Raw genomic sequence first — 259,266 nt, forward strand, 5'->3', positions numbered from 1 at the left:
ACACACAAATTAGTAACATGCAGGGTTAAATAGAAGAACAAAAGAAAGTTTGAACTCACCCTGCTTGCGACAGAGCAGCGCCACGAGGTTTAGGATGCTTATATTTATCAATTTTGGTTGTTTTATCATTAAATGCACAGCTATTTTCAGGATCCGCTGGCCTCCGTCAAACACAAACCTATGTTGTACTGCATAAACTATGAAGAATTTGATGTAACAGGCTCTTCTTACCTATTTGTTTGAGCTCTTTGTGTGTCGAACGGGTTGCCAGCGGCTCCGGTCAACAGCCGGCTGTGTAGTCTCCCCCGGTCCAACGAAATCACGTCGGGGTCCAACCAAATGTTATCGGTGTCGGTTATTCTCGTGTCCCGGGTGAGAAGCTTAAAAGGAGACTAAATGGAGTCTCTGAAATTGTTTCAAATTGGTACTTTAATTAAAAATAATGGCACGGTTATGTTCACAAACAGGATGTTGTCCGACAGAAAAAACAGCTGTGTCTCTGGCTCTGGCAGTGAAGAAGAGAGCCCGTCCCCTCAGGTCGTGCTGTTTTATATATATATTCTGCTGGCTCCTCCCTGCAGGCCGACTCGCCACATTTCAATATCCGTTGCTACGCATATCAGAGTATAAAAACATTGTACATTCAATATATATCTAAACACGCATTTTCTCTTTCTTAACTCTTTCATGACTTTTCATTTAAACACATTCTAAACGCTGTAATCAATACTCCTAAAAATACAGGAAATACTTCACAGCAGTTTGGTTTCCGGTTGGTCTGAATGTTGTCACATGCTAACCACATCTGTAAACAATAACGTAATCAAATAAACTGTACCTTATCCAACAATAATAATATCTCGACGTCTATAGTTGTAGTGTTGAAATTAGTAGGTTTCGCTGTGCAACATCATATCATATCGCTGCTAAATTCACCTCTATAGTAAATGGTATATTAGCCTCCTGCTAACCGGAGATGAAGGATTTTCAGAATAAAAGCTTAACAAGTTCTTTCAGTATAAAACAGCAATTAAACTGACTGTGTTTAAGGTGCACTATGCTCTCAAAACATTGATTTTAATTTCTAACACAAGCCAAATCATCCTGACCCAAGAGTCATTCCACCCCAGCAACTTCCAAATAAGACGCTAAGATTTCAGGAGAAGTGGTTCAGGGACTTTCCGAGGCTTCATTATTCTCCTAGGGAGAATGGCGTATTCTGCTATTATTGCATGGAAGCCTCCAAAAGACAGAGTAGCACACTTGCAAAAAATATGGATCAAGCCTTTGTGTCCACTGGTTTTCGAAACTGGAGAAAAGCAATTGAGAAATGTTCAACCCACCAACTGAGTCAAGCACACAAAGTTGCAATCACAACACACACATACCAACAAGAAAGTGTTGTAACTCAGCTGTCCACAGCCAAGGAACAGCAGCAAAGAGAGGCGAGAACATGTCTGCTCAAAGTAGTTCAGTCAATTCATTTGCTTGCTCGTCAGGGTCTAGCTCTGCGTGGCCATGACAGTGATGAAGGCAACCTATGGCAGCTTCTACGACTCAGATCAGGGGATGATGATGTGCTGAAGAGATGGCTGAGTAAGCCCTCAAACAATTACACAAGTGCTGTAATTCAAAATGAGGTTTTGAATATCATAGCCAACTCCGTTGTTAGGAGGATTACAAATACAGTACAGGGGTTGCCCGCACTTCAGTACTCCATTATTATTGATGGAACTCAGGATGTTTCGGGAGTTGAACAAGAGGCCATGTGTATCCGTTATGTGGATCATGACCTTATCCCTCATGAAGACTTTGTAGGTCTATATGAGGTGTCTTCAACGACAGGGAAGAATTTGGCTAAGGTGGCAACTGATGTTCTCCTGCGGTTGAACTTGCCCTTGTCCTGTCTTCGAGGGCAGACCTACGATGGAGCTGCAAACATGTCCGGCGAAAGCAAAGGAGTTCAAGCACTTCTCAGAGAGAAGCAACCTCTTGCTTTGTATGTCCATTGTGGTCCTCACTGTGTCAACCTTGTGACTCAGACAGCCTGTAGCTCATCCTCTGTTGTGTCTGATGCACTGCATTTGGTCCACAAACTTGGCACTCTCTACCACCAGTCTGGAAAATATAAGACTATATTTAAAGAGATTACCCAATATGAAGCAGGGAGTTTCATAACTCTAAAGCCCCTCTGCCCTACACGATGGCTTGTGAGGCTAGTGGCCATTCAGGCAGTTGTAGGACAGTATGAAAAGGTATTGCTCAGTCTGGAGGAAATGGCTGCATATGGCTCCTCTGACACCTGCACAACCGCAAGAGGACTCCTGGAACGCTTTCAGAAGGGGCACACTTTGCTCTGCCTTCTTCTTGACTCTGAAGCCCTTAAAGAACTAGAGTGCCTAAACCGCTCCCTTCAGAGCAAAACTGGAAGCGTCACAGGGATGCTGGCTGCAGTTGATTGCGTGAAAAAAACACTACACACTACAGCTTAAAAAAAAAGCTTGGAGCTGGGCGTGTCTGTAGCTTGGGGATTTTATTCAAGCAACGCGACCAACAACCAATCACATGAATCTCCCGCCCCCGACATACAAAGCAAAAACCCCCGGGGATTTTATGGGAGCAATATATATATAAACTCCCCAAACAGGCGAAAACCTACCAGTTTCACCCACTGTCTCTGCCACCTCCCTCCATGCCTGGTTCCTCCGGTTTGTATCCCGGTAGGTGAAGAGGGTCTGGTCATACAAAACCGGGTGATTCTCTACGGCGATAGTTAGTTTCTCCTCCAACTTTTTTTGAAATATAGAAATGAACAGCGGGATATCTCTCCCAGCTTAGACGCGGTTTGATTGGCTACGGCTTGAGCTGTCAGATTTTCCGAAACGGGATTTGATTGGCTGGCTAGACGGACCGCTATGCTGCCCACAATTCAGTTCGGCGAAAAAGCGAGGCAACGTGACGTCACCCCATTCAAAGTGAATGGGCAGATTGAAGCTGTCGACGCTGTAGTGTGAACGGGCCGTTTGAATGAAGAGGTCTGATGAAAGCTTCCATCAGATTTATGCAAGGGCCTGTGCCATGATCAGTGAAATGGGCATTGAGACCATCCATATGCCTCACATCCGGAGACCTCCTCTGCGCTACACAGGAAATGCAGCAGCTTTCACACCAGCATCAACTGAAGAGCACTATAGAATCGAATTCTTAAAAGTGCTAGATGCTGTTGATGTACAGTTGACCAAGCGCTTTGACCAGAGCAGCTTTGATACTCTTAACAAGTTGGAAAGGGTGCTAGTCTCTGGAAAGGTTGAAGAGGTTGTCAGTCTTTACCCAGAACTGAATCGCAATTCACTGGAGGTGCAGCTGGCAATGTTTAAGCTTCAATATCCATCCAGCACCATCACTGACGCAGTAAACACTCTCAAAGCTATGCTGCCAGAAGTGCGTGCTCTCTTTATCCACGTAGAGTCTTTGGTTAGACTTCTTCTTGTAGTGCCATGCTCCTCAGCCGAAGCAGAACGAAGTTTTAGTGCCTTAAGAAGGCTTAAGACATGGCTCCGCTCCTCCATGAGTCAACGTCGTTTGAACAATGTGGGTGTCTGCCACATCCACCAAGACAAACTTGATCAAGTTGACATAGAAGAGATTTGCCAGCTCTTTATTTCTGCAAATGATACAAGAAGGCATGTTTTTGGGGCCTTCATTTAGTCAGAGCAGTCTTTCCCAAAGTTAGGGTCAAAATGGGTCGCGTACCTGTTTTTATGAGAGTTTTGTAATGTTCTTTTTACAATAAAATACATTTCATATACATTTAAAATTCATGTTTTGTTGTGTTCTTTATCAGTAGGTTTTAAATGTTGATGTTATGGCAATTTGTAATGTTTTTTTGTAAGTTTGGGTCCTGGGGAGACACCAAATGTCTCTTTTGGGTCTCGGGCTGAAAGAATTTGGGAACCTCTGGTCTAATCTGATTGATCATTTGATAACATTAAATAAATGCATTCAACAGAAATTGCAACTGTATGCAAGAGATGCTTGAGTTTAAATAAATAACGAGTGTTTTTTTTATTAAAGACAGCTCAGAATTAATAATCAAATATGTTTCCTTTCTTTATTACTGGATGAAATTACAAAATGTATCCATCATTTCCCTCATGCTAGTAAGGCCACATAAAAGTATCAAACCACCTGTTAAAATGCACCAGAATACAGGAAATCCATTTTTTTTTCGTGGGGGAGGAGCACCCCCCGTTATAAATGTCCCCCCCACATTCAGAATGCTTCCTACGCCTATGCATGAATCTATGGTCAGGTGTTTTTTTTCGTTTTCTTTGGTAAATTCACTGAAGCATTTTACTTTGATGAATGAAAAGCACCAAATGGCTTTTTACCTGCAATACAATGTATTTCTTGACTGCACCATTTGGTGTTTGTCCTTCTTTCTCTGCACTTTGATGGGTGAGAAGTTAACATGATTTCAAATGTGACACAGATATAGTTGGGGCCATTTTTAAGAGGTGTCTTTGAAAGATTTTGCAAATCTTTAATATAATTTTAATGAGGGTTCAAAAATCAAGAAATAATACATATTTTGAATTACAACGATGATTTTAACTTTCCCTACGGTAAATAGCTTAATATAATACATGGTGATAATGTCAGGGTCATTCTGAACACAACTTAATTGAAAGGCTAACCTCTGATTAAAATAAAAACATTTCTTCATGTATTTATTTAAAAACAGTATTTTCAACTTCATTTAACTGTGGAATGAGCAAGCCCCCTGTCCACCAGTATCTGTAAATAGGACATAATAGAGCCCAATGTAGGATAGAGGCTCTAGACTCCTTTCTTCACACCACTGCTGGAATCCCAACCACTTCATCCTGTAACAGGCTGTGGTGGATCCTGCTCTTGCTGCCTGGATAGTCTGAACAACCTTGTCAGACAGTCCACCCCATATCAGCCTGTCCCTCTCAGGAGCCAAGCCTGGAGAGGTTGACCCAGAGTGGGTAATGCCACTGTTGCACCTGCTTCCTGAGACAACGCCCCCCAGAACTGAGGAACCGTCCAGGGCTGGCCCACCATCATCTGTGTCATTTCTAGTGCTTGAATTGGAATAAAAAAGGTGCCAGTAGGCTACTCTAAATCAGCAATTGTTTCAAGTCAATTTTATTTATACAGCTCAAAAACAAGAATTTGGCTCAAAGGTCTTTACAATCTGTACAACATACGACTCCCTCTATCCTTATCCTCATATCTTTGATTCAGTAATTAAAAAGAAACCCTAAAAAACTTTAACAGACAAGGAAAAGTTGTTTTTTTAAACAGAATATTTACTGTAACGTTCAGAAATTGCATGTTTTTCCACGACTAATCAGGGAGGTGTCCGGGGCTCTCATGACGTAGCCTACAGTATACATGTGCCTGCATCAGGTCATATAGTATATCCTATAATACTAGTGGGTTTGTCTCTTTACTGTATATTTTATAAAGGCTCACTGTACTTAAAAAAAGTATGAAAGGCAGCGGATATGGCTAAAGCCTGATTCCTACTGGCGGTTGGTTAAATTACTCCTCGTCCCTGAGTACACTCATGCATCTTTCAGCAGGAAAGAAGAGAGGGAATCAATGGAGCTGGCAGGGAGGACACAGGTAGCTAACGTTATGTCTTTACTGCTTTCCTTCTCTGCCTGCTCTGGTCTATCGCAGTCTACAGAGCCACCTACTGGGTGGGAGTTGCAACTAAGCATAAACACAACACATATGCGTACCAGGGTTTCCGCTAGGATTTTTTCTCGCCGGTCAAATGTCCGAACAGAATTTATTTTACCGGACAAATTTGAAACTTACCGGTCATGTTTCAATAATAAGAATTGTGTAGCAGAGTTTCTGTTAGCAGGTAATTACCGGACTGTGAGCGGATATGCTGATGTTTAAAACACAGTTAATGGGGCTCATTTTTATATTGCTTCAGTTTATAATCATAACAGATCGAAAAATGTAGATTCATTTTCAATAAATGACTCCACAAACAACAAACAACATAATTATTACATTCAAATAAACTACTTGCAATAGATGAAGTACGTTATTCAAAAGTTTACATTAACTTTGAATAACAATACGGGAGAAACGGATCCTCTCTTTTCCTCTCTCTCTCCCTCTCTCTCCTGACAGCCCGTCAGTTTCTCATGCAGCGCTAAACAGTGGGCGGGGCTTCAGGTGATTATGCAGCAGCTGATCTGATCTCTCTCGCGTGTCCGGTTACACTTCACTCGCCGTTTATGTCCATATCGATCAGATCCAGCTCTCCTGAGTCCTGATCGGCCTTTATAGAGAGCACAGATCAAACTATTAAGAGTGAATATCGGCCGATAATGATCGACGGCCAATCGATCGGAGCATCGGACATTTTGACCGGCAGGTTTTGAATTTACCGGTTTTTATTCAATTTTACCAGGTAAAAACCGGTAATTACCGGCTAACGGAAACCCTGATGCGTACCTAGATGCGTCATGAGGTGCCGGTACACTGATACCTTGAGTACCGGCCCAATTCAAGCACTGGTCATTTCTGCATACCACGGCGACGACCTGGGGCTACCAGGATGACTGACAACCGTTCTCGTCTCACCCTCTCCAGGAGGGGGAGAATGAGACGCAGCAATGAAGATCCAGATCTGCTTCACCACCTCCGGGTGAAGCATCCATTCGTCTGGCAGGGGCCCGTCTCCTGACATTAGGTCGGCCCCCCTGTTCTCCAGCCCCGGGATGTGGAGGGCCTTCAGAGATAACACATTCTCTGAGGCCCACAACCACAGGTTCTCTGCTGTGCTCAACAAGGCGGCAGGGTGGACTCCGCCCTGCCTGTTGATGTAAACCACTGTGGTCAGGGACATTACACGGCAAACTGCAGCGGCCACACCATGGATCAGATTATTCTTCTGCCCGATGCTGCGGTCCAAATAATCGCTCCGATCCTGCGATGGAGAGGCGGGGGAGTCCTGCGGAGGAGTAATCAGCGAGACGCCCAACACACCAAGAGAATTATACATGCAAATGTAAATATTTAGTTCAAGTGAACTATCTGTGCGGCTCTAATCCTCCATTTCCTTCATGTCATTGTAATATAGATAAATATGAAAGTGTTAATTGTGAAAATGTTGAGAAGTTACTTTCAACGTATCAGGTTATGTTTTTCATTTGACTGGGGTTATGCTAAGATATGCAGTCTAATTATTTTTAATTAAAAAAAAAAACTTTTGTTTTTTAATGGTTTTCATTTAAGGTTCACGAATATGTGAACCCAAGACGGGTTCACATATTCGTTCAGACATAATTACAAGTGCATGCAATTGTGTTGTTTCTTTAACACCTTCGTAATGAAACGTTAGGTTAGTTTAGTTTATTTTCATCATGGTGAGGCGTTTTGTTATACTTTTCAAAAGAAAAAAGAAACTAATTAAATTATATGTTGCTGTTTTTACACAAAATCAGGATCAGTATTTTACACACGGTTTAATCAAATGCTTGAACGTAGTCGTGAAAAATAAGTGAGGGTTGGAGTAATCACTGACTTAATTAAAGTGCTTCCATTTCAAATCTGAATTGGTCAGTTGGTCATGAAGGCAAAAAGCACCCAATAATTACTATTTTTGCCCCGCAAGTGCTAGCATAACAGCACTGCTAATCGTACCATCTTCTCGCTAGCCAAATAATGTAGTTCAACTATTTGTTGGGAATAATGCATATGCAAGAGCTGTTTGTGTTAAATTATTGAGTGCTTTTTAAGATTGTTCAACTACTTCACTTATAGATGGTTACCAAATATTACAATGTATTGGTTAACAAACAAATTAAGTTGAATTACTGTCAGAGACACAGGTTTGAGCAACATGGTCTCTTTTTAAGGAGTTATCTTAGCTGTAAGTACTTTTTTCAAGACTAACCATACTGTTTCAAGAATGACAGGTGATCCCTTGACATCTATTACATAACAATAACGTATCTGTGTTTTTCTGGTTTATTTCCAAACATTTGGAACTGTCTAGCATCTAGATATTTTTTTGTTAATGCAAGAATTCGCATTTTTTTTTCCGGACAGTGGCTGATTATTGCACTTGTTTGAATCTGTTTCCATTCAAACCAATGTATTTCATCAGATTTTGCGATGAATATTTGTTGTCGTGCAATTGCAAAACAAGGTGACAATCAAAACTTAATAAGATGATAATAAGACAGTGCTTTGTTCACATCTGCCCCCAATTGGTAGAAAACATTAACACAGCGTTAAAACAATGATATGTATACAATGTATTAGCATTAGTTATTTCTGTAGATCTCTAAGTTGCTTTTCAATTGAAGATACAGGAATGCAGACAGTCTTTGATATCATCTGTCACAAATACTGGTAACACATACCCGCCCTTCCCAAAAATAACAGTAAATATTACTGCCCAGACCAGTGAATCATAGCAGGCAGAATCTGGACCCCGAGTGGTACATGGATGATGAACAGCCCTTTGAAGGTGGCTCTTATTCTGCACACAGTGTATTCAAGCTTCGTCAGGCTCAAAATGAAGAAAAATAATATTTTTGAAAAAATATGAAAAGAGGCAACGCCAGGGCAGTAAGACATCAAGCTGTGTACTAACCTTCAACTCCTTTTCTACAAATGTTAACACATTTAGCTGGTGCTTGAATATGTAACTCTAGGGATGCTATATTATTGTAAAAAACATAATAAGAATAATCAAAAGATAACTATGATGAATTATTATGAATTTTGAGATCACAAGATTATACCACATGATTGCTCAATGACTTTCTTACCATCATGCAATATATAATAAAATGTTGTTTACAATTTACAATCATTTTATGACAAAACAAGAATACAGTTTAAAAGGGGAGTGATTTGTAAAATATCCATAAAGAAAAATCTGTTTACAGTTCTGTTTCATATGGGTGTTGAGAGATGTATCCATAGATCTCTTAATGTTGCTCTCAAAGTGCACCAGATTGATGCTTTTAACTTCAATATTTAAACAAAAATCTTCCCGGAGGACCCCCTTAGAGGAGGTGAGGACCCCCCGAGAGGATGTTAGGTCCATGGTGTTTACATGCTTATTTATACAATATGTGTGCTTATGCTAACATCATAAGACAAAAGTTGGTTCCGTGGTGTGTGTAGTGAGAACGCGCTAGAGTGAGGAGGGCCCCCAAGCCAAAGCTCGCTTAGGGCCCCCAAAAGTCTAGGGCCGGCCCTGACTGTATCTATAAATAAGGATCCATTATAAACTGCCCCTGTATACTGATTTGTATGTTTGTGTTGCATTTCTCCGCAGTTAAGATTTGCAGTGCGTGATTAATTATTTTAAGTCCCTCAAAGCTGAATCCCTTTTTTTTACTCCGTGAGTCTTATCATGCCAGAGGGAGACGGGCCGTTTAATGCTAAGTGCCAATTACTAGCACTCCAAGGTTAGCAGGCCAAGCTACCCCACACTCCGTCTGCACTTTGTGTTCTGCAGGGGACGAGCCCCGAGCCCTCTGACCACACATTAACTCTGTCACTCTTCCCCTCACCTCCTCCTCCATTCCTTACCCCCTTATTCTCCCCTTACCCCCCGCTCGCATGCTCAACTTTCCTCAGCTCGTAGCTACCTTCTTCTACTGGGTGATCTCTCTTTCTCTCTGCCTAAGTGATAAGGATGGAGAGTGTTCATTTAAACGCACTGGAGCATTGCTGCAATAGAATAGATCCGGAACTGTTCCTGCACATGTTTTGCCGTTTTGTCTGCCTGGGTCTTTGTTGGTCTTTATGCATGCTGCCGGTGTGTGTGCATTCAAGAGGATCTGACATACTGCAGGAATAGCAACTTTCTCTTCCCCTCTGTGAGTGTGATACAGTGATAAGGCCGTATGCTCCCCCTCAGCGATCAAATCAAATAGGCCCTCATCTCCCAGTGAAGCTCATTCAGAAACGACAGGGCTGATTGACAGGTGCCGTGGGCGCTGCATCCACAGACACACAAAACCACAACTCGCGTTTATCTGTCACAGCGAAGTGAAAAACAGCACGGCAGTGAGTTAGATCTGGAATTGTTTTGCATTATGCATCCAACCATGTGTACTCATGAGTGCTCGACAGAGAAAGGGGACCAGCTCTACTTAGAAGGCGTGACATTCGTGATTTGCAGCAGTGGGATCCAGGTCTCCTCCTGACGAGCGTGGCCTTTGTTTCCTGTTTCTCACCAGGCAGGATATGACCTTCTTTGAGGGAAATTAGGCGCTTCGCCCTCCTGGTAATAAAACAATATTGTCACATAGTAGGCATGAATAGACACTGGCTTGCACACAGTATTAGCAGGAAAAAAGACAGTGTGAAATAGTGTGTGGGTGTGAAGTGAAACTGAGATTGATAAATGCTCCGAGCTCTGCTGAAAAGAACAGTAAGATAACACCTCAGGACCTGCATAACCATCAGTACCGTGTGCAGTGATGGGTGTAGGTCCTTTACCCTTAACAGAAGACGTAACAACAACAAAAAACTCAATCAAGACAAATGATGTGTACCTGTGTGTACGAAAACAAGCACATACAAGGGAGGTGGAACACCCCTATAGAATTGATTTGTCAAATTCTGATAATACAAAAAGTTAATTCAGGTTTAACTTCCAGAAACAAGTTTATATGGCCCTTTTTTGATTACCTAACTAAAGTAAAAAAAAAAAATCTTCTTTTAGCTCTGTTTTTGGTCTCCACCTCCTCAGGGAAATATCGGGCTTCGCTAAATGCTCCCTTGTATTTACCAGCTTGACGCTAAATATGTTTCTTCTTTAATTATGCAGCGGGAGTGTCATTGATTTTACAGCTATGGCTATGACTTCATTGATGAGAGCAGTGAGAGAACCAAAACAAAAAGCTAAAAGGTGCTAAAACGCTCCATAGAGCAGGAGGGAGCAGCAGAGCTGGGTAATAATTCTACCTAGCTTCATCACCCTCTTAACAATACTCACATTTGATCTAGAGTTAATTATAGAAAATGTGTCATTGCAGCTCTGAATTAGCCTCATTATGTATGCGCTCAGTTGTGTCAGTTTTAGGACTATAACAATCAACTTACATCGAAACCCAAACTATCAAAATAGATTCAATCTATTTGCTATAATAGAAATGAGCTAGTCTAACGGCCCCTACACACGGCGGCGTGCGTTGTCGCTTGCCGGCGGGGGGGCTGAAACTCGACCAACAACCAATCACATGAATCTCCCGCCCCAGACACACAAGCACGCGGTTTGATTGGCTAGAGCTTGTACTGGCATATGATTTGATTGGCTGACGCCTCCGTCTAGGCGTCAAAAGTAGAACATTGCTCTACTTTTGCAGCGAGCACCGCGAGAGAAGCTACGCTTTGCTCCCACAATGCAGTTCGGCGAATCGTGACGTCACCCCATCTAAAGTGAATGGGCAGAAGCGTTGAAGCGACAACGCACGCCGCCGTGTCAGGGTTTCCGTTAGCCGGTAATTACCGGTTTTTAGCTGGTAAAATTTATAAAAAACCGGTAAATTCAAAACCTGACGGTCAAAATGTCTGGTAATAATTAGGGAGGCTCCGATCGATCGGCCGCCGGTCATTATCGGCCGATATTCACTCTTAATAGTTTGATCGGTGCTCTCTATAAAGGCCGATCAGGAGAGCTGGATCTGATCGATATGGACATAAACGCGAGTGAAGTGTAACCGGAGCGAGAGAGAGATCAGATCAGCTGCTGAGTCTGACCGAGACACGCAGCTCTGCAGGATCACCTGAAGCCCCGCCCTCTGTTTAGCGAGCTGCAGGCGCTGCATGAGAAACTGACCTGCTGTCAGGAGAGAGAGAGGGAGGGAGAGGATCCGTTTCTCCCGTGTTATTATTCAAAGTTGATGTAAACTTCTGAATAATGTACGTTATCTACTACAAGTAGTTTGTTTGAATGTAATAATTATGTTGTTTGTTGTTTGTGGAATCATTTATTGAAAAATGAATCTGAATTTTTCGATCTGTTACGATTATAAACTGAAGCAATATAAAAATGAGCCCGTGAACTGAGTTTTAAACTGAAGCATATCTGCTCATAGTCCGGTAATTACCTGCTAACGGAAACTCTGCTACACAACTATTATTATTATTGAAATATGACCGGTAAGTTTCAAATTAGTCCGGTAAAATAAATTCTGCCCGGACATTTGACCGACGAGAAAAAATCCTAGCGGAAACCCTGCGCCGTGTGTAGGGGCCGTAACTCTAGTCTTGCTAAAATCAAGTTAATATGGAATTTAAGACGTTCATAGTGGCGCTTGCCATGGTAACAGCAACATTCTTGAGTTAATCTTGTGCTTTTCTGTGAGCCCTGTTCTTGGAATAGAAGGAGAGGATTTCCCCTGAATGTTGTTTAAATACATCTAGTTAACTAATCCTTCTTTCTGGAGAATCAACCTAACCCCAACCTCCTGATTTGTCTAACTTATCAGTTTGTATTTTCTCTTTCAATGCACTAATACGGACACATTTGTGACTTAATGCCCAAACAGCCACACACTCACAGGCAAACAATGGCAGTGTTTGTTGTGATTCAACTTGTAATGCTATGTTATATGTCTCTAATAACACGGCTGTGTGCACTACCATACAGTTACCGCAGCAGGCGGTCAAGCAGAGGGTGGAATTTGGTACACCATGGGATTTATTACGGCAGCTGAGCCCAGTTTGTCAAGGCAAAAAAATGACCCAACATCAAGTATTCATTATCGATCCTTGAAAATAGCATTTAAGACAGAACACATTCACGAAGGCAAGCTCCAAGGTGAAATGATCTCTTGCGTTTCACAGCCCCCTCTTGTCTAACCCTTTGTTCTATTTTCATTTCCAAAGCACAGCGCTGAATCCTGCCTTAAGATCTTTGCAGGATAAGAGAACATATCTAGTCTCACTCCAAGTTAGTGATTTTCAAATACGGCAAACATGCAAGGAGCATTGAGATGCGCATAACATTTGACTCAGTATGCCACTGGTCTGCCTTTTTAACTCCCGCACACAGTGTGGCAGAATGACTGAGACCCGGCCTACCTGGGGGAGGCATTGATCTCTCTGTGTGTGTGTGTGTGTGTGTGTGTGTGTGTGTGTGTGTGTGTGTGTGTGTGTGTGTGTGTGTGTGTGTGTGTGTGTGTGTGTGTGTGTGTGTGTGTGTGTGTGTGTGTGTGTGTGTGTGTGTGTGTGTGTGTGTGTGTGTGTGTGTGTGTGTGTGTGTGTGTGTGTGTGTGTGTGTGTGTGTTGGAAGGATTTAGCGGCTGCTTAGCCTGAAGAAATAAGACATAAATGTAAATTGCTGAAAGGACTCCCAAAGGGTCCTGTGCTGTTTGCAAAGTATCTAATTTAAGTAGAATGCATGCATTTAATGCACAAATTGCCTCATTCTATGCAAATGAGCCTCTTTGGAAAAGAACTCCAATTCACTAAGATAAGCCCTAATAGCCACACAGTTAAGGGGAATTTATTAGTGTCTTTAGAGAGTTGGTGTAACTGAGTGCATTTATTGGGGCTGTCACGCTTCAAATCAAGGTGTGTGTTTGAACAGCACTGACAGACTAGGATGGGAAAACACAAATGAAATGTATCTTCACCATAACCTTTGAGGAAAGACAGGACATGCAAAAAAAGGCTTTGATACAGGGCAGATAGCGGTTGCAAGTGATTCAACAATCAGGTGCTATAAATCTAATCTTTTGTAAATGACCTGTGAGTCTGTCTTGGACTTACAGGTGCTGGCTTCAAAAAAGAGTACTAGTTATTTTCTTGGACACATCATGTGTAATGTAACTTTTGAAACCGAAAATGCAGGGCAGTTACACATACTGTAGCTGAACGTACAAGGCTCAACCACCAAGAGTGGCACTAACATTAACTGACAGGAAGTCTGTTCGTTTCTGTCCGGTTAATCGGGAAACACTCAGGGAGGAATGGTTGTTGGGCATCAGTGTCAAATGACTGTCATCCCTGATTGTTTGTACTACCTAGTCAGAAACCATCAATTCATTTGAGCATAGACTCAAGAAAGGCTTGTGTCATCAGGACATTACATAGCGTTGAGACTTTGAAGAGACAGAACGCCTCTAAAGCGAGGGTTTAATTCAACCTTTGAAAACATTGTGGTGAAGTTAAAGGGGGATACAGAGAATATGAGATAATAGAGAGTATCATCCCAGTGTTTGGCTTCTTCTATAACACTCTCATTGCGTAGTTTTTGGACGCAAAGGAAGAAAGTGATGCTAAACAATGGCAGCTGTTTTCGGACACAAAGCTCTCAAATCTAGTACATGCTTAGCATCTCCCAAGAGCAGTTAACTGGTTAGAGACTAGCTGGATAACATAGTGAAGCTTTAAGCCGGTAAAGAGACAAAACGTTTTTTAAATAGTTGGTAGAGAAAACGGCAAAGAAATATAGAGTTAAAAGACAATACATTGACTAACAAATACCAGGTAGTGGAACAAATACTAAATAAAGAGCACATACCTCCACTAAGGCCAAGGGTCATAGCAATGCTAATGAAAGTGCAAAACAGTTAGTAAATCCACCATGTTATTCGGATGTGCTCTAATCATTGTATAGGTTCCCAGACTACACCCTTCCACCAAGTTTTATGAAAATATTTTCCATTACCCAGATGAGTTTAGTTTCAGCTGTAAAGCTGTAACAGATGTACAGTAGTACTGGAAGAAAGCAGCAGCGTCTAAAGGTCATTTGCTCAGACAAAAAAGCATGAACCACAAAGGTTAAACATACATGTATATACATATACTGTAACAAGGTGTTTTTGTTCCTCCTACAGATCCTCCTAGAGCTTGAACTTTAAAGGGAAAGACACAAGGTTCAAACCATCAATACTCAACTAAGCATGGTAAGAAAATATGTTTGCCACTGCTACACTATAGAGACCAACACCACATGATAGGATGTCAAAATCACCACTGAAGGTGTTATACTTCCAGATCATACCCAGATGGGTTATTGTATCAGAAATGTTCTTTTTCAAGGTCTGCAACATGTGACTTGTTGACCATTACAAGTTGTACTTTACTAGATTGTGGAGGGAAGCAAGACATGCGTGTACCAGCTATGCGACATTATGAATCTTAATGTATCATCATTTTTTTTAAATACGTCAATACTATTGGTCAGCCTTTAAGCTGCCATCAATTTGCTCTTTACTCACCTCATGGTTGGGTGCAGAGTCTCTCAGTAAAAACAGCTAGTTAGTTTTCTTCTATGGTTACCTCCCCTCCTAGCTTGCGCCTCTTCGTACTGTTGCGGGTCAAGCGATTGGCCATAATCAAAGTCCAAGTTTAAGCAAAGCGGTAAACAAAAATGTTAATGGTTCAAGATCAAAGGGAAGCTCTAACTCCTAGTCTGGCGGCACCACTCTCTCCATAGGACCACATAGCAACATCAGCACAGAGCTAGTTTACTGCTGTTCATGTGAATGTGGGTATTATCATTATCTACCCAATGAAGTATTAAACTTCCGTTTGGTGTGGTGTACATTATCTTTGCTGTCTATTGGCTCCATTGTGTCTGATCATGTAAAGACACATAATCAGCTTTAAAATCATATCTATGTGTAAGGAAAGTTATGTTCTGAACCCCAAAGGAACCTGACACACTGTTCCACTAACCAATTCCACTCCAGAAGAGTCTATAGAGACAGACATGATATACTTTTGACTTTGACAATCCCATTACTGGATCATTGTCAGTGAGCATGACAAAGCAAAGCAAATATACACAGCAGGCCCTGAGGATACGGTTGGTGAGCGAGAGAAGTGGTGGGGGCTGGATGGGGCGGGTGGAGAACAAGAGTCATACAGGGGGAATGGAGTGAAGCGGAGACTTCCACTGTCACCATCTGTAGTCTTGTGGAGAGCATAAATCCTGCTATCTGTGTCATGCATACTGTACCGCTGCTGCTGCCACCGCATCAGAAATCATCAGCTATAACACACACACAGATCATCGGCACACATACACTCTCACACAGACGGACACGACACACTTAATGTCTTCCACCCCTCTTAGCCCCATCTGTCTACTTCTGTTCCACTGCTCTCCCATCTCATGCACCACATAAACACTGTTGTCACTGTGACAGACACAAAGGAAAGCAGGACACACACACCAAGTGAGCATATTGAGGAGCACACACACACAAACATATAGAGACCTACTTGTATAGCTTTTACAGCATGTGGGCAGAAGGTCTTTCTCATGTTTGAGTCATGCATCCCTTTATTGTTTGAAATGTCTTCATCATTGGCACTTTAAGGTCTTTTATAATCTTTTCCCTTCCGTTTGGTCATCCTCCTTCAGTGCCCACCATTCCTCCACATCCAACTACCTTGCTCAATGCCCACAGGGTGCACTTGGTTCCTGTTTAACCTTCTTCTCATTGAAGTGGCAAGCATGGCATAATACCTCCTCGTTTTTTCTCACTTGACATGCCTACCTCTTACTTTCTTCTCTCCATGTTGTCTGATGTATTGCTCTTCTTCATTCACAACTTGTCTTACCTTTGCAATTCCCTTACATGTCTCCCTTTATATATACATTGCCTTTGTATTGTAATCACCATTCAATATGCCCTTTCCCTTGCCCCCACTTCCACCATGTTTTCCTTTTATTTTCAACATTAACTTCCTTTAAATCCTACCTTCTTTACCTATCATCTGTTTGTCTTGTTTACATTCCCTCAATCCCATCCATCTCTTCTCCCTTTGCAACATTTTTACTTTCAGCACTACCGATAGCTCCTCACAAAGCAGACAAACAAAGAGCTGCAGTGCCACCCATTGGCCGGCTTTGGCACTAACATTCATGATGTTGGGGGAGGAAACAGTCATTGTTGCACTCATAACACAGGACATATAACTTCCACATGCTTATACATATATGAATAAGGCTGGAATGTAGGAGCCGGCGCCCACAAACAGGCTTTAACTCGGAATACTACACAGAGGAGATTCTGCTGGGAGATCTATGAGAGAGGTTAAGCTGGTGGGCCTCGGTGTAATGGCAACCATATATTACTCCGTAGTTTCATTCCGTTGCATGTCGGGCCTCATAGATGTGGTGCAACTGTGTGGCGCTTGAGCCAGAAAGGGGATCTCAAGTCTCATTCCGCTCATGGCAGCCAAAGGGCGGAAACAATAGCATCTGCTCTCCTCTGAGACAGGGAATTTAATCACAAGCTGAGCCAAGGTAAGATTTGCATGTAAAGTAGCAGGTTTTCCCTGTGTGTGTGTGTGTGTGTGTGTGTGTGTGTGTGTGTGTGTGTGTGTGTGTGTGTGTGTGTGTGTGTGTGTGTGTGTGTGTGTGTGTGTGTGTGTGTGTGTGTGTGTGTTGGAGAGTGTCTATAAAAAGGAATAGACATGTTTATGTTGGCATTTAAACTAATAGCAAATGTCAACAAGGGAGCTGGATGATACTTACCATGTCTAAGTGTGGGAGAAGTGTTTGTGTGTGTGCTTACAGTCATTATTTGAACCATAAAGTTCAGCAAGCACCACATGAGTGTACACACACACACGAATTCACACAGGGGCATAGATCAACCGCAGGGTTTACCCGTGATCTGTGACTTGGCTCATACTGGTTCGGGTACCATCCTACTGGGATGCCAGTTTGTGTGCACGCAGTATGTGCTGCCGTGATGTTGTTTGTGTGAGATTTTGATCGAAGAAAAAAGGTGGAAGAAGACGAGAGACGGGGAGAAATCAAAGCAGAGCGGTGGCAAAGAGGAAGCAGGGAAACGAAACTCAGACAAGAGAGCGTTCTCTCTGTTTTCTCTTTGTCTACATCCCTCCCTCACTCGCCCACACATAGTAGTGAGTACAATGATCACAGAAAGGTGATCTCAAAGCTTAGCCAGTCAGAAGACGGTGAGCCGTCATGGAGCCACGAGAAAAAAAACACGGATACAAAGAGAGCTTTGGGTAACCATTCTGCAGTTTTTAATGTTTAGAGAAATGATGACTTTTTAATAACCGAGTAAAAATAAATACATAAACCGGAATACAATGTTAGGCTCCAATTGACATTACGTTTCCTTAACCCTTAAATCATTATATGAATGTTTTGGACACTTTTATGTACTGCTACATTGCACCCATATTACACTGTAATTACACACATTAATAACCTCCTATTACACAAATGTTTTAAACCCACATCACACCATTATTTCACTTGTATTTAACCCTAACTGTACCCATGTTGCACTATTACAACCATATTACACCCATGTAACACCAATATACACATTTTACACTAATACACACACAGTACACATTAATGCAACCCTATTTGACCCATGATACACCCGTATTACAACCATGTTAAACCCATGTTACACTGTTATTTCACCTATATAACACTGTGATTAGACTTATATTACACCATAATTACACTGTTATTAGACTCATTTTACAGAGCCTGTGAAATGACTGTATCCCCCAGGATACTGACAACATATAAGGGCTAAAGCAGCTAATGGTTTAATGATTTCAGTTTTAGGATATCTGAACGTCCTGCCAGTACTTCAACACACCAATCTGGATGAATCACATCAATCAATGCTTTAACTGTATTCCTATCATATTCCTAGGTGGAAATAAAACTACAACCTACTAGTATTCTGTTACTGTTCAATATAAAAGTGTAAGTTGAGTAGACGGAGGTTAGTAGACAGCATGTAAATGCATTGCTAAATGATCTCTAAAACATGCAAAATGGCTGATTTAAATCTTTTAAAGTATGGCTAATCCCCACACAGCCTTTCTCAGGGGACTTTAACAAGTACTTAAGAGAGAGTTGCTACAGTAAATACATGTACACCCTCCCACACACAGACTCACGTATGCATACATATAGATGATGAATTCGCATTTTATTTTTCTAGGGTAAACAAGACAAAAATATGCACCCGATAAAGTTCTCAATGCTTAAATATTAAAATCCACTTCTCTTCGTCAGTGACCTGTATGCAGAGTCACTTTTTCACAGCACTGCCAATTGATTCTTGTCCCAGTCGATAGTGTTTAATCCAACAGCATTTATTTCCCTTTGCTCCACAGAAAATAAATTGATCTGTCTTAAAACAAACATAAACAGATTAAACTGTTCTCATATTCTCGTATTTCCTGGGGATTCGAGCTAAAAATCTCTTCTGATATCTCACAGTCCTTTTTCTTGCAGAGTAAAAAAACTTTTTAGCAGAATATTGTAAATAATGAAAAATCTGTAAATTGAGAAAGTAAAACAAGGGACTTTATCCCACTAGCAGTAGGGATGAGGCCAGTGTAGCTCTCCATGAAAAACAAAGCCCTATACTGTACTTGAATGGAGCCAGGCAGGCAGCTATAGGTTTACATTAGTAGTGTGGAAGTGGCTACCTTCATTTGATTAGTCTGCCAATATTGGGGGCAGTATTTCTTCATAATCTTTATAAATGGATACCTGATTAGGGAATTTGAAGGCAACAGGATAAGATTTTGTGAGCAATGTGGTTTACCCCTTGTAGTCCAAAAACTATTGACCATCACGGTTTCAGCCTTGGTTGCAAGAAGTTATAAACAGTCCATGTTGCCAACATCTGACACATTTTTTAACTTTGTATTCACAGTTTTATAAAGAATGTTTTATCTGCATAAAAAGGTAGATGTTTGGTTTTAGAAGACGCGTATCTTCTCCCATCTCCCTTCTTGGGTGTGAAGTTGATATTAGGACTTGACCAGTGCTTGAATGAGGAAGTCTTGAATGGACCCGTTATTCATATATTCACTGGCTACACGGGAACATATTAAATATTGTTCGTTGCCCACAGAAGGCTTCATCATCATCATCATCATCATCATACCAATAACCACTGGTTTTGAACCTTTGATCTACGTGACAAAAGATTAAATATTAGCCACGTGATAACTTGTGGCAACTGTTCAACTGCCTGAGACCAAATGTAATGTATTCAGCCTTGTTTTCTTCAATAGCCCCATAGTACGTTAGCTACTGTAGCTAAGAGTGGCAAAACATGTTTGTCTCTATGGCAACAAACAGCGTTGTGTTCCGCTCATAATTCTTAAATGCTTGAGAAATCTCTGTGGTCATCCAAAAATAGAAGCATAATGAGATACATAAAAATTTTTAATTTCATAAATATGAGAACATCCAGCCGACAGTGTGCAACCATTCATCATGATTCATAGTGCGTGGGGTCAGTACATTTAGAAAATGTGAAGGGTAAAAGATATTGTGTTGTGTTGCTGTATTTATTGGCTGTTATTAGAAGAGTGAAATATCCTGTTTAAAACCAGGAAGTTAGTTTCAATGAAAACTTTATACCTCTGGAGTTGCAGGGTACATGAACTCCACGGGTAGAGGCACCAGCGATTCAGCAGCAGAGAAGAAAAAGTGTCTGAAAATCCATTCAGCCACCTTAAAATACGACTTCCACACACAGCTGTGCACAGTGAGACCGACACACTCTGAGGGCAGGGGAACTGGGTGTCGGCCTGTCACAGAGCTCTGACCACAGTGGGGCTCGCACACACTCACATATACGCACACCTTGACCACCCATCACTGCCCTCTGATTACCACCACCTTCCACAGCCACCCTCGCTCCCTCTCTCCGTCCCTCCTACACATTCCAATGACTTTCCCTTTTTTCTCTGCTCCCCCACCTTCATCCACCCCCCGATACCTACACCCCTCGCTCCCGCCCAGCTTCCACCTTTTGTCACCGCTGCTTGCTCTCTCATTTCTTTTCACACCACATTCTTCTCCCCTAACTTTTCCTCTCGCACACATTAACATATAAAATGCCTCGGCTGCTTTCTTGGCTTAAGTGCTTGGTGACTTAATCAGTCAGATGCATAGTCACTTACCTACTCATTCACTCACTTGATTAGTCTGCCGCCTGCTCACTCACTCATTTACCGGATTACTTTCTCAGTCTTATTCATTTACTGGCTCACAAACTCTCTTTTGCTCACCTCCCTATTCAGTTTGTTTATTTGAGTTCCGTTTGCATGCAATCCATGCAACTGACAGTTAGCTAAATTAGTTCCCCAAACGATGTTTGTCCAATCAATACTGCAGAACATAACTAGTCCCGGCTGGTTTGTGCTAAAGGAAGGTGGCGCTGTTATTATTTAAAGAGGACATAATGCACATTTGTTCAGGTCTTGATGTTTATCATACTGCCTGTGCTGCAGCTCCTATGTTCACCCTCTGTCTGAAACCAGAGCCCATCCCTAGAGAAAAACAAATGATGAGGAAAGGTGTGTGTGTGTGTGTGTGTGTGTGTGTGTGTGTGTGTGTGTGTGCGTGTGTGTGTGTGTGTGTGCGTGCGTGCGTGCGTGCGTGCGTGCGTGCGTGCGTGCGTGCGTGTGTGTGTGTGTGTGAGGAGCTCCACGGATTGGTCCATTTGGACCTGGGTATGGTCACGTCAATATACTCAGGAAGAATAAAAAAGGAAAAGGCAAATGTCCAACGAGGCGTTCTGGGGCAGCACAGACAGGTCTTTTCTGTGTTAGAGTGTTACTCTCTACAGGGTGTACTTTGAGGGTTTTTGACTCTGCAGACCGTTTACATGCAGAAAAAGCTACATAACACACGACGGGTAATAACCGGAAAAGCATGACCTTTAATTCTAACCACACACGATGAAATAAACAGATGAATAGATTCCCACAGAGTTTGCTTGTTTTAAACTGTGATGAAACCCACACAGAACGCTTCAATGACTATGACTCCAAAGACTAATTTACTGCAACACCAAACTAAAACAGTGTTTCACTAGCCTCTCCACTTGAAAGTTTCCAGCTTTTTTCACCTCCCGCACATTTTTTATATTGGAATTGGTGGGTGTTAAACAATTATTCTTAATAACAAGCACCAGGAGACATACACATAAGGGACTCAGCTTTTAACCGGGAGGTTCGTGTCTCAGACCAACAGTTTTTTTGTAATTATGAGATAAGAAAAAAAATCCTACAGATCAGATTTTTTGTGCAAATTACTGAACAAAAAAAAATAAAACCCTTAATTATAAATGTCTCTACAACTGTGGTGTCACTTTATTCTAATTTAATTTATCTTTCTCACTGATCCAAGTGTGGCACGTAATAGCCCGATGCTAAATGCTGTGGTGGGAAGTTGATGTTGATTAAAATACATAAATGTACTCTGTACTCGTCAACAAGAGGCCATATTACACTTTTTGGGGTTTCCCTGTTCCTGTATTGTCGATTTATGTGCATATTCATGGTCTGCAAAAGTTTCTCTCCCACACATTCACACCCTGCCTGAAAGGCCTTGATTGGACTCCTTTGTTTACTTACGTGAAATAGTGACATCACTATGTAACACTTGCACTTCTATTGGCTAGCGCTCCAACACATTGTTAGTGATAGGCTTAGGGGCAGGACTTCTCTATGCGGTTGACCAATCACAACAAAGTCTGCCAGCTAACCAATCAGAGAAGACTGGGCTCTGGTTTCAGACAGAGGGTGAAAAGAGGTGCACAGGCAGTGTGAGAAAAATAAAGTACTTTTTGAACATTAAAGCATGTCACAGTAGAGGCACAAAATACAAATATGAACATGACATTTTGCATAATATGTCCTCTTTAAGGAGCCTAACCTCTCATAAGAACAGACTCTCCTAAAGTGTGTGTGTTATCCCCATGTTTATGTTTCACTCTATTACAGGCATATGAACCAGCCTTAGTGTGTGGACTGGGCAAAATTGGTATATGCTTTTGGCTTGAGACCTGTTTGCACTTTGTAAATTATATTGTATTCAAAGGATACTTACATACCCTTATACCACCTACATTTAAATAGTGCTCAAATGCAGGTTTTCCCCATTTGTGTTGTCCGATTAGAATTATGGACATGGAACTAAATGTCTTTGATGACACCTCCTTCACTTTGTGGTTAGTTTTGATTAACCTGTTAAAGCAGAACAACTTACACTTTATTTGATTTAGCCTCAACAAGCATTTACAGCTATTTCATATATTCTTAAAGATCCATTCATCCATCCATCTTCTCCCGCTTATCCGTGGTCGGGTCGCGGAGGTAGCAGTTCCAGCAGAGAGCCCCAAACGTTCCTCATGGCGACATCAACCAGCTCTGACTGGGGCTCCCAGGCTCCCCTCGGTCTCCATATTCTTAAAGATCTTTAATATGTATTAATAAGTGTATACAGCTTGAATAATTAAGAGATCCTTTAGTTGATTGGGAGCCAGTAAATTAATTACAAATTCTGTTTTCATTTTCTGTTTTACTTGACCTTTTTAGAAATGCTGCTGAATACATTTAGAATTTTGAATCAACATCAAACAAGACGTTTTTAACAAAAACAAGCAAACAGAGCACTGCTGCTCTAGCCTAGAGTTGAAACACATACTCGTATCTCTCCATCAACCTACGCAATAACGGCTCCAGTAATATTTAATAAGTTGAAAAAACAGCATAAAGCGGATGTGTCACTATGAATTACAGAACTGAAGTTGAGGTTTAGAATGACCTTAATTTCTTTTAACTGGTGGTTAAATATTGAAGACAAGGGGCTCTGTGGTTTATAACTGTGTGATTTCAGTTCAGGGATCATAAATTATGCAACATCTTCTGAGCAGTAAACTTTTTTTCTTGCTATCAATACATGCATGTCTCCAGTGCAGTTAATGAAGATGTTCATTGTATCCAACTCCTGAAAAGGTAAAATACACTATTACACCTCATTGCGTTTGAGCAGTCAGGCAGGGGATGTTATGGTATCTGCCTTTCCAGTCTTTATGACAAATAAATTGTGAGTTTTATCTGCTTAACAGGGCCAAGGACTTTTCTGTTGTCTTCATGTAGCTTATTGTATGGCAATTCCATACTGTTAATCTACATCCAACGAAAGTGTTTGTTTTTTACCTTATAAAGCTCAGATTGTTGGGATGTCTGACAACATTACGGAAAGGACCATACACATAAATAAAATGTATTTTCTCTACTTTTTCTTTGATCCGGTAGATTTTTTTGCCTAACCAAGTCTCGCACAGAAAAGTCAAACTCTTGCAAGAGGGTTCGGCCTCATCCACGCGTCTTAATCAGCTCAATATAAGGCCACGTCATTAACAATATTTTGGATAACACTACGCTTCAACAAAACAAACTCTTTCTGGCACTCCTGACTGTTCACTGTCCACATTTCTCCCAGGATTTCAGATTGAATAATTTTTCGATCGATACTTAGCTGGATGAACAACATAACAAACACACCGGATTAAGCAAAAGGTTAATCAACTCATTTCATTTATCTGTGTGTTTTTTTCTATAATTTTGTCAGACACTTATACCCAAGCCTCTCAGTGGCAACAACACACACGTTTAGTGGCATACATTGATGTTGCACAATTAAATATTACATTGTAGCTCTTTATGCAGCTGACAGCTACAGTGGTCTCGTTAAAAATTCCCGCTCCTTAGCATATAAAGTACAATGTGTTGGAGCGCTAGCCAATAGAAGCGCTAGTGTTATAGTGATCTCAATATTACGGAAAAGGAAAAGGAGTCCAATGGAGGTGTTTCATGCAGGGGGGAGTGTGTGGGAGAGAAACTCCGTCTTGAGGTAACTTTAGGATTTTAGCCTTTGCAGACCATTAACATTCACAAAACCCTGCACACTACGGGAAAGAGAGGGCCTCTTTAATACAATCACAGTTATCACAGTTCTACCTAATTCTCAGTTGGAGCGGTGGAAGTTGAAAATCAGCTTGTCGATAACTTTTTTCTAGCTGACAGGGCAGACCTTGTTGATGAAGCTGTGCCATTTACAAAACTTGGATGTTGGCGATGTCAACTAAAGACACACAAAAAGGATGTCAGAGCCTGCCTCACACTCTAAGAGGTGAGAGAAAGCGGCACATATAAGGCATATGGGTGGGGGTGTATGAAAGGAATACAAAGAGTGACAGGGTGCGGGGGGCGGCGTAAAAGAGACAGCGAGACAAGAAAAGTGATGACAGCTGGTATTCAGACTGCTGTGTCAACGCTGACAAGTCTGTGTGTGTTACTGTGAGAGTGAATTTGTGGTCATAATGTGCCGTTAGTAACGATGTTCAACTCTACGGTATTCTGAAGAAGACGCCATGTCTATCTGTGACCCCTCATCACAGTTGTAGACGTTTTGGACCTGTGTGTGGACATGGGCTGTCAGAAGCTGTTATATAAGGGACTAACTTGCTCAGGTAGGTGCATATGAAGGATTTTAGAGGTGAAAATACCCCGTTTTCACCAGAAATATAGCAACTATATCGGTAAAGCTTTTTGTCACGGTTATGTACTGTATTGTTACGATTTGAATTTTATCAGCCGATTGAATGGTTGTTATCAGTTGTAATCAGGATCATAGCCTTTATGTTTTAGGGCCCTGCTCTCCCTCCAAATTGATTACTGGGGAACTTGGCGACGACCTCTAGTGGCCATAGTAATTATGAGAAGAACAAATTAGGATCACGTTAAATTAAGTAATTTAAAGAGTGGTGGGGGAGGATTGTTCAAACACTAACAACAAGGGGGCCACTGTTTGAGTCTTGTTTAACCAGGAAACGTAGTTATGTACATAATTTAATTTACGTAATTTATGTTAGGTACTTGATTTACATAAGGTACGTAACATACTTAACTAATGTGATGTATCTTAGATAGCTTATTCAGAAAAATACTTCGACCAAACTTACAACTAGGGGTCCAAGAGCTTTGACTTATTTTAACGTACTTTCGTAAACGTATGTAAAATACTTGGATTATGTGACATACCTACCTACCGCGATGCATATTATTTAGGTAAAAAAGGGCTAACACTAAACTCACCTCTTGGGGACCTCTGTTCGAGTTTCGTAAGAAACCACCAATTTGATTTATTTAAATTTGAGTAACGTATTTAAGCTATTTGATTTACGTGGCAAATGTAACTTACGCAATTACTTACATTAGGAGTTGTATCTTATTTAAGTTACCTGAAACAAATGTCAATTGTAACCAAAAGGGCTGTCCCAAAATCAGATTACACTAATTGACATTGACCACATGTTTAGAACTCTGCCAATTTCACGTCTGAAGACAGTTTTATCAACTTAAGTATTATAATGGTAGTGAAGAACTGATGATGTCGATCTCATTTTCATTTAAATGGATGCATGATTTCCTGTAGGATTGGCTAAAGAGGTACAGTGGGGAAAAAAAGTATTTAGTCAGCCACCAATTGTGCAAGTTCTCCCACTTAAAAAGATGAGAGAGGCCTGTAATTTTCATCCTAGGTACACTTCAACTATGAGAGACAGAATGGGGGGAAAGAATCCAGGAAATCACATTGTAGGATTTGTAATGAATTAATTGGTACATTCCTCGGTAAAATAAGTATTTGGTCACCTACAAACAAACAAGATTTCTGGCTCTCACAGACCTGTAACTTCTTCTTTAAGAGCCTCCTCTGTCCTCCACTCGTTAACTGTATTATTGGCACTTGTTTGAACTCGTTATCAGTATAAAAGACACCTGTCCACAACCTCAAACAGTCACACTCCAATCTCCACTATGGCCAAGACCAAAGAGCTGTCAAAGGACACCAGAAACAAAATTGTAGACCTGAAATCCCAGAACCACACGGGGGGACCTAGTCAATGACCTTCAGAGAGCTGGGACCAAAGTAACAAAGGCTACCATCAGTAACACACTACGCCGCCAGGGACTCAAATCCTGCAGTGCCAGACGTGTCCCCCTGCTTAAGCCAGTACATGTCCAGGCCCGTCTGAAGTTTGCTAGAGAGCATTTAGATGATCCAGAAGAGGATTGTGAGAATGTCATATGGTCAGATGAAACCAAAATAGAACTTTTTGGTAAAAACTCAACTCGACATGTTTGGAGGAGAAAGAATGCTGAGTTGCATCCAAAGAACACCATACCTACTGTGAAACATGGGGGTGGAAACATCATGCTTTGGGGCTGTTTTTCTGCAAAGGGACCAGGACGACTGATCCGTGTAAAGGAAACAATGAATGGGGCCATGTATCGTGAGATTTTGAGTGACAACCTCCTCAGCAAGGGCATTGAAGATGAAACGTGGCTGGGTCTTTCAGCATGACAATGATCCCAAACATACTGCCCGGGCAACGAAGGAGTGGCTTCGTAAGAAGCATTTCAAGGTCCTGGAGTGGCCTAGCCAGTCTCAACCCCATATAAAATCTTTGGAGGGAGTTGAAAGTCCGTGTTGCCCAGCGACAGCCCCAAAACATCACTGCTCTAGAGGAGATCTGCATGGAGGAATGGGCCAAAATACCAGCAACAGTGTGTGAAAACCTTGTGAAGACTTACAGAAAACGTTTGACCTCTGTCATTGCCAACAAAGGCTATATAACAAAGTATTGAGATGAACTTTTGTTATTGACCACATATTTATTTTCCACCATAATTTGCAAATAAATTCTTTAAAAATCAGACAATGTGATTTTCTGGATTTTATTTTTCTAATTCTGTCTCTCATAGTTGAAGTATACCTAGGATGAAAATTACAGGCCTCTCTCATCTTTTTAAGTGGAAGAACTTGCACAATTGGTGGCTGACTAAATACTGTTTTGCCCTCACTGTCGTCTCCCAACCATATGTCAGTGTCCTTAGCACTTATTCCCAAATTGCTTCTGATTTGCACATGGGTTTATGAGAGGCCAATGTAGACAGTTAGAAAATAGCTACATAGTTGCATATGAACCATTTCTAATAGGTTTACTGGAGAGAAATATGTAATTTAGTATTTCATTCTTTCTACTTAATTATTGGCACAGCAGGTCAGCTGAACTCACAAAATATGACTTTTTTCTTAAAAACATACAATTTAACATTTTCGAAACGAGTTTCCAATAATAAATTAATCATGAATGAATATTTATTTGAGATATAATTCTGCTTTTCTTTTAAGGATTTTCTTCTGGAATTCAGTAGTTGCTAAAGTATGTTAATCACTTGTGTATTTAATGACCTTACAATCCCTTCTTAAATCCCCAAATCATTATGATTTATTGTAGGATAAAACACAAGCACCAAATGTTATTAGAAGTGTGAATATAAAACAATTTACTAAATGATATAACACTGCAAAAATACTTGTATAATTGTGTTATAATAAGAATATGCATTAACTGTTTCTATCAGCCTATGATAAGGCAATGAAATCCAGGCTCAACTGGTCCTCTCAGCAAATCTGGTCACATAAGGTGTTGTTAAGTGTGGATTGTGGGAAAACCTAAAGGGCTCTGAAGAGGGATCTCAGCTTGTGTAGTGGCTCACAGAAAGTCAAGAGCACAGACACATAGCTGCTGTTTTTGCACAACGTACTTGTGAAGTCATAAAGTATTAAGTCAGACAGGTAGAAACAAAAACATTCAACAGTGTAGAATGTGTTGTTGCTCTCCAATTTGTCTTGTAGTTTATCTTTAAGGTAACTTTTTGCACATTTCCTAATTTAGGAATAGGATCACAATTGTTTTACGGTTTTCTCTCATTTCTAGTTGAAATGCCTCTAGGATTGCAATGTTTATGGAACGGAACAAATTTAAGATTCAAAAGGTTAGGTGGTTGAATAGGCGGGAAACAGGTCACTGTAAGACGTCGGCTTGTAACTGACTATTGCCAGTGTTGGGGTTACACAGCATGAGTTACAGTATTTTGTTACTTTAAGTTGTAATTTAGAAGTCATATAAAGAGTTACTAAAGGATTTCAGTCAGCATTTTACGTAACGCAAAATTAAGTGTTTTTGTTTAAATGCTTTAATTCATCCTCTGCCGAACATCCACCAGCAAAGAATTCCGTCAGCCTGCCCATCATCCTTTCCAAGACTATTGACCTCTTCATATTACAACTCTCTCTTTTCCTCCGTACCCAAATCTCTAAAAACGGGGGTACAACGGAGCTGATCCAGATTTGCATCCGATATGACGTAATATCGGAAATGTGGGCTTGCTCAGAAACATCTCTATCAGAAACAATGCGCGACGTGTTTTGGACGTTATATGGTCTTTGTTTACATTAGCAAGCATCGCTAATACTCAGAGCTAACCTGTACTCGAGAGAGTATCTGTAAAAAAGCAGGATATAAAAAGGTACTCACATTGTGGTAAACCCGCGCGAGAAAAAGCATTTGAGTGCCAAACTGTTTCAGAAATACTCATGTGGTTTGGAACATAATATGGCATTTAACAGGTTAACCACGGCAGCATTTAGATGAGTTGGCAGAGCAGACACTCTTCTCTTCTCAGCGCTCACTGCTTGCATGTGGACGCTCCGAAGGGGGCGTGGTCAGCCGCAGCTTGGGTTACATTCGAAACTACTAACCTAGAATCAGCACTTTAGTAACAGGGCTGAAATAGAGGGGGCATGCTAGAATGGGTGATCTGTTTGGTATTTTTGAGCAAAACACTAAAGAGACTTTAAGCATCTTTGAGTTTCTAGAAAAGCGCTATACAAGTCTCATGTATTATTATTATTATTATATGGCCCTATAATATATTGTTCAAATATAGCATAATAGGTGAGCTGGCACGACAGAAATCTGTAAAGATATTAAAGGTGGGGTAGGTAATTTTGGAGAAACCAGCTTGAGTGCGCTAGAATTTGAAAATACACAGCCGGAAAAATGAACGCGCACATTACCAATGAGGGCACGAGATAAGTTTGTGCACAGATGGTAGGCTGACAGGCCGGTAGGCCATCCAGTTTTTTTTTAATGGATTTTTTGTCAAAGCACTTAAGAAATTCATTGCTATCGGGATGTTAAGAGCATTCCATGGAATATAACAAAAAGTTTATCTCGAGCCGGTTTCTCAAACTTACCTACCCCACCTTTAACCTACAAATAAAAGTAAATAGTGGAAATGGATTTATCCCTGTGGGGAAATTCAGGACTTTAAAACAGCAACAGGGTGAGAGTGAAAAACAGGACAGTACAGATTCAAATAAAATGATACTGGCTATAGCTCATAGCACAGAAAATAAAGGCATTGACAGTGACAAAAAGTTAAAAAAAAAAGTGGCCCCATAACTTAACCTTGTAGCAAACCATATACAACAGAGCCATAATGGGGGTCCAAAAAGTTTTCCCTGCAACATAAAACTGTTCCAAAATTGACAACCCAATGGATTTGAGTGTAAACAAGGATGTCATGGTCAATGGTTTTAATGCAGCTTTTAGTCAAAGGAGCACTAATGCAGTGCACTCACCGGCACTAAGGCTATTGGTGAACCTTAGAAGCATAGGCGCAGGTAACAAAAACCAGACAGACTGTAAGCTGTAACACAGTATGACTAGGGATCTAAAAAGAAAGCTATGTTCAGGTCTGAGATGTCCTGTCACAGGCTGCACTTTGGAAATGCCTTGTTATAGATAATTAATTATCTTACATTAGGGAATCAAGTAAATGACAAGAAAATCTGTTTACAAGAGGGTTCAGGACAAAACAGGTCAGTAGAAAGAGATGAATTGTGATGAGCTGATTCCTTTAAAGACGTATCTAAAAGACACTCTTCTCTCAAGTTAATTAGGACACAAAGAACATTCTGGAAGAATGTAAAAATGCTTCACATATTCTCGACTGTGGTCATTGGATTTTGGGTTTAGCACTTTGACATTCACAGTGGATTAGCAAAGCAGTGACATACTAGATTGTCACGGACAAAACTACATCACAATTGCCTCTTCTGTGGACAAACTAAAGAAGGGAATAGCAGATTTTTAAAGAGATGAGGTGAGTTGAGGTAATAATAAAACTTCCAAGTTATCAGGGTAAAACCTCTTTTCCTTTTCTTTGGTGTTTGTTTTATCCTTATCCTGTAGCTCAATCACAGTTTCTCAAATTGACATAAGTAATAACTGTCCGCCTATTGAGCCTTTTTGCAATTTTACTGCGATTAGTTAAAGGGTAACAAAAACCTTGGTACATTAACCAACTCTAATGCAGTGATACATTTCCCAAAAATCTCTATTAATTTTCAGCTGAAATGTGCAAAGTTTAAACTGAAGAGAGAAGGAAAAAGCAGGTTAAAAAAGGGACAACATTAAGGTAAAATGTCCCTTTCAAAGCGACTCAAAAAAATATTTGTGGACTTTTCATCCTCAGATATTTTTTTAATTGGTGATAGTTCTGTTTTCATCTTTATCAAAGCATGTAGTTTGATTCAAGGGCCATGCCTGTTAATAGCCTTGCTAATATTTGTTCTAGTTTTTGGAATGCTGTGCTTACAAAGTCAAAATGTGGTTCCAATAATAAAGTAGTGGGTTTAAAAAAATGTACTTCATCATTAATGTGCAAGCTACTGTATGTGACCAACGATCAAGAAATTGCAGTTAAACAGGTGATTTTCTGGTTAGCTCAGGTAAAAAAAAGTTAAAGCAAAGTGAAGTTAATACATTTGAAAAAGTTCAAAATCTTTATCGGTCTCCAAAAACTGCTCTTCAGCCAAAAAGAACATATGCTATCAAACTAGCTACTTAAAGGCGTGTGATAGACACAAGATTAGAGAGGAGCAAGGAGTTGAAATGCCACGTTGGGTAAGAACGTGCACAGATTGAGATTCACCCCCATCCTTTTAATCATTGAGTCATGCTATGCTGCGTGGAACACTGCCAATGTGTGTACATGTGAGTGCGAGTGTGCATTTAATGAAAAGAGAGAGGTACCTTTAATGGAAACCCACATCCATCTCATAGCCGCTCCAAATTTAAATGAGACATTTTCCCTTCTTGCCTTTTAGCGATGTGGCATATTAATAAGCTGAGAAAAGATGCTGAAAGGTTAGACCATTTTTTTTCATACCTGGAGGGGAAATTGCACATGTGTTCTCTCCGGGTATATGTGTGTGTGAGTGTGTGTGGAGGTGAAGCGAGAGGGCATCAGAGATTATACCAAGTCCTGTGGATCAAGGAGAGAAAGGTTAATCAAACACTAGTTAGAAGTCCATTCCAGTGGTGACAGTTTCAGCTTCTCCTCAGAATATTTGTACGTGCTCAAAGACAGCTTGGCTCCCAATCCGGCCTCTTGCTCCCTCCCTCCCCCTCGTCTTCCTCACATCTACCTCCTCTCCTTTCATTACATTCCTCTTCTTCCTCTCTTTGTCTCTGTCCCCCTGCATCTCTCCTTCCTTATCAGAGGCTGACAGGATGGTTTCGCTGCACAGCTCTCTCCACAAAAAAGGCCACGAGCGACTCATTCCCCTTTCAGAGAGCGCTTGTCATTCCTTAATCTCTTTTAATTCTCTTATTCCCTCATTTGCAGGTGGAATAGGTTGCCTTGAGAGGGGACAGTATTCTCTGATGTTGTCAGTTTTAAAACGGATCTTGTTCTCACCTTGGCTCAGTGTGAGGGTGCCTTACTTGGCATGATTAAAGGTTCTATGTGAAGTGTGCTGCTCTTTAGTGAGTTTTACAATGGGGATGAGATGGACTCTGTAGGTGTGAGGCGGACAGTACATGTGTATGTGTGGGCATAACAGTGTGATTAAGATGTGTGTGTCCTTGTGTTACATCAAAGGCCACAAGGTCAATCAAGAGCAGCAAACCGCTCAACAATCAGTGCTAGTCAGGGCCAAAAGCCATCATTTCCCTCTTGAATAAATGTTATCTGCCACTTTCTAAGTGGGAAACATTATTGCACCTCTTTCATTGGATCTTCCTCCATTTCATTCATCAATTTTGTACTCACCTTCAAAGTGTTGGCAGGCCTCCTCCTCTTCATGTGTGATACCAGACCAGGTGAAAAGAACAACTGGTAAAGCAGACAGATCCTTTTTCAGAGACTTTGTGGAACTGCCAGGTAGGAGATCAAATCTCAGGTGCTGTTGTTATGGATCCATCTGGCAATCTTTTTTATCAGTAAGAGCCCAGATTTTGTACCATCACCATATCAAATCTGATTAAGACACTGCTTTGTATAAAAGGAACTGTACATCATTTGAAAAAGCCATATATAAGCATTAAGAATACTTCCCATAGATTTCTGTAGGTCTTTCAGTTGGCAAGTGCGCCATTGAGTCCTGGCATTAAGATGCCTGATAATACAGCCTATTCTCACCAAATGGCATTGTTAAAAACATGTATTATGCATAATTTTGCTTATTGCCTGTCACTTAACGCTGCAGCGATAATAGATGCTCAGAACAAATGCTCCTGAAGTAAAAATATAGTATAGATAGTCAGAAGGTCTATGTAGCGAAGAGATTGGCGTAGATGGATCTGTTAAAAAAAACACTAGACTTTCCCCAGACCACGTTCATGTGAAAACAAATGTTAATGGTTATCTTATTTAACACTAACTAAAGTTCCTTGAATGGAGGCATGAGACTGTCTCCAAGGGCGAGTCAATCGGAAATTGACATGTTTAAAGTTTGGTAAAAATAACAGTTATGGTATCTTTAGCAAATTTTTCGACATTTGAATCGAGGGGACATTCTATAACTACCGCTGTTTGTCCTCATCAGGACATTGTTGTCTGTGGATTTGTCTCCCCTGCTGGCAGTAGTTTAAATGTGTAAAATATGTACCATGTGACCTAGTGAGGAAGCTACATGTGAACAGGACAGCCACATGTTTTTGGTGACCACAATCCGCTTTAATCCTTGACGTGTCATGCCTTTGGTCGCATTATTGGTATGCAAAATTGATAAACAGTGTTCTTTCATTTCCAGTTAATACGTGAAGCAATTAATAATGTTTACAGAGATTCTTTTTGGGATGATAGTTAATGTGTGTTATAAATAGGTGTGCACATAACTTTTTTGCCCTGGTTCTTAAAGGAGCACCTGGAGATGTTGCTTGGTGCTCATCCTTAAAATGAAATCAATCGTAACTTTTGAGGGGATGTTGGCTTATCTGGCGCACGCAGCTCACAGCCAAAGTGCGAGTGAGCGAGGGAGAGAGGGAGGGTGCACCGGTACCGGCGCTGTTGTTATTAGCATCTGGTGCTAGCTGCTCTAACGGATATAAGAAGAAGATGTTTCTACAATAATGTGGAGGGAGAGTCCTCTCCAGTCAGACTGAGAGACTGATAACTATAGCTCAGTGAGGTAAAGGACTGAGCTATAGTTCTTATAGTACTGAGTGTTTAGATAGTTCACTTTAGTCTAAGTTCAAACAGTTTGGTCACAATTTATGTAAACACATATTTCCAAGGCACTCCTTTATAATTATTGGGATAAACAGGTTTCAAATCATTCCAATGCATACTATAGGACAGTAACCAAAAATATCCTTTAAAACTGGAGAGATTATGAAAAAAAAATGCAGAAATAAATAAATGTTAAGGTAAAATAAGATATGAATGAACAACACAAATAAAACAAGTTACATTAATTTGTTATTGGCTATGGTAGGTTATTGGTTATGTTCACATACTTATTTGATTACATCCACTTGTCTAAGATGACAGAGACTTTCGACCCAAACCCAGCTGTTGACTTGTGGATGCAAGCAGCTAATCGCAGACTCAACCAGAGAGAAAGTAGTAGGCCTACATCATCAGCTACCATGTCTGACAGAGAGGAAGACAGTGAGAAGAACAGTCAGGAGGGTAGTGATGACAGCTTGTAGGATTACTGGTCGTGCTAATGTTGTCTTGTGTTCACCTCTGCATGTGTGTTCTGTGTTCACCTCTGCATGTGTGTTCTGTGTTCACCTCTGCATGTGTGTTCAGTGCCGTGTGTCTGGCAAATAAAGTCAAGACCCCCCATTTTCATCACTTACAGCGCCCATCGTACAGGGCAAATGAAACGTGTAACCGGGGTGAAAAGGGTGTTACATTTACTTAATTATGAATGTTGTTACATCAAGGCCGAAAATTAGGATGAGCACCAACGGTCAAAAATGTTTTTTTCCCTCCCAGAGCTGCCAGCGCACCGACTCCCCAGATCTGGCGCCCTAGGCGAACATCTATAACGCCAGTGCTACGGGCCGGCTCTGAGTTCATATCATAGGTTCATATGCAACTCGCAAATATCTTTCTCTCTCTCTCCTCTCTTTTCTCTTCTCCCTTCTCTCTCTTCTCTCTCTCCCTCTCCCTCTCTCAATGTTGGTACGCAAATGCACCTTTTTTCAAATGACCCGGTGCTCTTTTTTTGTGCCCCAGTTATGTGCAGTCCTGGTTATAAACCCCTCTGTAGAACTACCCTTAGCTACAGCCATCATGTTGTGCTACAGCCTTGTGTGTGTATGTTCTTTGGTGTTAATTCAATGTATGTTGTATAATGTGTGTAAATATTCTTCCGCATATTTATGTACTTCTTGTGTTGTGTTTATTTCCTAGTTTCACCCTTTCTTCAACATTAAAGCGATTAAACAACATCTACGGTCTCTAGTCCTTGATGGTGGAAGGTGTTTAGCTGAAAGTCAAAGGGCACAAGAGATGCGTGCACGTAGGACGACACAAACGCGCCCAGCCGCGCATCAAAATACAATGTTGAATTAAAGTCGCTCATCGTTAGCTTTCTGCTTAGCCCATTTTTTAAATTGTTGATGGTACCGGCCAGAGCAACCCGCATAAAGGACAAAACAATTCTCCAGAAACCTATTGGTGATATCAAAGAGAACACACTTCTAGTTTATACTGTCAAAGGACATGGCACAGGAAATATCCTTAAGAGTGCAATGCTATTTATAGCCAGTGAGATCACCTTGGCAAATATTGTAATGTGCCTTAGACATAATATGTCATAATATGTCCACATATTATGTGGAACCAGGTAGCCATGATTAATTGGATTTTAACACTGCTTAAGAGACCTTGTTTATCAGCCTTGTGTATCTTGATCAATCACCTACTTAGGCCCCGTCCACACGGAGACGAAAACGATTTCGAACCAAAGTCGATTTAAAGGAGACCTATCATGCTATATTTAAATGATATAGTGTATGACCATACCTATATAAGGTATATTTATACATTTTATTTTTCAAAATACCAAACAGATAATTTTTTAGACATGCCTCGTTTCGCTCATTTTCGCTCTATTCCAAGCCCGTCTTTGAAAATTCTGAGCAGCAGCTGACCACGCCCCCCTGCAGAAGAGCAGGCATGAGCCGGCGAGAGTCACGTTACCATGCTTACTGTGATTACGAGTGTCGAATAAACATGTCATCTCAGAGCAATGCATGTGTTCAAGCATATTATCAATTTGATCCAGAAACTGACCCTGAAGCAGCGGAGGTTTTGGTGGAGGTGCAAAAATCTCGGTTGCAGCAGGACGTTTCTGAATGGTTAGCTGACAAGCTGTTGTCCCTATTTATTTTACTCTGTTACGATGCTTGCTCCTTATTCCGTTCATATTTTGGCTAATTAGCAAGAATGCAATGTGTACAGTTTGTAACGCAAAAACAGCGATATATATATATATATTTATAAAGGGAGACATTCATATTTTCAGCATATATACAATGGCCTCATTGCGTTTATTAATACTTTACAGTCCTTTTCTTCCAACATCGTGCAACAACCGTTGGAAAGTTGAATAACTTAGGATGATAAAAAGTATAACTCCAACAACACCTCAGTTGTCAGCAATGTGTGTAGTTTCATGTGTTTTAAAAGCTCAGTTATTGACTTCTTTGTGCAAATTGCGCCACGATGCCTTCTGAACGGAGAATGTGTGCTGCATGGAGATACCACAGGTAACATTTTTGACAGCTTTACTAAGTTGTCTGTTTAAATAAATTTTTCACATGTCATTCAATATATGTTTATCACACTAGGTGTCAAGACGGATGCAGGAACTTGAGGACTCTGTAACCTGTATGGTGGACCATCCTGGATTGGAGCCTGTGTGCCTAAATATGTTCTCCCTGCAGAATGCGTTGAATATTTACAGAGCTGAACATGGTGGACTACAGTTGAGGCAAATAGAGCCGTGAGTGGTTTGTTTGTTTTGACTGAAATTGTAAAACGAATGCTAATATTGTTCATGGAAATAAATACTGGTGTATATGGCTTTATGCAATCTTTCATTCTGTCATTGTACATGTACTATTATATTATATACTACACAGCAATGGCATAACACACCCATGTGTACGACAAAAAGGTCCACACACACAACCTTATGCTTTTGAAATCAGAATATTCTTTACCCATCCAAACATGAATAATCACGACACATTTTGATATCAACTCGGAACTTTATTGTCAAAATCAACGGTTAAAAAAACCCATAAAAAAAAACTAAATATAGCGTACTTGTATTTTGTATAAATGACACTAAATATTTTTACAGAAGCTTTGTGAGCTGGTGCTGGGGCTTCCTTGGACGCAGGATCAGAGTGGTGATTCTGGCCTGCGTTGTCCTCAGGGAGTTTCCTGATCCGTGAAATGTCGATGTTGGGTTCAGACAGCAGCCAAATTGAACCGTGTAGCATACCCGGCGATGACCTCCTCCCTGTCAGGTCGCTCATAATGCTGCAGGGTCCACAAAGACTTGGTCGAAGATGAGGTCCATCAAGTTGGCCACGTAGGGCTGTGCAATGGTAAAAAAAGCACAACAAAAAATGTGGTTTAGATTAGTATATGCATGTAAAAAACTGAAACTTCTTTCTAATTTTATATTTGTAAATAGTTGTATAATAAATATTTTAAACACTTACGGAATGTGGGGTCAGTCTTTACTGGTTTTGCTCTGCATTCTCCCTTCCTGGCCTTTGGGAACTGCAGTTTATACAGAGGGTTTCCAGTGGATGTAGTGGCTTGTACGTTTGCTCAGCGTTTTCATTGTAGTGCAGGGCTGCCAGGTACAGTCTTTCATTTCCGCCATGATAAAAAAAAATGTAAATAATAGCAAAGGATGTACAAATTGTCACTAATTAGTAAGTATGTGAGGTGCTGGCCTGTAAAGAAGAACACATAGTTAGAACAAAATCATCTCAACTTAGTATTCAGGATGAGAAAATACTGTTTGGATAAATATAGTCTGAAATCCCAAAAGATGGGGCCAAAACTCTCTATTTAGCAAAGCTCTTTGCTTAGCCTTTTCCAATCTGAGTTAGTTTTGAACCGTAACGTGCATGCTGTGTTTCTGACTCAATACAGATGATGTGTTGGAGAGGGGCTGAGCTCAGTAGACTGACTGTAATGAGTGCTAGCCACTAATTAGCCTGTTGCTAGAGGTAAGGCCTTGTCAACAACAACAGACCAACGGGGCTTTAGCTCAGTTTTACTCGTGGTGTGTGTGTCCCCTCGCATACATACACAGTGTTGTATCCTAACACACCCCCATTTATATTCATGTGCGCAAACAAGTAAACACACAAAAGCTTTTACATATAACGCTGCAAAAAACGGCATGTCTCATTAGCGTAGCGTAGCGTAGCTTAGCTTACAGATCGATGATATCTGATCGTTCTTACAGACTACAATCACAAAAGCTTTTAAATATAACGCTGGGAAAAACGGCATGTCTCATTAGCTTAGTGTAGCGTAGCTTAGCTTACAGATCGATGATATCTGATCGTTCTTACCGACTACAATCACAAAAGCTTTTACATATAACGCTGGAAAAAACGGCATGTCTCATTAGCGTAGCGTAGCTTACAGATCGATGATATCTGATCGTTCTTACAGACTACAATCACAAAAGCTTTTACATATAACGCTGGAAAAAACGGCACTTGCCTACAGAAGATTACGTTTGTTGTTATAACTTACTCAATATGATTTTAGAGGATACAAAATACTAACAAATAGGAGAATAAATACTTGTGTTATCGCCTAGGGCGTGGCTTTACAGCCTTCACACAGATCGCCATTACAGCAGTATGTCTGAACATGTTAGCAAATGCCTGATACTTCAAATAAAAGACAAAGCAAAGACTGCGGAGCGTACAAAATAAAATGCTACAAAAATATATAAACACCTAACCGATTACTATTTGGGTTTGAGGCGAAATTGATACGGCGAAGCTACATGCTACATGCTACAAGCTAAAGATAGCTTTATCAGGAAAAACAGCGCTAAATAAAAACTTACAGCTTCAAAATTGGATGTGTCCTCACTGGCCTGGTCCCGGATGGTTGGTATTGATCCCGGGTTTAGCATTACTTTGGAGGCATATCCGTGTTGGACTTGAGACAAGTTCATAAACATGTCCGTCGGAAAATGTTTGGAACACACAAACAGAAATCTGCCGTGGTCTTCTGGCACATGTACCTTGTAAATGAAGTCTAGCCACAGATTCATTTATTTTTCCACTGATGGCATTGCATGCAGTCCCCTGTCCCGAGTCTTGCAGCCAACAACAGCACAACGTTTAACTATCTTAGACATCCTGGCAAGAGCAGGCAAAAACACAGATGTGGGTTGATTCAGCCTGCCGATAGCCTATATGCGAATGAGAGGTTTGGCAATGCACGTGGCCGTGGCTCATTCCCCTGATAGGTGGAGAGTTGACCAATAAGCCGAGGACTTCTCTGTGACGTAGAAAAGTGTTGAAATCTGGATCCGTTTTTTTCAGATCCGTTGCAGCCCCTTTTTTTAGAGATTTGGCGAAGGAGGAAAATAGAGAGGGTTGTGTTTTCTGACACTTGGTGAGTTCCCTGGAACACCGGGGACACATATTCATGTATAAAATACGTACAAAGGTGCATTTTGCATGATAGGTCCCCTTTAAAAAAAACTCTTCCGTCCACACGGAATCGGCTCAAGAAACGTGTCCGTCAACACAAAAATGCTCGAAAAGGCTGGAGACGCTGTAGTACATATGTTGGGCCTGTAAGTGGCGCTGTACGTCCGCAACAAAATACACCAAAAGCAGCAAATAAGACCCCCCGAGCATGGGCATAAGGCACAAACAAACAAACCACTTGTTGCTGATGGTTGTGGTAGAGGAGCTGTAGATCTTTGCACTAACTTCTGTATCATGGTCACTAGCGTCTGGAGCACGAACGCAACCCTGTGATCCACCATTGTTGTTGTTGGCGAAACGCATCAGCAATGACGCGGGGGTGAGCAGGAGAGGTGGGGAGAGGCGGGGCTATGGCGTAGTCATTTCAGGAAATGATCGTATAGGGCAGGGGTGCCCAACCAGTCGATCGCGATCGACCGGGAAGATGTGTCTAAAAATAGAACAACAATATTCAGTTTTATCGTTAATGTCATCTATAAGATAATCTTCCTGTGCCAGAATAATGCACTTGAACGCATCAAAGCTTTGTGATTGGCCGGCGTGACCCCATGTGTCGGGGCGTGGCTGGTGGGCAGTGTACTAGTTCGCTGACGTTGTCCGTGTCAACAGGAGTGACAGTCCGCACACACATAAGACCACAATTATGGCAGAAGCAAAAAAGCCCAAAATATATAATTTTCACTCCAAGTGGGAGGATGATTATTTTTGTATCTATTCCAATTCAAAGTCCATCTGTCTCATCGGCAATGCGAGCGTGGCTTTATCTCACAAAAAGGGCAGCAAATTGGACCCAGGCAACTACCGCCCTGTTTCTATTCTTACCTCCATCTCGAAAGTCATGGAACAAATAGTATACGAACAGGTCGAAAAGTACCTCGCGGAAAACAATCTAATTTACGAATTCCAATCTGGCTTCAGAACATCCCACTCCACTGACAAATGCCTTCTCTATTTGAACGACCACATCAAACAAGACGTGGACGCGGGCAAATACTGCGGCATGGTCATGCTGGACCTACAACAGGCCTTCAACACTGTCAATCACTCCATTCTGATTGACAAGCTAAAAGCAATTGGTTTTGATAGTCTATCAGTGAGCTGGATGCAATCCTACCTGGAGGGGAGAGAACAGATGGTGGAGGTGAACGGTACTCTGTCCCCCCCCCCCCCCTCCCAGTGAGCTGTGGTGTTCCACAAGGAAGCATACTAGGACCGTTACTGTTCCTAATTTATGCAAATGACATGTCGTCAGCTTGTGACTGCAACTTGTTCCTGTTCACGGACGCCTCAGCCCTGCTGGTCTCTGACAGGAACAAGTTGCAGGTTGAAAAAACCCTCAGCTCGGAACTCGGCAGAATCTGCACCTGGCTCGCCGATAACAAACTATCATTACACCTGGGTAAAACAGAGTCCATTCTCTTCGGTTCAAAAAACAAACTCAGCAAGACCGACGGCTTCTCAGTTACAGTGGGTGACAATATGTGACCTGCTCTATCGAAATCAGTCGCATTGACCCGAAGACACATTTTGAGTTGTATACACTGCGGGAAAGAGGATATTCCTAGCTTTCTAATGATATCAGGATTGTTTTTGTACTCCAAATATTAAGCGAAATATGTCACATTATATAATGACTGTCACCGAGTCATCATTTTGAGAAAAAGGCCTTCAATGTTTTCTCTTCTCTGGAATTCATCGATCTGATTGATTATTAGCGGAGCAAATTATCAAAATACTACGGAGGGAAGATATTTTCGTTTGGATTACTGGTCTGGGGGAAGCTTGCGAGTGTGTGTGTGTGTGTGTGTTTGTGTAATTTTGCATTTGTGTGTATTGCGTTTGTTTCCCGGGGAAAACCCTCACGAGAAACACCGGCTGTTGTTATGCCTGCTGTGACGTTAAATTACTCCGTTCTCCGCTTGTAATTATGCCGTTACAAGCTTCAACGTTGTATTTATCATCTGAATTTGCCGAAACAAGTTTAATATTCTGAAAGCCAAGACTTTGTTTAATTGAAATCAGATGAAAACAAACTGTAACGGACCCTGCCGTGTTATTTATGATTACTCTACGCTTACATTCATAATGTCAGCCGGAGGGAGGGGGTGCGGCGCTGCGGAAGAGCAGATTGCCTGTCATCTTCCCTTTACAAGCTTAAAGAATGTATTTATCGTGTGAGTTTGGAAATGAAGGTTTCATATTCTGAAAGCCAAGACTTTGTTTGTTTAAAATCAAACAAAACACCCAAACCCCGAAAAAATTGTTTTTTACGTAAATCCACGTTTATTTTGAAATGAGCCGTTGCGACTTCCGACTGATTTCGATAGAGCGGGTCACATATTGTCACAAGGAAAGATGAAATTACATACCTAGGTTCCATACTAGAGGCAAATCTCTCCTGTGACAAAATGGCATCCAATGTAATCAAAAAAGTCAACCAACGAACTAGATTCTTGTACCGGATCTCCTCTCTGGTAAACAAGAATACCCTGAAGACTCTGGCAGGAGCACTCATTCAAGGGTACTACGACTATGCTTGCACCTCATGGTACCAAAGCACCTCAAAGGCGCTAAAAACTAAATTACAAACATCACAAAACAAACTGGTCAGACTACTGCTTGACCTTACTACTAGAACCCACCTCACCCCTGCCCACTTTGACAACCTAGGATGGCTTACAGTAGACCACAGAGTACAGCAACTTACAATGGGCCTGGTCTACAAGATACACTACACCACTAAGGTACCTATGTCAAAATACTTCCCAAAGGTCAGTGAATACCACGACCACAACACCAGAGGGAGCTCCACAAATCATGTTAAACCCAGATTTGGCTCAAACAAGGGAGGAAACACGTTTCGCAATTATGCCACAACAATGTAGAATTCCCTACCCACAGCTGTAAAGGAATGTGAATCACTACCCACCTTCAAAACTTCTCTAAAAGAGCACCTACGGGAAGCTGCAATTCGAAACTGGCCCCTGTAAATATCCACAGTACTGTATCTGTATGTCATGTATGTCATATATGTTGTGATGAATTGAAAATGAATCTAAAATGAAAATGTAATCTATCTGTATATCATGTATGTCATATATTTTATGATGAATTAAAAATGGGTGACCCTGATGTAAACAAGACGAAAGTCTTTCTCTGGTCTGCATCCCCTTAACAATTGTGTGTATTGAGCTGTACTGTATTGTACCCATTCTGCAATCTGTTACTACTGTAACATTTTCAATCAATCAATCAAGAAGGGTAATTTAGGAGCGGCATTTCAAAACAGTGCACAAACGCTACGAGACGGAATTCCCTCCTAATTCTGCCCTATGCTCCCAAAAGGGGAGGGGCCTGAAAGGACAGCTAAATGCACAGCAGTCTATTTTCACCAGGCCCAACAACAAGAGCAAGGCTGCTACCATAGCATCTTATCGTGTCAGTCACTCAGTCACGTTCTTGCGAAACACATGAAGTCTTTCAAAGACGGCGAAGTTGTGAAAGAAGCATTCCTGGAGGCTGCCGAAGCGCTTTTTGGGGACAGTAAAAATAACAGTAGCATTTCAACAGATTTTTGATATAATAAAAACTCAAATTAGATACCGTTATTAATCAGCTGTAAGTTTGAGTTTGTTTGAACTTATTCATTAGAATTATTGTACACAATGGTATAAGAATGCAAACATTAAGATCTGTTCTGTTTAAATTGATTATAGTCTATTATCAATTCAGGTTAAGAAACTAGTGTTGCTTGCATCCTATTTTAAAGGCATTTCTTTTTATAACTAAAATGCAACAAAAAAAGGGTTTGATTCTATTAATTTTTATTTTTTATTACACTTTGGCAGCAGATTCCGGTGTAGCTTCAGATCTGAGTTGTCTTATTTGTAAGCCTAATTTATACTTTTGTAGCAACACTATTTTTATATAATGGCAAAGAAAGGGTTCAGAGTCTTTTCTTCTTTCCTGTGTCATATGTGGCAGCACTGTTCAATGTTTCTTGAAAACATTACCCACTGTAGTATGTGACGTGTGAATAAACTCCAACTCTGTATCAACAAAACTGTTGTGTAACTTCAGTTAAATACTTGTATGTGTAGATTAGAAAGAGGTAAGATAAAGGATCTGCAGTATTTTATGAAGTATTGATCGTACAAAGGTCAGTTTGAAGTGTGTATTTACCTGGTAGTAGGCTGTCAGTAATGGCTACGCCTCTCTACTTGGACTGGTAGATCTCGGCAGACTGGCAACTTTAAAAGTAGCTCTCGGTTCAAAAAAGGTTGGGCACCCCTGGTATAGGACGTACAAACGGAGCCGCAAGCGTTTCGTCTCCAGACTTACCCACTTTGGGATCCGTTATACAACTGATAACGTCTCCGTGTGGACGGGGCCTTAAGAGTACTCCGACACGCCATCAGATGTCAGCGAGTGAGAAATATTCCACCCGCCAACAGTGTCATTTATGCGGCTTTCACACCAGCGCTTTTCAGTTTCTAGCTCCGAGCGGGAGCTTTTCTGGTTCAGCTCCGGTTTCCCTTTTCAGCTCCCGCTCTGTACACACCGCCCACTGGCGCCCCAGAGCTGCCCTTGCTGCGTCATGACGTCACCGTTTACATCGCTGATTTGCCCCCCAACGGCAGCCATTACGGCAGCTCACAACAACAACAACAACTGAGATCATCATCCACAATGATCGATAACAGTGAACGGATGGTCAAAGTAAGGCACAAATAAACAGAATCACACGAAGCCTGGTTAGTGTTGCCTGACTTTATAAAGTGTGTGTATAGGCACTACTGCTTGTAGGCAGGCATAACAGTCGACCCATGGGAGGTGGGTTTAGTTTCCTGCACGCCTCGACGTAAGAGAGACGTAAGCGACGTCACCTCTTAGCTCCAAAGCTCTTGCCTCTGGACCGACAATTTTTTGGAGCTGGAAATGAAGCGGATTCCGGAGCTAAGAGCCGGCGCAGCTCCGGTGTGAACTGGAAAACCCGGCGCTTTTCAGGCTCTAGCTCCGAGCCGGAGCTGAAAAGGCGCTGGTGTGAAAGGGGCATAAGTGGACTTCTCTGATCATCGTCTTGCTGCTTATAAACCACTGTAAATATCTTTAATTGAGAAAATCCTCTTGTGTTCAGCCTTTCTTCCATTTTTCAGACAGTAATGTGGAACATAATTAGTCCACGCACAAGCTGATGTTAAATACTCCGCTAATTAGCATCCTTTTTTTAGAAACTGCTCGCAACCACTAGAGCATGAACTCTAAACATTGCATCACATTGCCAAGCAACGTGGAGTGTGTGATTGCATATCTGTCCAGTTCGTATTGTTGGACAACATTGTTTGCCTATGCTTGCTTTTATTCATTTATTTTTTAATCCTGGTCATCTACATGACGATCCGAAACTGTGTGCACTACTTGCTGGTCGTAACTCTCAGACCGTTTAATCTGTGTTCAAATATGTCTGTTTTTAAAGCACTCGCTGGAGCAGTAACTATAAATCTCGTTGTATTCTGTATAATGACAATAAAAGCTTTAGAATTTAGAATTTGAAAGGGTGTGAAAGTTAACGCAGTGGGATGATAATTATGCACCTTCCATTAGGAGAGCAAGGTGGCATTAGGGAACAAATGACAAGCTGTGAAGAAATGGGGGAGAAGGAAAAGGCAACAGAGGGAGAAAAAGGAGTATGCAGACAGAAGTGAAACTCCCTTTTAAGAGACTCCTGTGAAGTCTGTGAAGGATGCGCCTCCGCTCCCTCGCTTCTCCATTTACTTAAAAACTGACACATTTGAGGGAGATTTTTAAATCATTTATTCCGCATGGCATTATGAATAATTGTCTCTTTCCACTCCATTTGACAGAATACTGGATCCAAACACAGTTCTCTGCTCGCTGTGGAAGAAACTCTAACGATGATCATCACTAATATTGATTTTTCTCAATTGCGATTATAGGATCCTTACCCATCTTATTTATTCCGTAAAGACATTTCTAATCTGTGCTAGGGGATTTAGATGTATTTTATTTGACGTGTACACACAGACAGAAGGTAGCAAGTTGATAGAGTTAGCATTGGCATGGGATTTGTGTAGAATGTGGTGGCTGGCGGTTGATGTGATCCTCAGTGAGGATATGACTGGGATTCAGCTGTGAAGCCGGTGAAAACAAAGGCGGGAAGAGTGAAGAAGTGAAGGCAGATGGAGGTTAAATGCATGTTGAGAAAGATTATGTGAAGTCTCGAGATACAGTAGATACTCTGTGAAAGAGCAGGGGCTGACCCAGAGTAACTGACAGAGATGTGTTGAGAAGCAAAGGCAAGCTGACAAGCAGAGAACTAATCACAGTCCCAGCAGTTATCTAATAACATCGTCATCCTTTTTCTCACTCTCCATCTCTCCGGCCAGCTCTGCGGTTTTCTCTCGACACAGACCGTTGATTCCGGACGAGCCTCCCCACCCTTTAATGGAAAACTAAAGGTGTTCCGGCTCATTCCGCGTTCATCTGAGTCTAACGCAATAACTTTCTAAACAGAGCTTGTTATTCCATTATCACCAGTGTGTCTGTGTATTTGTGTGTGATTCTCTAAGAAGTCCCGGCGGAGCTTTATAGATCTATAAAGTGTCACAGTGCGAAGTCTTTTTTAACCGTCTGAGTCGGTCACGGCGGGAGGGCTGATTGGCATGACACGTCTCAGACATCATCCAAAATCTCTTAGTTATCCCCCAAAGTACACTCAAATTGAACTGAAACCATCCACTTTAGAGGAGTTCATATTCCTGCAAGGGAGAAATTGGTTAAAAAACACACTTATATACATACAGTATGTACATGGAAGTGCAATTCATTCCCTTGAGAAAACCATATTGAGATTATTGTCTCAGAATTCCAAGAAAATAATTACCCATTTACCCAAGGGGTCTGCAAAGATAACATTATATTTTTCAATCAAAAAAACATATTGCTAAAGACAAATGTGTTGTGAGAAACTGCATCAGAAACAAATTAGAATGTTTGTTTTCTTCCATTATGAGAAAAGTATGCAAATGTAGAAAACATTCAACAACTTGTCGAAAGATGCGCAGACAACTTTATAAACCCTGAACATCAACAAGTGCTCTGGTCCCCGATGTGTGCTCACTTTTTAGTGACTCCGTTTTCATTGTGTTTTGAGTTTCTTGCAGCGTTTTGTTTATGCGGCATAAGTGTTTTGGGTATAGTGAGTTTGCACCTGTCGACTACCGTACATACAGTATAGGACGAACAAAACACATTGTAAATTTGCTGCAGAAGCAGTTTTCTAGAAATGTGTTTCTGTAGTTTGTATCAAGAAACAATAAGGCAGCTGTATCAAGATAGTAAAATGTGATTATTGCTTAACTGAAATTTGTCATGATCACAGGTACAGATCAGAATCCAATAGCACGACTCAGATACAACCAGTGTATTGCAATGTTCAGTTTATTCAGGTCAGGGACAGGCAGGGTCAAAACCAGGAAATCCGTAAACAGGCAGGTAGGGATCAAAAACCGGGCAGGACAAAAATCTAGGCTAGAGAACAACACTCACTGGAGAGCTTGGCGGAAACGGCAAGATAATCTGGCAAAGGACAAGTGATAATGAGGTGGTATAAATACTGTGGAGTGATGAGGGAATGAGTAACAGGTGAGGGGAAGGGCTGAGGAGACCAGGTGAGGGAAGTGAGCTGATTACAAGGGCCTGGAGGAAGGCGGGATCTGAAATGACAGGAGAGTTTAGATGAGCCACCAAACAAACAATAACAGAAGTGTCTAACTTGTGACAACATTTGCATTTAAAAAAAAGGGATTAATAAGCTTGGTGGTTTTCCCCAAGGGAGAGGCTTTGCATTGTATCTGCAAAGAGTGACACACATGAGTGAAACATGAGGCTTAATTTGAAGGATGTTATGAGGATAGGCGAATCTCATTGGTGGTGGATTGAAGTTCACATAATTTAAGGGGCTGATCATAAAAAATTCAAAAAACTGCCAGAGAGGAAATGCATCTTTATTTCTGATTTGTTTCTTTGTTTCATTTTACTTGATGGACAAAGAAGAGAGAATTAAGGCAAACAGGAAACATATGTATAAACAGGGTTCATGATTAGATTTATATCAGGGAAATTGCAATCCTACAGTTTGATTGTGTAGAAAAACAAGTCCCTGAATATTGCCATTGTTGGTTCCACAACTGATTGCATGTGTGCTTGCATAATAATATGTTTCTATTATTAGGACTTCCCTATCTCATGTCTTCCTCTTCCAAAGGACTTACCTATTAACGTAACATGTGCGGTGCTCCATGTTTCTCATCAGTAATCTGTTACACTCAGCATGAAAACTGGCTTTCTACACAGACAATTCAACAAATGTGAATATCATTATGTAAAATTCATACTTTTAGATTTAACAAAATTCAAACACAGTAAATAAAGGACAATGTTTTTGTTATCATCGTATGTTTAACACAATGACAAGACGCAATATTAAAATGTGTTTTAAAAACATAGAAAACTAGGAATAATCGTATAATAATGAACTGTGTAACAACACTTACGGGTACATTAACATACTTAAGAGGTTTCCCAGTAGAGTTAAAGTTGATAAAGATATACATTGTAATTGTGGGCTTTATACAAAATGTCTGTTTACAAAATGATGGCTGTATCCTTCTTGTTCGCTATAGATCTCGAGTTAGAAAAAAAGTGTTCAAATAATGCAACGTTCCTGCCACTGAACAGACCTAACAAGCACATGCCCAGAAACCTAAAGCATGCATGACCAAATGGCCTTTGAATACAAAAGATCACTCAAAACTAAGTGACTTACACCAGGGGGGTATACTGCGAAGCAGGATTTTCGCTTAGCCGGCTAAATTCAGGGAAAACTCCGGCTTTCCGGTCCTACGAAGCTGGTTCTCTTTTTAGCAGGCTAGATCTCCATGGTAATATATGCTAAGCAGCTAACCTGGTCGGGACCAGGTTAGGTTGCAGGCTAAAGGCCCTGACACACCAAGCAGTCACCAGAGGACTAGCCGACGCTGAAGTCGGCTGTTGCCTGGCCGTGTTCTCCTGCGTTTTGGCCATGTGTCGCACGGGAACACACCGCACCGACTTCAGTGCAGCAGGCGGCGGTAGTGTGTATTCGTCATTCAAAAGAGGCAACAACCGGAAGACAGAGAAGAAGAAGAGTATCTTTTCTCCGTAATATCATACAGAGCTGGCCTCTCCTGAATCAAGGTGATGAGCAGGTCTTCGTTTGCATCATTCCAGATCGCCATGATGAGATGAAAATGAATAGCAGTCTGTGTGTGCCTTCTTAAATCGTTTGTTTACGTCCCTCACTTCCGCTTCGCTTCACATGCACTGATTTGCTAGCTGAACAGCCAATCAGAGTGATTATTTGGTCCGACTGCCAGACCCGACGCATGGCCGATTCAACATGTTGAATCGGCCATGCGTCGGGTCTGGCAGTCCAAATAAGGCGTGTCACGGTCGACGGTGCGGGACACACCAACCTGACTACGGCGCCGCGAATGCCCGACAGCCTCTGATGGCCTCTGACTCCCAAAATCGGGTTGGTGTGTCAGGGCCTTAAGAGCTCAACTCAGTGAAAGCACCGCCTGCTGACCAATCAGAGCTCAGTGTGCGGAGTTTAAAGTGATCAAGTCATATTACAGGAGAAAGGAAATACAGAAAAGCTGCCGTTGCAGGAAAGACGGCCGGCAAAAATCACCGACTGTGTGAACGTGAACATGAATAGAATATCACCTCCATCTTCAGAGCAATCTGACTATTATAACATTAGCGTTAAGAAAGCTTACTTAAATATCGGCCACAACATAAGTAACCGGATCAGAGTACATTAAGTACAGTCCGCGGCATATCACTTCATAATGTATCATATATCTCCTTATCTGAGTCAGCTGAGCCGTATCTGGCCGTGCAACACTCACAGTGTCACATACTGTATGCAGAAGGATTATTTTAAGCAACACATAAGTTGACGAAACACTCGAGACAAATGTAATTGAAGTCAGATCGTGTTTTAGACGGGGCAGTGATATCATAAACCTGTTAATGTATGCATTCAAACACTTTTTCTTTTTCCAGCTGTATTCACCTTGCAGGTGCAGCTATGTGGCTCTGATCCTGGATAAAGTGTTTAAGTCATGGATGTTTAAAGTTTAACTTCTTCATTTTTGACTAGTATTAAAGTTCACTTTTCATTCAGGAAGTATGACGCTGCGCTGTCAGTATGCTTCTCCATGTTTGTGATTGGTCGAATGCTCCAGATACCACCCCTTTCATGTGAACACGCACCTAACTAGATAGGACACGGCTGGCTTGAGCGATCCACTTGATAACCAGCGTCGTAGTACAGTTTAGCAAGAGCGCGTATGTTTTGGATTAGGCCAACCGGCTAACTCAAACATATCCAGGTTAGGTTGAACCAGGTTCGCAGTATAGGCCCCAGGATGAGAGTCAAAAAGACAATAAATAAAAAATAAAGCAACTACAAAGAGACACAAGAAGGCTACAAAGATGCAAAACAGCTGCAAAGACACTCACAACAACTATGAAAAGGTGCAAAGCAACTTTGAAGATTACCATATAGAAAAAGAAAATCTACTGTGACATGACTATAAAGAGGCACACAACTTCTACTAAGAGACATAAAACGCAAAGAAACACAAAACAACTACAAACAGACACACAACAAATAAAAATGACTAAACCAACTACAAAGAGACTCAAAATGGCTACAATGAGAGATGAAGAAAACACAGAAAGATACAAAAAAAGAACATTAAAGAAACAGAAAAAAATACAAACCGACAATAAATTCACACAAAGAGGCAAAGCAACTACGGCAAGAATACTTACAAAAATACTTAAACAGCTCCAAAGAAACCCAAGACTACAGAGAGATGCATGACTACAAAGCAACACAAAACAACAACTAAAGATCTGAAGACCTTTAAAGTGTGTGTGTGTGTGTGTGTGTGTGTGTGTGTGTGTGTGTGTGTGTGTGTGTGTGTGTGTGTGTGTGTGTGTGTGTGTGTGTGTGTGTGTGTGTGTGTGTGTGTGTGTGTGTGTGTGTGTGTGTGTGTGTGTGTGTGTGTGTGTGTGTGTGTGTGTGTGTGTGTGTGTGTGTGTGTGTGTGTGTGTGTGTGTGTGTCTTGTATGAGAGGTGGTTTGTTGTGCCCAGGGGCCATTGTCTCATAAACAACCCATGGTTCCTCTTGCTCACCGCATTAAAAAACATTCTGAAATAATGTTTACCCATCTGACATTTCATACTGTAATGTTAAAGGAGACATTACTGCTATGCCATCCATGTGATGCAATCCCGACTGTATTGTTGTCCATAAACATGCATGCTTATTGCTTTTACACAAGAATAAGCCTGCACATTGTGAAATTCAGTCTAACATTAAATAATACTCCTGGAAGTACACATCAGCAACACAGCTCGAAACTCTTTAGTCAGCACCTTCTGTCGTCAGTTATTGGTGGGAGACAGGCTATAGAGAAGGGATTTGGCTGGCCATAAACACTATCCCTTATCATGTGTTGCTTTCTTCAGTCTGATCCTGTCCATTTTACCAGCTTTAGGGGGATTTTAACAGCTTTCAGGAGTTGACAATTCTAAAGTGTAACAACTCTGCATATTGTGTCTGTTGTAATGATGCAAAAAACAAATAGTCCATCAAAAATGAATATACTGAGGCAGCTAGGGGGGCAGACAGACTCCTGAAGTTACAAATGCACAAGCTTCTCTCACTAACCAACACAACTTCCTCCTGCCCAGAAGAAGACATCAGGTGCGTTTGTGTATCCAATCTGACGCTCTACACAAAAATGACACCGCCGTTCTTCGAAGAGACAGAACGTTCCATTTTTTTATATGAATTTACAAACGGGTATGTTTAAATACATCAAAGAAAAACTTTACTATTGATAGGTAGAATATGGAATGTAATGCCTCTTCATGTCAGTGAAGATTATGATGTAAAAGATTAGTATGATTTGAATAATAGCCTGTAACTTTATGCCATTGAAAATAAAGCTAAAGATCACGTTGGGAGGGTTGGAAGTAAGACAACATGTAACCTAAGCTAGCTAACTCAACATTTGTATTAAAGAGGATGGCTCAAAAGTAACCATACTCTCCTGGGACTCAGGACACATATTATGAATACACAAAATGAGTCTGACTGAAACTGAAACTTACTGTAAGGTACTTGATATTGATATGACAGTTTTGCATGAAATATATAAGGGTAAAGCACAGATTAGTTCAGCTTTGTTATTGACCCACGTGAGACATTTTGCAGAAATTGGCCACATTTGATGTTGATCAGGCTACATCTGTATGAGTTGTTTCTTAAAGTATGACACCGGCAAAAGGCCAAAAAGTGCAAAAAACTGAACATGAAATCATTCTTAATATGTTTTTAAATGGGACGGAGCATGGACGTGGCTCTTACTGCGCACATGCCCAACCTCCTCATCCAATATTTTCCAAACATGGCCAGCCCTTAAGAAATCTTAAAAAAAGTTATTATCAGAATATTAATAGTTTCTAGTTTCTATATGTTCAATCAGTTCCACTCCAAGTTTGTTGGTGCTATTGCCCTTATAATCCAATCCAATGAGTCTTATTTCATGTTTGTGTTGTCTCACAGTAAGTAAGTTGCTGTCACCCAAACATGTGAAATGACACCCTTACAGTTAACAGCTATTCCCTAAAAATTACAATACTGTACATCTTGATGTACCCTAATTACAGAGAATTAACACAATTAACTAACATTGTATTCCCATCCTTCCTTTTTACTTGCTCTGTTACTAGTCTTACTGTTCCCATAATTACTTTAGAATTAATTGCCGAATAATCGCACCGTAATGTGCAGACTGCGATATTAAATCATTTAAAAACCACAAACTCGAAACAATCCTAATATCCAGTATTTTCAAAAGATCATAATGCTTTTGGTGTTTTACTTTCAGTTCACAAAGACAGGTTTTGTAAACAACATGTTTTTGTGAGGCTGGTAAATGTGAGGCCAACGTATGAGCCTGAGGTGAATGTGATGCTTTAAAACGTTTTTAAGTCCATTGTGTGAACCCTCGAATAAAGTCTTGATTTCACCAATTCAATATTAATATGCTTTCGGAGTGTTTGGGGTGAAACAAATCCTTTACCGGCCAGCCAGAAACACATCAAATTATCTTGTCTAACAAGGGAGAGTTTATATAATATTCCCAGTGCATGGTGCCGTTTGAATAAATGGACTAAGAGAAACTGTGTTCCTCTGCTCCTCTTTTCTTCTGTCCTCTTCCACACGCGGAGTCTGTTCATCTGGAGGAAGATGAAAGGATGACTTTTGCTCATTGATATAAATAAATGGAGAGAGAGAGAGGGATGAGGCGAGGGCCGTGTAGGAGGGAAGATATCCTTGGGGCAAATGAAAGAGTAGGAGAGAGGGATGAGCCGACCACAGGGAGGAGAGGAGGTGGAGGGTGAGATAGGAGGTGGAGAATGAAGAGTGGAGATATGCATAGAGAGGGGAGAAAAGAAAGAAAATGGAAAGATAGTAGCCGAGCAAGACTAAAGGGAAGAGAACAGAAGATATCAGAAAAATATCCTCACTTTAAGAAAATGAGATTTTCCACCACGTATGATTACAACTATCATCAAGGGCTGCAAGTCATTTAGTGTGAATGTGCAGAAACATCATGTGTGTGGTCACAAATCTGCTGCCTACGTGCTTGCATATACATTAGCATGCACATCTTCAGATTCTCCGTTGGCGTTCCCTGGTTTCTATGAGCTCATTTGTCTACTTTACCTACAAACCTGCATGCCTTTATGTGTATATAGTACATGTGAGCGCACAGAGGCTTTATCTCCCCCACCTGTGCTTGAAGTACATTTATATATGAAGCGCCAGTTAACCTTTCTTTCCTGTCTAAAGCCATGGCATCGAGACATTTTATTAACTGTGGCGGGTGATATATTACCTCACTTCCCACAGTAAGATTACATTACCTCTGTGCATTCTCTTCTCATTCCTTTTTCCAACCACTCCTCCTGATTTATCTCTGTTCTACCGCTCTTTTCTCCATCTCCTTCTTCCTTATTTCCCCTTCCTACCTGACTGTATCCACCACGGTAATTACACTAAAGAGGACGGGGGACAGCAAGGGGAGGAACAATGGTGCTGCGAAAGAGAGAGAGGATCTCAAGGTAAGCCACTGCTTGAGAGAGACACAAAGGGGAAGGGGAAGAGACGTCCAAAGGGAAAGCAGAGAATGGAGAGTGACAGAGGAAGAGAGCAGGGTTGAGAGGAAGGGAGATGGGGTTCTGGGGCATTTGTATCCTCTTTAGCTTGCCATGGATGGAGCGCTCATCCACAACGAGGCAATCCCATCTGGTCTCCAAGAGACATGGTGGACTTTAATGATAGCGGCTTCTAACACAAGAAGAGGGAGCATTTAGGTGAGGGGCTAGTAAGAGGCACGTGTGGAGGACGTACTAACACACTAAGGGTACAAAGGAAAGATGTACAAGAGCAGAGAGACGCATTTACTGTTGCTATTACATAGATTAGATATGGTGCTCAGCAACATTATTACCTCAACAAGATGATGTCTTAGGTTGGATTGAAGTGTTCTTTTCAGAATGTCTCTTTTCCCGTTAGATAAAAGATGTGGTGTGTATAAAACATGATACCATAAAGCACGACTAATTGTCTAACTTGCTCGTGAACATTAAGGCAGGTCTGTGATGGCGGTTAATGGCCCCACTCAAATCACAGAGAGAGCTGCAGACTGAAAAAACATGGCTGATATTTCTAAGGAGAGGCACTCTCTCAAGGGCAACAATAGATTAACAACAAAGACATTAATCATCTAAGTTGTCAGTTGCATAATGAAGGTCGCAAGTTTTAACAACCTGCAACTTTCTATGATTATTTTGTTGTAGTGGCATTGAGAAAGTGTTTCACCAGTTTTTATTGTATCGCAAGTCATTGGAAAAAAACGAAATGTCATGAAGCAGAATTGCATTAAACACTTCTGGGTCCTGATAGTTGATACATTGCTCTCTTGTCTTTTTAGTTTGGTCAAAGGTTCTACCAACAAAAACATGTATGGATCATTGTTGACTTACTCAACGACAACCTGAACAGATGCAGCAATTTCAATCACCCATCACAATTGCCATTTCTTTGTCTAATTTTTTCGAATATTTTTAAACAGATATCTGAATCAGAACGGGAACCCTTTTGGTATTGGAAGCATTCTGGTTTCTATGTACAGTAGTAGGTCTGTTGTCTAAGCAGCATGCTTTGGTTGCATGCAGGTGAACAGTTTGTGTGAAGAGCAAGAGAGGCATAACACATTAGCATAAATGCAATCTCTGCCAAGGATTTGAATCCAATCGGACTGTAAACAATGACCATTGCACAGAAGAGGAAGTCTTCGCCCAGAAAACGCACTGGCTATTGTAAGTGGCTTTTGAGTCAGTTGCTTTAAAGACATCATCATTTGGAGACATGAATGAGAGTGATTGACAAGAAGGAAAACACAATCTATCTAGGTCAGGGTTAGGGTGTTTACCTCTTGTTTCATTTTTCTGATAAACCATTGAAACTTAGTGTAAGGGAAGATTCCTTAAGTCAGGCATGGTAACTCATTATTCCAGTTACACAGCTATCTAAGGTAGTATATCATTAGTTGATATTAGCAAACATAAGAAACCACTCATACCTGACCAAGAAAAGGTCTTTGCACACCAGGGGCATTTCTTTTATTTTGTGCTATCAATTGTTCTTCAAAATTGTTTTACGATTATTACAACCATTTTAAAACCCACTTGTCTAAGAGTAGATTTGGGTTAATGTAAAGTCATGCAGATGTCTTGCATCCACATGAAGAGCAGACAAAGGCACGCAAGGCCAATCAAACTAAAGTATAATAAATAGAGGCCAAATTGCTTTCCCAGTGTACGTTTTTGGGAAGGGCGTGCCTATAATGCTAATTTGACAGACAGGTTTTGGATGGGATTTGGTCCACTGAGAGTCGCCCGCTCACCAGTCCAGTCAGTCACCTTCATAGAGTCTGACACCAGACTGCTTTGCTCTAATTCAAATTTCACATCCAATCACTTTTCATTTTCTCATAAATCCTGTTAGATCCCGCCTCTCTCCCTGTAGCCCTATTAAGTGATTGTGTTTTAATTTGGAGCAGCGAATGAGCTATTAGCAGTCGCCCGACACCTAACCCATGTAATGCTGTGAAGGAGCAGAGCAGCTGTGACAGTTTATCCTCATGCACTCACTCACTCGGTGAGACACGTGCGCGCACACTTGCTAACGGAATTAAACACACTTACTTTTGGAATTGGGATTAGCCACGCTGGCTAAAGTCTGCCTCGTCACAGAAATACTGAGAGACGCATCACAGGGCAACGGACTGAAGCTTTTCCTGTCTCTGAGGTTTCAAAACAAGACATGTCCGAACATTCTGATCACATGTTCACAAGGTGGACAGGAGGGGAAAAAACAGACGGCAAAACAAATCTGAATTCTTCTGAATGGAGACACAGATCTGCAGTTAATTGCAGCTGCAAGAATATTATAAGTGTCTGCTTGGAGTTGACTGGCAGCTAGCTAAGAAGTGAGAAATGGGAATAAGAAAGAGAGAGAGATGAAAGAGAAAGAGAAAAGGGAGTGTAGATGGAAAACAATAGTTGGAGAAGGAGAAAAGGAAGAGGGTAAAATAAAAAATATGCTAATTTCCTCTTATCTGTGAAAGTGGAGATTGTTTTATCTCCTTCACTCATCACCGAGCGACTCTCATCACCCAGCCGTTTGACTGGTTGCCAGTCGGCAAACATCAGCTATGATAGAAAATAGCTTGAAAATAAAACCTCACTATTGGCCTCTTTTCTGTTCGTTCCCTTGTTCACCGTCCCAGTAGACAGTTTTGACTTTTAACATTTATATTCTCCATCTTCCGCTCTTTCTCCTTAGGCTTGCCCTCTATTTCTCTCTCCCGCGCAATTTCTTTGCCTTAGACGAGTTTTTATGTTGCTTTCATCTGTTTCACTTTTTTTTTCTCTTTCCATGCTGTTTGTGTCTGTCCCATCTCAACTCTCTTACTTTATATTATCCTCACCTCTTTTTATATCCCCTCTCTCTTTGCTGCACTTTGCTTCTACCGCTCCAATCAAATTCTGATCACATCTTTATATCAAAGATGCTCCCTCCAGGAGGCAACAGTTTCATGTGATGAAACTTGCTTATAATCCTTTCAAAGCTGTAAAGCCCAGGCTGAATATTAACACTCCACATTATGACCTTCTACCTACACAACACTTCTTTGACAGTTTCTCTGACTTGGTAAGTACTTACTGTTCTGAGTTTACCAACTACAAGCTGCAGAGGACAAAAGCAGTGCAATGAATACTTCCACATAAGATCAGCAGTTCAACATGTTGTCACAGTGAAAAGGACACAATGTCAACATGATGAAATGGCTACTTGTCGGGGGTTCAGTGTATTTTCTATGTTGCAGTTAATACAATCTATGCCGTATCCTTCTCAATGACCCTGTTAAAACTTGGGTATGAAGTTGAACATTAGTTATATCGCTGTTATACAACTAAGCAGGTTATATGTGAGGGAGCCTTTCTCAGTCATTTGAATTCATTAGCTTTACATTCATATCGTATCATTCATATTGTTTGAGTCCCTTACTTTCATTTACAGTGACTCTGCTTCCCATGATGTTGAAGTGCCTCCATTAAAAACGTCTTTTTTTTAATTCACTGTCACTGAACAAATGATGGTTCCTAAAACCAAGAAACAAGTTATTGTTTCAGCACTCCCTGTTACCTTGTCTTAAAGTTGTTTTGGTTAGATACCTGAAATAAGGTCTGTGGTTAACACAAGCTTAAGAGATTTTCTACATTTTGTTCTACTACATAAAATACATCAGAAAACACCAGGGTGGTTAATGTCTGAAGACTAATGGAGAATACTAAACATGAATACTCCGAACGCGAGTACGCTTTTAGCTTAGTGGTGACGTCAAGTCATGATCCCTTTATGTTATTTGTTTATGGCCTAATGTTAGCTATTTTACTTCTGGTTGCACTTTCACTTCAAAACACTATAAATGTGGTGTTAATATGTGGGAATTATCCTGCTGAGCATATGTGTTACAATTATTAAGTATCTGAATAATCTAAACAATATTTTTTCTATTACTGTATGTGTGAATTCAAACGGTTGTAACAACAACTCTGAAACAGCAATCAAATATGACACATCTTTGTATCATTAATGTAGTTACCTTATTATGAATTAAAGCTCATGACTACTTCCCAACTTGGGAAATGGAGCCATCTAAGGAGCATATGCCCCCATTGTCCTTTGGTATGCCTGCTTGTCTTCCACACTGTATAAATGAATGTATAATATGCTTGCTGGTAGACATCATATCTGGGGCCATCTATACTGTCACAGTAAAGGGATACTTTGCAGAGGGTCTCGACATCAGATTCATTATCTCTGTATTGCTTTTATCTGGCCCCGTCGCTTTTCTATATTGCAAAATTCTCAACAACATAAGGTCCCACAGGAAGCTTCATAATGAAGTTGATGCCTGTGTTTTTGAAAACATTACATTTGTGTCTAATTTCATTTGAAGCACATTGGTTTTCTTGTGTTTCTTCTTCTCTCATCCCTTTCTAAATATGTTGAGACATGGTCATTTATAAACTTTATATAGCTGTGTTTGATTATATGTACATTCATGTTAGCCTATGTATATTGATTGTATATTATTTTGTTTTTAATGTTATGTTTGGTGAAGGGGGCTCAACTGGTAAGCTTTGGAGATATTTTGTCTGTGTGTGTAGGTCGGAATGTTTTATTTGTGTGTTTGTAGTTTAGTCTTGAGGACCCCTTTAATATGAGATTGTTCATTTCAAGAGGCTTATCCTTTACATTTGCAACAATTTACAATGCTTTCTTTCCTTTACAGTTGCTAACAATTCTTTACTTTTGGACAGAGCCACAGTAGTTATTTCCCAACAATTAATATGCTATATGCTCTACTATTTTTTTCACCTTTACAGTTGCTAGCCGTTTGTCACTTTTAGATGGAGCCAGGCTAGTTATTTCCCCTTGATTCTTGCGCTAGGCTAAGATAACCTTATAAGCTAAGTGAAGCTAACCGTCTGCTGGCAGTAGGTTCATATTTACTTTAGAGATACATCTATCTTGTGATCTCACACAAATGTAATTATAAATATTCATCTCAAGGTCCTTAACATTTACAAAGATGTACTATGCTTATTTTACTTATTAATTGCTAATAATGTTGATACTTTTGAAGGGAGCCAGGCTAGTTTTTTCCCTTGATTCAAGATTTCAAGATTTTCTAAGGTTTAGTGTCATATATACGGTGTAGTTATGCAATGCATGAACATCTTGGGTCACAGGTTCCTCAACAGCGCATTAGAAGACATCTATCAATGTGTGTATACCTCCACCATTAAACTGTCATATGCTGCACATTTCTTATACTATCTACATACATAAGTGTATAATGAATGTGTATAATATCAGTTAAAATAAGTGCTTCAACATAGTTAACATTGCAGGAAAGCAATATATTAGACGTTAAGTACTTTGTCAGGCTTAATATTTATCTGTAGATAGATACCCCCAAAGCTTTTTTCTTATTCAAAAGAAGACCTTAATATGTTATTTAGTTCTACACATTAATATCTGATTTGTAAAACATAACAGACAGAAAGGTATATCCGTCATTTAATGGTAAGCTATTGAAATTCTGATTCTATAGTTGTGTCTCCCATCACCCAAATCCCCTGACTATTCTCTCAACTCAGTATTTGCATTCTTATATTCAAAGAAAATCAGTAATATCTTTAAAAACTAAAAGTCCCTGTCTATCAGCTGTGCACCGTTATGGTGTGAATACAGCCTATCTACCAATTGGATCAAATATAAAAGTCAGCCGAATTACTATTGATACTGCAAGGCGACGTATTGTGTGATGAGAAATTGAAGATGTTGTTTATTTGCTGATATATTTATGATCCACGTCACGTATTCAGTTTCGGTGGCAGTTCTTCCAGTTTGTCCAAAGGTCTTCTAATCAGGGCTCTATAAATAAAGAACTACGGCAGATGTGTAATATTGAATGCAGCCGAACCGTGTATTACAATGCCGTTATGTGATGACTTCCAAAGAGAAAAGCAAGCACACTCGGACTAAAGTATTATTATTATTTTTTGTTTTAATGTTTTTCGGATTTCATATCGCATAAACACCATATCCCAACGTGCATTGCGGCTAAACAATCCAATCACCGAGCTTAAACCATAGCTGAGGATCTTGGGTAATCAGTTCAGTGGGTGTGTATCTGTTTCCGGTTATTTTTATTTTGAAATTCAGTTCCTGACGGACGCCAAAAAAGCCAGAGATTATAGAATTAAACAAATAAATAAAAGCAAGGATAATTGTGTGTTATTGGTGAGTAAATAACAGTGTGTTATTTAGAAAAGAATAACAAATTAGAAGGAAAAAAAGATTTAAAAAATACAGATTTCAGTATTCTGAGGCTCTGAGCCCCATTTCTTTTCCTCGCGGACGGCAAAAAAAGACATTATACGATTTAAAATAAAAACAATAATCGTGGCTTGATATTGAGTAAGAACATGTTGTTATGAACCACACAGCTTCCGGTCTTCCACGACCCGACCGGAGAAAAAGACGTGCTGCAGGCACGAAACACACTACTAATAGAAATACATTGCTTTTAAAATCGTTCTGTGTGACACGAAAAAAAGGGGAAAATCGTGTTGGTGAACACGAATCAATAGATTAAATATATAAAATAATTTATATGGGGTAATAGACAGAGTTTAGTCTTTCTCACACACACAAAATAATAATACTTTCTGAATGCTGACATCTTGGTGGTGGATTTTCCAAGAGCAAACATTAAACATGAATTCCCTGTGCAGACTGTGATTGATTGCCTGCTTGTTTGTTGTGTTTGTGTAATGAATGCTATCTTGAAACAAGCATATAGAATTAACTTGACATGTTTTGTATGTACACATGAACGCAACCTGTCTACAGCACGTACAGTCAATTTCCATGGAGATTGATTAAAGGCATTCTGGTCTGTAAGACATCATTAAGTGAAGTAGACAAGGCAGGCTGTGGGGAGAAAACACTTAACATCACATCACTGTATAGCAACTTCCTGAAGCTTAACAGCCATACATTTTTTAAGCCTTTCACTTTTGCACTGAGCCCTTCCTGCTTTAATGTGTTTTAGAATGCACTGCTTCCCTCTCTGTTGAAATTATGTATCAAAATGTTCTATCTTCCCTTTCACACCTGTCTCCTTTTTATCCAGACTACATTTTACTTCTAACTTCAAATCTGTAGTTTACTTGGCTGATTCAGACTTATCAATTAAGATGCAATCAACACATATTGTATATCAGTCTTATTATATGTTAAATGTAATGATTCTCACATTAATGCATTACTAATATAATCCCCCCAAAATGTAATGGGTACTTAAACTTGCTGTTCTTAAAGTACATAGTGAAGCGAATAATACTCTTCTTTTACTTAAGTACACTTTTGAATGCAGAACTTTGACTTCAAACTGAGTATTTACACTCTTGTATTACTACATTTAGTACAATTAAATATCTGATTATATCTTGTACCCTTGTTCCTGACCACAATCTAGAAGCCCAAACATTTTACATGAATAGTTTTTTGAATAGCTTTTAAAGAAAGCCTCTTGTGCTTTTGGGCTTCTCCCTTTCCTTTAGTGTACATAGCACAGGCAGTTTGAGAAAACAGCACTTTTTGAACACTAAAGTTAGTAAATGTTACATAGAGGGAGAAAAAATACATTTATTAAACCTGAATATTAGCATATAATATGTCCTCTTTAAATTACATTCCTTCCCAAGACATCATAATGAGTTAAATGGAAATAATATACCTAGAATTATTCATATACTTTACAATTTTCTTGTCTGACGATGAGAGAGAGAGAGAGAGAGAGAGAGAGAGAGAGAGAGAGAGAGAGAGAGAGAGAGAGAGAGAGAGAGAGAGAGAGAGAGAGAGAGAGAGAGAGAGAGAGAGAGAGGATATTAACAAAAGGAGAGCACGATTGACAACCAATCATGCAAGTATAGAGATAAGCACCTAAATACAGTTCAGTAGGTGATCATGACAGAACGGTGTTAGCTCTATATCACTCTTGAATAATTGCAATGTGAACAAAAGACTGACTGGATCAAGTGAAATAGAAATGCCAACCTTGGTTCTGACTCTTTCATTAGAAAAGGCACCTAGTCTCACATAATATTGTTCCCTGACATGATGGAGCACTGCATGGCACAATAGAATGTCTAAGATCAGGAACTCCTTTGACAATGTGTATTTTAAATGTGTATCTTAATACAATGGAAGTGTGAGATGTTAATATCCACAATGTATTGGCATCAGGATAACATATAGTCGTTCATAAAATAAATGGTTATTTTCCAGTAATGAGGGGCAATTACGCCATCTTAGTGAAGTTGTCACTGTCCCTTGTTGCACTGACTGATCTGCTTACTGATAGCAGAGGAATGAATTGAGTCAGTAGAGATGAATGGCTGTGCACTTTGCAGCATCGAGTGACTTTCAAACCATTGATTTGTCCCTTATCTTGGATAATAAGACGCTGTAAGTGGAGGGCAGGGTGGCACTGGTTATCCAGAACAAAGACACTTACTGCTGCCTGTTTCTTTGGCAATGACAGTTTTGTCATCAAGTATAATTAACATCAGCATAGCAGCAGTAGGAATGGTAGAAGAAAAAGCAGTATTTATGTTTTATCTTACAAGAGGGATAATTCTTCTTAGAGGCAATGTAGTTAAGTAATGGTTTAAAGCATCTTTCACATGACACAAATGGAAAGCATGTGTGAATATACATATAATAATGTTAAATACAATTATTTCATTTCATTTAGTCCCCGCATGCATTATAATTGGGAACTAACACTTCCCGGAGAGCCTTCCTGATACTGGAAAGTAATGATGTATATTTGTTTAATCTGAACAATATGAACAGTTGTTGGCTCAACATAATATTTTGAGCTTGGAGCTTTAGTTAATGATTACTTTTGTCATTAGTGACATTTTAAAATAATAATAATGCTTTATAGTAATTATCATGGAGGATCATGTGTTTGGTCCTATGTGTGGGTGTGGGTGTATATATCCGACTGTTAGCAGAATATACTACTAAACCCATCACTTTTAAGGGGCCCTATTATGCTTTTGGGGGGTTTCCCTTTCCTCTACTATGTTATATAGGATGCAAAAGTTCCATCCAGAGGGAGTTTCTCTCCAACACACTCCCCCTGTGACATCCGAATACCCGAATATTCGGTCGTTGGCCTACTATTCGGTTTTCAATTTCGTTATTCTTCTTTTTTTTCCTAAATGTATGCTATCAATAAAGGCGAATTGCCACATTCTTATACTATATTTATACTTTTTAATTGCACTGTTAAAATGCGGAAATATATACAATCTCAGCTTGGGTGCCTGACATCGCTTTCACTCACAGCGTCACGAACGCGAACGTCACGCTTCACTTCGTTTCACACACCTGAAAACAAAATGCCGAAGACTTCAGCTGTGTGGGACAATTTTAAATTGGACGACGATAAGACGAAGGCAGTGTGCCAAATATGCAATATGAAACTGGCCTACCACAGTTGCACAACAACTATGAAGAGTCACCTGAATGCTATAAGTAGTAGCTTAGCTTAGCTGTTGTCCAGTTGCCATGATGAAGATAAAAACGTGCACTTACTTTGCTTGGAAAATATTCGCTGCTGATTATTACCCCGCTCGCACGCGCCGAATATCCGAATATTCGCTGCTGATTACTACCGAATATCCGGAGCCCGAAAAATGGTTTTCGGGACAGCCCTTGTGACATCACTATAGACTCCCCCTTCTTTTAGGAAGCACTTGTATGTGATAGGCCAAGGGTCGGGACCAATCAAAACAGAACGGCCCTGGTTTCAAACAGAGTGTGGAAAGAGGCAGGCAGTATGAGAAAAAATAAAGCACTTTTTGAACAATAAAGCATGTAAACATGTCACTGTAGAGGCACAAAATACAAATATGAACCTGGAAATTAGCATTATAGGGCCCCTTTAATATGATGTGTGCTCACTCAGACTGTGTTGCAGTGATCGCAATTTTTGGAACAAACCATCTTACTGTCATCGACTGCCAACTCCATCCTCTTCATGGCCCTCGGGGAGTGAACAACAACTAACCGAGGAGCCAAAGCCATCTTAGTTATCTTGCTTCTTCTCATGGTCTGTTTCATTTTAAACCAGAGCATCAGTAGATTCATTCCATCAACCATGTTAAAATCCACTAAAGGCGTGAAAATAATAATAAATCCCCAGTTCTATTATCATCTTAATTGTAAGGGTGCCTGGCGGGACAATTTACTGTGTTTTAACTCTGCTTTATTTAGGAGGTACATACCTGGAGGTTATCTGCAGTCTACAGGGTCCATTTCTTGTGTATATTATTATTGCTTTAATACGTTCCAGCCCTGCTTTTTTGGCAGGCCAGAATAAATTATGTTTTCACCTGGGTTGACTTCCTGTTCATTTATAGTACTCTCCGCATAGATCTTTATAGTGAAATAGAATTCTATAATTAGCATAGGGCCGCAGAAGTCTTCCTTAAATTATGCACTTCATCTCTCTCCTGTATGGTCTGCTCCTTTTCAAGAGTGAGCTGCAGGTGTTGAATTGATGGAATGCATTGCAAGTCATTTCAGCCTTCTATCTGTTCATAATGCAACACAGGCAGCCATGACACCTAACCCAGATAAATACTATAATTATCACTCCTGCCGCTCACAGCTCATCTGTCTGCCCATCGTCTGTCGTATCCAACACACACACACACACACACACACACACACACGCGCGCGCGCGCACACGCGCGCACGCACACACACACACACACACCCACACACACGTTTTGATGTGTTAGATCTGTATCCATCATGGCAAGTCAAAGTGAGATTTCGTGACCGAAACCATGGGCAAGTCCATATTAAATTGTCTACTGAAGTGGGCCAGATTGTGTTTGGCCAGTCTACCCATTCATCTGCGCTAATGCCCTTTCTGCCTCCATCCATTTTACGAGCTGAAGGAGAAGAGGACAGGGCCCAGAAGAAGATTGTAGCAGCAAGTTTTAGTAATACCTTCTATGAATTTCAAATCTATACTGCATTTTGGGACTATAAAAGTCATCTAAATTGACTGCACTCACATAATGCTTTCTGATCCACTATAACATCAGTCATAGACTTATAATGATGTATGTGTCTAATGAATGCTCTTTCACTCATATTGAGGACGTTTTTCTTTGCCTATAGTGAGTGATATTGTGAATGGGAGAAATAATGTGAAATTGTTTGACTGATGGGGCATATCATTAAACATTATGACTACCTACTGCATATTCACATGCACACACTTCAACAATGCTATGCTATAATAGTCTCAAACTTACCTACCCCACCTTTAACTCCAACAATAAACAATTATGAAAGAGCATTTATTATTATAGATTAATTAATATATACTTAAATTGACTTAAAACATAAAATAATCACTAAGCATTCTATAAGTCCTTATCTGTTGAGGTGTTTAAAGCATAATGTGTGACATTAAAAGCAACCTCGTACACATAGGTTATAACTAAAATGTGCAATTCTACAGTGTATAAATACTTGTTATGCAAAATAGCCATTTTATGCTCCATAAAATGTAAATGTATTTTACTAAGATTATTGGTGCATTTATGTGTTCATCTTTTAAGTGTTGCTCTAGGTAAAGGTGGAGTTTATTTGAATGACTGTACTGTGTAGCTTAACCTATAAATGATTATGATTTTTGTCAATTTATATTTTGTATGCAGTACTGTATTTGGGTAAATACAGTATTTGAGTAAATAAACGTAGTCACTGTACATTACACCACTGGTAAAGAGCATCCATAAGAAAATCAGAATGTATTATAAGTCATATATATCCACCACTAATGCCCTCGTAATGCACCACATAGTAGAAAAAAATAGAAAGCAAAATAATTTCAGCGGAAGAAAATTATTTGTAGTCTGTGACACTGAATGATGTAATTCTTTTTTTGGTTCACTGTTTGCGATTAAGTACATTGTTATTTCAACATTTGTCAGTGTTTTAAATGAGCAAGCCTGCAGCTCTTCCCTCTGCATGAGCAATACGGACAAAACAAGAGCTAATGGAATGAAACGGTGTGCCATGTACAGTATATAGCAGCAGCTATACAGTACTAACAAGGTTCTGTGGTAATGAGCTGGAGGGGGTGAAGACACATGCATGAGTGGATACACACATATCGCCTCAACGTACCCGGACCACTATAAGCATCCTCTCATTTTGCCATTACTCCTTTTTTTTAGTAGTTGGTTTCCATGGCAACGGTGTGATTTATTTCCCAATTAAGAGTTAGTGAACTTGCTCACATACGAGCAGTGATATCGGGCTGCACATAAATTACCTTCCGGCGTAATGCAGTCTATTTGCTTCTTTTTTTTTAAAGCGAGTGAATCTCCACAAAGTTCTGCGTCAAAAAGTTGGCCTCTTTGTGAGTTTATTGTACAAGAACAAATATTCCCTCTACTAATTGTGTGTCACATCTAATTGGCAATTAATGTGCACGGTAGAAAGATGACATTTAGCTGGCTTCACATCCAATAACAACCCCTTTCATCCATCTAGCTTAAAATGAAGATACACAATGTATGGGTGGATGAGAGCGTCAGCAGGCAGGTGGGAATGTAATGGAATCAATTAGGCAAACACTCGTGATTTATATTCTGTGTTGATAACAAAGAAAGCTTAATTCACTTTTCCCCTCTTACTGATATCATTTGTTCCTAATGTTTATGCGATGATAATGTATGAATCCCATTCCCTGTTGTGACAAATAAATTAAGCAGTCTTTATATGTCCGTGTGTGTACGTACATAACCATGTGTATTGTGTATGTGCCTAAATAAAGCAGAAGTAATTGTTTATTACTAACGCTGACTGGAAAACATTAATGCATATATTAGCAATCATTCATAAACAGCCATTTCTGTATATCTGGTTGGAGTAGATTGTGCTTTCTGTTCCTGTTTGTGTCTGTAATTTGTCTTCATGTTGCCCTGAAAAATATCCATGGATGTCTAGGAAAAAATACCTTTACTTGCTTAAATTTGCAAATGATTGTCAAGCATTCTTCTGTAATGAAACACCTCTGTTCTCCTTTCTCTCTCTTGCTCACTGTAGTGTGTTTTTGAGGAGTAGAAGAACTTGTCTGGCCCTCATTAATGTCTCTGGCATTCGCTTGGCTCTGCATCTCTTTTTTTCAACTCAACCTCTTACAGCTTCATCCCACATTCTACCCGTGCCGCCATCATAGCCGAAAATCTAGCAGGCTTCAACTGTAATTAGTACCTGGGTCATCACACATTCACACACACACTCACACATAAACACACTAGAAGAGTTTGGGTCTATATTATTTTTTGTGCCCAGCACCACTCTCCCCATCCTTAACCCCTGCAGCCCTCTCAATAATGATGTACTTATTGGACAATAATTAGACAGACTTAATAAGCATTTTCTTGCTCTGAGGAAACACCGGAATGCCTTTTAACTGTCTTTATTTTAAACATATTTATACATACAGTATAAGTGGTTTAATAGAACATACACTCTAAAAACCAATTCAGGCGACCTTTCACCTCCACTTAATTAAATGCATGGTTGCAAGATAAAAATGTGAGTTAATTGATTTAGATAAACATTTGTCTGGGAGGTTGGTGAGGTTGAGCCATCTAGTTCTTTCCTACACCACCATGATCCCCATTGTTTTGCCCGTGGCCTGGACGGCGCAGCGTTGGACACGGAGACAAATGTCTGTGACCGCGGCCAACTCGTCCAGAACGGCCGGTCCAGGATTAGTCGACATATCCTCACAGAGCTCCGCTTGGTATGCGGTTAGCAGTGAGGAAACGTTCAGAGCCCTGGCGGACAACGCTGCGGCTCTGTAGGACCGTTCAGTCATGGTCGACTGGAAACGGCCCATCCTCGGTAGGAGGTAGGCTGCCACCAGCAGTTCCATAGGCGGTATGCGGAGCAGGCCGAGCCTCTCCAAACCGTCACAGTCTAGGGAGGAGGCACCCTGGATTGGGGACTTGTTGCTAAAGGGTCGGTCCCTCCACGAGTCCGACACCTCATCCAACATCTCCGGGAAGACCGGGAGTTGCCTCCTTGTCCTCGTTGCTTGGGGAGAATGTTTCCCCTCGTAACGGGACCTGGCGGTCTCCTTGGCCATTTCGGGCCACGGGATGCAGCACGCTGTCACGCGGCCTGCAGGTCCATGCTCAGACAGGGCGAAGCTGGTGTGCTATCGCCCGGGAGAGCAGCCATCACTCCCGGCTTTGCCGTTTGAGCCGATGACATGAAGATATCTTCTTCTTGCTCATCCGAATCAGACAGGAGGGACTCAGAGGTGTCCTCTTCGTCCTCCATGTAGTCTAATTCCATGACATCCTCCGCGGGCGAGACCATCCCGCGTCTCTTGCCGCCACCGGGTCCCGGCCTGACACGGCGTGGGATCCCGGTTCCGCAGCTGCCGCTGTTAGTGAGCCCCAGACCGACACAGTGAGGGGCTCAGTCTCTGCGGCAGACGCCCCCGTGTCTTGATTGCCAAACGGCGAATCAGTGGACATGAGGGAGTCCTGTTCCAACAAGCTAGCTTGGTGTGCTAGCCGTCGGTGGAGGCTCTTTCGGGTGAAACGGGCACAATGCCCGCACGAGCCGGGGTTGTCGATAGCCTCCTGGGCGTGTTCCAGCCCGAGGCAGGACGAGCAGACCTGGTGTGAGTCTGTGCCTGCTATCTTCAACCCGCAGCCGCATGACCGAGCCTCCGAGTCCCTGACTCCTCTGGTGTGAGGAGGAGAGGCGTCCATCTTGTTCGCCCCGTGGCGTGGAGAGGACCCGCTCGTAACAGGTACGTCGTTGAGAGAAAAGTGTTACCAACCCGTCCTTAATCCGGAGAAAAAGGGACGGTGTGGGTCCTTTGTGTTGCGTTAGTATTACCGTCTTCTTGCGAAGCAGAAGGAGTAGCCGGCAAGCGCCCGCCGACCGAAATGTTTTGGATTTGGGTTCAGTTTGTGGACCGTTAAGCTTGTCCGGCTACTGTAGAGATGTGCTCTGAAGCGAGAAGAGGTGTTTGAATGACGCATGCGTCGTGGCGCAAGCTACTTATAGGGGTTGATTCCCTGACGTTGACGTCAAGATCACCAGCCAATCAGGATTGGCGTAATGAGATTGATGCTTCTGTTTGCTCCGCGATGAGGCGCATTCCATAGTGAGACATCGAACGGAGTGTTATGAATGAGAACTGCTAGTACAAGCGCTAGCCAGTCAAACCGCGTGTATGCTGGGAGAGACTACGCAGGTTATTTCCTCATATTCCAAAATGTTTAGGGAAAATTCATTATAGCGGTAGTGAATCACCCGGTGCTGTATGATCAGTCTCTGTTCATCTACCGGGATACAAACCAGAGGAGCGAGGCATGGAGGGAGGTGGCAAAGACAGTGGGTGAAACTGGTAGGTTTTCGCCTGTTGGGGATTTTTTCCAGTTTACTTCGTTTTAACATTGCTATTGCTTTGTATGTCGGGGGCAAGAGATTCATGGGATTGGTTGTTGGTCGCGTTGCTCGCAAAAAAAATCCCCAAACTTCAGACACGCCGACCGCCAAGCGTCAACGCACGCTGCTGTGCGGACCAGTAGCGTAGGCAGAAATGTACTTTAGGGTGGGCCTGTAAAATATAGGGTGGGCCAGATTGTTCTTCTGCGCATTAGAAGCTAACAACAATCCCCGCCGGTACCGGTGGCAGATTGCTTTTAGAATACTTTCTTTTCTTCTCTTTCCTCTTTTTCTCTTTTTTTCTTTGGAATACTTTCTTTTCCATAACAGATGGGTATGTTTTGGTGAACGGAATACACGTATTTTACTGTTTTAATGGCTTATCAAGAGCACGCACACAACATCTTAGTGTCATTCTGGACAGCTCTCTCATCTGCACCACACATAAAAAACATCACCCATACTGCATTCTGTGTACTGTCTTAAAACCTTTCCTTGGAATATGTTATGAATTGTAAGGTGTCCTTGGGTGCTTTGAAAGGCGCCCCTAAATAGAATGAATTATCATTATTATTTATTATCTGAAACGATGTAATAACTTTTAAAACTTTTCCCAGTCACTTGCCCCATGCATTCAGCAGCAGCAGGCCATTCACTTTGATTTAATCCCGTTATAAATGTCATCATTTCGACAATACATAAATGCTACATAAACGTTATCTTCCACATTTTATCTAACCATCTCCGTTTCTAACTTTCAATATATTTTGAAAGAGATCTCTCTCTCTGGTGCCCCTTTCACACCAGCGCCTTTTCAGCTCCGGCTCGGAGCTAGAGCCTGAAAAGCGCCGGGTTTTCCTGTTCACACCGCGGCGGCGCCGGCTCTTAGCTCCGGAATCCGCTTCATTTCCAGCTCCAAAAAATTGTCGGTCCAGAGGCAAGAGCTTTGGAGCTAAGAGGCGACGTCGCTTACGTCTCTCTTACGTCGAGGCGTGCAGGAAACTAAACCCACCTCCCCTGAATATGGGTCGACTCGACTGTTATGCCTGCCTACAAGCAGTGTGCTTATAAACACACTTTATAAAGTCAGGCAACACTAACCAGGCTTCGTGTGATTCTGTTTATTTGTACCTTACTTTGACCATCCGTTCACTGTTATCGATCATTGTGGAGAGAGGCAGACGTGTTGTTTTGTATTATTGCAGCTATCGGATGCAAGTAGTCAGTTTAGCTTCGGTTGCTATGCTAACATCACCCGTTTTATACCAGAGAAACTTTCATAACAGCGTTGTGATACCAAACAGTGTCAATTCAGACTGACACACATTCACTTAGGCTAAGGGAACTGGGGATATGCATCAGCTGCTTGTGTGAGTCGGACAGTGAATACTTTAGAGCGGCTGCTGCAGTGTGAGCTAACCGGGAGCTAACGGGAGAATAAACTCCTGTGGAAGAGCAGCACTGCAGCGGTCGGTAAATGCTGCAGAAACACATTAATAAACAATGAACCACGGCACTCTGGAGAAAAGTATAAGGTTGGAGAAGTCGTTATTCAATTTATTCTGGCTTTGTGTGATTAAAAGCAACACGATCATCGACCCGACGCAGTTGTTGTTGTTGTTGTTGTTGTGAGCGATCAGCGATCAGCGATATAAACGGTGACGTCATGACGCAGCAGGGGCAGCTCTGGGGCGCCAGTGGGCGGTGTGTACAGAGCGGGAGCTGAAAAGGGAAACCGGAGCTGAACCAGAAAAGCTCCCGCTCGGAGCTAGAAACTGAAAAGCGCTGGTGTGAAAGCCGCATCTCTCTCATCTGCGTGCGGGGGCGGGGCCTCACAGACACGCTGCATCTCTCGCTCACAGACAGGCTGCAGCGCTGTGCAGTGTGCACTAGTGATGGGAATTCGGTCATTCGATCATTTGGCTCCGCTCACCAAGAAGAGCCGGCTCTTTCGGCTCCCAAACGGCTCTTCAGTTTACCACATATTATACCTTTTATAATTAAATCAAATGTAGCCCTGTTTTGACTAATGAATGATTTATATGTGTACACATATATCACTTAAATTATTCAATACATCCTTTGTACTGTAAAAAGTAAAGTAAAAATTACATGTTTAATATAAATGATTTGCTGTGGCCAATTGTTTTCATTGCATTTACAGACCCTAACTCTCTGATACCACCCAATGAATGCACTGACTTGCTTGTAGAACCACGCTACACAAAGCAGATAGTAACACCTATAAAAACTTAAACAGACATTTAAAAAAAAGGGGCTACTGTATGGACATTTAAAAAAATTATATTTAAAGAAAAGGCCCTGACAAAACAGCAGGGCTATATTTCAGTAACTATTAACTATAGAAAAAAAGACAGCAGCAGCTGACATCAAATCTTTGCTGAGCCTAAGGATAATCATAAATAAATAAGATAGTGAAAATAAATGTATTGCAATGCTCAAAACAGCAGCATCCAACAGTCTCTAATCCTTGGATATTACATCATCATCATCATCATCATCATCATCATCATCATCATCATCATCATCATCATCATCATCATCATCATCATCATCATCATCATCATCATGTCTTGTACTACTTAACAACAACAACAAAAAGACGGCTCGTTCGCGGGTGCGAACCGGCTCCCGTCGTTCACTTAAAAGAGCCGGCTCGTTCGTGACAGACACATCACTAGTGTGCACACAGTTCTGCCGGTAATGGATATTACATATTGTGAGGAAACTTTTCCACCAATAATTCCAATAAATATTCATTTCAGGTTTACGAATGTAACTGTACTCAGATTACTCGTTTTTCAAATGTAACGCCAGCTGAATACACTTGATTTTTGTATTCTGATTACGTAACGCCGTTACATGTATTCCGTTACAACCCGTTATATATGTGTAATGTGTATCTCTAAAGCGCTTTGAGCACTGGAAAAGCGCTATAATAAATGTAAGGAATTATTATTATTAACCCAACCCTGTGTAAGGGTGAGTGCAAACATTTTCGTTAAAACTAGTACCTGAGTGCAACGGAAGTTGAAGCTCCTGTGACGGAGTCTTCCAGGGCCTGGAGGCGAGCATCGATAGCTATCATGGAGCTAGCCAGGGATTGCAGGGAGCCGGCCACGCTACTCTCCATAAGGGGTGTGTTACGGCCCGTCCACACTACAGCGTCGACAGCTTTAATCTGCCCATTCACTTTGAATGGGGTGATGTCACGTTGCCTCGCTTTTTCGCCGAACTGAATTGTGGGTAGCATAGGGGTCCGTCTCCGCCGTCTCCGGCGTCAGAAGTTGAACAATGTTCAACTTTCGGAAAATCTGACAGCTCAAGCCGTAGCCAATCAAACCGCGTCTAAGCTGGGAGAGATATCCCGCCGTTCATTTCTATATTTCAAAAAAAAGATGGAGGAGAAACTAATTATCACTGTAGCAAATCACCCGGTTTTGTATGACCAGACCCTCTTCACCTACCGGGATACAAACCGGAGGAACCATGCATGGAGGGAGGTGGCAGAGACAGTGGGTGAAACTGGTAGGTTTTCGCCTGTTTGGGGAGTTTATATATATATTACTCCCATAAAATCCCCGGGGGTTTTTGCTTTGTATGTCGGGGGCGGGAGATTCATGTGATTGGTTGTTGGTCGCGTTGCTTGAATAAAATCCCCAAGCTTCAGACACGCCCAGCTCCAAGCTTTTTTTGAAGCTGTAGTAACGGAGCGTCCACACTACAGCTCCAAAAATAGCTTGGAGCTGGGCGTGTCTGGAGCTTGGGGATTTTATTCAAGCAACACGGCCAACAACCAATCACATGAATCTCCCGCCCCCGACATACAAAGCAAAAACCCCCGGGGATTTTATGCGAGCAATATATATATAAACTCCCCAAACAGGCGAAAACCTACCAGTTTCCCCCACTGTCTCTGCCACCTCCCTCCATGCCTGGTTCCTCCGGTTTGTATCCCGGGAGGTGAAGAGGGTCTGGTCATACAAAACCGGGTGATTCGCTACGGCGATAGTTAGTTTCTCCTCCGACTTTTTTTGAAAATATAGAAATGAACGGCGGGATATCTCTCCCAGCTTAGACGCGGTTTGATTGGCTAGCGCTTCAGCTGTCAGATTTTGGGAAACGGGATTTGATTGGCTGGCGCTGGCTACTCCGGCGTCCAGGCGACCAGAAGTTGAACAATGTTCAACTTCTGGTCGCCTGGGTCGCCTGAGACGCCTCGCTCGGCTACCCACAATTCAGTTCGGCGAAAAAGCGTGGCTACGTGACGTCACCCCATTGAAAGTGAATGGGCAGCTTGGAGCTGCTTGGAGCTTTCGACGCTCTCGACGCTGTAGTGTAGACGGGCCGTGAGGCCTGGGGCTGTGGGAATGCCCTGCTGCAGGAGCCGGGCGATGAGGAAGTCTGCCTCTGTTGATAAGCCGCTGTGGGGAGCCGAACCGGGATCGGAGATTTTCAGAGAAGGTTCATGTTCCGAATTGTCTGAGTTGGACATCTTGAGCTAATTGTTTCTTACGGTTTTTCTCACGAGGAGGAGTATTGTACTACTACCACGGCGTGTGGTCACCTGAAATGACAACTGACAGGGAGGAAGAGCAGGCATTTAAGGAATTTAGCATGTGCAGCAATTGGCTGCTGAGGGGTGACGCCCTCGTATTTAATGAGGGGGAAGGGAGCAATAGAGTGACGTGTAAGTGACTCATTGTTAGGTCTTCCTTATTGAACTTGCGCTAAAGCTTTCATTTCACCTCATTCTCCAGCAGCCAATCAACGTGCTGCAGCCAAACTATAAAATTGTTCTCCTCTCTCCTGCAGTCAGCTGTGATTGCAGGTGTTCATGCACCTTATCATATGGCATGTATCAATAAATGTTCAAACAAAATGAATTCTCTCCTGATTGAAACATCATGTGTTGAAATAAACAACTGCAATTCAAAATAAAAAGTGAATTGCCTAATATTTTTGTTGTGGAATTAATTAATTTCTTTCTTTAAAGGCAAAAACATGAAAAAGCTAAGAAAAAAAGCTATTGAATACAATATATTTGGAGCAACTTAATTTATAAATGGTCGTCAACTTAAAAACGTGTGTTCACAATGATGGTAATTAAGTACATACAACTTAAAATTCCTTTTAAATCATACGGTAAAACAAGTTGGAACAACTTAATTTTTGGAGTAATCAATTTCAAAACTTGTGTTTATGCTACTAATTATTAAGTAAGTGGTAATTAAAAACACCTCTGATTGTGGAAGAAAAGCCTTCTCCCCTAACTCATAACTTTGTTGCTTTAAGACAATTTCATTAGAAGTTGTCTTAACTCAATAAACATCGATGCAAACTGTTGCGTTGATTTTCTTTGTTGAGCCAAGGCATTTGTTTTTAGAGTGTAGGTTGGGGATAACTTTGCCTCAAGTTTAACCTTGGATTAATGGCAACCCTTCTGTGTTAAAAGGGAAGCCAAAGTGCCTGTAACCTTTGTCTAATGGCCATCAGGGGGTGAATCCACTGAATGCAAAAAGTAGTGCGATTGTATAGAAGTCTATGAGAAAATTACTCTTCCTTTGCTGAATGTCAACCCCTAGAGTGTTCAAAGTGAAGCCAAAGTCCCTTTAACTTTTACTAATGGCTTTTAGGGGGTGAATACTTTTATAAAAGTGAATTTGAAACATTTCGGAGGCAAAAAAAAAAGGTAACTTCTGGTTTAAAAAATCCACAATGGCATATAGGGTTCAAAACAGCAGTCTATACTGACTATTGCCTGATTGGCACTTTGGTGATTTAGTACGATAAAGTTCCACATGAAGGCTGATCAAAGTTTGCTTCTGTTTGTGTGATGTGGTACATTGGAAGCCAGCCATACTAGGATTGTGTACTGCACAGTGTTGATAAGTTCTATCTCTTTCTTCAATCTTAAACCGTGTTTGGCATTGGCCCCCAAAATGCCAATCTATCATTCACGTAATCCCTGAATCTAGACATTTCCGTTTCTACTTTTTCAATATCTCCCTCTTTTCATGTTCAGAGATCACTCCCCTTTTCCCTCCCGTTCTATTTTTCATCACAACTGTATCCTTGTGCATACCCTCAAACGCTCTTTGAACTTCCAGAAATGAGACCCATGGCTCTTGAAAAAAAAAGGGAACCAGGTCTAGGGTGATCACCAGAAAGTTTCTGACACGCAGAATCACCCCTTAAGCTGATGTTGAATGTTTCAGAGCACGCTGGTCTCTTTTTTCTGACGGGGATAAGACAGCGCTTGTCTGCTGGGGCTTTGGCGGTAGAGGAGAGGCAGCTACCTGTTCTGCTCTCCCCTCTCATCTTTTCACACTAATTAGAGAGAACTGAGTTTAAACCTTAGTGGGGACACACATCCTCTGCCTGCGCACAGGTGGGTGTGGGTAGTCATATTCATCAAAGCCTTTTACGATGACCCCGATTTTGTTTTAATCTTCCCAGAACCGTATTATTAGGTCCACAGTTTATTAGTGGAAGGGCCATGTTGCATTGTGGTTATACAATGTGCAAACTCCATGTGTGCATGTGAATAGTGTGCAGTGTGGTGGCATAGCACCGCAGGCGATTATAAGGAGGGGGCTTAAGCAGTGGGCTCTATAGACCTAATCACTGCACGCATTTCAAAGGCAAGAACGCCAATTAAAAGTGATAGGGCTCAATATGGGCTTTGGGGCTGCCACAGCGAAGAGCAACACATCCAACATGGAAATCAATCAGCCCCCCCGTCTCCTGGTCAGGAGAAGCAGTTTGCCAGCCAGTGATCCGAGAGGAGCCCCTGATAAATACACAGGCTGAACAAGGGGCTGAAGCAGGGGCGAGCGAGAGGGGGAAGATTTGCAGGATCATGGAGAGGAGACGCAGATTAGCAAACTGTCCAAATCATCATGTGTGTGTGTGCCGGTTTGTGTTGGGGATCAGAGGCCCTGTGATTTCAAAGTAGGTAGAAAGGTAAGTGGGGGACTTTGATATATGTCTAAATGAGGGGGGATGAACTGTATACTTTCAGGAGGAGTCCATTTAAAATTCCAAGACGCTTTCCACCTACTTTATTTAGTTTTCCATAAGGAATCCATATCGTACAATCATTCGGTATAATGAGGGAACATATATTCCCAACCCGTTTTCTTCCCAACTCATCACATATGGATGCTTTATCAGGACCAAGCTTTAAACCTTCAGGGAATGAGCAGTAAAGACTAAGAGGAAGTGCAAAATAAAAATATGCAGTTTGAATCTAATGGATACTTGAGGCCGGCTCTAAAAGGGATTCAATCTCTAAAGAACCCTTGTTATCTTCAAAAATCAGCATGTTTACAACCAGGTAAGTAAACAAAGTTTTGTTCTCTACAGCTATATTCCCTTTTCATGATGATTCTGTGAATTAATTTATATATAATGAATCTGTGTTAATTATTTTTAGGCTTAAAGTGCATTATAATGCCGTCCCAGAATGCTACAACCCAGTCTCACGGCATTTCGTGTTATAGTCACGACATTTAATCTATTGATTCGTGTTCACCAACACGATTTTCCTCTTTTTTTCGAGTCACATAGAATGATTTTAAAAGCAATGCATTTCTATTGGCAGTATGTTTCGTGCCTGCACCACGTCTTTTTGTCCTGTCGGGTCTTGGAAGACCAGAAGCTGTGTGGTTCATAAAAACATGTTCTTACTCAATATCAAGCCACAATTATTGTTTTTATTTTAAATTCTATAATGTTGGACTTTTTTGCCGTCCTTGAGGAAAATAAATGGGCTCAGAGCCTCAGAATACTGAAATCAGTATTTTGTTCCTTCTAATTTGTTATTCTTTTCTAAATAACACACTGTTATTTACTCACCAATAACACACAATTATCCTTGTTTTTATTTATTTGTTTAATTCTATAATCTCTGTTTTTTTGCAGTCCGTCAGGAACTGAATTTCAAAATAAACTATCAACAAAATCGCGTTGCCAGGCAACAGCTTCGGGTGAAAACCATTTCTGGTCTCGAAGTTTTCATTGTAAAGCCGAAAGTATTCCCCTCACTGTCAGAAAGCTCTTTGAAATGGAATGAAACCACGGCAGACTATCCAATATCAACACACTCTCACTCCATAAACGTCCAGGAGCGACGTTTGGTCAGGGTCCTATGGCGTGCAGTTGAGACGCACCGAGGCTCCTTCAGCTTCATAAACGGACGCAAAGAGCTTTCAACTGATTGCAATGTATTCCCATCGGCTGCGGTATTTGACACTCATGGAAGCACCGCATCGGTCCATGTCGGCCGGAAGTAAGTATTCTCCTTACTGTCGATTTAAATTAATTTAAATTGTGTACAATGCTTTTGTGTTTTTCCCCTTCAATTCAAGGATCGCGTCTCAAAAACATACAATCTTGTTACTGGCATGTCCGATCATAACCTTACTCTAGTTGCCAGGAAGCTATCCAAGCTTCGTTACAAAAATCACAATATAACAAAGGGTAAAAAATATATCTCCTACATCCCAAAGCGGGACATGGGAATTCTGGAGAATGAAATAATGCAAACTGACTGGTTTGATTTGACATATGGTGACAATTGTGAGGGGGCCTGTGATAATTTGAAACATACCTTAAAACAAACCGTAGCTAAATATACAAAAACAATGCCTCAAAAGCATATTGGCAAACAACTGTTACCATGGTTTAACACTGCTCTATGGGAATTAATGAAAAAAAAGGGATGTAGCTCTAAATAAATCTTTAAAATCAGGACTAGAAACAGATCGCTTAATACAAAAGTCTTAGAAATAAAGTTACAGTTCAATTAAGAAAGGCAAGGGCAAATTACTTTTTAGATACTATTCGACAGGCAAAGGGGAATTCTCAAAAACTATGGAAAACCATTGACAAACTTATTGGAAAAGATCTCTCAACAAATTATAATACTGAGTTTATGATAAACGAAACCCTACAACAGGATAGCCTAGCCGTGGCCAACCATTTTAATACTTTCTTTATTGAGTCTCTTTCAGAATTGGCCCACAGTTTCAATGTAACAGAACCGCTTCTTGCATTAGCTGACGATACAAAAGTGTTCAAAATCAACTGTACAAATGAGACTAAAGTGAATAAAATAATGTCCACCTTATCAAATTCTAAGGCTAAAGATCACTGGGGACTAGACAAGTATTTATAAAAAAACATAAAAAGGACTTAGCTAGCTCCATCACCTATATTACAAATCAATCAATAAAAGATAATACATTTCCATCAGCTCTTAAAACTGCTATTGTAACACCAATTTTTAAATGTGGCGACAAGAAAGAAGTAGGCAACTATAGACCCATCAGTATTCTACCTGTTGTGTCCAACGTAGTTGAAAAAGTAGTCGCTGAGCAGCTGGTGTCACACCTAAGCTACAACAACCTACTCCATCCTATGCAGTTTGGTTTTAGGACCAATTATTCTACTGAGACTGCATGCTGCTATTTAGTGGAAGGAATCAAGGCTAAGTTAGACAAAGGAGGGATAGTTGGAGCAGTGTTGATCTGCGAAAAGCATTTGACACAGTAAACCATACCAAACTTTTATCAAAACTCAACAATTTCAACCTGTCAGTTAGCACAATACAATGGGTCAGGTCTTATTTAGCTGGTCGTTCTCAATGTGTCCGTATAAATGATAAACTGTCAGAAACTAAGCCATGCTCAATCGGAGTGCCACAAGGCTCAATTATTGGACCGCTGTTGTTCAGCATATATATTAATGATCTCCCATCTGTTTGTGAGGATGTGGACATCCAGATGTATGCTGACGACACTGTGTCTCTCATGGGAAAGATGCTGAACAGGTTGCCTCCAAGCTCTCGTTGACGCTGCACAAAGTTGCTCAATGGTTAAATGACTCGTGTCTTACTTTAAACACTAACAAAACAGTGACAATGTATTTCACGAATAAGAAAAAAACAACCATGCATCCACAGCTTCGTATGAATGGTAAAATAATTGAAAACGTCAATGAGGTCAAATACTTGGGAGTGATCTTGGATGCCAATTTGACTTTTGAAAGCCATATTAGAAGCATGACTAGAAAGCTGAAATATAACATTTTAAAATTTAAACATATTAGGAACTCATTAACCATAGAAGCATCGACAATTATTGTACCCACAATCCCCAGCTATTGTTGTGACGACGCCTGTCCGCTTTGTGACAAACCTCGTGATAAGTCAACAAGCTCTGTGATTGGATGAAACAAAAATCCAACCCTGTCTCCTAAAAATTACGTTCCCACAGAACAGCATTCTCAATTACGTTTAGCTAGAAACATATTTTCTCCCACGTTATGAAGCCGCTGACGTCACTTCTTCTTCAGCTTTGGGTTTACTGGCAGGCCGCAAACAACTTCACGGCGTATACTGCCACCCGAAGTCACGGAGTCCCCCGGAGTTGGGGACTGGCTTCAGTAGAAGCTGCTGGGTAGCGTCTTCCAAGTAAATCGCCAGAAGCGCCGACACCTCCTCATCAGTCCACCGCTCCCATGTTTTCTTTTTGTTGCCATAAGTTAGTCTCTCTCCGTTGGTGCGCTGGGCTAATGCTAATGAGGCTAATGATGCTAATGCGAGCAAATAAAATGGAGTTTTACGGGGTGTGGTTTCCACTCATCTTGGGAAAAGTACTCCGGTGTGAAAGCGCATATTGCAACGTGATGACACTTCAGATACAATTAAAGCGGCAAAATTAATCATACAGTAAAAGGAAAAAAAGACAATACACTTCACCAGCAGATGTAAAAATGTTTAATTGCAAATGCAACTCATTAAAGGTTAATGCAATTGGAATGCAAAAGGATCCTTATACAATAAAGCACTGATTCAAAAGCTTTAACAAAGACATTTTGACCTCACTGTTTGTATGATTTGTTTGTGTGTGTCCGTTAGCAGTCAGGGCAAGGAATCACAAGAACCTGTTGTGGTTTACTTCACTGGAGTGAAAGGCACAGGCTACACAGGAGCTGAATGTCAAAGCGAGCCTTCGCACCATCCACAGTTTAAGTGGTGCAGGTCGCACTCTGCCGAAACAAATTAAGCTGACGCCCAATACCTTGGGATATGTACGTGACGGTGTGCTTGTACCTACCGAGGTGTGTGAAGGCTAATACGCCCTGACAGGCTGATAACATATTTTGCGTTATATCGTTTGGCATCATTAACTAATAAAGATTGATTGGCCTTTGTTCCCCGTCAATGAGTGTTTGTAATATGGGCCTGCCGCCGTAGTGTGTTTGTGTGTGTGTTTGTGTGCAAGAGAGAGGAGTGTTTTTTTAAGAGCTCATGGCTTTCCAATCCACAGATCAGAATCTGGCTGGACCCAACCTTCTCCCATGATGCTTTGCAGGCGGAAATTTTGGAAATACTCCAGGCGGTGGCTAGGATACAGAGAGAGCATTTAATATAGGATGCACACAACTCTCACATACACATTTACACATTCATACACAAATATACTGCACATCTCATTACCTCCGCAGAAGAGGTCATGTTTTCCGCTAGGCATGTCTGTCAGACAGCAGAATTATGGAAAAACTACTGGCCTAATTTTCATGAAATTTGGTGGAAGAGTGTAACATGGGCATAGGAAGAACTTATTAAATGTTGGATTGGATCCAAACCATGGCACAGATACACAAATCATTTTTCACTTTCGTAAACATTGCGGATAGGACATTTGTGCTGCATTCAGGTGCTGCTGGAATACTCGATAAATTAGTTCCTGACTAGGAAAATGTATGTTGTAACCACAATGGAAAATCTCCCAAAGTTTTGGTATCACTAGCAATATGGCAAATTACACTCATATGGTTTGAAGCAATAGAAAACAGCAAATATTTATTTAAGCGTCAATGTTCTTTCCATTTTAGGAACACACTGACATTTGGAAAAGGGACAATCATACAAAAGTATGTGAATGCAACATTGGTCTCTAAAAGGACCTGTGCTCTCAGAGAGCTATACTTGTTTAAAGTTTAATTACCTAGCAAGGTGTTGGCTCATAGCAAATACAAAATGCAAGTTGGCCTGTACTTTATGCTATGCTTTAAATAAAGTAAAAAGATTCGAGAGGCTATCGGCTAATTTATCTATATGAAATTAAGTTTACAATTCTGCCTGTAAAAAACAGCTGTAAACTCTCCCTCTTGCCTCTGAAGGAAGGTCTTAAGAACTCGAGAAAAAACTAAAACAAAGTACTGCTTATGACAAGGAATGCTGAGGAATGTTTAAAAAGTATAAAATGGCATTGAGTTTATTAATATAAAACAAGGCCTCAATCGGTATTAATAGAATACGTTAAATTAATAGTTTCTGTACTGACATTGCACTGTTAAATTTCAAAAACAAATGGGAACAACTACTATACATTTTGTTTCTTTACCATGTGCAAGTCACATGAAGGTCCTGCAGATTTTGGAGAGTAGAAAAAAATTGGACTTAAAAGAGTGATAGGATCAATCAGAAAGGTCTTTTTTAACCTGCATTCTGCCTTGAAAGGAAAGTTAATGGTGTTCCAATAAAATTAAATAATCATCATTTTTTTTTTTTTGAGTGGCATTAAAACAATCTTAAATCATATTTCTTTAAGCTGACATCACCAGGGTTATCTTTGATGGATCTTGACACTTACAATTTGGGTGTAAAGGTAGATAGATGTGATAATTTCTGTGAAGGTCTACCAAAAGACGCCATGGAGTTGCCATTTAGAATCCGATGTTTTTGGAGCTTATTTTGACCACTTTTTCATGAATCTTCCCAAACTTCATGAAAGTGAAATACTAAATTGCTGGACATAAACAAATCTAAGTTTAGATGACCTCATAGGAGTTTGAATACTCACAAGTTGGGTTTTTGGCCTTCCACTATGTCCTCCTTGGGGATGGGGTAGAGAGCCTCATATGTGCGCCCCTCACCTGAGCCATGGATAGCGTAGGAGTTCATCTTGTTGATATTGGGGGGCAAGTACGACCAAGGGAGGAGAGCCTCCCCCATCCATCTGTCCCATTTGATCGTGGCATTAAACACCATGGGAAGTTGTTGCTTGAGGAAGAATATCGAGACAAATAGAATAAATACTTGACTCAAAGCACCGCTGCCCCTTATCAACCACTCCCTCAATGTTTGCCTACCAGGAATGCTTGGCCAACTCCTGACAGCAACAATATCAGTTGCTGTCCATGTCTAAAATAAAAATAAAACAGATTGTTTAAAGAATATCTAAAAACGTATGGTCATGTGGTTGTTAGAAATGAGCTAAATACTTACGGACAAAACTCCACTTCAAGGTAATTTACTGAAGTGCTATCGAGGAAGAAGCACTCCACAACTGATAAGAGGAAGAAGAGTAGTTAATCAATAATAATTAAATAATTTCAGTGATTTATTTTGAGTCAGCCTAATAATGTTATGTACAAAGTAACATTTAATAAAGATACGAAGACCAGCTCACCTCGTAGCATGCTCATTATCTACCTAGATTATAATGGCAATGGTTTCAAATCTAATAAGTAGCATTAATGAGGTCAAATATGTGGGGCTCATTAACCGGAAATCGAACTTACTTAGGTCAATTAGATAGGATTGTTATTACTCAACCTCATTACAAAGTTTAATTGCTGTGTCACCATAATAATGGTAATGCAATCACTATTAGGGCCTCATAAACAGAGCTCGTCTCTCATCTCTACAACATCATTGTAATATGTTCATGATTATATCTCAGCTTTTCTATTCGCCTAAAATTGCATCACACATAGAGACTAAATCCTTAAATCATGACTGTGATAACAAGTTATGATAAGAAAAACTGTTGGGGTTTTGGAACCATGAAAGCAACACTTGTACCACATATTGCAATCTGTTACAGCTATTGCAATTTGTTTCCAGTTTTTTAGGTTACGTTTGATTCAAAACCACAGACTGGATTAATAAACACTATTTGTTTTAGTTTATTGAGCGAAAATAAACAACTTTTATATTTGTCCATTCAATATGATGCTGAGGCTAAAGACTGGTTACTGTAGCTTAGTATAATAACTTGGGAGGCTAAATCACAAGTTTCATCACAATACAATAATATATTGATTCTTTGGACAATGATTCCATATTGCTGATATCGCAAAGTCTGCCACGATGTGATTTCAATTAAAAATATCAGTATAATTGAATTCAGCCAACAAAAAGAAAAAAATTAAGATTTTATAATTAGTCCTCTTGGATGGAAATGGTGAGACAGAGATGCCATAGGATTTTCAAAAAAATGGCTTGTCTAAAAATGATCATATTGATGTTTTCCCCTTTGCATTAATGATCTGATGAATCTATACATCGATCCATATCTATGTATTGCTAAGCCATGGGTAAAAGGGTAAACCACAACTTGTAGTTATAACACTTTGGTTTCTATACAGATTAAACACAAATTTAAATTAGATTTTGAGGTGTTTGCAGGAAGATTATGGAGATTAATTTAACCAAGCTTACTGTCTGCAGTGTCATGTTGTATGGACATATATCAAATGGGTAAACATTGGAGCGCCTAAAATGTTGGCCTTTTCATTTAATGATCGATACATTAAAAAAGACAAGTTCCACCATAATTATTACATTTCAATTAAATTAAACTAATATAACTATAGTAAATAGGTAACTCCATCTGTACCAATGTGTGACTTTTGCATTTTCTATAAATGTATCATAGATTGTCAAATAAATTGTCCTTCTACAGACATATTTGCTCAGGGTGAATGTTCAGGAAGCTGCATATTGCAGTAGCAGACATACATGATGCAGCACTAACTTTGCTTTACTTTTCTACGTACCTTCATAATTCCAGAGTCCAGGGAAGGGCTGGCTGGGGGGGCTCGCAGGACCTACTGGGTCGTTGAAGAAGGGACCAAACATCTCTATCTTCAGCCCTCCTTGCCCAGGAGAGAAATTGATCCTGATAGGGTCATGATTCACAGGATTGCTATCCCAGGTGTGCTCGATCAAATACTGCATTTTCCTAAAAGGATTGAAGAAGAAAAATCAATCAGAATAAGAATCTGATATGTGACACAGTGCATACAAATGTTACAAAACTTACAGAGAATTACAGCATAGTACAAACTGGATAAGTGTCAGAAACTGTAATCCATGAGCTACACCCATGTTGTCACAGCTGCAAAGACTCACTGGTAAAAATGCTCTCAACTGTGCTACAGTTGGGCATATCAAGTCTTAATGCACACCCCGTTCTGCTATTCAAACAGTTTGTTATCAAATTAGGTACATGACAAATACAGTTCTGTTACTCAATAACTTATTAAGATGGTACACATATATACTTCCTGATATTGAAAACTGAGAACTATCCAAATGAACCTTAATGGTGTCCAAGATGCGGTTGAAGGTCTTACCAGATTAACACATTATCCAAATTACGTTTACCAACACATATCCAGTAACTTTACCATACCTCCTATTGTGTTAGCAAATCATGTGACTGAGAGCTAACCTGTTTATTGTTGTATCAATACGAAGCATCCTAACACGTCAGGGTAAGCACATAACATGTTTCTTCTTGAAAAATATGTATAACACTAGCACTGAAACTAAACGATATTAATTGACTGAATCAACACATCCTTCAAAAATATATCCGTCTGACGCTTCCCGACATAGAGCGGAACCTTTTCCCTTTCCTGTTTCGACGGAGTAATTATGCGGTGCACATCTTCACTGCCATTGGTTGATATTTGTTTGCTTCAAAACAGACGGGGCAACCGAAAACTATGTAAAAAAACACCAGTCTAGCGTCGTATGCTAAATGTAAACGTCAAATAATACATGTATACAACCCGTAAGTGTTACCTTTCTCTAGAATTGTTTGTGTTACACGATAGCCACTTTATGTAACAGTCAAGAGGGTTTAGTTAGCTAGCTAAGTTTAGCTGAGATTGAGGCATTTAGCGCTAGCTGCACTAGGCAAGCTAATTTATGATTCAGAAGCTTTTTTTAAGGTCGTTAGAGCAGGGCTTGTGCTTTTAACACAGTTAAGTTTACAATCTAAATGTTACGTTAGTGGTTTTTTTAAATTGCTAACGTTATCGTTGTGTTCTATCTAGACTGCACCTTCAACATGGAAGCTGAAGTTAAGTTTTTACGGGATCAAGGTAAGGACAAACCAGGGAAGACATACTATTTTGTATATCAGTAAAAAAAATCATTTTTATAGAAAGGTTTATTCCAAGTATTCCGATGGAGAATAATAACAGACCGTTCATTCCTAATAAACCATGGTGACTTCTCCATGTTTTCTATTTTGTCTACTGAAACCAACAGCACACTGTAGAAAACATGTGTTTGAGATCATTCAAATAAAAGAAAAATAATAGATCTACATCCGTATTGCTGTTGTTCATCAATAATCTGCTTGAATTATGATGACATGGTCTTTAATCCTAAATCAATACTCAAACTGACATGATTTTTGGAATGCAATGTTGAAGGCTCTTAGTATATTTAAAGTCTAAAATTAAAGACAAAATGCTCAAAATAAACCAGACATACAGAGTCTTTAGCAGATATTGAGTTGTGGGAGAATTGCATATTGCAACAGCCAATATTTCGATTTTCGATCATATTTCATGTATTGTTCAGCCATATCATGTGTTTTTAGTTAATTACAATATAACAAAATAGCTGTTATACATCAAGAATCTGTATGAGTCATTTGAATGCACAATGCACATGCACAAAGGACTAACTCACTTGGCCCAAAATACACACGTGCAAATACACATTAATTGAATGAAACTGTCAAAGCAAAGTGGCTGCTCTTTCAGCACCTGGGAGCTTTTTTATAATTGGCTTAATAGTAGGATCCCGTTTGTGATGATTTCCATTTTCCATAAATAGTCCAGTTGGGTGGGGAACATGGCATCTAATAATTAAGCAACATGTGTATGACTGTTTTCTTGTATCAGTCCACAGATTAAACTCTGCTCTAAGCCAGTATCAGTATGAGCATGGTACTCAATCTACATCAGCTCAGGTAAAAACAACAACATCTGTTAATATACATCGTATCTGTCAACCATTATTTGTTGCTCATTCTAACCGCCTACGTCTTTAATCTTCATCATCAGGTTGAAGATGCTAGACGGGCCGAGGCTCCCAAACCTTGGATGGCAGATAGAAGGTCAGGCCTAGTAAAAAGGACAACCATCTTCTGTTGATATGATTGCACTGGTGAAAATCATATCATATATATGTACAAAAGTGACGGATTATTTGTCTGTGTTACAGTATAATGGCTCCTTTGATAGCTGAGTATGATCTGCACATGGAGGAAATGACAGAAAAGCTGCAGAGATACGAGGTAATACAAACACATTAGATACAAATTCAGTTTGGACAGTTCAATTAAACTTTACAAACACACAAACATTCAATATCTGGACTTTATCTGGACTTAGATATATAGATACACACTAAGCATACATTATTGGAAGTTAAGTAGTAGAAAACGGTCTGGGAATAATGAATTAAACGCCCTTCTCTCTAAGTCTAAATCTGATCAATTATAAGCTGTTTGCCCCCCTAAAGAAAGACCCTCAGTAAACAGTTCTTAATGAGTTTATGGTCTCTAGAGTTTTCGATATGTCCTGATGTTCGTTTAGTAAATTATGATATGACAGCGACCTGTCAGTCAGAAAAGAGGGTGCCTCCTTAAATAAAATAGGCATACGGATTTCTTAACTATTCCATAACAATACGTGTTTGTCTATTGTTTAAATCAACAAGAACTAATGACAAATGTCAAAGTGAAGTTGAGAGGTTTGTCAATACAGTAGTGCGTTATTAAGCATTCCTTAAAAATGGACAGCAGGAGACATGTCCATTTGTGTAGATGTATAAGCGAAAATGACCCAACTTTTTAAATTCTTCAATAAAGCATGATGTTCATTTTGTAAATGATGGTACCATGGAAACCTGTCAATCAAGAAAGAGGTTCTCCAGTGTGTTTTCCTTCTTAAATAAAAAAGAAATCTACGTTTTCACTGTGTTTTTCTACTTTCTATAATCAACAGGGGCTGGTGACAGACGTGAAAGTGAAGTTGGAGAGGGTTGTCAAGGAGAATGAAAGGTACATAAGAATTCTACTGGTGTTAACAAGCAAGCTCTTTTCTGACATTTGATATGTTTTTAAAGAACATCAGATGCTTGTATTATTTATTTGTTTTTGAAAAGTTCATTAATAGACATTGAGTGACTTTGATTGTGTCCCACCACAAAAACATTTAGTTAGTAGTATTGTAGTACAATGTGCACTTTTTGACTTAGCACTTTATATACTATTTGTATTTCTGTATTTTGCTTTGTCTTTTATAAGACATTTACTTTAACTTGTTATATTTATCTACGTTTTACAGGCAAATAAAGTGTGGTTTATGGACTGTAATTAAGGTTTTGGTATTCTTTTTTAAATCATGAACTTTATCTAATTACATATTTTTCAATATGACCTTTCTCCTGTCACCAGGCTGCATGCAGAGCTGAGGGAGTCGGTCGAGAAGCAGCTTCATGTCCTGCCGGTGGCTTCAGGAGTGGAGAGCGGCACGCTGGAGGAGGAAGCGGTCATCAGAAACCTGCAGGAGCAGCTCCAGCTCTGTGAACAGGTCTGCATACGTCCTTATATCCAAACATAAGAGGATTAAGTCCACATTTGTTTGCTGTTTTGCTAAAAGAGAAAAACTAAGGTAATATGTTTTCTTCTCTGTGCATTCAGTCGTGAGATAATGTGTTTTATATGATACATAAATATAAATTGTTAAATAAGAAGACAATTAAACCAGAGTGTATCTCTGTACCTCTATACCATTCAGGTATCTTGCCCAAGGACACTTCATTATGTCAGCTGCAGGGGCAGGGATTTAACCTCTGACCTCTCGATCAGAATGCGCCCACTTCCATCTTGCACCCTCAGAAAAACAATCAGATCCCAAAACTAAAAAATCAATACAAAAAAAAAACTCACATTATACACACAACTGTACACAAAATGAAATCTTTAAGGAAAACAAATGTAATTATTACATGGTAAATACTTGATTTGTATAGGTACATTTAGGCATTCCAGAGGTTTGTTATTTTTCGCTATCGGTGCTAGTGAGAACATGACCATTGATAAGGAGGATCAAGGGAAAATGTGCAGAAAAAAGTCTGGTTGATCAGCTGTGGACGGCAAACACTAGATTGCTCCATCTGAAAACACTGGAATAGTTTGGGAATTTTAATTTTTATATTTGTGGAGACGGAAGAGGTTAAAAGACAGAGCACTGGACGTCAGAAGAAGACAGACAGGAAGTCAACATTAACAGTGCCACAGTGTGGGCTCTCTGTTTGTGTTTTATTTAGTAATGACCGCCTCGCTGCACATTATCCCATACACAAACTACGGTCAAGCATTTATTTGAAACAAATAACTAATGTTACAGTGGCGCCAAATACTGTAAAAATAATTTGACGTAGACGCTAGATTGAAAAGTGAAGCCAATGCAGTAGTGTGTTAAACATGCATACCTTTAAATTGGCCAGCATGGGGCCATATATCAAGTCAGGTTTTATAGAAGACTATGAAAAATAGACCAAATTTCTTACTTCATTTATTCCCTTAGTTAACATTTTCTAAAGAGGTTAAAGTTTAGAGTTTGAAGTAAAAAAAAAACAGCATGTTTATTTGTGTTTTTTTATTTGTGTCTGCTCTACACTTGATCCCCTTTTCTGAATGCACATGATTGGAGAAGTTTAGTTATTATGCTCCACAACTGCAGATCACACCTTTTTTTAAATCAGTAGGACTTTTCAATTAGCCACTGCCTTTTATTAAAAAAAAAAAACGTTGTATATCTTACGATGAATGAAATATAATTTTGTATTTAGATTTACAATATTACATTTTCTAATGTGATTTTGTTGCACTTTGTCTCAATGCTTTTAATGTTTTTTTGTTACTTGGTTGCGTTGCTATATAAATGAACTTGCCTTGCAGGGATGTAATCCTTAAAGACAGCAATTTTAGTTTTTAACATACATATTTTTGCTTGTATTTGATTAGGAGCGTGCGCAGGCCATGGAGCTGGGGCACACGGCCGCCCAGGAGCTGGATCGCCTCCAGCAGACCTTCCAGAAGACTGTCACTGACGGACAGATCCACGGTGCTCAGAGACAACAGCTCAAGGTGCAGTTTTTTATATCATTTTGTATAAAAAATGAATGTACAAAATAACATGGCTTTAAGATATTTCACAATAAAATAGCAGGGACAGAAGCATACAGATGACAGGAATGAACATATCAAACATAGATGACATAAACATATCAAATGGCTATACTTTTTAAATAAATCCTATTATTTTGTTATCCTAAACAATTGTGCTGGATTCTTTTTTTTCATTAATTTAAGGGCTCTAATAAGGTAAAGAAAATCATTATGTTTAAAGATGTCCCGATCCGATCGGGGATCGGAGCCGATCACGTGATTTTCAAAAAATCGGGGATCGGGAGAAAAAAATCGGGGATCGGGATTTTTTAATTTTTTGTTTTTATAAAATATATTTTTTTAATTTAATGTTACAAAACAAAAATGACCATGTTCACGTCTTAAAGTCAACCTGAGGACTTAGTTTTGGTTTAAAATTACACAACATCATGTATGTGTTGCTTTCTTTGGGCCTGGTTGCTTATTTCTCTCAAAGCTGGCAACAGAGTGGGCGCAGTGTCTAATAGTAGCAGCAAGCTAACGAGAGGCTACGTTCAGCTGGTGACTCGGGAGTCGGGACAGAGAAAATGTCAGGAGTTTGGAAGTATTATAAAATTGAAAGCGAAGGCAGTGTAACAGCCAGATGCAATGTTTGCAAGGCAGAGGTTCCTCGTGGTGGAAAGAACAGAGCTACGTTCAACACGACCAATCTAATACACTACCTGAGAAACAAACGCCAACAACAACACGGCGAGTACACAGCGGCCACTCAGGTAACGGCATTGAAACAACCGACACTTTCGGAGACTTTCAAAAGGAAAGAGAAACTGCCCCAGAACAGTGAAAAGGCCAACACAATAACAGCCAAGATAGCTGAATTCATCGCGTTGGATGACCAGCCGTTATCTGTTACCTTTTTTTTCTCTTAATGCTTTGCATAAAGATCGGATCGGGAAAAATCGGTATCGGCAGATTGTCAAAATCAAATGATCGGAATCGGATCGGGAGCAAAAAAAGGTGATCGGGACATCCCTAATTATGATACATACAAAACGTAAGATACATGCATTTCATTTACTTATTTATGAACAATTTACAAAAAACAAGAATATTATTTACTTAAAGGTAGGGGTGTAACGGTTCACAAACATTTCGGTTCGGTACGTACCTCGGTTTTAATGTCACGGTTCGGTACGTTTTCGGTACAGCAGAAAAAATGATCACAAAACATAAAATATGTTTTACATAAATAATGTCAAACAAGTCCACAAAGATAAAAAAAAAAAAGTGGTGATGAGTTGTTTCCCTAAAACACACCAACCTTTTACACAGACCAAAGAACGCGTACCGAAGGCGTCCCGACTTTTACGTCCGCTACGTCGCCTGGGTCGCCTACGCCGCCCGCCTACGAACACACCGCAAAGACTTCAGTCGACGAGTGGCAATACCTGTCCTTACCAGCAGGCAGCGGTAGTGTGTATTCGTCATTCAAAAGAGGCAACAACCGGAAGACAGACTGCGTGATACACCGAGAGAAGAAGAACAGACTGCGTGATATAAACAAACAACAAATAGCGTCTGGGTTCCATTTTCACTCTCTCTCGTCAATCGAAAACATGTATCGTACGGTACTGAAAAATCAGGAGAAACCGCAGATTGTGGAGGATAATGGGAGAAAGAATAGAGGGGCAGACAGAAACACCCATTTGAGTAATGGCCACTTCTTGCAAAATGTACATTTCCATGTGATGCTCACAATAGGTAAATGAACAATGGTAGACAGTGGCCGTTTCTCAATCTCGAGGATACTGGCTTCCAAGCCAATATTTCAAGGATGCTACGTCATCGAGTGCCGTCGAAGGACTGCTCCAATCTCCAGCATACTTGGAATTCCACCGAGGCCGTGCCCTTGGTTTGGGGGAAATTTCGAGGCTGCACATGGGTAGACTTCGCGTCCTTAAAATCCCCACAATGCTTTGCGCACGGACCAATTTCAAAAACCCTTGCGGAGAATGGCTGAACCGACGCAGCACACATTTAAATGTAAGTATGTAGTGGCATAGAACATGTGTTGGTAAATGTTACTTTGTTACATTTGTTTGTTATCACCAAAAATGTGTTCCGTGAAAGTAAAGCAAGTTCATAATTAGATAGACATCGTGAGGTATTTATTTTCGGTACAGTTTATGTTGAAACCGTTAGAGAGAGTGGCACACTTAGCCTGTTCCATTCTTCTTCGTTTTCCGAAGCCGTGGCTTGGAAGTATACTTGCTTCGTTTCTGAAGGAAGTGACTTGGAAGTACGCGACTACCAAGCCAGCATCCTCGCGATTGAGAAACGGCCACAAGCTCTGTCTGTCTGTGTGTGCCTTCTTAATCGTTTGTTTTGGTCCCTCACTTCCGCTTCGCTTCTCATGCACTGATTCGCTAAGCTGAACAGCCAATCAGAGTGATTTCTTTGGCCAAAGAAAGGCGGGAGGTGTGAACATTTGCCGTAAAGAGACGACGGTGCGGGACACACCAACCTGAGTAGGGCGCCGCGAATGCCCGACTGCCTCTGACGGCCTCTGACTCCCAAAATCGGGTTGGTGTGTCAGAGCCTTACGGTGCAGTTATTGACACATGAGCATTCAGCAGCAGCACACTAGCAGCACATCAGGCTTCCACCACTAGGTAGAGCCATTCAGGTAGAAATAAGGTTAATTAGAGCAGTTTGGCCTCAGTTAATGCTCATTATAAGCACAAGGTAATTACAAGCAGTTAGGTTTTATTGAGTGCCTCTTCTTCTTCTTACTGTTTTTTTCGCCCCTATTTCACAGGATCAGCTAGTTCAGTTCCAGCAGCACACACACAAACTTCAAGTGGCCAATCAGAACCTGGAATCGGTAAGTGACGGTTAATTAAAAGCGTGTTTGAATCGTTGCCTCCTAATTAGCCGTGGGATCGAAATGCTGTGCACTCCTTCGAAATGAACCCCCTGCTTTAATAATGAATCGTGTAACTCAGTGAGTCTAAATGCCTCTGGTAGTTGGCCAGAACTGTCTCAGCTGTGTAATGGACTGTCAGCTCGCTAGGTAATCCTCTAACTTCCAGCACATACTGTTTCCTTATGCACTTCTCTCTTTCTCTCAAATTACATTTTTTATTTTTGGCTTGACCATAATAACGTATGTGCTGCCAAAGCATTGAACAAATAATGGCAAATACAGCATGAATCTCAGTTCAAACATTTGAAATACATTGTTGTGTTCATGTTTACAGGGAAAACAAAGTAAATGTGTTAAACTAGAGCAAACTAATTCAGCCAAAACCTCCTTCCACTCTCCACAAACCCCATTAAGTGATAAAAAAAGAATTATATATACATATATTACAGAAAAAAGGAAAGAGATGTGAGATAGGAGGCCTGTTTAAGCAGCTTAGTCCTCCCTAATTAGATTAGTTTTAACCATCCCAAATAATAAAATAACATTTAAAAATAAACATACATCGTGATTAGATATGATATGAACAGCAGAAGGGATATATATCCATACAGTATCTAATGCAATGTATCTAATGCAAACACAATATAAAATACACAGATTAAGTTAGAAAACACTATGATAAATAATTCTACTACAATAAAAGAAAATACAAACATATGATACGATAGACATTATAACAATGGCAAAGTAGTTTCAGGTTTTTAATTAAAATGTAAATGCAGTGTTCGATAATTTGTTCTAGTTTGATTAGCTTTTTAAACATTAAACATTAAACATGATGCCCTATTAATCTCTACCCTTTCCTGTAATAATAATTCCTTACATTTATTATAGCGCTTTTTCAATGACTCAAAGCGCTTTACATATACACACATTACACATATATCATACATGCAATGGTCAGAAACTGTGGACAATACCCACAGGAGCAAGTTCAGGTGAAGTGTCTTGCCCAAGGACACACCGGCTTTACAGACGCAGCAGCGGCGGGTTTCACCCCTTGATCTGATGATCATTGCACAGCGCACTGCGCCACACCGTCCATCTTCACGCCTCGAGGTCATCGAGGCGCTTTTACAAGTATACATTGGTATCATAGATGTACTGTAGACAATACCCACAGGAGCAAATCCGGGTGAAGTGTCTTGCCCAAGGACACAACGGCCTGACGCAGTGGCGGCAGGAGCGGGTTTCGAACTGGAGTTCCCCAGCACTCCCCCCTTGATCTGATGATCGGATGCACAGACCACTGCGCCACCCGTCCACTGTAGTTTGTTATATAGGTTTTTGGTGCATGTAAATGGTCTGCAAAGGCTAAAATCCCAGAGGGAGTTGCAATCCCCCCCATCCCCTGCCTTAAACGCCTCGACTTTACTCCTTTGTTTACTTACATAAATTACTCCAATCCTTTTGGATTACTGTTGGATTACCGTTACTCCAATCCTCAAAAAACGCGGTCTTGATCCCTCCTCCCTCACTAATTTACCCCATCTCCAACCTACCATTCCTCTCAAAAACTCTTGAATGCATTGTAGCCAAACAAATCCACTGCCATCTCAAAAGCAACCAGCTTTACGAACCCCTTCAGTCTGGATTTTGTCCTCACCACAGTACAGAAACTGCACTTGTCAAAGTCCTCAACGACCTCCTCACATCTGCTGACACTGGTTCCCTCAATATTCTCATCCTCCTCGACCTGAGTGCAGCCTTCGATACCGTGAGCCACAACATCCTGCTCACCCAACTCAGGGACATTGGTATTGAAGGTATTGCACTCAGATGGCTCCAGTCCTACCTAGGGTTGCAAAGGGGCGGAAAGTTTCCGGAAAGTTTCCATGGGAAGTTAAACTGGGGAATTTTGGAAATATTCGATGCAAAATTAAACAAACAAACATGACATTTCAACAGATTATTTTTTTTTTTTAACAATTATTTGTTTAATTGAAGAACGCAAACAGGAATGTTGAGTTAAATATTACTCATCTCCCCCAACTCCACTCATTAAAAAATGAACAAAAATGCACCTCCCATCCAAAAATCCCCACAAAGTCCCATTAAAAATGTTAAATGAAAAGAGCCCTTCTCCCTCCAAAAAGTCCCATTAAAAATGCAAATCTTCCTTCAAGCGATCCTCTGCATTTTTGCTAAACCCTTTCAGTCAATGGGCTCTTCCTGGGCCTCATCAACATCATCAAACTCTGAGTCTTCCTCTTCAGTGTCACTGTCTAGCCTTGTTGAGGATGGCTCTGTGTCAGGCTCAGAGAGCCTTAGGTTTGCCCGAATGCCAACCAGTTTTTCCAATCTCACATTTGTGAGCCTGTTGCGAACCTTTGTGTGGTCTCAATAGCCATGCAGTAAGCAGTGTGCTATGGCATAGATATTCAAGTGTACTTGAATGGCATCTGTTTGTTTTAGTCAAGATTATGCTAACTTTCCCCAACTATATCTAAGTTCCCTATGAAGAGCCAACCTTACATTTAGAAAATTCCCAGTTTATTCCCGTTAATTCCCGTGGAAAGTTTCCATCTTTGAAAATTCCTGGAATTTTACAACCCTAGTCCTACCTCACTGAACGATCCCACTTCATCTCCCTCCCCAACCACTCCTCTGCCACAGCCTCAATCACCCAAGGCATTCCTCAAGGATCAGTACTTGGTCCCCTCCTCTTCATCATTTACATCCTCCCCCTCGGTCAGATACTCCGCCACTTCAACCTGGACTTCCACTGCTATGCTGATGACACTCAGATCTACCTCAGCACCAAATCCCTCCATAACCCACCCCTTACCCACATCGACTCCTGTCTGACAGCTATTAAAATTTGGATGCAACATAACCTCCTGAAACTGAACGGCAACAAAACAGAACTCCTCCTTATCGGCTCCAAATCCACCCTCAGCAAGGTCACTAACATAACACTCACCATCGATGGCACCATTGTTTCCGCCTCCAATTAGGCACGCAACCTTGGCGTAATCTTTGACCTCTCCCTCGAACCTCACATCTGCCAAACAGTCAAAACCTAATTTTTCCACCTCCGCAATATTGCAAAAATCCGACCCTCTCTCACCCGCAGCCGAACGACTAATCCACGCCTTAATTTCCTCCCGCCTTGACTACTGCAACTAACTTCTTTACGGCATCAGCACTACATCCCTCAACAGACTCCAACGGGTTCAAAATGCAGCTGCACGACTCCTCACGCATACCAAATCATGGCATCACATCACCCCAGTCCTCAAAGACCTTCACTGGCTTCCTGTCTCCCATCACATCAACTACAACATTCTGGTCCTCACCTACAAAGCACTCCACCATCTGGCCCCCCCTTATCTCACAAACATTCTCACCCCCTCTCAACCCCCACAGTCCCTCAGATCCACCGCAGCCGGACTCCTATCCATTCCCACATCCACACTCTGCAGCTTTGGGGACAGAGCCTTCTCAGTGGCAGCTCCTAGGCTCTGGAATTCCCTCCCCCAAGATCTTCGTGACTCTGAGTCCCTCACAGTCTTTCAGTCCTGCCTCAAAACCCATCTCTTCAACCCTGTCTACCCATAAGCCCCCCCCCCCCCTCTCAATCAACTTGACTGCCTTTTCTGTTTATTTTATTTTAATTTTAAAAAAAAATGTTTTGCCTGTCCTTGTTTGTCTACCCTCCCTCATACTGTAAAGCGTATTTGAGCTGTAGAAAAGCCCTATATAATTGAATGTATTATTATTATTATTATTATTATTATTATTATTATTATTATTATTATTATTATTATTATTATTATTATTATTATTATTATAACATAGTGTCATCACTATGTAACACTTGGCTTTTATTGGCTAGTGCTCCAACACATTGTCCATGATAGACTAAGGGACCTGTCTAGGTGGTTGACCAACCACAACAGATCTTGCTAGCTAACCAATCAGAGCAGACTGGGCTCTGGTTTCAGACAGAGGGTGAAAAGGGGTGCTGCAGCACAGGTAGTTTGAGAGAATTAAAGACCTTCTTGAACATCAAAGCATGTAAACATGTCACAGTAGAGGCACACAATACAAATATGAACCTGAAAATACACTCTGCGTCAAACTATAAGGCTCTCTTTTGCAGTAGTTATCTGACAGGCTTAGTGTTGCTTGAGTTTCTTTATTTACACACAAACCGATACCCTCACACATGGGTTCTTGGTGCTTACCTTGGACACAAAACAATGTGTGAGGAGAGGGTAATACTATATCCCTCTGATGCATTTTTAATGAGGGTATGCCTTGGGCTTCCCTTCTCTGACTTCTGAAACCAGCAGCCTTTTTTTCCCTCAGTCTCTATGTGTGGATCCTTTGTGAGCCATGCATGACCGACAGGGTCTCCTTAGGGTGTGTTCTAAAAGGACATAAATAATTGTGAGATAAAGGAGAAAGTTAGTTTTGGGATACAGTTGGGGTGTGTGTGTTTGGAGTCATGCCACACAAATGGCATTCTTGTCTCTCTTGCCACACACAGACTAACCAACAGTTTATGAAGACTGTGACAGAGCAGAGCACAGAAATGGAGGATCTACACAGCCAACACAGGTAACCAAATACATCAGAGATTCAACATGGCTGACACATTCTCTCAGAAGTAGGGTATCATTACTATAGGAAAAACAAATTGATGCAGGATTCAACATTACTTGGCCTTGAAGCAGTCTTACCCATGGCTCAAAGCCATGTTGTTACAGACAAGTTAAATCTGCACGATTTGTTATCGTTTCTTTTTTACATAAAAGGCTTTCGTCAAACATAGAAATATTCATCCCAGTTTGTCAAAGTCCAAGGTTGCGTCGAATATGAACTATTAATTGATTTTTGCAAACAATTGGTGGTCTTTTTTATTTCAACCAAACAATGGCTGCAGCTGTACTTGCTGTTTATTTTCATTTTGGTTAAGCATCTAATTTAAAGGAATAGTTTGAAATGTTTATAAAATACGCTTGAAGCTATAGTCAGCAGCCTGTTAACTTGCATTATGACTCTCTGTTAAAAAGCAAACTAAATCCATCTGTGAACACCTCCAAAGCTAAGAAGTTAACATGTTGCATTATATCATTTCTCGCATCCAAAAACAGTGCATTTTCTTAAATGTAAACAATGTTTTAATAACCAAATAAGGGGACTATAAATTCAAGATGGCCGTCAGGTTGTCTTGGTGCTTTAACTGTTTCTGTCTCTCTGTCATGCCGGTGTAGGCAGTCCAAGGCTGAGCTGAGGACGGCCACAGCCAAAGTGGATGAGATGACCAAAGTGCTGCAGAGTTTCCAGGACCAAATGCAGAGACGGGTGAGAGGAGATAAAACATGCACAGAATATCAATATATTCAGCATTTCCACAGATGTAAAGCACCTAAAAAGTTTGTAAAATCTTTAAAACAATGTCATTTTTTGTGTTTAATCAAATTGTTGTAACTAATCTATTCCAAGTAATGGCACTTAGTGGTTCATTTATTTTCTCTAGTTGTTGACTGAACCTAGCTTTAGTATACTATACAGTGATATGAATTCAATTGAAACAGCAGTTGCTTTTGTTTCATACTTATTAAAACATTTATCTGATTTTATGTTTTTTGCATTCGGCATCACTTTTAGGATATTGTGGCCACCTTTTACCAATATCCTCCAAAAAATGTTTGTTAAAGAATTGTTCCGGGTAATTGAGAACAAAATGTATGTGTTTTATGTGTATGCATTTAGGAGGAAGATGTGGCAGAGGCTCAGGGTCGAGAGGACGCAGCAGACAGACGGCTCCAGCAGCTTCAGGCAGCCCTGAGCCAGCTGGAGGCGAGGTGAGGAAAACCTCTGCTGGGTTTTTTTTTCTGGAAAAATACAGAACATATGTTTGAGGAAGTGGAATGCGCATTATATTTTCTATTGGAACTTTCTTTTTTTATAAAAATGTCCATCCCACTTTCTTAAATTCCAAAGGGATGTCTTCAAATGCCTTCTTTTCAGTTTATAGCTTAAATATTTTCAAAATGATGCGAAAAAAGAGAAAAGCAGGAAAACTCATTTGAAATCAGCATTTTTCGACGTTCTTTCAATACAAAATTGACAAAAATCACTCAATTAAACAGTTGTATTGCAGCATTGTGAAACTAGTGACACAATTGTATAAAATCTTCATTCTAGAAGTGTTTTACAGTTCTCGTAGACACACCACATTCTTCATCAAATCGAAGCATTTCTGAATCAGTCCAAATGACAGTATTGAAGAGCCATGCAGCAATTCCTGTCTTCCCCCCCAGCTTGTACTTACCTTTCTCTAACTTTTCTACATTCTTCCAGGCTACAAGCTGCCACCCAGGAGGCTGAGGCGGTTCGCAGGGATCAAACTGTGTGGGAGAGAAAGGTGGGGGAACTTCAAAATCGCTGCAGCACCCTGGAAGAGGAGAAGTACGAAGCCCTGGCCAAAGTTAGAGAGAGCATTCAGGTGGCTGAGGAGGCTACATTGCAAAGGGAACAGGTGACACTTCCTTTCTGTAACCATCCCTTCTTCTGTTGTCTTTTTCTTTGGCTGAACCTCCCTCAAAATCTGTTGAGCTGCAAGATACTCTGACAATGCATCTCCTGCTGACTGAAAGTGTAACTGTGCGTTTCTTCACCTTCTCCTGTCAGGTCCTGTTAAGAGAGAAACAGAAAAAAGACGAGCTGGAGAAGACAAAGGAGGCCATCAAACAGTTAATCCAGGATGCTGCAGTACGCACAAGGAAAGAGGTGTGTTAGAGATGAATTGCTTTAACTACAAATTATCAATTGATGTAATAGATAATGTTAAGGTTTAATTTCCAACATGGTCCCAAAACAGTGCAAAGCCCGATACATTCAACTTGAAGAGGCACTATTGTGTTTTCTGGGGCTCTCCTTTAGTGTGTTTATATAGGTTCCTGTGCATGTAAATGGTCTGCAAAGGCTACAATCCAAAGGATTCCTCAAGAGGGAGTTTCTCTCCCACACACCCCCCCCCCCCCCCCCTGCATGAAACGCCTCGATCACATTCCTTTGTTACCTCTGTAACATAGTGACATCACTACATAACTTATATTGCCTATCGCTCCTACACATTGGACATGATGGGTTAAGGAGTGGAACATTTCCAAAACATCTCTAAACGGTCGATCAATCACAACCGAGTCGACCTGCTAACCAATCAGAGCAGACTGGGCTCTGGTTTCAGACAGAGGGTGGAAAGAGGAGCTGCAGCACAGGCAGTATGAGAAAAATAAAGAGCATTTTGAACATTAAAGCATGGAGACATGTCACAGTAGAGGCACAACATACAAATATGAACCTGAAAATGAGCAGAGTATGTAAGTAGTATGTAGCAGAGTATGTTCTCTTTGAAATATGAAAACAATACTGAACCAATTTATAATTCCCACAACTAAAAACAGACAACTAGACAATAACGCCATTGCAAATCGCACTACAAATCTTTTACCGTTATGTAGTAAAAGGCTGTTCCACAATATTGGTGGGCTTTTTTAGTTTGAGATTAATTTAAACTCCATTCAATAATTTCAGCTATCTGTAATAGAGTGGAATGAGTCCTAAACCCCCAAAGTGAGCATGTTAGCACTTCCGTGCTCTCTTGTCTTGAAGTCAATGTATTTTTAAATGGGTTTTCGGTTAAATTCCCAAAATAATGTCTGTGGTGAACAATGACCTTTCTTTGTTCTGCAACATAACATATTTCAGTGAATACCCAACTGGTGAACACATCTGTAGCTTTTACGTGTCTTTAATAAACGATGGTTGCTAACAAGTGGCTAAATGGACTACTTAACGTCATCATACAAAATATTAGCTGTCTTTAGCTTAGCGGTGGTGACGTGTGTTTGCCAAAGATCTTATGACATGCAATATTCCAAAATCCAATGGAAAACTCCCGTTGGCTTTTAGTCAAGGAAGCCATTGCTAGGCTAACTTCCGGGTCACTGCACCCCTCTTTTGGCTTATTTGACCACATGCCCTACATGTCACTTACTGTTTGCAACTCCAATCTGCTGCCTTTAACAGACTGAAGATGTCCCATCATTAGTCAAAAGTACTCACTGTTGTCAGGATACTTGGTGTTAACTCTATACTTAAATTCTGAAAGAAACTAATCCCTGAATAAATAACAGAAACCACAAAAAGCCAAAAGCAAAGAGACACTCTTCCCCCTGCCTCAGTCGGGGACATTGAGAGTGATGCTCAATTAATGAGTCTTCGCCATCAAGTCCTTAAACGGTTTAATCCTGTTAATGAGGCAAACTGGGGCTGGCATCTTGTTCTCTGAATTCCATTTTTACAAAAGAAAATGTTATTTTATAGAGTAACTGATAATTTGCTTGACTTTTGAGAATTACACCTATGTTGTGGCGTTTGCAATCTCCTCTCCAACTCATCTTAACCTGAAGTTTTAAGAAAATGAAAGTGTAATGGAGAATTAACACTAAAGCTGCTTACGATGTTAGTCAGACCTCAGACTTACCTGAGAATCAGCAAGTGGAGTTTTTTCGGAAAGCCAATCATTGGATCCGCAGCCCCTGCTGTCAACATGTTAATGCATCCTTGTGCAGGACACCTGACCCCACATAAGTCCCAATGGCATGGCTAATGTTGTTTGAGTGTGTGTGAATGTTAGTCTCTCTGAGCAGGTAGCACCTTGTATGGCTCCCTCTCTATGAATGTGTGTCAATGGGTGTATGAAGAAGCATTGGGGTTCGCAAAGACTGGACAGGTGCTACGTGAATGCATTAAATTGACCATTTAGCAGAGTAGAATGCATGGGTGAGGGTGGACATTTCTCGAAAATACAAGTTCAGACTGTTCAGCTAAAGCATATTGTGGAGTCTTGACCACTAGTACTGTTATGGAGCATATATGTTTATATTTGTGGTGTTGAAGCTATTTTGCTAATTTATATTATTTATAATATATTAGGATGATACATTAAGCATTTGTTATTGTTATTTTATTATGCTGAGCATGATTTGGATCACCCCGTGTTGAGATGTATTATTGTTTGGGTTAAAATCCCCCTAAAAAGCATAATAGGGCCTCTTTAAATATAATTGTGGACAAAGTGAGAAGGGACGATGTGTAGTGTCATACGGTCTGACCCAAAGAGGGACACTGAGATGACGGAGATGGTGAGCATACACGACAACCCACAGCTTATATAACGTCTTACACATAAGGAAATAACATGTAATTAAATAAACCATAGGTGGTGGCTCATGTTAACTAATTTGTCTCTTTCACATTCTTAGAAATATTCTATTTATATTCTATTATTTATCTATTCTTTTAGACCTTTGTCCCTCTATTTTTCAGTCATTTTTATGGTGAATTTAAGTCAATTCATGCCTTCCGAGGTTCATGCTAGATTATTTCCACCTTGACTTATTTCTTTTTTCATATATCCTTTGACATTCTCTCTACTTCAATTTGACATACTCTTTCATTATTGTCCCTTCCTCTATCCGTCTGTTTTTTCTTCCTTTGGTAATAAAGGCACATGCTTGCTTGGAACATTGGGGGTAAAAATAAAGTACCGTATTTTTCGTCTAATAAAACCCAACTGTCTATCTAAAGCAATAAAGTGACAGCACTTTCCAGATCCCAGTAGTCATTTCACATTTTGGAACTGTGTGCCTTTATCTCTTACAGGTGGATAATGTGCGCAAGCAGTGCAACGTTCAAATCCACCGTATGGCTGAGGAGCTGTCTGCGCTGCAGCTTGTAAGGGCCTATTAAGGACAAATCTCTTTCAACATTACACTAAATCCTTTTTTCAGTCTCACCAGGTTTTTTTTGTATCATTCTGACTCTTCTACTCTCTTTTCACCTCTCTGTAGGAGTGTGCGGATAAAGAGTCTCAGATTGAAAGGTCCCTACGAGAGAGGAAAGCTGTAGAAGAGGAGCTGGAGAAGGTATCGGTCTCAGCGGAACAGCTGCTAGAGCTAGCGAGAGTGCGGATAATATGGTTTTTAAAATGACTTGAGGCGAGTCTATCGCTTGTTCTAATGCTGCCTGCGGTGTTTTTGTTTCAGGTGTATAAAGAGGGGCGCGCAGAACCAGAGTTCAGGAAGATTGACGCTCTTCACCAGAGGTGTCTAGATGCAGAGAGGATGAAGGAAGACATGAGTCTCACTCTGCAGAGCACCAAAAACAGACTAAAAAAGATGGAGATGGAGTAAGTTTAACTCTCCACTGATATTCCTTCTGGCATCCTGGGGGATGCAGGTGCCCATGTGGCTCCATCTACTGCCAATATGAACACAACGTGATCCGTCTCTTAGATGTGTGAACCACAGACCTTATTTCCAGCTACTTTCCAAAATCCTATGGAGAAATCTCATTGCTTTTTTGTCGAAGGAACCCGTGCGCAGCTTACTTCCGGGTTTTAGGACGCGTCACTGTGGCTCTCTATTGGGACATGTTTACCTGTTGTAACCCTTAGAGATGATTCCTATTAGCCTATCCCATACAATGTGTTGGAGCACTAGCCAATAGAATTGTGAGTGTTACATAGTGATGTCATTATGTTAAAGAATTGAACAAAGGAGTCCAATGGAGGCGTTTCAGGCAGGGGGGGGGTGTCCCTTTGGGATTTGCAGTAAGCCTTTGCCGACGATTTCCATGCAATAAAACACACTGCAGGCACGGGAAAACCCCCAAAAAGCATAAAAGGGCCTCTTTAAGACAGAGGGTGTCCTGCGCTGTAAAGCCCCCCTGAGGGAAATTTGTGATATTAAGCTATATAAATCAAATGTGATTGATTGATCTGTGATCTCTCGCCCTGTGTGCAGCTACAGTGAGGAGATCTCGCGGTGTCAGGAGGAAGTGCAGCGCCTGCAGAGCTCTCTGGTTTCGGCTCGGGACGACTGTGTCGGAGTCAGCGAGGAGCGGCTGCAACTGCAGAGAGAGAACTTGCAGCTCTGCAAAGAGATGGATGAGCTGCGCAAGGCTACCATGCTGGTCCAAAAGAAGGCCAAACAACAGGTACACTTATTGTGAAGGACCAAGGTACGCAGAAGAGAAAATCAACAAACGATACAAAGGTTAATTATATATTATATAAACAGAAATGCTCTGGAGTTCAAGCAACTTCCTTCAAACACTTTTAAGAGACACTTACGCAGCGTCCACACGGCAGCGTGCGTTGAAGCTTGCTGGCGGGCGTGTCTGAAACTCGACCAACAACCAATCACATGCATCTCCCGCCCCGGACACAAGCACGCAGTTTGATTGGCTAGAGCTTGTACTGGCATATGATTTGATTGGCTGACGCTTCCGTTGAAGCTTGAAAAGTTGAACTTTTCTCAACTTTTGAAGCGAGCAACGGAGGCAAAGCGCCGCGACGGTACCACAATGCAGTTCGGCAAAGCGTGACGTCACCCCATTCAAAGTGAATGGGAAGCTGCGTTGAAGCTTCAACGCACGCCGCCGTGTGGACGGGCCGTTAGTTGTTCTCCAAGATCCAGACTTGTAAACCCATGCTGGCCCAGTCCATTGTTGATTGCAGAGAAGAGAGGATAGTGAGCTCCAAGAGGCTAAGCCAGCTAAGTGTCAAGAACTGTTAGGACTTCATGCCAATAATTCAGAAGTAAAAAATACCCTCTAATTTCTATTACCAGTTTCTAATACATGTGTTCTCTTACAGCACCAGACAGACGTGTGTTTGTTTTACCCCCCCCCCCCACGAATAAGTAAAATGCTATTGTTAAAACTTGCCATTAAACACTATTAGTCATGGACTATAGAGATTAACGCAATAACATTCTTAAAACATGTTTTTTTTTAATTGTGCTTGTAATTTCAGCCTTCACACTTATGAAAGATAAATACGAGTCAAGCTAGGTCTTTTGGTAAAGAAAACCAGAAAGGTTATGAAATAAATCTGCAGGGCAATAAGTCAAAATAGTGCTAGCCCATTACATTGTTGAACATGGATGACCTCTTACAGAGGATGTAAGAAGTAGGAAGCGAGTGGAAGGGACATAAGCGGAGTGGAGGACGGAGCCTGCTATGGGGAATACCAGCGATATACTATGGCTCTTCAATAAAGTGCTTGAAGAGGGGTACTTGCTAGAAACAGAATGAAAACGGACTGAAAGTCTTCAATGTGTAATATGGTGAACTTCAGACACTCACAATAAGTTAAAAAAGGTGTAACGGCCCGTCCACACTACAGCTTCAAAAAAAGCTTGGAGCTGGGCGCGTCTGAAGCTCGACCAACAACCAATCACATGAATCTCCCGCCCCTGACACACAAGCAGCGGTTTGATTGGCTAGAGCTTGTACTGGCATATGATTTGATTGGCTGGCGCTGGCTACTAACTTCTGACGCCGGAGACGGACCGCTATGCTACCCACAATTCAGTTCGGCGAAAAGCGAGGCAACGTGACGTCACCCCATTCAAAGTGAATGGGCAGACGCGTTGGAAACCGTTTTTGAAGCTGTCGAAGCTAGTGTGGACGGGCCGTTAGTCTTCTACAGTAAAGCACTTGTCATTTTCCTCCCACACACAAGGCAGCAGCAAACTAAAAGAGAGAGCCAGCACAAAAGAATATCATTTTTAGAGTATGCTATACTTCACTGCTTTACCATGCTGTCTGCAGAATTCTATGACAAGAAACGTATTGGGGCTCCCTCAAAGCCACCAGACTCCATTGCCAAACAACAGTTCTTTTTTTATGGTGTGACTTTGGTCTTTAAGAGGACCGATGTCACACCATCAAACAAGAAAAACGAACCGCTTGAGGCACTGTAGAAGTTGAAAGTACTTATTGCCTGAGATCGCATGCTGAGGTTTTATTAAATGTGCCAAGTGCTAGGACTGTCTTAGGGAAGAAGGCTTTTAGATGTGCCGCTCCACTAACATGGAACCGTCTGCAAAAAGAATGGAAAATTACCAAGCTAGTACCACTACATGTTTTTAAAGCTCGGTTGGATGCTACACAATCAGATGCTGTTGGTACCTGTACATGTGGTTAGATATGTAAATTGTAATCCCTGTACATTTTGCTGTATGATGTCCTTTTGTTGTTCTGTTGTTTATGTCTTCTTGTGGAACCTACTGCTGCAGGTCTCCCTTGAAAAAGAGATCATTGATCTCAATGGGATTTTACCTGGATAAATAAAGGTTTTGAATTGAATTGAGAAGCAAATCTGGGGTCTTAAGGACAGAGGGTGTCGTATTGTCATACTGATATTCTGTACAAACTGTGAAGTCCTGAGACAAATGTAACATTTGTGATATTGGGCTATATAAATAAACATTGATTGGTTGATTGATTCTGGGAGGCTGTTGGAAAGGGCTGTCTGACTGCGAGTGAAAACTGTAAATATTCCAAATATATATATTTTTATGGGATAAGTGCAAATATTGACCTGCTGTTGGTGCCACAGGATAATTCAGAGGACCACATACGTCAATAGAATGTATCCTCTGGGGAACATGAATGGCCGTAAAAAATGGCAATCAGTCCAAATATCCTAAACACACTTAATATAGATTTTGTTGGATAAGTGAGAATATTAATCCACGAGTTGTGTTACAGGATATGCAGAAGATCATGTCAGTCAATAGGGTTCATCCTCTCAAGAACATGACTGTCTGGGAAAAATGTCCACGTCCGTCAGTCTGGACCAAACAGACCAACATTGACATCCATCAAGCCTCATGGCTAAAAGAAAATGAATGCGGTAGAAGCAGATATATCTGTAGTTTTGAGTATTGTTCAAGTTTTAAAACCCCTAGATCTTACAATGTCCTTAATTCAACTCCTATCATTTCAATTAGACCATCACTTTCTGGCAAATGCCCACATGTTTGATAACTCAATGCCTACAGTTTGCTAGTCTTTCTGAGAGCCATTCTATGATATTATTTTTACATTGAGTTATTTCAAGCTCTATGGCAGTTGACAACTAGTTGTGTGTCTCTGCTGCCCCCCACCCCCAGCTGGCACAGATGGAGCAGGAGTACAGCCTGAAGGAGCAGGGATTGGACGCACGCGTGCAGGAGCTGGAAGATAGCAGCCGCAGCTCCTGCGCTGACCTGACGCGCCTCCTCGCAGCTCAGCAGAAAAGCACCCAGCGCTGGAAGGAGGAGGCCAAGAACCTTGTTCAGGCCTTCGAGACTAAAATGACAGGCTTCAAGTAAGGACTTGTTACGATTGATGTGAAGCAAGGCACAGAGTTTTCTGGTAGTTTTCCGCAGATGTACGGAGCGTTATAACTGAACGCTGCTTCTCCATGTCTGGTTTTGCGTCTAGGGACAGACAGCGGATCCTTCCCAGACAACCTGAGAGTTCTGGATGGTACATAATGTTGCAGAAGATCAGAAATGTATTCTGGCCTGAAACCATACAGTGCTTTATAAACCAACATTAGTATTTTGAAGTCAAGGTAAATGCAGAGAGGAACGGTTGTTCTAGTCAAGAACCTGCAATGAAACATTGTGTTTTGGTTTGATATAATTAGTTACACATATTTTGGTCATAATTGTAAAAAGAATTGTCAGTTAGAGAATCAATAACATGCATTGTCAAATATCCCTCTAAAATACTACAGTAAGACAACAAGACCTTAAGGAACACCATATTAACATTCATGCTGTGCTTAAGTATCAAACACGTTTGACATTTGAACATGTCTGTGATCTAATGGCTAGCGCTTCTGTTCAAAAGACTGCATAACACAACCTTTATTGTCAATCAATATACATGGGAAAGCTGAATGCCATCAATATATAGCGCAGTTCCTGTAAACGGACACTACACTACTAAACCAAAATCAATAATTCATTTTAGATTTTGCTTCCTTTCTGACACAATATCCTGACATGGTAAGACTGTTATCCAGTTTGTAAACCACTGCCTTCCCTGTTGCTTTTCAACGCAGCCTGCTGCTACTGGTGAAAGACACTAATGTCAGGCCTAGAACACCGGCTTCCTGGTCAAAAATTGAAAGGGAACATAGATGGGAAAAAATCTTCTCTAACGTTATCAGTCGGTGTGACTTTGCAGGGTGTAGACAATGTGATCCATTGTGCTCAGAAAAATGTGTCTCGTCAAAGAAACCAGACAAACTGAAGCATGCTAAGATAGGCAGTCTACTGGAAACTGACAGGCTGCCAAATTATTCTGATGCCTTTTATATGATGCAGTTTGATATAATAAAGAATATGTAATAACATACTCTTTTAGGTGCAATACAGTACTTTGTTCTGATACTGCCCAAGGACTGTTCTTCATCAGTTTGATCACAAACACAGGATCAAAGAACGAGCAACAGCTAAAGTGGAGCAATAAAGATTTTTATCGGAGTTGAAACCAAAATTGACTTAACACTTAAAGTTGTTTCGCCCTCAGCACCAACTGTACTACCTGAGATGTATTGAACATTTTGAAACACTTGAAAATATAGCTTTATGCTTCTTTTTTTTTATGGATGTGAGAGGGTTTCAACTCTTTGTTCCTCTCTATTTCAGAGGCGAGCTGAATCGGCAGAAGCAGCGTTCACATGAGCTGGAGATGCAGCTGGATAAAGACCATAATACTGTTGCTGAGGTAACGCATACACTACCCTGCAGCCTGATTTCCAGAGTTTGGTGTATAGGGACATGAAGGATGAGAAGTTCTTACACATTTAAGGACATTTAAGATGCGTGTCCACCCCCGTAGGCTATGTCTTTATGTTTTTTACTAGAAACTATTTTTATAATCGGAAGTGTCATGCAGCATAAGAAAGGCGGTTGGGAAAAGTTTAAATGTAAGTTGTCGGTGCTATGGAGTTCAGCAGATGATTGAACAGTCAAACATTTATTTTTAAAAGAGACATATTTGAAATCAGGGTGGTGTGGACGATAGGAAGTTGCATTGGCATAGTGCTGTGAGTCATGTTTTTGGTCATCAATCAATCAATAAAATAGAATTTATAAAATCACAAATTACACATTTGTCTCAGGGAAAACTCCCAAAGAAGCCCCACAGTTACAGGTTAAACTGTGTGTGTGTGTGTGTGTGTGTGTGTGTGTGTGTGTGTGTGTGTGTGTGTGTGTGTGTGTGTGTGTGTGTGTGTGTGTGTGTGTGTGTGTGTGTGTGTGTGTGTGTGTGTGTGTGTGTGTGTGTGTGTGTGTGTGTGTGTGTGTGTGCAGTATGAGAGGCAGCTAGCAGAGTGTCAAGAGAAGGCAAGTCGTCTCCAGAGAAGACTGACACAATCAGAACAAAAGGCCACCACTGCTACACAACAGGTATGGGAACTCTTGCAACTAAGTACATTTCCTTAATTGCTTATTGTTGTACTTTTATATTCCACCACATTTATTTTTCAGCCTCAGATACTTTGCAGATTGTGATAAATTGTACGAAATGTAAATCAAGTAATACATTTGACCATATGATTATATTATTACATATGTAATGATTATATTATTACATATGTAAGGTACCCAGCAGTAAATTATATAATTCAAATAAACCCCTCATCAAGAGATAAACAAATCATTACAAAAACAACATTTGTATTTATATATAATGCTGTAATGGGCCATACCACATATACATAATGAGTACTTTAAGTACTTATGTTGATACTTTTGTTCTTTTACTTGAGTACAATTTAGAATGCAGGACTTTTACTTGTAACTAAGTATTTGTTTTCGCTTTAGTATACTTTTACTCAAAAAAGTAAAAGATTGCAATACTTACTCTACCTCCCTCTTGACTCTAACGTAGACAAATCTGTTTTTTTTCAGTCTCTTTGTTATCTATTGAATACTGTTATATAATAATTATGTCTTTTAACAGCTGAGTATGTTGGTGTCACAGCGAAGAAAGACAGCCATGGTGGATCCAGAGACTCTATAACAGCAACTGTTCCTTTGCTCAAGGAAAATAACCATGTGTGATTTTAGGGCTTATTTGCACTATTTGTAGATATGATATTACCATTTGTGCAAAAGTCATAAGACCGCAATTGTGTTGCCTGTGCCCTTGTGAAATGGCAACATTTTGTGTGCACTAATATACCACATTTTGTAAATGTTATTTATAAGGGTATGATGTGTCATGTGTAGTATGTAAAAATAAACTTTGTTACAATAAATAAACATTATTCAAAAACACACCCTATTCTTTGTGGTTAAGAAGATGTAAATGCTGTATTTGATGAGCTCCTTTACATTTGTCAAACTGCCATGAAGCGGAAACAACGTGGTTTTGCTTTGCTGCGTTTCATTCTGGGAGAGAGGTCTGTTGCTAAGGAAACGGTAAACCTCAGTTTTTGGTCAGCAACCCTACACAGCGAAGCGTTGCACATTTTATAAAGTATATAACGGTAGGTTGCGTTACGACTTTTTGACATTTTGTCGAAGCTCAATATTTAACACGGTAAGCATATTTGATATACTCGAAGATTAAGAATATCAAAATGTATTCTAATTTAACGTAGGCTACGCCACCGTTTGAAGAAACATGTAAGTAGCTAATTTGCCGTTAGCTAACGTGTGAACAACATTTTAAGTTGCTTATTTACCTTTAGCTACACTTTGAACAACATTCAAAGTCCTAGTAATTTAAAATATGGACGCTGTTATCTCCTTATAATGCAATAATTAGTGTAGTCGTAAGTAACAAACAGTTGTATATTATTACGGCTGTTTATCGTAAGAAAATGTACGAAATTACAATGTGCCTCTTTCCGGATGTCCTTCCACTGTTCTACAGCCGGTGAGGGTCACACACCATGGCCTCGGGCTCTGCTTCTCCCCGGTCCTTTCTGCCGAGCCCCCCCGGTACAGGTCGGGAAAATGCGTCCAGAGGTAGGCTGCTATTGGCCCTTTTAGATATTTCAAAAACGTGTTAATTACAGTGGTGTACTTTAAACAAGTAGATGTACTCAAGTACTGTACTTAAATCAATGTTGAGGTACTTGTACTTTACTTGAATAATTGTAAATTAACTAAGTACATTTACTCAAGTAACATTTTGAGAGACTTGGACTTTACTTAAGCATTCAGTGTTTCGCTACATTGTACTTCTACCGCACTACAATTCAGAGTTACATTGTGTACTCCACTACATTTATACTTTGCAGATTTGTATTAATAATGTGAAATATATTCAACACTTAAATAAGACTTCAGTTACACCTGGAGTCAAAGTGACCCTGCAGACAGTAAATAAAGGGGTTATAGCTCCACCTTTACCAGCTGTGATAAACACATTAATCATCAATAATTATAATCAAAACATGAAATATATATATTTTTGGTATATACTTTTGTACATTTTGATTGCAGGACTTTTACTTATAACAGTATTCCTACACTCTGGTACTTATACTCTTACTTAGGTACAAGATCTGAGTACTTTTCCCACCTCTGGTTTATGTCGTACCTGTTTATCTGTATAACCAGTGGTGGAAGGTAACTAAGTACATGTACTCAAGTACTCTACATTTTGGAAGGCAAATTTGTACTTTTTACTCCGCCATATTTATTTTACAGTTTTATTTAGTAGTTACTTTATACATTCAGATTTTGGCACACAACACTTTGGAAACACTTTTGAATTATGATTATTACGTATAGTTTAACCATCCAACATTATATTTAAGTTAATAAAACCAATTGTGGTTACCAGAAAATTAATTGGCAGGCAATTTTGCGAGGAAGGTTATCTGTTTAAAAATATTTCACTGTCCCAGTTACTTAAATGTTAAGATTGGCTGCTTTTGATTTCAAATATTTTACAAATATTTATATATTTGTTTTTTCTGTTCTTTTGAGTACTTTAACTCCTAATACTTTCAGTACATTTTCCTAATTATTCTTTTACTTAAGTACCATTCTTGATGCAGTACTTTTACTCTAAATGTAGCTTTTTTCCAAGTGTGGTATTAGTACTTTCAACTAAGTAAATAATCAAAATACTTTTTCCATCGCTGTATAACCAACTAACAGTGGTGGCATGTCACTCATGTACTGTACTTAAGTAGAATTGTTAATACTTTAACTTGGTATTTTACTTAATGCTACTCTAAACTTCTACTCCACTCAATTCTGGAAGCCAATATTGTACATTTCACGGATAATAGAAAATGCAAAAATAAACATTGACATGTAAATATAGTTCAGAAGCAGAATCTAAAGTGATTCAAATTAGCGCCACTCTTACCAGCTGTGTGAGACACTTTTAAGGTATCAATAATCAGAATCCAGTAATTTAATATATAAATGATTCTGAAACAGGATATCGCGCATAACGAGTACTTTTGGTCTATTTCGAGTTCAATACTTGTGTACTTTTCCTTAAGCACAGTTTTGAATGCAGGACTTTACTTTTTTTTACCATTGTGTAGTATAAAAATATAACAATGTGAGTAATTCTTCCAGCCCTGACAAGAAACCTTGATTTGTCACGTCTTTAATTCAATACTAACCTTACACTCCACTTTACATCCTGTCCCAGAGCGGCTGCACAAGCTTCCTGAAATCCCGAGCTCCACCAACATCCAACCAAGACCTCCAGTGGTTCAAGACCCCCTGGTGAGATGTGGCATACTTTCTACTCTACACCCAATACACTACTTCCCATGCTATTTAAATATGACCAGTGGCTCAGTCACAAAGTGGTACAATATGTAGATCTTATGTATCTGTCTGTTTCTTCCCCTGATTCTAGGCTGTACTGAAAAGACGTGTTAAAAGGAAAGAACCCAGCCTCGAACACATAAAAGACATGAAGCGGATGTATTTTCCTGGCTGGAACACTCAGACGCCTTATCAACCGCAACCAGAACAGCCACAAAGGCCTAGACAAAAAATGCCTGTCCATCTCCCTCCTCTGAAATCCAGGACTAAGGTCAGTGACAGACATGTTCGAGAATATTATCAAACGTTATTGCCAGATCAAGTCTCATTTTTTCAGCGGCTTCATTTGCAACATCAAACAGGGAACAGCCATTTAATATAACATTTACCATGATATAACCATCGCTAAAGACAATAATTCCAAGGCCGTTTAAGTCAAATTTGATCTGGGATTGATCTCTTTATTACATTTTAGGATTGACTGCTGCTTTGCAATAAGTTATTCTTGTAGGCTTATTGATAGTCTCTCAAAGGGATGACAACCTTTGAGCATTTTTACAGCATTTATTTATGTATGAATCGAAATAGAATCATGCAGGAATGAGTCCTTAAACCACTTTCTGGTTGGATGCCTGAAATAATGTCTGTAGTTAACACAAGATTAAGATATGTTTATGTTACAAAAATACTTAAATAAAACATCCCATTCGTGAATTTCCGAAAGCTTATATGTCTCATAAAAAAAAACGGCCGATGATAACGAGTGACTATATCAGACTCCTAGACGCAAACATGCTGTACATTATCCGCCTTTAGCTTATTGGTGGTGACACGCAGCCAATGCCATCATGATGTAGTTAGTTTCTCTTTTTTGGAATATAGCAAAATCCAATGTTAAAACCCTGTTGCTTTTTATCGAGAGAGCTCTGGGATGCTAACTTCCATGGTCGGCCTTCAAGAAAACGTCACCACAGCACCACTCCACGATTTAATTATTCTAAAAAAACCAATGCTTTTATCATGGCTACTGTTAAACTGTGGTATTTTAAACATGTACTGTAGTGTGGTTTCAACATCTGGCACATCAGACAAAGCTTTTGTTACAATTCATTGTTTATTTCCTTGAAAGCGCTTCATGCAGAATGTAATTACCCTTTGATTGTGTTTCTCAACCAATTTGTAGATGGCACCAAAAACGGAGTTAATCCCTATTGCCCCCAAAAGGCCCTTTTCCATCAAGGGCACTGGAATTATGGACGCTCAAACCAATGTAGTCTATGAGTACAGTAAGGAGGACTTTCTGATGATAAGTCCTGAAGGTGTGGTAACAATTTACGAGAACAAGGTCGACTTCATAACCACCGAACGCTGGGAAGAAGAGTATAACTACCACTGCAAGCTCATCCGGATCCCCTTCTTCATCCGCTTTAATCTGTGGAAACCTTTCTACGTGTGGCACAGCAAAGTACAGGCCAAAAAGATTCACTCGGTCAAGGAGTCCCTCCAAAGAAGATTATGTATTGTCAATGAGGTATGTCACAGGGTGTATGAATTGGATTTTATTTCAATCTGTGTAATACGAGACTCTACCCATTCTTTTATTTCCTTGCTATTTTACTTTGATAACTTATTTAAGTAAGAATGTTGGCGAGATAACATCCAGCATACAGATTAGGTGTTTATTTGACAAATATGGTCTGTATCTTTTTCTAAATTCACCAGGATTTAGCATTACAAAATACCCAATTTGCATATTTAAAGGGGCCCTATTATGCTTTTTAGGTTTGTGCATGTTAATGGTGTGCAATAGCTAAAATCCTAAAGTTCACTTCACACGCTCCCCCCCTGCCTGAAACACCACGATTGGGCTCCTTTGTTTTCTTCCTTAACCTAGTGACATCACTATAAAACACTTGCGCTTTTATTGGATAGGGCTTCAACACATTGTAAGTGATAGGCTAAGGGGCGGGACATTACCAACAACAGAGCAGGCCAACTAACGAGTCATAGCAGACTGGGCTCTGGTTTCAGACAGAGGGTGAAAAGCAGCACAGGCAGTTGGACAAAAATAAAGCACTTTTTAAACATTAAAGCAGGTAAACATGTCACAGTATAGGCTCAAAATATGAATCTGAAATGTATCATAATGTGAAAATAATTATCTTATTGGAAAAAAACTAACTGGGGAAATTTCATAGAGATGTCGATGATCAACAGATTATTTCCTCATTCTTCATTCCTCATTACATGTATGGAAGTTATTTAAACTCATTATTTATGACTCCCTCTGGAGGGATCTTTGGGATTTAAGCCTTTGCATACATTTGATATGCTTATTACACACTTAAGGAAGGAGAAAACCCCAAAAAGTAAATAGGACCCCTTAACTTAATGAGTAGTGTGGATATTAAGTTGTTATCAACATTTGTATATCTCTTCCAGTGTCTAGGTCCTGCACTGATAGACATAAAGAAAATGTGTTACCAGATCAGTGATACGGGCTTGTGCCACATAGAGAAAGAACACATTTACACACTGCAGGAGTTCCGGGAATTCCAGTTCCAACAACTACAAGAGGTAACATTTTTATTTATTGTTATATACGATACAAAAATGGTTTTAATTGTGTGTAGATCATTGCCCTAATTTTCTTAATTATTGTCAGGTGAAGAATGACTTGGAGAAGTTTCAGGACCTGGTGAAGGAAGTGACGATTTGTGCGTGTCGCAACTACTTGCAGAGCATACCCAAAGAGGAAGATGAAGGTGTGCGCACACCCTATGGAGACACTTGAATCTACATACACCAGTGGCGAGCCGTGACTTTTATACCTAGGCCCTCTGACCCCCCCTTCCCTCTAAGAAAGAAGAAGAGTTATTCCGTCACAGCGTATTCTTCAGCGGAATATCAAAACAACAGCCCGGGGTGCAAAACGCATCAATACCTCTACCACACAAAACAACACCATTTATATAAACACCTATCATGACAGGGCACCCACAGCCAAGTAGCAATTACAAATGAATGAAGTCGGCACGGCGGCCCGCATTGAAAATGACTTAGGCAAAAGGAAAACACAGACACGGATCACCGAGGTCACAATATCAATCGATCCAGCAGAGCTATAGCCTATAGGCCAAACACAGAAGATCAACAAAAGGTATGACATAAAATGAACTTACCAAAGCTGAAGTCGATGGTCAACTTCATTCATTTTCTTTCCGTTTTACTGATTTTAATCGCTATACGCTAATCTCTCTCATCTCCTCTTCACATCTAAACTTTTCACGGCACACGTACTTACAGCCAATCAGCTCTCTGAATTATGAGATGACGTTTGGTAGGTATTCCAGCACAGTGCCCCTATGGTTTGCCGCACACATTGAATAGAAAAATACTCTGAGCATGCGCAGTGTAGTTTTTACAGTACCCATTCACTTAACAGTGAGAGAGGGGCTGGATCGGGGCTTGACCCACGTCGCTCAAAACGGCTCAATAGGCACACTGTCGACACTAATTAGAAGAACACAGACTAAAACAGCAATATACAGACGAATCAGATGATTAAACATGATCTTAAAATATATTTTAAGATGTATTTTTTTTGCATTTTTTGGGAATTCTTATTTGAACTTTCTGCTGACACTATGGGGCTGTGCCCCACCTGCCCCTAATGACCAGTCGCCACTGCTGTCTTCACATAACTCGCAGAGACGGGTCAAGGAGCTTCTTTCATTTAACCCTTCACATTCAAACAGAAACTGAACAGGCAGATTCTAAGGATTTATTTCTTTGGAAATGTTATTTTAAATACAATTAAATGAAGTTATTTTGGTAAAACTAATGAAAAATATTGAAGAAACTTTTTTTTTTAATGTTTTCAAATATTATTTTTTAGAATATCTTAGGTCCTCAGCCCCTGACGGATCGCCACTGACATACACCGACCACAACGTTAACAATTGTTCCTTGTTTGCCACAGATGACAATGAATTTCTTGCCGGGATCAACAAGACTTTTCACTCCACCCGTGTCATCTGGTGGGTCATTTTCTTATGTCATTCTTTACGCTTTCTATCTTTACCGGTCTGTTAAGTTTAAATACTCAATCAGAAAATACAGGCATGTACAATGAGATAAGAGATTAGGGCTGTGCGATTATGGCAAAAATCATAATCACGATTATTTTGGTCAATAATTGATATCACGATTATTAAATACGATTATTCATTGACTTTGAAAACATCCATTTATTGAACTTTAAAACAAATACAAATAATAATTTCAACAGTATATTTTTAACTGTTGATTACCCTGAACGTATAATTCAATTGAAAAACCAATACAAAAATAAATGCTACATTTATATTTACATTTAATTAAATAATATCAAAATGATAAATACCAATAAACAAGATCAACACATATTTTTGGAGCGCACTTCAACAAGCTACTAAACATATGTAAATATGATAAATACAAATCAATTAGACTAAAATATCAATCAAATATGTTGCAGTCACAACCAAGCAAAGCAAAATAATCGTTTTTTTTTATTATGTTGTTTTCGTAATTGTGGCAGGCCAAAATCGTAATTGCGATTACAATCCGATTAATTGCACAGCCCTATAAGAGATGGCTTCTGCTTAGCCTGATATGGCTTACTGGCACAATTACATATTGAGTTTCCCAACTTTAGGAGTCTTCAATGCTCTCTTTATTGGAGAGTGACAGTGTTGAAAGGGGGAGACAGAGGGGATGAAATGGATTCAAACCTGGGTCCTCTGCTCTGGAACTGAATCTGGATATTATTGTTTTTTAAGTTTGGATAATTATTTCAGATATAAACTAAAACAAATCACAAGTTAAAACAAAAGTTATATGGATAAATATTTATATAAACATAATCATTTAAAGTAAAATGACCTATTAAGGATAAAACAAAATAGAATAAAGGTATTTATACAAACATAATAAGTTCAAGTAAAATGTACAATAAAAGATCGATAAAACAGAATACAAATATTGATATCATAAACATAAAAAGTGAAAACTTGCACTTTGCTGCATATGAATTCCTCTCTTCTCTGCCTTTCCCGTCCCTCGATAGGGACACTATCTGGAATTACTGTATGAGTCCAGAAAACAAAGCCACTGTTACTGGTATTCCTAAAACCTGTTCTCCTTAATGACTTGTCAAAATATTTTGCTGTGAAAATACCTTATACTGTATATCATCAATCAGGCACATCTATCACATTAACCCAGTCCTTCTCTGTCCTCACCTACCCAGCTTTATACGTCTTGTTGACTTTTTAGTCGTCGACACCTTGTATATCTTAGTGGCCAATGCAGTAGCCAAACTGCTATCTGTGCTCAAGGAGCAGGTACAGCAAACGCCCAGCCATGATGTTATTCAGAGCTGGAGCCAGCACTGTGAGGTTGCCACGGACACCACAAAGGAAGAGATGGATAAGAAGGTAGGGCATAGTTTTACTCTTATTATAATTGTATTATCAATAATGGTCAAAGTCACATCTTAAAGATGTTTGCTAAGATGTATGGATGCTTGGTGATTGTGGGCTCCACTCCACCCAGATTGAGTCACACATGTGTTTCTTTTGGTTATAGTGTGTTTTTATTAATCAGGAACTTGCCGTGTCCAGGGTTGGGAGGATTTCTTTCAGAATGTATTCTGTTACAATTACTAGAGACCTGTAAAAAGAATGTAATCAGTTAACTAATCTGAGTATGTAAATATGAAAGTAATGTACCCTGATTAGTTTCCATAGAAATAAGAAAATAAATATCAATCGGATGTTTTTTACTTAAGTGTATAATGTTAGATAAAAGAAAATGAAAAGAAATGTATTAGTAATCTGATTATGTATTTTTTCATGTAACTGTGAGTGAATACAGTTAACTTTGTTTGTATCCTGGTTAAGTAATCCCGTTTCATGTTAATCCTTTCCTCACCAAGCCTGGCCGTGTCCAACCTATGTTCATCACGGAGCTGATCCTGGAGCCTAACACGTTGACCTACAAACCCTCTGAGGAGAACTTCCAGGTTAGTTTTCCAAATTGTAACATGTATATTACCCATTGTACACCCATTTATATTACACCTTTTGTTCATTCCTATAGGAGACTATCAAAGAGGTCATCGGGTGGTTTGAGAAAACTGTGAAGTCGGTCAATGTGCTCACGGCAGATCCCGATTTTGATTCAATGACAGAGGCCAGAGCTGACGAGGTAGGATACAAAATCACCACGCGTATATTCAGGGAAAAAGTAGTTGTTCTAAATATCAATTGGTGATTTATATAGTTTTTGTATCTGTTTTTTATTGAAATTGCAGCATATATATGTGGATGACCAGTGTGTAGAATCCATCATTGAGAGCGATGACAACCTTCAAAGCGTCATTCAGAACATCGAGGTCAGTTTGCTTAACCTTCTTTCTCTGGAGGGTGTTGGAAAAGTGTACTCTTCCATATGTACAAGTATTTACCTGACTTTCTTTTTCTTCAGGAGTTGCTCCAGTTTGCCTTTGACACGGCAAAAGTGTACTCACGCACATTTGAGCATTTTCAGGTGTTCTACAAAGAGAACGAGGCTCTGGATCTGGATGCGATGCGGCAACAGGATAATGGTGATGTACTATATTAATATATTAACATTAATAATTTTAGTAACCCATTAATGATACAAAGAGCAGTTCAGTTGAGAATAGAGGTCATATAAGACTATAGATCCTGCATTGTTTAGATGTATTGTTTGCTAGCCTTCAGTTTTCTTCACTGCCGTTGTTGGCCCATTGCTACCTATCCTGTCATGCAAAATGGATGGCATAAAACTAGCAGCAAGACTATGCATAACGCTGGCTGCATAGCTCACCTGGTAGCTGGCCAGCTTGCTATGGCTGACACATGTGCAAATAAGGCCTGTTGGCCATTTACACTTATCATCTCATCTATCTTTCCCTTTTAAAACTATGTCTTAAAAAATCGAGGCCCTATGAGGCTCATTTACATGCTCATATTTGTATTTTGTGCCTCTTCTGTGACATTTTACATGCTTATGTTCAAAACGTGCTTTATTGTTCTCATTCTGCCTGTGCCGCAGCACCTCTTTTCACCCTCTGTCTGAAACCCTCTGATTGGTTAGCTGGCCGGCTCTGTTGTGATTGGTCAACTGCTGAGAGATGTCCCTCCCCTTAGCTGATTATCACGTAATATGTGTTGAAGCGATAGCCAATAGAAGCGCAAGTGTTACATACACATGATGTCACTATCCTGACACTGCATGCGCATGCCCAGTACAAACAAACCAATAGGCCAATTGGTGAAAACCTCCTCATAGTGCTACAAGTTGTCAACAACTCCTAATGACCCAATAACCTATGTATTCTATAACATTGTGTTTTAGTCTTAAAATAAGCAAACATACACAAGTTCTCAGCAGAGATTAAAGCCTGTGCCTAGGGATTTATGACTGATGATGTTGACTGCTTCGTCTCACAGGTTTGTCCTTCTTTGGGAAAGCGCTGGAGTTACACCACAGTCAGCATAAAGAGGCCGCAGCCATCCAACAGAAAACACATCTTGGATTACTGCTGGTGGACAAAACAAAGCTCAAAGATAAGCTTGTGTCTTCCCCGCTCCGCTGCCTGGAGGTGAGGAGGAGCCATGTGCCATCACATTCACAATTACCACTCAAATGCATGTCCATTTTTCTTTTTGAACCTAGGTATTTCTGCATAGTTCAAGAGAAAGATTAGGCTTGACCAAAAATATTGCTTTTGAAGAAGAAGATTCCATTTGGGAATGCCTAGAACGTATACTGACTTGTGTGATACAAAGAAAAACGAATAGCTCAGCTTTAGTCAGATGTAATCATTCCCAAAATGCACATCATCTTTTTGTATAATCGAGTAATTCCATATAATGAATCGTTTTGTTTGAAATTCAAAAGGTTTTTTTTGTGGATATATAAAAGAATATATACATATATATATATATATATATATACAGTGGGGCAAAAAAGTATTTAGTCAGCCACCAATTGTGCAAGTTCTCCCACTTAAAAAGATGAGAGAGGCCTGTAATATTCATCCTAGGTACACTTCAACTGTGAGAGACAGAATAGGGGGAAAGAATCCAGGAAATCACATTGTAGGATTTTTAATGAATGAATTGGTAAATTCCTCTGTAAAATAAGTATTTGGTCACCTACAAACAAACAAGATTTCTGACTCGCACAGACCTGTAACTTCTTCTTTAAGAGCCTCCTCTGTCCTCCACTTGTTAACTGTATTAATGGCACCTGTTTGAACTCGTTATCAGTATAAAAGACACCTGTCCACAACCTCAAACAGTGACACTCCAAACTCCACTATGGCCAAGACCAAAGAGCTGTCAAAGGACACCAGAAACAACATTGTAGACCTGCACCAGGCTGGGAAGACTGCATCTGCAATAGGTAAGCAGCTTGGTGTGAAGAAATCAACTGTGGGAGCAAGTATTAGAAAATGGAAGACATACAAGACCACTGATAATCTCCCTCGATCTGGAGCTCCACCCAAGATCTCACCCCGTGGGGTCAACATTATCACAAGAATGGTGAGCAAAAATCCCAGAACCACACGGGAGGACCTAGTCAATGACCTGCAGAGAGCTGGGACCAAAGTAACAAAGGCTACCATCAGTAACACACTACGCCGCCAGGGACTCAAATCCTGCAGTGCCAGACATGTCCCCCTGCTTAAGCCAGTACATGTTCAGGCCCGTCTGAAGTTTGCTAGAGAGCATTTCGATGATCCAGAAAAGGATTGGGAGAATGTCATATGGTCAGATGAAACCAAAATAGAACTTTTTGGTAAAAACTCAACTAGACGTCTTTGGAGGAGAAAGAATGCTGAGTTGCATCCAAAGAACACCATACCTACTGTGAAACATGGGGGTGGAAACATCATGCTTTGGGGGCTGTTTTTCTGCAAAGGGACCAGGACGACTGATCCGTGTAAAGGAAAGAATAAATGGGGCCATGTATCGTGAGATTTTGAGTGACAACCTCCTTCCATCAGCAAGGGCATTGAAGATGAAACGTGACTCGGTCTTTCAGCATGACATTGATCCCAAACACACCACCCGGGCAACGAAGGAGTGGCTTCGTAAGAAGCATTTCAAGGTCCTCGAGTGGCCTAGCCAGTCTCCAGATCTCAACCCCATAGAAAATCTTTGAAGGGAGTTGAAAGTCCGTGTTGCCCAGCGACAGCCCCAAAACATCACTGCTCTAGAGGAGATCTGCATGGAGGAATGGGCCAAAAATACCAGCAACAGTGTGTGAAAACCTTGTGAAGACTTACAAAAAACGTTTGACCTCTGTCATTGCCAACAAAGGGTATATAACAAAGTATTGAGATGAACTTTTGTTATTGACCAATTACTTATTTTCCACCATAATTTGCAAATAAATTCTTTAAAAATCAGACAATGTGATTTTCTGAATTTTTCTTTCTCATTTTGTCTCTCATAGTTGATGTATACCTAGGATGAAAATTACAGGCCACTCATCTTTTTAAGTGGGAGAACTTGCACAATTGGTGGCTGACTAAATACTTTTTTGCCCCACTGTATATATATGTTTTTTAGGGTGATGATGACCTTATCAAATCTGACAACAGACCTTTTATGCTGCGTTCTGTTATTTCACCAGAAGCTTAGAATACAAAAAAGCGTATATATATACTGTATATATATATATATATATATATATAGCATATTTCATGAACAAGGCAATTCCAAGTGCTTATAATTTTTTTTATTAAAAGCAGTCAGACATAGTTAAAAAGAAACATATTATAAAACTAAAGAATGCAATTCCTGAAGAAATTGCTAGTGGGAATGCTTTATGCTGAAAAGCTGATGCTGAACTGCTATGCTGAAATGTAATGTGTAAGAAGAAAGTGAATGATTTAGATTGAAATGATTCATGAACACAGGGGGCTTGAATGTGTGATAAGAGAAGAAAGGAAAGTAAAAAGGCTTGGAAAAGCAGCAGAATATTTGAACTGCAAACTTTTGAACTAACTTGATTGCAAATGATCTGTCGCCATGGCAACGGTATTTGATAACATGCGAAAATACGCTTAGATATGTTGATGGCTGCATCGTTACCAAACCTGTGAAGTGTTGGGCTGTTTGGAGCATTTTCACTGAAGTTATGAGAAAACCGTTTTTCATGGCGAGCATTGTGTTGCCATGGCAACGGCATTTGAAGAAATCTCAAAACTGTATCAGCAATCCCACTAAATAAGAACAAGAAAATAAAAGTCTAAATGCATGAAAAAGCAGCAGAATATTTGAACTGAAAACTTGAGAACTAAAAGCATACGTCACCAATAATGTCTAAAATATGTGGAACATGTTGAAGTCAGTATGAAGTCTCCATTAGACGGAAAAGAATAGGCTGAGACAGTCTGTTAAACTCCAGTGACCACGTCATTAGTCTGCTGCTCTAAGTATGTCAATTGGAGTTATGACATCATCGTTTTCCATGACACAGGTGTTTATATTTGAGCTAATGACGTGTCCAGAGATCAAAGGTTTCCATGGTGATCAGTGAGAGGAGAGCATTTTCATTGTTCTGAATGAGAGATAAACCTGTTACATGTGAACGTTTTGTTGAAGAACCATAACAGATATCTGTGAAATTTCAAAGCGTGAAGCATCTCAAGGAACTTGAGCATCTGAAGTGTGCTTTTTGTGTACCTTCGAGTTAATAATGTGGCCTTTTTGTCAGATTAACTAAAGGTGTGCTGCTGGTGTGGTGGGGAAAGATGAGGCTTAATTTACAATAGAGTTTAATGGAGACATGTTGAACGTTTTTGTCATTTCATGCCCTCAAGAGGCATTTTGTTTCATTATTTTGAGATGTTTTCCTACATTTGTCATGAAAAATGATGTCTCAGGAATATAGGGTTTTGGAATTATGGCAGGTTTAAAAGAAAATATGAAGGCAAAATTAAATCTGTCCTCCACTCTAGCTGTGACATCACTCACTCTAAAATTTGAAGAAGGCCTCTTTACCAAGGTCTAAACAATGTTTAATATCTGTAAAAGAAGAAGAATCAGATTTAAAAGTTGTGTTACACGAATAATGTCAGAAAGATGTGTGACATTTTAGTTGGAATGAGGTTTCTGAGTGAAAGTATGAAGAAGCAGTTAGCAGTTGAAGTTGCATGAAGATTGTTGAAGTTTGAAGAGTTCTCCATTGACTTCCATGTTAAAAATGGGATGTATTATGGGATGTATCTCTGGAATTATGAAAGTTATGAATGATAAAAGTAATAGCCATTGATTCCCGACCGAGCTGAACGTTTTGATGTTTGAACGGAGTTTCTGCGATGTTCAATGTGGGAGAAGAAGCAGCGCAAAATAACCCGGCGGAATAATAAAGAATTTTGTGCGTAGCATAACAGATAGTTGGAATGCTGTGTCAGCATTCCCCCTAAATGACATTAAAACTGTCATTAAAAGCCAAGATAATACAAATAAACAAGCTAGAATGGACTAAGACAGCTATACAAATACAAGAAGTGAGAGTTGCAGCAGACTATTTGTTTTGCTAGTTAATCCAGATATATGGGGCATAATAATTTAATACTGCTTCTACCAGTTTAGTTTAACGGGGATGGAAATCAGAAGCGACCTGAGAGTTCAGTGGACTGATAAAACAACCAAATATACAACAGCTTCATCAATTTCAAAATAATTTTCATTTATATGCATTTTAAGATTTGTGTTCTTCTAAAAGTGCCTTCATAATGAAATGAGATACAATTACAATAAAATTCATGAATTAAAAAAATAACAATACACAAATCAAAAAAGAGAAAACAAACAAACAAAAAAAGCTATATATATATATATATATATATGATAAAGCTAACAAATACATAATTAAAACTCATACCTACATTCATTGTCACAACTTACCACATTAGTTATGTTTTGTGTAATCTTTATCCCACCTATTTTTCACATCTTGTATCAAAGACTTTAACTAATTTTCATAGTTATGTTTTCTATTCCATACATTTAATTTACCAGACTCTTCCATTCCGAATGAATTAATTTTTTATGTTTTTACCAGTTCCCTGTATGTCTTTTTGCTACTCATGGAATAAGTAAGAATCATTCTTATTGATTTGCTCTGACCAGAGGAGGACCATGACTATGTTTTGCCTTCTATTCACCGCATTCTCTTCAGCATTTCAAAGTGACATTTCCAAAAGTAAAACACATTTTCTCTGCTGCAGGTCATCAACGAGGTAGTTACCCAGCTGGCTAAGAAGAAGCTGGACGCTGTCATCGCCGAAGCTTGTAAAGCTCAATATAAACTGGAGGGCACCCCCTCCACCACAGAGGAGTTAGCCGAGTCCCTCATAACCCTGGACGAGATACAGGAAAGGGTGAGACGAACATTAAAAGCAGGTTTCTTTTTAAATCAAAAGTGTTTTTAACAAACCCAAAAAAGGTAAGTAATTTATTAGGTGTCAACCGCTTCCCTCACAGCACAAAAACAGTTTCTTACAGTTCCATCAGTAATTGGCCACATCAGCAAGGCCCAGGACCCCCACTGACACAGACTTTTGACCCCTCCCAAAGACACTATGGGTTACATAATTGTGCTTTAAAGGTGGGGTAGGTAAGTTTGAGAAACCGGCTCGAGATCGCTAGAATTTGAAAATACACAACCGGAGAAAATCTGCCACTTCCTTATAGAGCCCCTCCTCCAACACACACGAACGCGCACATGACCAATGAGGGCACGAGATAAGTTTGTGCACAGATGGAAGGCTGACAGGCAGGTAGGCCATCGGCTAAACGGATTGGTTGTACTTTTTACAGTATTACAGCTTCTACAGATGACATTTTTTTATGGATTTTTTGTCAAAGCACTTAAGATATTCATTGCTATCGGGATGTTAAGAGCATTCCATGGAATATAACAAAAAGTGTATCTCGAGCCGGTTTCTGAAACTTACCTACCCCACCTTTAAGTGAGCCATTCCTCTTCCAAAACACTGAAAACCTTGTCAATTATATTGTATGTTTCTGCATTTGTTTAAATGACTTTTAATTAATTAAAAAAGGTATTCTTATTATTATTACTGTTGTTGTTGTTGTTGTTGTTATTCATTTTTTCACCTAAACGTGTAGTTACCTGTTTCATTATTTGAGTTATACTGCCTGTAAATAATTTATATAATATGGAATATATATACACAATACAATAATATACATTCATATAATTACTTGTGTTACTTCTTATTAAATATGTATATACTTATGTACATAAGTGCATGTTTTATTTATTGTAACTTACAAGTTAACATTTCATTGCATTTTTTACATTTTAAGATTTTGTTTTTAATGTTTTAATTCATGTAATAGTTTGATAGTTGCTCCTTTTTACAACCTAATTCCTCTTACTGTGTTTACATGAATGCGCCATCATTAAGTAAACCTACTTCTCTACACTTCCCGTTGTCCCTCTCACCAGATCACGGTGCTAGAAGAGGAGCAGGAGACGGTGTGTCAGCTGTACAATCTGATTAACACGTACTCAGTTCCCACGCCACCTGAGGATCTGTTTGTTTTCGCCACCTTGCAACCCACCATCAGCTCACTGCACAGCATCATCGACGGGGCCGCGCTGGAGAGGGAGGCCAGCATGGGGAAGCTGGGCAGCTCCATGCACAAGGACATAATGGAGCTGAACCGTGAGGTCACACAGGTCACGCTGAAGGCACAGGTTCGTGGAGAGCTTTCAGAAAGGTGCAGGGATGACATCTGTGTAGGTCATCATCATGAGGGCTACTTTGACCAGAGGCAATGGGATTTTTAAACTTTTTAGTAGTTTCTGTTAGTTTTGTGTTTGTTTTCTAGTTTTAGTTTAGGCCGTTTCATATAATTAGATTGAAGAAATTGCAATAAATCTCCTTTTATTCAGTGTCACATACATTGCATAGTAACCCCTTTATCATTATGCTATGGACAGATTACCGCCATTACACAGCACTAATATTTAAACACTTTTAAGGCCATAGTGATTACATGTTTTGATTTGTGAATAAACTTGAGTACTCTTTCACTAGCACGCTACCACATGGAGGAATTACATTTATTTCATTTATCCGAATTTCCCGAAAAAACATGTTTTTGTTTAAGATTTAACTGAAGCATAGTCTTTTTTATTTAGTTTCTGTTTGGGCCAATATTTTCATAGTTTATTTTTGTTTTTCATTTTGAAAATGAAACCTAAATAATGTGACTTAATTTTAGCACTATTCATATTATAAGAAATTAGATTTTTTTTAGATTTTTCTAAGTAATAAATATATATATATATTTTGTTTTTGTTTCTGTTAACTATATATAATTTAAGTTAATTTTTTTAACTAATTTCTCTTAATTCTGTTTATATAATTTTCAAGATTAATATTTTCCTGAATTATATATATATATAGTTTTTAATTTAGTTCCCGTTTAGGACACTATTTCTCTCTCCTTTTTTTCTTTCTAGTTTCTCAAAATAATCGTGCTCTCTATATTTCCTTGCTTAATTTATTTTTTTGTAGAATCCTCAAAACCTTGACATCAATTCAGACCCTTCGCAAGTGCGTCTGCTGCTGGGGGGGGTTCAGATTTCCATAGACGAGCTTCAGGCCAAGGCGTCCGCCTACATCTCCTACCAGAAAAGATTCAAGGTACTGTACCCTTCAGTATTCCAATATGGTTTGTAAAGTAAAGTCATTACAATTTCATATTGCTTTGTGGAGCTGCAACCAAAGCAGAACATCTCATTTTATAACCACTTCTCCTTCTGATGAAAAAAGGTGGAGGTCACCAAGTTTGACGCCTTGGAGGAGTTAACTGCAGAGTTCAGGCTGACAAAGCTGCTGTGGGACTCGATGGAGGAGTGGGACTCTCTATCAGAAGGGTGGAGGCAGGTGAGGCGTACTTAACATTTTTTCCGCGAATGCCTGTGGCAACATGTACACTCTTCTTCTCTTCAAAGTATCCTTCCATGCTCTCCCATCCCCAGAGCACACTGGAGCAACTGGACCTGGATCAGTTCAGCTCGCAGGTCACTAAATACAGCAAATATGTCAACCAGCTGGAGAAGGGTCTGCCACGCAACAACGTAGTGCCAAGTCTCAAGGACAAGGTGGAGCTCATGAAGCAGAGGGTGAGTGGGACAAAGAGTCCTGTAGTGACTGATGTGTGTGTCAATAATTGCCGTAGTTTATTAGCTAATTGCTAGCTGACCCTTAATTATACATACATTCAAAGATTCAAAGGATTCAAAGGCTTTATCATATGCAAAGTAGCTACAGTTTAAATATGACAGTGAAAAGTTCAAGGCCCATGCTACTCCATCAATGAAACATGAATATATATAACACATAAAACATTAGAAAGACATTTAGAAAACAGTAAAATAGCGCAAAAAGAAACAGTGAAAATGTGACCAATTTAAATGATACAAGTTAAACATATCAATGTAAAAAATCAAACAAATACAATAAACTAAATGTTGCAGAGAATGTTGTAAGTGAACAAGTAAATGCAGGAGTCTATTTACATTTAAATATTAAATATTCAAACACTAGATGTAATGCATATTTAGATGTTTAGAATTGCATGGTTGGTTCTACAGCTTTGTGACTGTATCAAAACCTTATCTATGTTTTCCCCCTTCAGCTGCCTTTGATCACTGACCTGCGTAACCCGTGTATGAAAGCAGAGCACTGGAGGACGCTGGAGTCGGTCACGGGGACCGCCCTGAGCGGGGAGGAGCTGACGGTGGCTGCTTTGGAGACGCTCAACGTCTTCTCGTTTGGCACGGAGATACAGGAGGTGACACATAAATATACCTTTGGCGACGCAGAGTGGTGCAGGAATGAGTCCTCAACCCGGGGATGAGTTAACATTTTAAAACGTCTGGGATCCCAAGTCATTAAAGTCTTTAATTACAAATCTTAAACATTTCAGAAAAACGAAATCATAACTTGACAACTAGTGTTTCCACGGTAACTTCAGTCTCATATTTTTTTCTGAAAATGTATGACTGAATTTTACCACCAATGTTTATCTCCCCCTCCCCTGGCCCCGTAATTGTATTCTTTTATATTTCATTAAACATTTTGTTTACTTACAATGGCCTTATGAACCATGTATTTTCTTCTAGGTCTCTGGACAGGCTTCAGGAGAGGCATCAGTGGAGACCATTATTACAAAGGTGCGTGGAAATAGATCTACTACAGGTATTCAGATCATTTCTTTCTGTCTTTATCTAATGAAGAAGCTGCAATTGACGTGTACTCTTCCTTCCTGTATGTCCAATATAAGTTGATTTTAATCACATATTGATGTCTGGATGATTTAGCAAGTATTTCAATGTTTATAGAGATTTGTCGTTATTAATTCATTAATAAAATAATATATGCAAAGATGCTCAGTTGCATCAGATCAAGCTAAAATCATATATTTTGAAATGTGATGCTATTAGATTTCTGTTAACAATGAAGCTACAGGCAGGGTCTGTCTCTGAGAGCAGGGGAAACATAAATCAGCCTACCTTGTTTACAGAATAAATAAACAAGATACAATATGTTCTTTATATGTTATGAGTTGTAATGGTTTGGATAGGGGATTTCTTTCCACTCTGCAGCCAGGCTAGCCGTTAGCTTGCCTTCGTTATGCTAATTTAAGCTAAGCGCCTCCCGGGCTGTGAGTTTGACTACAGAAGGAGTTAACTCTGGCAAAGAGTGAGAGGGTGTATGGATCCGTTTGAAACTAGACCTAATAGTTGCAGCTCCAGGTGTGATACTTTAAACTTTAACATCTGCCCTCTCAATGAGCCGTGCAGGTGGAGGACATGTGGAGGACCGCAGAGTTCACTGTGCTGCCTCACAGTGACTCCAAAGACGTCTTCATCCTGGGAGGCACTGATGACATCCAGGTGGTACCATGCACCTCACACACTCTCGAACACACTGTCTGTGATCATACTAGTAGTGTGTTCCACATGGTGGTTTTAGGCCCGTACGGTTCTGCTCATCATCCCCATTGTTCAAAAATGTACCAATAGTCTCATTACTTATTTTCTTTATGTAACTTTTAGGAAATACAGTTCCCTTTTTGGCATCCTCATTACAAGCCAGGCTTCATTATGAGCTTATCTTTTTTCTTTTCCTCTTCTTTTTGGTTACGATATAAGGAAGTGAGATACAGTCAAAACTAATATAAATTAAATAACTTAATGATCATCCATAAATCAAAAGAACAACTTCAAAAGAGACGAAAAGAGTTTTATTAAAAAAACGGATTAACAATAACGTCTTAGATATATCGGTACCACTTAACAATAAGACTACGCTTAAAGGGTTTACCAATAGTTTGTAATTCATTAATTAGGTTGTGAACACTTGTGAAGACATGCGATAAACAGGGCAACTGTGACCGGTTGCTTGCCGAATAGTGAGCCCACATTTATCTGTACTGCTAAGCCTTATATTGGCTACCTAGCTTACTTCGTCTTCTTCATCAGCCAGCATCCTTGGTATCTGTTAGGGTTCACTGAGTTGATTCTCGCTAAGTAGCCAATATAAGGCTTAGTCATCTTGCCAAATAGTGAGCCTGTGTATAGAACTGGTTTATAAATGGTTCTTAATGATTAATAAAGTGTTTACAACCTAATTAAAAACCCTTTATAAGGGTAGTCTTATTGTAAAGTGGTACCCATATATCGAACAGATGTTGGATACATGATTCTTATGATATGATGAGCTTCTCAAAATATACTCTCATAGATCCGTAACCCTGTGCTGATGTTTTTTGTGTTGGAACTTCAAAAAGATGTCTTCATGACAGTGTGTTAGCCGGTTAGGGCCATTTCAATAAAAGAAAAAGGGGAGGGGGAATATTCATAGATAAAGGTTGTTAATTTACTAGAAAAAAACATGGATATTTTCAGAGTTTCAATCGGTAATTGAAATAAAATGTCCTAGTTTTCCAAGTTGTTTGCTCAATATTTGTAACAATCAGACTTGTTTGTTAAATGTACGAGAGTGTTTTCTTTCTAGTTAATTAACTTGAATGTATTTGCTATTAATCTCTTTAAAATGTAAAAGTCATCATGGTGTCTGAGTTTCTTCTTGGAATATAACTCCCCTCTGCCGGCTCTCTATTTCTTTTTTTTACCTACAATGATCAAAAAAAGCCGTTGTACACAAGCTGGTAACATCGTAATATCCTTTATCAGTTCATCTTATTGTGTTCGTATGCTGTGAAGGTGCTCCTGGATGACGGCATTATCAACGTGGGCACGGTGGCGTCTTCTCGCTACGTGGCTCCCATAAAGCCCCGGGTGGACAAACTGCTGAGACAGCTGACCCTCTTCAACCAAACACTGGTAAAGGCTCGGAACAAAAGAGTCACTCCTCCTATCTGTATATGTGAACCTTGTTTTCAACCGTCCTGCAATCACTTCATCACTAACAAAATGATTCATTCATCAACTCTCAAATGATCCAAATCAACCCTGAAGCACTTCTGTCGAATACAAATGAAGAAAAGCCACACTTCTATAACAAAGTCTTCTCGACTTAAATGCATTTTTTGGACTTTGGATTTGGCCTCAATTGTAACACATTAGCTCCCCCTATTGACTGCCATCCAGACCTTTCCTAATACATCCTGCTTATTAGTGTGTATTGAGGCAGTGAGGCAGGAAAGTATTGCATCATTTATTTCTCCTCCCCATCCTATATGTCCTCTTCCTTTGCCAGGATGAGTGGCTCACGTGTCAAAGGAACTGGCTTTACCTGGAGAGTATCTTCCTGGCCCCGGACATCAAGAGGCAGCTGCCTGCCGAGTCCAAGATGTTTCTCAAGGTGGACAAATCCTGGAAGGCGATCATGGCAAAAGTCAATATGTTTCCCAATGCCATGAAAGCAGCCACGCAGCCTGGTAGGTAGCTGCGATGGAGAGAAATACCCTGAACATACATTTGACCATGGATTTGACTTTGATTGAGTGCTTTATATGAACCTCGTTATATCGTGGGACCCTGTATCTCTGAAATATATTACATTTACAAATTATCTGGAAAAGGATGTAAACCTAATATAAGTATCACAAAAGAAGGATAATTTGACCTGATTACTTTTGGATAGCCTCCGTATGAAATCCACTGCAAATAAACACAAGTGTACTATGTAGGAATACAACCTAGCCAAGAGCTGCCTTTTTCCAGATTCATCTTACAAAGACTTAAAGATGCCTTATAATTATTTCCTGTTTTCTTTTGCCTTTAATGTCGTGTGTTACATACCTACAGAAGGCTCATGTCATCCCCTGCACATTCTTTAGATGCCGCACTGAGAGATTACACAAAGAAAGAGGGCGACATTTCCAACCTGTTAAAACAGATGTGAACTTGAGGTCATCATGATGAAGATTAGACTTGGGACTTGTGATATGTTGAGATGTGTGCACGTGTGCTTTGTAATACATCGTTTTTATATTGTAGTCCTGATAAATAATCATAATACTTGTTTTAATATACCAGTTATCTGATTGTGTCTTTAATGATGTCACTGTTAAGGAATCCAGTTACCTTTGCTTCACTCAGGCTCTTGTTTTATCTTACACAGACCTGCTGGAGACGTTCCAGCACAACAACGAACTTTTGGATGAGATACAGAAGTGTCTGGAAGACTACCTGGAGTCCAAGAGAGTCATTTTCCCCAGGTATACGCACACTTGGCTTTTTACATATTATATACAAAAGCAAAGGATAACATTTTCTATTATACTTTGCCTTATTTATTTTTTCTACAACAACATTTCAGGTCCATTGTAGGTTACACAAAGAAATGTAAAAAACGAAGTCGGTGTAGAAGGGTATTATTATCTGAGAATAAAATGGAGGATTTAATAGAAACAAATATACAGTATTGTATGACATCTTAAAGTCATGAATGTGCGAGTCATCCAGTGCAGACTAGTGCAGGGCTAGCGGCATCTATGGTGTTAATTATTATCATATATTTTTAAACAAACGATATCCTTTCACTTTGCGATGTTAGATTTGATTAGTTTAGATTTATTTATGTAATCCTAATGTTGGGAAATGGTTCAAATTGAAGTCAATAAAGTAAATCCAATCAAATCTAGCTACGGAAATGTTGGGCCGTTGGGTAGCTTGCTTGGTAGAGCTTGAAGCCCATGTACTGGGGCTCAGTCACTTCATTTGTCCAAAAAAAGAAAAATAATAATAATAATTTTCCCCAGATGTATCACAGAAGCATTTTTCTAATTATTTTTTTTTACTAAAAGTGGCCTAATTTGCTTTTTGGGTGACCCTCCACGGAGAGTTTCTCTCCCACACACCTGAAATGCCTCCATTGAACTCCTTTGTTTTCTTCTGTAACATAATGACATCACTATGTAACTACTGTTGACTACCGATCCAACACATTTAACCTGCTAATAGGTGGAATATCACTAGCGATTGACCAATTACAACAGAGCCGGCCAGCTAACCAAATAGGGTCATTTTTTAAAGCCTCCAATATACATAGTGTCCCTCTGAGAGCTTGATAAACCTCTCTCTCCGGTGAGTCATTAACATGGTGTTGTGGCTGCTGATGATAAGCAGCCTGATAATTCCTCTGTCTATCTGTCTCCCAGGTTCTGCTTCTTATCTAACGATGAGCTGCTAAAGATCCTGGCTCAGACAAGAAACCCGCAGGCGGTGCAGCCCCATCTCAGGAAGTGTTTTGATGCCATTATAAGGCTCGACTTTGCCTTGCTGGCCGAACAATCTCCTGGGGCTATGGCAGGAAGTGAGTCCAACCAGGAGTCCATCTACAGCAAAGACATCCTGAGCATGGTTTCTCCTGAAGGAGAGAAGGTCAGCTACTGTATGAGTCACCTGTACACCTACTCTATCCTCTTGTGTTCTTTTTTCAATAATGATCGCCTCGCTGCACATTATCCCTTACTTGTCCCGCGTTGATCACAAAAGGGCAAATCTAAGGAGAATTGACCCAGAGGATTCACCGCAAACCTTTAGTAAAGCACGTCCTTCACTGTAACTGATCCTGCCTTTCTGTGTGTAAGTGCAGGTGGCTTTGACTAAAGGTCTGAAGGCGCAGGGTAATGTGGAGGACTGGCTCTGTAAGGTGGAGGAGGCCATGTTCAACTCACTGCGCCGCCTCAGCAAGGCCGCCATCGCTGACTACCAGATCAAATCCAGAGAGGAGTGGGTGATGGCTGGACATGCATCGCAGGTACACACATGCAAACATAATGCATCCCAAAAACATTGTCAATGTAAACATTTGTTATCAATGTGTCAGCTTTAATGCAAAAGGCATACATTTTGGAACTGGTTTAAGTTTGTTTTTTTCAATCTTAGCTCCTTTAATCAGTTAATAAAAAACTGTACTGCGAAGTATAGACGACCCCTTAGACACTTCAAGACAACATATTCCTATTTAAACCCAATAAAACCCTAATGCATTATTACACAGCCATTACAGCATGGAGTCAGACATTTTATAATAGCAGGGTTTGAATCTAAAGTTCTCAATTTTGGCCAAGTTACGGTAAATACAATACTTTATTATAATACAAACTTATCGGCCTTGCATTGCCAATATGAAATACAAGACATTGTTAGACATATGTCCTAGTCAATTTCTCTTATTTTATTTTCCAAACTAACTCTTATCTTTGCAACTCTCTTGATTGTTTAGACCGAGACACAATGTAACCACTTAATAAAGCTTTGATTGATTTTGCAATGTATTTCTATCATATCACGTGGTTTCATATTTGTGTACAGTCATTTAATGTGTGTGTGTGTGTGTGTGTGTGTGTGTGTGTGTGTGTGTGTGTGTGTGTGTGTGTGTGTGTGTGTGTGTGTGTGTGTGTGTGTGTGTGTGTGTGTGTGTGTGTGTGTGTGTGTGTGTGTGTGTGTGTGTGTGTGGTATGTGGTATGTGTGTGGTATGTGTGTGTGTGTGTGTGTCCACCAGGTGGTGCTGACCATCTCCCAGTTGATGTGGTGCAGGGACATGGACGCCTGCCTGGAGGGAGACCATGACCACTTTGCTGCCCTGCTGGAATTTGAACTCATTAACATTGATGTAATACTGTACACCTTATTAAACTACTTCTCACTTTTCACTGAATTAAAAAAAATAGACAATGTTTAGATAAAATATAAATATGTGAGAAACGGAGTAGCCTACAGGTAAATATAACTAAATATGACAAATATTCTATACTTAATAAGCCGTCTCAATATGTAGTATTGCTACTTAAATCTGAGTACATTTTCCACAACTGGTGTTTTTTTCCCTTTGGAACTTTTACTCTTAAAACCTGATTGTGTTTGTGTGTGTTCCAGAGGCTGATTGCCCTGGCAGCGTTGGTACGAGGAGAGCTGCCTGCTTTACACCGTAACATCATCACTGCCCTCATCACCACCGACGTCCACGCCAGGGATATTGTAACAGACCTCATCCAGCAGAAGGTAAAATAGTGTTGCGTGCAAAACACATGCAGACACCATGAAGCAGCTTATATGGATGTCTGTCTTTGGTTTGGTATAGTGTCGCAGTTTTGTACAAAGCCAAATAAAGTCAGTCAAGTCATAAATATGCAAGAAAAATAATGAGATTAAAATGAAAATGTAATTATAAATTAAAAGAAAAAACCTTGAAAACCCATTTTTTATTGTACATTTATTTTTTATTTTACTCAGATAATATCAATGTTTTTTTTTGTACATTTTCAACTTAAGTCTTGTATCATTAATCACAATTGTACTCCTCCTCTTTTTTGTATCTTACCCTACATTGGCCCTAATACGAGATAAGATGCAAAAGATCGAATTAGGTTAGATGGGGCAAAGCAGCACGTTTGTATGGTTTTTGAACTTAATAGTCAGCAGTAAGCAATTTCCCACATGTATAGCAAGAGAAGCTGATAATAGACTGGTGCAGTGATGATGTCTTTTTGTACGCCGACCTTGAAGATAGGGCCCCAAGGGCTAGCACAACTAAAAGCAATGGGATTTTCCCATTGGAATTTGAATAATTGCGGAAAAAGATACACAGAAAACAAACATTTATGATTTATGTGATGACACGTTTTCTACAGCAAGATAGTCTCTACATATTAACACCACTTTTTTGTAGTTAAGGCATAAATGCTTAATACTTAACATTAGGCTTTAAACAAACTAAATAACATTTGCGTGTCACCACCGCTAAACTTAATGCGCACTTTTTAATAATAATAATAATAATAATAGCTTGGATTTATAGAGCGCCTTTCATGGGACCCAAGGTCGCTTTACAAGGAAAAACAGGAGTAAAAACAAACAAACAAAAACAAAAGGCAGTCAGACAACCAGTCAGACAAACAACACAACAAATAGATTAGGGGCCGAAGGCCTTAGTAAACAGATGGGTCTTGAGGGCCCTTTTGAAGGCGTCAAGCGTGGGGATGTTGCGGATCTCCGCAGGGAGAGCGTTCCAGAGGGTGGGGGCTGCCACGCTGAAGGCTCTGTCCCCGAAGGTTCACAGTTTGGTGCGGGGGGTGGTAAGCAGGCCAGAATCTGAAGACCGCAGGTTCCGGGGAGGGGCATGTGGGCGAAGGATGTCCGATAGGTACTGGGGGGCATGGGCATGGAGGGACTTGTAGGTGAGGAGGAGGACTTTTAAGTTATGCAGGACTTGACCGTTAACCAGTGGAGGTGGATGAGGGTGGGAGTGATGTGCTGCCACGGCTTTGTATGTGTGAGTACCCTAGCAGCACAGTTTTGGACATACTGGAGCCTGTCCGGGGTTTTGTTGGGGACCCCAAACAGGAGACCGTTGCAGTAGTCAAAGCGGGAGGTGACAAACGCATGGACTAGGGTTTCGACAACCGACTCTGAGAGTGACGGTCGGAGTCTGGCAATGTTCCTCAGATGGAAAAAGGCAGATTTGGTGGCAGACTTGACGTGGGAATGGAAGGAAAGGGTGGAGTCGAGGATGACACCCAGGTTGCAGGCTTCAGGAGATGGGGAGATGGAGCAGCCGCCATTTGATGGTAAAATAGCTTTTATAACTTGCCACATTAAAGTATCTCCATCATTCTTCTTCAGGTGGACTCCAGGTCTAACTTTGAGTGGCAGCGGCAGCTACGCTACTACTGGGACCTGGACCAGGACACCTGTGTCGCCAAAATGGCTCTGTCCACTTACATCTACGGCTATGAATACCTGGGAGCCTGTCCTAGACTGGTTATCACACCACTCACTGTAAGTAGCACATTAATACACATGTGTAATGGCACTGAGACACAAGCAGACCTACAGTATACTGTAGATGCCTAAGCCACTCCCAACATTAATCAACCCCCTGTAAACCCTCCTAGCTACCAAACCACTATATAGTGTGGAACAAAACACATATTTTACCATTTCTGCCTGTCACAATTTTTACATCTCAATATAAGATTTAAAAAAATGTATATCTTACATTTGCTATTTAATCTTTTCAGTGGGCGCTTAGGCCATGACCAGAAGTCAATAAGTGGCCTTTCTGCATTTTTAAACATATATTTATTCATAGGTTAACACATAACACAACAAGTGGGCAGTTAGGGCATGCAGTACATTTGTAAATGTTGCACTGTTCAAGAACGTATGCTTTTAGATTTAAAAGGAATCTCTCTGGGGAACATCAGCTTATCGTGGTGGAGAGCTTTGTGTGTCCATATGAGGCGGGGCAGTGTTGTCTGGAGCCTTGTGTTCCTGGTACGGTCTCTCATGGCAAATGTCTCTCAGACAAGGGGCCTGACTAAGAATGGTTCAAGAAAAGACCCCATGAAAGATGGAGAAAGAAGGGAAGTTACCTGGCCCAGAGGGAAGCCCAGGGTCCCCTTCTGGAGCCAACCCGACTCCAGATGAGCGGTTGTAGATGGATGGTGGTCGAGAAACACTTATATTATTGCAGTGTAAATGGTTGTAAACGACCCCCTTTTGACCCTCCTTACATTTTTCTGTACATGACAAACATTAATAAATAATTATGCTGCAGCAGCTAAACGTATATATATATCTGTATCATAGTTTGTATCACTCTTAGTCAAACTGTCCTTTCTCCCCCCTTCCCCAGGACCGTTGCTACCTGTGTCTGATGGGAGCTCTACAGCTGGACCTGGGAGGGGCTCCAGCTGGGCCAGCGGGGACGGGCAAAACAGAGACCACCAAGGACCTGGCTAAAGCTATGGCTATTCAGTGTGTGGTCTTCAACTGCTCTGACGGACTCGACTACAAGGTCAGCCACGACAAACCATATTCATCTATAACCCACACCCTTTCATTCAGGAATTTGTACCTCCTTTTTTGCCACCCCCCGCACTTATTTATACATGAACCAATGGATTAGGAAGTACTTGGATATTTTATTTAAGTAATACTAGTCATATCACAGTGTAAAAAGACACTGTTACATGAAATCATCAAAAGATGAATAAAGTACCAACATTTGAAGTCAGATATAGCCACTATACTTACTATTGTATTATGAATTAATGTACCGGTATGTGTATACAACTTTAATATTGCAGATGGCTAATTTTAAATGTTATGTATTTAATATTCTTCTTCATACAAAGCTTGGAAGATTCGGAATTTCCCCCATGGGGTAAATACAGTCTTATTTCAATATTAATATCATTATCAGTTTCATATACTGTTCATATTTTCTTTGTATTTAATCAGAAAATGTGACTACAAACTGTTCTAATGTAATACTGTTGTAAATGAAATAGAGAAAATAGTGTAAAACTTATATCTTGAGAAGTATCTGAGTGAATAAAAAGTGGCAAAAAAGTCAATTGAATGAAACATTTGAGTATGTATAATAGTTATACATAACACTGTTATGCACTGCTTTATCAAATAACTCTCATTCTCCCTGTGCCTACTGGGAAATACCACTAGATGGCACTATTGCAATAGCAGTGACGTGCCAGTGACAGGTTTACATTGTGTTGTGCTTCTGAAACATTTCCTTCAGGCACATTTATTTTTCCTTTCCTCTATGATCTTTAATTATATTTTCCACAACCAAATTGATACAGCAGCATTTTTACAAGGCATTAGACGTGAGTGAAAAATAATAAAACACCAACAAAATCTACAATAAATATGCACATATCAACAGGCAACAGATAAATAAACTTATATTTATAGATCTATATAAAGCTGTAGAGCATCTTTATCTTGGTCATCCTTTTTTTAAATATGTTTCCAACAGTCAAAAAGAACCACAGTGCTGATATTTCATCAGAGTGTAATAACCTTCAATTATGCATAAGAATAAATCACTCTTTTATAAGCCCCAAAACATGAAATTGGGGCTTTAACTTTGAGACACTCTCATCTTTTCGATGTGATATTAAACAGTGATTTATCTTGCAGTGAAGTTGGATCTGGAAAAACCATTCTCTCTGTCTGCTGTAGTTAGCATTAGCTTTAGCATTAGGGTGAGCATTAGCGTTAGCGTGTGCTGCAGTGGGACAGGGCTTTATTTAGCACTTTCTCGTTTATGTGTTAGTGTTTTTTTTCAGCTCTGCTCCACTGTGGCTTAGCAACAATACACTGTAACATTTAATTTGGCCGTCCATGAGATATGAATAACTCTAGACGCTGTGTTTTATTAATTCATTAGTTTCACCCATTGGATGAAGTTACAGAACCCCAATATGAAATATACTAACACTACCTGTCTCCTGCTCATGCAAACATATTCTTTGTATTCCCCAGCAAACATGGCAGCATTCTGCATAGAAAACATTGAAAAGCCTAAATCACATCTCTTTTAATTTTCTTTTACGTTAAAATGAATATTCAGAGAGCTACAGTATATGGAAACTCTTTCACTTGAATAAAGGCACTGGTGGCCCACATTCATCTTTTAAAATATAGAAGTCGAAATGACAACATAAACCTTTTATTATCTGACTAATAATATTTCTGTTTTGTGTTGTCACACTTCTGTCCTCCAGATGATGGGGCGCTTCTTCAGTGGGCTTGCTATGTCCGGTGCTTGGTGCTGTTTTGATGAATTCAACCGAATCGACATTGAAGTGTTGTCTGTCATCGCTCAGCAGCTTATAACTATACGGAACGCCAAAGCTGATAAGGTACATCTAAACACACAAACACACACCACTATTGCAATGTTCAAAATAATTACGAAGACTGCTCTACTATGCTTTGATTCAAGTGTTCAAGTGTTTGCAAGGGGGGTGTTTTTTGACGTATTTTATGTTAAGAAAATGCCTTAAGTTTGTATAAACCACAGATCTTATTTTAGGCATCTAATCTTAACATGTTCTAAATAACTTTGACTTCGAGACGAGGGAACCAGAAATGGTAAAATGCTAATCCATTTAGTTTTAGTCCTTATTCCTGCACCATATCCGCTATATGCTAAAAGTCCAACTGAACGGCATTCTGTGATCTGGTGTAGCATTACTGTTTATTCCCATGGAGACCATCAGATTCGGAGCTAGCACAGATTCCATCAATTAGAATGTATTCAGGTCCATAAATGGCTGCCACACGCAATCAGACTTTCCTCGCTTGTTTAGGACGTCACACTCGCACATAAACATTTCCCTCTACTGTTCCACGCAGCTGTCCAAGTTTCATTTTGAGGGCCGGGAGATCAAGCTGGTGATGACGTGTGCTGCGTTCATCACCATGAACCCGGGCTACGCCGGGAGAACAGAGCTCCCCGACAACCTCAAAGCTCTCTTCAGACCTATCGCCATGATGGTGCCCAACTATGCCCTGATTGCTGAGGTAAACCCTGCGTGGGCCTTGATTGAATTATGCTGGTTTATTTTCTCTTTCAATTGTCTCTCACTCCTTTGTTTCTCCGCTCTCTGCAGGTGAGTTTGTACTCCGAGGGATTCGAGTCCAGTAAGACCCTGGCGAGGAAAATGACCCAAATGTACAAGCTGTGCTCGGAGCAGCTGTCTCAGCAGGACCACTACGACTTCGGCATGAGAGCTGTCAAGTCTGTCCTGGTCATGGCGGGGTCAGGCCACCCACTCATGCATACACAATAACACGTCTGTGCACTCAGACAGAGACATTCACCTTTTCAGGCATGTCCCAGATGGACCATTGTTACCGTGGCGCTCACACATGCATAAATAATAAATACACAAAGTATATTTAGCAAACATTAACAGAATGCTGATATGTATTCTAAACAGCACAGTTATCATTAGTAGTTTGTTGCAGAGGCAGTCATCCTTAGTGAGCTTAAAGGTCATGCTTTGCACTGAACCTTCATATATTTAGCTTCAATATTTAATTCTGCACAGGTGATTATGCATATCAGTTAGGTAACAGGTACAAACACATTTTATCTCAAGTAATAATGATCTAAATGCAGGCAGGCAGCAGCTGAGAACAATAGCATGTTTGTTTTTCTCCAAAATGAACATTATGGAGCGCTGTTTTAACATCTTAATCTGCTAATATTATCAACATGTATTCATTGGTAGCAGGACGTTTTTGTTTTATTGTGAAAGACTGGCACTTTGTTCAGCAAAGAAGACAGTGGAGATAAAACACAGACTACAAGAGCAGACTGACATTTTAGATATATATCCTTTATTTAAAGTAGGGTAGGTAATTCACTTCAGAAACACTTTGTGTTATATTCCATGGAATGCTCTTAACATCCCGATAGCAATGAATATATTAAATGCTTTGACAATAAATACATAAAAAAATGTCATCTGTGGAAGCCATGGCGCTGTAAAGAGTGGACCCGGCCCGGCTAAAGTAACTGGATGGCCTACCTGCCTGTCAGCCTTCCATCTGTGCACAAACTTATCTCGTGCCCTCATTGGTCATGTGCGTGTTTGTGTGTGTTGGAGGAGGGGCTCTGTAAGGAAGTCTGAAGGAAGGGGCATATTTTTTTCGGCTGCGTACTTTCAAATTCTTGCACACTCAAGCTGGTTTCTCCATTCTTACCTACCCTACCTTTAACCAGGTAAAAGTCTCATCAAAATCTCTTTTTCAAGAGTGACCTGGTCAAGAGGGCAGCATAATTGCTTCAAATAAAGAGGCAAGCATACGTTAATAAAATAAAGATCAAGGAAGTAGTAGCTAGTAATAACAGCAGTAAAAAGGTAAAACTATATATTTCACAGATTTGATCCTTTTCTTTCTTGGTATGACTAGCTTGAAAACAGAAAACAATCACTTTCGTTGCGTGTGGTATTGCTCACTTAGGCATATTCAACACAAGTTGAATGAAAGGTGAAACTCGTAAATAGATGAAAGAAAAGAGTAGGCAAAAAAACCACAACAGAAGAATTTGCAGATGGCAGAAACTGTTGATCCTAGTGTGCGTGGGCGCATAAATACATTTAAATGGATTTTTTCTGAAAGAAAAAAATAGTTCATAGATTTTCCGCCGCTGATAAGAATGAAAACGACAGATGTTCACTCCGATGAAGACAAATCTCATTTCATTTTCATTTCAAACCTTTATTTATACAGATAAATCCCATTGAGATCATTGATCTCTTTTTCAAGGGAGACCTGCTCAAGTAGTTCCACATGAAACATAAAAACATAAACAGAACAACAAAAAGACATCATACAGCATCATTTACATAATTATCCACATAAGCAGGTACCAATAGCTTTTGATTGACTAGCATCCAACCGAGCTTTAAAAACATTTAGTGGCACCAGATTGTTCAGTTTCCATTTAATTTGCAGACTATTCCAAGACAGAGGAGCTGCGCATCTAAAAGCTGTCTTCCCTAAGACAGTCCTAGCAGTTGGCACATTAAATAAAACCACTGCATTCGATCTCAGGCAGTAGCCACTTACAATTTTCCGTGAGATCAGGGAGCAGATGTAATATGGACATGGCTTTGTATATAAAAATGTACCAGTGACTGAGCCTCCGTGCAGTTAGTGAAGGCAAACCAGCCCTTGCATACAGGGTACAGTGATGGGTTAATGCTTTACATTTTGTCACAAATCTTAGTGCACTGTGATATGCAGCATCTAACTTGACCAGGCAATTGGCAGGTGCATTCATATACATCAGATCCCCAGAGTCCAGCACAGGTAAAAAGGTCACAGTGACTAGCCTTTTCCTGGCCTCAAGCGAGAAACAGGACTTGTTCCTGTAGAAGAAACCTAGCCTAACCCTCAGTTTTTTTAGCAGGTTATTGACATGAAGTTTAAAAGTGAGACAATCATCAAGCCAGATACCAAGGTATTTGTAACAGGCAACAACTTCAAGTTTTGTTCCTTGCGTAGTTACAATATCTAAAACAGGCTCTGGTGTCTTTTTTGCTTTTGAAAAGAGCATTACCTTGGTTTTATCCACATTTAAAAGAAGCTTTAATTCAGAGAGCTGAGTCTGAATAGTGTTAAAAACAGCCTGTAATTTAACAACAGCCTCTTTAATGGAGGGACCTGCACAATACATCACAGTATCATCCGCATAAAAATGTAAAGTAGCTTCATCCACATTATCACCTACGCTGTTAATATATATGGAGAATAAAAGTGGTCCTAAAACAGAACCTTGTGGTACACCATTAGAAATGTTTAACCACTCAGAAGATAGTCCATCAAAATGAACACATTGGGACCTTTCAGAGAGGTAGTTCACAAACCACCCCACTGCAAGGCTGGATATGCCAATACTGAGTAGCCTCTGCTTTAAGATGCGATGATCGACGGTGTCAAACGCTTTGGAAAGGTCAATAAACAGAGCTGCACAACTCTGCTTATTATCTAAAATACTAGTAATGTCATTCACCACTTTCATTGTCGCAGTGATGGTGCTGTGTTTCTTTCTGAATCCTGACTGATGTTTAGACAGGATATCATTTATAGATAAAAACTCCTTTACTTGTTCACTCACAAGTCGTTCGAGCACCTTAGCCAGAACTGACAATTTAGAGATTGGCCTATAGTTATTTAAAATAGTTGCCTCCCCTCCTTTCAGTAAAGGCAAGACATAAGCATACTTCCATACTTTTGGAATTGCATTTTTGCTGAGGGAGAGGTTAAAAAGAGAAGTAAGAGGTGGAGCAATAAAATCTGCAGCTATCTTTAAAAAGAAAGGTTCTAAGTTGCCGGGCCAGCCGGTTTCCTAGGATCTAACTTGGATAATGCTTCATGAACAATACCAATAGTTAAAGGAGTAAAACTGAAAGGGTTTTCCAGACCACATTGTTCAGAGTCAAGGATTGGAGCGTTCACAGAAGCAGAAGTACAGTCAGTGACAGAATCAAACATAGAGCCACAAGACACAAAATGCTTATTAAAGCAATTTAGCATAGTAGCCCTGTCTGATATAGAGCCAGATGCTGTGGTAAGGCACGGAGGTAGCTCATTTGGGATATCACCAGTGGAAATCGATTTTATGGCTTTCCAAAATTTCCTAGGATTATTCAGGTTTTCTGTGGTAACCGACAAATAGTACTTTGATTTAGCACTTTTTATTTGAGATGTGAAGCTATTTATTAGCTGCCTAAAACGTAGCCATTCTACCTCTGAGCCTGATTTCCTAGCCTTAGCCCAAGCATTATTTCTCTCATGAAGTAGACTGGACAGCTTAGCAGAAAACCAGGGATTGTTTCGTCCCTTCACTCTAAATTTACGCAGAGGTGCATGTCTATCTATAATTTTCATAAAACCAAGATAAAAATAAGACCATGCAGTTTCTACATCAGCACACAGATTGATTTTACCCCAATCAAAATCAAACAGATCATGTAAAAAACCCTGCTCCACAAATTGTTTTTTGTCTCTCTTTGTGATGATACGTGGTTTAACCTTTTGGACCTTAGTGTCCCTAATTGTGGCTACAACACAGTGGTCACTCACATCATTAGCAAATACTCCCACAGATGAGTATTTATGTGGAACATTTGTTAAAATTAGATCAATTAAGGAGGATTTATTTGGGGACTTAATATTTGGGCGAGTAGGACTGTCTATAATCAGGGTAACATTCAAAGAGGTACACAGGTTTTTAAAATCCTCTGACACAGAAGTTAACCAGTCCCAATTAAAATCACCAAGCAGCACTATTTCCTTGTAGGAAAGTTGTGATAACAGTTTTGCCAATGACGATAAAGAGTCCTTGACAGCCGAAGGGGCCCTGTAGCTGACCCTTTGTTACCTCAATATTCACGGCTAAAAATTCTAGCTGTTTACTAACAGATTTTGAAACCATATTGGTTACACAAAACTTATTTTTCACATAAATGGCAACGCCACCACCTTTTTTAGCCCGGTCAGTACGATATACACTGTAACCATTTATGTAAATGTCAGAGGCCAAAATGGATTTATCTAGCCACGTTTCTGATAAGACAATGACATCAGCATCAGTCGAACTCGCCCAAATACGGACAAAATCTAATTTAGGTAACAGACTACGCACATTTAAATGAATTAAACCTAGCCCAGATCTAGATATAAGATCAGCAGGAGTAGCTATTTGACTAATACTGCTAGGTGGACCTGGATTTGGCTGTACATTTCCTGATAGTAACAACAATAAAAATACCAAGCACATTTTCAGCTGTATGTGTGTTGATTAAGAGGAAAAGGTGCTTGGTATTTTTATCTATCAGTGCGCTCCGATTCCAAGATCTAAGTAGCACCTGCACCTGCATGCTGGAAGATGTGCGGAGAACCTGGATTCAGCCCGAGTTGAATGGATCTTTTCGACCATTTGCGGTGAAAGTCCTGCTTTTTTCCAGTTGGTTATTAACCGAAGCACGGGGAACTGTAATTAACTTGATATTCATTGTCTGTCTCTGCCTACAAATTACTCCTTGACTGCTTGTTTCGGGCTATGCACACGCTCATTATCTCCCACTCTAATGGTTTTTTCATTCAGTTTTTTTATACTCCAGCAGAGCCAACTTGTCTTCAGGATCATGCTGTGCAATATCAAATCATCAACATACATGGACTGCTTATTATCATCATTACATCTCCATTTGTAACAAATATGCCCGTTATAACATCAATCTCCCCATATTATTGATATTTATCTGAACGTAATGCACCAACATCTTTGCCTGTGTTGACACTTATGATGTCAAATGAAAAGTATTATTGCATTTTTCTTTTTAAACTGATTTCCTATGATATGTTAATGCATTTTTAATTAAATTGACTAGCTAGTTGATAGCTGGGAGTGAATAACAGATAGAAGATTGTTTTGTTGGTTGACCAAAACAGAGTTAGAAATTAAGGAAACAGATCAATTACATCATGTTGTTGCTACAGCTGAAGATTATAAACTATTTATTGAAAATAGCTATCCAAATCATCAAATATGTGTTAAGTAAGGGATAATGTGCCATTCACAAACCCAAAGTTTTGTGCTCTCCAAAAATGTTCAAAAAATGATATTCAAAAAGGATCCCACTGTGTTTTCTGATGGAAGTACAGTGATATGTTTTTTTGGCAGCAGCTGACGTTAACCCGAGTTATTTCTTCGGATTGATATGACTGCACATAGTTCCTTGATCAAAGCATAGCAGTATCCTCAGCAGCCCCGCCTGCTATCGAAAGAGAAAAGAGAAGACCCCTCAATATTCATGTTAACCAGAATGGTGTATTCAATTAAGCTGTGTTATATCTGGCAATGACTCTGAAGAAGACCCTGAAAATGATGGATGTATACAGTAACAACCCTTACATGAAATGCATGTCATTTATTTGAATCATTTCATTTCAAGCCTTTATTTACCGAGGTGTATCCTATCCCTTGAGATCATTGATCTCTTTTTCAAGGGAAACCTGCTCAAGTAGGTTCCATATAACACATAAAACAACAGAACAACAAAAAGGACATCATACAGCATCATTACAGGGATTACAATTTGCAACTAGAGAATGCAATTCCTGAAGAAATTGCTAGTGGGAATGCTTTATGCTGAAAAGCTAAACTGCTATGCTGAAATGTAATGTGCAAGAAGAAAGTGAAGCATTTAGATTGAAATGATGAACACTGGAGGCTTGAATGTGTGATGAGAGAAGAAAATAAAGTAGAAAGGGAAAAGCAGCAGAATATTTGAACAGCAAACTTTTGAACTAACTTGATGGTTAATGATCTGTCGCCATGATGACATCCCATAATATGCTTAGATGCGTTGATGGCTGCATCGTTACCAAACCTGTGAAGTTTTGTGCCGTTTGGAGCATTTTCACTGAGGTTATGAGAAAACTGTGTTTCATGGCGAGTATTGTGTTGCCATGGCAACGGCATTTGAAGAAATCTCAAAACGGTCCAGTAGATGTCTTCACGGCTGGACTGTTAGCACACATGTGAATTTTGATCACTTTTTGAACATTTTCATAGGAGTTATAGCGACATCGTCTTTTATGGCGAGGGATGGAAACGGCATATGATGAAACCCCATAATTGACGTAGAGCTGTTGAGGGCTGGACCGTTAACCACTATCTGAAGTGTGGTGCTGTTTTGACCCTTTTCATAGGCGTTACGACAACATCGTGTTTTATGGCGAGGGATGCGTTTCCATGGAAACGGCATATGGTGAGATGTCAGATTTGACGTAAAGCTGTTGAGGCATGGACCGGTGATATACAAGCGAAGTTTGGGGGACGATCGGATCGTGTCTATTGGAGTTACAGCAACATCGTGTTTTATGGCGAGGGATGCGTTTCCATGGAAACGGCATATGATCCCACCCCATAATTGACGTAGAGCTGTTGAGGGCAGGACCATTAACCATTATCTGAAGTCTGCTGCTCTGAGCATGTCAGTTGGAGTTATGACATCATCGTGTTCCATGACACAGGTGTTTATATTTGAGCTAACAACGTGTCCAGAGATCAAAGGTTTCCATGGTGATCAAATAAATGTGGCAAAGGCTCAAATTTGTTGAACAACATGTTTGTTAAAGGTGGGGTAGGTAAGTTTGAGAAACCGGCTCGAGATACACTTGTTGTTATATTCCATGGAATGCTCTTAACATCCCGATAGCAATGAATATTACATTACATTGCATTTAGCTGACACTTTTATCCAAAGCGACTTACAATAAGTACATTCGACCAGGAAGACACAACCTTGAAGAAAACAGAATCATATAAGTACATCAGGTTTCATAGAGCCAAACATTTCAAGTGCTACTCAACTGGCTATAGATAAGCCAGTCCTTTATTAGTATATAAGTGCTCTGTCAGCAGTTATTTGTTAGTAATTCTATCGCTCGAGGTGGAGTCGAAAGAGATTAGTTTTCAGTCTGCGCCGGAAGATGTGCAGGCTTTCTGCTGTCCTGATGTCAATAGGGAGCTCATTCCACCATTTTGGAGCCAGGATAGCAAACCCACGTGTTTTTGCTGATGGGAACTTGGGTCCCCCTCGCAGCGAGGGTGCAGCGAGTCGTTTGGCTGATGCAGAGCGTAGTGCACACGCTGGGGTGTACAGTTTAACCATGTCCTGGATGTAGGAAGGGCCAGATCCATTCGCAGCATGGTATGCAAGTACCAGTGTCTTGAAGTGAATTCTAGCAGTTACCGGAAGCCAGTGAAAGGAGCGGAGGAGCGGAGTGGTGTGGGAAAATTTAGGAAGATTGAAGACCAGACGAGCCGCTGCATTCTGGATGAGCTGCAGAGGTCGGATGGCACATGCAGGTAGACCAGCCAAGAGGGAGTTGCAGTAGTCTAGGCGTGAGATGACGAGAGCCTGGACCAGAAGCTGTGTCGCTTTCTGGGTCAGCTGGGGACGTATCTTCCTGATGTTGTAAAGCGTGTATCTGCAGCAACGGGTTGTAGCAGCGATGTTTGCAGTGAAGGACAGGTTGTTATCTAGGATCACACCCAGATTCCTTGCAGTCTGAGTCAGGGAAACAATAGAGGTGCCGATGTTGATTGTCAGGTCAAGAGTGGGACAATCTTTTCCCAAAGGAAAAGCGGTTCAGTCTTGTCAAGGTTGAGCTTGAGGTGATGAGCGGACATCCACTGAGAGATGTCAGCTAGACAAGCAGAGATGCGTGCGACGACCTGGGTCTCTGAGCGGGGAAAGGACAGAATTAATTGGGTGTCGTCAGCGTAGCAGTGGTATGAAAAACCATGCGGCCTACTGACAGATCCGAGCGAGTTTGTGTACAAGGAGAAGAGGAGGGGACCAAGAACAGAGCCCTGAGGGACCCCTGTAGTTAATTGACAAGGGTCGGACTCGGACCCTCTCCAAGTTACCTGTAGGTACGGTCTTTGAGGTATGAGGTGAGGAGGGAAAGTGCAGAGCCTGAAACTCCAAGTTCTTGGAGAGTGTGAAGGAGGATCTGATGGTTCACCGTGTTGAATGCAGCAGACAGATCCAAAAAGATGATGACAGAGGAGAGGGATGCTGCTTTGGCAGTGTGCAGTTCCTCAGTGACAGCAATGAGAGCAGTTTCTGTGGAGTGACCTGCCTTGAAACCAGACTGGTGCGGATCCAGAAGGTTGTTCTGATGGAGATAACAGGAGAGTTGTTTAAAGACAGCGCGTTCAAGTGTTTTAGACAGGAACGGGAGTAGAGAGACAGGCCTGTAGTTTATAACATCAGACGGGTTGAGAGTGGGTTTCTTTAGGAGAGGGTTTACTCTTGCCTCCTTGAGACTGTTTGGAAAGTGACCAGAAGTTAGAGAAGTGTTGATGAAATGGGTGAGAAACAGTAGAATATCAGGAGCGATAGTCTGAAGGAGGTTTGAAGGGATAGGGTCCAGAGGACAGGTGGTAGGGCGGGCAGAGGTAATGAGGGTAAGAACCTCACTTGGCGAGAGAGGGGAAAAGGAGGTTAGTGTGTGGGTGGAAGGAGGGTCTGGTGACCCAGCGGTGAGTAAAGGTGAGTCAGAAAAAGAAGAGGGAATATCATCAACCTTTTTTTCAAAGTGGTTAACAAAGTCGCTTGACAGAAGTGAGGAGGGGGGAGGGGCTTTGGGAGGGTCCAAGAGGGTGGAGAAGATGGAAAATAGTTTTTTGGGATTGGAATAGGAAGATTGGATCTTATCTTGAAAGAAAGTGCCTTTTGCCTGAGAGATCGAAGCAGAGAAAGAGGAGAGGAGAGCCTGATAGGTTAGGAGGTCGTCATGGTGTTTGGATTTCCACCGTTTCCGCTCTGCTGCCCGAAGGACGGTTCTATTAGCACGCAGTGCGTCATTTAGCCAGGGAGCAGGAGGGGACTGACGAGCCTGCCGAGATGTGAGAGGACAGAGAGAGTCCAGAGAGGATGAGAGAGTAGAGAGGAGAGTTTCTGCAGCAGAGTTTGGAGGCAGGAGTTGGAACGAGTCAGAGGAAGGGAGGGCTGAGAGCACCGATGAGGCAAAGGTAGAGGGGGAAAGGGAACAGAGGTTACGGCGGAGAGGTGCCGGATGAGAAGAGATTAGTTTGTTATGTTTGGAAAGGGGTAGAGAGAATGAAATGAAGAAGTGATCGGATGTGTGGAGCGGGTTTACAGAGAGGTTAGAAGTAGTGCAGTTCCTTGAGAATATGAGATCAAGGACATTGCCAGCTTTATGAGTTGGTGGGGAAGGAGACAGTGAGAAAGCAAAGGCGGTTAACAGAGATGTTAGTTCGTCTATCTTCCCTGTCTGGAGGTTGAAGTCTCCGAGAAGTACAGCGGGAGGGCCAGTTTCAGAGATGTGTGAGAGGAGATTATCTAATTCCTCCAAGAAGTCCCCCAAGGCGCCTGGTGGACGGTAGATAACAACAATGGTTAATTGTATAGGATGAGTTACTGTGACGGCATGGAATTCAAAGGTGGAAGGAGCGAAGTTAGGTAGCTTGAAGAGGGAAAAGCTCCATTTGGGAGAGAGCAGGAGACCAGTGCCACCTCCTCTGCCAGTGGGTCTGGGTGTATGGGAGAAGGAGTATGCTGTGGAGAGAGCTGCTGGGGTGGATGTGTTGAATGGAGTAATCCAGGTCTCAGTGAGAGCAAGGAAATCCAGGGTCTGCAGGGAGGCGTAGCCAGAGATGAAGTCAGCCTTAGGAACAGCTGACTGGCAGTTCCACAGGCCGCCTGAAACTAGATGTTGGATCTCAGTGGAGCACGTGGGATAGACGAGAGCAGGCCGGTTATAGCGATTAGGAGATACACGGGGCCAGTGATAATTGCGAGAAGACACATGAACAGGAATGGAGAAAATACACATGATTATAGCATGAGGGGGTAGAAAAGTAAACAAAATAAAATAAGACACCATGCGGTAATTAGCTCAATCGGAGTAGGATTTGCCTCCTCTTTGCCACCCTCGTGACTCCCGCAGGACTCCAATGTCTTTGTCAGTCTTACTCCCGCAGGACTCCAATGTCTTTGTCAGTCTTCAGCTGTCTGATGCTGAAGCTGACGCTCCAGGAAAGAGCTACCTAAAATGGACGCCTGATTGCTGAGTTCTCACAGCTGTGGGGCCACGCCCCTCTAATTAGTTAACTCTCTACAGCTGATGGGCGACAGCAGAGAGGCCCTGCCTATATTGTAATACAGGCTTGAGTGCCTACTGAGACCTGTGTAACAGGTTCACGTGAGCAGATCTGAGATTAAAAATCTCTCAAAAGCGCCGTTTTAGCTACAATAACTACAGAACAATTATACAGAGTAGAATAAATGAAACAGAGAAGTCTAATTAAACAAGAATATAACTTACAGTGGTTGCTGCGTCAATAGGTATTGTCGTCACCCGGTCTAGATGCACACTTATATATCTTAAATGCTTTGACAAAAAATCCATAAAAAAATTTCATCTGTGGAAGCCGTAGTACTGTAAAAAGCACGTCCAATCATTTTAGCGGGACCGGCTAAAATAACTGGATGGCTTACCTGCCTGTCAGCCTTCCATCTCGTGCACAAACTTATCTCGTGCCCTCATTGGTCATGTGCGCGTTTGTGTGTGTTGGAGGAGGGGCTCTGTAAGGAAGTGGCAGATTTTTTCCGGCTGTGTATTTTCAAATTCTAGCGCACCTTTAATTGACCAAAAAATATGAACAGTTGGAAGATTGAAAATGGGATTATTATTAGGATTATATAGGTCATTGAAAAGTAGAATCATTTAGAAAGATGTGAACATTGAAGTTTCTATTTTAGAAAAGCTGACACTGTAGTGCAGGCCTATTCAACTAGCGGCCCACAGGCCGAATCAGGCCCTTCAGAACTTTTTTCTGGCCCACAAGAGGTTGCCTGCAAATCGAAATGGCATATAGCATAAATAAAACTAATGTCTGATCACACTAAATCCGACGATGCGGCGAAAACGCTGGTTTTTCCATTCATTTGAATTATTTTGAATCCATTATTTTGCCTGCTGTATAAAAAAAAAAGGCACTGTGTCCGCACTTGTCATTGGCTCAGTCAAACTCACGTTACACACTAGGTTCGCGGGCCACAGAGAAAGTACTTTAGTTAACAACAGCTTCAAGATGTCTCTCTCCAAGACCAAGAAATGTAAAGTTGATTCGGAAAATCGCCAATTCCAGAATGAATGGACTGACAAATATGTATTTACTTTGCCAGCCGCAACAAGTAATAAACCGGTGTGTTTATTGTGCAACGAAATTATATCCGTGATGAAAGAATACAACGTAAAGCGACACTACAACTCAAATCACGGCTCGTTTTCTGCAAGTTTTCCTGTGGGCTCAGACGAACGGAGAAGGAAAGTACAGGGACTGCTAGCATCATTTGAACGGAGTCAAGTGGCCAACAGGAAGGTGGCCTTGCTTATACTGACAATGTTTGGATCTACCTATACTTGTGAGTCTTGCTTTTCTCATATGAATGCCATCAAAACAAGGGCACGTTGCTCCATGACCAATGAGAAGCTGCATGATGTCTCAGGATTGCTCTTACCACTTATGAGCCAAACTATGCTGAAATAGCTACTCAAGGCACTGAAGGCAGTGTAATTTCTCTCACTGACGCAAACAGGCTAAACATGACAGAAGTCTTCAAACAAGCCTACTTACTGTTTTGAAAATAGTAAAAATGTTTCCAAGATATGAATGTTATTGTGAGTATGATGGCTATTGTTTTACTATGTTCTATTTGCATTTAGTATTACATTTTATGGACTTGTGTTGTCTTCAATGCACCTTATGTATGCTTGGAAATGTTGAGGATATTATAAACAGGGCTACTTACTGTTAATGTGATGAATACTGTTTTATTATATTCATCTTGTTTTGTACATTAGTGGACATGGACCTGTTGGGGGAAAAAACCTCATGTCTCCTTAGTTTTAAAGATGCAACATTTTGCACTTTTGTGTCAAGCCTTGTAACCAAAGCTTTCCTACTTTTTGTATGGACTGGTTGCTTTCTGTAATGATTTATGTTGATACAATTCAAGAAAAAAAAAAGGGATGCACTTGACTAGTTCATTTAATGTATTAGTATCTATTAACACTACTGTAAGCAAGAGTTATTTGTAGTGATTCCTTGACAAAGTATTGTGTGGCCCACAAACCCCCAGTGATTCTCCTATTTGGCCCACTTGCTAATGAAGTTGAACAGCCCTGCTGTAGTGCATCGTTGGTTTTAAAAGTGATTTATAAGAGTCATGTTTAAAGATGTGCAATACTTCAAATGTTTATAAAGGTCCTCTGAGTGAGAGCTTGAATCAAACAAGCAACCTTGTATTTGAAAGATTAACTCACATAGCATTCAACATTCGCACCTGGTATATAAGTGGTGTGGCTGAGTACTTTAAAGGGTTCATGAATAGAGGGGACTTGAATGTGAAATAAGAACAAGAAAATAAAAGTCTAAATGCATGAAAAAGCAGCAGAATATTTGAACTGAAAACTTTAGAACTAAAAGTATACGTCACCAATAATGTCTAAAATATGTGGAACATGTTGAAGTCAGTATGACGTCTCCATCAGACGGAAAATAATAGGCTGAGACAGTGTGTTAAACTCCAGTGACCAGTCATTAGTCTGCTGCTCTAATTATGTCAATTGGAGTTATGACATCATCGTGTTCCATGACACAGGTGTTTATATTTGAGGAATGCTGTGTCAGCATTCCCACTAAATAACTATCCACATGAACAGGTACCAACAGCATCCCATTGAGTAGCATCCAACCAAGCTTTAAAAACATTTAGTGGCACCAGATTGCTCAGTTTCCATTTAATTTGCAGACTATTCCAAGACAGAGGAGCTGCGCATCTAAAAGCTGTCTCCCCTAAGACAGTCCTAGCAGTTGGCACATTTAATAAAACCACAGCATGCGATCTCAGGCAGTAGCCACTTACAATTCGCCGTGAGATCAGGGAGCAGATATATAATAATAATAATGTGTGTGTTTTAGGTCTTTGAAGAGAGAAAACCCCCACCTCAGTGAGGATGTGGTCCTCATCAGAGCCCTGAGGGACTCCAACCTGCCAAAGTTCCTCACTGATGATTCTATGCTGTTTGGGTAAGCCTCTTAGACCTTTTGGAAAAAAGCACAACGCTTTCCTGGTGCAACGACTGTACACACACCTAAAATACCACTAGTTATTACAATGGATCACACTTAAGATAAGTTTTAATGAGAAAAAACTGTAATTTGTTTATTTCTGTAGAAACACAACATTGTATAGTGTGTGTGTGTACTGTATGTGTTTATGTATTATACCCCCCCCCCTCTTTCCCAGTGGTATCCTATCGGACCTGTTCCCCGGTGTGAGTATTCCTGACCATGACTACGGCGTGCTACACACCACCATCCTGGAGTCTCTGGTGAAGCGAAACCTACAGCCGCTGGCTGGCATGACCAAGAAGGTACAAAAGAGGGGGAAGTAATGTGTCTTCCTTTATTTTTTAAATGTTTTCCTTATGAAAGTGTTTATTTTCTGTATTTGGCTAATTTTCCTTACAATTTTGAATTCTACACTTAGATTTAAAATGTAAATCTCATATTCCAATTTAGATGTAACATTAACATATAATAACAAGACTTCGATTTGTATCGAGATAGTGTGTCAAAAGTGTGTTGTGACCAGTGTTGGGTGTAACGCGTTACAAAAGTAACGGAGTTACAGTAATATATTACTTTTTGCTGTAACGAAGTAATGTAACGCATTACTAATGAAATGTGGGTAATATATTACCCGTTACAATGCTCAGTAACGCAGTTACAACACATTTTAACCCGAAATTAAATGGTGTTTTGTTTTTTAACAATGTACTAACATAGCGAGACATTCCGACACCAGACACATTGTGCGGGTAGATTAGTAAACCTGGTGTGTTTACCCTTCAGGCTTCGCGTCGGGATCTTCGGGGCAGTTGAATGTTATGCCCTCTATTCAAAAAAGAGAACGGAGCGAAAAATACTAACAACAAATTGTGTCAGGTGCGCGTGACCTGCTCCGCTGCGCGTGCATCATTTCCAAAGTGCTTCCACAGCAGTGACACACATCTGTGGATAATCATTTATACGAAAATGGTTAAATCAACCATCACTAAACGCCAGCAACACTGCATCTACTGCAGACCGTAGCAACAGGTCAGATGGGGACATCACGTTACCCTCCGCTGTGGACACTAGCTTACTCCCGCCTGACTCGCCGCCCTCAACCCCGGAGCAGCACTCTTCGTTGCCCGAAACTACGCCGCCCCTCTGCGGCCCGCAGGTGCCAGGATACCACGGCAAAACAGAGCCTGCCCAGGTAGATCTAAACAAGTACCCGCCTGTACAGTGGGGTTAGGTGGTCATTTTGCAGCTCGTGGTATACAAATAGACAAGGGCTAGAATATGTGAAAATAGTGCCATATTCTGCCATGCCTGTAGAAATGTTGGGTCAAAAAATAATGCATACAATAGCACAGATGCCTTCACCACGAATGTCTACAAAAAGATCTCATATCCCAAGCTTCTCACCGAGCTAATGTTGCAGCTGAAATGATCTCCAGGTCACAAAGTCAACCTCACATGATGATGTGATACCAGTTTTCAAGGACAGTAAATATTCTCTTCCCAGAGTATATGATGGGACCAAAGTGATAGGCTACATGGTTTTAATAATACTTTTGCTTTTCAATGTTTGCCATTTCAAACCATGAGCTGGTTCAAATAATATTTGCCTTGATTTACAATATGTTCTCCTTTGTTTTATCAGTACAGCTTTGAAGCTTTTGTGCTTTTCTTTGCCACAGTCCACTTTGGAGTATATGAGATATTTCAGGATTGCACTTTTAACTCACTTGAAATGTTCTTACTTGGTTTCAAAACATAACAAAGGCCATAATCTGATCATTGGGGACCATGAATGCTATTTTTCATTGCTGTTGCCGGCCACTATTGCTCATGTAAACCTGCTACTGCTGCGTCCCCTGTAATCTCAGATGCACCCTGAGTCATTTTGTTCTGGAACCGGGCCTGTACATGGCCATATACTAAACACACTACAGAGCCCATTCCGTGTCCTGTTAGTGTTTACTTCCTCTCCGCCTTCTTCTGGTGATTTATCTGACGTCCAGCGCTCCGTCTTTTAACCTCTTTTCCTTTCTCTTTCTTGATCCTCCTTAGCAACCTTCATTAGAGTCCTTGACAGTGGTCTGTACTACTGTATTAACAACGTGTCACATGTTAAGAATTTACAATCAGAATTGAGTATTCAACTAACCCGTGTAATACAAGTTGTTAGTAGCCTTAAGGGCCTACACAGTTGTTATGCTATACCACATTGCCCTTCATTGGATGTATAATGAGCTGCACTAAACTACATTTTAGCATTTCAAATACCTAGCCATTCTTTTGCGGTTATTTTGGTGATAGTAACTAGAAAAGTAACTAAAGTAGTGTAACTCATTACATTTCAGAGACAGTAATTTTGTAATGTAACTTATTACTTTCAAAAGAGAGTAATAAGTAATATGTAATATATTACATTTTGGAAGTAACTTGCCCAACACTGGTTGTGACTATTACCACCTGAAAGGATAGATACATAGAAGATAAGTAGTTTGGTGTCCCTGGGACTACAAGTTGCCAACCAAAGTAATAATCATTTCAATGTTGTGCTCTATTATAAATATGAAACCAATAAACCCATAATACTTACTCACATTTATATAATACAAATAATGAATGCTGCGACTGGTTGTTTAAAACAAATCATCATCTTCAGTCTTTGAAATGCAGAAGCCGCGTCATCAGCAGGCCATCGCGAGCTACCTGAAAATGGCTGAGTGGGAAGAGTTGATTTTCCTTCAGACTGGTTGATAATATGTCTCGAAGCTCGGTCTGTGTAGAATTGAGATCCACAAATTCAATTTGAATTTGCAATTTAAAAACCGGATTCATAAATAAAAAGTGGAAGATATTCAGGAATGCTTTTCATTTGGTTGTGAATCAGTTTAATGCAATGACTGTTTTCATTATTTGTGGAATGTGTTTGATTTGCAGATCCGTTTTAAATTTGCAAAACATTTATTTGAGTTCAGAATTCTTTTGTTTTGCATCTGTGGACGGTGTTTTCTATTTACTGTGTACAGTTTTAAGGTTTGTTCACCCAAAATATCAAAAATACAACAAGAATTAAAGTTTGTTCCACTTAAATAAGTTGTAGGCTTGAATGCATTTATTTTGTTTTGGAAACTCGGTCCATTCTCAAAACATGTCCTCCTTTCTATTCTTCTTTCCATTCAACCAGGTGATCCAGCTGTATGAGACCATGTTAGTGCGTCATGGTGTCATGTTGGTGGGGCCTACAGGTGGAGGTAAGACCACGGTGTACAGAATCCTGGCAGACACACTGGAGACCCTCCAGGCCACGGGGCACAAGGCTAACAACCCCTTCTTTCAGCACGTCAAGACCTACATCCTCAACCCCAAATCTGTCACCATGGGAGAGCTCTACGGAGAGGTACTGTAGGACAGGAGAATCAGATACACATCAGCTTCCTGTTTCCACACCACTCTGCTCAGGCACTCATTCCACCAAGATGCGCCACAGGAAGTCATGACATGTTATTTATTGTCTATATGTGCACATTGAACTTTAACGCCTTGTGTTGATATACATATTTTATTCTATTTCTATATGTATGTATCTTACAATTGTGCATTCTTAATTAAACTTTATATACATATTTTTCTTCATTTTATTTTTATTTTATGTTTTATTGAACATTTTACTTTGTTTATATATATTTTTGTATTTGAGCCTTTTACTGTATGACATTCTTGATCTGTATATGAATATCTTCATTCCATTTTATTTAATCTTTATATGGACATTTTACTCGATATTTATATTTTTATTTCGTTGTTCTCAATTTTTTGTTGCGCATTATTGGTTTAACTACCTACTGTATGTCCAATCCATAAAGTATTGTTTTCAATTTTAATAAACGTTCCTATTTTATTTAAACACTGCTATTTATTTATTTATTTGTGTATTAATTAATTTATTCTAAAATGGAGCATCTGCGACGAAAACCCAATGTCCCCCGATAAAAATAAAGTATTCTTATTTTCCTCCGGTTCCCTTCTTACACGTTCATTATTTTCCTCAACTTCTCAGGTTAACACGTTAACAATGGAGTGGCGTGACGGACTGATGGCGCTGAGTGTCCGCCACGCGGTAAACGACACCACCGACGACCACAAGTGGGTGATCTGCGACGGCCCGGTGGACGCCCTGTGGATCGAGAACATGAACACGGTGCTGGACGACAACAAGATGCTCTGTATGGCCAACAGCGAGCGAATCAAACTCACCCCATCCATACACATGTTGTTCGAGGTTAGAGCTGAGTTTCATGCTTTCTGCTTCAGTGTGTACCTCGATGAGTTTGTGCATTTACACTGGGGACAGCAGTTTTTTAAACGGCTGATTTGGTCCAGATCTCTTTTTTAAAGCCTAAAAAATGTTAGCCAAATGGCTCGCAACAAGGTATGTTAACTAGATATTGATAACGTTTTGAGATATTTTGATTTGCTTAATAAGACGGCAGACACTGAAATGTAAATAAATGAAAGCAATTTCAATTTTTTAAAAGGTAACAGGTAAAGAAAAACGATTGATTCTTAAATTATACAAAAAGCAATTATAAGTACGTTTACCAAATTCAAATCTTCTGTCTCTCTGCTACGGCCCGTCCACACGGCGGCGTGCATTGAAGCTTCAAGTCTTCTGCCCATTCACTTTGAATGGGGTGACGTCACGCTTTGCCGAACTGCATTGTGGGACCGTTGCTTCGCTTTGCTTTGCTTTGCTTTGCTTCGCGTTGCTTCGCTTCGCGTTGCTCGCTTCAAAAGTTGAGCAATGTTCAAATTTTGAAGCTTAGACGGAAGCGTCAGCCAATCAAATCATATGCCAGTACAAGCTCTAGCCAATCAAACCACTGCTTGTGTGTCCGGGGCGGGAGATTAATGTGATTGGTTGTTGGTCGAGTTTCAGACAAGCTCACCGGCAAGCTTCAACGCACGCCGCCGTGTGGACGCTGCGTTAATGTAATATGCATGATGATTCTTGGATTTGTCGACACTCCTTTTTATGCACAGTGATGCTTTTTTTGCACACCTGCCGCATTTATCTAACCCGTACCAATACACCCATTACTTTTCCTTCTATTACATGTTGAAGACCATCTAAAAATACATTTATACAGTTGCAAGAAAAAGTGTGTGAACCCTTTGGAATTACCTGGATTTCTGCATAAGTTGGTCATAAAATGTGTTCTGATCTTCATCTAAGTCACAACAATAGACAAACATAGTCTGCTTAAACTAATACCACACAAACAATTATATGTTTTCATGTTTTAATTGAACACACCATGTAAACATTCACAGTGCAGGGTGGAAAAAGTATGTGAACCCCTAGGCTAAAGACTTCTTCAAGAGCTAATTGGAGTCAGGAGTCAGCCAACCTGGAGTCCAATCAATGAGACGAGATTGGAGGTGTTGGTTAAAGCTGCCCTGCCCTATAAAAAATACACACCACTTTTGAATTTGCTATTCTTAAGAAGCATTGCCAGATGTGAACCATGCCTCGCTCAGAAGAGCTCTCAGAAGACCTACGATTAAGAATTGTTGACTTGCATAAAGCTGGAAAGGGTTACACAAGTATCTCTGAAAGCCTTGATGGTCATCATTCCACGGTAAGACAAGTTGTCTATGAATGGAGAAAGTTCAGCACTGTTGCTACTCTCCCTAGGAGTGGCCGTCCTGTAAAGAAGACTGCAAGAGCACAGCGCAGAATGCTCAATGAGGTGAAGAAGAGTCCTAGAGTGTCAGCTAGAGACTTAAAGAAATCTCTGGCACATGCTAACATCTCTGTTGACGAATCTACGACACGTAAAACACTGAACAAGAATGGAGTTCATGGGAGGACACCACGGAGGAAGCCACTGCTGTCCAGAACAAACATTGCTGCACGTTTGAAGTTTGCAAAAGAGCACCTGGATGTTCCACAGCACTACTGGCAAAATATTCTGTGGACAGATGAAACCAAAGTTGAGTTGTTTGGAAGGAACACACAACACTATGTGTGGAGAATCCAAAGGGTTCACATACTTTTTCTTGCAACTGTATGTCATTTTTATAATCTGAGACCTGATGATCGCACCACTTTGTGACAATGACAAACAACCAGGACACCCAATTCTCAAGCCATGCCATTCTCGTATCCTGCACAGGGCCTGTAGTAAGCTTCTCTATCTGAATTTGAGTCATTTTGATGGAATATTCGTCAAAACAACACTGCTTCTGACTTTCTTTCTCCTTGACCTCCCATACCAAAGAGCACTATGTCTTGTGTCTTATCAGCTATTGTCAGACAGCCATGCCTGTGTCTGTTCTCTGAATATATTTGAAGAGATATATATGAGGTTTAAGGTTTGAATATATGTAAGCATAGGTTTATACTAAAATATGGTAATTGGCTTTAAAATGTGTTTTTCAGGTCCAGGACTTGTCTGTAGCATCTCCAGCCACCGTCAGTCGCTGTGGGATGGTGTATATCGACCCAAATGAGCTCAAGTGGATGCCTTATGTCCAGACGTGGATCAGCGGTCTAGAAGCCAAGGTAGGACACTCCTCATCAGTGAGGAAAAAAGGCCTTTCAAACTGGCTCATATCACGCACGTGGTATTTGAACAGAGATTCTCAACCTGGAGGGTCATTAATGCGAGTCTCCAGATGGTTTTCTAGAAGGAAAGAAAATGACATTTTAAATCAAACACCATCGTTTACACATTAAATCATTTGTCACTCACCCTTGAACTGGGGCTCAATCATGGATGTGTCAAGTGAACTGGATACAGCGATGGAGGAGGGACCTTGTATCTATGAGAGTTGCTCAGTGGAGCATGAAGCCCAAAAAGGCCTGACTGTAGATACTAAAAGTTCTCTGACCTTTCTCTGACCTTGGCCTGTAGAGCATGAGCACTTGCGCTTTTCTTAAAGCCCCTGTCGCACTGTCCCGAAATTGAAACCAGAGGGACACACGATAAAGGAAATGTTGAAATTCGGCTCTGATCATAACAACATCGGGCAATTCGTGAGGGCATCTTAAACCATTTCTCAGGCTCCGGCAGCAACTTCGTGAGCGGTGGCAAAATCTTTGGCATGCCAAGAAATTGCTGAAAGACCTTGCGAAGGTTCATTTTCATGTTGAATTTGTGTGTCCATTTTGCACTTCGTAAGGCACCCGCGAGGGCATCTTATCAAATAGTGTCATCTTCGTCTGATCATCGGAGCGAAAAATGCCCAATGGCACCGATGAGGTGAGCCTGAGAAACTCCACCAGCTGTCATACGATGGCTTGAGATGCCCTCACAACTGGCCCGATGTTGTTACGATCAGAGCCGAATTTGAACATTTCCATTATCGTGTGTCCATCTGGTTGTTTTATTGCACAACAAAATCATGTAAACATATTATGTAAATAACCCAATTTGTGTTCTGTGAAACTGAAAAGGATATTACATTGTTTTTGTTACTTTCGTTGCAGTTGTATGTCTTAAATGTAATTTAGGTCAACTTCCTGTTTTATTTAGATGCTTTTATTTTGAAGGCAAGTTGACAGGAAGTTGTTGTTGCTATGGAAACAACATAACAGAGAAAACTTAATATCTTCTACATATAAAGACGGAGAAAGTAAAGAACAAAGTCTGAAAATATCAGCACAGTATCATAGTACTTTAACATAATTGTTTGTTTTACTTTCGTTGCAGTTGTATGTCTTAAATGTAATGTAAATGTTGCCTTTGTGTGTGGTTCGGGGACATCTTCGTGCGGAATTCATAATTCCATATTCGTGTGTCCATCGGGTGTCAATTTCGGGACAGTGTGACAGGGGCTTTAGCCCCGCTTCCAATTCAATTTGTCACAGCAAGTATCTGTTTAGGGATGACACTAATGTGATGTGAGAAAATAACTCAGGATTACAAAAATAAATAGACAACCACTTACCAGCTTATAATGCATTTACTTCAGTATGTGCACACTGTTTATGAGTGATCACATTGATTATTCTTAGGGGTCGGGGCTCAAAAAGGTGAAAAACCACTGCATTAGAGGATATCATCTAATTTAGTATTGCTGTTTGAGCATTGGTACGTGAAAGGTAATGTGCCTTTTCAGGCATTACAGGCAGAGAAACTTAAGCTTCAGCTTAAAGCCCCTGTCACACTGTCCCGAAATTGACACCCGATGGACACACGATAAAGGAAATGTTCAAATTCGGCTGTGATCGTAGCAACATCGGGCCATTCGTGAGGGCATCTAAGCCATCGTATGGCCGCCGGTGGAGTTTCTCAGGCTCCGGCAGCAACTTCGTGAGCGGCAACTTCGTAAGGCACTCGTGAGGGCATCTTGTCAAATCGTGTCATCTTCGTGTTATCATCGGTGCATTCACCCTCACTCTGATCGGGGCGAATGCCCGATGGCACCGATGATAACAAGATGCCCTCACGATGGCCTTACGAAGGGCAACATTGACACACGAATTCAACACGAAAATGAACCTTCGCAAGGTCCTTCTGCAATTTTTTGGCATGCCAAAGATTTTGCCACCGCTCACGAAGTTGCTGCCGGAGCCTGAGAAACTCCGCCAGCGGTCATACGAAGGCTTAAGATGCCCTCACGAACGGCCCGATGTTGCTACGATCACAGCCGAATTTGAACATTTCCTTTATCGTGTGTCCATCGGGTTGTTTTATTGCACAACAAAATCATGTAAACATATTATGTAAATAACCCAATTTGTGTTCTGTGAAACTGAAAAGGATATAATATATTATTTTGAAGGACAGTTGTTGTTGTTATGGAAACAACATTACGGAGAAAACGTAATATTTTCTACATATAAAGACGGATAAAATAAAGAACAAAGTCTGAAGATATCAGTACGGTATCATAGTACTGTAACATAATTGTTTTTGGTACTTTCATTGCAGTTGTATGTCTTAAATGTAATGTAAATGTTGCCTTCGTGTGTGGTTCGGGGCCATCTTCGTGCGAAATTCACAATTCCATATTCTGGTGTCCATCGGGTGTCAATTTCGGGACAGTGTGACAGGGGCTTAAACGTTGATGACAGAACAGAACATCAAAGTTTATAGCTTGCAGCAGCTTTTTCTGGGTGATTTGGCTTCGCAGTGAGAGCCAGTCAGCTTTCCTCTTAACTTTTAACTCTCTATCTCTCTCTTACGGCCCCGTCCACACTACAGCTTCAAAAAAAGCTTGAAGCTGGGCGTGTGGGAAGCTCGACCAACAACCAATCACATGAAACTCCCGCCCCTGACACACAAGCAGCGGTTTGATTGGCTAGAGCTTGTACTGGCATATGATTTGATTGGCTGACGCTTCCACCGAAAGCTTCAGAAGCTTCAAAAGTTGAACATTGCTCAACTTTTGCAGCCTGAAACGCCAGGAAAGCTCCGCTCTGCTTCCCACAATGCAGTTCGGCGAAAAGTGACGTCACCCCAAGTGAATGGGCAGACGCGTTGAAACCGTTTTTGAAGCTGTCGAAGCTGTAGTGTGGACGGGCCGTTATTGTTTAACTTTGTCTCACTGTCTAATTGACTGAGACTAATCTGTTTGATGATAGTATACATATCTAAAGCTGTCATTTTTACATTACATTATTTTTATTTGGCTTACAATTTATCCAAAGTCTTCAATACCATGTCATGTTGGATTAAGTACCTTGCCCAAGGACATTTGGAAATGTTGACTGCAGGAAGTGAGATCGAACCGCCGTGTGTGGGAGAGAAACTCCCCATGGAGGGACATTTGTGATGTTAGCCTTTGCAGTCCATTTACATGCACAACATCCTATAGAGCTACAGGGAAGGGACAACCCCAGAAAACCTAAAAGGGCCCCTAAAGGAAAACTACCTTTTCCAAAAAAATACATTTTGACTGAGAGAGGCTGTCTCCCTGTATCTCTTGGGACTAGAAGCGCATTGACCGTAATTATTCTTATTTTCATTTTCTTTGTGCTCTGTCCCACACTCTCCTCCAGGTGCAATACCTGTTCAAGGAAACGTCTATTTGAACCTTTTTGGAAATACGCTATTTTATATAATGCCTCTTGCGTTTACGTCACGCACAAAACAACCCCCATCACTCACTGCAGAGAGCAGATGCTAGGTAGCAACCACAGGGGCACATTTTGTATGTAAAATTATACATTTTGGCCAAACTGTCAGTAACCTCAAGTCATTGAATCAGACTAAGTGTACTTGATTCATACCAGGGGAAATTGTTTTTGTTGACAGTTGCTCCATTTTTGCTTAAAATAAACTTAAATGATTACAAAAAACACATGATAAAGAACATTAATATAAAAATAACAAGTTCAAGTAAGAATGTGCAGTGTACAAAATAAAGATATTCATATTAACATAAGAAGCAAAGAACAAATTCAAATAAAGATACATGTTAAAAAAGTCAAAATAAATGTATGTAAACATAATAATTAAAAGTATAAATGTGCACATAGTACTACAATACATAACATGTATATTACAATATATACAGTGGTTTATTCATATTATTAAGTATTAATGAGATATTTACGCTGAATACAAAACACAGCAAGGCGCTCCAAACACAACGGTGACGGGGACAGTAAGAACTGTTGCACACACCTGGGACCGAGCGCTTGTTGACGTCCAGGTGTTCAGGCTGTTGGTGAAAAATGTGCTAAAATATAAATATTTATATTAACATAAGATAAAGTAAAATATTCAATTAAAGGTGGGGTAGGTACGTTTGAGAAACCGGCTCGAGATACACTTGTTGTTATATTCCATGGAATGCTCTTAACATCCCGATAGCAATAAATATCTTAATAAAAAAGAATCCATAAAAAATGTCATCTGTGGAAGCCGTAGTACTGTAAAAAGCACGACCAATCATTTTAGCCGACCCGGCTAAAATAACTGGATGGCCTACCTGCCTGTCAGCCTTCCATCTGTGCACAAACTTATCTCGTGCCCTCATTGGTCATGTTCGTGTGTGTTGGAGGAGGGGCTCTGTAAGGAAGTGGCAGATTTTTTCCGGCTGTGTATTTTCAAATTCTAGCGCACTCGAGTTGGTTTCTCCAGAATTACCTACCCCACCATTAAGATAAAGTTAAACACAAGATTACAAATATTAATATAAACATAAAAAGCTAAGGTAAAAATGTGCACATTTTACTACAATATAAAACATGTATTACACATTTACAGCAGTCTATTAGCATTACGTCTTTTGACTTAATGTGCCTGCCGCTCTGAAGGAGGAGTTAAACAATATATTGTTTTCCTTCAAATGTGTTTATTGTAAAGTTGTACTTACATTTATTTCTGAGTGGATTTGAAAGAGAATTGTTTAAACCATGAACATAACTTAAGTGAACTAACTAAGTTGCCTCAATGATTATGAGGACATACAACTATTGAATAATCTAACCCTCCTCCCTCTCTTTTATCAATTGTTTCTCTCCATGTCATCTCTCAAGCTCCCAGAGCCGGTGCGGACATACCTGCTGGAGCTGTTTGAGCAGTATGTGGAGAAGGGTCTTCAGTTCGTGTTGAAGCGTTGCACCCAGGCCATCCGACAGGTGGACATCAGCAAAGTGGCCTCTCTGTGCTCCCTGCTGGAGGCGCTGCTGCTGGGCAAAGGAGGGCCAGATCTTAAAATGGTACAATATTTAACTGTCACTTTAAGATAAGAGTGAATGATTAAAACAAAAAAATCCCATAGCCTACTCACCAATGTTATGCCTTTTTATGTTTGTGTGTGTGTTTCAGGATTCCAAGAACCTCAACAGTGTATTATGTCAGACCTTCATATTCTGCTACCTGTGGGCAGTGGGTGGAAACCTGACCAATTCTAACTGGGATGCTTTTGACACGTTCATCAGGGATCAGTTTGAAGGCAACAACAATGCTAAGGTACATATAATAATAATAATACTACATGGGATTTTTATAGCGCTTTCTCTAATGCTCAAAGATGCTTAAACATACATATACATACAAAGATAGGATGGAGTTTTGCGAGCATATTATTTCTAAGTTACCTTTAAAGATTATTGATGAAAACATCTCCAGCCAAAACAAAGACATGACAGTAATATTCCAATGCTTAACGCAGAACACAGACATTACGCAGAACACAGACATATTAAGTTACGGTAGAGGTCCTCTTGTGGCTAGAATGAGTATTACAATATAATTCTATAGAATAATAACTGTTTTCATAGATTAAAACAGTATCTTGAAAAAATTAACTGTTTTTAAATCTACTTCTGTGTTAAGAAGACACAGCATTGTTTTAATAATATATCAAAACTATCAAATGGATCACCACTTTTATTTTCCATACTTGCCTCTCAGGGCTTCCGTACACAGCTGCTGTAAAACTCTTCTCTGCCACTCAGGACATTTCTCTTTTTCCCAACAAAGTCAAATCCATTTACCAAAGCATTTGCTGGTAATAGCATGAAATATGTGAAAAAGCCTGAAGGTTTGGCTCATATTATATTACATCAAAGTACTTTTGGTACAGAATGTATCGAGCGGGAGCTCAGGGAGTCTGACAAATAATTATTCTTTATGATATCAGTCACTCTAAAATGAAGACATTACTAAAGGGGTAGTTCCGATTTCTTGAAGTGGAGTTGCGTGAGTAACTTATTCTGCAGTCGATGGCGGTCAGCACATCCCCAAACACACTGGAGTGACTTTAGGATTTTAGCCTTTGCAGACCATTTACAAAAACCTATATAACACACTACAGGAAAGGGGAAAACAAATCAATAGTTACATTACATGTATTTCTTTACTACCCATATCTGGTAAATGTATGTTTTTTAAAGTGTAGGTTGGGTTTAAAACCGTGAAAATATAGGGTAGTGCTGACCTCCATCTACTGCACATAATACACTGACAACTTCAGAAAACCCTTAATTCCCTTCAAGAAAGAACACATTTAACAGTGTACATTCTAGAAATAACTTCAGTAATACCATATTGGAAAGGTAAATCAGACAGAATGATTTTCATTTAATTGCAAACCTTTATTTAACCATTGAGATCACCGATCTCTTTTTCAAGGGAGACCTGCAGCAAGTAGGTTCCACATGAAGACAGAAAAACAGAAAACAACAGAAAAACAAAAAGGTCATCATACAACATAGATACAGTAAAGGGATTTACAATTTACATACCTAACGACATTTACAGGTACCAACAGTATCAGATTGCATAGCATCTATCCAAGCTTTAAAAACATGTAGTGGAACCAAATTGCTCAGTTTCCATTCTTTTTGCAGACTGTTCCAAGTTAGAGGAGCTGCACACCTAAAAGCTTTCATCCCTAAGACAGTCCTAGCACTTGGCACAATTAACAAAACCACAGCATGAGATCTCAGGCAATAGATACTTTCAATTTGTCGTGTGATCAGAGAGCAGATGTAAGATGGAAGTTTCCCTAACATAGATGAACATGTACCAGTGACTGAGCCTCCGTACAGTTAGTGAAGGCAAACCTGCCTTGGCATACAGGGTACAGTGATGAGTTAATACTTTACAGTTAGTAACAAATCTCAGTGCACTGTGATAGGCGGCATCTAACTTGTGCAGGTGCATTCATATAGATCAGATCACCATAGTCCAGCACAGGTAAAAAGGTCACAGAGACTAGCCTTTTCCTGGCCTCAAGCGAGAAACAGGACTTGTTTCTGAAAAAGAAACCTAGCCTAACCCTCAGCTTTCTAAGCAGATTATTGACCTGAAGTTTAAAAGAGAGGCAATCATCAAGCCAGAAGCCAAGGTATTTATAACAGGCAACCACTTCAAGTACTTGTCCTTGCGTAGTAACAATATCCAAACTGGTCTCCGGTGTCTTTTTGGCTTTTGAAAATAGCATTACCTCAGTTTTATCAACATTTAAAATAAGCTTAAGCTCAGAGTGCTGCTTCTGAATAATATTAAAAACTGCTCCTTAATGGAGGGACCTGCACAATACATCACGGTATCGTCCGCATACAAATGTAAACTTGCTCCATCCACATTTTGACTTTAGCTGTGTATGTAGATGGAGAATAAAAGTGGACCTAAAACAGAACCTTGGGGAACACCATTTGTAATGTTTAACCACTCAGAAGACAGCCCATACAACTGAACACATTGGGACCTTTCAGAGAGTCACCAACCACCCCACAGCATGGCTGGATATGCCCATACTTGCTTTATGCCAAGGGTTGTGAAAGCCATTGCATATATCCTTCCCCTTGACAATTATAAATCGGTTGTTATAGAATGGTGGTGAGGAATAGATGAAAGAAAGTGGGGGCTAACATTATGAGTAATTTAGCCTGACAGGAAATGGAAAGTTAAGTGTTTGAGAGGTTTTGTCTCGGCCGCCAGTAGTGGCAGATGATTGAGGGAATGCCTTACTGACGTTGGCAGGAGCTAGCAGGGGTAGAACATGACTCGCATACCTAAGGTGGACTGAGCATGTGAGGTAAAGGCTCATCTTCTACACCCCACATGCTACCACATCTGTTCAGCAGCTGATATTATACCTCCAATTTAATCAGCGAGATGTGTTTGTGTTTACCATGAGATGAGTAAGCTCCCAGCTGTGGAATACATCAGTGACAGCAGGACTCGGGGAAACAAATACAGCAGACACATACTAATTCATATTCTGCAGGGAAAATCACAAAGTGCCACATAACAGAGACTACAATCAACTGCAGAGTACAATATGTTTTTAATGCCATATTTCATACAAGGTTTTATAGCTAATGAAATACAGTCTAATGGATGCATGTACATTTCTGTAAAGCTCCACAAAGGCTTTTATGTATGTGTATAAGGGCCACTATATGTCAAAAAGGAGTCTGGGGAAAGGTGGTAATATTTTTTTATGAGATCCTAAAATTGTAAATCTGCAAGAATTAATTTTCTATCTGGGATTTAAGTCACAAAATTATATTAAAAATTGAAACTACAGACTCACAGATCGCCAAAAGCAAATTAGAAGGTGCAACAGTTAGTAGACGGTGATATATTTAATCTATTCCTGATGCTAAAATATGTGGTTCCTTAACAAATAAGTAAATATTTGTTCAATTTTCTACTCGCTAATTAATGACTGTTCATCCTCAGACATTATTAATGTTTTTTTCCCATTATTTCTGGAATTTCTTCTTGTAAATGTAGCACTTTAATCTCAGAGAACACCCACGTTTTGCCTTGTAAAATAAGTCACAAAGTACCCACATTCCCTAGCTTCATAACAAAAACAAAATGATCCTTCTAACCTTATACATTATCATAAAATTCGTCATATTTTTTAGATTATCTTCTCGTGTGTGCCCTCTAGCTCCCTAAGAATGGAACCCTGTGGAGTGTGTACATGAACTTCAACCACAAGCGCCTGGAGCCATGGGAGGCGATCATCCCGTTGTTTAAATACAAGAGCGAGCAGGCCTTCTTTGAGATGCTGGTCCCCACCACAGACACCGTGCGCTACGGCTACCTGATGGAGAAGCTGCTATCTGTGCGACGCTCTGTGCTCTTCACTGGCAGCAGCGGAGTGGGCAAGGTAGGGAATAAGGGCTACATTAGCAATGCAAGTAGCAACACATGGTTCCCCTTGGCAATACAAAAAACATTAAATTACATCACAGTCACATGACTTCCATTCAACACCGCTAAGGTGAAGGCTGCTAATGTTGTATCATTCAGTCACTTTTTGGCAATCGCCGTGTTTATGACACATACAAGCTTCCGACATTCATTAGTGGGGTATTTAGGGAAGTATTGTATGTTGTAGAACAGAATGTCTATAAATGAACAAACAAGATGGTTATAAACAAACTTCATTACGGTTGCATAACTTCATTAATTTATGTTTTTAAGACACACGCTTAAGACTTTCACCACTGGGTTATTTACTCATTTTATGTCTAAAACATGAAAATCTTGTAGGCATGTCTGAACCACAGACCTCATTTAATGAATCTAACTAGATACTCTTTCAAAAAACCATTGATTTTGAGAAAGGGAAAGACGGAAGTGCTGTCCTTCAAAATGCTACCTCAATTGCGGATAAAGCAATCATTACTGCAATTCTATATTCAAGTTCACCCTTAAATGGTTTCTGTAACCTGGGGGATATAGATATTTGACAGGCGGCGTCCATGTTTAAAATGGGTATTATAAAATGGACAAGTCAAATCAAGCAATCTGATCTGTTCTTAGCCGTGATATAATGAGCGTATAGCACGGGTAGAATTGTAGTTACTTTTCACAAGAAGTCAGTATCCCTCCGCGTCTGAGAAAAGCTACAACTGTTACGGCCCGTCCACACAGCAGCGTGCGTTGAAGCTTCCAACGCTTCTGCCCATTCACTTTGAATGGGGTGACGTCACTTTTAGCCGAACTGCATTTTGGGAAGCGACGTGGAGCGTTGCTGGCGTTGCTCGCTTCAAAAGTTGAGCAATGTTCAACTTTTGGCGCCTCGGCAGAAGCGTCAGCCAATGAAATTCCGTTTATGCAAATCTGCCAGTACAAGCGCTAGCCAATCAAACCGCGTGTATGCTGGGAGAGACTACGCAGGTCTTTTCCTCATATTCCAAAAAATGGAGGGAAAATTCATTATAGCGGTAGTGAATCACCCGGTGCTGAATGATCGGTCTCTGTTCATCTACCGGGATACAAACCAGAGGCGTTTGGGGAGTTTATATCCAGTTTACTTCATTTTAACATTGCTATTGCTTTGTATGTCGGGGGCGGGAGATTCATGTGATTGGTTGTTGGTCGCGTTGCTCGCAAAAAATCCCCAAGCTTCAGATACGCCCACCTCTAACGGCCCGTCTACACCACAGGCATCAACTAATCTTGAAGCTGGGCGTGTCTGAGGCTTGGCGATTTCTCGCGCCCAAGGCGACCAACAACCAATCAGGAATCTCCCGCCCGCCCCCGGCATACAAAGCAATAGCAATGTTAAAACGAAGTAAACTGGATATAAAATCCCCAAACAGGCGAAAACCTACCAGTTTCACCCACTGTCTCTGCCACCTCCCTCCATGCCTGGCTCCTCCATTTTGTATCCCGGTAGATGAACAGAGACTGATCATACAGCACCGGGTGATTCACTACCGCTCCATTTTTTTGAATATGAGGAAATAACCTGCGTACTCTCTCCCAGCATACACGCGGTTTGATTGGCTAGCGCTTGTACTGTCAGATTTACATACGCATGATTTGATTGGCTGATGCCAAGCATCGAGCCTCAAAAGTTGAAAACATTGCTCAACTTTTGATGCTCGCGATGCTTGCAAAGCCACGCTCCGCTCCCCACAATGCAGTTCGGTGAAGATTCAAAATCAACTACGTCACCCCATTCAAGTGAATGGGCGAAGCGTTGAAAGCATTTTTCGATGCCTGTAGTGCTATCGAAACAGTTCCTACCGTTGCTACGTAGCTCAAACATTAACAACGGATTATTTTTTATCTGCCTGTCGGGTGTTCTTTTAACCATAATGACCGCCTCGCTGCACTTTATCCCTTACTTAACTTCGACCTCCGGGGTGGCCTTACTATGGAGGAGTGGATTGAGGAGTGCCTATCTCCAGAAAAAAAAGCACCTAAACGACGACATGCAGAGCTACGTGAAGAGCAGGTAGACCAACTGGAAAAGTACCACCAGTCAAAAGCTTTCTGATGCGGGTCTTGAAACAAAGCAGAGAGATTATGACCGTCCACACTACAGCTTCAAAAAAAGCTTGGAGCTGGGCGTGTCTGAAGCTTGGGGATTTTATTCGAGCAACGCGACCAACAACCAATCACATGAATCTCCCGCCCCCGACATACAAAGCAAAAAAAACCGGGGATTTTATGCGAGCAATATTTAAACTCCCCAAACAGGCGAAAACCTACCAGTTTCCCCCACTGTCTCTGCCACCTCCCTCCATGCCTGGTTCCTCCGGTTTGTATCCCGGTAGGTGAAGAGGGTCTGGTCATACAAAACCGGGTGATTTGCTACGGCGATAGTTAGTTTCTCCTCCATCTTTTTTTGAAATATAGAAATGAACGGCGGGATATCTCTCCCAGCTTAGACGCGGTTTGATTGGCTAGGGCTTGAGCTGTCAGATTTTCAGAAACGGGATTTGATTGGCTGGCTACTCCGGCGTCAGAAGTTGAACATTGTAACGGCCCCTACACACGGCGGCGTGCGTTAACGCTTCTGCCCATTCACTTTGAATGGGGTGACGTCACGATTCGACGAACTACATTATGGGAGCAAAGCGTAGCTTCTCTCGCGGTGCTCGCTGCAAAAGTAGAGCAATGTTCTACTTTTGATGCCTCGACAGAGGCGTCAGCCAATCAAATCCCTCGTATGCAAATCTGACAGTACAAGCACTAGCCAATCAAACCGCGTGTATGTTGGGAGAGCCAGACCGCAGTTATTTCCCATATGTCAAAAAATGGAGGAGAAAATTATCGTGGCGGTAGGGAATCACCCGGTACTCTATGACCAGTCCCTCTTTACATACAGGGATACAAACCGGAGGAGCCAGGCATGCGGGGAGGTGGCAAAGACAGTGGGTGAAACTGGTAGGTTTTCGCTTGTTTGGGGAGTTTATATCCAGTGTACTTCGTTTGAATGGACAGCTAGCAAGCATAGACAGTATATTTAGCCAGCATGGATGTAGCATGAATGCTTTGCTTTGTATGTCCGGGGCGGGACATTCATGTGATTGGTTGTTGGTCGCGTTGCTCGTGTTGACTCCCCAAGCTCAAGACACGCCCACCGCCAAGCGGCAACGCACGCCGCCGTGTGTAGGGGCCGTAACTTCTGACGCCGGAGACAGACCGCTATGCTACCCACAATTCAGTTCGGCGAAAAGCGAGGCAACGTGACGTGACCCCATTCAAAGTCAATGGGCAGACGCGTTGGAAACCGTTTTTGAAGCTGTCGAAGCTGTAGTGTGGACGGGCCGTTAGTGGCCACAGGTGCGAAAGCTCTCTCTAGAGCTACTGGAAGCCAAATCTCGGGGACCGGAGAAAGTGGAGCAATGTTCTCGCCACGCCAAGCAACAGCCTAGAACAACCTCAACCTTTACAAGTAACCACGTAAGCCATGCTACTGATGCTGGACAGTTTTTCAGTGGGTGCACAATAAATGGCAACATACACATGAATGTAAATAAATAGCCAAATAATCGATCAACGCTCTCATTATGTTCGCTAGCTGTTAGTGTTATTTAAATTAGAGTGTGTATTTTTCTTTCATATTGCCACACTTGGTAACCGACCGTTATATAAAAGCAATAGCTCACTTCAGGCCGTGATTATATGGTCATTATATCACAGCTAAGGGGCGTGGTTCGGCCTTCGCATCGGGCCGAACCACGCCCCTTAGCTGTGATATAATTACCATATACCACGGCCTTTCGTGAGCTATTGCTTAATTATATTGGTGTGAAATTGTTGAAATATTGGTCTAATAACAGTGTAACATGGTTATAATGTGTAACACGGCCGCTGATAGACCCCCACACAGACAACAACACAGACAATGCTATAACATCACTTGCTGTGAAATAAAAATGATGTGCCGTTAATAACTGTGCAATATATACCTGGCTGCTATATCTTCAGAACTGTTACAGGATGTGTATTTTGTAAATTGTGTAATTTTAAATGCAAAATATTGATGTGTGAATGTCCCTTGTCAGGGTTAACTGGACAATACACAATCTACAGTGGCTGTAGACAGCATTAGAAAGTCCTTCTAACTATTTGTATTTGTCCTCCACTTACAGTCAGTGGTTGCTCGAGGGCTTCTTAACAGTGTCCAGGAAAAGGAAGGATACCTCCCTGTCTACATCAACTTCTCCGCCCAGACCTCCTCCGCCCGCACTCAGGAGATCATTGAGTCTAAACTGGAGAAAAAGAGGAAAAACATCATGGGTATTTGCTATACTTATAGACAAAAGTATTTCCAAACATTTGGTCTACCTATGTTGCAAATGTATTATCTCTTCGATTTACACGCGGCGTCTATTGCACGTCTGTCCGTCCTGGGAGAGGGATCCCTCCTCTGTTGCTCTCCCTGAGGTTTCTCCCATTTCCCCTTTAAACTGTGGGTTTTCTCCGGAAGTTGTTCCTTGTACGATGTGAGGGACTAAGGACAGAGGGTGTCGTATTGTCATACTGATATTCTGTACAAACTGTGAAGACCACTGAGACAAATGTAACATTTGTGATATTGGGCTATATAAATAAATGTTGATTGATTGATACTGCAATGTGGAAAATCTTTGAAAAAACTTGCTAAACCGCTTTAACTGCGCCTGCAAAAGACACATTTGTTTTCTTCTAGCAAACCATCCATCCATCTCTTTTGGCGTACAGTCAATGATCTCAGACTTTCCTTGCCATCTGTCAGTCTGTACATCTGTTAATCTTTTTATCTTCCTCTCCTCATCCTTCTCCCTCTCCCTCCATTATAGGTGCTCCTGGTAACAAGAAGCTATTGGTCTTTGTGGATGACCTGAATATGCCCAAACTGGACTGCTATGGCTCTCAGCCGCCGATAGAGCTGCTGCGTCAGTTCCAGGACTTTTCTGGCTTCTACGACAGAACCAAGTTCTTCTGGAAGGAGATCCAGGTATACATATAACATTAGATCAGGTCACGTATGTTAAGTATGTTACAAAAGCTATGTTAGTTTGTCATTTTTGGTTTCACATGTGATTTAGACAGCGGTCTCCTGGGTAAAAGTCCTTTTCTTGTTCAACCCATCCATCCAACCTGCTCTCCTCCTTTGTTGCTCTTTATACTATGACACCTGACTTCCGTCTTTTACCATAATGATAATATGTATATAATATGTATATAATTATCATAATGACTATAGTCGCTTCCCCCCGTGAGGCTTCCCCCTAACAATATACGTAAATATAAGTCTTTATATGCTGCTTACTGTACACAAATACCCATAATGCCATTTTTTTTAAGGTCCTTATTATGCATGTACCGACATCTGATTTCCCCTTTCGGGATTTCAGCAGGTACTGTAGCTCTTACTCCTATACATCTATAAACAGTTTGTATATATGTACAGCATATAGGGGGGTTTGTAAGATAAACATTATAATACATATATATATAATGCTGGAGGAGGGGTGTTATGATCCTGAAAAAATATATGTTGTAAGTTTACGAGAAAAAAAGATATACCTTTTTTTAGTATAGATTTACAAGTGTAACTCTTAGTTGTTTTTTTTCTCCTCTGGTTATTATAAGTTGTTTTAAAGAAGATACATCCTGCATAAACTATGGCTTTGTTTTGGGACACTGATATTCATCACGCTGTTTCTTCCTGTGTCTAGTCGTTATGCTTAGTAAGGCGAAAGCGTCGTCCAGGAGCTGTACTCACTGCATCACACAGAGATTCAAATAGCTTCAACACACAGTCAGCATCAACTCCATTTGTTTTCTAGTTGGACTCTCAATGAAATTAGTCCATTTATATAAGTAACCCATTCATCTTGTGTGCCTCAGAGTGTGTGTGCTGGACCCATATTTGATCATGCATTGATGTATCGTTTCCTGCATTTAACTTGAACCACACACACACACACACACACACACACACACACACACACACACACACACACACACACACACACACACACACACACACACACACACACACCAGACTGATTGCACTGTAGACTGCGTGCAATGTCTTACAGTATAATGAGTGTGTGTTGGTGTTTGTGAATGATGTTCAGATTACACATAAGGAATACATTTATATTCAGGAAACTCCACACCCCTGCAGCTTCCTTATGTAGAGAGTATTATTACTGACAACATGAGTCTTTTTAGGAGAACATAAGGAGTGACACTTTTTTTATGTATCGTTTGGGTTTCTATTTTAAGCAGAATACTAATAAAGAAGACCAGCTTGCCTTACCCAAACCCTTGTTACAAATTAAACTCTAAAATAATATAAAAAAAGTCACATGTCTAAAAATATATCAAAACTTAACATGACTCAAATTCAAATCAATCAAAGCTTATTTATAAAGCCCAATATCTCAAATCAAAAATGTTTCCCCATTGACTTACATTTGAAAAAAGACATCTTTAAATCTGTGTGTAATTAATTTAAAGATAAATCATCTCCAAAGTCCATCCACTCTTATAGCGCTTATTTGAATCATTTGTCCTAAAGGTTGTATAATGCGCTTAAAGCTGAACCCAGAGTTATGTCCCTCCCCATTAGGCAGACCGCTGTAATAGAGGTCATAGAACCACACAAGTCATTCCAAAAGTGCCGCAGTTTCACACATTAATAGCCTTTCGATTAAGAACCATTCATGTTAGGTCCAACTTTTATCCATGTATTTTTTTTTCTTAATGTTTATTTGATTAGCTTTTCTTAATGCTTAATGTCTTTCATTTTTTTTTTTTTTTTTTGTAAAGCACTTTGAATTGCCTTGCGTTGAAAAGTGCTCTATAAATAAACTTGCCTTGCCTTGCCTTGCCTTACAGAATCCCAGTGCCATTCAGTTCTCCAGCCAATGACATTTCATTCAGTTTTCCAATAAAGAAATATCTTCTTGCTCTTCCTTTCTTTTAATTGCCCTTTATTCTCTTCCTCCTTTTTCCCCCGCCTCTAGGAAATGACCATTGCTGCAGCGTGTGCTCCTCCGGGAGGGGGGCGCAATCCCGTGACCCCTCGATTCATCCGCCACTTCAGCATGCTGTGTCTGCCCACACCCTCTGAACACAGCCTCAAGCAGATCTTCAAAGTGAGTAGACACACACACATCGCTACACAAAGACTTTGAAAGGCTTTGTTGGTGCATTTTAAGAAAATATATCTTTACCGGGCAAACACAACAAGATGAAATAAAGTTTAAATTATAGTACTTAAATAACAACCAACAAATGAGTTAATTGGATATGGATTACAGATAACAGTTAAACTTGATTTTCAATTCTCATGGGGATTTTGAAACGTCCATATATTTCATTCACAAGATCCGCCCATTTACAGATTCTTATGTAATCAACATTTAACCATTTCCTTGTAAAATGTTAAACTCTGATTTCTAGGAATAATTAGGAAAGAGCTTTTACCCACAATTGGCTCGATGATATGACATACACTTCAGTTAGTTTTCTTTAGATGTCATGTCTGTTATTATATATCTGCTTTAACCCTTGTGCCTCTACAACAAAAATGATATATTAAATTACTTCCCACATTTTTTAGGCAACTCCACTCCTGATCATAACTACCAAATATTTGATCATTTTAATCATTGTCATCCTTCTGTTTACACAATGACACTGTTGTTTAAATATATATATATATATATATATATTGTTTTAAATGAAGTACTTTGTTTGTATGCTTGTGTCTCTTTTCACAGTCTAGGATATGTCAATGATTAGCAAATACTTTTAAACCCATCCCTCAAACCATGCATGACTTATTGTTAATACAGCAGCGATAACCCTAGTAGAAAACCAGCAACATCGCATCTATTGGGTAAAACATGAACAAATAGCTAAATGGTGGAAAACACGACTTATCGGATATTAGGTACACTTCCAAAATAACACCTTTGCCAAAATGATGCCATATGCATTAATATAGCCTAATATATATAGCCTTAACATGTTATACATTAGCGTGCTAAAAAGTACACATTAATGTCAACAAACTTAACCTATGATAATGAATGTTCTATCTGGTGAAGGAACATTATTATGTGGTCATCTCTCTGTGATATCTGACTCTTGTCTGCTCACTCACTCTTTCTCACTCCTCTCCAAAATATGGTTCACACTTAACTCCATCTGTTCTGATCTCCTCCCCCTCCCCACCTTCCTCCAGGCCATCCTGGGCGGTTTCCTCAATGACTTTTCCCAGGCGGTGAAGGACTGTGCGGGTCAGATTGTGGATGCCGCTGTGGAGATTTACAACCGTTTGAGCGTAGATCTGCTGCCCACCCCAGCTAAATCCCACTATGTCTTCAATCTCAGGGACCTCTCCAAGTGTGTCCAAGGTGAGGCATTTGAAACCAATTGGAGCAGGCGTGATGGTCCGAACCTGATGGTTTGTTTACACAGAATGTGAATGAAATGTTTATGTCAATGAAAACTCTTTGAAAGGGGCAGGCACCTTCAACAAATACTAAGCAGCTGATTGGATGAACCATCTGTCAATTACACCTTTGCCAAAGCCAATCAAGAGAAAAGGAATACCATCTTTTATATCGATAAAAAGCCTTCAGTGACGTTCTTTTCTCTTCTTTAATGAAAACAAAATTGTAACTGATGATATTGCAGCATCTACAGTATGTGAGCCTCTTTTGGACGTTGGTATTTTCCCCTTCTAACACATCCCTAACGACCCCCCTTACTGCCTTTACATTCTCACTGTCATGAAGGATGCTGATTGGTTGGGATATTTGGTTTCGACACAAACGCATAACATTAAGTCTGACAAGAGAGAATCTTGTGTAATCTTGTGATAGCACGACCTCGCTTGATCTATTGACATTGCTAGAATCTAGCTGCAACCAAAAGTAATGGAGGTCTCCCCAGGAAAAGAAAACAAGAATATAATCATACATTTTCCCACAATTTGACATTCAAAGACTTTTGAGGCGATATTAGAAACTGAATTAAACCGTTTTTGTCTACTTTAGTCAAGTATAACGTCATGTCATCCCTAACAGCCTCTCTACCAATAACCTCCCCCCCCTCCAGCTTAAATGTAAAGGAACCTTCTGATGCACACAACTGAAAACTGGATTAGGGCAGCAAAATGAGATGAAGGCATGCATGTATACTGTAGTATCATTGGTGGTTCTATGGAGGGTCCATCTGTGGCCAGTGCCCCTCTGGCTTTGTCCCCCATGTGGCCCCCCTCTGAAAGTAGTGTCTGACGATTACATTTTTGATAGTGTTGCAGCACTGTGCTTTTATGGTTTTTTTTGCGCGATATGAATTTAAACTAACCAAAACATTTTAAAACCTTGAACTCTGCCTTTGTTTTCTTCTCCCACATTTAATGTTCCCATCTCATAAAATAACTGTCCCCAGCAAGGCCCCTAATGGCGCATTTCCACTACAGCGCGGTTTAAGCGTGCCGTGCTGTGCCGTGCTGTGCCGTGCCGTGCTGTGCCGTGCTGTGCCGTGCCCGGCCCGTTTTTAGTTGCGTTTCCACTAGGCGTAGTTCCGGCTAGCAGGTACTTTTTCACAGTTTTCTGGCTCTCCAAAATCGAGGTTCTTTCCGGGCCAACAACCGGGCTGAGTATGCTAAACTAGTGAGAGAATCGCTGGCAACTCCAACAAAATGAATATATTTGACCGTGATTTAATTGTAATACACGTTTCAAAATGATGCCGAAGTAACAACATACTGATACCGGATAGTAAACACCATGAATGAATGCTTTGACAAGTCTGCAGACAGACGGTAGGCGAACAACCTTTTAAAATGCGTGTTTTCTGAATGGAGACCGGCTAAGCTAACGCACTATGCTCTGACCGTCCACATTCACAACAACGGCCTTCAGACATAAATAAACCAGCGACTGTATTCGCCATGACACAGACAGTCTGTGGTTTGTACTTGTTTAACTTTTGTCTAGTTTCTGAACAGATGTGAAGAGCTGTGAGCTCTGAGGGCTAACGGCTGATGTTGGTTTTGTGTTTCGTCACGGCTCCGCCTACACTGCGTTACTATAGTTACTGCCCCAGTTCCTAAACTGTAATGGAAACGCAGAATAAAGTGAGCCTGGCCTACCAAGGCCTAACTATACCGTACTAAGCCGTGCGAGGCCCAGCAGTGGAAATGCACCCTAACAGTGTAGTATATTTAATCCTTATTTGCATTGAGCCTTTAAATGCTTTTTCAAGGCCCTATTAACATTTGACTTGATGAGTGTTCATTTTTGGGTGATGCTTGCATTTTCAGCAGGTGATTCAATCAGTAATGATGCATTTTCATGTTTGTTATCGAGACACATGTGTTGCACAGGCATACAGCATGCAAACCTTCTCTTTCCTCCACCTCAGAAACTCCACTTTAATGAAAGAAGTCTTTGTACTTGCACAGCTTGAGGCACGGCTATGATTTATCTCTTCAAGCCACATTAACAACATTTCAATTCTGCACCATCAACACCCCCCTCCCCCTTCTCCTTTACCCAGCAGGCATCATTACAGCACCAAGATGAGCGGAAGTGACTTCTGCGACTGCTTGCTGTTCACCACTTGTTCAGCATAACCACAATGCATTACTCTTACACACATTTCCTCTCAGCACTACATTCTGATTGGTCAGTGGTAATGAACGTACAGCCACTCCTCCCATTTACTTCTTTGCGCTGACACAACAATACAATGTCTTCTTCTGCAGTTCCCCCCACTTCATATCAGCAGTTATCTTCATAAGGCATTTGGAAAACATGTGAAGGTTTGTTCAGTGACAGTTTTACAGCAGAAATGTGGTTTTTCAGATTCTGTTATTTGACAGTACATGTTTTCAAACAAGTGTATGTCTATTTTTTCCACTTTGTTGGAACAGATCATCTAAATTAGCTTTGCATTCAAGTGCTCCTCGGACGATCCCATTTCCCCACTTTTAGACTATGAATGACTATGAAGAATATGAGCTGTTTTTTATTGCTAAGAGCTTCAAAAACAACACTTTGCAGCAAAGGAAATGGATCAGAACTTCTTATTTCTTTTATATCAAATATTTCTTCAGCCGACTTCAGGTTAAGCCTTATAAGGGTGAATGCTAATACATGACGTAACTGTGGAACTAATATAGGTTACCACCAGAGTTGGGTGTTACTTTGTAACGCGTTACTTACTAAAATCAGTCATAATCAAACCTCAACAATCACGTATTCTGTTCTTCTTCTCTGTTTTACGGTTGTTGCCTGTTTTGAATGACGAATACACACTACCGCCGCCTGCTGGTAAGGAGAGTTATTGCCACTCACGCTTGCGCAGTTCGTACGTGCTCGGCTGAAGTCTTTGCTGTGTCTGGTTCCAGTGCAACACATGACCAACACGCAGGAGAACACGCCGACGCAACAGCGTGAGCATAGATAGACTGCGCAAAATATACAGATAGCAGGAGACAGAGGACAGCCATGGTCAGATAGGAAAACATTCAGGATCTGGATCAGTATTATGCGACAATGGAAACTGAACTAAAGAGATAATTTGAAACTTTAGCAGTCTGCGTGATCTGCCTGCAGGGAGGGGCAGGCCGGCCCTGCGAGTAAAGTAACGAGTAAAGTAACGTAGAGAGTAACGAAGTAGTGTAATATATTGCTTTTTTTTAAAAGTAATATGTAATATGTAATATATTACTTTTTTTTAGTAACGACCCCATCTCTGGTTACCACAATCAACTATTACAACCTTAAACCATATCACATATTAATAGTTAGCAAATAATTGATATGCAAAATGATTTCCATCAATCTAACATATACTTCCATCCGCCATGTTTTTGCTTAGTTAACTCGGCAAGCTGTATACTAAAGCTAACATTTTCACAGGCTTTCAGAGTTCTCATTCATAACACTCCGTTCGATGTCTCACTATGGGATGCACCTCAACGCGTATGCAAACAGAAACATCAATCTCATTACGCCAATCCTGATTGGCTGGTGATCTTGATCGGTACGTCAGGGAATCCACCCACCCTTTAAGTAGCTTGCGCTACGACGCAGCATCATTCAAACACCTCTTCTCGCTTCAGAGCACATCTCGAATATCAGTAGCCGGGCTAGCTTAACGGTCCACAGACTGAACCCAAGCTAACATTCGGTCGACGGGCGCTTGCCGGTTACTTTTTTGCTTTGCAGAATAATTGAACAAATATTAACACACCAGTTAATATTGTAATCTGCCCTGCCGTTTTTTCTTTCGGAATAACGGTAAGCTTTGATTTTTTCTTCAAACAGTAACATACCTGTTGCTAGTTTATCCCTCCGCGCCGACACCACGGCGAGCGAGGACGGACTCTTCTCTCCGTCACACCAGAGGAGACGGAGATAAGAAAGATATTAACACACCAGTTAATATTTTTTGGGGAAAAAATCTACCCCCTCGTTTTTTCCTTTCGGAATAACGATAAGGTTGGATTTCTTTTCTCTATAACATACCTGTTACTAGCTTGTCCCTCCGCGCCGACACCCCGGCAAACGAGGATGGACCCTTCTCTCCCTCACACCAGAGGAGTCGGAGGCTCGGCTCTGCGGCTGCGGGTTTATGATCTAGAGCACGGACTCACACCAGGTCTGCTCGTCCTGCCTTGGGCTGGAACACGCCCAGGAAGCTATCGATACCCCCGGTTCGTGCGGGCATTGTGCCCACTTCACCATCAAGAGCCTCCGCCGATGGCTAGCGCGCCAAGCTAGCCTGTCGGGACAGGACCCCTTCATGTCCGTTGATACGCCGGCTGGCAATCGGGACATGGTGGAAACCGCCGCGGAGATTGAGCCCCACGCTGTGTCAGGCTGGGGCTCAACAACGGCGGTAGCCGCGGAATCGGAGCCCCGCGTCGTGTCAGGCGGGGGCCCGGTGGCGGCAAGAGCCACGAGAGCGGAGCCCCGCGCTGTGTCAAGCTGGGGCTCCCAGCTGGACCTCACCGTGGTTCCACCCGCGGAGGATGTCCTACAGCTGGATTATATGGAGGAGGATGAAGAGGATGCCTCTGAGTTCCTCTTATCCGACTCGGATGAGCACGAAGATGACATCTTCGTTTCATCTGCCCAGGCTGCCAAGCCGTAGGCGATGTCCGCTCCCCCGGGCGAAAGCACACCAGCTTCGCCATGCCTCAGTATGGACGTGCAGGCCGTGTGCCAACGCGCTGCGTCCAGGCTGGACATCCCCTGACCTGAAGTGGCCAAGGAGACCTCCAGATCTCGCTATGAGGGGAAGAACTTGCCCCATTGCAGCGAGGATGAGGAAGCAGCTTTTCCCAGTCTTTCCAGAGATGCTGGACAAGGTGTCGGTCTCGTGGAGAGACCGCCCTTTCAGCAACAAGGCCCCAATCCAGGGTGCTTCTTTGGACTGTGATGGCATGGAGAAGCTCGGCCTGCTCCGCATGCCGCCCATGGAGCCGCTGGTGGCAGCCCACCTCCAACCGCGGCTGGCTTCGACACCAAGCAGGAACCCCACGCTACCGGCAAAGGCAGACCGCTTCCAGTCAGCAATGACCGAACGAGCCTATAAAGCCGCAGCTTTGTCCGCCAGGGCGCTCAACGTCTCCTCGCTGCTGACCGCCTACCAGGCGGAGCTCTGAGAGGACATGACGGTCAAACCTGAGCCTGCCGTGTGGGACTAAATCGCAGCGAACACGGACCTTTGTCTCCGTGTGCAGCGCTGTGCAGTCCAAGCCACGGGCAAAGCGAGGAGAGAGCCAGGTGGCTTACCCTGACGAACCTTCCAGACCGGGAAAAGAGGACGTCTTGGACATGCCTATTGTTCCCGAGGGCATATTTGGCTCCGCTCTAGCTTCGATGCAGCAGCGGTGTGAGTCCAAAAAGAAGGAGGATGAGGCTCTCCAGCTTTGTCTTCCCCGAAGGGTCCAGCCACCGCCTTCAACGGCCCCGCGGCAGTCCTTCGCTCAGGCTGCCTCACGTCCTGCCCGTTTCAAGATCCCGAAACAGCAGAGGCCACAGCCCGCCACAGCTGGCCAAGAAAGTCTACGGTTCCGGCAGCAGCGGCTCAGGCACAGCCGGCCCAGACTTTCAGCCACCAGACGAAGAAGAAGAAGAGGGTGGCCTGACAGCCTCCTCTCCTCTCCTCGATAAAAGGGCTGGAGGTTCCCTGTTCCCCAGCTCCAGAACACGTTCCAGTGTTCGATGCTCATGTGTTTCCGGGGTGCAACCATGCCCCCATCTTCCCGCCGCCTTGAGTGATGTCAGAACGTCATCCTCAAGTTCGCGCCATGAGGGAAATGGACTTAACATCAAGCTCCGCTGCTCGTTTAAGTCACACAAACACATGTCATCAATATTGTCTTTTAATAAATCCTTTTCCACTGTCGTTTCCAGGCTTAAAGCCAAGGGCGCAGTCAATAAAAATGAAAAGAAAGACAATAAAAACAATAAACAGTCTGACGTCTACCCCCCTTCTAAGAGTGGCTACTACCTCTCTCAGAAGGCGGACGATGGTGGGGCTGTGAAGGCATCACCGCCACGCGCATGTGCAGTGTCGACCGGGGTTGTCAACCTGGGGTACCATCGTGTTCAGACACTAGAGGGCCCCATAACACAACAAATAAAGACACAGAGGGCAGACGACAGAGATGTGACATCTCCACTCGCTTTGAGAAGCGCAAAGTGGAGCATGCTGACAGATTCTGCTTGGGTTTTCAAGACAATAACACAGGGTTACAGACTCTAATTCACTGTCACCCCCCCTCACTTTTCGGGCATTCTGCATTCGCAAGCCCGGGGAGAGTCGGCCCATATTCTAGAGCAAGAGATCCTCTCGCTACTAGACAAGAAGGCTATATCTATAATACCGAACAGAGTCAGAGCGGCTTTTATTCCAAGTATTTCCTCATTCCCAAACGGGGAGGGAACGGGATTCGGCCTATACTAGATTTGAGGGCTCTGAACAAATATCTCAAAAGATACAAATTCAGAATTCTCACTCACACATCTCTGTTGCGTCTCGTGCGCCAAAACGATTGGTTCACATCAGTCGACCTGAAAGACGCGTATTTCCACATCCCTGTATATTATCCACACAGGAAATATCTAAGGTTCGCCTTTCAGGGTGTCTGTTACGAGTACAGAGTACTTCCCTTCGGTCTGTCTTTCAGCCCATGAGTGTTTGTATGGTGTACGGAAGCCGCGATAGCCCCGTTAAGACAACAGGGTATTCGCCTGGCAACTTATCTGGACGATTGGCTCCTTCTCACACAGTCGGAGCAAGAGGCTATTACGCAGACGAATGTCCTCGTAAAACACCTGCTCGACCTGGGTTTCGTAATAAACACAGCAAATAGCATGTTGTCCCCAGCCCAGACTGTACTCTTCCTGGGCCTACGCCTGAATTCGGTGCCCTTTACAGCACGCCTGTCAGCAGAGAGAGTGACTGCCTTCAGGGCTTTCTCATTTCCAGCCACGCAAATATGTTCTCTTCAGATCATGTCTGCGGTTACTGGGGCTCATGGCGTCAGCCATCCTGGTGGTACGACTGGGACGCTTACACATGAGGGAATTTCAGCGCTGGGTGGCTGCCCTCAGACTGGACCCCGTACGTCATGTCGCGCGGAGAGTGATGGTCACTATGAAATGCGTAATGGCACTGCGCCACTGGCTGCACCCGACTTTTCTAGTACGGGGCGTGCCTATGGGTGCTGTCCTATCGCGGAAGGTGGTCACCACAGACGCATGTCTGACGGGCTGGGGGGGTATATACGAAGGTCGACCTGTGAGGGGTCTCTGGAGCAGAGACCTCCAACGGTCACACATAAATTATCTGGAGCTTTTAGCGGTGTTCCTCACCCTGAAACGCTTTCTGCCTTTTCTCAGAGGACATCATGCCGTGAGGACAGACAACACAACCACAATATCGTATATAAACCGCCAATGGGGTTTGCGTTCTCTCCAGTTACACATGCTGGCACGCAAACTGATCTTATGGAGCTGCGGACGTCTCCTTTCTCTGAGAGCGACGCACGTACCAGGAGTGATGAACCTCGGGCAGATCTGCTGTCCAGAGGTGCACCACTATATGCAGACTGGACTCCACATCCAATAATTGTGAGTCAGCTGCGGGTGCGTTACGGCCGGGCCGCGGTGGATCTGTTCGCATCAAAAGAAAACGCTCAATGTCAGCTGTTCTTTTCAATGCACGATTTAAACGCACCGTTAGGCGTGGACGCGCTCGCGCACGTTTGGCCTCCGGTCCTTCTGTACGCGTTCCCACCCCTGGCTCTGATACCCCCAACTCTGGCCAGAGTGAGAGAACAACGCCACACACTGATCCTAATAGCTCCACACTGGCCTGCAATGTACTGGCTGGCGGAGATATATCAGCTGCTGTGCGGGCAGCCGTGGCAGCTCCCGCTACGCAGGGACATACTGTCTCAGGCAGGGGGGACAATTTTTCACCCACACCCAGAGCGCTTGGCACTATGGGCCTGGCCCGTGAGTGGTATAACCTGAATACAGTGGGACTCCCTCAGAAGGTGATAAACACTATTCAGAGTCCAAGAGCTTCCTAGACCAGGTCCCTCTATGACTGTAAGTGGAGGGTGTTTGAGGAGTGGTGCCTTCAAAAAGGACACATCTCTTTTCAATGTCCTGTCGGGGTGATTCTATCATTTCTACAGGACCTGATTGATAAACACAGAGCTTTCCCTACGATCAAAGTGTACCTGGCTGCTATTGCTGCATGCATTGTGGGCTTTGAGGGAAAGACGGCTAGCCAGCATCCTTTGGTCTGCCGTTTTATGAAAGGGGCTCGCAGGCTCCTCCCTGTTTCCAGGTCACTGGTGCCCTTATGGGACTTGGCAGTGGTTTTAGATCAATCAATCAATCAATGTTTATTTATATAGCCCAATATCACAAATGTTACATTTGTCTCAGTGGTCTTCACAGTGTGTACAGAATATCAGTATGACAATACGACACCCTCTGTCCTTAGACCCTCACATCGTACAAGGAAAAACTTCCGAAGAAAACCCAGTTTAAGGGAAAAATGGGAGAAACCTCAGGGAGAGCAACAGAGGAGGGATCCCTCTCCCAGGACGGACAGACGTGCAATAGATGCCGTGTGTAAATTGAAAAGATAATACATTTGCAACATAGGTAGTCCAAATGTTTGAAAATGCATGTGTGTATAATAGGAAGATGAATCCACGAGGATATCCATCCAGGACCGATGATCCAGGACCACAGCCACGACTCAAGATCCAGCGCTCGCGATCCAGGACACAGGACCGCAGGATCATCCATGACTCCGGATCCCGGCGTATATAGACACCAAAAAGAAAGAAATTTGGGGAAGCTGGGTTAATCGGAACATGAGAGTACACAGGTACAGACAGAGAGAAGGAAGAAGTAAGATGTCCCCCGACAAACTAAGCCTATATCAGCAAAACTAGGGGTTGAATCTAATCAGGCCTAACTATAAGCTTTATCAAAAAGGAAGGTCTTAAGCGCACTCTTAAAAACGGATAGGGTGTCTGCCGCCGAACACAAACTGGAAGCTGATTCCACAAATGTGGAGCTTGATAAGAAAAGGCTCTGGCTCCCATTCTACTTTTAGAGATTCTAGGAACAACCAACAACCCTGCATTCTTGGAACGCAATGCCCTAGTAGGACAGTAGGGTATAATGAGTTATTTAAGGTAAGATGGCGCCTGCCCATTAAGGGCTTTGTAGGCGAGAAGAAGAATTTTAAATTCTATCCTGTGTTCTATAGGGAGCCAGTGTAAGGCAGCCAGAACAGGAGTAATGTGGTCCCTTTTCCTAACTCACAGTTAGTTAGTACACGAGCCGCAGCATTTTGAATCAGCTGAAGCGACTTGACTGACTTCTTGGTACTCCCTGATAATAAAGAGTTACAATAATCCAGTCTAGAAGTAACAAATGCATGGACTAGTTTTTCTGCATCGTTTTGAGGCAAGATATGCCTGATTTTTGCAATGTTACGTAGATGGAAGTAGGCGGTCCTTGAAATTGATTTTATGTGGGCGTTAAAGGATAAATCCTAATCAAATATAACACCAAGATTCCTTACAGTCTCACTGGAGGCCAAATTAATGCCATCCATAGTTAGTATATCTTTAGATAATTTGTTTCGTAGATTCTTCGGGCCAAGTACAATAACTTCAGTTTTGGTCGTGTTTAACATCAAAAAGTTTAAGGTCATCCACGTTTTTAAGTCCTTAAGGCAGTCTTGAATTTTATTTAGATGATTAATTTCATCAGGCTTGATTGATAAATATAGTTGAGTATCATCCGCATAACAATGAAAGTTTACAGAATGATTCCTTATAATATTGCCTAATGGAAGCATATATAATGTGAACAAAATAGGTCCGAGCACTGAGCCCTGTGGCACTCCATGGCTAACTTTGGTTTGCGTGGAAGATTCATCGTTTACACGTACAAACTGAGAGCGTTCAGATAGATAGGACCTAAACCAGCCTAAAGCAGTTCCCTGTATGCCAACTAAGTGTTCTAGTCTTTGCAATAGGATGTCATGGTCGATAGTATCAAATGCAGCACTGAGATCGAGCAAAACAAGAATAGAGACAAGTCCCTTGTCTGAGGCTATTAGAATGTCATTTGTGACTTTAACCAGAGCTGTCTCTGTGCTATGATGTGTTCTAAAGCCATACTGAAAATCTTCAAATAAATCATTGTTTTTTAAGTAATCACACAACTGTTTTGCGACCGCTTCTCAAGAATCTTTGAGAGGAACGGAAGATTAGAAATAGGTCTATAGTTGGCTAAAACCTCTGGATCGAGGTTGTGCTTTTTAAGAAGCGGTTTTATCACTGCTACTTTGAATGATTGTGGAACATAGCCTGATAATAAAGACATATTCATAATATTTAATAAAGAAGTGCTAATTAATGGAAAAACTTCCTTCAACAGCTTAGTTGGAATTGGGTCTAACATGCACGTTGATGGTTTAGAAGAGAGAATCATTGAATGTAATTGTTCAAGGTTTATGGCTGAAAAGCATTCTAATTTACTATCTAGTGTAATATTAGAACTTACGTTTCCGGGAGCTGTTGATAACACTATACTGGTCAAAGGCAAGAGGTCATTAATTTTGTTTCTAAGAGTAACAATTTTATCGTTAAAAAAGCACATAAAAGATGGGCTCACTCGACCTCCATTTGAACCCCTGGAAGAAGCTGACATGAAACACCTGTCACTGAAGACAGTGCTGTTACTGGCTCTGGCATCTGCCAAGCAAGTCAGTGACATTCATGCGCTCTCTGTACATCCTTCATGCACTCAGTTTGCCCCGGGGCAAACGAGAGTGTTGCTGAATTCCAACCCTGCCTTTGTACCTAAGGTGGTTGGCTCATGTACCCCCATTGACATTGAGGCATTTCCTCCGCCACGGTGTTCCTCTGAGGAACAGCGGCCGAATTTGCTGTGCTTTACGCACCTATATGGACAGGTCAAAAGAGTTTCGATGCAATGACCAACTCTTTGTATCCTGGGCTAACCCTCATAAGGGCAAGCCCGTTACCAGGCAACAGCTCTCCCACTGGATTGTGGAAGCGATTGCTCTGGCTTATACGAGTCAGGGTTTGCAGGCACCAACGGGCCTGCGTACTCATTCTACTCGTGGACTGGCTACATCCTGGGCTTTGTTCAAGGGTGTTTCCATCCAAGAGATTTGTGCAGCAGCGAGCTGGTCCTCACCGCTCACTTTTGTCCGCTTTTACAGGCTAGATGTCTCTGCTCCAAGTGTGGCCCGCGCAGTGCTGGGTCCCGTGTTGAGACAGAGTTCTACCTGTTAAGATCTGGTTGTTTTTGGTGATTTTCAAGATAAGCATGTCTAGCAATACAGGAGTTTCAATATCCCATAGTGAGACATCGAACGGAGTGTTATGAATGAGAACTATAGGTTACTTACGTAACCCCAAGTCTCAGAGTAACATCAAGTGAGATGTCTCACCAGACGGCCCTTCTTGCTAAGGCGAAGTGAGAAGAGGTGCTTATTTTGAATGACGCTGTGTCGTGGTGGGTGGATTCCCTGACGTAGACGTCAAGATCACCAGCCAATCAGGATTGGCGTAATGAGATTGATGCTTCTGTTTGCATATGCGTTCCCATAGTGAGACATCTCACTTCATGTTACTCTGAGTTACGTAACCTATAGTTTATTTTCTTCCTACTTTTAGTGGCATTCACATGAATTATCCAATGTTTCTGTCAACGCATAAATGCAGCATTACCCTTTTTGTTTTGTTTTTTTCTTTGAGGTACTTTTTTCATGTGTTTTTTTTTCTTTGTATCCATGTAACCCTCACATTTAACGTATTATTTAACGTTACTAAAATACAACTAATCTCCTTCCCATAATGCTTCCCTCCCGTGGTGTCCAGGCATACTGCAGTGTGAGCCGAGTCAAGTGCGAGACAAGACCCAGATCTTCCGTCTCTTCTGCCACGAGTGTCAGCGAGTGTTCCACGACCGACTCATCAACAACCAAGATAAAACCTATTTCAACACCATCGTCTCTGAGATGGCCGGTAAGAAAAACGGTCAAAAAGATCCTCAGTAAAACTCAGTTTTCTAAATGCAGAAACTGATTGATAATTGCACGCGTTGAACCACTAAGTGTCACACATTTGCAATACTGGTCCTTTTCTTTCTTTTTGCTAGGCAAATATTTCAGCATTAACTTGGAACCCTCGTACTTTGTGACTCAGCCCATTATATTTGGCGACTTTATCAAGGTAAAAGTCTCTTTTCAACTTTTTGTATTGAGAAAACCTCAGATTGTTTTGGAAACAACTAATAAAATACCTTGAAATATCTGCTTATTCCCATTGCTCTCCATCTAACAACGCCCTGTAGGTGAGCGCAGAGAAAGAAGACCGTCTGTATGAGGATCTGACAGACATGGAAAAGATCCAGACGGTTCTCCAGGACTACCTGGACGATTACAACATGACATTCTCCAAGGAGACCAAGCTGGTTTTCTTCCAGGATGCCGTCGAACATGTCTCCAGGTGTGAACTTTCAAACTACCAATTACTGACTTTATTGAAGGGGAATTCTGACTTGGTGGCAGGTGCAGGTGGTGCAAACTCTAACAAAGGTTACCCAAAATAAAGAAGGTGCATTATAGAGAGGAAAGTCTACAAAGGACCCTGTGTACTGTGTGTAGTTTATTGTGTAACTTTATAATAACTGCCATAAGGGTAGACAAAGGTCTAAGTTGGTGGCTCTCGTAATTTTAATTGGAATGATTATTTAATATGCTATGAATAGACTTGCAGTGCGGACCCGTTTCTACCCTTCTGGCAGTGAGAATAATTTAAAAAATGTGATTTATGTGTTTTCTTTAAGCAGACCAGGCTTCATATAGCCATCAGCTCCTCAGAGCTCCAAACATTGCAGTAAATCCTCAAATATACGGGATAAAGTAATCATATATTGTTCATCGAAATATTTCTTCATCTTGCCTGAAAAACTGTTATAACTTAATAACAGCTCATTCAAAAGCTTGAAAACTGTTGATTTGGCAAGTCAAGTTTAATAGCTGGTGCTCTAGAGCATGCAAAGCATTATTTGAATAAGCATGCTTTTGTTTCCTACTCATTCTGCCTTTAACAATAAAAATGAGTAGCGAGTAGGTACAGAAAGTGGCTCAAAAGCCCTGTAGCTCTACTACTACATGACTCACACGATGTGACCACAGCATTCCCTCCTTTTTTTGTTTGCAAATAATAATAATAATTTTTGTTCGCATCTTCTAGGATTTCTCGGATGATCCGCCAGGAGAGAGGCAACGCCCTGCTGGTGGGGGTGGGGGGTACCGGCAAGCAGTCGCTCACCCGGCTGGCCTCCCACATGTGCGGCTATCGCTGCTTCGAGATCGAACTGAGCCGCGGTTACAGCTACGACAGCTTCCACGAAGACTTGAGGAGGCTCTACAAGATGGCCGGCGTGGAGGGCAGGGACATGGTGTTCCTCTTTACAGATACTCAGGTTTGATAGAAGGACTCGATAAGGAGATATTTGTCATGTTCAAGTCTTTGGATGATTTATGAGTGTTTAGAGGTTTCCACTCTCTCTTTCCTGTTGTAGATTGTGGTGGAGGGCTTTTTGGAGGATGTCAACAACATGCTGAATTCTGGTGAGGTGCCCAACCTTTTTGAGAAAGATGAGCTGGAACAAGTGTTAGCTGCCACCCGCCCTAAGGCCAAAGAGGCGGGAATCAGTGAGGAGAACAGGGATGAGGTACACCGTCACAAACATTCAATGTAACAAAGGTCATACAGATTGAACACGTACAAGGGTCCTTTAGAGAGAAATGAATAAACCTATGTAAGATATTACCAGATATGAGTTTCTGATTTTGGAAATGTTCACATTAAATCAATACATCATTGGCTATAAAACTGTAGGGAACCAAAAGAAGAAAAAAAAGAATTTGAAGCAAAACACTTAGTTTTCACCTTATGCAAATAAAGTAAAGTGAAAATAATTGAGACCCTTTGATGCTGCTGTAGTGATTATAGATGTGGGCACTGATTTTATAATTATTATTATAATGATTTTATTATATATATATTTTTATAGTTTTGTTTTATTATTATTCAGTCGTTTACATTATATGTCGTTTTCATTATATGTCATCTTTTCTTGTCATAAAGCATTTCTTGAAAGCTGCTAGTATTATTGCGTAACATTTCAGAACCAACAGAAATACACAGTGTGTCCCAGAAAGGGCGAAAATAGCCATAGAGTCTGGGCAAGAAGAGCAGTGAACTACAAGTCAGTGCCCCGAGGCGAGCTGTAGGAAAACATCAGATACATATTATCTGCCGGCTGAGACCAAACCTCCAGAAATATGGAATTTCTGCATGTGTGTGTGTGTGTGCGCGCGTGCGTGTGTGTGGCCCTCAGGTGTTCCAGTATTTCATCTCTCGTGTCCGGGAGAAGCTGCACATCGTGCTGTGTATGAGTCCAGTGGGGGATTCCTTCAGGTCCCGCTGTCGTATGTTCCCTTCCCTGGTTAACTGCTGCACGATTGACTGGTTTGTGCAGGTATGCTGACATATCTCTTTTTCACTGAACATATCTAGTAATATATTATCACTCATATTGTTTTTATGTTATTTTTTGGAAAAAGGGTTAGAACATATATGCATTTTTTATCTGGTACATGGGGATCACCTGCAGTCAGGATTAATCGCTCTGCTTGTATTGAGTCTACAGCACTCCATTTGTCTTTCAATATATGTATCTGCTCCTGGCAGAGATAATCAAAATGTAATTTCTTCTCCACTCTGACACCATTTATAATCCCCTTATTTCTTATTGCCTTTGTTCTAAGATTAAGACAAACTTTATTAATCCCCCATGGGAAATTCAAATCTTGTTTTTACTTTACTTTCTATCACACACACATGCCTGAAAAACATTGTGTTTGTCCAGTGGCCGCGTGAGGCGCTGCTCTCCGTCTCTCAGGCCTTCTTCCAGAACGTGGACTTTGGCAGCGAGGAGCTAAAGCAGAGATTCTCCGCCATGTGCGTGGAGATCCACGTGAGCGTCACTGACATGGCCGAGCGGTTCTACTCTGAGCTGAGACGCAGATACTACACCACGCCTACCTCCTACCTGGAGCTCATTAACCTCTACCTGTCCATGTTAGAGGACAAGAGACAGCAGCTCATTCTTGTAAGTGCCCCCATCAAAATGCACAAGTTGTTATCTGTACAAGTGTTGGATCTTTACCTGACATGTCAGAGGAAATACCGTAGCAGCTAGTTAGATGTGGTTATGGCAATTTTTTCTTTGTTGTTGATTTTGTCTTTATGTAAAATGTGGATAACATACCTTTTGTGTGGGGGGTTCTATATAGGCCAGGGATCGCGTGAAAAACGGTCTGACCAAACTGCTGGAGACCAATGTGCTCGTGGACAAAATGAAAGTGGACCTGTCTGCACTAGAGCCTATCCTGAAACAGAAGTCCAGCGATGTTGACACCCTGATGGAGAAACTGGCTGTAGACCATGAGAGCGCTGACGAGGTGTGTGTGTGGGTGTGTGTGTGTGTGTGTGTGTGTGTGTGTGTGTGTGTGTGTGTGTGTGTGTGTGTGTGTGTGTGTGTGTGTGTGTGTGTGTGTGTGTGTGTGCGTGCGCGTGCGTGCGTGCAAGAGTACGTTTTGTGTGTGCAAGAGTACGTTTTGTGTGCAAGAGAGTGAGGTGTTATAGAGTGGTACAGAGATGATGTTTTTTTGTAAACTGACCCTGAGGTTAGCGTCGCAATTTCTCCCTTGACAAAAAGCAATGAGATTTATTTCATTTTGAATATTGCAGATCGGAACGTTTATGATATTTACACATTTTGTTCAGCAGGATAATCTCCACACATTACCATAAGTGTTATTTGTGTTGAAGTGTAAATGAACTCTCCAGAAAGCTACATTAGGCTATAAACGTTTCACATCACGTTTACATGGCAGCACATTTCCACCGTTAAACAAAAGGCGGCTAATGTTGGCTGTGATGATGTCTAATCAGAATACCTTTATTCGTCCCACAGAGAGGACATGTACATAGTTACAGCAAAAGTGATGATCGAGACACAAATATAAAAATGTACAAGTTACATTCGTAGTAGTTTGTAATAATCTACAAAATGCACATAAGTGTTATTGCACTACAGTGGTGTCGTTTAATAGTCTCATTTAGTAACTATTTTTATGACACATTGATGCTTCAGACATTTATGAGTGGGGCACATACTGACATCTTTTATGTTGTTGAACACAACTTTAAAATCTCTCAAGCTTGTGTCAACCACATATCTTATTTTTTAAATCTATCCAACATCAAGTAAGTTTGCTTAAAGATCCCATCATATGCTTTTCTGGTTATTACCCGTCCCCTTGTGTGTTATGTAGCTTTTTCTGCATGTAAACGGTCTGCAAAGTCACAAACCCTCGAAGTACACCCTGTAGCGAGTAAAACTCTAACACAGAAACGTGTTAACGTGTCTATGCTGCCACAGAACGCCTCGTCGTAGATTTTTCTTTTTCCATTTTTTTCTTCCGGGGAATATTGACGTCACGACGTCCAAATGGACCAATCCGCGGAGCTCCGCACACACATACAAACACACTCACTCACTCACCCAGACCCCACGCAGCATTCTCATCTGTTTGTCATTACTGGTGTCATTTTCTGGTTGCTAACGCCATTGTAACACATCACTGATGTTCAGAACAGAGTGGACGAGCTGACCAATCAGAGCACACTGGGCTCACAGGGAGGGGGGGGCAGGATCTCCAACTAGCCGTTTAGGACAGAGAGTGAATACACATACTATACAGAGATGCTGTATGAGAAACCAATGTGAGTTTGGAAAATTGAACAATGTAAATCTATTCTAGTGTAGACCTCAACAATGGAATTATGATCAGTAGAAATGGCCATGACATAGGACCTTCAAAGATTTTAGAACCAGATATGGTAAAATGCTAACTCATTCCCAAGTTTTTTGGACTTATTCCTTCTCTATAATTTGAACACAGAACTAACTAAAGTTATATAAGATGCTGAAAAAGCTCGATACTCCTTCTCATTGCTTAAGAGTTTTTTCAGAGGAAGTAATTAGATCCTTTACTTAAGTGAAAGTATTAATATCACTCTGTACAAATACTCAGGTACATGAAAAAGTCCTGAATTGAATATGTTACTTAAGTTAAAATATGTAGAAAAATTGAAAAATGTACTTAAAGTATTATATGTGAAGATACAAACGTCCCTTTTGACAGTTAAAATATTGTTATAATTGCTCATGCATTCATGTTAAAGCAGAATTTTACTAATACTAATAATTTATAAACGATTTTTGGTCTGTACATATAATAAAAATAGCCTACAGTAGAGACACTTTACAGCAAATACAACAGCACAGATTGTTCAGAATATCAGTATGAGAAAAATGACACCCTCTATCCTTAGAACCTCACATCGTACAAGGAACAACTTCCAGAGAAAACCCACAGTTTAAGGGGAAAAAATGGGAGAAACCTCAGGGAGAGGGGAGGGATCCCTCTCCCAGGACAGACAGACGTGCAATAGATGCCGTGTGTAAATCGAAGAGATAATACATTTTACAGCATATAGACCGAATGTTAGGAAATGCATGTGTCTGTAATAAGAAGATGAATCCACGAGGATGTCAGTTACAATCCTGTGGAAGCCATCAGGGAAGCAGCATGACGAGACCCAAGGCAGGACCGCAGAGACAGGTTCAGCCACGACCCGAAGTCCACGACATAATCCAGAACTCAGGATAGAGAATCCAAGACACAGGACCACAGTAAGAGGATCAGCCTCGACTCCGGATCCCGGCGTAGATATAGATACAAAACAAGAAAAAAGATTTGGCTGGATTAATCGGAACAAGAGAATACACAGACACAGACAGAGAGGGAAAAGGTCATTGGATAAAAGTTATTCTTGATAACCCTCTAGAAAGATCTCATGAACTTCCCCACTCAATCTATCAAGACCCGAGCAGTTCTATTAGATATAGGATAAGAAACAGAGATAGGGAGCACAACAACCTATCTCTTCGTCAGATGCACTCCCCCGCTTATCTAAGCGACTCTGTACCCCGTTACCCTCTATAAGGCCATAGACCAGCAGAGGGAAAATGGGGGGTGGGTAAGGGTTTTTAAGAATAAACCGCAAAGGTCTAAAGGGAAAAAAGATGAAATATAAGGTACTATATTTTAAGTGATCCTATCTACTATTCCTATATTCGAATAATGTATAAACTATTTTAAAAATACTTTATGAAATCCTATGTTATGTTATAAATATTAAAATAAAGAACTAAATGAATAACTAAATAAATAATTAAACAAAAGCCAGAGAAAAAAAGTGAGTTTTAAGTGTTGATTTAAAACCCCCCAGGGTCTGCGCCGACCTCACATGGAGGGGCAAAGTATTCCAGAGCCTAGGGCCAGCCGCTGCGAAAGCTCGATGCCCTCGGGTTTTAAGCCTGGTCTTAGGCACGATCAACAGCAGCTGATCAGCCGACCTTAAGGCTCTGCCTGGGGTGTAGCGATGGAGGATTTCGGCTATATAGGCAGGAGCCAGCCCATTTAGGGCTTTAAAAACAAATAGAAGGAGTTTAAAATCTATTCTGAAACGAACTGGAAGCCAGTGCAATGAAGCCAGAATTGGGGTGATATGGTCACGCTTTTTATGGCCAGTAAGAAGACATGCAGCTGCATTCTGAACTAGCTGGAGGCGTCTAATTGAGGCCTGATCCATACCCACATACAGAGCATTGCAGTAATCCAGTCTCGAGGTAACAAAGGTGTTAATAACCTTTCTAGGTCTTTAAAAGATAAAAACGACTTGGTCTTAGCCAATAGTCGTATTTTGAAAAAGCAGGTCTTGACTACAGTGCTAACCTGCTTATCAAATTTAAAGGCGCTGTTGAAAGTCACTCCAAGGTTCATGACAGAGGGGAGAATATTTGTATTGAGGGAGCCCAGAATATCAACCGGGGAGACTATTGGTTGGGGTCCAAAAAAAGATGACCTTAGTCTTGCTCTCATTGAGGGTGAGGAAGTTTTGGCTCAGCCAGGATTTAATCTCTGTTAAGCAGTCCTTCAACTGCTGTAGTGAGTTGGCATTTTGATTGAGAGGCAGGTACATCTGTACATCATCAGCGTAACAATGGAAGGGGATATTATGTTTTGTGAGAATTGAACCTAGGGGCAGTATGTACAATAGAAAAAGGATGGGGCCCAGAATCGAGCCTTGGGGAACCCCACAGGTAAGAGGGGCTTTGGCAGAGGAGAAGGCACCTAGCTGCACTGAGAAGCTACGGTCCATCAAATAAGACCTGAACCATGCGAGGGCAGAGCCTGTAATGCCTGCGGACTGTTCAAGCCGTGACAACAGGATACTATGATCCACAGTGTCAAAGGCAGCAGTTAAATCGAACAGCACCAAAACAGCTGGGCTGCCTGAATCGGCGGCTAAGAGCAGATCATTAAAAACTCTTAAAAGGGCTGTTGCAGTACTATGCATAGGTTTAAAGCCTGAAATGTTGCATGGATACCATACATGGTTAAAAATGACTGCAGCTGGGCGTAGACTACTCGCTCCAGGGCTTTAGATAAAAAGGGTAGCTGGGAGATGGGCCTGAAATTTGCGAGAATGGAGGGATCGAGATTTTTCTTTTTATGTAGTGGCTTAACCACGGCATGTTTGAAGGCAGCTGGGACACATCCTGAGCTAAGAGAGGTGTTTACAAGCAATAAAACACTTGCTCCAACTGATTCAAAAACATCTCTAAGGAAGCGAGAGAGAATGCTGTCTAAGGTGCAGTTTGTCGGCCGCAAGTGCTTGACTACATCCGAGAGAGAAGAGAGGGATACAGGCTCAAAATGGTCGAGGACAGCAGGGCACAGAAAGGGAGCAGGATCTGGGGTAGCACTAGTATAGGCTAGCAAGAGCAGATACTTTTTCGATAAAAAATGTAAGAAATGTATCGCAGAGAGTAGTTGATGGCACAATTGGAGAAGCATCACAAGGATTAATGATCGAGTTGAGGATATTAAAAAGAACTTGAGGTTTGTGGCTGTTTGTTTGCTTATTTTTGACTTATTTATCTACACTGAACAAAAATATAAATGCAACACTCATTCAATTCACGGGCAACAGCTCTGGTGGACATTCCTGCTGTCAGCATGCCAATTGCACGCTCCCTCAAAACTTGTGACATCTGTGGCATTGTGCTGTGTGATAAAACTGAATGTTTCAGAGTGGCCTTTTATTGTGGCCAGCCTAAGGCACACCTGTGCAATAATCATGCTATCAAGATGCTGATTTAGAATCAGCATCTTGATATGCCACACCTGTGAGGTGGGATGGATTATCTCGGAAAAGGAGAAGTGCTCACTATCACAGATTCTTTCAGATTTGTGAACAATATTTGAGAGAAATGGTTATTTTGTGTATATAGAAAATGTTTTAGATCTTTGAGTTCATCTCATGAAAAATTGTTCAGTGTAACTTACTCATTATCTTCATCATGTATTTTTTTGCAGACATGTATTACCACTGATCAATTCATGTCAGGTGTTGAGAAAAACTGACCTTTGATTCTTTGAAAAATAAAACCCATTAAAAATACAATTGAGTTGTTGGAAAATAATTTGAAGGAGGCATGAAAAAGAAAAGTCTCTTGTGAAAACAAGTACCTAGCAATGTAATGTGTGTCAATGTGCCTTCCACCTCTGTGTATCTTACAAAAATATCCATTCCCAGGTGCGTAAAGTAGTGTCAGAGGACGAGGCTTTGGCCAAGGTGAAAGCTGAGGACACGCAGGCCATAGCCGACGACGCCCAGAGGGACCTGGACGAGGCTCTGCCGGCTCTGGCGGGAGCCAATCAGGCACTCAGCTCTCTGGACAAGGCCGACATCTCTGAGATCAAGGTTTTCTCCAAACCCCCCGACCTGGTCATGACCGTCATGGAGGCCGTGTGCATCCTGCTCAACTTCAAGTGAGTGTGCTTTCTTATCCTGCTTTTATTTGTAAATGCATGGTATTGCTTCAGGCTTTCAATCTAAAGTCCTGGTTATTATACTGTACAATTATATATTTACAAACATGTAGCATTTAGTAAATGAACAATATTAATTGTTTTGTTTTTGTTGTTCTAAGAAACACAGTTTAATCCAACTAAAATCTGTTGGATACACACAGAATGCTGGTATGCTTTCCCAATCCAATGTCAATCAAGGATAAATGATTAGAAAAAAGAAAAATACCAAACAGGAAATGGTTTCACCCAATGATCCATCCCTTTAATCACAATCCTCCCCTGAGTCACCTTCATCAGCCTGGCATGAATGTCATTATTTTGGCCATCATTTTAGCAATCCCAAAAATGATCATCATCATTAATATCACAATCTCCTGTGTTGTTTTGCAATCACTCTGCCAAAGGTATGAGATGCAGGCCTGTATTTTAATCCCCGTATATTCTGTGGTCAGCACTCAGACGGATTACCTCACCATCCCATGACTCAGCACTCATCCCATCCCATCATTCTCAACCCTTAAATGTAATCACTTATTCATCTACCGCTATTGCTGCACTAAATCCAATCCTTCAAATCAAATCAAATCAGGTTTTATTTATATAGCACATTTTTAAAAACGCTTTTTGGTCGAGCCAAAGTGCTGTACATGCAAATGATAAATAATACATTACTACAATCGCAAACAGAAGACAATAAATTACAACCGCAAATATAAAAACCAATCCTTCCCAATATCCTGTTTACCTCAAAGGGAGAGTTCAGGTATTTAGAAGTGGGGTTGTGCGAGGTAGATGGCTGTCAGCGAAGCCATGTACTACTGTGGGCGGGGGCGGCAGCCAATCAAATGTACCCTCCCAAATAAATCACTATCAGTCAATGCTATGTTTAAAATATTCTTACCTCTTTAGCTGAGGAAGGAACCTGCTAATTTACAAGCTAACCCTGCTTTATCATACTGTAAATTACCGTAATTCACAAAATATAAATCATGCTATATTGATGCATACTTGAAACCACACATTGAGACCATACACTTATTAGGAAAATGTTCACTGAGGTAATTACATTTTTCATAGTCTTCTATATAATGGTGAGTGGAGGCGCCCACTGCTGGCCATTGGAAAACAATACCGTTTTAAGGCTCTCCCACTTCACTTTTCAGACCAAGTGGACTTATTAACGCATTGACTACTTTACTGTGTTATCAGCATAAAGAACAGAACAAATGACAAATACCTGTATTTTTTACAAAAAGAAAACTGTTACTGTCAAAGGAGTCTGGTGGCATCTTCTGATATTATATTTGTTACAAGAAAAGATACAATAAATCATTCCCCCTAAAGCAATAACCCTCTACGACACCTACCCTCTGGCTAGCAGAACATTCTCATTATTTATTTACTTTTTATTTTAACTCTACTCGCAATTACCATAAACAATTTGTACATATTTTGTTCACACTTGCAGACTTTGATAAAAAAAACTGCAACTGCAACTTATATAGTATTTGTATATGTTCTTCTACTAGTAGGTTAGTGTTTTTGGTGTACTCTAACTTATTCTTTATATTTTGTATTTTGAATAGCTACTATATAGATATATATATTGTAAGTGTTAATATGTATTTATTTATTGTATGTGTTATCATTTGTATTCATGTGCAATGCCTTGTTAACATGATGCTGTAACAAAACATTTCCAATTTTGCATTAATAAAGTATTACTAATCGAGTTCCTTTAAACAAAACAACCTTTTAACACCGTTAACAGTTCAGCCCACTTCACACCAGCACTCTGTAGAACTCTCTCTGACTTCACACTTTGACAAGTCACATGAATATCAATGTATTATAATTATGTTGTGGATTCTTTTTATGGGTTGTGTCGTACAACACTGGTATAACAGTTATATGTACATCAGAGTGCAATTCCTATGTTATAGACACAGTATCCTCACTTACAGTGCATTGCATTTTGTAGTATTTTGAATCTCAATCTTATATCATATTTAGCTATTAACTTTCCAAGGCTGGGTTTGCTTATTTGTGCAATGTGAATGATAAATGTGTAAACACCAGTCAAATCTAAAGCAATCAGTTTATAACCTTTTTAAAATATGCAATTTGTCTCTATATGAATAAGCAGAGCACATTCATTTAATGAGGCGTTTTCTTTCTCCTCACAACTCCTCACGAACACGCCTCTCCTCACAGACCGGACTGGGCTGGTGCCAAGCAGTTACTAGGAGATGCCAATTTCCTTAGGCGACTGACGGAATACGACAAGGACAATATCAAGCCTCAGATCCTGCAGAAGCTGCAGAAACACATCAACAACCCCGATTTCATCCCAGAGAAGGTTTGTCTGGATATCAAGTCAAACACTGATAACGTCAGTCAGATTAGAGTGTGGGGAAATGCAAGACCAAACACATTGGGGGGTTTAAAAAGTGCCACAGTTCAAAAAGAATTACACTAACAAATGTGTTTTTGATGATGCCATTTGAGTTATATTGTAAGTTATGGAACATACAAACGTATGAGTCAATATCTGCTACGTGGTTACATTCTGTATTGTTTTGCTGCTGTTAGGTGGAGAAGGTGTCCAAAGCCTGCAAATCAATGTGCATGTGGGTCAGAGCCATGGATCTGTACTCCAGAGTCCTCAAAGAAGTGGGCCCCAAGAGAGCGAAACTGAACAAGGCGCAGGTGAGTAACACACAGTAGAGAGTGCTCTGAATACGGTTTTATTATTACAATTATTTTTAAACTTTAATATGTATTTCATATTTATTCACTTTAGGCATAAACCACTGTGACATAAATCTTCTTTTTAGTTGGGGTTCACATGCTCTACATTTAAGATTTCAACATGTTACACAGTTTCATTTCTTCCCCCAAAAATATAATAAATTCAATCATAATAAATTCAAGTAATTAATAAATACAGAACAAAAATTAACAATAATACATTAATCAAATTAAGTAAACACAGAAATACATAGAACAACAAACATTTGATGAAAAACCATTGTCATCTTACTCGTACTTGCAAAACGATCAAACACCCAACTCTCGTCCCAATCACCGCCCCCTTTTCACAAACTGACCCCACACACACACACACACACACACACACACACACACACACACCACACACACACACACACACACACACACACACACACACACACACACACACACACACACACACACACACACACACACACACACGCACACACACACACACACATACCATGTATACATCACTTCAGGGGACATTACATTGACTTACATGCATTTCCTGGAGACTTGTCCTAACCATAACCAACACATGCCTAACCCTAACCCTTACCTTAACCTTACCCTAACCCTAATCCTAAACCTAACCAAGTCTTCACCCTAAAATTAATGATTCCCCTCATGGGGACCTCCAATTTGTCCCCATAAGGGAGGCGAGTCCCCACACGTGACTATGTAAACAGATTTAGGTCCCCATACGTATAGTAATGCTAGACCACACACACACACACACACACACACACACACACACACACACACACACACACACACACACACACACAGAGGGAGAGAGACTCAGAGACATGCGACAGACGCTTGTCTGTCTCGTATTAAGTGTTTTCGTAAGAGGTCTGGAAGCTGGGGGATTTGATTGTGTGGCTCCACTTTTATCTACAGAGCTTAGTACATTGTGCCCCATATTATCTGACATGTGTTCCCCTTATAACTGTCTTTTGACATTGTTCTTTTAACTCCAAACATATTTCATCAGCACTTTCCACTTTAGAAGTGTAGCTGCCTCATTACTTTTCCAGTTTTGCAAATATTATTTACTAATGATGAAAAAAGTATTTGCCATCCAATTGGGTATCTTACTTTTCCAGTATTTTGAAATCTATTTTACAATTACAGCTTTTAAAAGCCCCCCCAAGTAACCGCATATGTTCCCAAAAGGTATGAAATGACATTCCCAAAAATGTGTGTGTGCTATGCCTCTCTTTTTCCACATAACCGACAAAATGCTTATTGTGAGACAGTTGGTTACTCTTTATACATTCTAATGTTTAAGTACAAATTGTCCATCTCAAATGACAATGTAAGGACATTTCCTTTATATACTGTTGATTTCAATCTTGAATCTGCCAAATTCTTTAGCAATCAAAACTGTTTTCCTGAATCCATTCTCTAGTGTCACTGAGAATCGCTCTGCAAACATTGGACAAAATACGGAGGATAAAAAGGGGACTAAATGTTCTCTGAGTTTTTCATTAATGATATTTGTCCACAGCTCTTTCGTCTTTTATTCCAAACCAATACAGGCGGAGCTGGATGCCACCATGGCAACCCTGAGGGAGAAGCAAGAACAGCTGCAGGAGGTGGAGAACCAGATTCAAGTCCTACAGGATCAGTTTGAAAGCAGCGTTAATGAGAAGGAGCAATTGGGTGAGGGTTGTGATCACTTCATGCCAAGAGGGAAATGATGTTCACTGTCAAATTTAGAAACATTTTCAATGATTTGGGACATTTCTGAGTGTTTGACCAATCACAACAGAGCTGGCCAGCTAACCAATCAGAGAAGACTGGGCTCTGGTTTCAGACAGAGGGTGAAAGAAGGGCTGCATCACAGGCAGTATTTAATTTTTGAACATTAAAGCATGGAAACATGTCACAGTAGAGACACAAAATACAAATATGAAACCTGAAAATGAGCTGTACATGTCCTCTTCAACACCTGGGGCCTCATTTATAAACGTTGCGTACACTCCAAAAATGGCGTCTGCCAGTTTCTAAGCAATCTTTGCGATTTATAAAAAACTAACTTGACGGGAAAATGTGCGGTCCTCCACGCAAACTCTAACCTATGCGTACGCACTAAGCACAACAACTGGAGGGACGAAAAACTGCGACACCGTTGGCAGAAGGAAGAATGGAGAGAAATATGTGGAAATAATACCATAAATATAATGTTACCCCTCATTTATCATATGAAGAATGTATGTTCACAAATTGATTAAAGCCAATCTTAAAATGATTTAACAAATGCCTGTTTGAGACTCCTCAGTGCACACAAAAACATAACTTGGAGAAATAAATAAATACGGAAATGTTATTGATCACCCCTCGTTTATGTTCTCTTGTTAAGAAATGTATTCTCATAAATGATGCGGTAAACAGAAGGACAGAATTACTTTAAACTGACGCCGTTTTGCATTTCTAAAGGTTTCATTTCATTTCAAACCTTTATTTATCCAGGTGTATCCCATTGAGGTCATTGATCTCTTTTTCAAGGGAGACCTGCTCAAGTAGGTTCCACATTAAACATAAAAACATAAACAGAACAACATAAAGGACATTTTACAGCATCATTACAGGGATTACAATTTACAATAACTATGCACATGAGCAGGTACCAACAGCTTCCGATTGAGTAGCATCCAACCGAGCTTTAAAAACATTTAGTGGCACCAGATTGCTCAGTTTCCATTTAATTTGCAGACCATTCCAAGACAGAGGAGCTGCACATCTAAAAGCTGTCTTCCCTAAGACAGTCCTAGCAGTTGGCACATTTAATAAAACCACAGCATTCGATCTCAGGCAGTAGCCACTTACAATTCTCCGTGAGATCAGGGAGCAGATATAAGATGGAAGTTTCCCTAACATGGCTTTGTATATAAAAATGTACCAGTGACTGAGCCTCCGTACAGTTAGTGAAAGCAAACCAGCCCTTGCATACAGGGTACAGTGATGGGTTAATGCTTTACAGTTTGTCACAAATCTCAGTGCACTGTGATACGCAGCATCTAACTTGACCAGGCAATTGGCAGGTGCATTCATATACATCAAATCACCATAGTCCAGCACAGGTCAAAAGGTCACAGTGACTAGCCTTTTCCTGGCCTCAAGCGAGAAACAGGACTTGTTCCTGTAGAAGAAACCTAGCCTAACCCTCAGCTTTTTAAGCAGGTTATTGACATGAAGTTTAAAAGTGAGACAATCATCAAGCCAGATACCAAGGTATTTGTAACAGGTAACCACTTCAAGTTTTGTTCCTTGCGTAGTTACAATATCTAAAACAGGCTCTGGTGTCTTGTTAGCTTTAGAAAAGAGCATTACCTTGGTTTTCTCAACATTTAAAAGAAGCTTTAGTTCAGAGAGCTGAGTCTGAATAATGTTAAAAACAGCCTGTAATTTAACACCAGCCTCCTTAATGGAGGGACCTGCACAGTACATAACGGTATCGTCCGCATAAAAATGTACGGTTGCTCCATCGACATTTTCACCTAAACTATTGATGTAGATGGAGAATAAAAGTGGACCTAAAACAGAACCTTGAGGAACACCATTAGAAATGTTTAACCACTCAGAAGACAGCCCATCAAAATGAACACATTGGGACCTTTCAGAGAGGTAGTTCACAAACCACCCCACTGCATGGCTGGATATGCCAATACTGGCTAGCCTCTGCTTTAAGATGCGATGATCGACGGTATCAACCGCTTTGGAAAGGTCAATAAATAGAGCTGCACAACTCTGCTTTTTATCTAAAAAACTCGCCACCTCATTTACCACTTTCATTGTCACAGTGATGGTGCTATGTTGCTTTCTGAAGCCTGACTGATGTTTAGACAGGATGTCATTTGTACATAAAAACACCTTTACCTGTTCACTCACTAGGCGTTCAAGAACCTTAGCCAGAACTGATAAGGTTGTATAGATACGAGCTTGGTTTTATATACTATCATGTTTAATCATGTTTTATGCCATTCGCCAATACTTGATAAGTATTATACATAAAACACAGGAGGTATGGAAACTAAGAACACATTGTGGTAAATTGTACAGCTAATATAACACAACACATGACATGAGTTGTATTTCCTTTAACTGGTGGATATAGAGTTGCTGCGGGGGGGGGGGGTTGAGATGCACAGGCTGCAGTGGAGACGCTGCGCACAGCTGATCGACAGCTGGGACACAAACCACCAAATACAAAAACATAATTCAGATCCAGTCGTCATGACTCCACTCCGGAGGGATCCCCCGATACTTTCTTACAGTTTCTCATCATGGGGGGGGGGGGGTCTCCTGTCCCCGGCACAAACACACTGACACACTGCTTAAGGAAGGTTATGTGTATTTTGTCATTAACTTTTTTCGGACCACTTATTTATTTATTTTGGTGACGGTCCGACCTCCATGCTGCTACTCTGCATCCACCAAACAATGTGATTTGTCTCCACCTCCCCAAAAGAACCTAAATCTGACACGGTGTGAGATGTCTTTTTTAGCTGTTCTGTCGTCATTTCTTGCGATCTTCTTCATGCAGTCAGTCAAAATGAATATTAATAATATTATTCTTTGACTATTTATAGGCAAATCCTATGCCGCGTTACGTGAAGACCACAAAAGCTGCGCCGCATTTCGAGTTTATTGTTATAAACGGAAACCGGCGTAGGACGTGCAAGCGCAGTGTTTTATAAATCGGAATATTTGTGTGCGTATTTATTTGCTTTGTCCTACGTATGCCACCTTCCCACATGAATCCTACGCAAAGCTTTATAAATGAGGCCCCTGAACTCAGTAGAATTTGAAACCAATATTAATAATAATGCATGGCAGTTTTGGGAATTCTTGTCACAGATAATCTTTAATGGGAGGCAAAAGATTTAAACACTTCTTAATTTTTAAACTGGCCGGCTACTAATTATTTTATAAATATATTAATGTGTGAGATCTAGGAAATTCAACCAAGATTGACCATACTTAAATGTTTGCTTTCTTTTTCAGAATTCACATGTTTTATTACAAATTGAAACTGAAGGGAAAAACGTCTGCAAGCGTTCTGACCCTCTCTCTCTGACCCCTCTCTTTCCTTAAAGTTAACACCATGGCTCTGACACAGGTCAGGTTAACCCGGGCAGGAAAGCTAACTTCTGCTTTGGGCGATGAGCAAGTACGCTGGGAAGAAAGTGTCACCTTGTTTGAGCAAGAGATCATCAACGTCGTTGGCAATGTCTTCATCGCAGCTGCTTGTGTGGCCTACTATGGAGCGTTCACTTCCCACTACAGACAGCTGGTAGGTGCTCTGTGATGAGGAGATTTAATAAGTAAGGGACAATGTGCAGGGAGGCAGTCTTTAATGAAACTCGTATTGCTTCCGCTAAGAACCAGTACCAATGGCTAGAACTGCAGCGACAACAACGTAACTTAAAATGACCACAGCAATGATCAAGGTGTTCTGTCACTGTCCAAGTCTGTTCACATTTTATTTTTCATTAACCAGTCTTTAAACAGTGCCATAACCCATACTGTGTTCCCTTTAGTGTTTATTTCCTGTCTGTCTTATGTTGATGTATCTGACATCCAGCTCTCTGTCTTTTAACTTATGTTCTTCTCTTGCCCTCTGTTACTTTGCTGGAGACAGTTTGTGCTCTCTACAAATATAAAAAATAATATTCAGAAAGTATTCCATGGTGTTTTCTGACAGAGGAAGACTAATGTTTGTTGTCCACAGCTGACGTTAAATTGACTTCTTTCTGCGACTGCACATAGTCTCTTGATCCTGTTTAGCATTGTTCTGTTCTCCTTACTCCTTAGCAGCATTCTGTTAGCGAGAATTAACAACCTCTGAAATGTCAAAATTGACCAATCATAATCGATTATTCAACCAAGCCGTGTAATAATGAGCTTTGAGAACTACTGTGATATGCCGAATGAACTAGTTTCCGGTACAGTGTTACGTTGTAGTTACCATCATCCACTTTTTTTTTTTTTTTTTTAAATACTGAGGTTACAATAATTATGACAATCATGTCTGTGTAGAAGTGGTAAGCCTTGCTTAGCTTGACGTTTAAAGAGGGGGAGAAACAGCAACCGTCTACTACAAAGCCAAATCTTACTAAACTGTTGGAGGCCAATCTGTTGAATTGTATGTTTTGCTGATGTATTATAATTGTTCCGCTGCTGTGAGATGAAATTCCCAGAGCAGAGTAGATGTATGGTAATGGCTCTGAATTGATGCTGTTTGTATATTATTAAAACACAGAATAAGTCATAAAACCGGTGATTAGGAAAAGAGAAAGATAATAAAACATGACGTTTACAAAAACACAGGAGATGCCTTAAACCAATCATCTGTCAAACAAAACTCAGTAGAAAAAAGTGAATTAATGATGTGTGTGTGCCCCCTTTCCCCAGCTAATTGACCAGTGGATAATACAGTGCCAGGAACTGAGCATCCCCATCAGTTCCAGCTTCAGCCTGATCAACATTCTGGGCGAACCGTTTGTCATCCGCCAGTGGAACGCAGAGGGTCTGCCTCGAGACACCGTCTCTACGGAGAATGGAATCCTGGTGACAGAGGGCCGCCGCTGGCCCCTTATGATCGACCCGCAGGATCAGGTGAGCTACAAAACCTTGGCTCAGGGCAGGGTGTTAGTCAATGTATTGTTATGATTGATCAATTAATTAGTGTGATGTGTGATCATCAGTGGAATATAAACATATCAAATGTGTTAATAACTGGGTTACAAAACCCAAGTGGATAATATGTTTCTCGACATATTCCTTAGCTTTCGACGTTTTAACCAGAAGTAATCAAGGCCTGCAAAGTTAGCAGCGGACACTGGTTAGCATGGCGCATTAAGGTATTCAAGTTAACAGATAAATTCATGGGGATGCCAAATGTCGACAGCGAAAGAAAAAAAGGCTTCACACAAAATGTACTCACCGGAAGAGAACAAATGAACCACCTATTGGTAAAACTGAACACAGTAACACTCCGTGGTAGAAGCACTCTGGTAGCCACATGTAAATCAATAGTTTTAAAGCATACCCTGCTTTATCATCTATTTGTGTCACAAGGGGTGAATAAATCAGGACCCACATGCAATATAAAGGAGGGCAGGCCGATTTGAAAAGTATGAACAAAAAGCTAGCTTTACTAAAAAAAAGATGGTTCCCAGAAACTCAAAGAGCAGGCCAGGTAAAACAAAGGGGAAGTTGCCAACAAAACCAGCATGACACAACGAAATCTAACACAATCTACACCGATCGCAAACGCAGACAGGAAACATGGACAGAAACCTTGAGAAGAAGAACCAGATCAGGGGGGAACGTTCACGGGTACAATGACAAAAGACTGTCAAAGAACACAAACAGGCATATATGGAGACAGGACTAATTCAATTAACAAGACACCGCTGGAGAGGGCAGGAAACAAGGGCTTCAATGAAATCACACTCAGGTGTTACAAATCTGGGAAAATTCAAAGGCGGGAAATAAAACAAAAAAAGACCCAAAGAGAAAATACATTTAAACATAAAACGGGAACAGTACACACACAAACCCGGAATAATGGAAACCACACATTGAGACCATACACTTCTTAGGAACATTTTCACTTAGAGTGTCAGTTTCTCATAGACTTCTGTACACTATTGAGTGGATTCGCCCGGTGCTGGCCATTAGAAACAATGCAGTTGTAAGGCTCTTTCATATTGGCTTCACTTTTCCGACCCCGGAGGTTGCCCCTTGGACTTAACACGTTGGATAAATGCGTAAAAGAAAGGAACAAAAAACTCAAAATAGAACTTCCTGTCAGACTCGGTCAGAGACAAAGTCACATAATGGCCCCTGCCCCCAGGACACACACACAAAAAACACACACACACATAGGTCCTGGCTACCATACACAAAAAGGACTCAACCAGCCTTTTTACGTACACAAGCTAGAAATATTGTCACGTCTTCAGTTTTGAGGCCTCAATTTAGCACACTGTTCTGTGCCTTCCTGACCACTGACAAGTCCAATTTACAATCCTGTCACTTTTTTCATCTGCATCCACGTAACTCTCCCTTTTTTCTCTGCTTTACATAGGCAGAGAGATGCAGAAATATTTTTTGACAGAAATAACACTTTTATGTTTGATTGTGCCTTACATATTCTATGTATGAAATGAATTGTCAATCCCCACAATGTAAAACCCAATCAGAAATAGTATTGCATATCCCTGAGCTACCATCGATACGATTTCCCTTTATAACATCAAGTGCTGTATTTCATTGTTATTGTATATCAATTATGTAAATACGACATATGTTTCATCACATTGGATAAAGGTTATTGTTTTTTTTTCTCCCTCAGGCCAACCGATGGATCCGCTCCAAGGAAGCCAAGCATGGTCTCAAGGTGATCAAGCTGACAGACCCAAACTTTCTCCGTACCCTGGAGAATGCCATACGCATGGGCATGCCTGTCCTGCTGGAGGAGGTAGGAACACACAATGACATCATAACTGTTCATTTACTTTTCCTTACTGTTTTACTACGGTTTTATATATGAACTTATGCATGTCATCATGCATATAGATGAACTATATTTCTGTTAACTTGCACTATATTCAATTTCAATTGATGTATCATTTATCTTACGGAATTTATTTATGTTGTATATTTTTTCTTATTTACTTGCATGATTTAACCTTGTTTGTGTCTACACATGTTATTAGCAGTGTGGCTCTATGTTGTTGTTGTTGTTGTGCACATGATAAATAAAGAATTTTAACTTGAAGCACGGTACATCATAAAGCAAGTGATTTACGGTTATGTAGTATTCAATTATTTTGAGAACCTACACATTTGGTATTCAACTAAATGCACCTGTGAAATGCATACAAAGCTTGTTTTTGGCTGTGTCGGTCCGACGGAAACTATACAATAAAGATCTAAAAGCCTGTTTGTCGGAGCAGATCGGCCGGACGACCACTGCATGTTGCTGCTGGTGATTGTGGTACTGACCTCCTCCGATTGGGCTGTCGGACAGAGCAGTGACAACCTTATTTATACAAAGTGTGAGAGCAAGAATCTTCCGGTTGGTGCTCACTGCAAAAAAAAAAGTATTTATAGTAGCACAAACAGAAAATAAAATCCACGCTAGTCTGTTTACAACAGTGGCGATACGCTGTTGACATATCGTTCAAACCAAAAACGATAAAAAGCACTGGGAGCGTTTTCTTGATGAGACGCTGGGATGAGGCCATTATTGGGCATAATTGTGTCATACCGTATATGTGTGAGTCCGGCCTTTGTTGAATTATTCTATTGTGTGTATGTATAGATAAAGGAGACCGTAGATCCAGCTTTGGAGCCCATCTTGTTGAAGCAGACATTTGTGGCTGGCGGACGGACTTTGATCCGACTCGGAGACTCCGATATCGACTACGACAAAAACTTCAGGTTCTATATGACCACCAAGATGGCCAACCCGCACTTCTTACCAGAGGTAAGGACGTGCACACACACTCCTGTTAACCTTCACATTAGGTTCACCATCATCAGTACATCAGAGACACGCCAGTTCACTATGGACACCAACACACCAGCTGCCTGCCCCAAACACTACAGCTGATATTTATAGGCGTGTAAACCACATGTTTAAGAGAAACAGACAAACAAAAGAACCTTTTTGCCCTGGTACAATTAGTGTTTGGCTTCCTGTAATGGCATCGACTATTAAGGCATTGTGTAGATGTAGCCTCCCGCCAGCTTTTATTCAACGGCGGCCCAAGAGAGCAGCAACAACACATGAATGTAAGCTTTTATTCCAGTGTTGATTCAAAGCTGCATAGCGTGGAGGCGGTTACTTTCTGTAGACAACCGGAACCCACTCCACTGTTCCATTGTCGTTGTGTTGCCAGATACATGAAAGCTTTAAAGTGAAATGGCACGTTTTGGAACAGAACTGATGCTTTGGGCGCATGCAGAGTTGTGGCGGTTTGAGTTTCACTTTGTGTGTGTTCTTGTTTGTGTGTTCCTGTTTCCCTTTAGGTGTGCATTAAAGTTACAATTATCAACTTCACTGTGACCACGTCTGGCTTGGAGGATCAACTGCTTAGGTACACACAAGCAGCATGAACACATATGGAGAAAAATATGTGTCAGGCAAGACTTTAGAGAATTGAGCTAAAGTATTCTGGCGCACATATTTAAAGGGGCCCTATTACGTTTTGGGGGGTTTTCCTTTCCTGTCGTGGGTAATGTAGTTTTTTGTGCATGTAAATGGGCTCTCGCCAAAACACTCCCTGCATGAAACAGCTCCATTGGACTCCTTTGTTTACTCCCTTAACATTATGACATTACTATCTAACATTTGCGCTTATATTGGCTAGCGCTCAAACACATTATACATGATAGGCCAAGGGGCGGGACATCACTAAGCGGTTGACCAATCACATTTGGACAGAGGGGAAAAAGAGGAGCACTATGTGAACATTAAAGCATGTCAAAATGTCACAGTAAAATGACAAAATACAAATATCAACCTGAAAATGTGCATAACCTGTAATCTTTCAAAACTGGATAGGCCTTCAATTTGTCGTGATACAGTTGAAGCTTAACAACCTCTTAATTCATTATATGTAAAAAGAATGTTGCATCCATGCACAACTAGATTTACAAACTTGTTTCAACTCTGTTTCTTAATAATGACTATTTTCATGTTGCACTTAGTGCATCATGATGGCAGTGTTTTTTAGCTATAGTTATACCATGTAAGCTCACATGAGTTTCCCTCCTCAGTGATGTGGTGCGTCTGGAGAGTCCACATCTGGAGGAACAGAGGAACGAGCTGATTGTGCGCATCAACGCTGACCGCAACCAACTAAAGGATATCGAAGACCGCATCCTGAAGCTTCTCTTCAACTCTGAGGGGAACATACTGGACAATGAGGAGCTAGTTCAGACGCTGCAGGAGTCAAAGGTGAATCCTTGAACAGGCAAAAGTTATTTTGATATATTTATTTTAGGGCTGTCAAACGATTACAATTTTTAATCAGATTAATCACAGCTTAAAAATGTATTAATCATGATTAATCACCATTCGAACTATGTCCAAAATATGCCATTTATTTATGTATATTGTTGTGGGAATGGAAAGATAAATGAAAGAAGGTGGATATATCCATTTAACATACAGTATCTATGTTTATTATAACATTTTTCTGCGTGTCAAAATGAAAGACAACCCACACACCTATCAATCATCAAACCGTGGGGTATTAATTCATTACGTGTTGATTTCTATCAACGGGGGAGTACTTCAGGAAAGTCGACAGAGGGCGGGGGGGGCTAGTGGAGTACTTCGTGACCACAGAGTGTGAACGTTGTGATCAGCTGTTTTAGCGCAGTTCTCCAGTGAAGGGGGGAGTCTACCTCCGCAGCCGGTTGGCGTAGTTTTAGCACAGTTCCGTTGTACAGACCGACGTTAACAGCAGCCCTGTCTGTGCACACGGAGACCGACTCTGTCGTCCGGTGATCTAACCGCCTTCTGGAAAAGCTTCACAAGTACGTCGGTACGCAAATGCGCTTTGTGACACAAGTGACGGTACGCATTTCAGATTACGCACATAACCTGCGTACCAGTTATGTGCACCCCTGTACCAGAGCCATATTATTACTATTATATGGCTCTGCCCTGTACTACAGCAAGAGTATTCTGCGTCGGGACTTCCTGCAACAACACCACGCCGTTATCAAAGATGTTCTATTGAGAAGACGATCACTACGTGACAAAAGTTTTCAAAACCGTGGCTACTGAAATCAATCTTACTAACTGCTGTCTGTGCAATTTACTCCGCGCGAGTTGGCAGACTTTATTTTGCTTACTTTAACATCATTTTTCATGGTGGGGCTAAGCCATTTCTTAGTATGGGTGTAGCCTACCCCAGCCATACCCTGGCGCTGCCACTGGTGGCACATATGGGGCGGGCCATTCTGCACATGCGTTAAATGCGTTAAATATTTTAACGCAATTAATTCAAAAAATTAATTACCGCCGTTAACGCAATAATTTTGACAGCACTAATTTATTTATTTATTCAAATGTGTCAAGCGTAACAGTGCCAGCTTTGAGCTCATTTCCATCCACAGTCCCTCACATAAAACATATACATATACACATTACATATTGTCCAAATTAGTTTCTCTCCTTTTCGTCTACAACATTTATTCTACTCTTGTTATGATGTGTTTTTCTGTCTCCTCAGGTCACATCAGAGACCATAAAGCATCGATTGGAGGAGGCGGAGGCCACTGAGCTTATGATCAACTCTGCAAGAGAGCGTTACCGACCCGTGGCCACCCGAGGCTCAATCTTGTACTTTGTTATTGCCAGTCTCTCTGAGATCGATCCAATGTACCAATTCTCCCTCAAGTACTTCAAACAGGTAACAGAGAGTTGGCCGTTTTTACCTTACAAACCTTTTTCTAAGGAATACAATACGAAAAGACTCCAAGCACCCATCATTTTCTTTCAATATATTTTTGTTCGGTTCTTTGTTATATTCTCCCTCCACCCTCAGCTCTTTAACTCCACAATCGAGACGTCAGAGAAGTGCAGCGTGTTAGAAGAGCGTCTTCAGACCCTGCTCGACCAGATCCTGCTCAACTCGTACATCAACGTGTCCCGCGGCCTCTTCGAGAAGCACAAGCTCATCTACAGCTTCATGTTGTGCGTTGAGATCATGAGGCAGCGCGGCGAGATTTCCGACGTCGAGTGGCAGTACTTCCTGAAAGGGACTTCCTCTTTGGAAAAGGTAAGATTAAGTCAAAAACAATCATGCTGGTAAATTGCTTGTGTCAGATTAGCGTTGAAGCTAATCTATTGCTATAACCAAGAGGACAGTATTCCCAACATAATTACTGAGAGGGAAAACACAGCCATACGATTAGCTGTGGGAACTAGCTGAGAGAAAATGTGTGTATTTATCCATATTTATAGTTCAGTCATTACCAGGCCACGTTCAAAGTCACCTTTCTTCCCAATTCCGATGCTCTGTTTGAACTTCACCAAATCGTCTTGACCATGTCTACATGCCTAAATGCATTGAGTCGCTGCTATGTGATTGGCTGCTTAGATATTGGCGTTAACGAGCAGTTGAACAGGTTTACCTAATAAAGTGGCCAGTGAGTGTAGGTTTTTGTGCATGTAAATGGTCTGCAAAGGCTAAAATACCAAAGTTCCAGCCAGTGACATCACTATGAAACAAGCACACTTGTATTGGCTAGTGGACCAACACTTACATGATAGGCTAAGGCCCTTTAAGATACATCTATTTGAGTTCCCGTAGAGCAGTGCTTCTCAAAGTGTGGTCCGCGGACCACTGGTGGTCCGTGAGCGCCCCCTAGTGGTCCGTGAGTATATTGGTACAATTTCACATTTTAAATTAATTAATAAATTAAAGTTTTACGCACTCTCGCGGGAATATCTCCGCAATGGAGCGAGCTTAAGTTCCACTTTCAATTGTATGATATAGCCCAGCGAAACACCTTCATCACACATGTTGCCACTTGTTTGTACCATTTTCAGGCGATTTGTAATCTGTTCTAGAAAAACGATGTGTTTTTGGATATTTGTGGAGTTAGGTGGTCCGCGAGTGTTTTTTTATTGGTTAAGTGGTCCTTGGTATGAAAAAGTTTGAGAAACACTGCCGTAGAGAAATCCAGGTGTCATTGCACCAACAGAAATAGGAGTGAAACACAATATAGAACAGATGGAGTTCACACATAAGAAAATCAATAAAACTAAAAAAGAAAAAACATTTCTGTTAAAATAAAAAATAAGAATTAGAAAATAGGCAAAAGACAGAGTTTACATAAATGCAGAATGAGTGAAGATGAATGTGAATACATATATATAAATGTCTATATGCAAATGGAGGTGCAAATCTGAAGTAGGTGCATGCAGTTCACGTCTTTTGTATGTATAGTGCAGGATCTTAAAGGTTTTTAAGTGTACTCAAGTCTATACCATGCAGCCTAATGGACACTGGCACAAAGGTGCAACACTACAATACTACTATAATAACTTCAACTGGCTAGCGCTCGCATTAGAACAACTCTGTAAGTGGTATTGTTTCAACAAGCTGCAGAGTTATTGACGAACAGCTGAATAGATTCGATTTGAAAACTCATGCCAGAACAAGTAGTAAGGTATGAGGCTCAATTGCTTCGAGGAATATGGAGATAACATTCTATTTTAAACTGTTTCGTGAGCGCTTTATGAAAAGAAAAAAAAGTCGTATTTTTTGGGCTTCTGGGCATTATTTCCATTAAAGGGGAACATAGAGAAATGTGTTACAATTTCTTGGCTGGATCCTCTTGACTAAAGATAAACAAGTTTTATTTTCCCTTTTTAAACTCCCCCCCCCAGGTTGGCCTGTCAAATATATCGTCATGCCCTCCCACACTTGTGTTTGGATAGATAGTCTTTTGTCACAAAGTGGCATTCAGGCTTTCACTCTCTCTTGGCCAGCTATTACAGAGAAACAGCTTGATGGAAAAGAAACACAGTAAGCGAAATATCTGTGAGGAAAGATAAGAAAAGTTGAGTATCTCTGTGTCTCAGCTGTCTGTGCAACCTCTGTGTAGCATGCTAATAGACCTCAAGGAATCAATGAAAAAAACATTGTAACCAAAGTCAGACCTGACACCTTCAGAAAGGCTATACTATATGAGGTCATCTGTACTGAATTGCCTTTAGACGTGACAATAGTCCAACTCCTTAGCATTTGAATGGTTTCTTTGAATAATCCCCCTTTTTTCTCTATACATGTTATTTGTTATCTTACTTTAAAACCCCAGTGGGTCAGATGAGTGTGCATTTGAGGCAAAGAATACGGTGGCCGACAGGTGCAAACGCGCTGCAATGAACCAAACCACTTCCATTCGGGGAAACACGCTGCACTTTCAGAAACGATGTAATATTAAAACACAATGTAGAAACATCTTCAGCAACTTGACAGAACATGCGCAGCGTTTAGAAAACATTAACCTATGTGACGGAATATACGCAGTGTTCTTAAGCATACTAAAAGCACTGCATAAACAAAACGCTGTAAATACAAAAAGCTCAAAACACAACGGAAATGGGGACACTAAAAAGTGATGCACACAGCTGGGACCGGAGCACTTGTTGACGTTCGGGGATTATCGAGTTGGTCAACTGTCACTTTTGGAAGAGTTAGTCCGTACCATAATTGTGCTTTGTCAGTATATTTGAATATTACGTTCCCTACTGGCTAGAGGAACCAAAGGGAAGCAACACAACCAGAATGGGATTGGTAATAATTATAAGTGGTTTTATTATAAAACAGTGTGAAACAAAATGGCAGGCATGCAGCCTGAACAAACAAAAGGGCCAAAAGGGCACAGGTTGATAACCAAGCAAAAGGAGGACTCTAAAAGTGAGCCTATTTACACACCTGAAATCACTAATCAACACTAACGAAAGGAGGCTGCAAGAAAACACAGCTAAATAAGGCAACTAAACACACTACTCTAAACACATATCTCAACACGACACTAAGCACATATATAATCACACTAAACACACTACACGAGTTGATAGCTTAAGTCTAAAGTGTCCACAACACAAGAGCAAAATGGGTGAGGCAGCAGAGCCTCCAGAGTGATGATTGTCCCCAGCTTTGTAGTCGTCTCCAGCAGGTGTGTGCCGGCTGTGCGCTGCGATGGGAGTGCGTCGGGCCCGGGGTGCTCCAATCACAATCTTCAGGGGGCGAACCAGGAGATGGCAGCCAATCACGACAGGGCAATCGCACAGCTCATTTACATGCAACACACATTAACACAGTTAAGAGAACCAGGAAGGCAGCAGCCGTAACATTGAAATGTCTAGATAAGCTATGTTAGCTTGCAGCATATCTGCAATAATATCTGACGTTATCATGTGATAACATTGTTAACATAAGCCACTAAAACGTACATTGAAGAATGAGAGAGCTCACGTCACTGCTGTTTGCATCACTTTTTAGTGTCCCCGTTTCCGGTTCCATTTTGAGCTTTCAGCCTTTTGTTTTTGCAGCATTTTCTGAATCCTGTGCATGTTTTATCAAGTTGGTAAAGATTTTTATTCACTTGCATGTGTTTTGGCGAATGCAAATATATTTCTAAAACCTCAGAGCACTACTCCTAATGGAAGTGTGTTGGGCCGTTGTAGCACTGTAAAGAGTAGAGCAATAATTAAAAGGAGGTTAAGACATGTTTAGAAGTTGCTTCTTTTGTGACCAGGGGCCTCATTTATAACGCCGTGCGTAGGATTCATGTGGGAAGGTTGCTTACGTAGTAGAAATCCAAAAAATAGGTACAGACATGTAAAGACATTTTCTGATTCACCAAACATTGCGTACCGGCGAGGAAAGTACGTACAGCACTTCCTACGCCGGTTTCCATTTATAAATCACAATCGACTCGAAATGCGGTGCAGCTTTTGCGGGCTTCACGTAACGCCCATATTTGCCTATAAATAGTCAAAGAAACGCCCATTCATTCATTCTGACTGACTTTATGAAGAAGATCACAGGAAATGACGACAGAACAGCTAAAAAAGACATCTCACACGTGTCAGATTTTGGTTATTTTGGGGAGGTCGAGATAAATCATATTGTTTGGTGGATGCAGTTTGAACCAGAGTAGCAGCATGGAGGTCGGATCGTCACCAAAATAAATAAATAAATAGCCTTAGATAGCCTTCCTCAGGCAGTGTGTTTGTATCGGGGACAGGAGACCCCCCTTGATGAGAAACTGTAAGAAGTGATCGGGGAATCCCCCCGGTGCGGAGTCATGACGACTGGATCTGAATTATTTGTTTGTATTTGGTGGTTTGTGTCCCAGCTGTCGATCAGCTGTCGATCAGCCTGTGCATCTCAACCCCCCCCCCCAACTCTATATCCACCAGTTAAAGGAAATACAACTAATGTGTTGGGTTATATTAGCTGTACAATTGACCACATCAATCAATCAATCAATCAATGTTTATTTATATAGCCCAATATCACAAATGTTACATTTGTCTCAGTGGTCTTCACAGTGTGTACAGAATATCAGTATGACAATACGACACCCTCTGTCCTTAGACCCTCACATCGTACAAGGAAAAACTTCCAAAGAAAACCCAGTTTAAAGGGAACATGGGAGAAACCTCAGGGAGAGCAACAGAGGAGGGATCCCTCTCCCAGGACGGACAGACGTGCAATAGATGCCGTGTGTAAATTGAAAAGATAATACATTTGCACATGTGGTGTTCTTAGTTTCCATACCTCCTGTGTTTTATGAGCGACTTATCAAGTCTTAGCAAATGGCCTAAAACATGATTACACATGATAGTATATAAAACCATGCTCGTACAACCTATAGAAATGCAAAACCGCATCATTTATGAGAAAACATTTCATAACATTAACACAACATATTCGAGGTGGTTTTAAATAACATATCCGTATTTATTTATTTCTCCAAGTTATGTTTTTGTGTCCACTGAGGAGTCGCAAACAGGCGTTTGTTTAATCTTTTTAAGATTGGCTTTAATCAATGTTTGAAAATGAATTCTTCATATGATAAATGAGAGGTAACGTTTTATTTATGGTATTATTTCCACATATTTCTCTCCATTCTTCCTTCTGCCAACGCGGTCTCGCAGTTTCTCGTCTCTCCCGTTGTTGGGCTTAGTGCGTACGCATGGGTTAGAGTTTGCGTGGAGGACCGCACGTTTTCCCGTCAAGTTAGTATTTTATAAATCGCAAACATTGCGTAGAAACTGGCGTACGCCATTTTTTGAGCGTATATCCCTTTATAAATGAGGCCCCAGATGATTCAGTGCCACCATTTGGCCCTCATTTATATCACTTTTGTTTGAGTTGCTGCCTGTCAGCAATCGTGATCCTCATGCTAATGTTGCCCTTCTTTCCCCCTGTGCCTTGTTGCAGCTCAAACACATCCTTCATCTACGCTTCACTTGCTAATTTTGAATCCTTTTCAATTTTCTTCAAATGTCCGTCTCTTATCTGCCATGTGCACATGAATACTCCTCTATTTATACTTGTATTGACATCCTTTAGTTCTTCTTTACTACCTCTCGTCTCATGGTCTGTCCTCCATGTCCTCTCTTTATGGTTATAATCAACTACTTTTCAATTTCTCCCTCTTCTCAGGACTATGCAGAACGGCCCGATGTGCCGTGGCTAAGTGATTCTTACTGGCAGACATGCTGCGAACTGGAGGACACTCTGCCCTGCTGCAAGGACATCTCCAAGGAAATCACCAGCAGCCATATCTGCATTGAGTTCGGTAAAAAAAAAATCTTTTTTTTTTAGATTGAGATTTTCATCAGATGATTTTTCACCATAAAAGTGATTTTCATAGAAGTTTTTTGTAGCATTAAATCTTTGTTGCTTCTACTTTAGGACGTTTTCAAGCATCCATTAATCCAGAGAAGTGGGAAGGCTATGCCCCAGAGTTACCTCCTCTTGGGGGGACGGAAGAGGGGAAGCAGGAGAACAGCGTCAGAGGCGACCTGAATGAGAGGCTGGGGGCCTTCCAGAAGCTTGTCCTTATCAAGAGCTTCCTTGAAGAAAAGGTGAGCTCTGGAAAAGACTTTTTTTTTTTATTTGCGTCACATTTTGTGAATTTTATAAATATTTAAAAGAGTCGGGGTACTGGCAGGTTGCCGATTGGATATTATTATCTGGATATTAGTATTAAAATATCCAAATAGTAATATTATTATCCGAATATTAGGAGTCAATTATACAGATGTGATTTAAAGTATCTGAATATAAGAAATATCCGAAAATAATTATTTAATAAGCCGAACATTTGTATTCAATCTTCTGGATTTTCGTAGAAGTATCTAAATATTAGTATTTAATCATCCAATTATTAGTATTCAATCATACAAATAGTACAAATAGTATCCGACTATCAGTAGTCATTTATCTGAATAGTGATTTTAGTATCTGGATATTTGTATAAGTAGCCAAATTTCAGTAATAGATTATCGGTATATTTGTATCCAAAAATTATTATTGAATTATCCGAATATTGGTATACAATTATAGTAATATCATAATCAAAAATATGATAATACATTTAAAATAGTAGTATTCATGTTTCTGCATTGTAACAATACTATCTGAATAATGGAATATCATTATTATGCGCATCAGCTTAAAGTTGTATTATTGTCCGAATATTAGTAGTCAGTTATCCAAATAATAATATTGTCAACAAATTCAATGATCTAAATATCCGAATGTCTAATGGGGCCTATTTACAACTTTGGCTGGCTGCAATTCTTAGCTGGATCCAACGCCAAATTCATCTTGGGACCCTTGCACTCCCATGGAAAACCAGACACGCCAATAACTAGATCTTCAAAACAAAACCTTTCCAGTCTCGTCACTGAAGTCCTGTCCAGTGTTGAGAAAAATACAGCAATGATCTATTACATTTGATATCTTTTTATGTCACCATGATGTTCTCCCCTTGGTTATAGCATGAGCCAATTTTCACTTTTATGTCTTCCCCTTAGCGGAGATCCTCTTCATCTGTTACATGCTCTTTCCTTACCCCTGATTTACTACTACCTGCCCTCTTGGTCCTGTTGACGATCTTCCTCCTCCTTCTTGTCCAGGTGGTGTTTGCAGCCACTGAGTTTGTGATTGTCAGCCTCGGGAAGCAGTTTGTAGAGAACCCTCCGGTGGACCTGGCGAACCTCTACAATGATATGTCCCCCTCCACACCGCTGGTCTTTATCCTCAGCACTGGATCCGACCCCATGGGTGCCTTCCAGCGTTTTGCAAAAGAACAAGGTTGTCTTGACAGGTAACAAAGCCTAGAATATAAGGTCTAGGTCAGGGGTGTCAAACTCAAGGCCCGGGGGCCAAATCCGGCCCGCGACTTCATTTGATGTGGCCCGCAAGAGCTTGCAAAGAATATAATATACAATACAATTGTATTGTCATATGTACATAGCTACAGTGTAGTTATGACAAAGAAATGCTTAGGTTACAGGCTCCTCCAATGGTGCAACACAATAAAACAGATACAATTGTGCAAGTAAATAAAATGTAATAGAAATAGTGCAGAATACTCTATATACAAGTAATTGGCATATTGATATATATAAGTTGCAAACAGATTCATGTTATGGATGTTCTTTCATTGTTGAATATTTGCTTTCAATGATGTGCCCTAGACTTCTGCTTTCAGACGTAGTTATTTATGAAGTTATTACCAGGACTGATAATAATCCAATGCAGAGCCAATAATATAATACATTATTTAATATATATTCTATATTTATATATGTATATTTATATCGTCTTAAAGTTGCAACCGGCCCTTTGAGTGCATCCATAATGCTAATGTGGCCCGCGATGAAATTGAGTTTGACACCCCTGGTCTAGGTGAATACACAGATTCCAGCCATCAACCTGGAAGTTGTTTACACATGATCAACCTCTTTCTGTCTCTTAGAGTCGAGTCCATCTCATTGGGTCAAGGCCAGGGGCCAATAGCAGAGAAGATTATCCATGCAGCAATGAAGACTGGCAAATGGGTGTTCCTGCAGAACTGTCATCTGGCTGTCTCCTGGATGTTAGCCATGGAAGAGCTCATTAAGACCTTCACTGAGCCTGGTATTACACACATTGATATGACATTAAAACAATCACCTATAGCCTACAAACACATCAGCAGTTTGACACCTAATTCAGATGTGGCTGCTGTCCAATGTGTGATTATATTGTGTACTGTTGCTCTTCATCATGGATGGTTTATGGGATGATGGACTCCTGGGCAGAGACTTCCAAACAAACACCTCTTCCCATCCAACACACTGTAGGGGCAACACACATCGACTGTATAGCTGTGTGGCCCCTTTTGTTGTTGTTGTTGTTGTTGTGCCTCCTTTGGTCAGTTTGTGTCTTTTGTAGTCATTATGCATCTCTTATAGTTTGTCTTTCTATGGATATCTTTTATTTAAAAGAGGACACATTTTTTCCAATTCGAGGCTAAAATAAAAAGAGTAGACTTACATGTTATATAAAAAGGCATTTAAAAGGTACAACTTATTAATAACAAAAACAATACTTTAAAAAGAAGCAATCATTTAAAGTGAACATATTATTTAAGTAGCTACTAATGTTTACAAAATGTAAATACATAGAAAGAAAGAAAATAAATCCTAAATTGCACATGAGCATCTATTGCACATGAGTAGTGTTACTAAAGAAAGTTGTATATCACAGGTAGTGTTATAGCACATCAGAGATATGACAGTCTGTGCATTATGAGAGCTCAAACCAAATAGCGTGAGAACAAAAAACAACAGTGATACAACCTAACCCAGCTACATGACTTACTTCCTCTTCTTTTTGTGTTTTTCCCCCAGGTTAACACATCATACTTTAGATAATAAGATACTTTAATGCATATTTTTCTGTGATGCCAGAGACACAGTCATTATGTTCTCTTTTATTTTGTTTATGCCTGTGAATGACCATCCTTTCTGTTTCCTGTGCAGACACATCAATCGACGAGAACTTCCGTTTGTTTCTCAGTTCCATGCCGACCAAAGTATTTCCTGTTACAGTGCTTCAGAACTCTGTCAAGGTACACACAGAGACACACACACACGCACATCATTTGTAACTCTTTAATCTCTCTTTAGTTCCCTGCAGTTAATTTGAAGATTGTCAAACATTACTCCGCGGGACTTATGTTCCCAGGATTAGGAAACATGTTGAATTCATTTCCAATATACTATTGGCACTAGATGAAATTGACTCTGGCTAGGCATTGTCTGTGCAGAACTCCCTGTGTTCTTCTCAATAGCAGCCATTGAACACCTATGTTCCAGAGTTTCCGTTAGCCGGTAATTACCGGTTTTTAGCTGGTACATTTTCTTTTTTTTTAAATTGTAAATTCAAAACCTGCCGGTCAAAATGTCCGATGCTCCGATCGATTGGCCGCCGATCATTATCGGCCGATATTCACTCTTAATAGTTTGATTGGTGCTCTCTATAAAGCCCCTGTCACACTGTCCCGAAATTGACACCTGATGGACACACGAATATGGAATTGTGAATTTCGCACGAAGATGGCCCCGAACCACACACGAAGGCAACATTTACATTACATTTAAGACATACAACTGCAACGAAAGTAACACAAACAATTATGTTACAGTACTATGATACTGTACTGATATCTTCAGACTTTGTTCTTTACTTTATCCGTCTTTATATGTAGAAGATATTACGTTTTTTCATGTCATGTTGTTTCCATAGTAACAACAACTTTCTGTCAACTCGCCTTCAAAATAATATATTATATCCTTTTTAGTTTCACAGAACACAAATTGGGTTGTGTACATGATTTTGTTGTGCAATAAAACAACCCGATGGACACACGATAAAGGAAATGTTCAAATTCGGCTCTGATCGTAGCAACATCTGGCCATTCGTGAGGGCATCTTAAGCCATCGTATGATCACTGGTGGAGTTTCTCAGGCTCCAGCAGCAACTTCGGCAAAAAAAAATTGCAGAAGAACCTTGCGAAGGTTCATTTTCGTGTTGAATTCATGTGTCCATTTTGCCCTTCGTAAGGCCATCGTGAGGGCATCTTGTTATCATCGATGCCATTGGGCATTCGCCCCGATCAGAGTGAGGGTGAATGCACCGATGATAACACGAAGATGACACGATTTGACAAGATGCCCTCACGAGTGCCTTACGAAGTTGCCGCTCACGAAGTTGCTGCCGGAGCCTGAGAAACTCCACCGGCGGTCATACGATGGCTTAGATGCCCTCACGAATGGCCCGATGTTGCTACGATCACAGCCGAATTTGAACATTTCCTTTTTTGTGTGTCCATCGGGTGTCAATTTCGGGACAGTGTGACAGGGGCTTTAAGGCCGATCAGTAGAGCTGGATCTGATCGATATGGACATAAACGCGAGTGAAGTATAACCGGACGCGAGAGAGAGATCAGATCAGCTGAAGCCCCGCCCACTGTTTAGCGAGCTGTATGAGAAACTGACGGGCTGTCAAGAGAGAGAGGGAGGGAGAGAGGATCCGTTTCTCCCGTGTTATTGTTCAAAGTTAATTTAAACTTTTGAATAATGTACTTTATCTACTACAAGTCATTTCTTTGAATGTAATAATTATGTTGTTTGTGGAATCATTTATTGAAAAATGAATCTGAATTTTTCGATCTGTTACGATTATAAACTGAAGCAATATAAAAATGACTCCCATTAACTGAGTTTGAAACATCAGCATATCCGGTCCTAGTCCGGTAATTACCTGCTAACAGAAACTCTGCTACACAATTCTTATTATTATTATTGAAACATGACCGGTAAGTTTCAAATGTGTCCGGTCAAATTAATTCTGTCCGGACATTTGACCGGCGAGAAAAAATCCTAGCGGAAACCCTACTATGTTCCTAATTATCATTGTTGCTAGGTGACTAATGAGCCACCTAAAGGCCTCCGCGCCAACATGCGACGGGCCTTCACAGAGATCTCCAGCAATTTCTTTGAAGATAACGTTCTGGGACGCGAATGGAGGAAGATAATCTTTGGAATGTGCTTTTTCCACGCAATCATCCAGGTTACACACCAACTCACACATTCTTGATCATTTGTGTTTAGTTTCTTGCATGCATGGCTTTTCTGAGGTCTGTTCCTGTCCCTCTATGTTATGTCCTTATTTTTGTCTTGTTTTGCATTTGTGTGTCTTAGGAGAGGAAGAAGTTTGGTCCTCTGGGCTGGAACATCCGCTATGAGTTTAACGACAGTGACAGGGAGTGTGCACTGCTCAACCTCAGCCTCTACTGCAAAGAGGGCAAAATCCCTTGGGACGCTCTCATCTACATCACTGGTAAGGAGGCTCTCACACAGTGATAAGTGTGGGAAGGCTCTGTAACACTTTTCATTCACGATTGCGCAACATTGAGTAACTACCGATCATATTATCCCTATTTGAAACAACAAAGATGTTAATAATACTTGTGTATGGATGTTCTTTGCTTAACCTAGCCGCCGAAAAAAAGTCATCACACTCCAATATTCTACTCCCCTAAATAGAAAAGCACAAAACATGACTTATGCAACACTGCTGCTTCTTCATATCTATAGTTTTCACTACAGCAGCATTTTTGATTGGTCAGCAGCATCATTCTAAAGGAATTTTAAAGGTCACCTATTATGCAAAATCCACTTTTTCATGTATTTTATACATAACATGTATGTGTGTAAAGAGATTCTAAACGTTTCAGGAAAAAAGATTTGCTCACTTTTTGTCCTGATCCATTTATATAAAAAGTAAAACCTGTCTGAAAATGAGCTGATCAGATTTTGGCCACTTTATGATGTCATAACGATGTTTTGGCTTGTGTAACCATTAGCCAATAACCAACCAAGGTAACAACCACCCACTTTATCACCGAGAATCAGCACTTTTAAAACAGGGCTGAAACAGAGGGGATTATGGGATGCTACAATGCATTATCTGTTTGGTATTTGGAGCCAAACACTTCAGAGACATGTTTTGTATATATCTGAGACCTATAATATATTTATGAAAAACAGTATGATAGGGGTCCTTTAAAGCGCAACCTTGTGCAGAAGTTAAGGTCGAAGCGTTTAAAATAGCAAACAAATCATAAATCCAATGTAAAAACCATAGACTGTATATACCAGTGATACAAATTAGTCGCTTTTCGGTGCCTCCCACTTTTTTAACGCTGATTTGGGTGGCTTGGGTAATTCGTGGAGAACCGAAGAGTTTTTAGTTTTTTTTGGGGTGGGGTGTCCGACTCACGGACTGACGGTCAACTTCTCACTTCAAAACATAGACTTTACTTGGGCGGGCCGCCCACATATAGCCTATTAACGGCCGCCAAAGTATATGTTTGTATCCATCCGCGAGCACGACTAGTGGACAATGATCCCTCGCTCTACGCCTCCTGTACCTGTTCGCTCTGCTATCGCGGGAAGGGTCTACTAACAAGCGACCAACAGAAGACAAACAGAGGAGTCACATGTTGTTGCACATCAGTCATGCACAAATGCGGCGCACTTCTGCGCTGTAACCCCGCTGCGAGGGTCCGGCGAACTAATGCCCCTTTGACACCAACGCGGTTCCAGGGCCGGTTCGGAGCTAGAGCCTGATAAGCACCGGTGACGTCATGACGCAGCAGCACCAGTCGGTTGCGTAAAGCAGTTAGTAAAGCAGACGTAAAGCAGTAGAAACACTTTCGCAAGCAAAGAAGAAGAAAAACTGAAGCCCTTAAAGTCAAAAGTGTATAATATCTACCAGTAAATAATAATAAAAACCCTTGATTTATAACTTAACATATCTGTCTCCTCTTGATCTGAGTATATTATTACCGGGTCGATGCGTGGAGTGAACGGGGCAAGCCCCTCTTTCAGCTCCCAGTGCTAAAAATCCATTTAATATATAGTCCCCGTATAGGGCACGTATCAGATATTAAACTGATAAGAACAGATACACTTGATCTTAGCCAAAAGGCGGAGAAGAATAGCCAGTTAATTGAAGCATTATACAGTTCTGTTTTATATGAGTGTTGAGAGATGTATCCATAAAGCTCTGAATTTTGTCCTCAAAGTGAACCAGATTGATGCATTTAACTTCAATTTAAAGAAAAAAAATCTTCCCGGGAGAGCATGCCCCCGGACCCCCCTAGAGGAGGTGAGGTCCCCCCACAAATAAACAGGTTCATATGGATAGGATACTAAATAGGTGTGCACACCCATTATATAATGATAATATATATGTTTCATTGCGGAGGACCCCCTGTTTTGTGTGTCCCCCACTTCTTAAACCAAAGTTACACCCTTGATAATATCTACCTGTAAATAATAATAAAACCCCTTGATTTATAACTTAACATCTCTGTCTCCTATTGATCTGAGTATATTATAAAGAATAGTCAGTTAATTGAAGCATTATAGCACAGGCCTTTGTCAGATGGTATATTACGCTTTTTTTTCTGCTTCGAATAGTTCTCTCTTTTTTCACCATACCTGTGTTTGCATCACTGATATACAGTACAAGGTAAAATCAATCAATGTAGCCTATTCACCTTATGAAGCCCCGCCCATTTTCCTAGTTGTATGTCTTAGTGCTGCCGGTTTAGAAATAACAGCATTGTAAACAATTGATTTTATTCAAGATTATTTAAAGCTACACTGCAGTATGGATTTACAGTACCACATCCATCCTCTCTTAGTGAATGGCAGGATTACATATGAGGACATTTATTTGATTTGCCGCTCAGACTGCAAACTAAAGCTCATGTCAACAGTTTATAATAACTCGTAATGGCAGAAGGGTATTCAAAGGTCCAAAGTGTTGACAATAATAAAAACAACCTAGATACCTAACTAAATTACCCTGTCTGCTTGCTATTTAGCTAGCCTGATTTGGCCCCCGGGCCTTGAGTTTGACATCTATCTGTAAATCAAGCTAGCTAACATCACTATTTATCCAGCTAACTTACCATAGCTACCAAGCTAACAAGCTAGTTAGTGAATGCTATTACATTATACGGCGCCCTATAGCCGGCGAAGCATAAAGTGAAAACTTCAAAGATTGTTGTTGACAGATTAGATTTGCTTAAAATAATCAATCGTATGATCTGTTTTTTCCCTTGATATTCAATACATTGCAGGTCTACCTAAATGCGTAAATCAATCATTTTCAAAAAGCACAAGTTAATATAATTGGTATTGCTCTAATCACAATTTCCTAATACATTGTAAAGTACAATGGGTTACATGAAATGCAGGACGTGCAGATAAAAACTCTTCGTATCACTGAGGCCGGTGTGTTTGTTGTGTTGTCAGCGTGTGACACGGACTGCACACTGCTGTTTTGTCAACAACTAAAACACATGTTCAGCATAGAGTGAAATGTGGGAGGCAAAATGTTTGTTCATTCCACAAAGCGGGGGGGTTCTCTAACACAATGTCACTCTTTCCTGCAGCTGTTATCCCGTGTTTGTTCAACTCTCTCTCAGTGAACTTTCACTGCTCTGCTTCTTGGCTTTGTGTTTAAAATAACAAATGGTCCCATTCGCTGCAAATCTTGTCAAGCGGAGCAGATAAAGAAATCCTAATATTGTGGCTATGAGGTCCTTTAATATGAAATAGTTTGACTTCGTTACAGCATTTATCAAGGTATATGAGTGTTTGACCCATTCATACCAATGAGGGTAGACTAAATATTCAAAATACTTCACAGGGTAACAATGATTATTTGTATTCAACTAATTCAATATAAAGAGGACATATTGTATTTGCAGGTTCATATTTGTATTTAGTGCTCTACTGTGACATGTTTACATGCTTTAATGTTCACCCTCTGTCTGAAACCAGAGCCCAGTCTGCTCTGATTGGTTAGCAGACCGTCTCTGCTTTAACCCATAAAGATGTCCCCCCCCCTTTAGCCTATAATGTACAATGTGAATAGTACATTGTGCCAATAGAAGTGGGAGTTTCAGGCAGGGGGGGAGTGTGTGCGAGAGAAACTTTCTCTGGGTGAGCTCTGGGTTTTTAGCGTTTAGCATGACATTCACTTTAGTTTACTGAAAACAAATGTTTCTATTTGAATTATGTTTGATAATGCCTTTATAAAGATGAAACTTTTTAATCCTGTGCCCACATATGGACACAAATTACATTTACATGTAATTGAATTAGGATGATTGAATATATTCTGTTTTAGCCTTCCATAGCAGAAACATTTAATGTCATTAAGAAGAAGAGGGACGGATCCCTTTCGTTCACAATACTCATCACATCACTAAAGTTCATTTGTTTTCCTAATCTGGTTTTCAATTACACCTTAAAATGATTATGTGCCGTCTCAGTGGAGCGCTGCATCAAATTCATCTCTCATTTCTGCTATCACGCGATATTAGTTTAATCCTTAATTCTAACAGTCCTTGTGTGCCACAGCCTCACACTCTTTGAGGGCAAGACTTTAAATTCAAACCATGCATGGTAATGCTGTTCCTCTTTTAGAAGGACTAATTTCTCTCTTTTAGTGCAAAAATAAAGTCTCTGCTATATTTACCGCGCCTGCAGCTTACTAAAGGCTTCAGCAGAGATCTGTCTGATTATTCCCCCCCTTCCTTACTGTCTTACATAACCGTCTTCACGGAAAGTGTTGGGTTGTAAGTGTTACATATCATTTCATGTTCCTCTTTAGTAATATTCACCCTCCAGCTATGGCTGTCCTTTCATATATCCATTCCTTTTGTCTATATTGTCCTTGTAGCAACACATGTGTTTGCTTCTCTGTGCTGTTCATTGTTATAGGAAAAGTGAAAGGGCGCAGACACTCATCGACTTTTGTTTTTGTCTTTTTCAAATATTCAAGATTCAAGGATTTTATTAATGTATGCAGAGCAGAATGGTAGTTTTAGAAAATGACATTTCAACCGGTATCCCCTCACCTCCACATCCTCCTGCCCTCTCTGTCTTGCCCTTACATATACAGTATGTGACACAGTCAGATAATGAAGATAACTTTATTTGTGTAGCACTTTTCAAACATACATTAGTTACAAGGAGCTTAACAGAATAAGATAAACCATGAATATGGTCTTTGTAGTATTTATTGGAATATTTCAAAACTAGCCTAAAGTACTGCCGTCAGAGAGTTCCTGCTACCCACTTAAAGTGGACCTATCATGCTATATTTGAAATATATATTGTAGGGCCATACCTATATAAAACATGTCTGCAAAGTTTTTTTTTCAAAATACCAAACAGATCATGCATTTTAGCCATGCCTCATTTTGCTCTATTTGCTCTGTTTTTGCAAGGGCTGAATCTGAGAAGTCTTCTTCGCTGCTTTTGTGGCACCTACAGGCCTGGCATATGTACTACAGTGTACAATTCAAAAAAGCATAAGAAAGAAAAAATGTAATGCAGACTAATAACAATGTGTTTTTTTTTGGTGTTTGTCTCCCAAGGTGAGATCACATATGGAGGCAGAGTGACGGATGCCTGGGACCAGCGCTGCCTCAGGACCATCCTGAAAGGCTTCTTTTCGCGTAAAACCCTGGGGTCTGGCTACTCCTACTCCCACTCAGGTATTTCATTTGAGAGGGATTAAGAGCACAACTAACAGAAACACATTACAATATAATGGTATTTAATATAGCAGGTGTATGCCCATACTACTTTCTTTGGATTAACAGTTTTTCTCACGTCTGTTTAAGGTATCTACTTTGCCCCGGAGAAAGATGAACTGGAGCAATATAAGAAATATATCGAGAGTCTTCCGATCATAGATGATCCCGAGGTCTTTGGCATGCATGAGAATGCCAACTTGGCCTTTCAGGTAAGACAACATAGCAGTATCTTACAGAAATATATATACGCAACTTTCTCTAAAGAGCAGATGTTGTAAACTAATTGTCGTAATGTTTCATTTGATTTTGTTTGTTTTTCGGATACGTTATGTATTCCAATAACTCCTGTTAACTAGCCAATGTCATTATTTATTTGTCAAGTCTACTTTAAACTGGAGCTGCTCATACATTTTACAGCTGGTTGTAAAAACATTTCTTTCCGGAGAGCGTGAGAGGGCAACTGTGAAATATCAATGAACGAGGGTGCTTCAGTATGTGAGTGTTTATTATGTGTTTGCTTCCACAGCGCCAAGAAACCATGACTCTGATCAGCACCATATTGGATGTGAATCCTCGCTCATCAGCTTCCGCTGGGGCCAAAAGTAACGATGACATAGTCTGCGAGCTCGCTGAATCCATCTTAGCCAAGCTACCAGGTACATGCAAATACAAACATACATGTGTGTATCATGCATTTATGGGACATGGATACAGATAAAGAGAAGTGGGAGAAGAGGGGTGAAAGCCCCCAAAAGTCTAAGCCTATAGTCGCGCAACTATGGGCTGGTTCAGGGTAATCCTGAGCCAGCCCTAACTATAAGCTTTTATTTTTAAAAGGAAGAGAATGTGCATCGTCATTAACCGAAAATATAACGCAGTGTTTTCCATCTGTGTTGTTGTGTCTGTTTGTCTCCCTACTTTTCTACCTTTCTGTGCAGATCTTCTGGAAATGGACGAGGCGGATGAAACTCTTTTTATCAGGGACGAAAACGGCCGCCTTAACTCCCTGACGACCGTGTTGGGCCAAGAGGTGGACCGATTCAACAACCTGCTGAGGGTGCTCAAGGTGACACACATGGCTAGCTCCCATAAACACACTCTAGTATGTATGTATATATATATATATATATATATATATATATATATATATATATATATATATAACACACTGGCTACTTTATTGCTTTTTTATCGTCTCTCTTCACCAGTACAACCTAGTGCAATTTACAGGGTTCTTACGGTCATTAAAAACCTGGAAAAGTCATGGAAATTCAAAATGCTAATTCCAAGCCCTGTTAAAGTTATGGAAAACAATATTTTTTCCGAAAGTCATGGAAATGTAATGCAAATGTAAGTTGCATCAAATATAATTTATATTTTATCTAATCGCTGAAATAGTAATACTATAAAGATAATAAATACTGTATCGTATAGTAATGTAACGTAAAATGGCATTTAACTGCCGAGGTATTTTGCTGGTGAGAGATTTTAGTGGCTTTAGCCTGTAGAAGCTAGTAAGCCTACTATTTTGATTTGTTTTAGATGGGCACAACATGTTTCATATGCAGACCTTGTTTTCCTGTTCCATGTTAAAATAAAACATTTTCAGTGGCACCGTTGAGAAAGAGTAATTTTTTTGGTCATGGAAAATTAGGTGAAGGTCATGGAGAAGTCATGGAAAATCATTGGTGAAAAAGTGTATGAACCCTGAATTTATTGCAACAGCTTTGCCCTACATTCTACCTACATACCTAATGATGTAAGGTCATATCTGTGACTACATAAAGAGATGATATTGGAAGACTGTGATTCCAAGTAAACACTCAACATTGTACACTCATATCCAGAAGTGTTACAGTAATTAGTTTTAGGGAACAGAACACTTGTCACTGTCTTGAATATGTACATTCAATGATATGTTTATAATTGAATGTACATATTTATCTTTTCATTTACATGAGAGAGGAAGAATATTAGAAAGAATGTTATGCAGTTTGTCACAACACTAACTCTGACCTCAGTGCTAATTGAATAACAGCCAACTAAATTGAGAAAAGCAATGTTCAGACATGTATTAAACATTGGATACATCATAAATAACTTTTTAAGAGATCTTATTTTCTTTTCTCTACCTCATTCTGATATACTGTACTTTTTTCTTTTGTTCCCCAGTTGTCCCTTGTGACTCTCAAGAAGGCCATCGCAGGTCTTGTGGTGATGTCAGAGGAGATGGACTGCATATATACAAGCTTCCTGAACAACCAGGTTCCCACCCACTGGGCAAACTCTGCTTACCCTTCCCTCAAACCCCTGGCCTCCTGGGTCAGGGACCTGACCCTCAGGACCGCTTTCATCCAGGTTTGGACAAGGAAATGTCATCCAAGGCACTGTCTTTTATTTAAATGCGCAATTTTGACTGAAAAACAACAGAAAAGGAAGTTAATGATTCAGAGAGTAGCAAAAACATTTTGTGTATTTGTGTGTGTGTTTGTTGAAAACACTAATAACTCATGAACACTCTGCATTTATCCCCAAGGCATGTCTTTATGCCTCTTTCTTTCTCCCTCTGTACACCGTCTTTGAGCACTCGGTGCCTCTCCCCTGGCTTAAACTGTTCTTCCGTGAGACTGGTCTGAGCATGTGTTTGCCCATCACTTAATCCTCCTCTCTCACACAAACACAATGGGGACAACCGGCAGCGTTGCATTAGCTTATGAAGTGATGTGTATTCGCTGAGTCACACTGCACATGCTCACTACCTCTGAAGAGAGAATCCACCTCACTGCCAGTCCACTCTCGGGCCCCATAAGTAACAGGGTGCCTGTAATGCATCATGGCTTGTTAAACACTGACACAACACATTTCAAAGTTATTTAAAGATACATTTGAATTACCCTGCTCTCTTCTCCTCTCCTTTCTAGATGTGGATCAATCAGGGTCAGCCCAAATCTTTCTGGATCTCAGGATTCTTCTTCCCTCAAGGCTTCCTTACTGGTAAAACACACCATAATGTCTATCATGTTTTCCCCATAAGCCATAGAGGTAACTTAGCAGACATTCAAAGCTGCTAAAATACACCAAACTCACTTTAAGGCCCTATGTCCTTTGGCTTTTATCCATCTATTTCGGCTACTTTATATTTGTTTGACGTTGTTTTTTCACAATGAATACCAACTGGAGGATTCTTGCGCCCACATTTTGTAGAAATGTGTTTCATTTCTCACAGCCGCCCGGCAGCCGTAGAGCAAAGAGGAAAGACACAGCAAAAAGAAACTGCTCCTCCAGTTTTCTTCAGTGAGGGCACAAGGGTTTTTCTGCTGCGCTTTAACTTCAAGTATTTTAAACTTAAAGCACTCGCAGCGGCCGCACAAAAACGTCAGAATGATCAGAATTGAAAACAATTGAAAAACGTCCCTGGTAGCACAAAGTAACACAACAAAATAAAACAATAAGATGCTCTTTTCTGCCTGCTGGCCTGTAGGGGTACTTCAGAATCACGCCAGACACTACAATTTGCCCATTGATGAGCTCAACTTCCGCTTCAACATGGTGCCGGTGTTCCGAGACCAGGTGGCAGTCTCTGAGGCTCTACGGGATCTGCCCGAAGACACCAAACTGGACATCGATGATGAGGTACTGAAAAGGGAAGTTTTTGTTGGTTAGTAATATTTAAGAATTGTGATAAATTGACATTGTCCTAGTTGCGTTGGGGATAAGGCACCAACCAACCGGTGACTGCAGAATATTTGTGGGGGAACATTGTTGCATGTAACCCCCCCATACTGCTGTCCCCATCCCCTAATGTGGTGACTCTCTCACAAGGACATTGAAAATATTAAGAGAAAGTTATTTTTAAAATGATGAAGTATTTGAATTATTCTTACTTTGAGGTTTCCGCGTTCAGCAACATTTTTGCATTAACTTAAATTCACCCAAAAATGAAACAAACCTCATGGAAAGCTATAGAGGAGAAATCCTTCTACCAGGACGGACATCAGTGCTATGGATGTGTTGTGTTTGGATTAAAAAAGATAATGAAATTACAAAAAAGACAATCCAAATAATAAAAATGATAATGTATATGAATTCTTTTTTCAAATGGATCACGGGAAATGTCAACAAGTTGTAAGTCTTCCTGAGGCACAAGAGGCAGCCATACGTGCAAACAGAGGATTGATGACTGAAAGTATGTTTCCTTGTTCACCATTACTCCATGTCCTGTGTCGATGCAACAGCTACCAGAGCCGCAGGACGGCGTGCTCGTGCACGGCATGTTTATGGATTCCAGTCGCTGGGACAATGACAACATGGTGATCGAGGATGCGTTACCCCGGGTGATGAACGCCATGCTGCCCGTGGTGCACTTTGAGCCGCAGCAGAACTACGTGCCCGAGCCCGACCTCTACCAAGCTCCTCTGTACAAAACCTCCGCCAGAGCCGGGACTCTGTCCACCACAGGTACGCTCTGACATTATACCATGTTTACATTTAGCTGATACATTTGCCACAGAATCAGAAGGCAGGGGTTTATTGATTTGACCAAGGCCACTTTAAATTAGAATGATACCTTTTATAATGTCTCACTTTATATGATGGGGAGTGTTTGGGGTACAGAACAATAACTTACAACTTTAAAGTAAGTAAGTGAGTACAACTTTATTTATATAGCACCCTTCACAACACGAATGTACAAAGTGCTTTACAGTATACAGTACACAATACACAATTCAAAGCACAACTATAAAATGTAGAAAAAAGCATAAAACACAGCAAGTAAAACACCAATCAAAAACAGCTACAAACTCACCACTTGTCGGAAAAGGTCTTGAGCTGCCCCTTAAAAATCTCTACTGAGACAGAGGCTCTTCATTTCTGGGCGTGCCTTGGAGCCATTAATATGGTTAATGTGCATACATTACCAGAACAGCAATCTAAACATTGGATGAAGCCAGGCTAAAAAAGTATTGTTTTGTTGTATGTATTATCTCTTTGATTTACACACGGCATCTATTGCACGTCTGTCCGTCCTGGGAGAGAGATCCCTCCTCTGTTGCTCTCCCTGAGGTTTCTCCCATTTTTCCCTTTAAACTGGGTTTTCTCCGGAAGTTTTTCCTTGTACGATGTGAGGGTCTAAGGACAGAGGGTGTCGTTTTTTCATACTGATATTCTGTACAATCTGTGAAATGTAACATTTGTGATATTGGGCTATATAAATAAACATTGATTGATTGTTGATATATTAGAGCTTCCTGTTAATAAGAAAAGGCTGTGAAGAGCCATTATCCATTAAATCCATTGTCGCTAGATTTTATCAAATAAAATGTGATATAAATCAGGCTAGAAATGATCCATGAAACTTCGGATTATAAAAAGATTTACAGCTGGAAAGTTTGGTTTCTTTACCAAAGTGGAGATTTTTGGCTCAGAGTATGAGGGGAAAAAAACATCTTTGTTGTATTCTTTACATGTTGCAAGACACTAACGATGAACAAGCTAACACTGTTAACTAATATACAAATCCGTGGAACCTCGCCAGTTCATACAAATAAGGCAATATCTCATGCTAATTTCTGCTAAATTCTGGATACATATATATCGTTTTATAACCACCTTCATGCATATTTTAGATGTTTTCTCAACAATAGTCTGAAAGAATACTTGTTATGGAAGCATAATAGCCCAAAATCGATAAGGGCATGAACAAAAAGGTTTTTCCCTGCAGTTTTGTGCCTTAAGCAATGTAATGATTTATCTTATTTGTTCCCATCACCCTTCATTTCTGTCTCCATCCAGGTCACTCGACCAATTTTGTTGTGACAGTAATGCTTCCCTCCAACCGACCCAGCGACTACTGGATATCAAAAGCCTCTGCTCTACTGTGCCAGTTAGATGATTGAGTTTGTATGCAAGGACACAAAGGAGTTGGAAATGTGACTGCATGGAACATACACTTCTAAGCACAACTTTGAATTAACGTTGAAGCTTTTGTGGAATTATTTATAAAGATTGCTGAAAGTGCACTTACTTCTTACACAGTACAATAAACACATCTGCCATGGATCTACCTGCTTCCTTTTGTACACCCGTGTGTGTCCATGGAGATTAATATCAGGTCATTTCAGCGGCAAATTCTTATTCTGCTGACACTTGATGACAGGGGGCAGTACATCCAGACCTGGGAAGATGCGTTCCTGTCTCCAGTCTCCCATACTGAAGAGCTCTTTCATGCTGTGAAGTGAGTGAATGGATTTGCTTACGGGAAAACACAGTACACATGTAACCTCCGGGAGCCAAATACGGAGTGATGGATGGAGAACACATACAGTTGATGGATGAATGAACACGTGAATGTTTCTCAAAAAAACAGGGAATAGCTGGGAGGGATGTGTTGAGACAGGAGAAGGACGGATGATCATCTCATCATGATGAAATGTTTTCCGCCACAGCCCACACACACATCAGCTGCCTATGTGTGTTACTTAGGGCATGCAGTGCACACACATAAAATATGGCTCTTCAAATACATTAGGTACACCCACTGCAGTGCCGGGGCATCGTGCAGACGCACTCCATCTCTGTCTCCGCCAAACACTCCTTCGCCAAGAAGGGGTGGGTGTACATAAACACTATATTTAATAGCAACCTGTCAGCAGGAGCAGCAGTGTTGGTACAGATGATAGACATTTGTATATAACAAAATCACATCTCATTTTGTAAGGGGTCCTATTATGCTTTTGGGATTTTCCCTTTCGTGTCGTGTGTTATAGGTTTTTGTGCATGTAAAAGTTCCTTCCAGAGGCAGTTTCTCTCCCAGATACACACATTAAAACATGGATACATGTCACTGTACAGCAGTGGTTCTTAACCTTTTTCTGTCATTCCCCACTTTGAACAGGTAAGGCAAGGCACGGCAATTTATTTGTATAGTTTATTCATACAGTAATGTAATTCAAAGTGCTTTACAGGATCAAACAGAGCGAACACAATACATTGAGAAGAAATACAAAACACACAAAATAATTAATTAAAAGAAAGAAAACCATGTTTAACAGTTCGAAAATTAGAACATTTAAATTTGAAAAGCCATATTAAAAAGAAATGTTTTTAGACCTGATTTAAATGTTTCTAAAGTGCTAGCCATTCTCAGATGTTCTGGGAGTTTGTTCCATGCATTAGGAGCATAGATGCAGAAGGCTGCTTTCCCACGCTTTGATCTCACAAATGGAACAGTGAGCTGGCCTGCGCCTGAAGACCTAAGGGGTCTGCTGGGTTCGTACCACTGAAGGAGGTCCTTGATATATTTGGGTCCTAGCCCGTTTAGTGCTTTTTATGTGTGCATTAACATCTTAAAGTCAATTATCTCACTAACTGGAAGTCAATGCAGCGATCTCAGCACTGGAGTGATGTGATCTGTTTTCTTTGTCCGGGTTAAGATTCTGGCAGCAGCATTTTGAATTAGTTGGAGTTTACGGAGTGATTTTTTTGTGAGGCCTGTGAAGATGCTGTTGCAGTAGTCAAGCTTGCTAAAAACAAATGCACGGACAAGTTTTTCAAGGTCTTGCATGGCATCTATACATAAGGTCTTTAATACGCGAGATATTTTTTAGATGGTAGTAGGCTGATCTGTTGATTGCCCTGATGTGGCTGTTAAAATTGAGGTCAGAGTCTAAAATTATACCTAAGTTTCTTGCTTGACTTTTCGGTTCGAGTAATAGTGATTCCAGGTGTGCAGAGACTTTAATTATTTCTTCTTTGGTTCCAAAAACAATTACTTCGTTTTTTTTTTTTTTGAGCTGTAAGAAATGACGGCACATCCAGTCATGTATTTGTTTTAGACATGTGATCAATAAATCAGTAGGACCGTATTTATCTATGGAAAGTGATATGCAGATTTGGGTGTCATCCGCGTAATTATGATAAGAAATGTTGTCATTTCAGGACAGTGCCAGACAGACCCACCCATTTCTCTAGTCTTTCTATTAAAATGTTGTGATCTACGGTGTCAAACGCCGCACTGAGGTCTAATAGAACTAAAACTGTGGATTTCCCACAGTCGGTATTACAATGAATGTCATTTAAAATCTTTAATAAAACCGTCTCTGTGCTATGACGAGACCTAAAACCAGATTGGAAGGTGTCTAAAATGTTATTGGAGGTCAAAAACTGAGAGACCACCTTTTCAATTATTTTGCTTAAAAATGGTAAATTTGAAATTGGCCTGTAATTACTGATTGTCAGTGTATCGAGGGTGTTCTTTTTTTAGCAGTGGCTTACTAACTGCAGTTTTCAAGCCCTTAGGGAAGTCACCTGAATGGAGCGACATGTACACAATCTGCAGTACATCTGAGGCAATATAGCAATAGACATTTTTAAAGAAGTTTGTCGGAAGACTATCAAGACTACATGTAGTTGTTTTTAGATAGAATATAACGTCTTCAAGTGTTTTATGGCTGACTGGAACAAACAAAGATCTTTTCTGTGAAGAATAAAGCAAACTCATTACATTTCTGAGTGGAGATTAGTTCAGGGGCTATTTCCATTCTGGAGTTAGTTAACCTATCAATAGTGGAAAATAATAAACGAGAGTTATTAATATTTTGTTGATAAGATCAGAGAAAAAGGATTGTCTAGCTTTCTTCAGTTCAGTAAATATCATGATGTATCTTGAGTTTTGTTTTCCGCCATCTGCGTTCAGCTTTCCGGCATTCTGTTTTTTGAAGTTTCACTGATGGCGAATTTCTCCATGGTGCTTTCTCTTTTCCAAAGATTTTTTTAACTTTCACGGGCGCAATGGCGTCAATGATATTCGTCAGTTTTGCGTTAAATGTATCCACCAGATTACTAACAAGGTTTGGTGTGAGAGCCGGCGCGGCTAAAAAGGCTTGGATAAATGATGTACAGGTATTTTCATTTATATACCTTGGACTTTCACAGCGCCGGTACCGCCACCGCAAACACCTGCCGTTGCGAAAATTTTTATAATAATGATAATCTCCCGTTCATCGCGTCCATTCACAACCCACCTATCACATCTCTGCGCCCCACACTTTGAGAAACGCTGCTGTACAGGCACAACATGCAAATATGAACTTGAACATTTGCATTATAGGGTCCCCTAGCAAACAAAAAAAGTATAACTGCAATTTAGCTTCTGGTTTACCCTTGGTAAAGCATTATTCAGTATGTTTGTCAGCGCCTCACAGAGTATTTAAATGTTTTTCATTGTATTTGAATTGTTGTATTTTAAGATACAACGGTTGTTATCATTTAATGCTGTCTGACAACAACTCTCATTAAAACATAGTATCGTCGTAAAGCATCCTCATTTCAAATAATAAGAAAGATAAGAAAGTAAGAATTTCACATGATTTTTGGGTTATTTGCATCATGAGCTTTTTGAAAAGTAAATCGTAAAATAGTTTAACATTTAGGCACATCATTAATATTATTTTAATTCTTAGTGTTATCCAATGATGGAGACACTTGGAGGGGCGTGATTGGAAGGAACGGCCCCCCTGATCTGAACCGGAGTGGTGGTTTTTTACTGGACTTCTGTGCTAGTCATGGATTGGCCATAACAAACACCATGTTTGAACATAAGGATGCTCATAAGTGTACGTGGTACCAGAGCACCCTAGGCAGAAGGTCCATGATCGATTTCGTTATCGGACCTGAGGCCTTATGTGTTGGACACTCGGGTAAAGAGAGGGGCGGAGTTGTCAACTGATCACCATCTGGTGGTGAGTTGGGTCGAGTGGCGGGGGAAGCCTCTGGATAGACCTGGTAAGCCCAAACGTGTAGTTCGGATGAACTGGGAACGTCTGGAGGAGGCCCAAGTTCAGGAGGCCCAAGTTCAGGAGGCCTTCAACTCACACCTCCGGCGGAGCTTTTCGGGCATTCCTGTGGAGGTTGGGGACATTGAACCCGGTTGAGTGGTCGGTGTTCAAAGCCTCTATTGCCGAAGCCGCGGCGGGGAGCTGTGGTCTCAAGGTCCTAGGTGCCTCAAGGGGCGGTAACCCTCGAACCTCCTGGTGGACACCGGTGGTCAGGGAAGCCGTCCGACTGAAGAAGGAGGCCTTCAGGGATTTGTTATCCCGGGAGACTCCCGAGGCAGTTGCAAGGTACCGACAGGCCCGAAGGGCAGCAGCCTCATCCGTGGCCGAGGCAAAGCAGCGGGTGTGGGAGAAGTTCGGAGAAGACATGGAGAAGGACTTTCGGGCGGCACCAAAGTTGTTCTGGAAAACTGTCCGACACCTCAGGAGGGGGAAGCAGAGAACCATCCAAGCTGTGTACAGTAAGGATGGGACGTTGTTGACCTCAACTGATGGAGTGTTAGGGCGTTGGAAGGAACACTTTGAGGAACTCCTGAACCCGACAACTCCGCCCTCTATGTTAGAGGCAGAGCTGGAGTATGACGGGGGATCAACACCAATCTCCCGGGGGGGAGGTCACTGAGGTCGTCAAACAACTCCACAGTGGCAAAGCCCCGGGGGTGGATGAGATCCGCCCAGAAATGCTGAAGGCTCTGGGTGTTGAGGGACTGTCATGGTTGACACGTCTCATCAACATTGCGTGGAAGTCGGAAACAGTACCGAAGGAGTGGCAGACCGGGGTGGTGGTTCCCCTTTTTAAAAAGGGGGATCAGAGGGTGTGTGCCAATTACAGAGGCATCACACTACTCAGCCTCCCCGGGAAAGTTTACTCTAAGGTACTCGAAAGGAGGGTCAGGCCGATTGTCGAACCTCAGATTGAGGAGGAACAATGCAGATTCCGTCCTGGTCGTGGAACGACGGATCAGCTTTTTACTCTCGCAAGGATCCTGGAGGGGGCCTGGGAGTACGCTTATCGGGTCTACATGTGTTTTGTAGACTTGGAGAAGGCGTATGACCGAGTTCCCAGGGAGTTACTGTGGGAGTATGGGGTGAGGGGGTCTCTACTCAGGGCCATCCAATCTCTGTACTCCCAAAGAGAGAGCTGTGTCCGGGTCCTCGGCAGTAAGTCGGACCCATTTCCGGTGAGGGTTGGCCTCCGCCAGGGCTGCGCTTTGTCACCAATCCTGTTTGTAATATACATGGATCGGATTTCGAGGCGTAGTCGTGGGGGAGGGGGTCTGCAGTTTGGTGGACTAAGGATTGCACCACTGCTTTTTGCAGATGATGTGGTTCTAATGGCTTCATCGGTCTGCGACCTTCAGCACTCACTGGATCGGTTCGCAACCGAGTGTGAAGCGGCTGGGATGAGGATCAGCACCTCCAAATCTGAGGCCATGGTTCTCAGCAGGAAACCGATGGACTGTCCACTCCAAGTAGGGAATGAGTCCTTACCCCAAGTGAAGGAGTTCAAGTATCTCGGGGTCTTGTTCTCGAGTGAGGGAACAATGGAGCGTGAGATGGGCCGGAGAATCGGAGCAGCGGTAGCGGTACTGCAGTCGCTTTACCGCACCGTTGTGACTAAAAGGACGGGTGGCGCAGTGGTCTGTGCATCCGATCATCAGATCAAGGGGGAGTGCTGGGGAACTCCAGTTCAAAACCCGCTCCAGTTCAAAACCCGCTCCTGCCGCCACTGCGTCGGGCCGTTGTGTCCTTGGGCAAGACACTTCACCCGGATTTGCTCCTGTGGGTATTGTCCACAGTACATGTATAATACCAATGTGTACTTGTCACAAAAGCGCCTCGATGACCTCGAGGCGTGAAGATGGACGGTGTGGCGCAATGTGCTGTGCAATGATCATCAGATCAAGGGGTGAAACCCGCCGCTGCTGCGTCTGTAAAGCCGGTGTATCCTTGGGCAAGACACTTCACCTGAACTTGCTCCTGTGGGTATTGTCCACAGTTTCTGACCATTGCATATGTGTAATGTGTGTATATGTAAAGCGCTTTGAGTCATTGAAAAAGCGCTATAATAAATGTAAGGAATTATTATTATTATTATTAAAAGGGAGCTGAGCCAGAAGGCAAAGCTCTCTGTCTACCGGGCCATTTTCGTTCCTACCCTCACCTATGGTCATGAAGGATGGGTCATGACCGAAAGAACGAGATCGCGGATACAAGCGGCCGAGATGGGTTTTCTCCGCAGGGTGGCTGGTGTCTCCCTTAGGGATAAGGTGAGAAGTTCAGTCATCAGGGAGGGACTCGGAGTTGAACCGCTCCTCCTTCGCGTCGAAAGGAGCCAGTTGATGTGGTTCGGGCACCTAGTTAGGATGCCACCTGGGCGCCTCCCTAGGGAGGTGTTCCAGGCACGTCCAGCTGGGAAGAGACCAAGGGGTAGACCTAGGACCAGGTGGAGGGATTATATCTCTTCGCTGGCCTGGGAGCGCCTTGGGATCCCCCAGTCAGAGCTGATTGATGTCGCCAGGGAAAAGAAAGTTTGGGGCTCTCAGCTGGAACTCCTACCCCCGCGACCCAACCACGGATAAGCGGGAGAAGATGGATGGATGGATTGATAAAAGTTTGATGTAGACATTTTTTTTTTAGACACCGCGTATCGCTGCTCCTCTCCGCGCCTGTGCTACCGGCGGAGATGTAAAGTGGATTAAATATCCGGTGTAACGCGGTGGGATTACCTTCTCTACTCTGCTGTGCTGCTATAGCTGAGGCCTGGTTCCACCTTGCTCCGGGAACAGCGTGGATACTGTTGCAAGGACTGTCTTCGGTAAGACAGCTTTTATGTGCGCAGCTCCACTTGCTTGGAACAATCTTCAGCAAGAATTGAAACTGAGCAATCTCATTCCTCTGCATGTTTTTAAAGCTAGGCAAAATGAAATGCTTGCTGATACAATGGGCACTTGTAAATGTCTATAACTATGTATCCTGTAAATATAATGTATAATGTCCTTTATTGTTTTATGTTTCATGTGGAATCTATATGCTGCAGGTCTCCCTTGAAAAAGAGATCTATGATCTCAATGGGACCAATCTGAATAAATAAAGGTTTGAAATGAAATGAAAAAAAAATTGTAGAGGAAACGATGAGACATGAATAATTATGGCGAATGTGTCAACTTTATTCTGAAGTCCGGATTTCCTATTAACACTTTCTGTGTCTTCCTCTCTTCTTCCTCCCCACTATCTGTTCGTCTGTCAGTCACTGTCCAACGTGTACACCCTGCTTTGCACTTTGTTTATTAGACTTACTCAATCTGTCTGTTTCTGTGCAGGGTTTGAACCTGATCAGAGGCAGTTGTGTTACAGTGCGAACGCATCCCCAAATCTGTAAATGGTGATGAGGTGTTTGCGGGGCATTTCAGCTCACATCATCAGGACATGTCAGTTCGGAGGTGAACCCTTTCTATTATTAATACCACTTTCATACCCGGATGGTGAGAAAAACAGATTTGACTTGCTGCAGTACGTTTCTGCCCTTGGATTGGGAAAGCACAGTGATGCAGTGTAATGTTTTAATTTTGTGCAAGTCAACTAGTGCATAGTGACTGCACAAATGACTTCACACATGCATGCTTTTCTGTTTAATCCACAGCCACTGACCTCCTTTATTAAACTCCTTTCTCCTGATTTAATATTTTATGAGACAAATTATGAATGTACTTTAGGCCATTTTGCTATTAGGTTAAGATTCATAATAAGGAGGAAGGGGGAGGAAAGGAGTAAAACAAGACTATATGGCACAGTCACTCTAAATGTATGGTCTTCAGCTGAGTTTGGTGATGTACAGTTTTTGAAGCTTTTGTTAGCTCCAGACAGTTCAGGCATCATACAGAAAACCCATGTAAAATGAAACTTGACTTGGAGACAACGAAACAGGAAGTGCTAAAAATGATGATGATTGTTTAGAAAATGTATTTACCTGTGAATGTGTAGATTAGGCCTCAGTCATGCATAAGGTTGCACCTGTTTGGCTCAGTCGGAACATACAGTATGCACAGTCCCCACCTGAAGACCAGATGGGGGGGGGTGTGCCAATAATTCTACGAAGTGCCTTATACAGTGGATCTTACAGGAGGGGCAGGTGTGTGGCCTTTACGTTACACTAACCACACAACGTCCAGGGAGATCTGTTCCATCTGACCTGGCAGGAACGGTACCAAAAGAAACAGCTAACATTATTCACCAGGATTGCTTAACTCAAACCCCCACAACCCAGGTGATGTGTTCCATCTCAGGACCAGAAGAAGGGAAGCTCTTCTGACAGTCTGCAGGGAGGGGTGGACTGTGGGACAGCTCTGCATGTTGACAAATGAAAGGTTTGTGAATTTGTTTGCATGGTCTGATTAAAATTGAATTCCAGACAGTTGTCTGTCTATACCCAGTGAAGCCTGAGATTAGATATGAACAAGGCATCACTCTTCTGAGCGTGTGTGTGTGTGTGTGTGTGTGTGTGTGTGTGTGTGTGTGTGTGTGTGTGTGTGTGTGTGTGTGTGTGTGTGTGTGTGTGTGTGTGTGTGTGTGTGTGTGTGTGTGTGTGTGTGTGTGTGTGTGTGTGTGTGTGTGTGTGTGTGTGAGAGCTGCCAAACTGTCTTAACTAATATCAGTAAGGGGATTGGATCCCCCCTGACTTGGCTTACAGTATCTCAATCATTTGTTCCTTCTGGAAAATGAAGAAGGACTCGGCCTTTCACATCCGGGCTCACATTAAACGCATCAGCCCTGGGAGCAGAGAGGCTTAACATCTTAGTGCAGTAGTCTGAAGCGTTATGGGGGTTATTCCCTATCTTTATTCAAGAGCGTGGTATTTAAATTTGAGAGCATACTTTATTGATGTATTTCCCTCAAACCCTGTCCTCGCACTCAAATAGTGCCTGCTTGCACTTAGATTTGCTCTGCTTCTGCTCAAACTCTACGCTTGCTATCATATATATTGCTGCTTACAGATTTCCTGTGTTCCAGTTTAAAACCTTCTCCTCGCACTCAGGCTGTTTCTGTGCGCTCGTGAAATGTCTGCTCTCAGATTTATTCTGTGAGCGCTCGAAACTTTTGTGTAACAATCCTGTCAAAATCCCTCAACCAATAGGAGGCCAGGTGTCCTTGCAGGTGCGTTCGCTTTACTTATTACAGCGTCCCGTAAGGGCGGTTACTCTTTGGTTTATAAACTCCCGCCCTCCACGGCTTTATAATATAACATGTACTTCACTGTACAACTTTTTTTGGGGGGGTAAGCACATATTATATAAATATATTATATGTTTATAAAACGGACAAGTCAAATCAAGCAATCTGATGTTTCTTAGTCGTGATATAATGAGCGTATATCCCGGGTATAATTGTAGTTACTTTTCACAAGTCAGTATCCCTCCGCGTCTGAGAACGGTTACAACTGTTACATTACGTCCGTCACGAAACTAACTAACAAAGCTTAAGATGGAAACATTTAAGGTTAACTTCGACCTCCGGGGTGGCCTTACGGCCCGTCCAAACACAGGCATGAAAAAAATCTTGAAAAATCTTGATGCTGGGCGTGTCTGAAGCTTGGCGATTTTTTGCGAGCAACGCGACCAACAACCAATCAGATTAATCTCCCGCCCCCGACATACAAAGCAATAGCAATGTTAAAACGAAGTAAACTGGATATAAACTCCACAAACAGGCGAAAACCTACCAGTTTCACCCACTGTCTCTGCCACGTCCCTCCATGCCTGGTTCCTCCGGTTTGTATCCCGGTAAATAGTTCTGGTCGTAAAGAACCGGGTGATTTGATTCTCGTTTGGAATATGAGGAAATGAACTGCGGTCTGGCTCTCCCAGCTTGCACGCGGTTTGATTGGCTAGCGCTTGTACTGGCGGGAATTGCATAAACGGGATTTGATTGGCTGATGCCAGCTTCGAAAGCATCGGGAGCATCAAAAGTTGAACGAATCAATCAAATCAATAAAGTATGCTTTCAAATTTAAATACCACGCTCTTGAATAAAGACAGGGAATAACCATCATAAAGCTTGGCCTTAAACTTCATGGAACAGACACACATATAGCATTTACAAATATTGTTCCCAGGACAGGAAACCACAATATTTTTCGATTTGGTGTATGAGATGTAAACATTCAAAAAGAATAAAAGTTGTTCAATTAAATGTAAGGCAGTGTGAAATTGGGATATGTGACAGCTTGTCAATAAAAAAGAAAAAGCATTAAAAAAACTGATCAAGTAGATAATAGGCTCAGCTGTTGGCACACTGTTATTTAAAATGTAGTGGTTAAATAGTTTGACATTTGGGAATCATGCTTATTAGCTATCTTTGTGGCTTTTAGATTCATTCAGATCTGAAACTTTTACAGTGGAAAAATCAACATTTCCTGTTTTATTGTTTTTTGTGTAAAATGTCACTTTTCATTGTATGCTAAGAATAAAACGTGCTGTTAGCTGACGTTACCACTGTCCAGTCAGATCGACATGAGCAACCCTGTCATAACCCGGCCACTCCAAGAAAGGAACGATATGTTCTGACAACGTTGGTGGGTGAAAGCACTTTTAAAATGTAATATGTAGTGAATTGGTGCATGTCAGCAACTCAAATGCCAGTAATGATCACATTTCTTCTTTATTTTTCATGTACAGTAAGCGTTTACGGACATCCTTTAAACGAGAATGAATCATATTGAGCAGAGAGGCACAGACCACAAATAAAAAGACACTCAAGTTGACTAAAATACAACACTGGTGATTTAAGAAGAAGCAAAAGAAGCATGTGATAGGGTGGCAAACAGTCAAACTCTCATTTACAGTGTACTTTTCAATATCATTCGACAGTTTCTCCTTTGCACGATGCAATTTGAGTCAATTTAACATAGCTGTGACATGTCTTTTATCCAGACAATCTACATATCTTTTATCATTCTCAGTACAGTCATATTTGCACATTTCCATCCAACACTTTCAGTGCCATACTGTAAATGCTTCTCACATGAACAATGTATATTGAATAGACATCAACGTGAGTAACTAACAGTAGAGATAGGTCAGGTTATCTCACAAAGTATCTACATAAATCAGTCCAACTCGCATGTTTCTAGAAGACACTTCTAATTCCACGTCTCATGTGAGTCACTCCACTGTGTACTCTCCCAGATAAATCAGAGATCGAGATTTTTCATATTCATCGATCTATTAAGGCTACTTACGAAGACCCCATTTTCCCACTTCTGTGCACATGAACTTTGACAAGCAAAAATAACAAACCAACATGAGTTCCTTCCTCAACAAAACAATTAAACTGTTCTCCCACATCGTCAGTGCTCAGCCTTTAGTGTTCATCTGCAGTAACCCCAGCATCTTACAATCTACACAATGTCCAATGAAAAATATACTAACATTAGAGGAATAATACAACTTTTTGGAAAATACTCTTACTCACTTTCTAGACAAGAGTTAAACAAGAAGATTGATACCACACTTGACATATCCGTCCCAAATATATCAGGCTATGGTCTGCTGCCGATTAGCTTAGCTTAGCATAAAGACTGGCAACAGAGTTTTTTTCTATCAAATTGCCTTTAGATTTCACAAGTGTTTGTAAAATCGTTGGGCCACTATAGTCACAAGGTGGAAATATAAATGATCGTGACAGCCCTATTTCTTTTTTTCTTTTTTTAGACATGGCTATGCAAGCAGATAATTATATATATATCGACTGGAAACAACAGGACACATTATTATCACTATTTTTATGTTTGAACACTTGTTTTTCTGTATGTATTAAATTAAAGAGATATAACATGTTAATTGGTGAGAGTAAATATAAAGCTAAAGCCAGTAGCTGCTTAGCTTAGCACAAAGAGTGGAAACCGTGACCAACGAGAGAAAGATTAGAAGATCCATGCCACCAGAGCAGTTTATATCTTCTTCTCGTGAGCTATCCCTTTGATATTACGAATATGAAACTCTAATACCAATACACTTTATTCCAAAAAACTGACCACATTGTAAATGTTTTAACCAAATAAATGTCAAAAATTCCTTTCTAGACATAAAAAGTGAATTAAAGATTATTAAATCATGATTGAATATGCAACACTTGATCAAAGATGAAGGAACATGAAAATCAAACCTACTGCATGTCCATTTCAGACAAGTTTGGCTTCACCTTTGCCTGTGTGTCCATAAGTGGAAATGGCATTTAAATGCTTTTCAGAGTCAATGGTAGCGACTATTTGTCTCCACTTGGCCCATTGATCAACTGTAACAGCATGAAATCCATTTCACTTACTATTTCAGCAAAAGAACAATATTTGGTTGTTTTAGTTCTTCCATCCTTCCACTTTAAATGGCCAAGTGCTATTTTGGAGAGTTCCGTTAGTTCAGTTGCGCGCGTTAAAGTGGGAACTTGCACGATTCTTGTACCTCTACAGATCAGATGGGACACTCGGGTGGTGAGAAGGTTTAACACAAATCTGTTACATAAGGTCACGCAGTAATCCTTGTAGCATGTTGTTGCTAGAGATTAGAGAAGAAAGTGTTTGCCCTCGCTGAGTATTGGAGAGTAATAAAAACACAAATCACTCAGCACTACAAAGGATTAGTACCAAATGCATCTGTCCTGGCGTGATTTCCCATCAGACTCGTTTAGAAAAATCCCCCAAAAGAGCTAATATTGTCTTTAAAACGGGACTTGAGTTGATTTTCTTTCTTCATTCTGAGGTTTTTCTCCAAACACATCAATGCTTTGTGCAAGCACACAAGTTGGATGACAAGTCAGTAAGACAAACATTGAATTAAACTCAAAATAAAAATACATTGTGATATTTGTCAGTGATTTACAAATAGACTAAATATCTTTATATCATGTTTTAGCACAAGGGATGGAGGAAAGGAGAACTGTTGGGGGATCCCTTTTGAAATCACTTTTTAAAAACAGAGAGCAAAACTGTTCATGTCTTTGATCTGGTTTTTCACTGGCAATGGTAAAGCCATCTATTCACATTTAGGGATATAGAACTGACTGTATGCTATGCTATAAAAACAATTAAAATAGAACATTGGTGGAAAAAATAAAGTGCAAGGGAATAATGAAAGTCAAGAAAGAGGAACATAAGAAATAATCCGATACTTACATATATATTAAAAAAAAGATGGAGATGTTTTCATTTGAGCTGAAATGACCTCCCAACTCAAGGATGTTAATCAACCATTTTAAATATTTATAGATTATTTTAGTGATTTTTCAAGCAAAACTTTTGCTTTGTTCAGCTCTTCAAATGTGAGAAATAGTTTTTTTACATATAAGATAGTATATCTATTATCTTTGAACTGTTGATTGGATAAATCTTCATGGAATCTTGGGAATTATAGTCTCAATATTCTCTGACATTCTATATACACAATAGGAATTATCAAATAATCAAGACAGTTATTAAAAATGGATAACAAAGTAAAATAGGATGAGTTGCAGCTCTAGTTAAAAAGTTAAAAGACAAGTGAGATGTACAGTGCCATGGGTTAATACTTGGAGCTCTCAGTAAATTCACCAACATTTATCTACAAAATGCCAAATAATTGCTAGAAAACAGGCCTTAAAAATGATTCCTAAAACTGTACTTTGAACTTTATGGACTGTACTTCAGTAACACCTGAACACATTAAGACATTTGTAGATGAGAAGCGCTTCCAGCGAAGGGGAGAAGTATACTGTATATACTCTGATGAGACATGAGACCCAGGTGGTGGCAGGTACATGATGTGGTAGAGCAGGAAAATATTTGAAAAGTGCATTAGTGTGAGTTTCTAGATCATTAACCACTGCATGTAGCCTCAATCTCCTACGATGCATACTGCTAGCAAGGAAAGAGCCACCTTGAAAAGTAAAAATCACACTATCTCCAAACAACTACAAACATTTGAAGATGGAGAGACTTTTAAAATAACTGAAACGTGTGTGGCTTCATGTATTTGTAGCAGGGAGGCTACCGTTTTAATTGTGTCAGGATTTTAAGTTTCATCTTTGCCTCTGTTTGTCCGAGGGACGAGAGGGCTCTTATGCAAAGTCCTTGGACACTGCTTCTATGAAATTGGGAGCCGACATGAGGATGGTGAAGGTGCAGATGATGGAGAAGAGAGAGAAAGCCACCAAGCACATCCGATCCACCACCGCCGCTGCAAACTTCCACTCGCTGCAAATCGCCAGTCCCTCGTCCTGCTCTCGGAACCTCCTGGCTATGTACTGCACCTCGTCGAGGATCCGTGAAATCTGTGGTACCTGCTCTGGCAGTAAAGTCTGCAACGGTTCTGAGTGGGTTTCTTGAAGGGAGGAGCCGTTAGGATGGCCGCCGCACAGCACCATGCCTGAATCTGTGCTTGGTGGGAAGGTGGGGTTTTCAGTACCCATGGTGTGGTTGTAGCCAAAGTACAGGTTCATGTTCCCGTTGGTCGTGGTTGACTGGGTGGGCGCTTGCCCTGGTATGGTGCTCATCGGAATGCTGTTGGTGCTGGTATGGTGAGGAGGAGCAGGAGGAGGCTGGGAGTACTTGAAGTTTGTGGGGTTACTTGAGCTCACAGCTGTTTTTCTTTCCTCTCCAGGTTTCTTCATGCGGAGAAACCAAGCGCACCAGTTGAGTAAGACAATTCGCACCTAGATGAGAAGAGGACATAAGACAGATAGATGGAAGACAGAGGAGAGAATGGAGAGTCATACACCAAAATATGTAAGTTCTATTCGTATGAGAATAAAAAATGGCGAGACGGTGACCCTGAAAAAATCTGATCCAATGAACCCCCAATCTTACCTCTGCCAGAGGTTTTAGTGATGCACAATGTTTCACTGGCATACAGAACAATTATGAAGTTTAACTCCCATAGTGTGCATTCATATTTAATAATGGTATGATTGAAGTTTGATTTTTATGATTTTTGTTCATACGTTGGCGGTTCCCTTCATTTGCTTAAGACATTTGTCAACTTTAAAATCAAACCAAAGCTTAAAAATAAAATGACTTTTATCACAAAATAACTGCAGTCAGCTGTGTTTACACATTGCTCTTGCTTGTTTGATGACAGAAGCATTTGTGTTACATAAAAAGTTACTAACAATGTACAATGTCTGTAAAAAGATGTGATGCAGCTTTGACGTCACCAACCTCCCAGAAAAGCTGACCAATTAAATACTTTAGTAAATATTTTCATACAGTATCAAGGGTAAAAATGTGGGTAAAAACACATGTTAGTCAAGCTTTTGTGTTCACACAATCTTTGTCCACTTTTGAATTACATGTCACTACTACTCTAACAAATAGGAGCCATCGCCTATATGAGTAGTCAAATGCACCAATATGAATAACTTGTGTGGTAATTACAAATCGCAATTGGCATATGATTAATTATCGTGTTTAAAAAGTACTTTAAACCTACCAATTTAGGCATCTTCCCTCCATGGGGGTCATGGTGGTGGAACTGTAGTACCAGGACTGTCATCACCACAGACAAGCCCACAATCATCATGGTGCTAGCAAAGTACTGAGCTGAGAGGAGAAGAGCAGACATGGTTGGCACGGCAATTTCCATTTGGAATAGAGACCATTACATTCTGAATGAAGTTCAAGTAACATGATAGGTAAAGTGTTTTGGCAGGACAGCTGTGAAGTTGTTTGGTTAGTAGGGGTCAAGTTACCCTTGTCATCCCACCCCAGACATGTGTGGGAGGCTGACTAAAATGTACTTCCTAATGTACTAACCCATTGGCATTTACAGCCCCAGAAACATGAAGATGCATAACACATGAGCGTAGGTAAGTGTACTCCCCCCCCCCACACCCACACACACACACACACACACACACACACACACACACACACACACACACACACACACGAAGATATTTCTGTCTTGAAACAAGTAATTTGTCATTTTGATGCAGCTTTGACGTCAGTAAAGCCGACCAATGAAATACTTTAGTAAATATGTTCACATCAAGGTATAATTGCAGATTGAAAAAAAATTCATGGTGAATGTTGATGAGTATTTTATTTTTCTTCCATCAATCAGTTCTGCACCACCTGCTTTATGTTAGTGCGTCTCCTCCAATGAAAGGTGGGTTTGTTAAGGGGTTCTGCATCACTGAGCTGCCAAATGATGCCGAGCAGCATCTCTGTCTGCAGCCTCTCCTCCCATCCCAAGGCCGGCTTCCTTGTCTCTTATGATCTGTATCAGTGTGGCATTTTACAATGCAGCTCGGTTGGTCCTCTACTCTGAGATGTATCTTCACAACCTGCCACATCCAGCTGCTACAGGCTGCCCTGCGGTAGATGTGAGGTGTGAGTATCGAGGCAGTAAGTCATTCAGCTGTTTTTTTTACACAGGATCATGCTGTAACACTCTGTAGCCTTTCTAGCATGTGCCCACTGCTCCCTGATGAATGTCAGATTCAGGTGCGAAAAATAAATATGCCATGTGTATAGAATACCCCGGAAGGGGAAAAAGCTAATGCTGGCTCTTGTGAATACCTTTCACGTTTCATTAATACCTGAAGACCCGTAGGTTCTACGCCACATTTGGAAAGGGAGAGGAGGGGTTCTCAGTTTGTTGCAATCTATGAACGCACCACTAGATGGCACTAAATCCTACATACTTATACTTCAAGCAAATTCAAGGTATTTGCATTATTGCTGCACAAAATAAATATCTTGAGTATCTGGTTAGTTGAACACAAAAAATCATAAACACACACGCATATACAGTTTGCGTTTGATTCTAGCTAGCTTACAGTAAATGTGTGTCTATTAGATACAGTAGCTGTTTTGGGGTAAATCGATTTATACTCCACAAACCTGGACAGCAGGAAAACCGAGGAAAAAATGTGCTCTGTCGCAACACACATTCACAGAACAAATCAATAGGAAGCTGGAGCCAGGAGATAGCTTAGCATAAAGACAGAAACAGGTAGCCTTGTAATGTCTAAAAGAGCTAACAAAGGAGAGGCCTCACTGTTAACAAGATCATTATTTGTGTCAGCTTCTGAAAGAGCCAGCGTGTCTCAATTCCCAGTCTTTGTGTAAGATACGCTAACAGGCTTATGGCTCTGGATTCATGTTTACCGTACAGACATGATATCACCCAACACCATGAAAGAAAATGTGTATTTTCATACTATTCCTTTAATGTACATTTCATACCATAATGAGTACATGTCTGCCACAAATAGCTATCTGTTAAGCACATTAACCCGCTTCTTTTTCTGACTCATCCTGATTATTTCTTTCTTTTGGATCACTTTCAAATTCAGAAAAATCATCAAAGCGAGCAATAGTTAGCATAGAAGTGTCTTACCGATCAGAGGAACAGAGTCTGACGTGGCAGGCATGATCTCTGCTACCAGTAACATGAACACTGTTAGAGACAGCAGCACGGTGATGCCTGCAGAGACAGTGGAGCAGAAGCACAGAGGATAGATCTTTTCATCACAAAGATGATCTTTGAGTACTCAAAAGCTGTGGATTTATTTTGGAATATTCACTCTCTTTTCTACCCACCCGGGGTTACTTGCAGTTATATATTGACTCTGAGCCTGTCTCACTGAATGGCATGGTGAAACAAGCTGAAAGGTTCAGGTCTACGTAATTATCTTCGCTGTGTTTAAAGTAAAACTTGTATTCATCTGCTAACAAGTGAAATCTAAATTAAGCTAGAATTGCTGGCTTGGAAATATTAAACTATCATAACAGAGGCTAATGATAATTATATTTTTAAGAAGAAAATGTTGTTGATTTATTTCAGCCAGAACAAATTGGCATAAATATGTTTTTCGAAACAAGCTTACCTAAAGACAGCCATGCTCATGGGACATGATCATGGCCTGCCTCGCTCATGATTGGCTAAGAATAAGTCCCATAAGAAGGGATACAGGCGGTATCTATTTACAGATCACATTAAAAGAGCAAAGACTTAAATCTACCGCCTTTGTCTGCGTCACAAAATAGTCAAATTATCATAGATTATTTCACTTTATCATTAATGATCAAACATTGTAAAAAGGGGAAATTGGTCGTACAAATATGACAATATTCATTATGGTGTTAGTGAGCAGGGATGTACTAATGTGTGTGTGTGTCCTGCCACATACCGAGTGAGATTTTTTCTCCAGAGTCAGCGGGGAGCAGGAAGACCAGCAGGGCCAGACCTGAGATCAGCATGCAGGGGATGAGCAGGTTGAGGCCGTAGTAAAGTGTCCTGCGGCGCATAGTGACTGTGAACGTCACATCGGGGTAGGGCTCCTTACAGCAGTCATAGTACAGCTCGTTGCGCTTTGCCGGCACACCTGGGGGGGGAATGAAGAGGTGGGAAGATGTGAACTAGATGTTAAACACACAGAAATATAAATAAAGCTCATGTTCTCAGTTCGGTTTGGCTGATACATTTTTAGGAGACCTTGTGAAATGAGACATTATGATGAGCACCTTTTTTATTGGAAACTGTCAATATGATTCATAGTGTACATTTTTGGTCATACATTTGTATAATAAATGGCTCTACTTCCCACTGTCCATGTGCCTTTCATCAATGTAATAATACACTTTACTACAAGCGAACATTTTATTATACATACATACATTTGATGATATACCTTCCTCAAAGTCAAATTCTCACTGCCACCACATGATTATCCTCATCTATGAGCCCTTAGAAAGTAAACAATTACATGAAACAAAACCCCCTTTAGTTAAACAAAGAAAGGACTCAAATATATGATATTTGTACATATAATAATATTATACAAAATAATAACTACCGCTTACCTAGATTAGATTACTTAAAATGCACATCAAGAACCTTGATTAAATGAAATGTGAGCTCTAATGTATTGTCTTAGTAACCATGTGAACAGCAGCTTGTTATTGAAAAAGAGCAAATGCCCTCCTGCCCAAATGAATCGTGTACATAACACAATGAAGGCATGATATCATCTTTTATGTAAAGTTGTAATCCTCCAGTCCCAACATGGTTTTACTTTGTGATTAATAATACATTTGGTAAATATGGTTAATAAAAATCACTATTAAGCACAAGCAGTAGTCGTTGGGCACTTTAAGAGCTTTATTAAGATCCACTTCAAAACTTAATTACACTCTTTTATCCATTTTTTATGTACGTAGCTATGTACAAAAATACATTGCAAGTAGTATTGCTGGGTTTAATAGCTTCTCCTGTCTTCATATATTAATTCTTAAAGCAATTTTTCATTATTAATAAGGGACACAATTCACCTTTTTCTACTTAAAGGAGTTCTCTATTGATTTAGCATTGCACTAATATAACAGTGTTGGACTCACAATGGACAGTTATCCAGAGACAAAACAATTGCAAAATAGTTGCAGCAGAACCAGTGTCTTTTTAATTCCATTGCCCACAATGCAAGATAGACTCAAAAACAGAAACCCATCCTCTATGTTCGGATTTGGAAATGACACGTTTTTAAAGTTCATCAGAGAGATCCTTTATTAATCTCTAATTCTCATCGGTGTCCTTCTTTGTCTTGTTGGCTTATGCAACTAATCTGCCTTTTCAATCAGATCGACACAATGTCATCTTGTTAAGGTGTTTATCCTGAAACGTGCATTCATGTGTGTCGGTGTGATAAAGTCAGCATTACTTATGCCCAATTATTTCAAGTATATTTTTCTTATAATTGATGTACATTCGGAGAAGTGTAAGTCTGTGAGAGAAATAAGGAGAGTCACTTGTGGCTCACAGTCCAAAATAACTGTTGAGTACTCAAGCAGCTGTAGCAATTAGCTGTGTAGCAATGTAGCATTCATAGCTTTACATGGTAAGTGATTCTGAATGAAGGCCTGGTACAATGCAATCAGCAACATATTCAAAATGCACTTGTCATAGTGGGGTAGTGTCACAAAGATGACTTGATTCTAGCCGTGTCTTTGTGTGTGGAAACAGTGTTCATTTCTGCAGAAATTCAATTTACATGAATTGCACGGATTCAATTTCATGTCATTTAGACGATGTCACTTGAACGCTGAAGAGAAATAGCCTTTGTTAGCCATCTAACAATTTGATGGATTGCATACCTGCAGATGCATCCTCCAAACCCGTGTGTGTGTGTGTGTGTGTGTGTGTGTGTGTGTGTGTGTGTGTGTGTGTGTGTGTGTGTGTGTGTGTGTGTGTGTGTGTGTGTGTGTGTGTGTGTGTGTGTGTGTGTGTGTGTGGGTGTGGGTGTGGGTGTGTGGGAATGTTCTAAGGCACCAGGACAGTGTGTGTTATTGGCCAGCCTGACGCATGGCTGTGCCTGAATTAAGTGAACCATCCCTGGGCCAGCTGTCACCTCACACACCCGTGCCCCCTCTCCATTCCCCTCAGCCAGCTGGGTACACTCACTTTGTGTGTAAGTATGTTTGTGTGTATCAATGTGAAATATTCAGTTTGTCTCTGATTAACACATCCAACTGTGGTTAGAGATGATGCGAGCCATTCATTTCTACAAGAAGAAAACAAAAGGGAAAAATAAGGAACTAAGAGAATGTACACTGAACAAAAATATAAACGCAACACTTTTGTTTTTGCTCCCATTTTTCATGAGATGAACTCAAAGATCTAAAACATTTTCTATATACACAAAATAACCATTTCTCTTAAATATTGTTCACAAATCTGAAAAAATCTGTGATAGTGAGCACTTCTCCTTTGCCGAGATAACCTCACAGGTGTGGCATATAAAGATGCTGATTAGACAGCATGATTATTGCACAGGTGTGCCTTAGGCTGGCCACAATAAAAGGCCACTCTGAAACGTGCAGTTTTGCTTTATTGGGGGGGTCCGAAAACCAGTCAGTATCTGGTGTGAGGGGTAGGGGTAGGGTTAGGGTAATGTTGTGAATCGAGTGGCCTGTGTTCGTCGTCCATAACATACGCCTGCCCATACCATAACCCCACCACCACCATGGGCCACTCGATTCACAACATTACCCTAACCCTAACCCTAACCCTACCCCTCACACCAGATACTGCCTGGTTTTCGGACCCCCCCAATAAAGCAAAAATGCACGTTTCAGAGTGGCCTTTTATTGTGGCCAGCCTAAGGCACACCTGTGCAATAATCATGCTGTCTACTCAGCATCTTGATATGCCACACCTGTGAGGTGGGATGGATTATCTCGGCAAAGGAGAAGTGATTTTTTCAGATTTGTGAACAATATTTGAGAGAAATGGTTATTTTGTGTATATAGAAAATGTTTTAGATCTTTGAGTTCATCTCATAAAAAATGGGAGCAAAAACAAAAGTGTTGCGTTTATATTTTTGTTCAGTGTATGTGTTTTACTCTAATACACAAAGGGACACATGGAGGTAGTGTGTGGATAGTTAACCGTAAACCAGAAAACAATGAGGTTATAAGATTATACTGCCAAAAAATCCTGGTTTTCTGAAGCTGGAACGTTAAAGGAATAATTTCCATTATGGTAAACATGCTTATTTGCAGAATTAGGTCAGAAGATTGATACCACTTTCTATGTGCGGTTAATATGTCGCCTGAGTCAGGAGAGAGTCAGCTAAAATTAGCATAAAGCCTAGAAACAGCTAGCTTGGCTCTGTCCACTCCGAAAGGAAATGTGCCAACCAGGACTTCTAAAGCTCACAAATCACGACGTTGTATATAGTTTCTTCAATTTGTACAAAACAAAGAAAAACAACATGTTTTTATAGGGGGGTTATATGCCAGAATATTTATTTCACAAAGCACCGATTTCCTTGACTACC

General features: G+C 40.7%; 4 protein-coding genes and 1 pseudogene across 7 annotated transcripts in view; 2 read left to right on the forward strand and 3 right to left on the reverse strand.

Annotated features, from left to right (window-relative positions):
- Window positions 1–80,464: 80,464 nt before the first annotated feature.
- On the reverse strand, window positions 80,465–85,417 carry c1h4orf33 (chromosome 1 C4orf33 homolog). Of its 3 annotated transcripts, none has more exons than XM_034087279.2 (6): window positions 85,231–85,417; window positions 84,554–84,738; window positions 82,998–83,058; window positions 82,862–82,913; window positions 82,573–82,772; window positions 80,465–81,109 (listed from the first exon to the last, which is right to left on the reverse strand). In XM_034087279.2, exons 1-6 carry the CDS (start codon window positions 85,257–85,259, stop codon window positions 81,013–81,015), a joined length of 624 nt encoding a protein of 207 aa, XP_033943170.1. In that variant the 5' UTR covers window positions 85,260–85,417; the 3' UTR covers window positions 80,465–81,012. The 3 variants fall into 3 exon arrangements, with proteins under 3 accessions (XP_033943170.1, XP_033943245.1, XP_033943093.1); XM_034087354.2 differs by having other exon boundaries at window positions 85,192–85,260; XM_034087202.2 differs by lacking the exon at window positions 85,231–85,417 and adding an exon at window positions 84,820–84,891.
- A 36-nt stretch (window positions 85,418–85,453) lies between these two features.
- sclt1 (sodium channel and clathrin linker 1) lies at window positions 85,454–110,091 on the forward strand. Its single transcript, XM_034087472.2, has 22 exons — window positions 85,454–85,575; window positions 85,841–85,888; window positions 86,702–86,769; window positions 86,864–86,916; window positions 87,024–87,096; window positions 87,809–87,864; window positions 88,261–88,396; window positions 89,836–89,958; window positions 92,798–92,863; window positions 97,461–97,531; window positions 98,188–98,278; window positions 98,690–98,781; window positions 99,281–99,458; window positions 99,611–99,709; window positions 102,650–102,721; window positions 102,838–102,912; window positions 103,033–103,175; window positions 103,792–103,984; window positions 106,951–107,147; window positions 108,481–108,559; window positions 109,147–109,242; window positions 109,799–110,091. The coding sequence occupies exons 1-22, from the start codon at window positions 85,563–85,565 to the stop codon at window positions 109,856–109,858; spliced, it is 2,082 nt and encodes a 693-aa protein (XP_033943363.1). The 5' UTR covers window positions 85,454–85,562; the 3' UTR covers window positions 109,859–110,091.
- A 234-nt stretch (window positions 110,092–110,325) lies between these two features.
- Window positions 110,326–237,685, forward strand: dnah6 (dynein, axonemal, heavy chain 6). Its single transcript, XM_034087682.2, has 82 exons — window positions 110,326–110,380; window positions 110,717–110,811; window positions 112,463–112,539; window positions 112,676–112,855; window positions 113,768–114,115; window positions 115,027–115,161; window positions 115,250–115,349; window positions 116,567–116,624; window positions 117,878–118,064; window positions 118,565–118,651; window positions 118,729–118,836; window positions 118,943–119,023; window positions 119,116–119,236; window positions 120,108–120,259; window positions 124,907–125,059; window positions 126,154–126,405; window positions 127,232–127,360; window positions 127,490–127,603; window positions 127,699–127,842; window positions 128,358–128,513; window positions 128,845–128,895; window positions 129,526–129,618; window positions 130,951–131,070; window positions 131,447–131,627; window positions 132,314–132,410; window positions 133,353–133,575; window positions 133,790–133,954; window positions 134,703–134,813; window positions 135,077–135,202; window positions 136,823–136,978; window positions 137,838–137,999; window positions 139,735–139,872; window positions 140,369–140,536; window positions 140,626–140,774; window positions 154,062–154,169; window positions 154,390–154,516; window positions 157,393–157,605; window positions 158,266–158,487; window positions 160,651–160,773; window positions 165,703–165,885; window positions 165,995–166,138; window positions 169,581–169,802; window positions 174,031–174,178; window positions 174,721–174,878; window positions 176,902–177,033; window positions 178,128–178,299; window positions 190,368–190,514; window positions 190,648–190,721; window positions 190,843–190,997; window positions 191,748–191,979; window positions 192,079–192,231; window positions 192,901–193,041; window positions 193,432–193,674; window positions 193,859–194,026; window positions 199,299–199,534; window positions 201,791–201,935; window positions 202,169–202,285; window positions 203,917–204,040; window positions 207,478–207,674; window positions 208,796–208,999; window positions 210,744–210,869; window positions 211,716–211,880; window positions 212,426–212,493; window positions 213,176–213,356; window positions 214,642–214,821; window positions 214,957–215,190; window positions 220,603–220,738; window positions 220,855–221,027; window positions 222,084–222,274; window positions 222,929–223,089; window positions 223,977–224,065; window positions 225,922–226,068; window positions 226,200–226,338; window positions 231,464–231,583; window positions 231,713–231,834; window positions 232,152–232,281; window positions 232,564–232,691; window positions 233,798–233,983; window positions 234,547–234,619; window positions 235,107–235,258; window positions 235,861–236,083; window positions 237,419–237,685. The coding sequence occupies exons 2-82, from the start codon at window positions 110,736–110,738 to the stop codon at window positions 237,520–237,522; spliced, it is 12,114 nt and encodes a 4,037-aa protein (XP_033943573.1). The 5' UTR covers window positions 110,326–110,380; window positions 110,717–110,735; the 3' UTR covers window positions 237,523–237,685.
- Window positions 227,841–228,003, reverse strand: LOC117455860 (U2 spliceosomal RNA; annotated as a pseudogene).
- Window positions 237,686–248,096: 10,411 nt separating the features above from the next.
- chrna8 (cholinergic receptor, nicotinic, alpha 8) overlaps window positions 248,097–259,266 on the reverse strand; it is a 56,951-nt gene continuing 45,781 nt past the window's right edge. For both annotated transcript variants that reach the window (XM_034087863.1, XM_034087786.1), the window contains 4 exons: window positions 255,622–255,816; window positions 254,829–254,915; window positions 252,915–253,024; window positions 248,097–252,138 (listed from right to left, as the gene is read on the reverse strand). In XM_034087863.1, the coding sequence (XP_033943754.1) occupies window positions 251,545–252,138; window positions 252,915–253,024; window positions 254,829–254,915; window positions 255,622–255,816 (986 nt within the window). In that variant the 3' untranslated portion in view covers window positions 248,097–251,544. The remainder of the gene's footprint in view (window positions 252,139–252,914; window positions 253,025–254,828; window positions 254,916–255,621; window positions 255,817–259,266) is intronic.

This window comes from Pseudochaenichthys georgianus, chromosome 1 (genome assembly GCF_902827115.2).
Source record: "Pseudochaenichthys georgianus chromosome 1, fPseGeo1.2, whole genome shotgun sequence".
NCBI classification, from domain to species: Eukaryota; Metazoa; Chordata; class Actinopteri; order Perciformes; family Channichthyidae; genus Pseudochaenichthys; species Pseudochaenichthys georgianus.

Excerpts from the sequence above, each read along its gene's own strand:
- c1h4orf33 (XM_034087202.2), bottom strand. The coding sequence starts at position 84,884 with ATGGGTGTAGCTCATGGATTACAGTTTCTGACACTTATCCAGTTTGTA. Across the intron at positions 84,739-84,819 it reads GTACTATGCTGTAATTCTCT|GAAAATGCAGTATTTGATCG; the intron begins GTAAGTTTTGTA and ends CAATCCTTTTAG. Across the intron at positions 81,110-82,572 it reads GAAGGCCAAAAACCCAACTT|CCACCGCCTGGAGTATTTCC; the intron begins GTGAGTATTCAA and ends TCTGTATCCTAG.
- sclt1 (XM_034087472.2), top strand. Across the intron at positions 97,532-98,187 it reads GATCTACACAGCCAACACAG|GCAGTCCAAGGCTGAGCTGA; the intron begins GTAACCAAATAC and ends ATGCCGGTGTAG. Across the intron at positions 107,148-108,480 it reads ACTAAAATGACAGGCTTCAA|AGGCGAGCTGAATCGGCAGA; the intron begins GTAAGGACTTGT and ends TCTCTATTTCAG.
- dnah6 (XM_034087682.2), top strand. The coding sequence starts at position 110,736 with ATGGCCTCGGGCTCTGCTTCTCCCCGGTCCTTTCTGCCGAGCCCCCCC. Across the intron at positions 112,540-112,675 it reads CAGTGGTTCAAGACCCCCTG|GCTGTACTGAAAAGACGTGT; the intron begins GTGAGATGTGGC and ends CCCTGATTCTAG. Across the intron at positions 127,843-128,357 it reads TGGAGCTCATGAAGCAGAGG|CTGCCTTTGATCACTGACCT; the intron begins GTGAGTGGGACA and ends TTCCCCCTTCAG.